The sequence below is a fragment of the Lepidochelys kempii genome, chromosome 7 (genome assembly GCF_965140265.1).
Source record: "Lepidochelys kempii isolate rLepKem1 chromosome 7, rLepKem1.hap2, whole genome shotgun sequence".
In the NCBI taxonomy this organism is placed as follows: domain Eukaryota; kingdom Metazoa; phylum Chordata; order Testudines; family Cheloniidae; genus Lepidochelys; species Lepidochelys kempii.
The window spans coordinates 12,716,235-13,004,592 of record NC_133262.1 but is presented as its reverse complement, the minus strand read 5'-3'; the positions used below and the strand labels follow the sequence as shown (position 1 = coordinate 13,004,592).

General features: G+C 40.9%; 1 protein-coding gene across 9 annotated transcripts; it reads right to left on the bottom strand.

Moving 5' to 3' along the window:
- Positions 1-61,201: 61,201 nt before the first annotated feature.
- CHL1 (cell adhesion molecule L1 like) lies at positions 61,202-262,465 on the bottom strand. Of its 9 annotated transcripts, XM_073351144.1 has the most exons (30): positions 261,911-262,465; positions 213,358-213,439; positions 203,401-203,479; positions 187,348-187,374; positions 141,284-141,468; positions 138,443-138,548; positions 136,372-136,562; positions 127,277-127,399; positions 125,714-125,884; positions 122,476-122,523; positions 119,010-119,130; positions 115,718-115,902; positions 109,033-109,164; positions 107,368-107,505; positions 106,245-106,356; positions 105,630-105,796; positions 103,613-103,778; positions 102,473-102,597; positions 97,217-97,318; positions 96,800-96,997; positions 95,623-95,693; positions 91,797-92,019; positions 88,148-88,263; positions 87,783-87,987; positions 87,281-87,403; positions 85,648-85,827; positions 75,186-75,347; positions 74,338-74,469; positions 71,740-71,812; positions 61,202-67,728 (listed from the first exon to the last, which is right to left on the bottom strand). In XM_073351144.1, exons 5-30 carry the CDS (start codon positions 141,372-141,374, stop codon positions 67,512-67,514), a joined length of 3,678 nt encoding a protein of 1,225 aa, XP_073207245.1. In that variant the 5' UTR covers positions 141,375-141,468; positions 187,348-187,374; positions 203,401-203,479; positions 213,358-213,439; positions 261,911-262,465; the 3' UTR covers positions 61,202-67,511. The 9 variants fall into 9 exon arrangements, 7 of the variants coding, with proteins under 7 accessions (XP_073207245.1, XP_073207243.1, XP_073207244.1 ...); XM_073351142.1 differs by lacking the exon at positions 187,348-187,374; XR_012159765.1 differs by lacking the exons at positions 187,348-187,374; positions 203,401-203,479; positions 213,358-213,439; positions 261,911-262,465 and adding exons at positions 71,548-71,626; positions 157,756-157,852 and having other exon boundaries at positions 61,202-66,786.
- Positions 262,466-288,358: the final 25,893 nt, after the last annotated feature.

Genomic DNA, 288,358 nt, shown 5'->3' with positions numbered 1-288,358 from the left:
CCAGCGAGGTTACCTTTAGCTTCTTAACCCTTTACAGGTGAGAGGAGCTTTCCCCTGGCCAGGAGGGATTTCAAAGGGGTTTACCCTTCCCTTTATATTTATGACACCTTCCAACCCTGATATTCTATGATTCTATGATTCCTAGTGTGGGATTTTTTGGTGCTGACAACAGTGAACTAGCCAACATCTTCTAATGCAGCAGCATGTAATTATGTTTGCACTATAATGCATTTCATGATGCAGACACAAAGACAACGGGAGCCTCTTGTCTGACAAGCCAATGTTTGCTTTCAGTACCAGACTCAGATATCTACCGAACATTAATTCTTTTGGGCAATAACCTTAATACTTCTAAAGGTATGACAGTGAGACTGTTGGCACAGGACTGATATTTATTTCCTGAACCCAATCATCTGACCTAAGTCAGGGCTATAAAGGGTTATATTCCATCACATGAGAGGGGTCCTTCCAAAAACTAGTGGCTACTGTTACAGTCCTGACATACACCTATTTTCCATTCACCCTAGTGGGAAACTCGTTCACATAATGGTGGCAGAGTTTGGCTTTAAAAGTTTAGAACACGTTCATTCCTCAGATTGGAATTTTATAGACTCCTTGTTGTCAATCCACTTTCCAGACCCATGTGCCTTAATTACTTTTACTGACTAGATTATCTTACTCTCTGTAGCTGTGACTATTCCATGCTCCGGTTCCAAAGATTTGTTACCTAGACTGGTAATGCAAGTAAACGCTAGTAATTAAACACAATACTTTACGCTCAATATTTGCCTCTTTAGCCCCAACCTTTTCAACTAGGCCATTTATCTTCCTCTCCATCCAGTTTACCCTGTTCTTTTATAGGTCTCTGTCACACAGCCCTGGTAAAGCTCAGTCTGCTGGTTCTCACCAGGATGCTATGTTTGTGTCCCACCGTACTGGACCCATTTGCTCTTAAGTTTCCCTTGATCTATGTATGCTGCAGCATTCTGGTTTTCCTTGGCCTTTCCGGCACAATTCCTAAGCACAGGCTGGCTGGCTGTTACCCCTTCACAGAACTGGGGTGTCACAGCCCAGCCCTAGACCCCCAGAACAAGTGAACTCCCATATTTATGAATAACTTAAGTACACCCTCTCCGAGGCCTCCAACCTCCTGGGCAGTCTGGGATTACAGTTCACCTCTTCAGGGACATATGATAGGGGCATCACACCACATGCCACATGCACTACAGGCATTGCAAGGTTTCTAAATACATTTACTCTTTACTTTCAACAGCACAAAGGGCACAGTTCCAGACAAAAATAATAAGACACCTCTGTGCATTTCCCTGCCGGTTTCTTCACCACTCTGGGGGATTCTTTTGGCCTAGGTCAGAATCTTCTGCAATATCCTGGATACCCTCCTCATGGGTTCTCCTCTAAATCGGGGAGTCTCTCTAACCCCTGCAGCCAGTACCCTTCTGCTCTCTCCCCCAAAATGGCAGATAAGAGCACCTCTGTTTTATAACCTCCCATCCCCTTTGTCAGGTGACCCTTTGGTCAGCCTTGGCAGATGATCCAAGTCCCTCCCAGGTTATCTGTTGCTTAACTATCTCCCTTCTGCCAGGCAGCTCTCTTTGTCTAAGGCTGTTTATTTGAATGGACAATTGTCGAAGTTTAATAACCCTCCATTGTTAGTCCTACATCAGATGCAAGAATGTCTCCTGTGGACTTTACCTCACTGTGGAGGTAGAAGACAGCAGAGGAGACAAAAAAGCTCCATATTTCAGAGGAGCATCCGTGTTAGTCTGTATCAGCAAAAACAACGAGGCATCCTTGTGGCACCTTAGAGACTAATACATTTATTTGGGCATAAGCTTTCATGGGCTAGAACCCACTTCAGCGGACGCATGGAGTGAAATAGTCAAAAATCTTCAAAATGGAGTTTGCAGTCTGACACAAACACACAGTGGTCCCCCTATCAACCAGAATTCAGGAGCACTGCATAGTCAGATTCCCCCACACCATGGCAGGCTCAGTTAGTGATTGCTACTTCAGCTGAGATCCAAACATCATTTTATTTTGTAGGCTTCTTACCAGCTGGTTTCAACACATGTAAGTATAGTGCTAACACTTCCTGATTTTCTTTAACTAAAACCCTTGGGAGAAAATACTTTTGGCAGGAAAACAGAGTGGAGAATCTATATTAAAAGCAAAACTCCAGATGAAAAAGGAGAGTAGATATTACTGACAAATGACCTCTCCAGCTCCTTGTGTTTTCAGTATACAAACTATTGTAAATTGTATGTAGTCTAGGTTAAATTGCAGCCTGCACCCACAGAGTATGTATATGTTTTCCTATTCAACATTATGAACTCTTGAGTTTCTTGTGGGTTTTTTTAATTAATTTGCTAGTAACCGTGTCTACATCAGTGCTGCTGAGTGCCAGTATAATGTACTGGAAAAATTGTCACTGCTTTGGCAATTAATGTAGATAGAGAGAGAGAAAAATGTGAGGATATTAACAGATTAATCTAGGATCCCTTTTGACAACATTGTAGGTAAAATGACATGCTGAGTTTATTCCATCCAATGTTAGATCAGTGCCCTCTACTGATCATTTGTTAGATTAAACTATACACAAGGTCTCTGTGCCCATTTAATACAGCAACTGCTTCACAATCCCAATGCAGTCTGAGTGGGCACAACTTGAATGTTAGAGAAAGAAATCTTATTCATTTTTAACCCTGAATCCCCCTTTCTTTGGCAGAAATTACAGAGAAGTTTGGGGCCAATGCTATATACGAAGATTGCTAATTAAGAAGAAAGAAAACAGCTCGTTACACATTACACATATTATGGCTGAAATTTATGGCAGCAGCAAAAGCTCTTCTGCTTGCTGCCTCATTGTTGGAATTTTTTTGTTTTTCTCTCTGTGACTAATCAAAGTAAAAGATGCAATCTTAGCATTTTAGGAGTACATATGGGGAAATGAAATCAAAGCTAAAAGGTCAGCTTCTGATACTCTTGCTCACCATGAGGTGTTCCTTACTTTGCAAACAGTCCTATTTGATTACAGTCAGATTACTCATGGAATAAGGTACCACTCAAGGTGAGTATGACTGGCAGATTGAAGCCCTAAGTGAATAAATTAAAGGACAGTAATATCAGAGTCCCATATATAGGAATAAATGATCAAGAACTCAGTTAGAAGGTACTTTTATTCTTGACTGAGGCAAAATGTAAATTAATTGCAGGGCACTTTACAGCAATGTTTCCCAAACTGTGGGTCATGAACGAACCAATGGGTCGTGGACATGTTGTAGATAGGTTATGGGAAGAGGTTGGGGACTGGTGAGCTGGTCTGCCCTGCAATCACCCCACAGCAGTGGCTTCTGTCCCATGGGACTGGGCCCAGCTCCCTGCTGCATGTGTTTTGACCTGACTCACAGGATTGCAGCTCCACTCACTCCATTTTTGCCAAGCCACACCTCTCTTATGACAGAGGGGTGACCAGGCCAAACCTGCAGCCCTGTGCAACACCCAAAGCAGGGAGATGGGTCCTGCCCTATAGGAGAGTTGCTGTTACAGGGTGAGTTTGCTCTCTAAACTCACACACCCCCAGTTACACCCCTCTGCACCAGGTCAAGATTCTGGTTGCGCTGCTGGGGTGAGGGTTCTGCTGTGGATGGTCTGTGTCCCCTTTGGCAGGGTGATAAGGAGGAGGCAACAGTCATTAGAGGAGGATGCTGGCCTATGATTTTGTGGCCCCGGCTACAAATTTGGACCCTGAGGGGGTTGCAAAACAAGACAAAACGAAGCTGTGGGGGATTGTTTTATGAAAAGGTTTGGGAACCACTGCTTTAAAGGATTGGTTCGTCCACGTTTATAACTTTGTACCCATCAAGTATTATACAGTTGATATCATTGTTTGGCTTAAACATAGTGGTAACATTGGTGGAAGATTTTCTGTAGATGATATTCAGGTATCTTTACATGCTACATCATCTAATACTTTAGATGCAGACTGACAATATCTCAGCTAAAAGGTAATGTAATGCTAGGGGATGCCTGCACAAGTTGGCCCCAATCCTGCAAGTGACAACACATGCTGAGACCACCCAGAGCCCAAGTGAAGCCAGCTGTAGGAGCAAGGCTTTATTATCCAAAAATAGAAAGAGATGCAAGAAACCAGGAGAGTTAAGAGAGGAGAAATTGGAACTATAGAACGAGAAGGGCAATAGCATATGCTCAGATATTGCCTGCAAGGAAGAGGCAATTGCACCACAAAGATTTTTAAAACTAGGGGTAGCAGGTTGTTGTCGTTGTTTGAGGATCTTTTTATGTGATTTAATTTCTGTTTATCATTAGTTTAAACTTCCAGCCTGGCAGACCACATGGAACATATAAATGTGACCAGCACGTTCAAATATGACATGGATGACAGCAAAGAGAGATCATTATTATTTGTCAGGGAGAAAGTTTTTAAAATAAATACTGGAGGCTGTATTACTGAATTCAGCTCAGACTTTCAACTCTCCATATTTTCTATGGATATTAGCCATAAAACATCTTCAAAATTGTTGTGTGTGTATTTTATATATATAATTCTTCTAGTCCTAGTTAGTAATTTGGGCTCTTGATGAGTGTTTCGGAGTATGACACATCATTTCATTTTAGAGTGTTCCAAAGCCTGGTAGCATGAAGCTACATAATCCATTTTGCCATGATACCAGTAACATATTACAATGTTCAAAGCAGAGTCCTTTATACACAGTCTGTTGAATATCCCTGGCTATCCTCAAAGGTATTCAATCTTAAAATTTAGCTAGAAGATGGAGAGTGGGCTCATGTTCATATTATTCATGAATATTTCCATTCTCCAGCTAGCCACACTTGTACAGTATTTCTAGCAGGTCAGTTGGCACAATTCTACATTCTGCATTATTAACTCTAGATGCATATATCATAAATAAACATTTGCAGTGTTCATCCAATAATCAGACAAGGAATGATGGCTTGGTTGAGGGGCAGAGGCAGACAGCTGATAATTATATAGTCTGACTATAATAATTTAAAATAGCATGCAAATATACATAAAAATGTGCAAAGCATGATTATAAGGTGTTTAGGGCAGTACCTTGTCTTTCTCAGCATTCATGTGACACCTAGCACAGCCTCTGAAACTTCATGGGGCCTCTCAACATTAATGTAATATAATACAAATAATGCCCAGAGATAATGTTTAGTGCAGAATCCTAATTGTTGATGCATGTGAGGCAGAATGGGAATCGATGCTTTCAGCAATAAGCAGAAGACATTTTTAATGCCACTCCATTAATTTTCTCCAAATCTTGTCCCTGAACTAGTTATAATTTTGAAGCTGGCACAAGAAAGTTTCTTTTTAAATTAAAATTATTGATAGCTGAAAATTGTATTGACTTTTGCCTTATTGGCTCAAAGAGACAAACTGAGCTATGCAGCAGTGTGCTGGAATGAAATGGCCAGTGTCTTTACCAGGTTAGAAGAGAGATTGTGAATCCCCAGGGAGATTCACTTACCTGTGAACATCTCATCTTCTCTTAGCCACATCCTTTTCTTATTCCGCTGTCATTGGGCTGACTGGCACTTCTAAATGACACCTCCTCACAAGTCTTCCTACTTCCCTACATGAAATGAGTAATTCAGTGGTATTGAAAGTCTCTCCTCTGGAAGTGTTGCCTTTGGGAGTTAATAGTTAAGCACAATAGTATTGCTGGCAAGGTACCTCCTGCCAGAAAGAGAGAAAGAAGTTTTCCAGCCATGGGTAGATGTAGGTAGTAGATATTCTTAGTACCGGCATCTCCCTAATGGATGGCAGCCCTCTTTTGTGCTGTGCTGCTGTTTTATAATCTGCTATGTTGGGCCCGGTCCAGGAGCACATAAATCCTCCCAATTATTAACAAAATTTGCAGACAAGCTCCTATGCTCTATTTAACAATGTGTGGGGTGTAATCTAATTTCTATTCCTATTATTAATTAGGGCTGATCAGCTGGAAAAACTTCCATTTTGTTACAAATTTTAAGATTTCAACACTTTTTTCCATTCCTTATCAGGATAAAAAAAAATGATCTTTCGAAGTTTTTTTGTGAAAAAATAAAACTGAGAGAGTGGGAGACCTACCTCAGAACAGCTAACAGTTTGGTGTACTACTAGGGGACTCACATGGGAGACCCAGATTCAAGTCCTTTCTCTACCTGATCCCTATCTCTGCATTGTGGTTCTGGAGTGGGGCAGATATGGAGAGCCTATGTACATGTCACAGAGCCCAGGTCCTAGGAGTGTGCTCGTATAATATTGGAGGGTGAGCTCATGTACCCAAAGCTCCTGTGCCACTGGGGGTATGGGTAGTATGGTTATGGGGGTATGGGTAGTATAGTATGGGGGTATGGGTATGGGGTATGGGCATGGGGGTATGGGTAGTATGGTATGGGGGTCTGGGTAGTATGGTTATGGGGGTATGGTTATGGGGGTATGGTTATGGGGGTATGGGTAGTATGGTTATGGGGGTATGGGTAGTATAGTATGGGGGTATGGGTAGTATGGGTATGGGGTATGGGCATGGGGGTATGGGTAGTATGGTATGGGGGTCTGGGTAGTATGGTTATGGGGGTATGGGTAGTATGGTATGGGGGTATGGGTATGGGGGTATGGGTAGTATGGTATGGGGGTATGGGTGTATGGGTGTGGGAGTATGGGTAGTATGGGTATGGGGGTATGGGTATGGGGGTAAGGGTAGTGGCGTGATGTGACTTCCATCACATCCTCAAAGAAAATCTCTAGTGTTTAAACAAGTTGCTTGGGTCACATGGGCTCTCTGGGAATTATATGGGCCTAAGAGCATCATTTTGGGGGAGTCTTCCGCCTCTTAGGCTATGTCTATGCTGCAGGGTAGGAGCGTATTCACACTAAGTATAAACAGCAGTATAGCTGTGGCAGCATGGGTAATAGTAGCAGAAGCACAGCAGAGGCTTGCCAAGTACAATGAAAGCTAGTGTAAATGAGTGTACAGAAGCAAGGGAAAAATCGCACCCCCACCTCATAGTGCAGACATAGCCTTAGTCAAAGCAGCTGTCCTTTATCTCTTTACCTTCCCTTTGTTGCGCACCTCTTTCCTCCATCCCCTGACCTTTCTCTATTACTCTTTCCTTCCAGCCTCCCAGTCCCACTCCCTTACTAGTGCAGGAATTTGTAAAGCGACCAGCTAGTTTACCATATGGTCCTGAGTATGGGATCCTGGAATATATGGTCTTCTAACCAAGAGCTTCTTCTTATACAGAAATTCCTCCCCAAAAATCACAATCCATACCCCAGTGCAAAATAAATATGGTGGTTACATAACCAGCAATAAGCAGATCTCATAATTCAGAATTAATCTTGCCAAAACAATCCTTTTTGGCAGAGAGAACTACACTATTAATGAGTGAAGGTATTTAGATGATGTTACATATTGGTCTATTACTAAGGTTTGTGATACAATGTCTCGGGCAATCCCACTCGCAAAATGAAGCCTCTACCTGGGCTGGAGAGGGAGTGGGCACTGGGGGAGCAGATGTGAGACCTACACAAGAAGGTGTCAGGATGGGGTCTGGAGTAGAGCTTGGTGAAATTTTTGGGTGAAGCATTTTTTTACCCCTCCCTCCCCTCCCAAAGTGCAGATCCTGGTCAACTAAAACATTCTGCAACTTCAAGATGATTTCAGCAAATTATTTTGGTCCAAAAAAATAAATCAGAAATGTGAGGCTACGTTCACAAAACTGAGGAGGAGCCCTCCTTTACACCCAATAGTTCAATGGTTAGGATAGCCAATTAAGATGTGGGAGATGCAGGTTTGAATCCCTCCACTAAAGCAGATAATTGAATGTAAGTTTCCTGTATCCCCATGTATGCTGTATTCACCAAGCTATTGAGTATTCTGGGGTTGGTGTCCTTCAATCTCTCCTCTTGAAGCTGTTCCACTTTGTATGACATATTTAAATATTCATTGCGTGAGAGAAAGAGTGAGAATGTCTCTATAGGCTGGCACTCAGGGGACTCATCTTGGAAGAGGGTTCCATACCCTGCTCCAATGACTATACACAGGAACAGTGTCACCTGAAAAGATTGAGTTTAGCCCCACTGCAGAACACCCCATAACTTGGTGGTTAGGACACTTGCCTCAGCTATGAGAAACCTGGGTTAAAGTTCCTTCCCCAGAGCAGGGATTTGAACCTGTGTCTCTGCATCCCAGGTAAGTGAACTGAACTAATGAGTATAAGGGAGGAAACAGATCCTCCTCCTCCTGGGTTTTGTGAAGCTAGCCCTTTGTTGGTTTGTTTGTTTTTAAATAAAAACAAATGAAATTTGAAAGCAGTTAAAAATGGCGGAAATCAAAACCAAATGTTTTTTTTCAGTTCAAGCAAAATATTTTGATTGCCCCCAAATGAATATTTCCAACTTTTCAATTCACCAACAATTTAAAACAATTTTTGGTCTTCGGTCATTTTGTTTTTCAATTCAGTGAACCAGTAAATCTGTTATTCAGACAGCTCTAGTGTTGAGTGAGAATTTGGGGCTAGAGTGATTCCATCCTACTACTGATGACGAGAAAATGCCAAAGCAAGGTATTATACCATCAAGCTTCCTTTGCCATCTTGTAGGCATCACAGGGGTTATCAATGTGTGGGTGCTTCATAGGGACTTGCAGGGAACTGAACTGTAGGAGTGTTTCTGTGGTCTCTGTAAGATGGGATATTTTGAAGAAGATTCTGAGAGTCAGTACTTTAACTGCATGACAGTCTAAACACTAGGGTTTGGTCTACATTACAGAGTTAGGTCAAGGTAAGGCAGCTTACATCAACCTAAGTATGTCAGTGTACACACTACAGCCTTGCTTCTGCCAATGTAAGTGCCCTACTACACCAACATAATAACTCAGCCTCCACAAGAGGTGTGGGGCTTATGTTAGTGTATATAGGTTGACGCAGTGTCCATGTAGACACTGTGTTGCTTACATTGGCTGTTGGCTGTTATTCTTGTCAATTTCACGGCTCTGTGCTTGAGCCATGAAATTGACAGGAAAGCCGGGCTTGGGCTTTCGTCATGGGGCAGGTGGGGGCTCCAGCTAAAACCTGGCTGTCCCCTGGGCTCCCTGCTCAGACCCAGGCTGTCCCCCACATCCCAGCTCCCAGCTTTCAGCCAGGCTGCTGCTGGAAGGCTCCCCACTTTCTATGGAGTGAAATCCTCGGTGCACCAAAATCAAATAGTTTTATCATTGACTTAAATGGGGCCAGGAAGTCATCCTAAAATAGTTAGTATGTATTTCTGCTGGTTTGCAGCTAGTTTTCTGCATGCTGTCATTCACCCTAGAGACGTGGGACCCATATTTTACTCAGGTGAGAGATCTTACTGAAAAGTTAAATACGGATTTTCAAAATCATGCCACAGCTCCCCATCACAAGCTGAAAAGTAGCCACTTCACTCCAATTGAGAACTAAAAATAGTTTGGGGGAAGAAATAAATTTCACACTTTAGAACTGGCCTGATTTCCAAATGTTTATAACCTGGAAAGCAACTAGCAATTTAGAAATGCTGGAATAAATACAATATTCAGAATAAGCAGGTTGTTTCAGGAGGAGCTAGCTTATTTGGAATGTGAATTTTGCTTGCTGTAGGAACCTGTGAGGTGAGCCTGGGGCAAGTCTGGCAGTAATCAGACTCTGTATTACAGCTGCAGAAGGCATAAGCACTGAGAGAATGAGAAAAGTGGTGGGGAAGGGAAAAGGAGTTAGATTGAGAATCCAAATCTGCATAAAACAAACCAGAAAACGTAAGGACAGATTGGAATAAGTGCAGGGAGGTCAACAACAGGATCTGGCCCAAATTAGTTCACATTTCAGGTTTTCTGTTGTCCCTCCAAAATACCCTTTTTAAACACAGGAGTTTAAAATGAAGTTCATGACCTGGCAAAGTTGGAGATCAGATTATTTTATTTTATTTATTTATTTATTTTGAATATTGGATAGCAAGTTTGCTCACATGAAGGGAAGGAGGCTGGGGAGGAAAATACATGTTAGCCAAGAGAGGGGTAGGGCACTCTGTCTGTGTCCCTATGTTCACCCTTTTTACAAAACTATAATGGATTTTGTACAAAGTATGCCTCATGAGGTATCATTTGAAAACTTCTAATTTGCTGATCATTATTGTCCTAGTTAAATATGTGTGGCAACATTGTATGTTAAGTTATAAGATTCTATTGTTGACATTACTGAGGCGTGTTCCAAGTTTAGAAAAGCAGGTACAAACCAGCTCCTCAAAAACAAAAGGCAAACTGATCCCTCAGCCAGGTGCCAACAAAATCAAGTGGACTTGGTTAAGTGGTCCTTCTTCAGAAGGAAAAAGAGCATGAACGAGAAATCTACATTTTGGAAAATAAATAGCTGGAAATTCCCCTCCCCCTTCCCAGACCTTCTGTCTCCTGAACCTCAGCTGGGGGTGATTTTCAAAGAAAAAGAGAACTGTAAGAAAGGGGAACAGATGCTCCAAAATACTACTTCTTTTCTCTTTTCTCAAATCATCAACAACACCTGAAGAACAAGGAAGTAACAGTGAACTGGGGGAGGGGTTCTGGCGGAAAGGAATCCAGCCAGTGAGCATGTGGTGATATAAACCTTTGCTTTGAATTCATTTAGCTTGTTAAGTTATTATGTTTTTCCTTTTACCAATTCTGACATATAAACCTCATTACTTGTAATCACTTCAAATCTATCCTTTTGTAATTATTAAACTTATTTTATCTAAATGTGTGTTTGGGAAACTCCATTTTGGGTAACAGGCTTTGTGCATATCATTTTCTGTTAATGAAATGACTGTCTATATATGAGCTGTTATTGCCTAGGAGGGTGCTGGGCAGTACAAGACACACATTTCTAGGGAAAAGTCTGGGAATGGGAATTTGCTGGTATTACCGTGCAATGTAATTCATGAGTGGCTGGCTATAGAATACAATATAGCTTATACAATATAGCTGGGAGTGATTTACACACTGGGGGCTGTATATAAGCAGACCAGGAGTGGTTCCTTTCTCAGTGAAAAAGTGTAGGAAGCATCTCAGACTGGAGAATTGAGGGGACACACCTGTCCAGATTGTACCCTAGGTAATGTCACAAAGGACTCCTGCAGCAAACCCCAATTCTAATATATTTTTCTCCCTCTAAAATTTAAAATAGATTGTTATAAGTGTCAGATTCTTGAGGACCTGTCAGAACATTTCTCTCAATATTTTATTTGAATTTTCAAATTCACCCATCAGTAATGAGAGTTCTGATGAAAAATGGAAGAGAACATTTTTGTCTAGATTAATAGACAGACAAACAGATGTCTCCCACTCTAATCTAAGTTCTCTACATTTTAGGGACACATCCTCAGCTGAAATCCATGTTGCTTTATTGATTTTATTGCAGCAAGGCTGATTTACACTGGCTGACGATCTAGCATTTTTGAGGGGGTTTTATTCTTAACTATTAGGCTAAGGACCTGAAATGTTGTGGTCAAAGTTCTTCTGAGAAGTTTTAGTTCTGTTTTGTTTCTAGGGGATCATGTGTGGTCCATTAGAGATGGTATATGAAAATTGGAAGGCTGTTTGCAAAGGAAAGGGTGAAATCTCCCAAAGAAGTCAAAATCCATAATACTGCCTATTATAGCAATCTCCTCGACAGAATCCCCTGAAGGAAGAGACTGAATGAAATCAGGAGTTGTTTCTCTGTCTGACAGAGAAAGGATTGACATATACCATCTTTATTAAAAAGACCTAACTAAGCAGCATTAGTCACCCATCATCCATATTTCTTGCCATAAATGAGACTGCATGGAGCTACAGCGTCTCTGGAGAAAGCAATTACAATATTAATTTAATCTAAATGACAAGTGGAAAAACACTAACTAGTTTAAGGAGTTGAGCTCTCAGAGTCAGACTGTGAAGACTACTTCACATACATAGCAAACCACGGCACCCCCGCTATAATCTCAAATGAGCTCCCTAGAAGACACTGTGGAGAGCAATAGTGGTGAAGGAAGACCTTTCAGCGGTAATGAATGTCAGAGTCTTCAACTCTGCCAAGCCACAATTTTGTAAATAGGCCAGATCCCCAAGCATGGCAAGAAAAACACACATGACCATCCTCTGCTGGCTTTAATAAGCAGAGCTTCATTGAAGTCCATGGAGCCTAGGTAGTGGACACCACCTAAGGATCTGACCTGTATAATGCAAGTCAAAGGATGCTGTGCAAAGTTTTTTTAAAAAAAAACTCATTTTTGCACTGCCATAATAGTGGTACTGATCTGGGTATGGCAGCTTCCCTATGTTGAGTTAGAGCAGCCCCCGGACTTCTCTAACTCACACCAGCCTTGAATGACCTCCGGTAGCAAAAGACAACAGCATAGAGTTCACATGGCGTAGTGGTGCTCTGGCCAGGCCTCCTTATCCACATGATTGTCTTACCTTGCTGCTGCTATTAACCCACAAACTCCTATGTCAGCTTCACACTACTGCATGATCACACGTGTGCTGGGTTGATCCTCCCTGGGCTAGTTAATTTAAATTAGGGCCAAATTTTGCCAATGGAGTGGCACAAAGTGCCCAAACTACACCAAGGTTTTGTCCCAGTTTGTCCGATAACAATGACAAGAATCAAGTATTTACCAAAATATATTCTTGTGCAACACTCTTCATATCAAATAAACCTACTTCAGACAGTCTCTTCTCCCTAAGACTTGTGCAGAGCATTTGTAGATCCAATTATGCAGCTGCCAGTTTCACACTGAGAAGTGCTCCTGGGAACCTCATCTAGGTCAATGAAACACTCCACCTTACTATATCGACTGCTTTTGGTTTTTATCGGGAAAGTGCTATCTGCCAAGAAGTGTGGTGGTCCTGAAACAAAAGCTTAAAAGAAACACCAACCAACCAATCAAAAAAACAAAACAACAAACACAACACCTGCATTGTCCTGAGAGACTTCCTGTTCCCAGCCATCATCTTGGATTCCCTCAGAGATGGGGGAATCACAATAGCCTCTGCAGAAGCATTAAAACTTCCTTTTAACAAGGACAACCCTCTGTGTAGGTTTTATAAGCTCATACATCTTTGAAAGCTGTCAAGAGATCTCTGTCTCTCTCTAGAGTGAGTCTGGGAGCGGAGCTACATGAAGCGTGCATGGGATTGCGAGTCTCACAGTGCAAAAAAATGACTGGGACCCCCTACGTTTGGGAAACATTAAGAGCGACACCATTTTACTGGAGTTTTGTAGCATTTTCAATACTTCAACAGGATTGAAAAAAAAGTGGAAATGGTGCTTCTTTTTCTGCTGTCTTTTTTCCATTGCCATACAAAAGATACTACTAACAAAAGAAGACAAATAAGCATTGTACCTAGTTTCTTGAACTTCTACCTACATCTTTAAATATGACAGATCCAAGATTCTGACCCCAATTAAGAAGCCTCATCACTACTTCAGCCAAACAAACAAATAGCTAGAATGGTCTACCATAAGTTTTGATTTTCAATTAATTAAATCCTTCATTGCGCAAAACTTTTCAAGAGAGAGACAGTACCAAAGACAGGCAAAGCTATTTTTTTTTTGATTGTTTGGAAGAATCTTATTAAACACATCCTCCAAAGAGAAGCAACATGACATTTAAATGAATTATTCATGCAAGGCTCTGCAAGATAGGCAAGTTTCCTGCAAGACTAGCGCAGCAAGGGGTGTTATAAAACTGAAATTGGTATGTGTGGAGAATGGATGGAGAAGATTTCAAAAGATGATATCTGTGGAAAAACTTCAGACCTTTAAATTTGCTTCCCCACAGCAGAGGGCTTCCTAAAATGCCTTGCTTCCCTGCCTGACCTCAATTCCTTCAGTTCTTACACATGTTTATAAAACAATATGCTCTTTTAAAATTAGGTCATTTAGTGATAAATGCAAATTGAAAGAATTGCTGCTAAAAACGTTTTGTTTATGATCCTCACGCTCAGGTTTTCCTTCATGAAACTAGTGGAAAGAAGTTTTAAATTGCTATAATTCCACTGAAGTCAATGGAGTTACTCCTGATTTACACTGATGTAAGAGATCAGAATCTGGCCCAGTGGTTTTAAAACCGTGAGCAGTATGTGCCCTCCTCAGCACATCTCGAGAAAACAAGCAACCAACTCTGTGAGCAGCACTTGCAACATTTTTATGTTGAGTCTCATTCCACCACTGCCATCTGGCAGTAACACAGTGAAAACTGACAGTTCAAGGATTAAAGCCTTTAAATTTTACCCGTATTTGCAGGACTTGATACTCTGAGGCAGCATTCTGCATCAGTAAATGAATAAGGCTTATGTCATTGATGGTTCATCCCACTAGGCAGGAATACAAAGCCTGTGGCTAAGATAAAAAGGAGCAAGACACTAAATATATACACATAAGAATAAATAAATAGAAGAAAGTACAGATATTATGTATCTGTTCATATACTGTAGCCTCCCCCCCCACAAGTTATTTGATGCCAAATAGCTCATGAAAAAGACATCGTAAATATTGTAAAAGGCACAAGGAGGGATGCAGTCATTAATGCAAAGTTACTCAACACCACAGAAAATTGCTTTGGTGACATTTGTGCTAAAATAATTATAAACATAACAGATTAACAATTTATTGTTGAGTGCATTTTAAAATTAATTCAGCAATTAATTTAAATCTATTTTAATTTCGCCTTAGAGAATCAATTTTTCAGCACTCCTTTTTCCCTCCTCAGTGAAGTGCTAGGTTCCTTTCGTTATTGAGCACTGACACTTTGGAAACATTACTGAAGCCGCAGGAAAATAATGAAAAACACAAAGAGTGCTGAGATTTCCAAGCTATCCAAAGGGCTCTTAAAAATCCTGCAGATAATCTTTAGAGAATATGCCAAACAGCTCTGTCATATAAAGTTGCATTAAAGTCTGTACTTCATGCTGTGTCTGAAAAGTCATGCCCCAAAACCCATGATCATAGAATCATAGAATATCAGGGTTGGAAGGGACCCCAGAAGGTCATCTAGTCCAACCCCCTGCTCGAAGCAGGACCAATTCCCAGTTAAATCATCCCAGCCAGGGCTTTGTCAAGCCTGACCTTAAAAACCTCTAAGGAAGGAGATTCTACCACCTCCCTAGGTAACGCATTCCAGTGTTTCACCACCCTCTTAGTGAAAAAGTTTTTCCTAATATCCAATCTAAACCTCCCCCACTGCAACTTGAGACCATTACTCCTCGTTCTGTCATCTGCTACCATTGAGAACAGTCTAGAGCCATCCTCTTTGGAACCCCCTTTCAGGTAGTTGAAAGCAGCTATCAAATCCCTCCTCATTCTTCTCTTTTGCAGGCTAAACAATCCCAGCTCCCTCAGCCTCTCCTCATAAGTCATGTGTTCTAGACCCCTAATCATTTTTGTTGCCCTTCGCTGGACTCTCTCCAATTTATCCACATCCTTCTTGTAGTGTGGGGCCCAAAACTGGACACAGTACTCCAGATGAGGCCTCACCAATGTCGAATAGAGGGGAGCGATCACATCCCTCGATCTGCTCGCTATGCCCCTACTTATACATCCCAAAATGCCATTGGCCTTCTTGGTAACAAGGGCACACTGCTGACTCATATCCAGCTTCTCCTCCACTGTCACCCCTAGGTCCTTTTCCGCAGAACTGCTGCCTAGCCATTTGGTCCCTAGTCTGTAGCGGTGCATTGGATTCTTCCATCCTAAGTGCAGGACCCTGCACTTATCCTTATTGAACCTCAGCTTGATTATATTTGCATTCACTGTCAGCTACTAGGAAAGTTCAGTAAAGACGAGCTAAATGGAAAAAAAAATCAGCAGGCGGGTCATCTTTTTGTATTTCAAGCTGAAAGAGACGTAGTTATCTGTGAAAGAATTGCTCAAAGGATCAGAAATATATTTTGGAACCTATGTCCCTTTTGAGCTAAGCTAGTCTGTCCTAGCTTTTCACTTCTCAGGAGTATCACTCTTGAGACCAGCATGCATCTCCATGACCAAAATTGTTCTGCCAAGCCCAGAGACATGCTCATACCTTGGGGAAGGAAGCGCCCGTTGTGACATTATCGGATAAAATATGACTATGTAGATCATTGTTGCTACCACTGTTATATAATTGCAACAAATCTTGTACACAGGTTGTCAAGTAAGGTGTCTATGGAAAGGTTATGATTTGCTGAATATAATTTTGCTATTTGTATGCAGGTATCGTTTTTGTATTTGAAATACAGCCAAGGCTCATAACTTCAAATAGGTTTTCTCCTGTGGTAACGCCCACAAGGTATTTAGCCTCCACATCTTGAAGGGACTATTCAAGTTAAGTGGCCCATCAAAAGAACACTTAACACACAGTGGAAGACGCCCATCTACACTGAATGGACTGTCCTGTGAATGTTCTGTCTGGGGTATTAAGTAATGATTTCCTGCTATTACTAAGCAAAGTCATGCATGGACATATGACTTGCTCGTGTGACTCCAAACTCCATCTTTTACCTGTAATTTTCCACTAGCTATGCTGAAGGCTTTGTTTGAAATAATGGATTTCCCTCCACGTGGCAGAAGCTATAAAAGGCGCTGGAAACATCTCCATTTTGCCTCTTTCCTGCTCAAGCCTCTGGACAATGGATTTATTCTAATGGGAGCATCCTAACCAAGGGATTAAGGACCTTTCAAGGATTTGGAAGCAACCAGAGTCTTGATTTAAGACAGTTTATTCCATCACTGCTACAAGACTGAACCAAGAACTTTGTAATGATTGTATGTATTTAATTAATTTAGCCAATTTTAACTCTCACCTTTCTTTCTTTATTTTTATAAATAAACTTTTAAATTTTAGATACTAAAGGATTGGCACCAGTATGATTATTGGGTAAGATCTCAGTGATATATTGACCTGGGTGTGTGGCTGGTCCTTTGGGATCAGAAGAACCCTTTGTTTGATTAAACTGTTTTTAAAGAAACTACTCATCTGTAAGTCAAGTGTTTTGGTGGTGATTCATGAACTAGAATACCTAAGGAAACTGCTTTTCTGACTTCTTGGTAGACAGTGTGGTGAAATTGAAGTTTACTTTTGTTGCTGGTTTGGTATATCTTATGGGGGAATAACCACCAGTGTTGGGGTGTATCTGCCCTATTTCTCAGCAGTTTGTCCTGAATTTAGTATTCTCAGTTGTGCTCCACTGAGGCATGGTTACTAAAAGAAACGAGTAGAGAGCTATTCAGATGAGATATCAAACAGATCTCTCAAGCTCATGTAGTCAATCCAGATGTCAAGGCACTTTTTTCACAAAAAGCATGGATATGAATCTTGGTGAGTTCCTCAGTTATAAATTTGGGGGTGAAATCCTGGGCCTATCGATGTCAATAGAAGTTTTGGCCTTGACTTCACTGGGGTCAAGATTTCACCTGGGAGTGATTCCATTCTTCTTAGCCTCCTCATGTTGTTTTAATGTTGTCTAAAATGTTGTATAGCAGTGATCGGCAACCTTTGGCCCATGGCCCGCCAGGGAAGCCCCCTGGTGGGCCAGGCTGGTTTGTTTACCTGCCACACTCACAGGTTCAGCCAAACGTAACTCCCACTGGCCACGGTTTACCGCTCCAGGCCAATGGGGGCTCTGGGAAGTGGCGGCCAGCACATCCCTCGGCGCGCACCGCTTCCTGTAGTTCCCACTGGCCTGGAGCGGCAAACCGTGACCAGTGAGTGTTGCGATTGGCCGAACCTGCAGACACAGCAGGTAAACAAACCAGCCCAGCCTGCCAGGGGGCTTACCCGGGCAGGCCGCGTGCCAAAGGTTGCCAATCCCTGTTGTATAGGAACCAAGTCTTACTTTAAAAAAAATAGTTCCACTTTACTAGACAATTTTTTGTCTTGAGAGTAGAGAAGGTGAAAGACTAGAGAAACATTGAAAATATTCATAAGTACTAGTTCTGCACTTTCACGCATTGATGTTTAGGCCCTTTAGTACCTGTCAATATGTGAGACTTCAAAACTGGTTAGCATGATTATGACAGATAGAGATATTCAACTATATCTATACATACTCTTGATCCTGAATATGTGTATTCAATAATAGATATTAATTCAACATCAAGTATGGATGCTATACCCACAAGGAGACTTGTGGGATCAATTTTGGAGCTCAAGTACTGAATATTAAGAGTGTAGTCATTGTAAATAATCTGTAGACCACCACTGATTTGCTTGTGATACTGTGAATATAAGGAATGCTGAACGAATAGCCAAATAATGGGATGGATTTGCAAATACTTTGTGAATCCAAAAATATAACATTTGCTGAAAATTTTATTTAGCAAACTACTTAACAGATCACCCCAGCTGTCCCCAAATTATTTGAATACAATTGCATTCCAGCTTTATAGACAGATTTTCTTCATTAGGCAAATAATTTTTGTCAGCCCCTGAGGTTTCTTTTGGTAGGACAAAAGATAGATGTGCACATGCAGTATAAATGTTTCTCTTTGATTTCAAATCACTTTGTCATATATCATGAAAAGATAAATTTGAGATTTATGTATGGCAACAGGATCTATTATTGGTCTGTTTTTTGTAGTTAATTCATTATTTGAATTTGAAAAGTTATGCACATACTGACTTTCTCCAGAATGAATTGTGGTCTAATAAGCCATATGGAACACTTTTCTGGTTTTGGAAAACAAATATTAAAAGGGAGAACTTGGATGTTTGGCCCACTTCTCAGCTAGCATATGCTCTTTTAGTTGCCCATTATTTTCAGTAACTTGCTGACCTAATTAATAATGTTTGTCCACACACAAAAAAAACAAAAGGTAAATTTAGTTATATAGGCTTGGGCTCAAAATGAAATAGTTTAAAAAAAATTTGCCAAGAAGAAATTGGCACAATTGGTAAGGAAATATTATGAGCCTGATTCTCCAATGCATTACACTAAGTGACAAAGTTCCTGCTCTACCTTGGTGGGTCTTGTGCTTATTGGTGGATTTGCTCGCCTTGGAGCTTCACGGCAGCCCTCACCTTGGCCGTTTTTCTGAACCCACAGTCCAGGTCGACTCCTCCTGTGTCTGACCAGGAGGGTTGGGAGGTTTGGGGGGAACCCGGGCCCGCCCTCTACTCCGGGTTCCAGCCCAGGGCCCTGTGGATTGCAGCTGTCTAGAATGCCTCCTGGAACAGCTGTGTGACAGCTACAACTCCCTGGGCTACTTCCCCATGGCCTCCTCCCAACACCTTCTTTATCCTCACCATAGGACCTTCCTCCTGGTGTCTGATAATGCTTGTACACCTCAGTCCTCCAACAGTCCACGTTCTCACTCTCAGCTCCTAGTGCCTCTTGCTCCCAGCTCCTCACACGCACACCACAAACTGAAGTGAGCTCCTTTTTAAAACCCAGGTGCCCTGATTAGCCTGCCTTAATTGATTCTAGCAGCTTCTTGATTGGCTGCAGGTGTTCTAATCAACCTGTTTTAATTGTCTCCAGAAGGTTCCTGATTGTTCTGGAACCTTCCCTGTTAGGTTACCCAGGAAAAGGGACCTACTTAGCCTGGGGCTAATATATCTGCCTTCTATTACTCTCCTATAGCCATCTGGCCCGACCCTGCCACAACTAGTTTTATCAGTATTATATTTATTATTTGCATTATCATAGTGTCTAGGAGTTCTAGTCATGGATCTGGACACCAGTGTGCTAAGTGATATACAAACACAGACCAAAAGATTGTCTCTGTCCCATAGAACGTATAGAATTCCACCATTAGAACACTGGTATAATGGGTAGGAAATTAGGCTCATTCAGTTTAAAGCTTCTAGTAGTATATTTGAAGTATTAAGGGTTTTTTGGTGGGTTTCTTTAAATGTCTACTTGATTGTGTCCATGTGGCAAAACCTTTAATGTGATATTTAGTGATATTGACAAAGTTGCTAATATATATCACAGAGGATGTACACAACAATAAATAAAGTACAACCTTTTGTATTTTCTTCTGGAAAGCTCAACTCTTGCCTTTTCTCATCAAAATTCATATTGCATCCCTGATATATGTTTTCCCCTCATAAGAAATGCCATAAAGTTCCCTTAAATCTGAGGCAAGCATGGCAAAAAGAAACGTGGGAACAATATAGCTGAGATGATTGACTTAATATACTGTTTGTAGTGTTGCTGTGGCTGTGTTGGTCCCAGGATATTAGAGACAAGTTCAGTGAGGTAATATATTTTATTGGACCAACTTCTGTTGACAAAGAGACAAGCTGTTGAATTTACACAGAACTCTGTCCTAAAGAACTCTGTCCTTAAGATCTCTGTGTAAGTTCAAAGCCTATATAGGTGATAAACAGGCCTTTAATCCTACAGACACCAATTTATATGTATATAATAATGCTTCAGATTTCGCAATTACAAAATTTGCAGTTTTCACGTATTTTGTATAGAAGAATACTTCTAAGCTTTTGGTAGCCAAATGTGTTGTTCACAGACTAAGACCTTGCCATCATACTCTGAATAGACACAGTATTTAGCCTATTATCTTATGATAGAATAATTTGTAGATTTTGTAGATTTGTAGAATAATTTGTAGATTTTAAAGGGTATGTGCTTCCATAACCACCTCAGTGCCATGTAGGACAAACTAAATACAGAATGAGCAAGTTTTTAGTTCCTTCCAGTGACAATGCATTTTCCTATGATTAAATATCCATATAAAATCCACAGTAAATATGCATAGTGTTCTAAAAGCCATCGAATAAGACAAAATCATGTCCTGAGAAAACAATGGCCTAGGAACTCAAAGCCTGAACTTGCTCTCACTGAAGTTCATGGAAGTTTTCCATTGATTGCAATGGAATCCAGACCAGAACCCTGATTTTGCAATCTTATTCACATGAGCAATTTTTTCTCCATGCAAGTAATCAGCAGGACAACTTGTGAAGCATGAGTTTGCAGATCAAGCCCTTACAGACAAACTGAAATAGAGGACCAAAGTTCTGGAAGAGGAAGCAGTGAGGAAATCATAGGTGAGGAGATCAACATAGAAAGAATTTGTGAAAAATGGATTTGATAGCGATTAAGTGCACAAAATCCTTTCATGACGGCACACAAGAAAGCCCAGACCTACTGGTTTCTGGTGGGTAAGATGGTTTGTTCTATATTGTTATAATAGTTACTAACTAGCAGTCTGATCCTCTGAGCACATTCTGCAAGAGCTCAAACACATGCAGCTCTCCTGCACTTTGACAGAAGTTGAGGCCACTCAGCACCAGTCTAGGTTAAAGTGTGGGTTACAAGTTGCACAATAATAAATTGCAGCCGATTGAAGATTGGTGCAAAATGCCATAAATGTCACACTTTAAAAGCTCGTTTTAAGGCTAAGCTAATAATGAAGGATCACTAAAGGGAAACATGTTTCAGAGTGCAGTTTTGATGGCAAGTGATTTCACACATTTTTTTTCGCACTTTGTATTTCTCCCTATGAGCAATACTCAATTGAATAAACTGTCCCTCAGACCAGTGTAAAACATGTTATATGACAATAATACTTATGGGAAATTTGCATTGGATATCAGTCAGCTATAAGACTCAAATGTTAATCTCTTGGGTGCGCCACAGAGCTTTATTACCTGAATCTTTATATTACTGCATAAATATAAAAGCTAAAGAAGGTCATTATCTCAGATTAGAGGATATGCCTAACTTATTTGTATGTTATCTATCATTAAAACATTTAGTCAATATACAATGCTGCTGAACATGTCTACTACAAACACACCTACTTTTTTACAGTGAAAGCTAATCAATAACATTTCTAGAAGCATAATTCAATTTGCCTTTTAGAGATGAGGTAGTTTATGAACCATGTGCTACCTGACCCATCCACTGCTAAACTAAACCCCATGCTAGGATTCTTGCTGGATATCATATTGTACTTTAATATCATGCAGGAGGCAGTTATTCTGAAAATGGCATCTGTCAATAGTCTGATCCCCCCCCCCCCCCAGTGCTGGATGATTTCAACTACTGAGAATCACAGAAGGCAATTTAGATCAGCACTACAGACAAGATAAATGCCCAAAAAAACTATCTTGCTGTCACCATGCTTACTGTCACCATGGTAACAGGGCCCTAGCCTCAGTTTCCCTCTCACCAAATGAAATAGATCATGCTCTACAAGAAGAACTCCACCCTGCCCGTGGTAAGGAATGTTCGCAGTCCAGTTTAAAAAGACAAAACACGTTCCTAGTCTTCTGGGTCACAGGCTCTCCACTGAGGTCTGTGTAAATATGCATTCAACCCTCTCCTAGAAGCTCCAGCCACAAGTCCCTCAAAAAAAAAGCAGATGTCCAATCCAGGCCTCAAGCCCACTCTGCTTCTTTTCCCTAGGTGTCTTCCTTCATTTATTCCCATCACGTCTCACCTTCTCTGGGATTCCTAAACAAAAACCTTAAATAACTCTTCTCCTGGGTTTTTTCTTGAGCCTACCCAGCTCTCTTAATAGTTAATGCCTAGGATCTTGCACTGACCTTCCCTCACTGAAGAGACCAAAGGATCCTGTCTTTTCCCAGCCTCCTACTCTGAAGTAGGGTGACCAGATGTCCCAATTTTATAGGGACAGTCCTGATATTTGGGCCTTTTTCTCATATAGGCTCCTATTACCCCCCCTCCCCTCATCCTGATTTTTCACACTTGCTGTCTGGTCATCCTACTCTGAAGAGACCCATAACTTGCGCTTACCAAGGAACAGGAGAGACCCACAATCTTCCTTCCCAAGCACTCTCTATACAAGCAAAGGAATTTTATATACAAATGCCCTCTTTCCTATCATTTCTTGCAATTCTCTGCTGCTTCTGGTTTCTCTCAACTACAAGTTTTCAAATGCTACTGTTCTGGTCTGAACCAAAACCAGAGCTATGCTGGGGCCTGTAGTCTGTCTTAAAGGGCTAGCAGGGTTTGGCTACATTCCCGTTATTTACATACCTCTTAAAATTACTTGCTGATAGTAACATACTTTTCTACCAACACATTTCTGTTGTAATTGTTTGCTTGGGATGCAGTTCCTCATGTCTATTCCAATAAACAAAATATGAGGAAACTTTTGAGTTATGAGATCAAAATTCCACATTAGGATTCTGGTGTTTTGCTCACAACTGATTCATGTAGGCACCAGTACTCTGAAATGAAATTATAGCTCCATATAACTCATAGTCACATGCTAACTAATGTCTATTAGTGATAACACCAATAGAAGACAACATGCTGTACACTCAAAACATGTACTTTATAACAATGAAGCCTGCATTAGAGACCCTATAAAAAGTAACCTCCATATGTTCAGCCAAAATTGAATGTTATCTTCTCATTGATTTTTTTTCTCAGTTGTGAAAAGCACATTTACAAACGTTAAGACGGCAAAACAACATTTTATCTTTCTCAGAAATTGCAAAGGCAACGGACAAGATAAATGTCAGATGGTGAATGGGACTTAAAATGTCTACCTTCATAAACTCAAATTTGGCTATTACTTGGCTTACACTCTGTCTATAAATTCTTGTCTAATTGTTAAGAATGCTGTTGATCTCATTAAACAAATTCTGCACTTGCTCATGGAACAGACCTAGTAAAAGAATAGATTTTTAAGGCATAAAGGCAAACATATACACAAATACCATGAAACAGGCTACCAAACACTCCTAGAAATTATAGTGCAAATGTTAGAATCATAGAATCATAGAATAACAGAGTTGGAAGGGACCTCTGGAGGTCATCTAGTCCAACCCCCTGCCCAGAGCAGGACCAATCCCAACTAAATCATCCCAGCCAGGGCTTTCTCAAGCCTGACCTTAAAAACTTCTAAGGAAGGGGATTTCAACACCTCCCTGGGTAACGCATTCCAGTGTTTCACCACCCTCCTAGTGAAAAAGATTTTCCTAATATCCAACCTAAACCTTCCCCACTGCAACTTGAGACCATTACTCCTTGTCCTGTCATCTGCTATCACTGAGAATAGTCTAGATCCATCCTCTTTGGATCCACCCTTCAGGTAGTTAAAAGCAGCTCTCAAATCCCCCCTCATTCTTCTCTTCCGTAGACTAAACAATCCCAGTTCCCTCAGCCTCTCCTCATAAATCATGTGTTCCAGTCCCCTAATCATTTTTGTTGCCCTTCGCTGGACTCTCTCCAATTTATCCACATCCTTCTTGTAGTGTGGGGCCCAAAACTGGACACAGTATTCCAGATGAGGCCTCACCAATGTCGAATAGAGGGGAACGATCACGTCCCTCGATCTGCTGGCAATGCCCCTACTTATACACCCCAAAATGCCATTGGCCTTCTTGGCAACAAGGGCACACTGTTGACTCATATCCAGCTCCTCATCCACTGTCACCCCTAGGTCCTTCTCTGCAGAACTGCTGCCTAGCCATTCGGTCCCTAGTCTGTAGCGGTGCATTGGATTCTTCCGTCCTAAGTGAAGGACTCTGCACTTGTCCTTGTTGAACCTCATCAGATTTCTTTTGGCCCAATCCTCCAATCTGTCTCGGTCCCTCTGTATCCTATCCCTCCCCTCCAGCGTATCTACCACTCCTCCCAGTTTAGTGTCATCCGCAAACTTGCTGAGGGTGCAATCCACACCATCCTCCAGATCATTAATGAAGATATTGAACAAAACCAGCCTGAGGACCGAACCTTGGGGCACTCCTCTAGATACCGGCTGCCAACTAGACATGGAGCCACTTATCACCACCCGCTGAGCCCGACAATCTAGCCAACTTTCTACCCATCTTGTAGTGCATCCATCCAGCCCATACTTCTTTAACTTGCTGACAAGAATACTGTGGGAGACCGTGTCAAAAGCTTTGCTAAAGTCGAGGAATAACACGTCCACTGCTTTCCCTTCATCCACAGAACCAGTTATCTCATCATAGAAGGCAATTAGATTAGTCAGGCATGACTTTCCCTTTGTGAATCCATGCTGACTGTTCCTGATCACTTTCCTCTCCTCTAAGTGCTTCAGAATTGATTCCTTGAGGACATGCTCCATGATTTTTCCAGGGACTGAGGTGAGGCTGACCAGCCTGTAGTTCCCAGGATCATCCTTCTTCCCTTTTTTAAAGATGGGCACTACATTAGCCTTTTTCCAGTCATCCGGGACTTCCCCCGATCCCCATGAGTTTTCAAAGATAATGGCCAATGGCTTTGCAATCACATCTGCCAATTCCTTTCGCACTCTTGGATGCAACGCATCCGGCCCCATGGACTTGTGCACGTCCAGTTTTTCTAAATAGTCCCCAACCACTTCTTCCTTCAGAGAGGGCTGGCCACCTCCTCCCCATGCTGTGCTGCCCAGTGCCGTAGTCTGGGAGCTGACCTTGTTCGTGAAGACAGAGGCAAAAAAAGCATTGAGTACGTTAGCTTTTTCCACATCCTCTGTCACTAGGTTGCCTCCCTCATTCAGTAAGGGGCCCACACTTTCCTTGGCTTTCTTCTTATGCCAACATACCTGAAGAAACCCTTCTTGTTACTCTTAACATCTCTCGCTAGCTGCAACTCCAGGTGTGATTTAGCCTTCCTGATTCCATTCCTACATGCCCGAGCAATATTTATATACTCATCCCTGGACATTTGTCCAATCTTCCACTTCTTGTAAGCCTCTTTTTTGTGTTTAAGATCAGCAAGGATTTCACTGTTAAGCCAAGCTGGTCGCCTGCCATATTTACTATTCTTTCTACACATCGGGATGGTTTGTCCCTGTAATCTCAATAAGGATTCTTTAAAATACAGCCAGCTCTCCTGGACTCCTTTCTCCTTCATATTATTCTCCCAGGGGATCTTGCCCATCAGTTCCCTGAGAGAGTCAAAGTCTGCTTTTCTGAAGTCCAGGGTCCGTATTCTGCTGCTTTCCTTTCTTCCTTGTGTCAGGATCCTGAACTCGACCATCTCATGGTCACTGCCTCCCAGGTTCCCATCCACCTTTGCTTCCCCTACTAATTCTTCCCAGTTTGTGAGCAGCAGGTCAAGAAGAGCTCCACCCCAGTTGGTTCCTCCAGCACTTGCACCAGGAAATTGTCCCCTACAGTTTCCAAAAACCCTTGATTGTCTGTGCACCGCTGTATTGCTCTCCCAGCAGATATCAGGATGATTGAAGTCGCCCATGAGAACCAGGGTGTGTGATCTAGTAGCTTCTGCGACTTGCCGGAAGAAAGCCTCGTCCACCTCATCCCCCTGGTCCATAGCAGACTCTCACCACGACATCACCCTTGTTGCTCAGGCTTCTAAACTTAATCCAGAGACCTTAAAAAGGTAACGTTGATGGTTAACCGATGAAAAAAATGGGCCAGATATTTTTTTTCTGAAAAACATTCACAAGTCCTCTTGATCGTAGTACTTCTTGAAATATTGTTCACACAGACAAAGGATCACTTTGTTACTGTTATAGTGCTGGCAGTGATTTTTTTCTCGCCTTACCAATTTTACCCTCTAGGGCTTGATTATGCTGTCACACCAATGTAAGCCAGGAGTGACTCCACTGAAGTCAATGACGTTTCACTGGTGTAATACCAGTATAAGTGACCTTAGAAGCAGGGCCATTGACTTTGTTTCAATGGCAACTGATTTACTAGGTGTAAAGGAGAACAAAATCAGGCCCCATATATATTTGCTGGTGTCCTTTCTCATAAAAATCTTGTTATGGATATGTACTACTTGCAGATTCTTAAAGAAGCAATTCCAATAACCTCTGTTATATCTTTAGAAACATCCCAGCTAAATAAAAAAGGTTCATGGGCTAATCAGAGAAGATCAATACAAATATATGTTGGGGGGAGGAAAAGAAAATCATAGGAAAAGCTGAAGAAATGAGAGTTTCTGGAAGCAAATATAATCTAGGGGCAGGAGTAAAAAGTAAACTCGGGCATAGCAGGGGTTAGAAAATGAGTTTTCAAAACTGTCAGAGGCTGCACATTACAAGCATAAACCTGTGTACAAGCATGACTGTCTGATATGCTTAGGGATCTTAGTGTACTAACATGCTTTTAATGGTAATACAGTTTTATAAGTCACAGGGCATCGTGTTGTAGCTTAGGGTGAAGACATCATTGGTCTACTGAAACTCAGCAGGAGACCTTGATATTGCACAACAGCATATAAAAATCCCTCATCATGAAATTCAGAGAACTTAGATTGCTCCTCTGACCCTACGTCAACTAACTTAGCTTGGTTTTTCCCATGGAATCTAGATGTCATCCCATGGGGACCGGTTTAGCTTTTGCTTCTCTCTTCTCCATGATACAGAAGTACTTTATTCATGTGGGCACTCATTATATTCTCCCCCATGCTATAAGTTTGCTTTTCAATAAGTGTCCCTTACTGTGAACTGTTCTTCAGCTTTCATTTTACACCTCACCCATCTGCTTCACCTTTGTCTAGGAAGTCTAGTGACATTGGTACTATAATCTGTGTGCCAGTGTAGACTGATGTTACTGCTTGATGCTGGTATCATAGAATCATAGAATCATAGAATATCAGGGTTGGAAGGGACCCCAGAAGGTCATCTAGTCCAACCCCCTGCTCAAAGCAGGACCAATTCCCAGTTAAATCATCCCAGCCAGGGCTTTGTCAAGCCTGACCTTAAAAACCTCTAAGGAAGGAGATTCTACCACCTCCCTAGGTAACGCATTCCAGTGTTTCACCACCCTCTTAGTGAAAAAGTTTTTCCTAATATCCAATCTAAACCTCCCCCACTGCAACTTGAGACCATTACTCCTTGTTCTGTCATCTGCTACCATTGAGAACAGTCTAGAGCCATCCTCTTTGGAACCCCCTTTCAGGTAGTTGAAAGCAGCTATCAAATCCCCCCTCATTCTTCTCTTCTGCAGGCTAAACAATCCCAGCTCCCTCAGCCTCTCCTCATAAGTCATGTGTTCTAGACCCCTAATCATTTTTGTTGCCCTTCGCTGGACTCTCTCCAATTTATCCACATCCTTCTTGTAGTGTGGGGCCCAAAACTGGACACAGTACTCCAGATGAGGCCTCACCAATGTCGAATAGAGGGGAACGATCACGTCCCTCGATCTGCTCGCTATGCCCCTACTTATACATCCCAAAATGCCATTGGCCTTCTTGGCAACAAGGGCACACTGCTGACTCATATCCAGCTTCTCGTCCACTGTAACCCCTAGGTCCTTTTCCGCAGAACTGCTGCCTAGCCATTCGGTCCCTAGTCTGTAGCTGTGCATTGGGTTCTTCCGTCCTAAGTGCAGGACCCTGCACTTATCCTTATTGAACCTCATCAGATTTCTTTTGGCCCAATCCTCCAATTTGTCTAGGTCCTTCTGTATCCTATCCCTCCCCTCCAGCGTATCTACCACTCCTCCCAGTTTAGTATCATCCGCAAATTTGCTGAGAGTGCAATCCACACCATCCTCCAGATCATTTATGAAGATATTGAACAAAACCGGCCCCAGGACCGACCCTTGGGGCACTCCACTTGATACCGGCTGCCAACTAGACATGGAGCCATTGATCACTACCCGTTGAGCCCGACAATTTAGCCAGCTTTCTACCCACGTTATAGTGCATTCATCCAGCCCATACTTCCTTAACTTGCTGACAAGAATACTGTGGGAGACCGTGTCAAAAGCTTTGCTAAAGTCAAGAAACAATACATCCACTGCTTTCCCTTCATCCAAAGAACCAGTAATCTCATCATAAAAGGCGATTAGATTAGTCAGGCATGACCTTCCCTTGGTGAATCCATGCTGGCTGTTCCTGATCACTTTCCTCTCATGCAAGTGCTTCAGGATTGATTCTTTGAGGACCTGCTCCATGATTTTTCCAGGGACTGAGGTGAAGCTGACTGGCCTTTAGTTCCCAGGATCCTCCTTCTTCCCTTTTTTAAAGATTGGCACTACATTAGCCTTTTTCCAATCATCCGGGACTTCCCCGGTTCACCACGAGTTTTCAAAGATAATGGCCAATGGCTCTGCAATCACAGCCGCCAATTCCTTCAGCACTCTCGGATGCAACTCGTCCGGCCCCATGGACTTGTGCACGTCCAGCTTTTCTAAATAGACCCTAACCACCTCTATCTCCACAGAGGGCTGGCCATCTCTTCCCCATTTTGTGATGCCCAACGCAGCAGTCTGGGAGCTGACCTTGTTAGTGAAAACAGAGGCAAAAAAAGCATTGAGTACATTAGCTTTTTCCACATCCTCTGTCACTAGGTTGCCTCCCTCATTCAGTAAGGGGCCCACACTTTCCTTGGCTTTCTTCTTGTTGCCAACATACCTGAAGAAACCCTTCTTGTTACTCTTAACATCTCTGGCTAGCTGCAGCTCCAGGTGCGATTTGGCCCTCCTGATATCATTCCTACATGCCCGAGCAATATTTTTATACTCTTCCCTGGTCATATGTCCAACCTTCCACTTCTTGTAAGCTTCTTTTTTATGTTTAAGATCCGCTAGGATTTCACCATTAAGCCAAGCTGGTCACCTGCCATATTTACTATTCTTTCGACTCATTGGGATGGTTTGTCCCTGTAACCTCAACAGGGTTTCCTTGAAATACAGCCAGCTCTCCTGGACTCCTTTCCCCTTCAAGTTAGTCCCCCAGGGGATCCTGGCCATCCGTTCCCCGAGGGAGTCGAAGTCTGCTTTTCTGAAGTCCAGGGTCCGTATCCTGCTGCTTACCTTTCTTCCCTGCGTCAGGATCCTGAACTCAACCAACTCATGGTCACTGCCTCCCAGATTCCCATCCACTTTTGCTTCCCCCACTAATTCTACCCGGTTTGTGAGCAGCAGGTCAAGAAAAGCGCCCCCCCCAGTTGGCTCCTCTAGCACTTGCGCCAGGAAATTGTCCCCTACGCTTTCCAAAAACTTCCTGGATTGTCTATGCACTGCTGTATTACTCTCCCAGCAGATATCAGGAAAATTAAAGTCACCCATGAGAATCAGGGCATGCGATCTAGTAGCTTCCGTGAGCTGCCGGAAGAAAGCCTCAACTACCTCATCCCCCTGGTCCGGTACATTTGCAATGGGTGAAAAGTGAATGAGTGACATGACTAAACTCTACTTTTCTTGCAGAGAGATTTCAAAATGGCATTGACTATCAAACCTATCCTACTGTCAGCAACCACTTGCTAGCATGTTATTTTACTTCTAATACCTATCAGTCTCTTTATAGTGTGTGCACTTACATATTACAAACAGAAATGGATTTCTCAGATAAAAGAATTGATATGACTAAATAGAGAAATTATCATTTGTATCCTGCAGCATAATTAGTGGTAGCATAGCTGTAATTAGAGTTGGCTAAATAATTAGTAAAAATAATAAATAAAATCTTCATTTGTGGCTATTTCGGTATATAAAATTTCCAAGTTCAGCTTGCTCTGATTTAAGCCATCAATTTATTCACTGAGTATTTGGATGGTCAACATTTATTCAAGAAAAGGACAGAGGCCTCTGGTATTCCCACAGATGGTGGGGAGGAGAGGAGAGAACACCGAAGGAAACAGAATCACCAGAGAGGCAGGAAAAAAAACAAGAGGACGATGTCATGAAAGCTAAGGGAGATCAAGATTGCATTAATGGAGCATGATCTAAGTGTCGAAAGCACTAGAGATGTGATCAAGGATGGTCATGGTTAGAGACAGGACATTGGGCAGGAAAGGCCAGGGCTCTGAGGTGCACAGACATTCTCTCTAGCAGGTGCTTGGCTGATTGGTTCTTGCTCTTGTGCTTGGGGTCTAACTGATCACCATATGAGGGGTCAGGAAGGAATTTTCCTTCAGTCAGATTGGGAGTGACCTTGGTGGTGGGTTTTGTTTTTTCCCTTCCTTGGCAGCATGTGGGTGTAGTCACTTGCCAGGATTATCTGGGTGTATCTGACAATTTCCCTGCCATTGCAAGGTCTTGGGCACCGATGCACCTTGGTCTGTCCTATTCTCTCCCTCTGTCATGTACTGAGTATCCTGTGGGCCATTACATTTTGGTCTAATTGCAGTTTTTGGTTTTAGTGTGCAGAGGCCAGATGGTGTTGGTGGCCTGTGATATACAGAAGGTCAGACTAGACAAACAGGTGGCCTTTTCTGGCCTTAAGCTCTATGAATAATAAGCATGGAGTTGAGAGTAGGCATTCAAGGTATGTCTACCCAGCAGCTAGGAGTTGTATTTCCCAGCACAGGAAGACATACATATACTAGCTCCGCTCACGTTAGTGCCTAAAAAGAGCAGTGTGGTTGAAGCAGGATGGGTGGCAGCTAAGGCTAGCCACCTGAGTACCTACCAAAGGGTTGGGCAGGATTGTGCTTGGACAGCTAGCCTGCACTGCTGCCCATGCCACACTGATAGCTTGAGTGGACTAGGTTGAGTGGAGTGAGCATGTGTCTCGCCGTGCTGAGAGCCACACCTCCTGGGTTCTGTGAAGCCATACCTTGAGAGCACAGACAGAGGATTGGAATCCAGGCTGGAAAGGATCTAGGCTAGGGCTGGCAGAGAGGAAGCCAATGCGGACATTGTGGACAACTTATTCAATGCATTTAGAGGTCAAATAAGGAGGTAACTTGGGCAATAATTGGAGAGACAGGTAGGATCAAGGGGTGTTGAGTTTTTTTTTTTTTGAGACCAGAGTATGATTTTATACTGAGGAATAATAGATGAGAGTGTAAGAGGAAGAGAGTAAGGAGTTGAGTGGGTGCACAGGAGGTCAGTAGCCAGAGGGAACAGGATTAAGGGAGCAGTTGCAGATAAAGACCATGCAAGAATCCTCAGTGGCTGACGAGAGAATCTTGTAGGTGAGGATGGAAGAGAGGGATGGTTTGACGGATCTCGTCAGGCTGTGCTCTGAAAGGGAGGAAGGTACGGACAGAAGACTTCAGAATTGGCAGAGTGGGAGTAAATGAAGGAGGAGAAATGTGCCGTTTTGCAAGGAACATGGCAGAGGTGAAGAAAGGTAGGATAACTTAATGAGAGAGCTTGTGTCAATATGGAAGCTTCCCCAGAGGCATATAGTAGAGCTCTGGGAACTAATTTCTTTTTTCGTAATGATCCATTATCTCTGAATGGACACTGTACCACATGAACACATTCAATACTGACTTCTTTATTCAGGGCTCTGTGGCTACCTTTCTGATGGGTACTGGTAGGAAATGTAGAATATTTTTTTCTCCACCATTTTTTCCAGTAGGGAAAGTTGAAGAGTGACAAGTGGTCAGCTCTCTACCATGAGGAATAGGCATAGCAGAGGAAATAGGTGTCCCAAACCTTGTTTGCGCCTCAATTTTTACTTTCTGCATTCTTTATACTTGTGGTGTTCATGTTGCCACTAGAAGTAATTTATCTGAATGGGATTTATTTAGTTTTCTGTCTTGTAGGTTTGAAAGGTTTTTTGTGGTAACCATGAAGCCCTTTTTCTTTTCAAAAACACAAATAAACAAAACCATCAGTCTTTAAAACTTTTATATTCCAAATCCTGGAATCATTTTGATATCTCCAAGCTGCCTAGACAGAATTATTGAGGCCTCTGGTACTGCAAAAATGTATGTATATGCTTAACTTTACTGCCCCAAGTAACTCCTGGTAGTAAAATTAAGCACATACAAAGCTGTTAGCAGGATTGGGGGCTATATTTTGTAAATGAGGTAGGGAGGACTCATTGTGCTACACAAATAATGTGTATGAAAATCACAACTTGCAAACTTAGAAACTAAACTCAAAAACTTTCAAATTTGGAGTCCCACTTGACTCTAGTCAAAAAAGCTATTCTCAGCTGCTGCAGTTCTTTATTTTATTTGTGGGACACTCCTAGAAGAAAAGCAACACATTAATTTGTAGCAAGAATCATTCTTGTTTGCACAATACAGGTTTCCATTTAGTTAGAAAAATATTATGGGTTTTGTTTTGTTAAAATTTTCCCTCAGAAAAGTTTAAGAGAAATTATATTTTGTGCAATTTGGAAGGGTTGTGCAAATTTTTAACTGTTTGGTAAATACCACAAATACCTCAGCATTCTCCAAATCCTAGTGAGGAATAATACATACAGATTTTAATGAGATTTACACAATGGCTTCACAAAATATTTTTATATTAGGGGTGGATATTTAGACAGTTATAATGAATAAAATGGCATCTGTAGGTGTTATCTGAGAGGTCAAACTCAACATCTATTGAACCTGAAAGACCAATTTATAATTTTACATATTTTTTCTGTTATGTGCATTTTTCAACTTGCTATGTTAGCAACTGTCTTATTCTGTAGCTCTGTAGCATGCTTTAGCCACTACATACTTACAAGTAACACTGAAAAATGCCTCCTAACAGTGTGGGCTCAATCTTGCTCCCATTGAAGTCAATTGCAGAAATGCCATTTACTACAATGGGTCTCAAGTGAAACCCTAGAAGTTTGGTCAAAGAATTTCAACAACTTATTGGAATACGAGATCTGTCCCAAAAGATGAAAAAAAAGGTTTGAATTCAAGACACCCTTGCAAACTTGGAGAATTGGTCTGAAATCAACAGAATGAAATAATTAAAAAAATACTTTGGAAAAAAATCGAATGCATAAATTCACAATGAGGAATAATCAGCTGGGCAGTAATAGTGATAAAACATCTGAGGGTTAGAGTGGATCACATATTGAATATCGGTGACAGTTGCAAAAAAGACTAATATTTTGGAGTTTGTTCATAGGAGTGTTGTGTGTAAGACATAGGAAGTAACTGTCCTGCTCTACTCAGCAGTGGTGAGGCCTCATCTAGGAGTACTGTCTCCAGTGTAGGGTACTACCCTAAGAAAGTCAAACAAACTGGAGAGAGTCCAGACAATAGTGACAAAAATGATGAAAGGTTTAGACAAGAACATGATATATGGGGAAAGACTGGGAATGTTTAGTTTTGAGAAAAGAAGACTGGGGGTGGGGATTGGAACCTGGTAGTAGTTTTCAAATATGTTGAAGGTTGTTATAAAGAGGACAGTGATCAATTGTTCTCCATGTCCAAAGAAGGTAGGACAAGTAGTAATCAGCTTAACCTGCAGTAAGAGAAATTGAAGTTAGATGCCAGGGTAAAAAACAAACAAACAGACCTTCTAACTATATAAGGAAAGATACATATTACCAAGGGGATTGTGGAATCTCCATCATTGGAGGTTTCTAAGACCAGGTTCGATAAACACTTGTCAGGGATGGTCAAAATATACTTGGTCCTGTCTCATTATGTGGGACTGCACTAGATGGTCTTGAGGTCCCTTCCATACCAACATTTCTATGATTCTATGTGGGCATTCAGTTTAAAACATGCTCATCTTGGTTGTCATTTGGTTTGTTTCCTTGTTGGATGTATCTTATAGACATGGTCAATATCCTCCCCCCCCACTCATATATGTTTCATGAGAAAATTTTACTATTTTTTTATAATAAAGAACAATAGCTGGGTCTTAAAGTACTTTTTACCTGTGGATTTTAAAGTGTTTGATGAGGGAAGAAAGTATCCTTACCATGCAGAAACTGGGGCACAGAGATTGTGTGACAGGGCTAGGAGCAGAACCCAGGGCTCCTTAGTGCCTATCAAAGTACTCTCCACTGGGCCCCACTGTCTCCTAAAGCCAAGGAAGAGGAAGCTAACTAAAGATGATGCTAAAGAATATTATACATTAACTTGCTCGATGCAGGGACCATAGAGAAAGTGAATTTTCAAGAGGTATTTAAGTGAGAGGGACCTGATCTTCCAGCTCAGGAAGGGTATTTCATTTATAGAAAGCAGCACGAAAAGAGGCATAGAGGTGCCTGTAGAGAAGCAGATGAGTGGGACATCAAGGCCAACATCATGGGAGGAACATAAGGAGCATGAAGCAATGCAACACAATAAAAGGCTGAAGGAATAGTCCTGCTGCCTGAGTAGTGCTCCATCGTCCATTTTATTCTGTACCTCTAAAAGCTAATGATAAAACATTCGCTTCATTATTGGAAACCTCTTCACTTCTGTAATAGAAATTAAAGAAATAAAGTAAAAAATTAGTATCTCTTTATTTTTGAGTTTATTGTCGATTGGTATAGTTCACATGGATTTACAGTCTTCTAGTAAAAAAGACCGTGAAGCCTACAGTGACCAGGAAATGATAGCAAAACTACTGGGGAAAAAAACCAGACACTCCTGGGCTGAGCTGCACTGTATGACAATGACATTGCAGTGCAAATGTAGTGTACTGTATGCATTTCTTTGGTGTTTGTGTCATGTCTAATTCAGCTTGAAATTGAAGTCATCACATTTTACTTTTCATGAGAAGTGTAAAGAGAGTTTGGCTCCCTATGAAAATAGGAAAAATGGGTAGCACAAAGGTAAATTATTTCTAACTCATTTGAAGAAAGTCCTAAAATAAAAGTGACATGAAACTGTCAAGTAAAATTCATCTAAACAACTCTAGAAATCTCAGAGGGAAAACTTCCTTTTCTGTAAAATACTTTTACAAGGAAGTGAGTCAGCTGTATAAATCTAAATATAAATTTTAATTTCAGCTTGTGTAAGTTCTTCAGTCATACATCACCACTTTGAACAATAGGGAAGCCTCAGTTTAAGCACCTGACTTCATTTGACTTTAAAATATAGTTTTGGGTTTTTATACTTAGTCTGTGATTTCTAAGTTACTTGTGGAAACAAACTTGTTTCCCTTTAGGGTGTTCATAACAATGAAGTGACTTACAGACAGTGGGCCAGATTCCAAGCTCATATTGTGTAAATCAGAAGCATCTCCATCTAAATTATACTGATGTTAGACCAGTGGGAAAGATCAGAACCCAGTTCCCTGTCTCTTGGGGTAGAGCTTTTCATATGAACTCTCATGCATCAACAATGCTCAGAATCTTCCGCATTCCATACACAACTCTTTCCATCTTAGATTACTGGGCTAGATCCTGGAGCATGGCTCACAAGAGCCCAGTTAAAGGAGTTTTCATGCAAAGACGGCATGCAATTTTTTTTTTTCCCACTGCACTGAGCCTGCTGCAGCTCTCTGTAGAGCTGGCCCTGTGTTGGAGCTACCCTCAGGTTGCTCTAATTAATATCAGCTGCAATGGACCACAAGGAGCCAGAAATTGCCAAACAGCACAGAAGAAACTTAACCATGGCCACTTTCTTCCTACCAAACCCCTTTTCCCTGCTATGCATATAGTAAGGAGAAGGTTTGGTATAAGAGGCCCAATGCTGGCTCTGAAAATCCAGTTTACATGGGATTGATTCTACCTGGGCTGGTTACACTGGCTTTAGAGTAGAATAAGCCAATGGTAGAGCTCACAACAACCAAACAGGAGATTCTAGCCCTGTTCCTCTTACTTCCCACAGAGGGATTCAATCGGAGATTCATCAAACGCTAATATGTTTCCCACTTCTCCTCCCTACTGACTGTTAAGTTGTTGAGAAGTTATCATCTAGGAGCACTGTTTAAACAGGTGTTTTCTGTATAAAAGCTTATTTGGAAGCTCTGCTCCATACCTTTACAATAGAGCATGTGAAGTGTGGGCTAAGCTATCTGGGGAGGAAAAACTGCAATAAGTAAGTAAATAAATAAATAAATAAATGGAACCAATTGCATAAATAAATCAACCAAATCCTTATATGGTCTGGAAGCAAAAATGTCAAGACAGTGAAAATAGATGTTGAGGTACAGTTAAAAACCCAACAACCAGAGACTAGAGAGTTAGAACACATTTTATTACGGATGGGAAACATTGTAATTTAATCCAGGGGGAGAAAACACAGGAAAATAATAATGCTCAGGTGATTTCTTACAATCAATATGCCCTTAAATCTTTGTAGAGGACATAGCGAAGGAGATCATACAAGTTGTTGTTATATATAATGGCACAGGAACAAGCAATATACCTGACACAATCAGTAGTTGTAATTATCTTGAAACATTTTCCCGAAGAGTCACACATATGACTATTTGCCCCATGTAACTAAAGTAACTCTCTTTTCCGCTGTACATGGCAAAAGAGTAGAAGGGGTTTGGAATGGCTGGAAATAAATTTGTGGGAACTGAAGATGACTATTAAGGAGTTGGAAGGTATCAAATCATAGTTTGTTTGCATTTCTCTCTCCTTTGAAGTAGAAAACCTTAAAGTTGTTAGTGCATCAGAAATTAAAGAAGCTAAAAGAGATTGCTGTTTGCATCACGAGGAAATGTTTTGTTTTGCAGAAATCTAAGCGGAAGATAGACATATGCCACATTATGCTCATTATTTACCTTCAGAAAGATTTGAGTTTAAAAATGTAACCTGACGATGCTTCAGGATTAAATTCCTGAAAAAGGCAAGACAAATGCTAGGACTTGATGACAAAGTCTGAATTAAAGAATTATTTTAAAAATATGACAGTGTCAAGGTATCTGTTCCATGCTAGGGTTTTCTTTTAATTATTTTCTCCCATGTAGAATTAATCCTATGGTAAAAGCTGAAAACAAATGTGTTCACTCTACCCATTTTGTTTCCTCCATTGTGTATGCACACACATGCAGACACATAAAATGGAGGATGAAAAAGTTGAGTCTGACAAATGCTGGGCCTGATCTTGTGAAGCAGATTGCACAATCAAGTAGTACTAAGGACCATCTCTCTCTCACACACACACACAGAGTTGGAATCAGTGACAGCTGATAGCACTTAGCAGCACTTGACTGGGCCTGATTTCTCAGGCAGAGAGCCAATGTTGACCAGACTCAAGGGTGACAGGGGGAGGGATAGCTCAGTGGTTTGAGCATTGGCCTGTTAAACCCAGGGTTGTGAGTTCAATCCTTGAGGGGGCCATTTAGGGATCTGGGGCAAACATTGGGGACTTGTCCTGCTTTGAGCACAGGGTTGGACTAGATGACCTTCTGAGGTCCCTTCCTATTCTGTGCAATTTTATTTTTCTTCTTTCATCAGTTTACTAGTAAGTCTTTGTGACAAAAATATACTCCTTAACTAAGGTCTAAGAACACTCTGATCCTGAAAACATTTATGCACATGATGATAGGTTTCAGAGTGGTAGCCGTGTTAGTCTGTATCAGCAAAAAAAAAACAAGAAGTACTCGTGGCTAAGTACTTAGAGACTAACAAATTTATTTGTGCATAAGCTTTTGTGGGCTAAAACCCACTTCATCAGATGCATGCAGTGGAAAATACAGTAGGAAGATATATATATATATATATATATATATATATATATATATATATATATACACACAGAGACTATGAAAAAATGGGTGTTGCCATATCAACTGTAACTGGGTCATTACACTAAGTAAAAACTATTTCCCCATGCTAATTTCCCCCCTACTGTTACTCGCACCTTCTTGTCAACTATTTGAAATGGGCCATCCTGATTATCACTACAGAAGGTTTTTTTTCTCCTGCTGATAGTAGCCCACCTTAAGTGATTAGTTTCATTACAGTTGGTATGACAACACCCATCTTTTCATGTTCTCTGTGTACATATATCTTCCTGCTGTATTTTCCACTGAATGCATCTGATGAAGTGGGTTTTAGCCCACAAAAGCTTTTGCACAAATAAATTTGTTAGTCTCTAAGGTGCCACAAGTACTCCTCGTTTTTTATGCTTATGAGCAACTTTACCCACATCAGCGAATTCAGTGGGACTCTTCATTGTATGTACAAGGTTACTTTCATGTGTAAGTGCCTACAATACCAGAGCCAAGAGCCAGTATCTGAACAGTGACTTGGAGCTAGATATTTAAGCCACAGTTCAGCAGAGCATGTATGCACGTACTAAGTGCTTTGACAAACTGGATTCTTTGCTGTGCAAAAAGATTATATAAATACAGATATATAGATGGAAAATGTCACATCTAGGAAGTGATATCATTTAGTAAGACTGCAATTAAAGTGGGATATAATTTTTCAAAGTTCACATGATTGTGTCAGCAGTAATCCTTGCTCTAATAAGCTAACAGGCTCTTTTTCTTAAGGAAAGTTACATTAAAGGAAGAAAGATGGGTAAATAGCCTATGAAGCAGCATAAAGCTTGTCAATACTCACATCAAAAACCTCATCAAGACAAATATTAAATCAGCTAAAAATCAAACTATCAAGCAGTCTGAGAAAATGAGCATCATTTATCAGTATTCATGGTAACTTCCCTGACCACCTGGAAGACTAAAATGTCTTTAAAGGAAAAGGAATGATGCTTTAAGGCTAATTGAACCAATAATCAAAGTTTGTCTTTCTAACTCCTGGACTATGCAGTCAATTACTAAAATAAATTTGACAGCAGACAGATAATTGTATGCAATTACTCTGTAAAGACTTGATAATTTTGGCAAGAATTAATCTGCATTTTCCATTGAAGTGAAATATACCCATTTTTAGTGGTTATCATCTTGATTATAAGAAGAAAGATTCAACTATGTCTTGTCAAGCTGTCTAGAACCTGAAAATACAGTGTGGGTTGAAAATGGGCCGATGAAATGAGACAAAGTTTAAAGTTTCTTTTCCTTGGCTGGGAAGTTAAATTAGAGATGTGAGAGCCTTTTAGCATTCAGCAAGCACTGCTGTCTGAGAGCAGAGCTGTTCAAAAGCTACTTAAACATGTAGAGGGACTAGCAAAAGTGTATATATTTAATGTATTTTGCAAAATTTGAGTCATATTGTGTACCCCTCGCTAACATTGGCAATCTATTCTAGCCCAAGCATTCAGCAATCATGAGTCAGGCCCCCCTAAATCATGAGATTTTTTTAGAAAAATTAGTTTTGGGTTCTTTCATATGCCTTACAATTTGAGCCTTTAGAGTTCATACTTTCAGTGTTTTCTCTGAAGTCATGAGGGAGATATTTTTTTCTTTTTAGTATGAAATCTGAAAGTCTCATGGAATCATGAGACTCAAGAAGCTGGGGATTTAAGAAAACCAATGAATATTGCAATATTTGTGATAAAACTCTGAGTGTTGGCAACAATGCACTGGTGAACCATTACTCACATGAGTAGGGCCACTGACGTAAGCTTAAGGGAGAATAAAGGTATACATTGGTCTAAGATGCACTTTGAGGGGGCCAGAAAAAGATGTAAGCTACAGAAAATTAGAGTCCCTTTAGCAGCAATAGTGACAGTCTCAGAGCTAGGAGTTGTACCGTGATTGCAAGTAACGAGGGACAGAGGAGGGGGAAAGTTTCAATTTTTGCCAGTGTTTCTATGTTGTTACACATTATATGAATTAGTGTGTAAAATTATCTGATTTCACTGCACTTTAGGTTGATTTACTTACTTAATGGCATCTCAGTTCCATGCTGAGTTTCGCTGAATTTAACGTGTTTATTAGAAAATTAGCTAGCACTCATGCTTTTTGTAAATTACTACCAGATTGTCAGTTTAAATAGCTTAGTGATTTTTATACATTACACACAGCTTTATAAACTGCTGGTCAGAGAAAAATAAATGCACAGAATGACTACCTGAAATAACTTCCCCAAAAAGGATAAAGCAATTGTTATACAATTGTTTATTTGACACTGTATTTGCACTTATTTAACAAATCATCAAAAAAAACCTCACTCTAAAACAGAAGTAACATCTTTAGATACTATGTGCCCAACCAGAGATGCAGTGTGATGCATGTTCCAGTGAATTTAATTGTGCAACAGAGAGTGCTACGAACAATTAGAAGGGTATCCATGAGCCCTGAAATAGCACCGGGTCCCATAGAGAGACAATTCTTTGTGACGAGTGGGAATAAAGAAGGACTGCATTTAATGGAGGTTGCCACCAGAGCCACATCTTTCATCCTAGATTCTGTAGAACTTTATAGAACTTTATCCGCAAAAAGAAAAGGAGGACTTGTGACACCTTAGAGACTAACAAATTTATCTGAGCATAAGCTTTCGTGAGCTACAGCTCACTTCATCGGATGCATTCAGTGGAAAATACAGTGGGGAGATTTATATACACAGAGAACATGAAACTATGGGTGTTACCATAAACACTGTAACAAGAGTGATCAGGTAAGGTGAGCTATTACCAGCAGGAGAGCGGGGGACGGGGGGAACTTTTTGTAGTGATAATCAAGGTGGGCCATTTCCAGCAGTTGACAAGAACGTCTGAGGAACAGCAGTGGGGAGGGGCGGGAATAAACATGGGGAATAGTTTTACTTTGTGTAATGACACATCCACTCCAAGTCTCTATTCAAGCCCAAGTTAATTGTATCCAGTTTTCAAATTAATTCCAAATTAGCAGTCTCTCGTTGGAGTCTGTTTCTGAAGATTTTTTGTTGAAGAATTGCTACTTTTAGGTCTGTAATTGAGTGACCAAAGAGATTGAAGTGTTCTCCGACTGGTTTTTGAATGTTATAATTCTTAATGTCTGATTTGTGTCCATTTATTATTTTACGTAGAGACTGTCCAGTTTGACCAATGTACATGGCAGAGGGGCATTGCTGGCACATGATGGCATATATCACATTGGTAGATGTGCAGGTGAATGAGCCTCTGATAGTGTGGCTGATGTGATTAGGCCCTATGATGGTGTCCCCTGAATAGATATGTGGACACAGTTGGCAACGGGCTTTGTTGCAAGGATAGGTTCCTGGGTTAGTGGTTCTGTTGTGTGGTGTGTGGTTGCTGGTGAGTATTTGCTTCAGGTTGGGGGGCTGTCTGTAAGCAAGGACTGGCCTGTCTCCCAAGATCTGTGAGAGTGATGGGTCATCCTTCAGGATCGGTTGTAGATCCTTGATGATGCGCTGGAGAGGTTTTAGTTGGGGGCTGAAGGTGATGGCTAGTGGTGTTCTGTTATTTTTTTTGTTGGGCCTGTCCTGTAGTAGGTAACTTCTGGGTACTCTTCTGGCTCTGTCAGTCTATTTCTTCACTTCAGCAGGTGGGTATTGTAGTTGTAAGAACGCTTGATAGAGATCTTGTAGGTGTTAGTCTCTGTCTGTGGGGTTGGAGCAAATGCGGTTGTATTGTAGAGCTTGAGATGGTTCACAACTTAGTTGTCATGGCCCAGCCACTATTTGTTGACTAAAGAGACAGGGTGAATAGATACAACTATTCAAATAGATAAAAACTCCCTTGGGATTGCCTCTATTATTTTGGATGAAGGTTTAAATGTATGAGGTTCAGCTTCTTCAAAAATAAAAAATCACACACGCCAGCAGAAGAAAAGGTGGAGGGGTAATTAACCATGGTTATTCTTGCTCACATGCACAGGATTAAATTGATCACCAAATCAGGACTCAGGAAGGAATCTCCCCCATTGGCAGGCCATTGATGGTGGGGATTCTTCTCACCTTCCCTGGAAGAATGAGCTAGGATTAGAGTTGTGCAAAATATTAAGCCTTGAGCTGAAGAGTCTGAAGTGGCTCTTTATTTGGGGATGTTCTTTCAAAGAGAGGTCACATGAAGCATCTCCTGTGTTCCTGATAGGCTTGTCTCCCACCATGTGATCACAGAGTTTGGGTTTGATAGAGGGCATTTTGCTTAGGTAAGTTCTCCAGTTCAGATAGACATTTTATCCCAGTCTGTCTCCCTCTTCTGAAACTATTTTTAAATGTAAATGTTCATTATCCCAAAGTTGAATTAGCAAAAGATTCTATCACCTTAACTGCACAGTAGATGCACAAACTCTGGACGGACAGTCCGTTCCCTCCTGGGAGCCATGTCCTGAACACCTGCATTGAATGCAGCACAGGAATCTCTTATACCTATTGGCGAGTGGGTTAGAGTGGCCACTCCAGAACTGGTCAGGACCCAGCATATCTAGCAATAATGGGTTTAGCTAGGCAGCCTATATTGTAAATAGCAATGTAAGAGGGGCAGCAAATCCTTTTGGTGCATTTGGCACTGGCAATTTCTCCACCCCTGGTTATACCCTAAGCAGCAAAGAAAATGAAGACAAAGAAGAAAGGTACTTTCGGTGGCACTTCTGGCTCAGGCATCTCAAAAATTCAGGTAAACCACTTAATGTGTCAGTCAAGAATCACCCACATGAATTCTGCAGTCGGACAATCTAGTGGTACACAGCATACCAGGATGTGAGAACCTGGATTTATGCAGGAAATAGCCCAGCTTAATTGTCATGCACATTGTGTAAAGAGTTATCACTTTGGATGGGCTATCACCAGCAGGAGAGTGAATTTGTGTGGGGGGGTGGAGGGTGAGAAAACCTGGATTTGTGCTGGAAATCACTTTAGATAAGCTATTACCAGCAGGACAGTGGGGTGGGAATAGGTATTGTTTCATATTCTCTGTGTATATATAAAGCCTGCTGCAGTTTCCACGATATGCATCTGAAGAAGTGAGCTGTAGCTCACGAAAGCTTATGCTCTAATAAATTGGTTAGTCTCTAAGGTGCCACAAGTCCTCCTTTTCTTTTTGAGCATACCAGGAGGCAGCAATGATACGCAGCATGCTAGGAAAAAAACTTAATATGTTTATTCAGTTAATTTTAACCCAGCAATGAATAGCTAAAGTAGGTAACAGCTCAGATAATTGTCAGCAAAGAAGGGTAAGATGGTGATTGTAAAATGTCCCTTTAAAAAACTAGCAAAGTACATATATTCCCTACAGCCGTGTCTGTTCAGTGCACCACCAAATAGTTGCGTTTGAAATGTTAATGTATAAACTGATTTTGCTTTATCATAGTCTCAGCTTGTGAGACTGGAGCAGGCGATGGGGTCTAAACCATAAAACATAAATAATTAGGATTTATTGTTCACACTGCAGTAGTGCCCACTGTGCTGAGCGCTACGCAGACCTGTGGGAAGACACACAGGAGGAGGAGGAGGAGAAAGGATATGAAGTGCAGAAAACAAAGTGGCCTGGACGGTGATAGGCACAAGTCTTGATACTTCTTATTCAATATATATGGCTTCTGTGGGGTGGTGGGTAAGGAGCACTCATATCGTTCTGACAGGGGAGAGAGGAATGATAGGAGGGAGATTCTACAGTAAGTCACATAAAAGAAGAGGGAAGACGTTGGGGAGGGAGGTAAGCACAGTATAGATGGGGAAGAACCAAAATAGACAGAGAGAATGAGGCAGGACAACTGAAGGGGGGAGATGGTGGTAAAGCGATGGGATGGAACGGGACAAGCCACCAATGACAATTCAGCAAATGAGGAAAAACTTATTGAGAACCTAAGTTTCAGAATAAAGGGGAAGGGGAGCATTATTCAGGTATTCCATAAGGGAGAGGGGGAAGGAAGGGCTGGACAGCCCTGACTCACCGGGGCTGCTGCATCTCGAAAGTAACAGACACTTCATTTAAGTTGTGAATCTGGAGATAACATGAAGAATATGGGATCTCAGTTAGCAACTATAGAAATATCTTTACTTCAGAATAGCTAATGATTTTGACTCCACAGCACCTTCTAAAACCATGAAGAATTTGTGAGCCAGTGAGCTCAGTATGTAATGAAGAGGAGGAAGTGGAGGTTACAAGCAACAGAGGGAGGGGACCCTGTTAACTCAGACAGTACCCTACTGAGTACAGTGGAACTGGAAGCTAAAGAATCAGCCAAGAGGAGGACTCCTGATGTACAGTCAATAGGAGAGAGGAGAAAACAGAAATTCATCAGCCGTGTGGAGGAGGTATTAAGGGCTATTTTGGTGATACAGAGGTGTGGGATGGAATAAGAAGTGATTGGAGGTATTGTTTCAAAGGGGAGGTGATTCAAGAGACACAGAACTTGCAATTATACTCATTGGGTTCTAGAGACAGAAAATAAGCAAATCATTATGGACTTCCTTAACTGAATAGCAGATTAGTATCCAGCAGTAGCAAAACTGATTTGGAATCTTTCGTAGTAAAGGCCCATTTGCCACCATAGAAGTCCTGGGAAAATTGGCTGTTATTGTTCGATAAATGGTTCTCTGCGAAAATCTCTAAGAAAAGATGTTTTTGTTTATGCACAATTAAAAACAATGCACAATACAAACTCTACAAATCTCTGACCATCAGAAAACATTGATGGTCCTATTTCAGAGTAACAGCCGTGTTAGTCTGTATTCGCCTAAAGAAAAGGAGTACTTGTGGCACCTTAGAGACTAACCAAGTTATTTGAGCATAAGCTTTCGTGAGCTACAGCTGTAGCTCACGAAAGCTTATGCTCAAATAAATTGGTTAGTCTCTAAGGTGCCACAAGTACTTCTTTTCTTATTGATGGTCCTGGAATAGTCTTCTAATTGCCTTCCCTTATTAAGAACTAAATTAGATACTGAGGGATGCATAGTTTTTTCTCTTTGTATGAAGTGAATAATCTCTAACCACAGTGAATTAAGTTTAATCTCTCCATAATTTGGAATACCAGCTGCTAATGAAAAGCTGTTTCAGCCATCTCTAAATTAAACTCTGATTACCAGGGCAATCCTATGTCTTCATCTCTTCAAAATCAGCATAGTAAGAGTGAAACATGAGAGAATGTTTTTGTCTCCACTCCTACTCCGCAACTATGTGTAACTCCATTGATTTCAACAGGGCCTGTTTTCCTGGAGACACCAACAGAATCAGGGCCTTCCTTTCAATGACATGGATTTATATTTCTTGGGGAGATTGAGGGGGTAAATGGGATTAGGTACAGATTTATTTATTTGGAACCAGAGTCTGGGTTGGTTCTACTGCGAATTTTTCCCCACCCAAGGTTTGGAGAGACCTGAATATGGGTTATTACATATATGCTTGGGTGAATATTTCTGTGTTACATCATTTTAGAAAGGTGAGAGTTAGCCTTATTATTCCATATTCACATGTGGGGAAAGTGGGGCACATAGAGGCAAAGTAATTTGCAAGGCAACAGCAGAGCAGGGAATAGGACCCAGGTCTCCTACCACCTCATCTCGTGCTCTAGTCGACTGAATCCCAGGTTCCAAATGGGAGGAAGGAAGTGTGTTTGGAAGTCAGTTCTGGAATACTATTACCATTTTTTCCCCCTGTGAAGCAAATAATAAGGTAGATTTATTCCAGAACATTTAGCAATCCACTACTGATAATTAGGACCAAATCCTGCACTCCTTATTCAGACCTTACTCCACCAACCTGGGTTTTGGCCCATGCAGGATTTGGCCCCTAGAAATCAGCTGATAATTACATGACCACGGTTCCATATGCAGGGGATGATTTCACAGTGGGCTGATGCAACATGTCCTGTGGAATGACAGAAAATAGTTGCAGCTATGGTAATTTATACCATAGTGGGATGTGTGACATCACAGTGTCCTTATCCACTCTTGGCTCTTACTCCATCACTTCACTTCCTTCCAGGCTGGTAATGATGCCAGCCTCAGCCACACATTTGTCCCTTTCTCCCAGTCTTACACGTTCTCCTCTGCTCTGCCTGTCACCCATGGAATGACCACGCTCGAATAGTCATCCTTTCCTCTTTCAGATCCCTTCTCAAGACCCACTTCTGCTGTGATTCTACAAAAAACCAACTACCTAGTGAGTATTTGGTTTGTGGGGCAAGGGTGGGAGAGTCAGTGTCCGCTGATATGAATTTTAAATGATTAAGAACTATCAGGTTCTTCTTCTATTATTATTGTTACCCTTGTCCTCTGTCCCTGCCCCTCCTATTGTTAGTTAAACCAACTTGCAGGATCTTGTCTTTGGTTGTAAGTTCTTTGGGACAGAGACTGTATATTTCTATACCAACTAGCACAACCGGGCTATGATCCTGATTGAGGACTTGGGGAGTTACCACAACAGCCATAAATTATAAAACAGCAATAATGTTTTTCGTGAAATGTTATATGGTGCAGTAGTTCAACCTAACCACAGTGGAAGCACTAGTAATTCTCCTTACCGACCCTGTATTAGCTCCTGTTATGTAAGTTACAGGAGTCATCACTGCACATATGAAGAGTCAAGGTAAAATTTTCAAAAGCCTCCAACTGACTTAGCAGTCTAAGTCCCTGTGATGGGGGGCAACCATCTCCTGAGTGCCTCATAGCAGCGGGGTGTGGTGCTGCAATCTTTCTCCTGCTCCTGGCACCCCTGTAGTTGCCAACGTCACTAGGCCGGTTTTCAGTGGCTCAACCCTCAGCCAAGTCACAGAGTCAATATGAACCACTTCCAGGATAGCAAAGAAGTCACCAAACCAGCATCCTCAGCCCCACGTCTGGGCCCTTCAAATCTAGCCCTTCACTTAAGCCTGTAAAGGAACCTTGTTTTCTACTTCGAGCTTAGGCCACATCACCAGTGGGAGACCCATTTCCCCAGGTCCGCTCAATACTCCAGGTTCCAGGAGAGAGACCCTATATACAGCAGCCACATATTACTTCCTTTAATTAGTTGCTGCTGTTTTCCCTGGGCTTCTTTCTATTTGGTCCTTTTATCTCCTCACATCAGCTTAGGATTACAGTTCTCAGGTCCTCTCTCCCAGGTCCAGTAAATGCAGTCTTTCTAGGCAGCCTGGGGGACCCACCTTCGCCACTCTGGGTAACAAAGGCCTGGTACATCCCATCACAGGCCCACTCACTTTTAATAGGACTAAGATCTCCTGGGTCACATAAGGGGTTTTGAAATTCTTACTTGTACCACTTATACCATAGGCACTATTATGAATCAAACCAGTCCCAAAACAGAAACAACACATAATAAAGCACACTTTAAACCAGCCTCAACATTTACTCCAGGGAGCATTCTGTGCCAAAAAATTAAAAATTCTGCACATATTTTAAAATTCTGTAAATTTTGTTGAAATAACACTGCATAATCACACCAGTTTCAATTATTTTGATAAATTATTTCAAAATACTTGTCAGCAAGTGTGTCTGTAACAATACAGACACACACAAAAATTCCCCTAGGAGTAGTGAGTTAAAGAAACCCCTATGACAACCCAGTTCCTATTTCTCTGCCCCCTTCACACACCCGTCTGAGCCCAGCCGGGAAGCCAGACACCCACAACCCCTCTCCTCCAGAGCCCAGCCATGCCCCCCACCAAGTCTAGCTATGGGGCTCCCCCTTGCTCAGACCCTCCCCTCATCCCCCAGAGTCCTGGGATCCAGAGGAAGAAACAGCCTGCTGCTCAGTCCCATGGAGTTTTCTATGCACCACCCTCTTCTTCCCTCAGGGCATGCTGGGAACTGCAGCTGCCAGAAACCCTCTAGATCCCTCTCCCTCCCCCCAGCAGTGTCTTCTATGTGCAAGCTGGGCTTTGCTGGGTCCAGTGGCCCCTAGTGGTGGCTAGCAGCCCTGCAGCTCATTTCTGTGGGGGAAAGGAAATTCTGTGTGCACGTTAATTTCTGCAAAATTCTGCATTGCACAGTGGCGCAGAACTCCCCAGGAGTTAACATTACAGATCTCCATTTAAATCAATTGGTGGAGGCAGGGTGAGTTTTAAAGCTTAGGCAAACTATCTGAACCTAGCACCCCACTAATCCACACTTTCCTCTGCCCCACACAATTTTCCTTCCCCCTTATCTGGCATTGTCTTCTTGCTGGGAAGGATAGAGTGACCTACTACACCCCTCTTGTTGTTGGCAGCTCCTCCATGGAGCCATAAGGATGGATGTGTATTTGGCACAGTTCATGGAATCCTCTGGCACTTGTACCCTCTGCAACGAGAGGGAGACCCTGGCACAGGTCTATGTAGATTACACAAGGCTGCAGCCCATTTTCTGGCTCCTCTACATCCTCTTATTGAAGTTCCATCTGCACTTCTCCCTGAACCTTTTCATTTAAACATATCTGTGGCCCCCACAAAGTCACAAAACCTCCACATCAGCCTCCTCTGGAGCTGGTTATGACAGTCATCCACCACACCAGGAGGAGGAAGCTAGACGGGGGGTGCTCTGTGACTGTGGGGCACATTAAATCATGCCCGAGCGGAGTCCCACATTAAATCATGCCCGAGCAGAGTTCCCCAGGGCGCTGTCCACTGACACCTTGGACGCCTTTGAGGAATATGGATGCTATGAGGGATTCTTTGCTCAGGGTCCCCATCTAGTTCCCTGATGTTTAAACTTTGACCTCACACCTATTTCTATTTTTTCATTTGTTACCCCAAGAATTCATTTTGGGCCTGGATTCAGTGGTTCATCCCCATCAGTTGAGAAGGCCTAGACCTACCTCTCCCAATATATGCATATCCTGCTACTATCTTTGGTGTATCTTGCTGTCATAAATATACAGGGAAGGGTAACCACCTTCCTGTATACAGTACTATAAAATCCCTCCTGGCCTGAGGCAAAATCCTCTTACCTCTAAAGAGTTAAGAAGTTCAAGTAACCTGACTGGCACCTGACCCAAAGGACCAATAAGGGGACAAGATACTTTCAAATCTGGGTGGGTGGGGGAGAAAGGCTTTGTTTGTCTGTTCCATGTGGCTTTTGCCAGAGACAGATCAAGGAAGCAAGCAATCCAACTCCTATAGAGTTACTAGGTATTTAGCAAGAAAATGCATTAGATTATCTTTTGTTTTGGCTTGAGTTTTTCTCTGTGCTGAGGGGAATGTGTATTCCTGTTTTTTTTTTTCTTTTTGTAACTTTAAGGTTTTGCCTAAAGGGAAATTCTCTATGTTTTGAATCTAATTGCCCTGTGAGATTATCTCCATTCTAATTTCACAAAGGCTTATTTTGTCCTTTTTTCCTTCTAATAAAGTTCTGGGTTTTTTTAAGAATCTGATTGGGTTTTTTTAGTGTCCTGAAAAACCCAAGGCTGGTCTGTACTCATCTTGTTTATTCTCAGGCCTCACCAGGAAAGGGGGGTGTAGGGCTTGGGGGGATATTTTGGGGGAATAGGACTCCAGGTGGTCCTTTCCCTGATTCTTTGTTAAATCACTTGGTGGTGGCAACATTTACCTAATCCAAGGTACAAGGGAGAATTTGCGCCTGGGGGAAGTTTTAACCTAAGCTGGTAGAAATAAGCTTAGGGGGTCTTCCAGGTGGGTTCAGAGTGGGGAGGGAACCCTGACACTTGCCCATCTCCAGTATTTCTTGGGAGCTGCCAAGGAAAACCCCTCAAATCTGAATGGTCTTTGAGAGGCTGAAGGGAATGAACCCCATCCTGACAGAGAAGCAAGGAACAGCACTGAGTCCTGCTCCTAGATAGCAGCTCTAGATAGCACAGCTCCTATATAGCACACAACGTGCATCTGCAAAAAATGAGTCAAAATGCCTTCTGCTGACTTTCCTGATCACATGGGCTCAACCAATAAGGGAATCAGGACCAACACAACCCCATGTAATTCATGTGACCAAGAGCAACTGATCCGTCTTGAAATTCAAGAGTAGCCCCAAAGTTTGTTAAAATAAGTATTGCACGTGCACTCTTCCTAACAGCTGAAGCAGGAAGAATGTCCCAGTGGCTAGGGACCTATTCTAGCACTCAGGAGAGCCAGGTTCAACTTTCTGCTCTGCCACAGCCTTCCTGTTTGACCTTGGATGAATCACACAGGGTGAGATACACAACAGCACCTCTCAGCCTAGAAAACTACTGGGATTCACAAAGCCTGAGTTAGATGCCTAGGCTCCCTATAACAAATGGAGGGTGCATAAAATGGATTCACAAAAGCTAGCACACTCGGCAGCTCCCCACCTAGGCTAGCCAATAGGACGGGTTTTTCCTACATCTTGCCCCTCTCAGAGAGTTTGGCACCTATCTCTGCTTGGATTTTCATCTGTGAATGCTCCAGTGGATACAAGTGACTAAGGTGTTTATTGCAAGAAGCTTGAAAAGAGGATAGAGGAGGATCTCCCTAATAACATTTAGACGAGCAGTTGGTCAAGTCCCATCCTCCACTTGATGGGTAGAAGAGATCTGAATAGGGCTTGGCCACTTCTCAGGGTAGTAACTTAATCACTGAGCAATAGGATAGTCTGATGTGGGATTCCCTCGGTCTTTCCTGTTGAATCTGTTCTACTTTGGATTAAAAAATTAAAAAGAGTTATTGGGTCAGACAGAAAGCAAGAATGAGAATGACTCTTGTCTGGTGGTTACATCACTTATCCAGGTTGTGGGAGCCCCAAGATCCAGTCCTCCTGCTCTAATGAAACTTTCTTTATTAATCCAAAATGAAACAGCTTCAAATGGAGAAACTGAAGTCGCCCCACATGAGAATAGCCCAGTGCTTATGGCACTCACCTGTGAGGTGACAGATTCCTGTTCAACTCCCTTATCCCCCATAAATTACAAAATAGGTCCCTTTTGATTACAACAAATTGTTTCACATATTCTGCCCCACTCTGCTGTCACTGCCTGCCTTGTCACCATCATCTTCTGAGGTACCGGGTCGGTAGACAACATAAACACTATGGTGCAACAATTGTATAATGTTTGCTTTGTAACATAATGCAGTGCAAGAAATGTAAACTTTACAGACTAGTTTTTAACAAAAGTGAAAACTTCCCCACTCCTGTGGCTAGACAGTGACAGTACCTCCTGTGAGCCTGTGCCTTCATCTCAGCAATAAAAAAAAGGGGGGAAATAACAGGAGTTAAAAGCTAGAAGACAGGAAGATACTACAACCAGTTGCAGAATGGCCACTAGAGGGCTGCTTGGCTCTAAAACTTTAAAATGCCATCTCCAGAAAGGCACACTGAGGAAAAAAAAGTTTCTATATGAAGGATACTGGGAAGAGCTAATAAAGGTGAGCAAGTCCCTGTGGGAGGTACAGATTGCTTCTGTGTTCTGCATATCAGCACTATATTGCACCACCTGCATCATAGAACATCCACCCTGAATACATGATAATGGCATCAAAGGGAGAATAATAAAGCTCTTTTTGTCTGACTGCGTCACTGCAGAGCTAACAGGTTAACATTTTCAATGGTGTTGTGAGAGTGACATGTAATCCATCTCATGAGCACTGGTCCACGTCTCTGCAGTGATATGAATATGACCTCCTTCAACTTGCTTTAGATCTCACATTGCTCTCCTCAGAGAACACACTTAAGGAAAGTTTAGTGCACTATGGTGTGGACAGGCTGAACCAGCCTACATTGGAGTGGAGTTTGCTCCCTTCTCAGTGTGGGGGCAAGAAAGTGAAGCCATTACCCAACCTAATTCCATTCCACCCTGTCCTCTTTAGCATGATGTATGACCCGTAGTGGTACTTGGACTGCAGATGTGACCTGTCTTTGCACAGGTGTGCCAAGAGGACATATCTGTGTGCCCTCACCTTCCTCCACTCTGCCACACACAAGGGTCAGTCACAATCTGGCCCTTCTTCATTGCCTGAGGCCCACACTAAAAGAGAACATCAATCCACAAAAGCATCTGATATGGATGAGTGTTTATTTACTTGAGAGACAAGGTGGGTGAGGTAATATCTTTTATTGGACCAACTTCTGTTGGTGAAAGAGAGAAGCCTTTGAGCTACACAGAGCTCTTCCTCAGAGCTTACTTGGTTTTCATTGTTACTGTTTACTGAAAAGTCATTTGATTTGGTCTATCACCTCCCACCAGTCACCTATCCCCTCTTCCCACCATGACCTACAGAAAACCAATGTGATTCTACAAAATAATATAAAATAAATACAAACAGCTGCTAACTGTTCGGATTCATACCATCCATATGTAAAGAGTGATTAAGCTTTGGGAGAACACGCAGAAAAACTCCAGGCTTTTTATTTCGAGTCAGATTGTGAGCTCTTACACCTAATAGGGAGAAATTAGACACCCAAGGAATCTCACTGACTTCAATGTGTTGCTTGTATGAATAACTACTTACCAGAATAAGAGGTTCACTGGGCCCTTAACTTGAATCTTCCTACTTCCATCTCCAGCTTCTTTTCCACTCAAGTTTGTTGTTTCCATAACTTTGCTACAATTGACTTGTATGTCCCTTCACAATGATATTTCAGCACTGATGTGTGTTGCGGTTCAAATACAATACAGAACAAGGCTTTAAGCAAGCAAGCAGGCTGGTCTGCCAACGGGCTGGTCCCCTGTCAGCTGTCCACCCTCTCTTTTATTCTTTCTCTCCCCCCGCACATTACATACTCCAACAGATAAAAGGAATACACTGGCTTTGTTTAACATTCTTATTTACCAATATCTATCTACCGCATTCCTTGCTCTCAGGCCTTGAGCCCAGTCCTGGGAGGCTTCCCACGGTTCATGTCATCTGGGCGAGATTCCAAGGTCCATGCCCTTGAGAGGAGCCGTGTGTGCACTGCTCCTACACAACACTCCGGGTGTGCCCTGAATGTTGCCAAGTGCATGAACCTTGCATGAATGCTACAGATGTGCATGGTCCTTTCCTGGCTTTAAATCTACATAGTAAGTTAGGAAAATAATGAACCCTAGACAGTTTATGCTGGATCAGTGTTTATAAAAATACAACAAAGAAGAGAATGCTGGCATAGACCTCAATCCTGCAAACATGCATGTGAGAAGTTCCAGTGAAGTCAATGAGACAACTCACTTGAATACAGTTAAGAACATGTGTAAGTGCTTGCATGGTTAGCATCTTATTTAGCCTTGTGCTTTGTTTTTGTTCTTTCTAGAGTTTTTTGCATTGCTTTGCTTCTTGATAAATGCTCTATCTACAGCACAAATTCAGGAGAGTTACTTCCAGAATTTATTTCCTCAGTGGCTGATTCCTTCTCTTCCTATCTTTCTTATAACTGAGATCTGGCTCTAGCAAGCCTTTCCTGACTTTGAATAGCTGTCCACAACTGAATGCATGATGTTTTTGGCCTGGAGTTGAAATGGAATGGGTGCAACAGCAAACAACAACATTGCATGCAACTTTTATAATTCTTGTAATGGATTTCTACAGTAGACCTTGGTCTTCCCTGATGGGTATTTAACCCAGGGAGATGAAGGAGACAGTGGGTGTGTTCACAATTCTGTCTTTTATCAGATTCACAGCAAACACTGATACCATACTGTGTATACTAAATGGGCGCATTTAATAATATTTAATTATATAGCATATGATGTCTATTAATCAAATAGAACACACTTAATCATTTCAATAAGTATACATCCTTTCATGTGGATGCTCATTGAACTAGATCCTTAGTGCACAGACAGCTGCAGTGGCATAGGAGCTAGCAAACAGAGCTGTAAACAGGGGAGTTTGAGTGGGAGTTTGTAAGGGGAGTTTGTCTTGTGGTGCTTTGTTTGGGGTTTGTTTTTGCTGTGGGTGGTGGTGTTTTGGTGTGGTTTGTGTTTCCCAGATTAACAGGATTTATGTGGGAAGGCTATGACAGATACAGAGGCAGCAGTGGGAGTGACCCATGTAGCGGAAGACACAATGAGGATGACTGGATGTGGAAGCTGTGGTACGTACATGATCCTGGAGGGGATACCTAGTAAGAGTTTTGTCTCTATGAAATGCCGTCTGATAGAGCTGATGGAGGAAAAGATCTGAGGTTTGGAGATGCAGGTGGAAAGTCTGGTTGAGTTTAGGAAGGGGTTTGAGCAGATTATGGAGCAAAGACATGAGGTATCTGAAGGGAAAAGCTCAGACTTGCAGATGGAAGCAGGACTGAGGAATTCTGAGGGGAGACTGGGTGAGGAAAGTGGTCAGTGGAAGCATGTGACTAAAAGAACCAGGCAGAGGAAAAGACAAGCTAGTGAAGGAGAAATAGAGCTCAAAAATAGGTTTGCAGAGTTGGAAAATGAAGAAGGGGCTCAGCAGGTAATCACTGAAGATGGAAGGGCAAGGAAAAAGAGAAGAGCGGCTAGTCCTATAGGAAAAGGGAAAGATTTAATGGAGACTACACCAAATATGAGCTCCAGGAGGATACAGGATGGGTTGAAGATGATTACAAGGGAGAATAGGAATGGAAAGAACTTGCAGCCAGAGGGAACAGGGGATAGACTGGAGAATAGCACCGTCACCAGGAAAAGGCAGGTCTATGTGATCAGGGACTCTTTACTGAGAAGAATAGACAGGCCTATAACCAGAGCTGATCCAGAGAATAGGAGGGTGTGCTGTCTTCCAGGTGGTAAGATACGGGATGTAGACCTGAGGTTGAAAAGGATCCTAAAGAGAGCAGGAAAGAATCCCCTAATTATCCTGCATGTGGGAACAAATGATACGGCTAGATTCTTGCTGGAAAGTATTAAGGGAGACTATGCTAGGCTGGGGAAGATGCTTAAGGAAATCGAGGCTCAGGTGATCTTTAGTGGGATTCTGCCTCTTCCTAGAGAAGGGCAACAAAGGTGTGACAAGATTATGACTATTAACAGATGGCTTAGGCAGTGGTGCTATAAGGAGGGCTTTGGGATATATGGCCACTGGAAGGCATTCATGGAGAGAGGACAGTTCTCTCGGGATGGACTTCATCTGAGTAGGGAAGGAAATAGACTTCTAGGATGGAGGCTGGCACAACTGATTAAGAGAGCTTTAAACTAGGAATTTGGGGGAGATGGTTGGGAGATGTCCAGGTAATCTCCACACCAGATTTTAGCATTGAGAGGGAAGAAAACGAAGTAAGAGAGGATACAGCCGTGGGTAGGAGAATGTATGTAAGGAGAAAGAGCAGTGTGGATACCAGTCTAATAGGTGATACTGGCTGTAGAATGACTGTGCCTAATCGGGTACAGAATGTGAGTGAGGCCAAACAGCAAAAATTAAGATGTGAGGAGCCTGGGTAACAAAATGGAGGAACTAGAGCTACTGGTGCAGGAAGTGAAACCAGATACTCTAGGGGGAACAGAAACAGGGTGGAATAGTCGTCACGACTGGACTACAGGGATTGAGGGGTCTGTGCTGTCTAGGAAAGACCAAAATAAAGGCAAAGGTGGTGGAGTAGCATTGTCTATCAATGATGAGGTAGAATGTAAAGAAATAAAAAGCAATAGAATGGATACGACAGAGTCCGTCTGGGCAAAAATTACATTGGGGAAGAAAACTATTCGAGCCTCCCCTGGGATAGTGCTTGGGGTGGGCTATAGACCGCCGGGATCTAATTTGGATACGGACAGAGCCCTTTTTAATGTTTGTAATAAAGTAAATACTAATGGAAACTGCGTGATCATGGGAGACTTTAACTTCCCAGATATAGACTGGAGGACGAGTGCTAGTAATAATAATAGGGCTCAGATTTTCCTAGATGCGATAGCTGATGGATTCCTTCATCAAGTAGTTGCTGAACCGACTAGAGGGGATTCCATTTTAGATTTTGGTTTTGGTGAGTAGTGAGGACCTCATAGAAGAAATGGTTGTAGGGGATAATCTTGTTTCAACTGATCATGAGCTAATTCAGTTCAAACTGAACTGAAGGATTAATAAAAATAAATCTGCGACTAGGACTTTTGATTTCAAAAGGGCTGACATTTAAAAATTAAGGAAATTAGTTAGGGAATGGATTAGGCTGAAGAATTTATGGATCTAAAGGTAGAGGAGGCCTAGGATTATTTTAAATCAAAGCTGCAGAAGCTATCGGAAGCCTGCATCCCAAGAAAGGGGGAAAAATTCATAGGCAGGAGTTGTAGACCAAGCTGAATGAGCAAGCATCTCAGAGAGGTGATTAAGAAAAAGCAGAAAGCATACAGGGAGTGGAAGAAGGGAGGGATCAGCAAGGAAAGCTACATTATTGAGGTCACAACATGTAGGGATAAAGTGAGACAGGCTAAAAGTCAAGTAGAGTTGGACCTTGCAAAGGGAATTAAAACCAATAGTAAAAGGTTCTACAGCCATATAAATAAGAAGAAAACAAAGAAAGAAGAAGTGGGACCGCTAAACACTGACGATGGAGCGGAGGTCAAGGATAATCTGGGCATGGCCCAATATCTAAACAAATATTTTGCCTCAGTCTTTAATAAGACTAAAGAGGATCTTAGGGATAATGGTAGCATGACAAATGGGAATGAGGATATGGAGGTAGATATTACCATATCTGAGGTAGAAGCGAAACTCAAACAGCTTAATGGGACTAAATCGGGGGGCCCAGATAATCTTCATCCAAGAATATTAAAGGAATTGGCACATGAAATTGCAAGTCCATTAGCAGGAATTTTTAATGAATCTGTAAACTCAGGGGTTGTACCGTATAATTGGAGAATTGCTAACATAGTTCCTATTTTTAAGAAAGGGGGAAAAAATGATCCGAGTAACTACAGGCCTGTTAGTTTGACACCTGTAGTATGCAAGCTCTTGGAAAAAAATTTGAAGGAGAAGGTAGTTAAGGACATTGAAGTCAATGGTAAATGGGAAAAAATACAACATGGTTTTACAAAAGGTAGATCGTGCCAAACCAACCTGATCTCCTTCTTTGAGAAAGTAACAGATTTTTTAGACAAAGGAAATGCAGTAATTGCAATAAATGCAGTAAATGCAATAATTTACCTAGATTTCAGTAGGGCGTTTGATACCGTGCCACATGGGGAATTATTAGTTAAATTGGATAAGATGGGGATCAATAGGAAAATTGAAAGGTGGATAAAGAATTGGTTAAAGGGGAGACTACAACGGGTCCTACTGAAAGGTGAACTGTCAGGCTGGAGGGAGGTTACCAGTGGAGTTCCTCAAGGATCAGTTTTGGGACTAATCTTATTTAATCTTTTTATTACTGACCTCGGCACAAAAAGTGGGAGTGTGCTAATAAAGTTTGTGGATGATACAAAGCTGGGAGGTATTGCCAATTTAGAGAAGGACAGGGATATCCTACAGGAGGATTTGGATGACCTTGTAAACTGGAGTAATAGTAATAAGATGAAATTTAATAGTGAGAAGTGTAAGGTCATGCATTTAGGGATTAATAACAAGAATTTTAGTTATAAGCTAGGGACGCATCAATTAGAAGTAACGGAGGAGGAGAAGGACCTTGGAGTATTGGTTTGATCATAGGATGACTATGAGCCGCCAATGTGATATGGCCGTGAAAAAAGCTAATGCGGTCTTGGGATGCATCAGGGGAGGTATTTCCAGTAGGGATAAGGAGGTTTTAGTACCGTTATACAAGGCACTGGTGAGACCTCACCTGGAATACTGTGTGCAGTTCTGATCTCCCATGTTTAAGAAAGATGAATTCAAACTGGAACAGGTACAGAGAAGGGCTACTAGGATGATCCAAGGAATGGAAAACATGTCTTATGAAAGGAGACTCAAGGAGCTTGGCTTGTTTAACCTAACTAAAAGAAGGTTGAGGGGAGATATGATTGCTCTCTATAAATATATCAGAGGGATAAATACCAGAGAGGGAGAGGAATTATTTAAGCTCAGTACCAATGTGGACACAAGAACAAATGGATATAAACTGGCCACCAGGAAGTTTAGACTTGAAATTAGACAAAGGTTTCTAGCCATCAGAGGAGTGAAGTTTTGGAATAGCCTTCCAAGGGAAGCAGTGGGGACAAAAGATCTATCTGGCTTTAAGATTAAACTCGATAAGTTTATGGAGGAGATGGTATGATGGGATAAAATGGTTTTGGTAATTAAATATTCATGGTAAATAGGCCCAATGGCCTGTGATGGGTTATTAGATGGGGTGGGATCTTTTCTTACCCAGGAAAGAATTTTTCTCCAGGGCAGATTGGAAGAGGCCCTGGAGGTTTTTCGCCTTCCGCTGTAGCATGGGGCATGGGTCACTTGCTGGAGGATTCTCTGCTCCTTGAAGTCTTTAAACCACAATTTGAGGACTTCATTAGCTCAGACATAGGTGAGAGGTTTTTTTGCAGGAGTGGTGGGTGAAATTCTGTGGCCTGCGTTGTGCAGGAGGTCAGACTAGATGATCATAATGGTCCCTTCTGACCTAAATATCTATGAATCTATGAAATTCGTGTAGGTCCATTTACACCAGCTCTGGTTCTGGCTGTTGGTACAGAGCAGGACCAGCCCAGGACTAACTGAAGTTTAATTTAAAAACCTGAGGCGCTTGCATATTCAGTGAAACTGGGATCCATCACAATGGCTTGGTGATATTTTTATCTTACGCTTGACTTTTTTCAGACTGAGCTTCATTTCAAGGCTATTAGCAAATGGCAGTGGTCAGGAGAGGTGAGATTTTGTTGAAATATTGACTGTACAGAGCAACAGAAAGAATACGCTGATCAGAAATAAGATTGTTGGGATCCTTTTAGCCTGGCTATACAGGACATTGAAGGAATTGAGGTATCATGCTCTAATTTAATAGGTTGCCACTTTATCTACTCTGAACCTAAAAAAAATCTAATAAAAATAGTTTCTCCTCCTTTTTCTCCTTTAATTTGTGCTAAGGACCTCCAGGTTTGGCATCAGTGCATTGAAGTGAATCAAAATCTGTAGCTTATACATTGAGGGTGGCAGTTGCATCTTTATTCTCACTCCAGTGGAGCACATGATTGTAAGGCTTTTCCTCTCCATTATGTTACTGAAAAAAAGTATAACTCTCATTATATTGGAATATGAATAATAATAACAAAACTTTGAATGTCCTTGATACCTTCCTGAAAGGTTAATACTAGTTATTATATTCCTAGCTGTATTCATATTTGCAATGAAAGCTCTCTGAGTTTATGCAGCTGGAAAATGTGTTTAAAAACTCCTGAATTTCTCCTCTTAAAGTGAAATAGCTGAAAACCCAGTGGGGAGAAAACAACAAGTGAGAATTTTGCTTTCACCAAACCAATAAATCAATAACACAGATTAATGTGTAGAATATTATCTTAAAATAGTATGATGAATATCAGACTAGAGCCAGTGACTATTTGTGGCAAGCAATTTATTAATAAAATTTGGCCATTAAATCTGTCATTGTTCATGAACAGATTTATTTTTAATTAATTGGTTTATTTATAATTGTTTAACAAATAAGTTTTACATTAATATTAGTCAATGAGTTTTTTGCCAGCTGTTAGTAATTAGTACTCTTTTGCGTATCTGCTATTTGGAAATTTCTATTTAAGGTGTGTAATTGTCTAACTCAGGTCATGTAGTACAATTTTTTGTCCTCAGATTGGATGTCCTATCCTCTTTGAGGAGGAATATCTGAAGAAACCACTTGGCACTGAATCTTTAAAAAAGGGGTAGGGATAACTTTATGGAGTGATTCAGAAAAGGAGAGAATAAGGCCTGGGAAATTTTACAATACTTTTAGCCTTTTATGCCCAGATCCCCAAAGGTTTTCAGGCTCTTGTTAGGAGCCTGAATACCTTTGAGGATCTGGATCTTCCTGTCCTCTTTTGCAAAGAAAGAGCATTCATTTTAGTTGGCTTTGTATAAGGACCTCAGACTTTAGAATATCTAGGTTTCTTCCTGAGTAAAGGATACAAAGATGAAGGTAAGAATTATTGGGTGTCTGGTGGACTTTACATTCAAATTTATTTTGAAACATTTACAGAAATATTTGTGTATGTGCATGGTCCTAATGAACTTTGTTTAAGCACTGTCTAATACTTTTCTGCCCATTTTGTCTACCTCTGTTCCAATTCTGGAAGGATAACGTATTCTTTTCTTCCTTGTGTAGGTCTGATATGTTCTGTTAAACAGATATATCATGCCATCCTAGAGATGAATGCATTTCTGTGCTGGGTAAAATGACATTTCTGAATAATTTGCTCACCACTTTGTTAAGTTTATAAGTGCTTTGGGGGACATGTAACTTTGGTTATGTGATACATGAAAACTATTAAGATATATTATTTATATGTGCTAGGTTTATGTGTGACAATTGATTTCTTGATACTTTGCCTGTGGACACCATTCCTGAAGTTGCATTATGAATTAAATGAGCCCATTGAAGTTCAGGAATGAATAGATATGCTTTTTTCTGGTTCAGGTTCATCTCCAGTTTTGAGTAGCTCACCTCTGGAATCAATGGAAGATGCAGCTATTAAACACCAAGAAATTAGGCCCAAGATGAGAAGACAGAAAAGTTGCCCTGTGTGCTGGAAGCTAGGAATTAATGGCTTTATCTCCCCACACCACATGTTCCTTCACTCTCTTGATGTTCAGTTCTTTTGAAAACATTGACCACATTTTCTTGTGCCTAATCCTAACAACTTACAGTGCATTTATAAAACTGTATAATGTACTACTATGTACAATAGAAGTAAGGCACAGTTATGACTTTGAATTTCCCTCTTGTTGCGACATGCATTATTTTCCCTGGCTTGCATGCCTATGTTCAAATGTGTAAATTCAATAGATTTTTTAGGGCCTGATCTTCAGCTAGTATATTTGCTCCTCTGAAGCCAATAAAACTGCACCACTTTACACCAGCTGAGGATCTGGCCTTAATTTAAAATCAAAACAAAATTCCTGACAAAAAAACATGAGCAAAAAAAAATAAATGAGCTGATCACAAGTTAGGCATTTGAAGAATACATCAAGTCAAACTTTTATTAGCAAAGTTGAATTCCATGTATAATGAAAATATCTTTTAAAACCATACATGTACATAGGCATGATACAAACGGCAACTACAGTACAAACACATTTTTCTAAACCTTAATAAATTTACATTAACATTCATCTAGTAAAAAAAGAATGGTGTGAACTTAGTACCACATTTGTCTTGATCTTTTTACATGAAGTAACAAAATATCCTGTGTAAAATAAAAAATACAGTATGCTTTGGCTCATACCCATATATTGGTTCCTGCATGAAAACTGAATTACTGCAGATAACAAAGCTTGATCTGATAGTCAAAACTTTTACATGAAAGATATGGTGCTGAAGTGTAAACATGTACCAATATTCAGGAGATCAAATGGCAAACATTATGTATATACTTTATACGGAAACACTAAACATTAAAAAAAGATGCTTTTGAGGGCATGATCTTTTGTCAAGTTAATGGAATTTCTGCCAGCAAGCCCTAACAATGATTTCCCTTCAATTTCTCTCTCCTTACATGGTTGTTACTTAAAATAATTGAGATACACTATAGACAGCATGTCTAAGTATCCTTTTTATTTGTGTAACTATGACTGCATGATTGAAATTACAGTGAAATGCCTCTTCAGATGTATACAAGACTTAGAATAAAAGTACCCAATTACCAAACATTGTTTTCCAAAGCTACGTGTAAAATTATTGTCAAAAGCCTGGAAAGATGCAACCTGCTCATTTTTATTTAATTCACTTGGGGGAAAAAGTCTGATCCTGCAAACTTTTATTTACACGAGAATCATTGGCTCATATGGTTTGTCCCATTAGCTCCATGGGAGTACTCATCTGAATAAGGGGTACTCATAAGAGTTTGTATGATCAGGCCAAAGCAAAGTGACAAATCATTGAACTACTGCATCATGTTGAAAGCTGACCTACAGAAGATATGATTTCTTATTAATTATATATACTAAACGACCTAACCATTGTAATTTTAATAAATTTATTAATGGAGTTATATGATGGGGTTGCTGAACTGAACTCCATGACCCAGGAGGTCCCTTCCAATCCTGCAGTCTATGTTCCAATATATATATATATATTGATTTATTCATAGGGGAAAATAACTTGTCTATTGTCTTAATTGGAAGCAGATACATGGCCAAGACACTTATCCTGTATTGGAATCCAGTATCAAAGCCTCCTTGGGAATCCCACTGATGTAAATGGGAGAATGCACAGAGATGGAAATACAGTTTTTAAAATGCATAAACTCCTTTGAACTTTGTGCCCGTGAGCTCACAAACACCACCAGAGACTAAACTGGAGATGGAGGCCATTCTGAAGAATACAATATTATGCAAGCTTTCTTTCTTGGGTGGATTGTGCATATTTTAAAATGTAATGCTCTGATATATGAGGGCCAGATTCTAATGCCCTTACCCTTGTTGAATAGGCCATACTCCATGAGTATGTAGTATTAGAGTAAATGGGAATACTAGTGGAGGCTAGGATTATCCAACATGAGTAAAGCGTTTGGTCCTTATTACCAGGGAGGAGTAACCCCCTGTATTTTGCTTACCTAAGACTTTTCATTATAAAAGATTTTTGCAACCTTTTCTTTGAGTAGCTCTATCACCTCCATTGTTTAAAGTGGGCCTTTGAAATTCATTAGGGAGAAATCCCTGGAACCAGAGAAGTGCCTTTTCTTTGTCAGATGAAATTCCGTTCAGGTGTGGCTGAGATATAAGCTTCTGAAAATCACCTTTACCCTTCTGTGATTTGTGCTGCCAGTAAAATGTTGGCAGCATGCCAAAATAATAATAGAATTAACTCTAATCTGAGCTTGATCCCATGCCACTATCAGAGCAGCAACAGACAGAACAGGAGTGAGGGGAGAGAAAGCCAAGCTTTTCTCCTTTCTAAAACCCCTTCCCTCTACTTCCCCCAGGAGTACCACATGGGGAAGGAGCTTCCCTCACCTCCAGAAGGTTGAAAAGAGGAGAGCTGTTCCACACTCATAGTAATCTCTTCATTTTCCTTAGACCCAGCATGTGACTCCAGTAACCTAGTCACACCTTTCTATGGAATATCAGTTTTCTCTTACTGCTAACTAAAATGGTTACTGTAATTAAGTCCTCAAGCTGTGCTGGAGGTTTAGGATTCAAACTGACTGATGATCTATGATAGGGGGGGCTGTTGCATTTGCATATAATTAAAATTTGTTTTTACTTTTTCCTTTAAAAGAAACCTAAGAAATTACAGACAAAAATCTATGTTTAAAAATATTAGTTACAGCTGTAAAGTCCAAATCAGAAAATTTAGGAAAGGCCAGAATTAAGGTTTCATATGCAACCTTAATTCAGCTTTCATGTGTGTATGTATTATGAGATATACTACATGATCACATGGCATTTTTTTTCATAAGACCCCTGTCTCATTCAGTGTATGCAGTTTTAATATAGGAGGAGTTTTTTGTATGTAACAAATTAAATGAAAAATCATTACAGATTTCCAAAATGTTATTTGATTAAGAGGATTTCAAGCACTTCTGAAAAATATCAGAAACATCTGTTCTCTTAATTGTGGTACCACATTTATGGTGCTAATACTTTAAATGCAACATAAGTGTCAAAATGTCCCCTTCTTTACACCAAACCCCATTGAAATGAATGGAACTGGCCTGCTTTGCATGAAAGGAAAAATTGGCTCCAAAAGTATAAACTGTTTTGCTGTTTTGTTTTTAAAATGACATCTCTTTTGGAAGCATATTTTAATCCTCTGCACATTCCAGGATATAAAATAGATATAGTGGTGCCTAAAAAAATCCCTGCTGAAAAAGAATTACTCAAGAAAGAGAATGGAGCTAGACAGACACAAGAATCTCTGGGAATTTCAGACGTTTGTTTAATATTCATTGGGCAGAATCCTAAAAAGTCAGTGCACGTTTAAAAAAATTTCATTGCACATCTTTTTGTCATAGTGTGATTTTTAGGCCCTGAGGAGTAATGAATCACGAACATTAAGATTTAAGAGACTGAATAAAAAAAAAATAGAAAAAGTACTCATACCGACACAGATGAATAGCACATCACAGGGATGTCATCAGCAACTTTAAGCTACAAATGAGCAAGTCATAGCAGAGGATGCTTATTCATTATTTGATAAGAGGCTGTCCCACTAATGCGGTGTGAAATTTGTGTCTGTTTAACATAGATGTTTCTGGGACAATGACTCCAGTTGAACCGAACATCCTGTAAGTGCAAGAAAAATGCATATCTTTGCTGACTTTTCATGGCTCATATCGTACCTAATGTGTGAGTGTGAGCAGCCATCCAAACTTGCAGATGGCAGTGGCCCACAGTCCTAAAGGTTTGCCCCTATCAGAGGTCCAAACCCTTTGAACAGAGGAGTTGTTTAGTAGCTATGGGGAGTAGAAGGAGAAGGCTTCTGTAATTGAGCTCTTACCTAATACACTCTAACACCCTAGTCTGGACCTTTCCCTCCTCTACAATCAGATTTCTCTCTGAGGATTCTGTGCCACCTACAGAAGTTGGCACAGCAGTAGGGGAGAAGAAGAGAGGCTCTGGCTACTCAATGGACCATTAAAAACAAACTAGAAAGGCCAGTAATTTGTGGATGGGAGCAGTGGTGGTTGGGGACTTATTACTCCATCTTGCTGGATAAGGCTAACTAGGGCCTCTCCGTGTCCTATTAAGAGTTTCTTTAGAGGGTAGAAAGAGAAAAGATGAAGAGACTAAACTTAATGTTTACAAAATCCAAGGCAATCAAAACATTTCAATTAAAAAAAAAAGAATATTTGGTGGAAATAACTGAGAAGGCAAGGAAACTTTCCTCTGCTAGCCAAACATTGCTCCCCTGTGCTAGTGCAGAGCCCCCTCAAAGTGAAATGGATTAAGAACAGACTAGCAACAAATTGAAAATTGTAACACAAGTCTGGTCAATTCTCAGTTTATTTCACTTTCAGGTTCTCATGCACTAGTGTCAGTGGACACTCGTCCTGTCGGTTAATTTGTCTGGAGTCCTGAAAAAAGTCACCTTGTGTGACTTGGGACAGGATGTAAGGTTTCAGTTTCCTGCCAGAACCTCTGTGTGTGAGACCCTTCTCCCCTCCCCCAAACTGACCAGTCCCTTTTCAGTGATCAAGTTGAATTAACTGTAAAAAAATATACAGTACAAATAAGTGAGACATTTGTCAAATTCTCCCAATTTTAGGGATCTGAGGTGCTAATAATACAGTATAGTGTGCTAACTATTTTAACCTATGACCATATCATTCTCTTATAAGCCACCTATAAGTAGTCCCATTGGCCTTTATTCCAAATAGATGGTAGATTTAGGGCCAGCACCCAACAGCTACCATTGTTTTCAATTGTTGTTGAGAACTTTTGAAACTCAAGCCACTTCATTTAAGTACATGAATGGGAGCTGGTCCCTTAGGTATTGTATAAAATTAAAACCAGTGTTTTGATTATTTAACAACGTGCATCGTGCAGCTCATAAAGTTGTAATTCTGGGTCTGATTCTGCAAACCCTTACTCATGGGAGTAGTCTTTACTTACACTATTATTTCCACTGAAGTACTTGCAATGAAATCAACAGAGCTATTTGCCTAAGGACTACTCGTGTATAAAAGATTTTGCAGGAATTAGCTTGTATATAGTAAAATTTCTCCTTCTAACAATGACTAAATTGTAATTATGCAGATACAACCATTTTAAAAGAACACCACAGAACTACAAGGAACATTTGCACTGTACCGAAGTTAACAAAATATAAAAGAAAATAAAACCCAACAAACTTTTAAAAATAATTGGGAGACCAAATATAAAAAGGAATGAGTAGCAAATTGGGAATTTTAAACCTTATTCAGTAAACCATATAGAAAAGAAACTCTAGTGCAATCCATTTTTTAAAAAAGTAACAATGCAGGATGTGAAAATATTTTTTTAAAAAAATACCTAATTATTTAGGGTTTATTTTTTGGAGAGAGAAACAATTATTTTTAAGTATTATCCAAAAGAAAGAGGAAAAGCGAATATATGGACTGTTTCATACACAACTAGTCCCTCTATTTCTACATAGCAATACAGACTTGTACTAGGATCATTTTCTCACTTCAAATTAAAACCAGTCTGTGTTTTCAGTTATGTAAATATTAACATAATATGTACAAGAGAGACAAGGTGGATGTCTTTTATTGGACCAACGTCTTCTTCCGAAGAACCCTGTGTAGCTCAAAAGTTGGTCTCTTTCCCCAACAGAAACTGGTACAAAACAAAGATATTACCTCACCCACCATGTCTCTCTGGCATCCTGGGACCAACATCACTACAGCAACACTGTAAATAATATGTACAATGCATTCCTGAAATGTATGCTCGCATACAGATATACAGACAGAAAGCAGACAAAACGCAGTTGCTTAGAAATGCAGCTTTCAAAGATCTTGGGTGGCAGATTCAGGTGGCCTTTTTAGTAGTCTAAAGACCTGATCCTGCTTCCTTGACACATCGAACAGATGTGGGATGAGCCTCGTTATCCTCTGCCAAAGGAAAACTAGTGTAACTGAACTTGTTTAAGGAAAGAGTGACAGCTACTGGAGAGAAGATATAGATACCAGATCGGAACCGGTTTCTTTTGAGAGCAAGTTTGAGATAAAATTACTTGTGGATAAAGCTGTGTCGCTAAGTAATTGCAATCAGCTCTAGCCACTAATTCTAGAATTACTTAAACAGACTTTCTTTTTCTTCGTGAACATTAAATAATATATGGAATGTATTTCTATAGTGTTTTCAATTATTTTTTTCTTGGTGTTAACTTTTAAAGTAATCTCCCTTCTCCCACCCCCACTATCTTCTGACCTCCACCATGCTAAGGTAATTATATATTAGGGAATACTGGATGTAAATGTCTATACAAAGTGACAAAGCATACAAGAAATAGAAAGTTATATAGAGAAACATGTAGGGTAACAAGTATCTATATACATATGTAACACTGAGAAGCTATGGTTTTGGTCAGACTGAGTGGTATATATTGTATGTGAGAGTATTATTCACCTGTTTTTATGAATGAAAACACCTGAACAATCAGGACTGAAAAGTCTCAAAAGTCATGTTTTGATAGCAGCGACTAATTCCCATATTACCTGGAGGTTGGGGTTCTGACTGATTCGTTCTGCAATCTACTTCTGATTACCTATGGTAATAGTTGATTACTAGTCAAGATAAATATGGAAATTTGAAATGAATCATTTATGATAATATTTTATGCGTGGAGAGGAAAAGTTGCTGTAGAACTTCCAGTGCTTTCAACGGATCCTTTTTCCTTAGATCCAGCGTAAGCGCCAATAAATGAACCATCTTCATTAAACATCCCTTGGTCCCCTTCTCCATAATCTACCAAACTATCAGCACTTTCCGTAGCTTTAATGTCCCCATTAAGTGACTGGAGGCTGCCTTTGAGTGGCTTCTCATCGCTGTCACTATGAAATAAAGAAAAAAAATCTTCCCAAAATCTAGCTTTGTATTACAGTTACAAAAGCAATCGTTCATTTCCTTTGTCAAAATAAACAGACATATTGAGGGAAGAGGGAATCAGATACATTTTGATTGGGATGCATTTTCAAAATATTGCACACAACACATTACTCACTTGATTCCAAGTCAAGTCAATGGATGTGGTGCCGCTAATACACCCTGCTCTGTGCATTGTTTGCATTTTGCATTTTTTGTAATTTTGAATTTAATGGAATAGGTCAAAAAACAAAACAAAAACCAAAAAATGCAAACATTACTGAAAAGAATGGATTGTGGACAGTTTTTATTTTTCCTTTTTTGTCCCTTTTCCTTCTTTTGCCATTGAAAATGGAGGGAGGAGGAAGGGGAAAAGACAAAAAAGCTGAAAACCGGCTCTAATGATGCATCATTGTATCTTATTTTGTATCTTAAAGAGAGGCATAAAGAGTCTGATTTTACAAAGCAAAGAGCCATTTGTATTGCCCATTGCAGGGTCCATTTCCTTCACCTAGCCTTTGAAGTGGAGTAGGTGGATTGAGGTAAAGGCTGATGTTTGGGGGTATTGGTATTTTATTGTGTCCTGCTGCTTGGTGGAAGGGGTGAGCACTTTGGTTTTTGTAACTTTAAATGATCGGCATGGTGCTGGTGGGCACTTTTATTTATTCTGAGTAATAAATAAAAATATATTTTGCATGTCTATCTATTTCGCAACTGCACAGGCATAATCCACATTCACTCAGTGGAGCACCCTGTTCCCGTCTAGGGACAACTGGGCCACACTATCGGGGCTGATGAGCCTGCTACAGCCTTGGGTAAGAGAGCTGGATCTCTTTTGCTTTCAGATGCAGAGGTGCCAGGTTTGACTTCAGTGCTGAAGACCCATCTAGGGGCACAGAATTACATAAAGTGGGTAATTTATATGCACAAACAGGTAGGCCCCTAAACAGCTGTGTGCACCAAATACCAATCTGTACATACAATTGCAGTTACTGCACATGCCATAATATATGTGGATCTTGACTCATCTCTGAAATATCAGGCCCAAACCTCACTTCTTCATACCGTTTGTATTCAGTACAAAGAGCCCATCATTTCATATGTTCTAGAATTACTTGAGAAGAGTCTCCAAATCTGTTTTGGGCTGCTCTGGCTTTACACTTAATTCACCATTCACCATTGAGCCTTCCCCAGTCCCATGCAGGGTTTGTGGCTGGATTACACCCGTGTATGGCTAATCCTTAATTGCTGGAATGACCCTTGTGTTGGCAGGCTGTGCTCTCTTCAGCTACACCTAAGGATTAGAGTAGCAGCCGTGTTAGTCTGTATTCGCAAAAAGAAAAGGAGTACTTGTGGTCTCTAAGGTGCCACAAGTACTCCTTTTCTTTTTACCTAAGGATTAGGGAGTCACAAAGGTCCCAGACTCTGGATTTGTGCCAAATACACCCTGAGCAGCCCAGAGCTCTGGGCCATTACCTTTGAATGATATCCCAGTTTTTCCGTGACAAAGGGGAAAGTTATTTTGCAACATTTTTCACAAAGGATGTGTTCCATTTTTCAGTTAACTCTGTGGAACCTATCAGCATCACAGCTTAGTTGCACATTGGTTACAGCATTACATCTCCAGCCTCAAACTCTGAATTTACATATGTATATGAAGGAATGATTCAATGAAGTGTTAAAAGACACCTAGTGTTATTTGGCAAAGCTATTCTGAACAAATTTATGCTAATCTATATTAATTCAAATCCTTTTTTATTAGGCATAGCAAAAATAGCAAAGAAGACACAACACCTAATTACTAAGAAGGAGTCAAAAGAGGCAATTTGCAATGAGGACCTGTGTAAGGCTGCTACGAAAAAATGCGTTGGAAACAGTGAAGCCTAAAGGAAACTGTATCTTCTGACTGAGGTACTCCAGTGGAAATGGCATGAGAAATCCCAGGAGATCTTGCAATGAGAGCCTGTTATTGTATATTCTGGAAAGCCCAGCATTTCCGATCTAAAAAAAGGCTGGGAGTTTGTCACAGACGTTTCCCAACTGCCACGAGATATAAGTAATATTACTAGAAATTCTTATACTAATAAAAATGGGCAAAGAAGCAATAGCATTTTTTAGTCAAAGACACGATGTTACAAGTTTAACTGGAATCCCTAAAATATTAGGCAACTGGGCCATATTCCTGCTCTCATTTATGCCAATGTCTGCCTAGTAACGCCACTGAAATCAGTGGAGTTCCACTGGCTTTACAATGAAGACAGTGACAGCAGAGTACAGCCATGTGTATCTCTAGGATATCTATGTCTCCCAGAAAGATGCTCATGGCCAATGATGATCTGAAGTAAATCATCTTACGTACATATCCAAACAGAAAGTGGTCGAGACTGAGAGAATCCAATTAGATGGTTCTATTAAAGTGATTTCAGGAGAACCAACAAATTAATGCAACTTACCGTAGTTGCACACAAAAATTGAGTAACTTCTGCACAACTTCACCGCATGACCTCTCAAGATGTGAATGCAATGGCACTGCCTGCTGGCTACCCCCTCACACTGCAGCTCTAGGAGCCCAGGCAGCCTTAACAACCCAGCTGTCGTCTCACTCTTGCTCCGTATAAATGGTACAGAGAGACTGTCATACATTGGACTGTTACAAGACCAGATATTCAGGATAGGCGTTAGACCACACATTTGCCCCTCTCAGACCAGCACTTTGAAGTCTTAAGCATCTCCTCCAAGTTGTGATCAGCACTTTTGACTGCAATTGACTTCAGGGGGAGTTGAAATTGGTCAGCACCTCATAGGAGGTGCTCACACTGCCACAGGATCACCTGCTATTTTGTTGGCTGGTCAAAAGATACTGGCCTGTTAGTTTACATTAATCTGTCCCACTCTATTGACTTCAGTGGGACTGAAGGTCATTAGAATCAGGAGATATAAAAATATCTCAAGTATGTTTTCATCTATCATGAAAAGAAAACCAAAGAAAAATGGAAAGTAGATGTAGATGCTACAAATATCTTCCAAATTGTTGGGCCCAAGATTGGGTTTCTAAGCTAGTAACATAAAAGTTCAATTCCGCCATCCTCACTTAAACTATTACTGAAGTTACTAGTAATGTTGACTGAATAAGGATGTCAGTAACTGGCCCCCAAATTTGTTTCTTCATAATCAATATACAAAATATTTCTTGCTTATTTTACCATATACAGTATTTGTATTTCTAGAAAATACAAGCTGTATTTGGGGTGAAAATTACTAACCTCATGACATTCTTACCTTTCTAAATATTTGTCCCATTAGAAGGCATTAAAAATTAAATAAAAATGAAATTATGCATGAAAAAACCTTATCCTTGGTAAATAATCTAGTATACATACCGGATTTAGCCAGCAACGTTTGTGTTTTTAAAGCTAGTTAACCAGTATTCAAATATGGCTCATACCACGATGTATTTTCATATGTAATGTAAATATATAATGTAATTAATTAGCCTCATTAGTCTTGAATGCAGCCAAGTGTAACTATTTTACTTCTTATATAGAAACTACTGTACTGATATTTATTTTCCATTTTCTGTCTTTTTAATTTTTCTCTCTTCTTTTGCAGAATGAACAATCCCCATGTTACTAAGGGCCCAATCAAAACCCACTGGAATCAATGAGAGTCTTTCCATTGACATCAATGGATTTTGGATTAGGCCCAATATAAACATTATATAACAATATATATAAAAGGTGCTAAATAAGAAACAGATGGAAAAATAGGGCTACTCCATCAAAAATTACCTATATCATAACTTGGGTGGATTAAAGTGTTCTGGATATATCTTTACATTCATATTATCATCCACTCCCATGGGGTTTGCTTTGAAAATGAAAAAATAGTGTTACTTGCATGCTATAATAAAAACACATTCAATAAATACTTGTGAAGATACTGGGGGAAAAAAAACATTTGATGTAGTAGATCATATTTACCTATATTCCCCAAAGATCTCATCTTTAATTGATTGAGCTTCAGGATCTGGATGCAAATCCTCTTTTTCTTTCACTGTACAAATGAAAGAAAGAATAGATCTGTTCACCATGCTGTTTCATGTATCATTTTTATTTTTGGCAGATTCTATGGGAAAACTGTCAATCATTATCTACAGCTGGAGGGCAACATATTTAGTTAAGTGTTTTGCATTGCACAGAGGAGTATGTTTTCAAGAGGTGTAGAATGGGGTAGCTGCCTAATTCCCAAGGACTCTAGTCAGAGTTTTGCAGCTAAATCCTTGTACACTGCTTTGAAAATGCAGCCCCTACAATTTCGTTTACTAAGACACATTTCTTTCCTGTGTAATTCAGGCTATATCTGGAACCATAATGTGTATGTCATTATAATACTATTTAGTTGGAATATGAATTTAAAAATTGCCATGCTGGAAAAAAAGATTTACAGGTGCATCTAGTCAAGTATCCTGCCTCTATCAGTTGGTAATTCAGGATGTTTCCAAGGAAGGTATAAAATTAGGGTGACCAGATGTCCTGATTTTATAGGGACAGTCCCGATATTTGGGGCTTTTTCTTATATAGAGCCCTATTACCCCCCATCCCGATTTTTCATACTTGCTGTCTGGTCACCCTATGTAAATCCATGTAATTTGTTTACAAACCTAATTATGCAGTACCATGTGGGAAATTGCTTTCTGATTTCTGCTGACAATCAACGTGTACTACAGCCACTATTACTTTTATCCTAGCTAGTTTAATTGTGATTAGATTTAGGAGAAAAAAAAACATTGTGGGAACACAATTATTGTAACTGGGTATATAAAATAGGTAACTGCACATGCCAAAAAAAGGCAAATTAGAAGACTTTAGTCCAATAAACACATACAGCTCTAGTGAATATGGACAAGATCTTTTAAGAAATGTTGGTCCCAAACCCCCACTGAAATCAATGGGAATTAGGCACCTTAAGTACCTTTATAAAAATCTGGCCCTGTGTGTACAAGTTAGGGTCCCGGTTCTGCAACTGGATCCCCTAGCACGGCCCCCTGTGTTTGTATAGTGCTCAATGAAATAAAAAACATATTAGCACAACTACTGTGAAACAATAACATATAGGGCTGGATTGTAACCCTACCTGAGTAAGGGGCAATATGTAGCATTTTAACATTATAGCTTGTAGGTATAATGAAAATTATTGTAGTGTCTAATACAGTGGTGGGCAAACTGTGGCTCATGGGCCGCATGCAGCCCATCAGGGTAATCCGCCGCTTCCGCAGCTCCCAATGGCTGGGAACGGTGAACCGTGGCCACTGGGAACTGCGCGTGGTGGGGCCTGCGGATGGTCAACGCCAGCACAATGTCTCGCAGCCGGCAATCAGATTACCCTGATGGGCCACATGTGGCCCGTGGGCCGCAGGTTGCCCACCACCGGTCTAATACTACCAAACTCCCACAGCCTTTACTTTTCACTTCCATAGCTCTTATCGTATATCTAATATTCCCATTTTTTAATTTGGAATACAAAATCTGGAGAAAAATAGAACAGAGATTTCTAATTGCATAGCTCAAACAACCCAAGTAATGCAATGACTAGATCTAGTCAGAGGACATTTAAGAAGTTACAATTCATATCAAATCACTGACAACTGGGTGGACCTGCCAGGGCATAATTTTAAAATTTCCATGTGTGAGACCCTGAATGAAAAATGACCGTCTATCAGTATGATGATCAACTTGGTGTCCCTACTCACTTTAGTGATACAGGATCAGGGCCTAAACCTTCCCTGTTAGAAGTTGCTTCCTGAATCACATGTAAAATACCCTCACTAATGAAAACAATGAAACCCGTAGGGTCGCTCTGGGGCATAAGCAGATGTTAACCAGTGACAAGATTGCTAGTGGCACCAAGACCACTTAGAGAGAGATTAATGAGTCTGCTCTACAACCTTAGCTAAGAGCCATGTGGCTTTTATCTCATGCAGTGAAGGCTCATGCATTTAGCTCCAGAGGTTCCAGGTTTGATCCCGCCCACCAACATCCAGGGTCTGTCGGTGTTACACTGGAAGTACAGAGAGCAGCCATCAGTATGCCTCCTAATGACCCCCTCATAAGCCATGGAGCATTCTGGGAGCAGAACTAGGAGTGGGGCTGTATCACAGCCCCATGGAGATTCTGAGCAGTGCAGCAGCACACAAAGCAACAGGGGGAGGATGTTGTAACTTACACAGGCCCCCATGGCTGTCTCAATTACATCGAGGAGTCCCGGAGCAGCCCAGGATCAGGAAGGCTCAAAGGCGGCTTAAAGCCATCATAGTGCCTTCTCCTCTGGATGAGTGTTCTGTGCTGCACCTCTTACGAATGGAGCACAGAATCTCATCAGCTGAGTATAATGTTTATTTAAATTCACTCAATGTTATATTTATTAAAAGTCACAAATACAAATTTTGTATTTCAGTTGGTATAAATTCAACCTTTAGGGGACCGAAGGCAAAATACTGAGGCATTTCCACTTAAATAAGAAGTTATTGGTGTGAAGAAGGACTGCTATTATATACATATCTCAAAAAGGACGTCATTTACCTGAGTATTTTCCTCCTTTATTTCTTTTGACAAAGCACATAGTTAGCAGCAATAAGGTAAGCAAAGCTATGGCACACATCAGTCCAATAAACCAGCCTTGGGTGGAAATTCCCTCATAAATGCCAGCATAAGCTTTGTAAAAGGAGAGAAGTAAAAACATTTAACAAGAGGAAAATAGACCATCCTAACCAAAAAACCCACCATTTAATATTTTCTGAACTAAACCTGAATCACACCAAACTATCGCTATTTGCTGCTTTACTGATTTCAGTCTAACATTTTCAATGTAAAAATGAAAAAATACAGGACAGAAGTAATAGGTCTGAGGAATAATGTTCACATTTAAGTAAATAAAGTGTCCGCAACATAATATACATAAGTAATTCCAAAGGAGCATTTGATTCAGAGGATTAATGCCAAATAGGAAAGTTGGACAGAAAATTGATAGCCTCTCATGCAAGCAGTTTTGCGACAGAAATAGTGTTAAAAGTGTTTAGGGTACATGCAAACTGCTCAGCTAGTTACACTGAAGATGTAAAACGTAACAGCACCTACCCTATTAAAATGGCATAGTAGCTAAAACCTGTAAATAATATGTATTGGAAATTATTTACGTGTCATTATTTACTACTGGGAAGACAAAATACAAGGCTGAATTGAAAAATGATGGACTCATTCGTGTTCCTATTGACGTAAATGGCAAGAAGAGGCTAAGATTTCATTATTTAACTGTTACACTTTCATTGCACAACATAATATGTAATGTCAGTATTTCTTGAAATATTAAAAATAAAATAATCTTGTTTTGTCACAATGGATTTATCACCCTAAACAGTTTCATTTCTCACCTCTCTCCCTCGTCTCAATTACATCTTCAAAAATGCTATTGTTATCAACCCAATTCTTAGTCACTAGACGAACTGTATATTCAGTACCAGGCTCAAGTGCCTCAATGGGGTGAAACTTTTGGGTGGGATTTACTGCTTCTGAAATCTTCCCGATCCCTTTACCTATGAAATGTACATAGTCAAGTCACATTGATTAATTCTATTAATTCAATAGCAGGACTCTGAAATGCACAGTTACAAATGATTTAAATAACAAGTGATAATAAAACAGCATACATGGATATGTTTAACATTTGCCTTTGGATAGTTTATCTTATTTTTTAAGGTAGACAAGAAAATAAAGTAGAAAAGCATTTTCTGTATTTGCTCTTTGATATTCTGCAGGATAAAATCAGTGTCAAACTGAAATAATCCTGAGATTTATGAAGGGCTTGTTTTAAATTTGCAGGGTGAAAGTAAATATTGAAGGAATGACATATAGGACTATAGATCTGCTTTAACTAATGAATGCTTAATTAAAAAAAAAAACTGAATATGGCCTGGGTTTTTTTACACAATCTGTGGCTTGATCCATCTTCCATTGAACTGAAGTAAATGGGACAGGACTGAGGCCCATGTTATCCTGAAATAATATTACATCTCTCATAGGAACAATTACACTGGGATTTATACTCAAATTTTCCATAGACAATAAATCTCCTTGTCCCCATTTATTTCACATTTGTACTGAAGCTATAAGCAAAGCTCTCTTTTAGGTATACCTGAAGTTTTGTTTCAAATGGATTTTCATATACAATCTTTACATGTTCCAACTGATATTTATTTATATGAAAAGTATTTGCAATCAATTTTTTTCTGTGGTTTTCAAACAAAGTCAGTCTTGCACACCTTTTGCTTTCAAGACTCTCCTTGACATGAACAGATGTTTTACCTGAATCCAGGACTGCAGGGTAAGTGATTTATTATGTACGTTTTTTTAAAAAAAGTATTTCATGCTAATTGCAAAAGGAAGCAACTGTTATTCACTGCAGTGAAGATAGCAGGATTTGCCCTCATCCTGGATACAGTGTAGTATAAATCATACGAATTAATCATAACTGTTCCTCTCTTTCAGGATTTTAAACAGTAACTTTTGCTAAAAATTACACAAGGAATATAAAACAGCACCCACATTTAGCGCCTGATCCAAAGTCCGTTAAAGTCTATAGAAAGGCTAAGAATCATTGATGTCAATGGGCTTTCAAATCAGGCCTCAGTAGAACGGTGCCCAGGTCTAGTGTTAGACACTAAAGTTTGGAGGAAAGCATTAAAACATATGCCTTTTTACTTCTGTTCAGTGTCTTCATTTGCTTAATTTATCTGGTGAACATTCTAAAGTTAACTAATGAAAGGGATCTTATGGTTACTCATACATACAGCATAGCTCAAAAACGGCTCGATCAATTTGCGCTTATAACACGGACAGTAAAGCAATGCTGATTACTATTGAAACTGGTAAGCAAGCAAACAAAAAAGCTTTGAGTGATTAGCCCTTCTTGATAGCTGAAGGAAAAGAAAAAAAGAGATTAAGAGTGGAATAGACATGGTTAAAGGAGCTGTACATAATACGTTTTCCAAGGCAAGTATACATATATTACAATAAGTAGCTAAATTAGTAGACCATTGGGAATCAGACAGAACATGTTCAATTAGAATAATGCGGATGGTGAAGCACAGTGTATTAGCATAACTTAATCCATCTAGAGGTACGTTTTACAAAATGAACTACATGAAGCTGAGGTATAATTTTTAATCAAACTGCACATTCAGCAACAAGACATTACAGGTGCATTTTAATTACATTTTGTAAAATCAGGATGTCAGAACAATGTGTTTCATAAAAAAAGCTACCCATAAAGTAACAAGAAATAAAGCTCTGCTATATGAACTTTAATCCTGTTGGTCAATAAACCCCATAAAACACTTAAAGATGTCAGCCAGAGAAAGTAGTCATATTTTCCAATCTGTATGCAGCATAGGTCTGATCTTGTAGCTCTACTCACTGAGATCATAAGCCAGCAAAGCACCTACATTTGCCCTTAACTTTAAACATGTGAGTTGTCCCTTGAAGTCAATTTTTTTAATGCCATGACTCACTTATTTAAAGTTAAGTGAGTTCAATCCTTGAGGGGGCCATTTAGGGATCTGGGGCAAAAATTGGGGATTGGTCCTGCTTTGAGCAGGACATTGGACTAGATGATCTCCTGAGGTCCCTTCCGACCCTGGTATTCTATGATTCTATGTGCTTAAGTGCTCTGCGGGATCAGGGATTGGGTGTTTTGCATGATTGGGAACAAAGTTTTACACCATAAGTTGTGCAGGACTTTTGATATTTGGCACCACAATGTTGTATAAAGGATTTTCTGTATCCTAAACTGTAAGATAGGAGTCGAGTGGAGATTGTGTGTGTGTGTGATTTCTTTCCATGTAAATCTGGTTGGCATTACAAAACTAAACACTGTACAATACCCATAGAAAAGAAATAATGGGTAATCGGGGAAGGGTTGGTAGAGGGAATAGAAAAGAATAGTTTAGAATCCAGAGGGGGGGAAACAAAGACTTACTGGTAAGGAAATGTTTACTCAATATACTGAAAGGTCAGTGCACAGCAGAAATTAGCTTCAGAAAACTGAAAGCAGTTAGGTTAGGTTTTTAATCTACAATACAGGAAATAAGCTTTAATAATATATATACCACCAGCATTTGTCATCTCCCCATTACTATTTATCAGCCATATCATGGGATTCACATGAACATTAAACACTGAACTACAATTTTACAATATTCCTATTGGGTTTAGAGATTTATGAGAACAATGGAACATACTTTTTTTTTTAATTGAAGCCTATGGAATAATGGGAAAACAAGATAAACCTCCCCTAAAGATGTACTATAGTGCTAGTTCTCCAAAAGTTAGCACATTTGTTATGAAATTCACTTATTAAAAAACAAAGATTGGCAATCTTACAGTTGAATTATAATTGTAAGTAATATTTTAAATTTATAGGAGCACCTGTCTAAATATATCTGCCTGGAATAAATGGAAAGTTAAACTACACTTTCATCAGTTTTCCTCCACTGAATGGCTATTAAAAGCTTATAAATATGCATCATAATTACACTCTACCTTCTGGGCTTTTGTATTCCACGAGGTAGTTCGTGCTGATTGGGAGGGATCTTTTTTTACTGGTAATTTACAATTACCCTCACATACTTAGAATCCATTAGATGAAAATTAGTAGGCCATCCTGCTTAGCTTGACACCTAGACCATCCACTTTGACTTTTGGGTTGTTGGACTTTTGGACAAAGAACAGAAGAGAGGCTAGCTCATTTTGTCTTACCACCATTTCTGTTTACCCTTTGCTCCTGGCCACAGTTCTACTGGCTGTAACAGGTGGGATAGGTGTGATTGTATTTAACTACAGAAAGGATTCAGTAGGTAATACTTGTGATGCTCAGAATAGCAGTCGGTGATCACCAGTGCCCTGGTTCAAGAAAAGTTTGTATGTACACCAGGGCTTGCAGAGTTGCTCCCAGTACATGTGCAGATCAGCAGTGTGGCTTGAGAGGGCAGAAGGCTGCCTGAGAAGTTGTACAAATGATGCGGTAGTGGTGGAGGCCGGTCAATCAGTTGGTCATAGTTCAAGAAATAATTCCATTAGGATGTTATTCTATATGGCTAAGAAAACTGTGTTTTTAGTCTGTCAGAATGTTGGGTGGCAAAAGAGAATTGAGTTGGATCATACCTTATGTTATGAGAGGCTACTATCATGATCTTGAGAGATGTCATAAAGGTTAGTATTCTACGGCTGGGATATTAAATGAAGCCCAAGGGAAGTAGGTGCCCAACTGTCACTGAATTATAATGACAGGTTTCAGAGTAGCAGCCGTGTTAGTCTGTATCCACAAAAAGAAAAGGAGTACTTGTGGCACCTTAGAGACTAACAAATTTATTTGACCATAAGCTTTCGTGAGCTACAGCTCACTTCATCGGACGCATTCAGTGGAAAATACAGTGGGGAGATTTATATACACAGAGAACATGAAACAATGGGTGTTACCATACACACTGTAGTGAGAATGATTAGGTAAGGTGAGCTATTACCAGCAGGAGAGCGGAGGATTTGGGGGGTGGGAAAGCTTTTGTAGTGATAATCAAGGTGGGCCATTTCCAGCAGTTGACAAGAACTTCTGAGGAACAGCGGGTTGGAAGGAGGAGAGAATAAACATGGGGAAATAGTTTTACTTTGTGTAATGACACATCCACTCCCAGTCTTTATTCAAGCCTAAGTTAATTGTATCCAGTTTGCAAATTAATTCCAATTCAGCAGTCTCTCCTTGGAGTCTGTTTTTGAAGTTTTTTTGTTGAAGAATTGCCACTTTTAGGTCTGTAATCGAGTGACCAAAGAGATTGAAGTGTTCTGAGACTGGTTTTTGAATGTTATAATTCTTGATGTCTGATTTGTGTCCATTTATTCTTTTACGTAGAGACTATCTAGTTTGGCCAATGTACATGGCAGAGGGGCATTGATGGCATACATCACATTGGTAGATGTGCAGGTGAATGAGCCTCTGATAGCGTGGCTGATGTGATTAGGCCCTATGACGGTGTTCCCTGAATAGATATGTGGACACAGTTGGCAACGGGCTTTGTTGCAAGGATAGGTTCCTGGGTTAGTGGTTCTGTTGTGTGGTGTGTTGTTCCTGGTGAGTATTTGCTTCAGGTTGGGGGGGCTGTCTGTAAGCAAGGACTGGCCTGTCTCCCAAGATCTGTGAGAGTGATGGGTCATCCTTCAGGATAGGTTGTAGATCCTTGATGATGCGCTGGAGAGGTTTTAGTTGGGGGCTGAAGGTGATAGCTCGTGGCGTTCTGTTATTTTCTTTGTTGGGCCTGTCCTGTAGTAGGTGACTTCTGGGTACTCTTGTGGCTATGTCAATCTGTTTCTTCACTTCAGCAGATGGGTATTGTAGTTGTAAGAATGCTTGATAGAGATCTTGTAGGTGTTTGTCTCTGTCTGAGGGGTTGGAACATGTAATGAGATTGGAACATGTAACTTCCTTAGGCTCCTTTGAAAATTCTAGTGATAGTTACTGTTCCATATGCGTGGATTTTTCATTAACACTTGGATTTTTGTATGTACAGTAATCATTGTAACATACATAATTCTGTATTTTGTCAATGCTGCAACTCACTGGTAGCTCTGGATAGTATGAAATTTGGCAACAAAGATTGTTGAGTCAGATGACAATATATCAGAGGGGGATTTAGTTCTATTTTTTTTAGGAGTTTCTCTTTCCATTTAAAATATATATTAATGTTATGTTGTATATCATTTCAGGTGGCTAACTACACGTATAGCAATATTGATCATCAGGTTTTCTTATGTCAATGTTTTGGGGGCAGTTTAAGAAATGCTATTTGAATAAAAAAGGTAGAAGTAATAATCATTTTCTAAACAGAGACAGCACACATTCTTTCATGGAGTTAAGCCTGAGATAAGCTCATAATATTTAATCAGCTCTCTCTAAAGATACAAAAAAAGTCTAAAAGCTAAACAACGTTAAAGCTATAAACTCCAGGGTTCATAATTCTCACAGCAGAGGAAAAACTGCTGATCCTTAGTAACAATTTGCTAATCTCCAGTCATTCATTTTAACATCAAACTGAAAATAATTTAACTTTGAAACTTTATTTTTTTAAAATTTATTTTGCAATGTAATGCAAATGTTACAGAGCGGCAGTCATTTCCACCATTAGTAAAAATTCTCCAATCAAAATTATCCCTGTTCTACACCTAACCTCCCTCCCACCTTGTCCCCTTGGCCCCTCCTCCCCCACAAAACAAACCCCTCTAACTCTATGTTGACTGATTGAATAATAATTTCTCTAGGTGACTGAAAAAGAAACTCGAGAACCCACGGTAACCCAAAAAGGATTCATTTCAAGTGTGACTGTGAGTCATCTTTTTCTAGTAATGAAAGGCCTTAATCTGAGCTTCTGTACAAATGGAGTGTTCCCTGTGGTTCCCCATGACTCTTCCATGCAACTCAGTAGGCACAAGTTCTTCACAGTGTTTTCTCAACCACCTCTGCCTCAGCATCTCACCTGGGTTTTGACACTAAATATTCACTTCCGTTAGAATGCTGATTTAAGAAATCTTCCCCTCTAATGATTGCTTATTACATACTGGATTTAGTTATTAGTGCTATTGGTGTTAGGGTAGTGACATGCAGGGTAAGCATGGGGGATTACCTTTGGGACCTGCTCCTTATAGACCAGGGGCAAGCAAACTTCCTGGCCTGAGGGCTGCATCGGGTTTCAGAAATTGTATGGAGGGCCGGATAGGGGAGGGGGTCGTGACCTGGCCCCCACCTCCTATCCGTCCCCCCCCAGGGGTCCTACCCCATCCAACTCCCTCTGTTACCTGACAGCCCCCCGGGACTCCTGCACATCTACACCCCCCCGCTCCCCATCCCCTGACCTCCCCCAGACCTCCGCCGACCCATCCAACCCCTCCTCTCATTCCTGACTGCCCCCCCAGGATGACTGCCCTGTCCAACCACCCCTTCTCACTGACTACCCCCAGAACCCCCACCCTTGACTACCCCCTGCCACCCCATCCAACCCCCCTCTCCTTCCTGACTGCCCCCCCGGGACCCCTACTCCCATTCACCCCCCCATCCCCGTTCCCCGCCCTCTGACCGCCCCAACCCCTGTGCACACGCTCCCCGGCCGAACTCCCCTGCCCTGTAACCACGCTCCCTGGAGCACCGGTGGCTGGTGGAGTGACAGCTGCGCCACCTGGCTGGAGCTGGGCCACGCCGCCGCCGCCGCGCAGCGCAGAGCACCGGGTCAGGCCGGGCTGTGGAGCCGCGCTGCCCCAGGAGCTCACCCTGCCGCCCACAGCATGGCGCTGGCGGCGTGGCGAGGTGAGGCTGCGCAGGAGGGGCCAGGGCCTAGCCTCCCCGGCCAGGAGCTCAAGGGCCGGGCAGGAGGGTCCCGCGGGCCGTCGTTTGCCCACCCCTGCTATAGACCATTGGTTAATAGCACTGGATTTGACCCTACACACACACATTGCAGAGGAGAACCACATTTTAAAGGAACTATGGAGAACTGGCTCCTTCTGACTCAAGCAAGACTCTGGGCTGACGGGGAATTCTCTCCACACCAGAACATGCAATGACTGCAGAAAGCTGCTCTAGCCCATTGAGTGAAAACGCGGAAGATTTTCCTGCCCCTAGCCCAGCCAGTTCATTTCCCACTTCCCCATGTGCTGTGATGCAGAAGTCCACCATGGAACTGCGGTATGAAACAGCTTTGGGACCTGCCACTCTTTACAGGACAACCTGCACAACCTACTCCCCTGAGGTTAAAATGCATAAATTCAATGATCTTCAGCTATAATGGAAAACAAATGAGTATTTACTTTAATATAGCTATTATAAAGTCAGGTCAAATATGCCAGGTGCCAAACATGACTGAATGCATATTCACAACCCACCCAGACAGCTGTACTTCTCCGGGACAGTTTATTTTACAAAGCCCACAATGTAGCCTGTGACAGCTGGATATACTAGAGTAATGGGAGCTAACAGAAGCCCTAAAATAGATAAGGGAGGTAGATCATTTTTCTTTGAAAATGGAGCACACTGAATATGGGAATCACAGAGACAAAATAAAAACCAGAGCCGATAATGTTATTTTATAGAGTCTCTTTCCACAGTAGAACCACACTTTCAATCTGCCACTTTAAATCTGGGCAACTTTAACTAATATGCCATGACTTTTGAAAACACTCAATTTTTGAGAGACTGTGTAACTTGTTTAACTGAGATAGTTACACATTTTATCACCCTTTTTGTATTTTGCGTGCCCGCCATTCCTCACCTCAGAAAAATGAGGAAGTCACAGAAATGTGTGTGATTTCCTCAGCCAAATGGCACAGATTTTGCACACTTTAAATGAGCCTGGACCAAATTTAGCCTTCAGATAATTACAAAAAAATCCTTTGGGATTTCAATGTAAGCAGGAGTGCTGTATCTAAGGATGGACATTGGTACTATCAGGTGGCTCTCCTTTAGATTACTTGAAAAATTTGTGTAATAGGGCACAAAAGTAACAGCAGAATAGGACCCTTAGAATTTACAGAGATTATGCTGTTCTATTTGATGTGCAATCTGCCACTGACTTTCAGTAGAATCCCTTGCTGCCATCGCCAACAAAATCTTTTGAAAGAAAAGAAAGAAAACATGGGAAAATTAAAATGTCAAAATTCCAATTTTGCATGTTTCCTAGCCATATGTTACTGACAGCGTTACCAACAAAGATCCTTTTAAAACCTAGAGTGTTACACAGGGTTGTGCAAATTAATAACAACATCCTAAATGACCAAATGTAGGACTCCTGATCTCAGCAAAGAATACAAGAATAAATGGCTAATGAAGTAGCACTGTATTTTTCTGGGATCAAATTAAAATAAAATAAAAAAAATATTATATATATATAAATTATGTTGTCAAAGACAAAACTCTAACCCATTTTAATCTGATTTCTTAAATTATCTTTTTCAATTTAGCCATTAATCTCATCTACCAGCAAAAAAGTCACACTTCCCTAAATAGTAGAATAAACGGGGAACGAAAAGGATGCTGGAAGTAGAGGCCATTTATTAATATAGCATCAGATTCTGCTTGGCCCTGAAACAGCTGCACAGTACAGTGGTTTTGGAGGACATATGCAGTGTATGGGTGGGCTTGACTTAGATCAGTGAAAAGGCATCAGTTCAGCCTTATGATCAATATAGTAATACAACCACAGCCAGTTACCTAAGGGGAAGAAGGTGGCAGAATAACCCAGCCTAGGGTGAGTCTGGTCACTTAAATGAAATAAGAACTGGTCTGTGATAGAAAACATTACCTATCAGGTATTGGGTCTGGGAGGGCAGCATTATCATTCAAGCCTTTTTGATGATGGGAGTCCACATGAACTACAAAGGGAGAATAATAGAATATTTTGCACCTTGGTATCTGCTGGTATCATAAGAACTGTCCTGAATCATTTCATGAACAAGGGAATATGTTTATGTGTGGAATTAGAGGTGGAATCCTGGATCCAGATTTGGACGCTGTACTCTGGTCTGGGTAGGTTGATTCATGGAAATAATTTCTCACAGACTGCAGGTATGCAGGTATTCAGGAGATTTTCTGAAGTCCAAGGAGAGCGCGCGCGAGAGAGAGTGTGTGTGTTTGTGTGTGTGTGTGCGTGCGAGAGATGTAATTAAATGAGCTGCTGATTTCATCATTGGATAGGCAATCTTTGGACATTCTGTGTGGGATGCAAAAGCGGGAAATTTGTCTTTAGATCCATGCATGGATTCGGAAGGATACTGAGAGGAATCGCATGCACAACCAGGTCTTTAGGCACAAAAATTCATTAAGGATTAAATCATGTGGAAGAAGGCAAAAGGCAATGGGGTGTCTCTGTTTCACGGACGGGACCTTAAACGCTTCTTAGTAACTGGATCCTGAAATCAGGCTTGCTACATTCACTGGATTAAGAATCATTTTTTGCCAGGAACTGTGCTTTGACTTCAGCACCTGAAGAGACTATGCAGGGTGAAAGTCAGCTAAGATATTAAATTTCATGGTTACAATGTTATCGGTGTTAAAAATGATGAAGCCAGGCCATTTCTGCTTATCACATTTTCTTTGTCCTTTCCTGTGGTATGTCAAAAGCAATTATTGTTGATTAATATCTAGGAACTTGTTCATTGGTACAGTAAACTTTCAGAGTTCCCGACCAGAGTGTATTTGATTTCAGCTGAATGAGACAGACTGGCTTGTTCTTCTAATTTTCTTGTAAATCATCGAACGTTAGAGCTTTACGAGGACAGCAAGTAGCCTACAAATGTATTTCACTGTGTTAGTTTATGGGAAAATAATGCTATGTATGGAGCAAGTGCACTACTGTTAGCCTTATGTTAATCTTGATTTGTCGGATTCCCAAATTCTGCCCTCAGATGACAACACATGGCTTCCATTAATATTTCTTGGAATCCAAAATGTCCATTTAAGGGCAGAATATAGCCATATAATATTATTGAAAACACGTTTTTGTTGTTCTCCAACTTCCTGTTAGTAGTTACTAAAAGCTAACGGCTAGTTTTGATAAAAATCAGCTGAGTTGATTGGTTGGTTGAAGCTGCTGTATAGTAATACGCAATAGCTAAACCGTTTTTGTGTGTTTGGAGAATCTGGGTTCCTACATTTAAAAGTTCACTGATTGTGCTAAGGCAAAGCAAATTTCAAAGCAAACAATTTCCTCTAATTAGAGAGGAAAATGTCAAAGCTGGAGTATTTTCAATGGACTTTCCATTATCATTAAAACTCCTCATCATTAAGTGAAACCCCCATTAACTTACTCCCTTCTGTCATTGTTAGTCCTTCTTCTGTGATTGGTTTCCCACAGCCTTTTATAGTACAGGCCCTCACATAGAATTTATACTTGGTGCTCGAGCTCAGATTTGAAATCCTCCAGCTGAAAGTCGAAGGGTTTGTAATATTGACGTCATTCAATGCTCCAATCTCATCTGTCTCATTTACTGAAAGAGAAACAATAGAGTTCAGTCAGGCATGGCAGCTAAATGTTACCAAAATGCAAATGTGTCAAGAAAGCTGATGGAGAAGATGCAGTTTATAGTAAGTAGGAAGGATGGTACTTTAAATAAATGTATATCTTACTACCCTGATACATTTGTGAGTCTTCAAATGGGATTTACCATGTCTAAATCAATCAACTACACAATTGGGTATTATGATAGTTGAAAAGGCTCTATGATTCTAGAGATCTAGTTACTGAAAAAAGAGAAAGGCCTGAGTTTTAGAGCTATGCAAAATGTGTGTCTAGAACCCTAAATGCACATTAATTGAGACTGTTCTTGGATTTTCATTTTGCTCCCAAACATCTGCCCATGTCCTTAAACTTTGGTAGGCCTGCAGTCACGATGCAAGTTTATGGGGTGCTTCCAGAAAGTATAGTAGCTGGCTGCTATTTAAGGAATGGCCATTTGAACACCCATAGCTGGCCCTCTCCAAAAATGGAGAGCATCCAACCACCACCCCTATAAAAGTACTACAAAAGTAAGAGTGCAGTTGCCTTAGTAAGGATCAGTGCTGAGCAAAAAGTTCACAACAAACAAGTTCTTTGGCGACGTGTGTTGTATGCCCACTCCATTCTCAACAGAGTACATTGAATTAGTATCCAAACTTACCCCCAGTGTCTGGCTGTACTGGTAACTCATAATCAATAATTCAACATAAACTTTCCTCCCTAAGCTTGGCTGCTCCAGAACCATATCTGTTCTATCTCCTTAGCTCCTTCTGGCCCCAAAGAAACATTTCTATTTCCTTGATCTCCTGGTTACATATCATTGGACCCACCTGATCACGACTCAGCAGTAATTACCCTGACTCTAAATGTAGGGTTTTTACAAACAGGGGGAGAGAATTTGCTGAAGAGAAATCATTAAAAAATCTGAATAAATATTCACCAGAAAAAGTTTGCATTATTTGCCCAGCTGTACCAACTATGTGTGTTTAAAGATTCTAAGCCTATGCACACGACTCATGAATTATCATCACAAATTATTTCTTCTTTGAAGAGTCAGGTGCATTTCTAAAAACAGCTATAAATATTCTATGTGCTGTTTAACTATTGGGTTAACTGTCTGTGAATTTGAAAACATGTATTACATGATTTGATTAGTCTGAGAGTCTTTGAATGTATCATGATTGCACTTTGGGCTTATCTAGACAGAAAAAGAACATGCTGAAATCCTTTTTCCCTGGAAAATGGAATTCGCCTGCCCCCAGCAGGCTAAACTAAAATCTGTAATTCTAGAACATTTTTTCTGTGATGAACAAGTTGTTACTTAAAATTTAAAAGGATTAGTTTTAAGTTACTGTCTATTTTAAATAACTTTATATTAAAATAATGTTTGATTTAAATATGATCTATTTGCTAAAAGTCTACATCAAAGTAGAACATGTACTTACTTATCTGATATTGCAAAATGTAGCCAGTAAGGAAGCCATTTGGTTTTCTGGGAAGTCCCCATGACAAAGTGACAGAATCCTTATCTTCGTTTAGTAATCTTAGAAAACGTGGCTGTTCAGGGACTGGAAAACATAGGAATTAGCTTAGTTTCACTGAATGTAGATCATATCTTAGCAGCTGAGTCTCCATACATTCCTGTTAGTATGGCATATAATTTCATCCAATATATACAATTCTCCATTCTCAGTCAACATATGCTAGATGCTTAGGGTCTGATCCAGCAAGATGCTTGCTAAACACCTTTTGAGAGTCCTCAGCCTTGTTAACTGCCATTTACTGCATAGACTTGGACCCTTCTATTGGATAATCATATTAAACACTTTTTTTAATGCCAGCATAATAATATAGAGTCACACAGAGTTTTTAGTAGAATTAATTGGTCTGGTTTCAAGGAAGATGTTCGTTTAATTTCTTCCATCCCCATATTTTAATTTTTCTTACCTTCTTCTGGAGTTTGGAATACAGTTGGAGAGCTTTCAGGTCCAGATCCTTTTGCATTGAAAGCCAAAACAGTTAAGTGAAATTCACTAAATGGCTCTAGACCAGGAATCATGCCATAGTTTCTGTCTCCTGTAAATGTTAGGAAGTGTTTATCTGGGTGATGATGTTTTCCATCTAGCAAACTCCTTATTTTCCACCAAATGACCTGTATTGAGAAAGGCAATTCTGTAACAGATTAAGTTCTATGGGGATGAACACTGCATTGATTTCCCCCAACCTCACAGCAATTGCTTTAAACTTAGACAGGATTCACCCAACACAGCATGAAAAGACATCTGATTATATAAAGAATGAATTATGACAACCTTATATCCTTTTAAGTGTCCACGAACTCGGTCTCTTGGAATGCTGGACCAGATCGCTTTAACTAGCGTACTATTCATCACTTCCACCATTACACTTGAAGGAGCAGCATCTGGAACTGTAAATATGTAGGTGTTACATACTAAGGATACTCCCTAGGATTTATTTTCAAAGAGTAGCTCTACACTTATGCTGGCGTGTAGAGTACAGACACTGCATGCCCAGCTAGCATGGGTAGAAACAACAGCACAGATGGTGAGGCACTGCTCAGGTGAGTAGAGTGCCCTACATGCCTGAAATCTACGGTGTGTGCCCTATACATGGGTCTCTACATGCCAAAGCAGTGTCTCTGATATCTACACTGCTATATTTAGCAGTGTAGTGTCCCACAGCCTCCCTGTTGTCAGAGCCTTTCCCCACCACAGAGAAAGGCTCCAGCTGCAGGGAGTGCTGGAATCTTTCCCTGCCACAGTGAAAGTCTCTGGCAGAGGGAAAAGTCTTTGGCAGCTCCCCAGAGTCTTTCCACACTGCCTCCCCACTGTCAGTGTCTTTCATTGTCACGTGTAGCTACACACTGCAAGCAGTATGGATGTAGCCTTCCTTTCATTGTGCCATGTAGTTACACGTATCCTACACGCAACAGCAAAGGTAAGCAAGTGTAGACAAGATCATAGCATCCGTCCCACAGCTACCCAACCTGGCTCAAGTTATAGAGACTCATGCTTTTAAGTCTGGAGATTCCCCCAGTTCAGTTCCAAATGGAGGCCATCACATATCACGTATCAGTGAGGATAAAAAAAGAATTATGATTAACGCCTCATTCAAAAAAGCAATCTTAGAGTTCTTTCTGGAAGCAATTTTCTTTTAACTAAATCAACTGGTTAAAGAATAGGGTTTTAATCACCACAGAACATCAAGAAATCTACTCCAGAACCTGAAATACCTAGACCCAGAGTCAATGCCACATCAGTGGATACAGGATCAGGTCCATAGAAAGCATATTGCAAGTGAAACTGAACACATACAGAGAATTCTCCCTTTTTACTTACTTTCACTATCTACCAGATGATATGATGTTCAGTGTTAATATTGTGACTGTGAAAAGCCACATGTCCCTAACCCCGCACTCACTACCAGGGAATAGGGGATGGGTATTGTTTACTACCATAAACAATCTCATTTAGACTCCCAGTAGTAAGTGTTTACAGGGTCAGGCCTTAAATTAACAAACTATCAGAAAAATGAAATATGACAAAAATTGCAGGCCATGTAAAAGACCTACTTTGCAAACATTAATAACTCATCTACTTAGAACAGGTCATTCAGTGGAATCTGTAAACAAAACCTAATTGAGGGTTAGTTTCTTTGTATAATGTCCATAAGAGTTTCCTCTTTGGGCCATTTTTTCATGTTAGGATGATGATAATGATAGCTTTTATAGCACCTATTAGGGCTAGGCACAAACGAAGTTCATGTCAAGAGGCAGTCAGAGTAAAGAGGCTGGAGGAACAGTGACATCTATAAGATCATTCAGTTCAGCAGTTGCTAGTGCACAGCATGATGGATTAAAGAAGGATTTTGGTTGTTTGTCCATTTGAATAAGTGATAAAGTAAACAGTTGTCTCAGTTGGCTAATCCCTTGCAGGCTTTTTTGTAGGCCATTCAAGCTGGCCATCTATTTTTCTGTTAGGAAACACCTTGAAGGTTTCAGACATGGGATGAAAACTGCCTGACTTTACATAATAAAATTAATCTTCAAAATCTGAAAGATGTACAATTTGTAGACACTTCTGACCCTTGCTTGCCAGCAGTCCTCAGCCCCTGCTGCTAATGACTAATGCATTGGGCATTTGTTACTTGTATCAGGGAATCTTGGCTCCCTATGCTAGCTGGCTACACTGGTGTTTACTCCCTCATTGATTTCAATCCCTAAATCCTAAAAAGATTTTTTTGCTTCTCTTGCTTAACTGGCTTGTCTACTGAAGGAAATCTTGGCTTTTCATCACTGCAGCTGGGGAACGTATAATCCTCCCAATGTCTTTTATACATTGATTCTCTAAGCAACAGAAGGGAGAACAATTATGATATAGTGTCAGGGGGGATCGGAGGGACTATTGTCCAATAGTCTAGATATTGTAGCAGGGATTTCTACAATCTTACAGTAGCCAGAAGCATGTTTGTATTAACTCCACCAGCTTTGACCCTGCACTAGTGTTGTCATTTTTGCATTAGTGTTCGTTGGAGGAACACGATTACTAAAGAGCACTGTGGTGCGAGGGATTGGCAGGTACAGGTAGACTGCTGGTATCACAGCTGATGCTGATATTACAAAAGAGTATGAAATATGCTTATGTGGGAAACTGGGGAAAACATCATCACAGTCCCTTAGGGGCTTCAAATCTATGAACAGATGTTTGTGACACGAATGCTGATTGCTTGTATCAAGACAGTCATTTAAGAAGAAAGACATAGTACAGACATTGGAAAGAACATTTTTATCAGTGGCGGACCTCACTTTGAGAAGTGGCCTCCAGTTATGACAGGAACAAAACTGGATCCTCAGTTATTTGAAAGATCAAAGTTGCACTTGCAAAATTAGAGACCTGTTTGGGATCCCTTTAAAAATCGGGGACTCTGTGTCTCACAATTGTAAGAGTAGTTTCTATAAAAAGCAGTAATATTGAGTGGAATATTGGTGTGGCTGCAAACTGTACGAATTAGAAGCAGTACAAATAGATCCAGTTTGAAAGGGATGATTGTGAAGGTCATTTCATGAGAAAGTACTCTGTTTCTTGCATAATACAGAAAGGATAGGTGTGTTGGTATCATGGACAAAAATGTGCTCACAATATGGAATGTAAAATATACTGAGGTGTCTACTGCACATGCAGGGCTGTGATATTACTTGGAAAACACTGCAACTCTAGTGTTGACACATTCCTCGGTGTTCAGGGGGGATCCTTAAAGATAGCGCCACCTGCTTTCCTCAGTGTCGCTGGCCCATTCTGTAAACTGTGTCAAAGAGCCATAGTCATCCTCTTTCTTGCTGCCTTTGGATACCCTGCACCCCAGGAGTGCACTGAAGGGGCATACATCATTTCTTTTTGCAATTTCCTGCATTCTTTTTGGCATACAAAAGCTGAATGGTCTCTAGGCTCTGTTTTAATCCTAAAATGCCCACAAACTGAATATGTGCATCTACCTGTAGAGCATTTTACTCCCTGTAGTTTGAGATGAATGTGTTAGGCCTCAGCCCAGCAAAGTACATAAGCACATACTTAATTTGAAGCATGTAGATAGTCCTTCTGAAGTCAATGGGGCTATTAAAGTGCTTAACTTTAAACATGTTTTGTTGGATTGGAGCCATGATTACGTGCACAACTTAGACAAGCAATCGTACACTCATTTTGGTATATGCAAGCATAACTGACCTTTCTGAAAATGAAGCCCTTGATAGCTAAAATTCATAGTAAGGAAACTGACACATAGTAATTCTGTTTCTTTTAGTATTCCAACATGCTGATCACTAGTGAGTGACATTTAAGCATTTTTAATTGCGAGCTGATCAAATAATACTTGTTATCCATTTATATTGCAATGTAAGAATCATCTACACCATATACTTTTACAAAAAATGTTTCAGTTACTTACTGTCCTCTCCTGAATATCCAGTGGTAACATTTGGTTCAGGACCAGATCCAAAATTGTTTACAGCTTGGACTTTGATATCATAAGGCACAAAGGTAGGAGTATTCCTCAATGTCAAGGAATGTTTTTTTACAGTTTCCTCGTTCCAGTCTGTCTCTACTCCCTGCTGTCGCCAGCTGACTTTATACTCCAGTCCCGGTCCATTTTGCTCCATGGGTTTCAATGGCTACAAAAGAAGTTAAAGGGATACTGAGCTGCCTTTGTTGCTATAATCATAAAATGGCAGATTAAGTGGAGAATAATTTTGAAGCAGTACACTGCAATATTTTGCAAGAAAAAAATAACCTTTCCCATCATGTTATTTTTAAGATGGCTATAAGAAAAGTGTTATGATTTTTAGAACAGCATGCAGGAATAACAGCTGGATTTAAAACAAGTTAATTATTAAAGCATATCTTTCTACATATAGAATGCTCTAATTGGTTTTGCGACACGTTTTCTTAGTTTTATGGTAATATAAATATATGTAATCTTCATTACAAGTAAAAGACAAATTATCTCAAATTTTTATGTGGCACAGCAAGTTGGGTCATTAAAATTTAGATTATCCTGTAAAATCTTAAATATGCACCAACCTCCCCAACTCCCACTCCACTTCCCCTCCCCCCCCCACTCCACACACACACTCACTCACTCCACCCAACTAGATTTAGACACTTAATGGGTAATAAATAGCTGTACTCCAATTTTATTTTTTTTTACTGCTTGGTTGAGGAAACTCTTCGTGATATAAGGCAAGAATGAATCTATGAAATGGAGTCAGCTGGGGCTGGTTGGAAAATGGTATGGCTTTTCTGTAGAAATTTTAGAAAGAACCAGTTTGTTTGTTTGTTTTTCATAAAATCTTTTCAATTTTTATAGCATTTTTTTCAGTTGACGGTTTTTTAGTTGAAAAATCAGAAAATTTAGGAAGAGATGAAAAGTTTCACAGAACGTTTTCATTTACAAAAAACAAGCCATTTTTCATCAAAAAGCTGAGGTGTTAGCCCTTATTGATAGGATAATTCAGTCACTAGGCCCTATAAGGTCTGATCTAGCAGCCTTTGAAGTCAATGGAAAGGCTGACATTTACTTCAGTTGTTGTGGGGGAGTGCACTTGAGGAGATGAATAAATGATGGGGCAGTTGTAGAGGCCTGATAATCAGATTGGTCATAGCTGTTCATTGTGAAGACGGCCAATAAAGCTACCAGTTGTGAGTCTTATGATGTGCATACCTGCAAACTGGATTTAATCACTCAGCTTACTAGACCAATGGTGGGTAACCTGTGGCCCATTAAGGTAATCAGCTGGTGGGCTGCCAGACCATTTGTTTACATTTTCACGACTTTACATGACTCCCAGTGGCTGGGGTTCACCATTTGAGGCCAATCGGAGCTGCAGGAAGTGGCGGCCAGGCTTCCTGCAGCTCTCTTTGGCCGGGAATGGCAAACCGCAGCCACTGGCAGTTGTGAGAGGCCGTGCAAATGTAAACAAATGGCCTGAGGCCTGCCAGTGGATTACCCTGATGGGCTGTGTGTGGCCCACGGTCTGCAGGTTGCCCACCACTGCACAAGGTTCATTTCACATAGACCATCAACTAGCCATCACATGGTAACAAACCAATATGGGTTGGATTTGAAGAGAGTTGGGAAAATCACATTGATGGTTTGTTTTGGGGTTTTTTTTTGGTTCACTGGCATTTCCAAAAAACTTTTTAAAACAACGTTTGTGGTGGAAACAATGACAATTTCTTTGCTGAAATTTTGGGCAAATCGGAAAGTCAAAACAGGTTGAATAAAAAATATTTCATTCAATTCAAATATTTCAGTTTTGACCATTTTAAAATGTTTTTGAAAGGAAAATTCATTTTGGCCTAAAAAATCAAAATGTTCCCTTTTGAAAAACTAAAAATCAAAACATTAACATTTTTTTTCAGAATTTTTTTAGGTTATCTTTTTGAACAAAACAATTTGGCAAAATTAACAGGAATTCATGAAATGTTTCAGTGTTGCCAAATTTGTATTTTTCATCAAAAAAAGTTTTGTGCAAAAAATTTTGCTCAGATCTAGACTTAAACAATGTGTTTTTATAAGTCAAACTACTTTTAAAATTTAATTGTAATGTATATAAGCAAGAAAAAAATGTTAATAATTCCATCAACATTTTTTTCCATACATAAGAAGCATTCAAAAATACACTACAGCTCCAATCCAACAAATCACATGAACTCTATATTTGAAGTATTTGCTGGACAACATCTTAAATTGACTTAATTTGAATTACTATTTAATTAACTGCATTAATAATGAAATTAATTGAATTGTCATTTATTAACAATTTTGCATAACATTTAGGAGCATATGACTGATGAAAATGATCATTGTTATTTAAACTCTGACTTCTTCATTGCATTGCCAAAGCATTACACAGGGATTTAATTTTGTAAATCCCCTTAACTAAAACCTGAATGGTACTTTGAAAATTGATAGTTTACAAATGCACTAAAAGGAAAATAAGAAAATAAAATTTAATGCTGGAAAATAAATTCCAGTTTAGGGTTAAGTTTCAGCCCCACTTGACTATTATTTTGATCTTGCTTAATGCAACAAAGCCTTGGCTGAAAATCCTGTTGCTAATGCTCATCTGATCTGTTAATCCAAACTAGGCAGATTAACATCATTTTGCAGAATCAGTGTGTGTACATATCCAGCCCTTGTCTGCTTGAAATAAAGAATTCAGTGTGTACCAGGCATAGAATATCTGCTGCAAAGCCTATAAGAAGCAAACTAAATAAAAATATTTGTTCCCAAAAATAGTCTAAATGAACCCAGAATCACTGTCTGTTATTATTTATCTAAACCTATCCAATCCCACTCCATTCTCACCTTTAAATGTTGTGTTACAACTGAATTGTAGATTGTAAGATTTTTGGGCAGAGAATACGTCTAGCTAGCAGTACCAATAATTAACAACAACCTACGCTGTCTGTGTTGGTAGCTGCCTCTCTGTAACTGCTTATAAAAATAGAATTGTTCTCACTGACTATGGAATATTTTGCAGAATGAAGTTTCACAATAAAGTAATAGCCAATAGACTTAGAGGGTCACTTTCACTTCTGGGCTACACCCTACCTAAAATGAAAATTCAGGTTGAGGAAATTTTTATGGTTCTTTTCTGCTAGAACCAGGGTGGGAAATAATCTTTCCAAATCCAATGCAAAATGTGCTTTATTCCTGTTACACAAAATACATTCCTTCTACAATTATTAAAACTTGTTTGGAATGGAAGAGAAAATATATCCCTCTGAACAGATGGCACATAAATTACAGACAAACAGACTGGAAATCTGAAGGCTGTAATTCTGTCCTTAACACTTCTACAGATTCCTTTGACACTTGTGCTAATGACCTTCTCCAGCTCTTGCTATATATGGGATTTCTTCTCCCACTACACACTTGTGTATTTCAGGCCTTCTTACATTTTTCCATAGCATTTGTCACACAGGTGTCAAAAATGTATTTTTGAATGGGAGAGGAAGGAAAGAAATCCTTTCCCCATTGAAGTGAATGAGGCTTTGCCTTTGACTTCAGTGGTCCTCAGATTTCAGCTATGGAGTCTACTAATGGTGGCTACAAGACAGATAGCAGGAAGAAACCCATGAAACCCATATTGAAAATGTGAGTACTGTCTTAACATGATCCTGATAACTTCAGTAATGCTTCAGGATCTTCAGCTTGAAAGGAGAAACCATTTCACATACAGTTTCACTGATAGGAAGTTTTAAATTACCTCCCATTTCATAACCATTTCATTTGGTTCAGAAGCTTCGACTCGGATGTTTTCTGGGTTCTTGTCTGGAGCTATAACAGTAGAACGAATAAAATTAGTTTACGCCATCTGTCCTTTATTAATCCTGTCTTTTTTCCCCTCTCCCCCTATGCCCTACATCTTCACAAAACAACCAGATAGATGTGAAAAGCACCACACTAATTTTCTTACTTCAAATGATTTGGCTTTGTTGCAACTAACCAACATGTAAATAAAGAACCCATGATTAAACATAATAACTTGACACAACAGAGGGTTAGTGAACAAATATGTAGTTTATATGGTTTGATCTTGAGCAGCCTTCTTGGTTAGTTTTAGTCAATATCTCTAAGATGACTTTTTGGATTTCAGAGTACCAGATGTAGGGGGATTATGCTGAAGAGACATTCCCCTGTTGGGAATGGAAAAACAGAAGGTGTATCGTTAGTGTGTGACACAGAGCTGAAAAGCTGTGGAAGAAGCAGAGACAATATATGTAAAAAAACCCAAAAAACAAAAAACCCTAAAGCAAAAATAAAGCTGGGGCAATGCAAATTACTATGCAATGCTGAACAGCTGGCCTCTGCAAGTACTTTCAGGAACCAGTCATTCTGTGTTACAATGAGAAATGTGTTGTGAATGGAGATTTGTGACAAGTTCAGAGCTGCTGGGAGACTCACCATAAATCTTGAGAAAGATCCTATCTAGCAACTGATTGTATGTAAAAGGGCTATATTGGGGCTTTAAGCAACAGAACCAACCGGAGCCCCTGGACCATCGTACCTAACTTAGTATGCTGTCCTCCAGAGCTTCAGAGCGTGCAGGAGAGCACTGCTGCTATGCCACCCTTGGCAAATGTGTGGCATATGCTCCCCTTTGCAGGGTATCAGCTCTTCTGGCTGGTGTGGGTCACAGCTCTGGCCTCTCTTTTCAGAGACTATTGAGTATAACTACATCTTCAGAGAGCCCCATTTGGCTTCAGTGGGACAAATCATGTCATAAGGTGTTATTCAGGTTTGCAAGAGTGTAAAAATTTGGTCCCAGATTACTTAAACTGGGCTGAAAGCAACCCTGTTGGATTTCAAACTCTCATGGAACAAATAGGATTAAATGTTATTCTAGAAAATATATAGCCAGGAAATGAGATGACAGTATGTACCAGTGGGAGGTGTTTCATAGCGTGCTGATGATGTGCTAGCCTTGCTTCTTCCAACATCATTAACGGATATAACACGGAACTGGGAATTCATATAAGGAGCCAACGATAAAACAACGGTTGTGTTGTTCCCTGGGATTCTTGTGAGTTCCTGCCACTTCCCAGGCTCCCAACGATTCACTTCAAATTCTACAATGGACTCTGGAAGGGGAAAAATAAAAATGAGAGAGATAATACCAAAAGCATAACTGTGCATTAAAGCCCATATAAATATAATGGCAAGCACAGAAGAAAACAAATTTACAACAAAGGTGTTTAAAAAATAAAAACAATTAAGTATGTCTATGAACCTTGTCTGTTTATTCTAGTGGTAATGACACACTGTAACTCTAAAAAATATGGTACTAGAATCCTTCATACCATAAATGGGACTGTTGTGACTGTCTCCTGCTTTCCAGGATAATCTAACACTTTTGTTCTGTTTTTCTGAGAGAAGTAGCTCTTTTGGTGGGTCAGGAACATCTAAGAAATAAAGAAGAAATAGCAGAAAGGTGGTGAGTGGTATGTATTTAGGGTAAGATTTCAACAGTGCTGTGCATTGGCCCTAACTGCTCCAACTGAAGGCTATGGTAAAACTTCCACTGACTTCAGTGGCGAATTAGTTAGGCCAGCAACAATCACTTTTAAAAATCCCACCCTTATTATACAAACACAAAGTGAATCCTCTGATTTTATGAATGGCTATATTCATTTTTCAGGGAAATCTCACATACTCTTATTGTAATAACTAATGCAATCGATTTATTTTTTCTTCATCAATATAAAGTCTATACAATAATTAATGACAGGTTTCAGAGTAACAGCCGTATATCTCAGTTTTGTTTTTAATAGAAAGCTGCATTTGCTTCACTTGGATTTACTGTGGTCCAAACCATAGTGATGGGGGAAGAAGAGTGAACTTCCCCAGATATTAAACCTATGCCCCTATAATGTTAGTGAGAGGAGAAAATGCATTATCCCTGGTGGATTCCCAGTTTAACCCTATACTGTGTGAGTAGAGAAGAAAGTTCATGACCCAGCTACTCAGTTCATCATCTATCTAGAGGCTAGGACAAAAGCCAATTGGATGGTCAGATGCCGTGATGGTGAGTGTGATATAACAACCTGGCTAGATCTCTCATCTCGGTGCCACGAAGGTGACTTTTAATCTCTCAGCAGGGTCATTCCAACCCCAGCTACTACTCCATCATATGCACTGTCTGTGTCAGAGCCGATTTTCAGAGCTACATATGAGGTCTGACAATACAGGACTTTAGAAGCTGACTTGTAAAGCTTTAATACGGCATATACAGAGACGGATTAACCAGCAGGAGAGCAGGAAAACAGCATGGGAGGACAGACATGTTTGCAGAATGACCCTGTGTTTCTCAACAAGTTTATAAGAGGCACTAGAGACGATCTATGGTTTGGGATAACATATGTTTGTGAAAATCCTGCAGATTCATCTGATGAAGTGAGCTGTAGCTCACGAAAGCTTATGCTCAAATAAATTTGTTAGTCTCTAAGGTGCCACAAGTCCTCCTTTCCTTTTTGCACATACAGACTAACACGGCTGCTACTCTGAAACATATTCTACAGTGAATGCCTTTAATACAGGCACATTCAGACTGACAGATGTTTATCTTCATCAGTTATTGAGACTTGTTTTGACAATTGTTCCATCCGTTTTACGAAATTGACATGGTCTGAGGAAAAAGAACAGTTTCTCATAACAATAGTATTCTGGGGCAGTATGTTTGTTGAAATAACATCTAAATAAAAAAAAACACGAAAGAAATTAAAAAAATCATGTTAAAAATAAAATTATTTTCATTATGAACATACTCTTCAAACCTCAAAGTGGAAATGGTACCATCTCCTGGAGTCACTTTAATCTAAGGCAATGTGATTAAGGAGTAGGGCTTTGAGGCTTTGAGCAAGTCTTCATCCTCCTTGTGCCTCAATCAAGTCACCTGTATTATTGGCTAAAACTAGGATTGACACTGCATGTAAACTAAATTAAAGGTAAAGGCACAGGATTTTTTAAAAAGTGAGCTTGTGCCTTCTTACCTTGCTTATGATGTGTAAAAAATGCTAGAAAGATTCTTCACCTCTTCTCTCCTCCCCAGTTGTATTACACCTTTGAAATATCAGAAATACCCAGTATGGTCTCCCTAAGTTTTGCTAGTGGCCCACTTGTGGTCTCAGAGCATGTCTGTTGTGAGTTCTTAGATCTTATTTGGAGAGACAGCGATCCTCTATTTTAACAGAGATGTTCTCCAGTATGTCCATTAGTCACTGATGGGTGTTAACAAAACCAAACAGTTTTAAACAGACCAATTAAAAATTCCTTCCTGCTCAAATTGTGGTGTCTTGCTTTTAGCAAAATTAGTTCTCTAGTCACCATAGAGTTTTCAAGGACAGAAAAGGCTTGAATTTTTAGTTTGAAGAACACAGATTTTTTTAAACCCCCATCTGGTTTATACATTATAATAAAAACAAAAAAGGATCAAGACCATTTTTCCCCCCAAGCAGGTCAACTTTTAAAAGGGAATATAGCCTTTCATGGAATTTTCATAAGTAGTACAACAAATAGTCAACAAACATCTTGAATTACACAGTACTATAAATGTACAGTACTGTAAATAAAAGGCATGTCATGTTGTTAATTTACTTTTTATTGAAAACCAGCATTTATCATTAAAGCATGAAGTAAATACAAAACCCTGAAGGGTGAGTGATTTAAGTCCTGCTGCAGCCTCTGCCTAGAAAATAAATGGATTGAATTAAAACAAAAACAAAAGCTTGCCCTTAAAACAGGGGTGGGCAACGTTTTGGCCCGAGGGCCACATCGGGGTTGCAAAACTATATGGAGGGCCATGTAGGGAAGGCTGTGTCTCCCCAAACAGCCTGGCCCCCACCCCATACGGGTAGTGATCAATGGTTCCAGTCTAGTTGGCAGTCGGTGTCAAGTGGAGTGCCCCAGGGGTTGGTCCTGGGGCCGGTTTTGTTCAATATCTTCATAAATGATCTGGAGGATGGTGTGGATTGCACTCTCAGCAAATTTGCGGATGATACTAAACTGGGAGGAGTGGTAGATACGCTGGAGGGGAGGGATAGGATACAGAGAGACCTAGACAAATTGGAGGATTGGGCCAAAAGAAATCTGATGAGGTTCAATAAGGATAAGTGCAGGGTCCTGCACTTAGGACGGAAGAACCCAATGCACAGCTACAGACTAGGGACCGAATGGCTAGGCAGCAGTTCTGCGGAAAAGGACCTAGGGGTTACAGTGGACGAGAAGCTGGATATGAGTCAGCAGTGTGCCCTTGTTGCCAAGAAGGCCAATGGCATTTTGGGATGTATAAGTAGGGGCATAGCGAGCAGATCGAGGGACGTGATCGTCCCCCTCTATTCGACATTGGTGAGGCCTCATCTGGAGTACTGTGTCCAGTTTTGGGCCCCACACTACAAGAAGGATGTGGGTAAATTGGAAAGAGTCCAGCAAAGGGCAACAAAAATTATTAGGGGTCTGGAACACATGACTTATGAGGAGAGGCTGAGGGAACTGGGATTGTTTAGTCTGCAGAAGAGAAGAATGAGGGGGGATTTGATAGCTGCTTTCAACTACCTGAGAGGTGGTTCCAGAGAGGATGGATCTAGACTATTCTCAGTGGTAGAAGAGGACAGGACAAGGAGTAATGGTCTCAAGTTGCAGTGGGGGAGGTTTAGGTTGGATATTAGGAAAAACTTTTTCACTAGGAGGGTGGTGAAACACTGGAATGCGTTACCTAGGGAGGTGGTAGAATCTCCTTCCTTAGAAGTTTTTAAGGTCAGGCTTGACAAAGCCCTGGCTGGGATGATTTAATTGGGGATTGGTCCTGCTTTGAGCAGGGGGTTGGACTAGATGACCTCCTGAGGTCCCTTCCAACCCTGATATTCTATGATTGTATGATCCAACCCCCCCGCTCCTTGTCCCCTGACCGCCCCCAGGGACTCCCTGCTTCCTGCCCCCTTACCATGCTGGACCAGCCGTGCTGCCTGGCAGGAGTGGTGGGCCAGAGCTCTGGCAGCGCAGAGCGCTGAGGCTGTGAGGGAGGGGGAACAACAGGGGCGGGGCCATGGGCTAGCCTTCCCGGCCGGGAGCTCACAGGCCGGGCAGGACGGTCCCGTGGGCCAGATGTGGCCCGCGAGCTGTAGTTTGCCCACCTCTGCTTTAAAATAACATTCCTGTTAATATCCAATTCCCTTGGATAGGTACTTAGGCTCCGATTCTGCAATGGATTGCACATAGGTGCATCAGTTCACCCACCCTTGACTTCAATAGAGGCTTCACGTGGGCAGAGCTGCAGGCAGTCCATAGCAGTGTCAGGAGAAAAGGAGGCTTCTCCAGTGGTTATGGTGCCAGCCTGGGACTTGGGAGAGCTGGGTTTCAAGTCTCAGTTCTGCCACTAGCTTCCTGTGTGACGTTAGGTAAATCACTTAGTCTCCCGGTGCCTTAGGTCCAGTCTACACTAAAATGTTAGGTCAACCTAGCTATGTCACTAAGGGATGTGAAAAACTCACATAATTGACCTAGCTACCACCTCTCAGGGAGGTGGACTACCTACACTGATGTGGGAGAACCACTCCCATTGGCATAAGTCGTGCTGCAGTAGCATTTCAAGTGTAGACAAGCCCTAATTAGTTCCCTTTCTGTAAAATGGGGGTGTAACTGCACCTGTTCTGTGTGGTGCTCTGTCCCCGTCTCGTGATGGCAGTGTCACATATAGAGATTGATGAGCCCGAAGCTGTCAGATGCAAGGATTGAACCTGGGACCTCAGGATTTTAAAGCATGAGCCTCAAATGCTTGAACTAAAAGATTCTGTTAGCCGTAGCAAATACGACAGTAGCCCTTAGTAATTGACTAGTACATAGATAGTAGTACATCCCTACCTCACAGGGGATTTTGTGAGGACAACTACATTAAAGATTGTAAGGCACTCAGTTACTATGGTTATGGGGGACATATAAGTACTTTAGCTTCAGGACTTTAGATAACAAAATAAAACTGCCTCACTATTTTTGCAGGAAAGATATTCCCAATCATAATTGAAGGGGTGCATAGGGTGTATTCAAATAGCAAGGTAGACTTATGTATATAGCTAAGTCAAAACTGATAAGTTCTCATGGGCGGCCCCTGTAATACCATATTCTGAAACCAAGATAGTCCAAGCAGCTAGGCTGCATGCCAGAGATCTCTGTGGAAGCTGGGATGGAGGAATCCTCCCCCGTGAGGTTGCAAAGTGACAGCATAACTTTTCCACCAATGCAACTAGAGCTTCCAGCCTTCAACAGCTCCTACAGCTGGTGTGATTGCCTCTTGCACAAAAGAAAATGATGAATGGCGCTCAACAAGGACATTATTACATGTGTTGTTGTATCAGAATATTGTGCTCTGGGGCCCAGTTTTCACAGATGTTGGAAAGCATAATCCTAACTGAAATTAATAGATGATGCAGGTGCTCTGCATCTCTGAAAACCAGGCCACTGATGTTGTATAAATTGAACTGAGTGTGTAGAAAAACTGGTCTGAATTACAACATTGTTTAACTTTTTGGATGTAGCGTGCAAACCAGGGGGGAAAAATTACTTACCAAGGACTATTAATTGGGATTCGGCTGTGACACTGTCCAGAGATGTACTAGCCACACAGGTGTAAACGCCTTGATCCTCTAATGTCACACTTGATATAAACAACGTATCCATTTCAGTAATTATCCTTCAGGACAAAAAAGAAATTACATAAGCATGAGAGAGAGAGAATTGGAAGAGAAGCATATTACTGATACACATTTTTTTCCTGACGTTCATGCACGCCTTTGATAACAGACACATTTGGAATAATACAGTGGTGGTGTATGTCTGTTATTTAAAATTGTGTCTTAGCTGCAGATATATTACACATTGTACTTTAGAATATTACTTTTGTAGCAATTTAGAGCTCAGAGTTAGATCCTCAGCTGGTGTAAATGGCATGGCTTCATTGTCTTGAATGGAACTATGCTGATTTACCTCTCAATGAGGATCTGGCCCTCAGTCTTTATGCATGTGCTCAGTCATATTATGTGGTGGAGCGTGGGGGGCTGTACCTCTTCCGTGACTAAAAAATAAAGGAATTGTCCATTCTGGACAATTCATAAGATTAGGGGCCCAATCCTAGTCATATCAAATTCAACAGCAAAACTATATGGAGAGCAAAATTCAGCCCTCATTTCATTTATTCCTATGCTTAGGACACAACCACTCAGAAACACACTGCTTTTAACGTATACTATTTAAACTCATGTTTCTAGCTCTCGCTAAGTATCTAGCACCCCAGTGTTGAACAACTGGGGTGAAATGCTGGCTCCGCTGACCTCAATGATAAAACTCCCAGTGGCTGCAGGGGAGCCAGTATTTCACACTTGGATAAAGGGTAGGCAGCCAAGTTTGAAACTTCATTGTGTAGGGTGCCTGCCAAATGAGACATACTGCACCACTGGATAGCAAGTATATATGAACCTACCTGCAAAGCTTGGTTCAAAAAATAAAATAAAATCAAAGCTTTAAAATATTTGAAAGAACACGAGTGCATTCACGAAAAGATATGCACTGCATGAACAGCTATGATATGCACAGACTTGGCTTAAAGCTATAAAAAATATCCTATCCATAGGGAACAAAATTAACCATGCTACACATAACACAGTATTGTTTCAGAGTCAAAACAAGGAGAGGTTTTTTTTCAAGATTACCTGCCATCTTCTGTGCTGTTGATTTGCAACTCATCTCCATCTTTCCTCCAGGATAATTTAAAACTTTGTTTCAAGTGTGAGTCATATTCAGACTGACATTTCAATAAAACTGAATGTGATTTCAACACTTGTGGGTTTTCAGGAGTAACAACAAGTTTTGTAGCATCTGGTTGATCACAGAAAGATATTCTGATTAGCAATATACAGGTGATTGTCCTACATTTTCACCAAGAAATTCAAATGCAGAAAATAATCATAAGAGCAATATACCGTAGTTTTTCTACACACTAGTCAAATTAAGGAGGAATATTTTGATTTGAGGTTGGGCTAACATTTAGTGTACTATAAAAGCATTTTCCTTTGAGTTCAATTCATATCAAAGAGGATCATACAGCCAATCAGGAGTTTATAGGAAAATATCACAGGTGAACATCCTAGCTAATGGTCTGTTACAGTATATGACAAAATAAATGAGATAGAAAAACTTGACTACGATTTTTATGCCCAATCCTATTTCAAATAGACGTTGGCAATGACCCAGAGAAAATTACAAACGAATTAAAGTCAAGTAGGGAAAAAATATCACAATCAAGTTAGTTATTTTAAAATCAATCTGAATGAAGAAACAGAAGACTAAGTAATGGAAAGCAATTGGCTACATTGCCATACAGTGAAAAGTAGCTTTGTGAACATTTCATTGCGTGTTCCCATATGTATAGTCTCTCATTAATTTCTAAACAATTGTGTCCAGCTGACAAGTAAAAAGAAAGGGAAGAAAACAAAACAAAACAAAACAAAACCTAACTACAAAACCTGCAAAATCATCTTTCGCTCAGTCAAACTGCAGTCTTTCCTACTCATGCATCATTAATAGTTCTTCAGGCTACACTAAACCCTCTGTAACATGTGCAGCCCATTGACTTTAGATTATGTTCTCAACTGTACCTGTCCAACACTATCCTCCATTTCAAGACACACACACAACCCCCCCCCGCCCTCCCAAACCTGTGTTAAAATGGAGTTAAAGCTCAGAGTACATATCAGTAATTTAAAGGTAACACACATTACAGGAATGCTATTATCATCCCAAAAGCCAAACATTACAAATCCAGCATATCCACTGAGTCTCAGGGCTGATGAGAGGAAGCAAACCCTCCCCTCGACAGTGCTCAGGCCAATATAGGAATATGGAAAAAAACTCCTTCCCAGTCTCAAAAAGGCTACTAGTATAATGCCCACAGCAAGTGCCCCAAACCCAGATCCTGCTGTAACCTGAGAGAGTGGAGGGGGTTATCATTCATGTTGTTGAAACTTGGCAGGTGCCCAGTGAAGGTACTCATGCACTAGGGGATCCAATCCCCTGACAAATTGGAATTGGTGGTAGAGTTTGGAGAAGACAACCCCTAAAGAAGTGGGAAATGGGGTGGGAGGTTCCTAATGTCTGGTACAACAAGGGCCCAATACCCATGCCCTCAACAATCAAAAGAGGGGAATGGCAGTGGGGTTGCAGCAATGCTGCTGGGACCAGGTTAATGGTGTGGAAGGGGATGGGATGACGGCCATGCTCCACACGGTGGTATGGATTACAGAAGGAAGTTTGATCTGCACTGGACAAGTTATTGCCAGATAGTTCCCAGATGTGTTAGTTAATAAAGCTATGACCTAGTTAAGCCGCATTCCTTGTGCCTTGTCATTCTTTTTGCAGAGCCCAGGACAATGCGAAGGTCATCCATTCATGGGGGAAGTACCATGCACAAAATATGCAAGAGTGCATACCTTGTCTTGATTCTTGGACATTCCTTTCATTAAACCTTGCATAGTTGTCCCTTGCATCATCCATACATGATGCTGCTTCTTTTGCTGGACTGGGTCCTTCTGAATCAAGTATTGCTTATAAACCATGTGATAATTTTTGATGCAATTGCAAGAAGCAGAATATCCCTCTGTTTTGGAATACATTTTCTCGAAAGCTTTAACATGTTTCAAAGATGTGTCTATTCATAAAATGAGAAGTTACCTCTGATACCCAGATTGGCAGTGATTGCACTTTTTCCAACCAAATTTGTCACCCAACAAGTGTACGACCCAGAATCTTCTTTCTTTGTCTCTCTGATCTCCAAAGTGCCATTTTCATATACAGTGTACCGCAGACCTTCAAGTGGCATTGTGCTGTCATCCCTCATCCTAACAGTATAATAATGGTTACCAATTATTTTCAAGTCTTGGAACCAGGCTTTCACACCAGGAGAAATTTAGGTTTAGCGATTATTGCAAAGGAATAAGATGAAGATTTCTGGATTCTGTTCCCAGCTACGCCACGGAGTGGCTGAATATCTCTGAGCAAGTCACTTTAGCCACACCATGTCTCAGTTTACCAGCCTATTGGATATTATAATACCTTCCTCAAACAGATGTTGTGGGGTTTTCTAATTTTGTACAGCATCATGCCTTGAGATCCTTGGATAAAAAGCTTGTTTAAGTCCACCATACTGATATTATCTTATTCATTATTAAATTTAACTCAAACATGATGAGTGAAAAGTTTCAATGCATTTGTACAGCTAAATAACATGTTCAATATAAAACCTGCGATTTAAAACAAGCAGCAGGCAAACAGTTATCAATGGCTTACCAAGTAATGACAGCAGAAGGTGAAGCAAAAACTTGACAGTGCAAGAAAGCATTGAAACCAACAACTGTGGCATAGTCTTCACTGTCTGAGGTTAGCACTAATGGAGCAATATCTGCAAAACAGAATGTAAATCAGTTATGTTATGCTTCGGAGTTAGAATCAAACATGTTATTTCTCAGATCCTCTTTCCAGCGCCCTCCTTGCCACTAGCCCCACCACAAGTACAAGTAACTGGGCTGGTGAAAGAGGGAACTGCACAATGAGGAATCCGCCCAACTCTGGACCTTCCAGCTGTCCTACCACTGCTCAGTGCAACTGCAGCTCAGATGCTTTGACAGCTACTGCCACCAGCTCATAAGGGTCGATGGCTGGTGTATCTACTTAATGAGCAATTCATTGTCATACTCTCTCTCTTTGTACCGTGCTCCTTCTCTGTAGCTAGTCCCTGGCTTCCCTCTCAAGCACCACTCTGCAAACACAACAGGAGGATGGTTCTATGACATGCTGGGGCTGTAGGGCCTAGGACATGCTCCAGAAATCTTGGTCTGGATGCAGAAACTACATTGGTTCTGCTGCCAATGTGGATCGCTCCCACTAAGTCAATTCCCAGCATCATGATTGTTTCTTAAATGAACAAACTGATAATAAAAATTGAAGTTCCAGATTAATGATCTGTGTAATAATATAATTGTACAGTTAAGGGCACAATCCCGGTTCCACACCATAGGTCTCAACTCAACTATCAGTTATTGTTTTATTTAATAGAAGTCTTTGAGCGAGGCACAGTTCTTAAACTAGAGTGTACACGAGTCATTCTGTGCTTCCACTAAATGTATAATATCGTGCATGTGACACAAGGCTCTTTGAATCAGATTACACAATACATTGCATCTCTTCATATTTTGGACCAATGCAAAGTTACAATGAACTTGTTAGAATCCTGAGGTTAACAATGAAAGCCATAGAACAACAGCCAGCTTTGCTAAAACATTAACAACTATGGGCCTGATCGTACAAACTTTTACTCCCACGATTTATCCTCATGCAGTGATTGGTGAACAGGATTGGGTCCCTTGGCAACAGCATCCTTTCCATAAAGAATCTAATGTTGTGGGGTACTTACTTAAAACATTCACATTGGCAGTGGCAAGGATGGCACCATGCTTGTTAGTTGCCTCACACTGATACACTGCACTGTCCTGCAGTTGTAGGTTGGTAATGCTGATCTCCCCAGCAGAGACTCTGCCCCTATAGGTCCGTTCTTGAAAAGAATCAAACCATGTCAGTAGGATGAGGAATGATCAGCACTTTGAGTTCACAGAGCATCTCTCAACTGCTTCCATTTCAGATGCATGCCAAAGGGACAAGCTGCATTTTCAGGATTAGGCTAACAGTTCCCCAACCACCAGAAAGCTGCTCTAAAGCATTGCACATGTCATCATTCCCATGGGGAAAAAGAAGTGGATAACTTGGCTTGCAGTAACATGTTTATCTCCAGAAACATTTTATCAATGACAGAAATAGCACAGTTTATATTTTGTATGTGTGTGTGCAGATTTCCAGAAGCACCTAAGGCATCCGACTACCCAGTTCTCATTAAGAAGAATGTCCAAATCACCTAAAAAAACTTTGAATTTCAGTCATACTGTATGTTCTTTACACCTATAAACACAGTATGATGGGATACTCCAGAGATCGGCAACCTCTGGCACGTGGTCCGTCAGGGAAATCCGCTGGCAGCCAGGATGGTTTGTTTACCTGCAGCATCTGCAGATTCAGCCAATCGCGGCTCTCACTGGCTGCGGTTCATCATTCCAGGCCAATGGGGGCTGCGGAAAGCGGCATGGGCCTCCACTTCCCCAAGCCCCTGTTGGCCTGGAACAGCAAACTGTGGCCAGTGGAAGCTGAGATCGGCCAAACCTGCAGACGCTGCAGGTAAACAATCCATCCCGACGGATTTCCCTGACAGGCTGCGTGCCAAAGGTTGCCGATCCCTGGGATAGACGGTGTCCTGGATAACTTGGAGTGAGAATGGATGGGCCATGCTGCAGATTGCCTCACTCTGGGAGGAATTCTGATTTTCTCAGCTAGAATTCATTAGAGGGGTTCAGCATGCAGCTTGCTATGCTGGCTAGTTCAGGTGAATCTGTGACAGAGAGAGAGAGAGAGAGAGAGACATGGCCTAACCCTTCCCCACTCTTATTCAAGCAGATAGTGCCAGTGGAGGAACAAGGAGGGAGCAGGGTCTCTACTCTTCAGACACTTTGTGGCTTATCTCTGTGCTAGTCTATAAGGCTTAGTGGGGCCCTAGTATTGTAAGAGACTGATCCATGTTCCTAAAGATGAGAAACATACCCTGACTGGACATAGGCTTTAAATTACAGTTGTAGCTTCCATATTATTGTTGCTTTAATTCTACTACCTTCATTATCACCATGAAGTATTCACTTTGGCTAAACCAGACAAATCAACTGTCATATGATGCATTTCGATTTATGCACCAACTTTTGTGCTGGGAGTATAGTATATGCTAATCTTGTCCAGCTGTCTGAGTGTAACCCACACACCTTCTGGGTGTGGTGTTCTGTTCCATCTAGTGGCACCGAGACCACTTAGAAAAAGAGTTAAATGAGTCTGCTCTACAGCCTTAGCTAACAACCAGTTGGCTTTTAGCTCATGCAGTAGAGGCTCATGCTCTAAGCTCCAGAGGCCCCCGGTTTGATCCCACCCGCCAAAAACCGGTGTCTTTCGGCGTTGCATGAGCACACTATTTTGTATCCTTACTTACTATCAATAGGTATCCCATTACGTTTCCACTTTATAGTTGGCTCAGGTTTGCCAGTAGCTTCACACAATAGCAAAGCAGTTGACTTTATACTGTAAACATCACTTGTGGGTTTCTTTATCCACTGAGGAGGTTCTGTTAAGAAAGAAAATAACATTTCAGCAGACGTTACAACGAGTAGGAATAAAAGTTCATGAAGATGTTGCTATCACTAATGTCTTCCAGCAGATGGCACACACTATCTACTATTGCAGAGCAAAAAGAAAAGGAGTACTTGTGGCACCTTAGAGACTAACCAATTTATTTGAGCATGAGCTTTCTTGGTTAGTCTCTAAGGTGCCACAAGTACTCCTTTTCTTTTTGCGAATTCAGACTAACACGGCTGTTACTCTGAAACCTGTCACTATTGCAGAGCAGGTTCTCTCTTAAAGGATAAATATATTGTCTTATTTTATTTTGATTTATAAAACAATTCTACCAGAGAAATTAAAATAAAATATACACCATTCTCCTCTGTTTAGATGGTGTTTGTTGAAATTAAATGCCAAGTAGAGGTTGTCAGAAGTGGACAGTGTTTTGAGTGAAAATGCTGAGCTGTAAGTGCAAAGCTAAATGTTAGTGCACCAGGAAGGCTGGTGAAAATGGCAAGGTTGCTTGGTTTGATATTTTCCAGAAACACCCTCAATATGGAACTCTTAACAACAGACATGCAATGTAACCAATGTAACGAAAATGCAAATATCTATTCAAACCAAATCCTCCCCTTGGATGTAATCATGTGGCTTCCACTGACTTCAATGGGACCTGGATATAGGTCTCTGACGGAAGAACCTGCAGTCTTAAGAATATTTTGGTGACTCAGGGAATGCAGGGGCTGAATCCAAGCTTATCTCTTTGCATGGACCAGAGAGGTTTCCTGGGATTTCTGACACCTTTGCATCATCCTCACAATAGCCAGAAACTGGGATCCTAGGGGCCTGATCCAAAGATCACTGAAGTAAATGGGAGTCTTTCTATTGACCTTCAATTGGCTTTGAAACAGGCCCTAAATGTTCAAGATAGAGCAGTTACCACTCAAAAGTCAACAGTGCTAAAAATTGTCCACATGGTGGTGCCAGAGATGCAGTGCTGTACTGACATCTTTCCTTGTTCTTAGAACAGGAAGTAAACACTATGTTTATGTTAATGAGGAGAATAGAGTGTGTAGTGTGGTGTTTGTTTTGGTAGGGTTTTCCTTTTCTTTCTTAAATATGTAAACACTGCTATGTGTTCACATTAGAGAAGGTCAAAGCAGCAGGTCTTGCACCTGGAGCAGAAGGTGGGGAGATCCTTGGTTCTTAGAAGAGTTTGTTCCACAGTATGGAATCAGTCAAAACTCTGTCTCTTGCATAGACCAGCTGTACTGAGAAGTGGTGTTGTTAATCACAGTCCTCATCCTAGAGCTTTAGGCAATCTTTTAGATATTCAGAGCCCAGGTCATTGAAGGTCTTGAGGATAAGGACCAAGACAGAAATGAGATGGTGACAATACGCTAATACAAAGGTTCCCAAAATGTACCCCAAGATCACTGGTTCTTGATGGAGAACTACTGATAGTCCAAAAGAGCCTGCCTGCCACATGGTGCTAGCTCCTCATCTCCTGCTGCTCCGTTGAATTAAAGAAGAGCTAAAAATACACAGCTTAAGTACTTTCCTAATGTTTTTCAAGTAAGAAACTGCTAGAGTTGCCTCATCGATGTTATGCAATTCTGAGTCTATTAGACAATTTCAGTATTAAAATGTAGTCCACACCATGAAGACACTAAAGAAGCCCTTCTCGATTAGGAAGAGGTGCTGTGCTGCCTATTAATATATTAAACGCAATGGCCTCAAATATGAACATGCACCACTTGAATCTGCAAAATCCCACATTTATGCCAGCAAGTTGCTGATTTGTGCGAGCAAGATGAGAAAAGGCAGCCACCTCCATGGGCAATTCACCCCTCTTAAAACAGCTGCGAATCTGGGGGCTGTGATTACAATTGGCGTGTGTGATTTTTTTTAAATGATGCCCCTAGTTATATTATTAATTACTATTATTCTGACAATAAAGACGAGACACCCCAACCAAGATCAGGGTTATGATGCCAGACATTGTGCTAGTTAAAAGCTTCAGAGGTTATAAGCATTTTAAATTTTGGCGGATTATATTCAATAAATAAAAGTGTTTGAAACCATGACAATTTGTTTTTTTTTTTTTTTTAAAGAACCTCTCTCTCAGCAACAACAGGGCTTTTTCTGTCACCATTCTAATGTTCCAGGCTCTATCTCTTTTCAAAAAGAGAGATTAAAAGGTTCAAGCAGTCAAACAATTTGCTGGCTGAACATTTCCATATGCTTTGTCATAATTGCTTGAATCTTGGCCCTCAAACTATTGTAGGATTAGTAAATAGGCTGCCTGCAAATGCCATTGCTTGAGAATGCTGTTATGAAGTCTGAGGTTTTGTTTGGACATGCTTAAGTATCAGCAAGAGGACACAACGTGGAAATGAGAGCTAGATTCTGATTTATACTCTAGCAATAGGAGAGAGAATGGGCAGAAGAGCAGTGCTATTCTGTTGATATATCACTAGATAGTGGCATGGAGAGTAATTTTTCTTACTTGTTTAATTTTCTCTCCCTATGCACATTCATAGAGGAAAAACTGTCACATCCACAGATGCTATAAAGTGGTGTAACTCCACCAAAGTCAATAGAACTACACTCATTTACACCAGTTGAGGAGCTGACCCCATCATGTGCGCAGAGAGAGAATGAGACTGAATATGTGGCACTGTGATGGATGTTAGTGACATTTATTGGTTTGAAACTCTAGAAAAGGAGACTCTTTGGGCTCACTTGTGCCTAACGTGTTGCATGGGAGGAGACTCCTAATAGATCTAAATCCTATTAGTGGTATCAACCGACATTGGTTCTATGCAGGGGAGAGGGGTTTAATAGCACTCATAAAAAGCATTCTTTACATGGAAATAGCGGTTCTAGGTTTTTGGGGACTTGCTGGTTAATGAACAGAAACAATAATTCATCACATAGCTTTTATTCCTGTAGAGATCTGTGGTCAACATACTGAACAACTTAATTAATGTTATTTCCCTTGCATTTTACTTTTTGAAGCTCCTACAATTGCTTTGATGGCTTCAGTTTTTGCAGTTGAGAAAACCATGACCAGATTGTTAAAATATTCAGCTACTGTAGAGACGTTCCATACCATCTGGAATGATTTCTAAGAGTCAGCAACTTCCACGACAGGAGCATTTGAAACTTCTCCAGGCCGTGGTGTCCCATTCCTCCCCACTTTCAGGAAGAGAAATAAATATTATACAAAACAGGGTTGTGTCAAATGACAGGGAGTGATCAGTCATATCATATGACAAAATGCTGTGTAGATACTTGAAAGGCTGTTCTTCCTCTCTGGTTGCCTGCCTATGGAGAAGTGAGGAGAGATGGGGAAGTGAAGATTAAAATCGAGCAGCTGGCAGATGTGGATTGCTTAATAGCATAGGAGCACATTTCTCTCAGCAAAGTGGAGTCTCTTTTTTAGTCGTGGCAAGTGAAAAATGTTTTTGCTGAGTCTTTCAATTATGTTTCAGTATCTTCCTTCCAGAGCTATTTTGGGTGTCTTACCCAAAATAGCAGCTACATTAGCATGGCTGATAGTAACATTACAAAATGATAATATCACTAAATGTTGTACTCTGCTCTGTGGGGAGAACTGTGAGCCCTGCTGTGTGCCTGGACACAGCAATACGGGGGAGTAAGGAGTCACCACATGGTCCTGCATGGGCTACCCACATCCCTGGAGCTTTCTTAGTGATGGAGGGAGGAAGAGCAACTGCCAGCAGGCTGATAGTCCCCCTGTGAGCAGGTGGTGGGTGAGTGGGTCCCCCAATGCACACATGGAGCAATAACCTGATACAGAAAGGGGGATGGTCCACATCCCTGTGCCCTGGAAGCAGAAATCACATTGTGACTTTCACGTTCTGTCGCTACTCTATTCCTGAAGGAGCAATGTTACACGTTGCCCTGTCCTGCAGCTGGATCGCCCTATTAACTCTGAAGAAGAGGCATTTATCTGCAAACTCATTCTGTTACTCATCCTTTGTGTAACTATGGGGCGATGCTTTTCTAGACTTTATTTTGACCCTAGATCGTTTCTCTCTTGATTTACAATGGAAGTGTTTTGCATTGTTACCTAACCCACCCAGTTTGCATGATGCCTATTGTAAGATACTACACTGGCTGGTTTTATCACTCAGTTTCACCTTCGCCAGTAAATAAATAAATAAATAGATAATAATAACGGATAGGAAAATGCACACATCTGTGCAAGCTCCACTGATTTCAAAAGAGTTACACTGGAGTTATTATGTGCTTTGTTATGCTGTTATGTGATATGATATGTCACTATTTTAAGACTGAATCTCTTCCATGATGCCTATGAAGAAGTGCTAGCTGCCAATGGCTAGGTATGCAGTGAGCTGAGACTTCTTTTTATTGTGTCATAGTTTGCTCCATTAACTTGTCCACCCGCCACCATTTGTTTGTCTCATCCAAATGGTACGTCTTGTCATAGCATACACTGCAAGCTAAACTGGGTGTCAGGGAACTTCAAAGGAGCCACAAGCCTCTAGTTCTTGGTTTGTACTGGACAAGTAAGTTCCTGAGCTTCCTGACTTTTTCCTGGGCATGCACCATGCCTTATACAGTGGTGCCCTAATTCTTGAGCTGTGTACCTAGGTGCTATCATCATATTATTATTTGCCTTGCAAAAGCAAAGAAAGGCATTGTGCTTTATTATTAATCATGGTTTGTTAAGAGTTGACAGTGTCCTTGGCCTATGGACTTTATCACCTAAGTAAATCCAGAAAATACACTGGGAAACTTCAAATGTGATGCTCATGTAAAATGATTCACGTGGGCAGGAAGGGGGGTGTTGCTGTCCCTGGGGATAGAACCTGGACATGTTGGTCTAAAAGCATGAGCCTCAATGGCCTGCATGGAAAGAACCAGGTATCTTAACCAAATGATGCAGCAGACTCATAAAAACCTTTATGTGGTTCAGCCACTACAGGTCAACAAAGCTATCCAGAGTCAGCAAGGGCGACGCTAATAGAGCAATTGTTCAACAATGCATTATTTTAGTGAAGGGCTGGAGACAGTAATTTGTGTTGGCATCTTACTGGTAGGAGCTGGCCTCTCTAGCCTTTGTGGAAGCAGAGATACAGTTTGCAGATCTAAAGTTAGACAGGCCCCCAGGCTAACGTACACAGATAGTACAGGAGTAACGATAACATTAATGAGTGAGGATATAAAAAACTGCTGGGAGACAGATTAGTAGGGGTTATAAAACAGAGCAAGTAGGGAAAAGTAAGAAGATAGTGAGTTCCTTAGCTCCTGGGGAAGACTGTTTGCTTTTGCAGTCAAGAGTTACAGTCACTTAAATTGTCCTGTTATGTTAACTTTGAGAGTATTTTATTAATATTACAAGTTGTAAAGGTTTGTCATGTGAGACACTGGCTCGTGTCATGTCACCTTCGGCTACTTCTACCAGCTAATGAAATTACTCCTTCACGCCTCTGCTTTTGACGCTGAAGATCATGGACACTCCATCCCTTTTGATGACCCAAGGTAAGTTCATTTACGGATGAGAGTGTCACAGGGAAGTGCTCTAGTGAAGATCAGCATTGGCAGGAAAAAAGTAGGCATGGGTGAGGGATTAGAAGAAGAATGAAATCACCAGGTGCACTGGAGAGGAAGGAGTGGTTCCAGACGTGCTGGGTAGTGTGACAGTAGAATTTGGGTTCTGAAGAAGATGAGGCCAAGGGATCACAAAGATGAGCAAAATTAGCAGAGTAAAAAATGAGCATTGGAGTGTACCACAGTGGCAGAAATATAGGAAGCAGCAGAGTCCCGCAAGTGAGACTGAGACGTTTCAATACAATGTGGTAGGAAATGAAGCAGATTGTTCAACTGTGATATTTTGAGAAACCTGGAGGGGAGCGAGGAAAGAAAACTGCAGTAATCTAGCTGAGACATCACTGACACCTTTCAAATGGTGGCAAATATAATTAAAATGACTCTTTGTGACTACGTTATGTTCCCATTATTGAGGCCAGGATTGTTTCCCCTAATTTTTCTTTTCTATGCAAGATGCTTTGGATTTATCAGACAGACTTTACTCTCTACAGATTAGGAGTTATATTTGAATAAAGCGTGCAAGATCCAGTCAAAGTTACTATATTAAAAAAAAAAGTAAATTATACCTCTGATAGTTTCATAGATTTTAAGGCCAAAAGTGAACATTAGGGTGCCTAGCCTGACTTCTGCATAACACATGTCACAGAATTTAATCCAACAACCTGTGCTTGACTAAAGCATATCTTTATATTTTAGATTACTGTTTTTGCATATATTACCATTTTTACTTCCCATTCTACAAAATCTTCATGGTTTGTAAAAAAAATCATTTTACATGAAATTTAATGCTACACTGTGCAAATATAAAATCATAGGGCCAGATCCTCAGCTGGTATAATTCAATGAGGCTCCACAGACTTCAATGAATTGTGCTGATTTACAGTGGCAGAGATTCTGACACCCTTGTTTGTTTATTATTCAAAATCTAAAACCCATTAAAATATAAATGGCACCTTCCACGTGAACTTGAAACTCATGTTTCACTCTCCCCATAGAATTGCTTGCGGTGCACTCATAAGTTCCTTCATCTGCTGCAGATACTTGTTCTATCTTTAAAACCTTTCCAAAACTTTCTGTCACTGCTCTGTCCTTGGGCAAATCTCTACCAGCCTTGATCCAGTTAAGATGCGGAGTTGGGCTAGCAGAAAAAGAAAGAAGATGTTGAGTTTAATTTAAAAAAAAAAAAAAGAAAGAAGTTGTAACATTTCACATCAGTATAACTACCGAATGTTGAAATTTATACATTTCCCTTTGCTAGATCATGATGTCAGAATTCTCCAAATGGCCCTCCTTTGTGTGCAGAGCTACCCATTTTACTCATTGAAACATCCTGGCTGGAGGTTTGATATGGTCCATAGCTGCTGCCTGTTGTTTAAAAGGGACCTGTGTACAACGAATCCTTTGCAGCTGACAGTGGGTCACAAAACAGGTTTGCATCCCTTGTAAACATAGTGGCATGAACTATAGTAGAGGCACTGAAGCTTGTTTGGGACTTCTTGCAGACAGACAAGGGGGTAAAGACTTCATTAAAATAACTCCGCTCTGTACTCGGCCTGATTAGATAGGGCTAACCGCATGTCACAGATGGCTGAAAAAGCTACTTTATATTTTTAGAAAGTTAGGAGCGTGCTCAGAACCAGAGACACTGAAGTACAAGACAGATTGCTGTCTGAACATTCCCAGCTGGGTTTCCTGACCCCAGCACCATACATGATGCATATACACAGTGTCATATCTGCTTACTCTTGTGTCCATCTGTTAAGATGGCAAAATGCCCAGGCACAAGCTACTCAAAGCCCCAGGTACCGAGAAATTATGTTCCTTTATGAGCAGCAGGGATAATAGTTCAAGTGTCATATTTTCTGCAAGAGAGTTCATCCCTGACACAGTACTGAAACACCGACACTATGAAACCCCTTAAATTTCATCAACACCAGTTTAGATCTTTGTACCTTCTAGAGGAGGTTGCCTGCCATTTTCAAGATCAGGGTAAAATCCTCCGAGATCACAAAGTGGCAATATATTTATTGCCATTAATTATTTTTCGATTGACTGGTCCTCATTTTCGGAGTTTGAAACTTGTCTCAATCTAGCCAATCTAGTTCCTCATTGACATTTGCTCACCACACAGAACAGGGATGAACTGCAGGGATGAACTGCAAGGGGAGGCAGGTTGGGGGAATATACTTAGAGTCCGTTGAAAATTTGTCATTTTTTTTCCCAAAGAAAAATTTCCCAATTTTTTTTCCTTTTCGACTACAAGATTTTTTTTTCCATTTTGGCCTAATTTGTTCATGCTTTGATGTAAATTTGTTTTGTATTTCATCCCCACCCCAACTTTTTTTGTATACTTGAAAGAGGAAGTACTTTTTCTCCCATGTCATGGGAAATTTTGAATGAAATGTAAATGTAAAGTGTTCATTCCTTTTTAAAATGTTCATGAAGTACACTTTCCCTTTCTCCTACCAGCTTTAATTATTACACGGGGAAAGTTTTATGAGGAAATTTGCAGAACAAGTCCACATACTGTCCTTGTTTCAACCAAAGTGATTGGTTCCTTACATTCCTGAGCATAAAATTTATAACATATTTTTTTTTAAGAATTCATCAACTGGATAAAAAGGAAGTTCACAGGCAGTGAACTAGACATGGATGTATTGCAAAAAGGAACAAGAACCCATTACAGTTACTTGGAATGAATCCAACAGAGATGAGTTGCTCACATGCTCTCAGAAAATGGCAACCAATTGCAAAGTCATAATCTTGTCTAGTCAAAGGGTGAGTGATGCCCTTTCAAACAAGCATGGACAAACAAGATGCCCTGAACATGTTTGCTCAGGCAGATAAACACCCTGATTTTGCAGTTTATAATGGGAGAGAATTGCACATGCTTTAATATGGATCATTTATCTGCTAACCACAGTGAGCACACAAGGATGTGGAGTTCAACAATACAGGTTGTAAACATGATGATTTAAACACCCATTCAACAGAGAGCTCTATCACACATCAACCAGGAGCAAATGTGTTTTCCCTGTTAAGTTTAATGGTTGCAGGGCTTTTAAGCTTTACCTAGTTTTCCTCCCACAACCCTTTTTGGGTAGAAAGTTGCACACATAAGTACAAGGTAAAAAGTGGTGATCAGGATGGAGGGCATAGGTAAACCTGATCCCATGTTGATGAAAGTACTGCTGTACGGCTGCCAAGTTACCCCTGCCCACTTGGAGGAATCAGGGCTTAGAGGAGTATTCACAATTAAACGCCACATCATCATCATCATGAGGATTGCACTTCAATCATATCTGCTTAGACTTTCCCATTCCCCACTCATTTTCCATCCTGCACAATAAAAAAGATGGCATACCCCTACCTGTATCTATTTGTTGCATCTTGTCTTAGATTATAGATTCTTTGTGGCAGGCATGGTCTTTTTGTACAGTGACAATCACAATGGGGTACTGGGCCAGGACTAGGGCTCCTTGGCACTATGGTATTACCAATACTAATAATAATGGGGTTTGAGATTTCCATTCAATGCAGAGGGCTACGCCTAGGGATTAGTTATGCCTGCATCCATGCATTGAAATTGGCCCAAATTAAACTTGAACACTCCCAAATATGAATCTATATCTAATTTTGCAGATGTCCCTTATCTTTATCATGGGCCAAACAGAAAGCCCTGAATCAAAATGCCCCTAGTCTTTTACTCTGTTGTTGGGTTTGTTTCTGAATGGGCATCATGGAAGGCAAGAATCCTTGTACGATAGTGCTCAGGAAATTGAAATCTCATTGAAGGTGGAAAAGCTCAGGAATTTATTGATACTTAATCAATACTCTGAACTGGCCATGCTAGAAAAGAAAAAAGGGTGGGTTTTTTTGGAATCCACACTGTGGAAGTTGAATCAATTCCTAATACACTCAAAAGAATAATAATTTTCAGTGGTCACCATACTGGAACATCTGCAAAACCAGTGATCACAGGATGGATAAACGACTGTGATATGCCAGTTACTATGGCAAATGCCGATTCTTTAGTTATACTTGTCCATAACCTGTACATGACTCACTCGCCAACAGGAAACTTTCTCCATTGTAACTCTATGCCAGTTTTCAAAAACTGAAAACAGAAATTTAAACAGAAATTTGGTATACAGAAAATTATATACTCTGTTGGAGAATGTATAAAGGTGCTTCCTTTTACTCTAACTTTATTTCAGAAGGTTGTTAAGTGGGTCCAGTACTCACAGCCCTTCAGCAATGCATTCAAGTAGTAGAACTCCCCCTTTGATGACAGTAACTGATGAGCTGCTACCAGAAGATTCAGGTGGTATCAGTATTTTGGGTTTTCTTTCCTTGATGAAATTAGCTAAAAAAGAGAAAAGAAAAGGGTCAGACTTTGTGAAGTAAGGTGATTACATATGTCCCTGAATCATTCTGTACCCTCTAACCAGTGCTAAAAATATTGCTTTGGTCAGAAGATTTCTGGAATATTCATTCATTCATTTTATTTATATTTGTGGTATTTTTCTAAAAGACCTACCTAGGGCTCTGTTTTTTACTTACATTCAAAACACAACTATAGTAACAGGAATAAAATTAGAACCTTCTCTTCCTCAAAACCAGAGCCCTGAACCTGCAAACCCTTAAACAAATACACAACTTTACACTCATGAAGTTCCTTTCCATCCAGCTTTCAGGGCTGGGCAGTGGCTAGGCTAGAATCATACAACAGTGGGGGATTCTTTCTCTGGCTGCTACTGTTGGTGTCTTAAAGAGGCAGATCAACCCAGAAGATGTTCAGGGGGAGGCTAGTCCTGAATTATGCTGGTACAAGAGCTCCTGGTTGCTGACAATGTTGGTTGGGAGATGTCACTCTTAAAAGGGCCAGAGTTGCAGCTGCACTAGTATGACTCCCAAATGGTATAGGGTGAAGGGGTGTGTCACAAGGGAGCTGGTCCCTCTGAGCAGAACTGGGCCCAACTTCCCTGGGTCAGAGCAGGTGAGCCAATTAAAGGGACCTAAGCTATCCCTGTGCCTATTAAGGGTTACCAGAAGGGAGGAAATGGGAGACGGAAGGGAATGACTGGGACAGGCCATGCCTAAGAAAAGGAAGGAAAACCATGGTGGAGTGCAGCTAACTCCTGTGATGGGTCCCTGGAGCAAGGGTCTCAGGGCAGCAGCCGTGGGGCTCTTGCTCCAGGAAGGGAGCAGAGCTGACTAGGACTGGGATGCTGCCAGGAACAGGCACCAGAGACTCCAACGAGAGGTGGCTTGGAAGCCTGAGAGAAAAGGAGAGTTAAAAGGCTGTTCTCTGTTGTTTTACTTGCCTATGGTAAGAGGCTAAACCATCCTAAAGGAGACTGGGTGTGGCAGCGAGTTTTTGGAAGCTGGGAAGAAGCTGGGTGACAGGGTGGCTGGGCCAGATGCTCTGTTCCAACTCTGCTGAAATCTCTTCTAATCCCTCCAAACGAAGATCCAAGTCCCATCTCTCCAGCTGACAGCCTAAGAAGAATTCGGCTTCCCACCTCACATGCCCTAAGAAGTGTGCTTCATCCTCAGACAACCTCCCTGGTTCCCAGCCAATTTTAAGAACCAGTTCAGAATTTCCTGCCATGCCTTGAAAAAACTCTATCATGGATTTGCTCCAGCCTCTCTCATGGACCTTTCTTCTATTATCATGCCTGCTCAGCTAGTATTTGCCTCCTCTCTGCTTCCTTATTTCTCCCCTCACCCACACACTCTGACCAATGGTGGTGAATGAGCGTTTCCCTTGTCTGTTCTTGCCATCTGGAACAGTCTTCATGTCTTTCCCCTTCACTAACTTTATATCGTCTTCTAAATCTCAGCTGAAATCATATCTTTTGTCCTTTGCCAGCAACTTAGAATTCGCCTTCCCTCTACAGTTGCAGAATTTACAACAACTCACGAATGCATTTGGGAATACAGCTTGAAAACAAACCACTGTTCATAACAAAACTCCTTTTTACTGTCCTGGGTTTCAGATAACCATTTATTCTAGACTGTCAACAAAAACTCAGTTGTTTCTTTGACAATACATTTTAACCATTTATATTGTTAAATGGCTATTCAGTAATAATCAATAGCCAATATGTCATTCAAATGTTTACTGATTCTTCAAGAAAAACGATTTACTGATAATTTGGTAATAAATCATTTCTATCTTACAAGCCAGTTTTCTTCTCCCCTTCTTTAATTTCTTTGGGTCTCTTTGTACAGTATGTACTACAAAGACCAGTGAGTACATGTGCTGTACACAAATGTTCGCCCACATATGCCTAGATTTTCAGACATGAATAGCATTCTTGGGTGTCCAGCATGAGACACCTGAAAAGGGCCTGATTTTCAGAAACTGTTCAGCATTAGTCCTCTGAAAAATCAAGTCCCTCTCAGGTGTTCTTAGTTGGGCACTCCAGAAACTGAGGCACTCAAAATCACTGGTTAGTTTTGGAAATGATGGACTTAATTTTAAAATATATTCTCTCTTGATAACCATGTTTGGGGGAAAATAAGGTATTTGGTAGAACGGGGTGGAAAATAGACTTTCCATCTCATGAAAAGTTTTTGTTTTGTACCCGAATTGGAACAAAAAGCCATAGTTTTGATTTTTTTCATAAAATGAAATACCTCCCAAAAATATCATTTTGAGTCACTTGAACCATTTTGTTTCACTAAACTGACCCCCCCCCCTTTTTTTTTATATTGACGCTTTATGGTTCAATTTGAAAAAAAATAAAGTAAATTTAGAAAAAAAAAAGGTTATAATACATAAAAAAACCAAAACTTTGAGATCGAAAACTATGAAAACAGGGCATTTAAACATTTTAATAGCTTTTTCCTTTAAAAAACAAACAACATTTCCTCAAAATCAATCGATTTTGTGAAAATGTTCAGTTTTGTCAAAACAGCATTTTCCAGTAGAAAACTTTCATTTAAAATCTTCCAACAAGCCCTAGTATTTGGGTTGAGAATCCAGATATATTCTCAAAAAGAAAAGGAGTACTAGTGGCACCTTAGAGACTAACCAATTTATTTGAGCACAAGCTTTCGTGAGCTACAGCCCACTTCATCGGATGCATCTGATGAAGTGAGCTGTAGCTCACGATAGCTTATGCTCAAAATAATTGGTTAGTCTCTAAGGTGCCACAAGTCCTCCTTTTCTTTTTGCAAATACAGACTAACATGGCTACTACTCTGAAACCAGATATATTCTGTTAGCTACACACCCTTATCAGTTCTATCCATATTTTCTGCTATTGTTACATGAAACATCACAGCATATTCTAACACTATCTGGTCATCATAGTTCCTTCGTGATTTTTTTATTCATCTAGCTTGAAGCTCCTCCCCTTGAAATCACTTTCTTGATCAGCAAAACTGCCAATTCTGAAAAATACTTTCTATTTGTCAGGACCACTTCTCTGAACGCTTTATTTCACATGGAAGAGAGATGCAGTAATGTTAAAAATCCTTCAGACCTCAGTCAAGATAGTAAAGACTGAGTCAATACTGATGCATGTATTCCTTATACCCAGCAAACATGTTAAAAGTATTTCCTAAGCAGTAACAGTATTTCATCTAAATTGATACAATATTTCATTTTCTAAAATTTCAGATTACCCAACACATTAAGTAGCTCTTAAGTATTCTCATTGTGAATTCAAAGGCAAAGAAACAAAACAGGTACACTCACCCTTAGTAACAGCAGCATTAGGTGAGCTTGAGTCATTAGTATGTTTAACTGAAATAAACAAAAATGAAAACCAAATGCAAATGGAATAGTTGATATAGATTAAAAGGTCAAAAACAAATAAAACATCAACCAAACAAAAAAAAAAACTACACAAAATATTTTCTTAAAGGAAATGTAAATATATTTTATATAAAACCACCAAAACACTATAATGCAAATCAACACAGACAATGAATTTCTGTATGTATAAAGAAAACAATAAAAAGATGTAAAACTCAGGAACTCTAGATTCACTAGAAAGCGATTTTATCAGTTATGTCGAATAAGATTGATAGGTTCCTAACATTCATTAAAAGATTCTATCCTTAATCCTTTCTCCTTTGTTATTTATCTGCTTCTTCCTGCTCTCAGACACAATGCCTCAGTAGGGGCACTTACGCATTTGCTTCACTTTAAGTACATACATAGTCCCATTGACTTCAACAGTAATGTGCATGTACTTAAGTGGTTTGCTGCCCTGAGGCCAGAGTGTTCCAAAGCCTGCAGGATGAAGTCCTCTAGTGTCTCTGTGACTGGAGACATTTAAACATTTATAGAATGTGATATCTACTTCTGATATTTTACTTACAATTAATATCCTAAAACATAGCACCATAGTTCATAGAAAAGTAGGTTTGGAAGGGACCTTGTAAGGCCATTTAGTGCAGTCCCCATTGCGGAGGCAGGATCAAGTATACCTAGATCAGTGGTTCTCAAGCTTTCTAGACTACTGTATCCCTTTCAGGAGTCTGATTTGTCTTGCATACCCCCTCAAGTTTCATCTCATTTAAAAACTGCTTGCTTCTAAAATCAGACATAAAAATACAAAAGCGTCACAGCACACTATTACTGAAAAATTGCTTCCTTTCACATTTTTACCATATTATTATAAAATAAATCAATTGGAATATAACTATTATACTTACATTTCAGTGTATAGTATATAGAATAGTATAAACAAGTCATTGTATGAAATTTTAGTTTCTACTGACTTCGTTAGTGCTTTTTATGTAGCCTGTTTTAAAACTAGGCAAATCTCTAGATGGGTCTCTGCATACCCCGACTGACCTACACCACCCCTTACAGGTTTTTGTCTCATTCATTATTCAAAATCTCCAATGACAGGGACTCTACAACCTTCATTGAAAGCCTATTTCAGTACTTAACTATCATTACAGTTAGAGAGTTTTTCCTAATATCTAATCTAAGTCTCCTGTGCTTCAGATTAAGCTGATTACCATTGTCCTACGTTTAGTGGATATGAGAAAAAAATATCACCATCTTCTCTATAAGAGCCCTTAGCATATTTGAACACTGTTATCAAGTCCCCACTCAGTCTTCTTTTCTCGGGACTTAACATGCCTAGGTTTTTTGTTTTTTTTAATTTTGCTCATCATTCAGGTTTTCTAAACCTTTTATCATTTTTGTTGCTCTCCTCTGCACTCTCTCTAATTTGTCCACATCATTTTTCAAGTGTGGCACCCAGAACTGGACACAATACTCCATCTGAGGCCTCCAGATGGATTAACCAAGTATTAAGGTATATGAACTTAGTATTATTAATTATTTATCTGTTTACCCCAACAAGAAAATATACCACTTGTAAATTAAATATTGAGGCTTTCATTTAGGAAGAAAATATCCCTGATTTTTTAGGAAACATAAATCCCCCAAAGTCAGATATTATTGAAACCAGAAGGGTGACTTAAAGGGCACAGCCAGCTTAAAATAATATATATTCTCAATTGATTTTTAACATAATTATTCTTGCAAGTGACACTTAAAATTACTGCAACTGAATGAGTCAAGCAAAATGGGAAAGATCTTCAGCTGGTGGAAACTGTCATAGCGCCACTGAGTTCAGTGAAGCTTTGATTACCGCAGCCTGCGAATGTGGCCTACCATATTTTCTCTGATTTTCTTTTTGTTTGTTTGACTTCCTTCAAAAGCACAATCTCACTGTTTCCTGTACATTCTGTATATAGAGTCACTTTGTTTCCTTTGTTGTTTGGTTTGAACTTTGATACACAAAAAAGAGTAAGCAAAATAAATATATAGGAATATGTAAATGTAAAACCATGACATCGGCAGTGGGACTTAGGTGCAGGTACAGTATCTGAAACGACCTTTTTCTCACTTTTGGGAACTGAACAGATCTGAAGTATCTGGTGTTCTTTTAATCTGCAAAAAACTGGGTAGCTGCAATGCCCACGAGTCAGAAAATGAACAGCTCCATGTCTCCTACCCACCCTTTCAATCAGGAAATGCATGGCATATTATGCTCAATTCCTTTGTGCTTTTTACTTCTTACTAGAGGCAGCCATGCAAACAAGTTTTCCTCTTGCTCTAGAGTAGGAGTACATTTCCTATGATTGGGAAAGCATTGACACCCAGTTCTCCTCTCCCAAGGTCATGAAAGTTGATGCTTTTGTACCTTATAAAATAATGGGGTTTATGGGGCTTTTTTCTAAACAACAGGTGATTTTGTGCATTTAGAGACGGAGGGACCATTCATGACTTCTGTTGATTCTACCTTCTCTTGAGCTCCTATCAGAAGTGGGCAGGGATAATCTTCTACTGTTTGTTCAGTTCCTCTCACAGTGGGGCACCATCCTTGGCTGGTGCTTGGGCACTATGGTAATATACTGATTACTATTAATAGAATTGAAGACAAATGGTACCATTGGCTCTCCATGGCTGAGCTCAGGAACAGACTTGTCAGATACAAACCAAGAACTCTAGGCTATGGCCATTTTGAAGTTCTCTAATACCCAGTCAGCCAAGCAAGAACCTTGTTGCATAACAGGACACCTGGAGTACTCCCTGATCATGTTAACTGCAGCTCCCTAACGTCATTCTCTAGAGCCCAATTGCCATATCCAGGCAAACCCATGCCTGGGGGAAGAGGCAGTATGGAATGCCTAATCATCCACTCAGTGGCTGAGAAGGGAGTTAGTTTCCCTGATGCATCATGATTAGATTTCATAGCTGTGGAGAACAGAAGGAAGACAATAGTGCTTTTGCAGCCCAGCAACTGCAGAAGCTTTTTATCAGTTGGATCTAGCTCTCAGAGTAAGACTTATAATATAGGAATAAGCGTATTAACATGTATTTTGTTCAGAGAGAATCATGTTAGACACATGCCACATATTTTCATTCAGTGACAAGGGGGAGTTAAAACAATTTTTAAAAGACTTACTACGTGTAACCATCAGTGTCATTGGCATTTTCTGTACAATTGTCCGCAGCCTGGGAAATGCTGCAAAGCAACAATAATCGCTTCGACTGTCATTTTCCTCCACATTTGCGAAGTATAGATCTCCCTTAAGGCTCATGGAGACCCTTTCATCTTGTGGAATGTGTTGTAAATCTAGCAAGAAAAAAATATTATAATACGGTTATGATATCCTGCCATCCCCCAATATGACTATTTACACCTCCTGTCATGTGTTTGCTTTCAGGTGCAGAATAGAACTTTGATGTAAAAGAGGAAGGAGGTGCAACATAACCATAATCTCTGTGTCCTTTTACAGCCATGGGAATGGGAGTTTATGAAACAAGAACCTAGGTAAACTTTCTACAGAAACAGCATGAATTCTCTGGAAAGTCAGTTTTGTTCATTTACTTTAATTCTGTAATTACTAGGGGATGATGCAGTGAAAATCCCACCAAGTTTCAGTGCTACAAAGGCTTACAACACTGCCACCGATGCCTTGATTTCTAGGTTTCCACTGTGCAGAACCCCAAATTATCTTCCCTGTAACTACACCTTATAGTATGTAACTACTAGACCATGCAAAGATTGTGTTGTCTCATTGTCAAACCAGCCAAATGTAGAATGAGAGCAGCTGTCTATCTATCTAGTCTGGAATCCTGTCTCTGATAGTGATAACTCCTCGGGGTGAAATCTGAGTCCCACCAAAGTCAATGGGAGTTACGTGGCCAAGATTTCACCCTAGACATTTAAAGAAGAATGTGACAGAATCCCCTAAAATAGCCAATTATGCAATAACCAGACAACAGAAGAAGGTTATTCCTAATCTTGTCAGTTAAGTTGGCTTGCCTTCTGAAGCAGGATGGTTTATATTACTGGTATATTTTATCCACTTTACTGTAACTGAATGTTCTGATTATCTGTGTGTGTCTAGCCCTTTCTAAAACCCTGTTGAGCTCTTGCACTCAGTGTTATCTTGTGGCAATGAGTTTCACAGGTTAATTGTTATGTTAAAAAGCATTTTATTTCATCAACATCAATGTTTTGCCTTTCAGTTTCATTGTATGTACATTATGAAAGGTGCAGAAGATGACCTGATTCACCTTTTTGTACCATTATTACCAGTACCTTTCCATGTGTCTAACCATTCTTATTACCGATCTCTTAAATCCCTCTGCTATATCCTTTTTTCAGATGAATGACCAGAACCAAACAAAATATTCATATTGAGGGTAAACCTTTGATTTATGTAATGGAATTATAACATTTTAAATATTGATTTATATCCCATTCTTTAAAAAATTCTGGCAAAAGTCCCATGTGACTTCATGGGGTCTGAATTTCAATCCTGATAATACTGCTTGTTCTTTTGATTGCTGTTGCACATTAAATAGAGGCTTTCACTGAGTTGCCTACAATGCCATCCATATATTTTTCCTTAGAGCTTACACTTTTAATTTTCATCAGTTATGAATCTGTAATGAAACTGATCTTGATAGACATTTTAAGAAAGGCCTGTTATGTGTTGTGTCATCAAATGTTACTTACCAATATTCATCCAATAGATATGCAAAGGTGGAATTCCTCTGGGAGGATTACAGTGCAAAACCACAGCATCACCATACTCTACCTCAATTGGCTCAATCTTTTCTTTTGGGAATTTTGGTACACCTATGACAAAAAGAAACAGTTTCCTTCATTTTCTTATCCTTAGCCCCCTTTTATGCAAACAGCACATCTACCCCATATCCTTCCTTTTGTTCTCTGTATTAAGTAATATTATTATGCGCATAAAAGCAAAAATTGGCTTGGCATTTTTTGAAAAAAGAGCAAGACGACAAGATCCCAGCAAAAGAGTCTGTAATACACAAAGAACAAAGGAATTAGTGTAACAGAAAGCAAAGTAATGGTGATGTTAAGGGGAAGTCTGGCATAAAATCTGCATGTATGACTCTACATCAACCCATCCTGGTACACATTTTTCCTCTATCCTCCACTACTCGGGGGCATGCTGGAGGCTAGCAAGGGCAGGACTGTGGTTTGATGATCCTCACTGGCATAATGGCTCCCAGGCAGTGCAACTTAAGGCAGTGCAACTTAGAGCAGACTTTAGGCAGCTGCTATAACTTGTGCAAGGGGCTGGCTTGGTGCTCAGTCAGCCCCAGAATTAGAAGAGGCAGAAAGGTAGCTTAGGGTGATCTTTGCTTCCCCCTCTCTCAGGTGTGCAAGCTTTGCTGTGGCACAGCTGCAGACTGCCCCTACATAATCTTTAGGGTCTGATCTTGCTATCCTTGTACATGTAAGCAGTCCTTTTGACTCACATGCACAAGGGCTAATGGATCTAGCTCTTAAATATAGACCAGTTGATCCAATAGTTTAGGACCTGATTCAATGGCCAAAATTCACTGAAGTCAATGGAAACCCACAAGGACTGCGTATAAAGGACGGGAACAGCAACCAGCCCAGCTGCAAACAGCCAGCTGCAAACAGAAACAAAGGACTGTATCTTGTTTGTCAATCTCATGCGAGCATCCCCACTGAAGGCACTGGTGCTACATCCACAAGTAAGGTGAGTAAGATTTGATCCTGGAATGAGCCTAGAGAAGCCACAACTCAACAAACAAATTCATGTGTTAAATATAACCACTCTTTAAGCAAACCAAGGTGAGACTGCTTCAAGGCAGACACTGAATCCTGCTTACATTTGAGGCAAGTTAAAACTGGTGGAAGGTGCAATTCTGTCAGTTCAATACATAATTAAGCAATAGTAAAAGAATGAAATAATCATGGCTATCAAGAGCCAAAGGGATATATTAAAAAGTGCCAGCTTTGCACACCAGTTATTAATGTGAACTCCAGTGCAATGCAACTGTATATTATATCACGTTTAAATGTCAAAGCTCGTCTGTGCCAGATCCTCAGCTGATGTAAATCAGTACAACTCCACCAAATTCAATGGGTTGTGCTGATTTACACCATCTGAGGATCTGGCCCATGGTCTAGGAGTAGGTTACAATTAAGGAACTGAATGCTTATTGGGGATTTTACATACAAATATTACGAGATAGATTGAGACTGGTATGTGTAGTTCCATAACGAAGCAGGATGCAGGACCTACCTGCATCTTAAGTTTGGGTGCAGAGGAGAAAACAGAAGCTGTGTGCCTGATACTTCCTGCCCCACTCTGAGTAAGTAGCTGGGAGGAATTAGGGGAGAGAAGCATGTGGGGCCACCTCCCTGCAACATGTATGCCAGCAGATCTGGCATGCTGTGGCTCCAAGAAGTGTTTCTGAGTTACAGTTTCTTCTTAAATTCCTTCTGTGGTAACACTAGCTAGTCTGAACTGGAACAATTACAACATGATGTTGATTGCTTGAGTAAGAATTGTGTATAGATATTACTGGCCGAAAGGAAGGCATTACTCTGCCATAAGATAAAATGGAAGGAATGTTCTCACACTTACCATGGATCATGAGAAATTATATCTACCAGTCTTCTATTGGCAGAGAGATTAACAATTTTAAAAATCTCCAGTTTATAAACTGAGTAAGGGTCCCTAACAAGCAGTAAAATGGAGATCCCATGAATCTCACCCACTTCATGAAGGACAACAGCGAGAATACTACAGCTAGCTTCCTTCCCATAGCTTCTTCACTCCTTAAGCCCTGCAAGGTACACCCAGTGACAATTCCCGTTCCTGCCAGGTACACATATTAGGCTGAAATTTAGGTCAGCTTCCAACCGATTCTCTTGCTGAGGCCCACTCTGTCTAATCAGCTGGAAGGCAAAATTTTCCTACATTCTGTGTGCGGGGAGTTATTAAAAACGAAAAAAGCTGATTATATTGTTACCCCTTTGTGACCCAACCAACTACTCAAATGTGGTACCCTGTGGGTTGTTTTATTAAGAGAAACTGTTGACAGTCCATTATTTCTTTGATGCAATCCTGATACAAGAAGAAAACAACAGGAGATAGACTTGGAACGGTGAGCCAAGAAACTCTTTCAGCCAGCACTTAAGCCAGAAGCTCTCTTTTATCTTTTTCTCAGGGACACACTATCAGAGCTTTTCTGTCTGGTGCATGCACACATGCACAACCCTACCCCAGTCATTGTCCTGCCCCGGTGTTTGTTATCAGCTTTAGTCAGCCTGGCCAGACCACTGCCTAGGCTTGTCATGCTGGTGCAGACCCTGGACATTGCTTTCCATTATTTCATTTATCAGTATAGCCCGGGTATTGAATGGTTCCCACATTTAGCCTGAATAGACGCTGCTTAGTACACCCATCAACCCAACCATCAACTCCGTGATCTATGCAGCCACCAGCACCTCTGCACATAACATTATCTTAAGAACTGGCTGTGCTATATCACTCCTAAGCGCATACAGGTGTGCAACTTTTTTGCAGTATTCATCATTTTAATTCTTGGATATTATGTAATCAATTGCTACTAATTTGTGGCTGATCACAGAATCTATAATAATTGAGCTAAGCCGGTAAGTGGTTCTGAGCTCTATGCAAGACGTACTGCTTCATGATAGATTTTGAAATTGCACGGAGTTATCCATACAGCACATGGATAATGTGAAATTGGAAATCAATCAATCAGTTTGCCATGACATCTACAAAAAAAGGTCATGTCGATATTACAGGCAACTGCCTACACACGGACATAAAGAGCAGGGCCAGACAATCTTTCATAGCTCAAGGTGCTCCATCTCACATTTTCATTACCCAGGGGGAGAACAAACTTGTATAATGGGCCTCCGAATGACCTGTTGAAATGCCAGCAGGTGGATCCTATCAAGGCTCAGACAATCCATTGGCAGGAAAAAAAAAAAAAGAGCCACATGATGAAAAATTATCCACCTGCATTCTGCCTCTTATGGAAACATTTCCCAAAGCACACTGTGATATATAACACACTCAGAACTGTTTTGGGAATGGTTCTTCATGCCACATTTTAATTCCTGCCCAAGTAATATCTTGAGTTCTCTAATACCAAAGTGTCATTAAACTGTGAGACATATAAGGATCAAAATTATATTGGTCTGTGCCCAAGTTCTCTGCTTGTGACTGATGGTGACCCAAGCAGTGACAAATTGTTGTTTTCAGTGCCCTCTCACTGTTGTGAACCTGGGTATATCCAATCCCTAGAGTGACTTGCGATTTAATGACCATACACTACTGGAAAACTCAAGATTAGAGTTGAATGTTTTGAAATACCACTGATAAATGGGACAAGGGAGAGGAAAAATTCAGCAACTGTCTTGTGGATCCCTGCTCCTATTTTCCCATGTTCAGAAAATTCAAAATCTCAGTGAAAAATTAGGAGGAAGGGAGAACTATGTAATCTTATGCTAAAACTAATGAGTGTTTTTAGTATAGATACTGGGCCTGAATCTGTTCCGTTTCCCTGGTATCAACCTGAAGTTACATAGGTCATTTCACTACACTCCAAACTTTAGTGGGATTAGTCCAGATTTACTCATGCTTAGCCTGCACTTAATGATATGTCAGCATAGTTTCATTAGTCAGGGGTGTGAAAAAAAACAAATACCTAGTGACAGCCATGCTGAAAAAATCCACAGCGTTGGAGCAGCCGTGTTGACAGAAGAGTGTTTCTGTCAACTTGGCTAATGTTATTCAGGGTGGTGGCATTCCAACACACAAACACACTTCTGTTGGTGCAGAACGCTCTCTAAACTAGGCACTATATCGACACAGATATACTGACATAGGCTTCATGGTGTAGACAAATTCTCAGTGTAACTGACAGTAGAATTTGTCCCACTGTTTAGAGAAGGATGCAATTAAGGTACCTGATTCTACTCTCTTACACTGGTTTTACGTGGTTATCACTCCACTGACTTTGTGGATTTACACCTGTGTAAGCGAGAAGAGAATCAGAAAGGCCCACTGCTTGTTTTTTGCATTTGAAGCCAGTGTGGAGTCAGGGAGGCTAGCACTGGGAAGCTGTGCTGGAGAAGCATGCACTGAGGAGATTCTCAGATGCAATTCAGCCAGTGAATGAGTCTTTCTATGCAGGTATATGGTTATATATGTTCCCCTCATAGAAGGACTCATTCATTGGCTGCCTCCACCAGGTTTATACCCACTTTGCACCAGCAGACTAGCGAGAGACAGAGAGAGCGAGCGTGCACGTGTGCACACACACACACACACACTGTTGTTGCCCAGTCTTGAGTAAGAGCTGCTAAGGGGACAATGGCCAGGAGATCTCTATTCTCTAGCAATCCCCAATACCCAGAGCATTCCTTGGCCATTGATAATCAGCAGTAATTAGAGCAGCCCTAAGGTTGATCTTCTTTATGCCAGGGATCAACCCAGTGGCCAGCAAACCAGAGGGACATAAATATGACTTATAACTTCCTTCCACCTGCACTGTGCTGAGCACAGCTTGGACACAGCCTGAGATCTGTCTCAGTGTATCAATTTCAGTTCTGGCTTGTGCCGTTTGGAGTTAAATTAGCAATTCTCATTACAGTCTTTGAACTGTTTACAAAGGATGATTCTGCTAATTTATGGAATGATTTCTAATTTCCACACTAAACTGACTAATGTAATGGCTGGCTGTCAATCTAGGAAGGTATCTTACTATGGGATAGATGCTAGTCCTTGCCTACATGGAAGGTTTTCGCTATTACCCTTTCCCAAGAAGAAGGGTGTTTATCCCCATAAATGACTTGGCGACTGTTAGAATAATCACAGTGAATTAGTTGGTAAATTGGGTGACCAACAGGACTGGGTTCTATTCCTGGCTCGTGCACAAACTGCTGTGTGACTTTGCTCCATTACTTGGCCACTCTGTTTTCTCATCTGTAAAATGAGGATAATATTGATCGTTCACCTTTGTAAAGTGCTTTAATGCCAATGGGTTATAGAAAATGAAAATGAGTTATTTTAGAAAATGAATTATTTTACCTCAACTCAAGAATCCTTTTGGTCTCTTCACTACAGAATTCAGTATGCCTTTTCAAATTTTAGATAGAGGCTTTGACTTCTAGGTGGACTGTGCAATCGATAACGTGAGATACTGTCCGTGAATTTATTTCTTGGTTGATTTATTTTCATGCTATGCTTTCATTCTGTAGTTTTAAGTGTTTTAAGGAAAGTAACTATAAATATACTTTAAATGGATCTTGTGTACATTTCACCAAGGAGGCGGTGTACCTTGTGATCAATTAAATACAAGGTTTAAATTTCTAGTCCTAATTCAATTTCTCCTTCTGACATTGGGCACATTCAATAATTAAAGTAACAGAATTATAAGTTCAGTAGTACAGTGGTTGTTGTCTGCATCCTTGTCTTATGGCATTTAATATGTGTCGCACTATATAATCTGCACTGCCTGTTGTTTCACTTAATTGTATATGGACACTAATCATACACATATGCTTAAATAAACATGCATTGAGATTCTACTATAGTTCTTGGTCAATTCAGTTAAATACAATAAAGGGAATGGAAATCTACTTCTAATATAAGCACCCTTATTGCAGTGAAGAAAGTCTTGTCCAGCACATATCAAGCTATCCACATGTCCTGTCTCAACTACAGGTTCCAAAATTCAAGAAACAGGCATCAATTAAGAAAAGTGTTCTGTTTTTATATATTTAAGTAGCTCTTCTTTTGGAATCAAAGTCAATGGATCACCAGAATATCAGAGGACTTTGTACTGCTGGAGGTGACATACTTTAGAAGGGACATAAAACTGACGTCCTCACCATTTGGGAAATTAAAGGGCCCCCGGCAGTCTTCTTATGAGTAGTAGTATCACCCCAGTGCCCTGGCCAGATTCCAAAGTGAATAATTGTCTTCTGCCTAGAGCTTTGAATGGCAATGTTGCTCTTTTCACTCTGCCCAAAATTATTGGGTGACATTAAACAACTACTGTGTCCCCTCCAGTAATGACTAGGTCATTTTAACTCACACCATGACATTCAGTTCAGTTCAACTGAAAATACAATTTGAAGTCAAACTGTTGTGCAGTGCTGATGAGTTACACCCCTAGAGGCTGCTGAAATTTAGTGATGAGTGAAGTAATTCCTATATATATATGCACCTGACCTTTGTGGCCAGTGTGTCATGAGGCTTAATTGGCTAGCTAGTGTATAGAGCACACCTCTCAAGAAAAAAGGTATCCATAAAAGCTGGTCAGTAAAAAGGAAACCCTGGGAGACTCCTCTCATGGATTTCATTTCAGAGTACACAGTCAGGAAAGAATCTCCCTGAAAAGGAAGAAGTTCCATAGACTCCATGAAGTCCACCAAGGACTTCACTGTTGTTTCTGATTTTATGCAGAAGGTGCTCAGGTACTATGAGTAAAAGCAGCAGTATAAAACCAGAGACAGATGAAGATTGAGACAGGGAGAGAGAAACATTTTGTCCCCACAGAAAGATCAAGAGGTTCTGCTCCCTGTGTATCTTGGGGGATCTGCCCCAACACAGAACAGTTTATGTGGACTCTCTGGCCTGGCTTTGGCTCTCCTTCCCAGACTTTCTAAGCTTCTGTGACAGCACAGTTCCCATGAAGCCACATTGCTAGGCTTTCCCCTATTTATAGCTGCCTTTAGATCACTTCTCAGGAGATGTTCCATGGCACAGAAGGAGGATGCCAGAAAAAATAATAGCCTTAGGCTGCATAAACTTTTCTACAGGGCTGGTAGATGGATGATGCATGTTCCCTATTGTCTTCTACCTCTGCACTCAAATGGCCAGAGATACTGCCAAGGAGATAGGTGACCACTCCCTTCCATGGCAATGCTGAAATCAGGATCTGGAGGGCCTCCATCACATGCAGATCTCAGCAGGACCCATTGGCCCTATGTCTGTCAAGTGCTTTGGGATCTTTTGATAGAGGAAGCTGTAGAAATGCAAAGTACTAAGACTGGTGGCATTGAATGAGCAAAACTGCTGTTTTAGACACAGTACAAAAAACTACTATGACTTTTGTGAAAAATAAAAAGAGAAGGCATTCAAAAGGTGTTTATTTTCATAGCCTCAGTAGAGAAATAATAATCAAGTCAAAGCAAATCATTTTCTGCCACCAAACACTCAATTCTCCTGAGGATGCCATTAAAAAAGCCTGTACTAACAGCCCTGCTGGCTTATTCTCTAGAGATAAAGCATGGTGAATTCTATTCAGCAAATATCAGTGAATAATAAATGCTCTCCAAATTAATATAGCTATGAAAATATGTACACAATTTACCCAGTTCCTTGTAAATTAAAGTATTTGGGGAATGTTTTTTAGTATTTGTACTAGAAAACTTAGAAGGTACTGATGGTTCAGTGGTAATATCTTGAACTTCCATGATATTTACTCAGATTTGGTAATTAATTCCTAGCAAACAGGAGTTGGGAATGCTGTGGAACAAACTTAGTGAGTTAGTGGGGAGAACAGAAGTGCCTCATACCACTCAATAGCAAGTGGCTGGAGCGATTACGAAGTAGTTAGGGATATGCGGGACTACCACATCAGGATTCCCAGATTACAGGTGGTTTTTTGAGGTGACCCGCTATTAAAAAAGTCTGAAATCAGTTCTGAGGCCTGTACAAAGTCATCACATTGGGACATTATATCTCAAGAGGGATGATGGTTTGCCACAATGTCATTATGTTGCACCATGCTGGTGCTTGGGCACAACATGATGGCAGAACTTTAAAATGTCAGAATGCTGCATTGCAAGGGCCTGTCAAACTGACTCACAACTGTAGCTAACTTAGCTCCACAGGAAGTCTTGGTTAGGAAGTCTTGTGGTTAAACAGAGAAAAACCTTGAAGGTTTCTTAGGGCTCCCTAAGAGATATGGAGGACAGTAGGGGAAATATGAGACATTCTGAAAATTAATAACTATAGCTTTCAGTTTCACTTTTTAGGCTGCTATGACCATGGCACACTAGAATAAATAAATATCATAGCACGCCGTATATGACAACCACCTTCATTGTTATACTGAGATAGCATCTAATATTCTCTCCCTTCATTAAAATTTTGACTAATATTGCTGGCAATCAATCAATCAAAATGCATTAAGCACCAATAATATTAACCACGAATATTGTAACAGTGATATAGCCTAAACCAGCCTGTACCATAATCCTATTCACTTATGCTAAGTATCCCATAACACCTTGTATTTGCTGAAGTAAGCATTTGGCACAAGCAGCTAGGAAACTTGTCAAAATCAAGATACATCTGTTCTGTGTCTTAGTACAAGCCAGGGATATACCTTCACAGATTATTACCTGGAATGCTAGTATCCAAAACAAAGATAACGAAGGAACAGAAGAAAAGGTCAGGGAACTGGAACAACCTGATGAGTTGGATTTTAGTGCTGTAATTTATAAAATCATTTAAATAATATCAGCTGAAATGTGTAACTTGGGGAATACACCTTCTGCATAAGGTGAATGCAACATCACTGCACGGGACTGTTCTTTGGAGACTGGTATCATATCAAACCTTTCTCCTGTACCATATTAATAAAACTGACTAACATTGGTTATTTGGTCTTGATTATATTTCATGAAGAAATAATGAACCAAAGTGTGGTCAAGCAACTGACTATGCAATTTATCAATAAAAAGAAACACAGCATTTCATTTGAGAAACTTACTTGGAACTATTATTTCGATTTCTTCTGACATGGCAGTTCCCAGTTCATTTGAAGCATAACAACGGTATTTCCCTTGAAAATCAGCTATGATCCCCTGATTTTGGATCACAAAGGTTCCTGAATTTCTGGATGCAACTATTCTGGGGTCAGATAGTAGACTGAATGGTTTCTCATCTTTAGTCCAATTAAAACTGAAAGGTAATATAAACATTAAACATAAGGCCTTGGAAAATAATGTGCTCTAGTATAAGCATAATGGTAATCAAGGACCCAATCCTGACTCATTACAGTGAATGGCAAAATTCCCTTTGACTTTTACGGTGCTGGATCAGGCCCCAAGGGAAATGTAGCTAACGTTAGCTATGGGGCACATCTCTCCTATTGAGCACGCTACTTTGAGATACACTGACTGTGACACAAAATATTAATTGAGGGCTGAAGGCAAGGACAATAAATGAAAGTCACAGTCTCAAAATACTGGCCACAATGAAAGAAACTACAGAATTTGGATTAGAACCAAAGCTATAGAAAACTTGGTGCTGTTCGTTGGGAGGGGTCCATACAAACAAACAATTTCACTGGTTCTGTCTTATGTAGATTTGAAAAATTTAGTTGAATCCACTGAATTTCCCTTGGTTTGCCACATAAACATGAGGTGCTTCAAGTGGCCTTTGGTTTTGACACAAACCTCAATTTGGGTGTGATTTTGACACAAACCCATAACTTTACCTACCTTATTTACCCATACTCAATCCAAGCTGGTTTGAAACTGGGGCAGGTGCATTCAGAAGTTGAGTTGGTCGAAAAATTTCCAGTTGAACAGTTTTTCATTGGAAAAAGCAGTTTCATTGAAATCTAAACATTTTGCAGGAACACGTTTATTTTGAAGAAATTGTTGTCTCTCAACTTTCTCATTTTGTTTCAATAGTGTTAAGAACTAATTGAAATTATAAAGTAGAAAACTAAACACATCAAAATGAAATGTTTCATTTAGACTTTTAGATAATACTATGTGTAGAGATATATCTATCTCTCTCTATAAATTTTATACTATATTTTGATATTATTGAAACAAAAAGTTTTGATGGTCCCAAATCAAAATTTTTTGGGAAATTTTGACTTTTTACTCCAATGCAGAATGAGAAATAAAAAGTCAGAATGTCTCAGTGAATGGACATTCGGTTTTCTGACTTGCCCTATTCAGAATGTTAGGAAACCTTGGCAACAATTGACCTAGGCTGACCTTTCAGTTCGTAACCAAACATGAAACAGGGCAAGTTAGTTGTTAACATGCTGCAGAGCTTCAGTCAGAGCCATCTTGAAAATGACTGTGTCTTATTTAATATTAAAATGTCTCTTAAAAAAAAAACACCAAGTTTTAAACTTTGTTCACTTTGTGGAGTAATGAATATCAAAACTGTACAATCACAATCACACATGCACAGAGCTCCAGCTAGTTAATAAATAATTTAATCCATGTTGAACAAACAACCTGACTGGTAAAATTTCACAGAATATTTTATTACAAACCCCATAAATTCATATTAAAAATATTTGATGAAAACTATTATCTTGTGCTTATTTTGAGATAACTATTGTGATATTAGGCACATACAAAATATCAAATTAAATGTAAATGTGAATACTTGGCACTTGGTTTGATGAGTTTGGTATTTTCATGGGGGAGGGAAGGCTAAGCAGTGTGAAAAGTAAGTGGACAGCTGGTACCCTTTGATTGACATTACACAACTCATATCTCTTTTAATACTGCGGAGTCAGCCTTGTGTGAACCTGGGGATAAATTTAGCACATACTTGAGAAATGAAACATTTCCAAACAGGAAAAGGCATGTTAATCCCTATTCATGGAGCGAGTGGAAGAGATCAAGCAGCAAAAGTTGGGTGGCCTAATGGGGAACACAAAGCTTAACCTATCCCCCAGATTCTAAGCTGATTAGTGTGCATCAATTCTCCTTTTCCCTGCCAAGTAAGAACAACGTTTAGGCAGCAGTTAACTGGTAGAAAAGGAAAACAAACTTTTGATTACTCCTCTAGTTTAAAGAAACACTTACGTGGGTTGTGGATTTCCTTTAGCTTCACATTTAATTGTAAAGTCTTCATCAAAAGGGTATGCAACTTGGGTCATGGATTGGTCTGTAATTGTTGGAACCTGTGCAACTGAACAGAGGACAATTTGATTAGATCAAGTACTATTCAAACCAAACTAAACACAGTTCAGATTATTTAAAGGGATCAAGGTTGCCAGACCCCATTACATTATCCCAGCAAACATTTCAGATTTATACATTTATACATATTCTCCTGATGATGAAAACACTCTCAGTATTCTGAAGTCAATGCTCCAAGTGTCTCAGCACCAAACGGGAGGTTGGACAGTGCTTGGCTGCAGCACTCCATGACATGGAGGGAGTATAATGGGATGGAGTAATTATATGGCTCTTGTCCTTCCCTCCTCAGACATTGATCTTCACCTGGAGCCTGATCCAAAGTCCACTCAAGTCAGTTAGTGTTTTTCCATTGATCTCAATGGGCTTTGGATCAGATTCCTGTAGAACAGTGATGGGGGCTGCATGAGCAGAAAAAATTCTGCTCTGCCATTCCTATGTTCTCTCCTCTAAGGCATCATAACTTGTTCTCCTATCTGAAAGCATAACGCATCAAGAGGTTGCAACATAGCTTGTGTTCCTGCTTCCACGTCCCTGCATGGCTCCAGCTCATAGAGCCATAATAGAGACCACTGTCTCTTCCAACATAAGCTAAAGACAGCAAATGTGGAGGCTAACTTTCTAATGTTCATGACTGTACTGAGCTCTGATTTGTCTTCTGAGAGTTTGTAAGTGATTTTTTTAAAGCCAGGTGACTAAAAGAAAATACTTTCCCCCTGCTCACTCCTAATGAATCAAGCAGGTGGCGAATCTGCAGATAAATCAAATATGTGCAAAATACATGCAGGTTTCAATAAACTGGAATATGGATGATTATACACTTCCCAGAGAATGCCATCTATTTCAGTAATGACATTTCTGAACATAGCCATTAATATCACATACATTTTATTGCCATTAGAAATGATGAGCTCTGACTCAGAATAGAAATATTCCCACAGAAGTCAGTCAATACCTACACCTTGCTTTTGAGAGCATTAATGTTTCATGTTTTCCCAAATTTACCAAGTTTAAGGAGGAGAGTAAATGAATAGACTGGCGTGTTTTAAACTACACATAGATACACTACATGGTACATCATTGGATCCATTATGGATACACAGAGTTTTCATTCATCTGTGGCATGAGTGCGCATTGTTACTATGCAAACAGCAAATCAATGATGTTTCACTGACTTTTCTTCTATGGGAATTAAAGTGTTGAGTAAGAGACACACAACAGAGAATGTGCTCTGCACTGTAAGCTGGGATAACAGATCATCACATTGTTATACACAACACGAAAATTAGCATGTTCTCTGGTTTCATTTTTAAGTCGAACAGGCCATGAAGCTCAAAGCTCAAACAAAATGTAGTATCTTGCTGCATCATATCATGCTGAATCCCTTGCATCTCTGCTGTGTCCACCCTTTCCCACTAGCTTATAAATATTCAGACAGAATTCCTTTTTATTAAAATATAAAATGCTCTATTCAAATAAATTAAGACACAGATGGTTCCCAGAGTTGGTGCTTACATTTTGGTGAATGCACAAGGAACCTGTCCCATCCTTGGCTTCAAATGCAATCTTGTACACAGCTGAGTGCAAGGACTCCTCTTGGCTATCCACTGGGGCTATCCACTTCCGAAGGAAGGAGAGGTACTGCCTCCCTGCACTGGTATGTAGAGCTACCCAGCCATGGAAGGGAGTGTATGTTGAAACTCCTAGTAAGTGTACTCTTCCATAGCAGCTGGGATTGCTGGGAGGCACGGGGTCATTCAGAGTTCTTTCTGGGGCCTGGCGGGGGGTGCCCTAAAGTGGGCCAGTGCCTTGAAGTTATAGCTGAGACCTAACATGTTTTGAAACTACTTACAGGACCCTTCTGGCTTCAGTGTCTGAGGCACAGATCCCCAAAAGGAGTTTAGGGGCCTAACTCCCATTGAGGTCATGTGAGTTAGGCCCCTAACTATGTTTGAGGATCGGGCCCTGTATGCCTAGACAAAAAAGGCCAGGTTTGTTATTTTTTTATGAATAATTGGTGAGACAATTCATCTAACAAAAATATTAATGGGATGAGATTTTTTCCAAAAGAAAACTGTAGTGTGTAATCACCCTTATTTATTTGCCTACGATGAAATGTAGTTTGGGGCTAAATCTTCCACCCTTGCTCCTTTAGTCAGCTCCATGGGATTGGCTTTTTATGAGGTTCATTACATATTGTACACATGCACAGAAGAAGAACCAGCTATGTAAAATATGCCGTTTGATGTGTACCATGGCCAGACATGGTAAAGTAGGTGCTCCTGCAAGTGTCATTCAAATGATGGGAAATATTCTCCTGGGATAAAATTATTCAGACAGATCCACATATGTTCCCTTTTGAAAATGAAACAGCAGGCTGCATATAAATAAATAAATGGATATGTATATCAGACCAATTGCAGAAAGAATAACAGCCAAAAGGAGAGATTTATGCAAAGGACGGAACTGAAACTTCTGAGCAGAACAGAGGGTAGGATCTCAAAGGTCAGTGATGTGCTATCTAGATAAGTTCACAGCAGCATCTAAATGGGACTGAAGAAAGTAAATTACAATTGTATCATGTATAAACTCCCAAAACGCCATGTTAAGGCAAAATAAAATTCATAACGGAACACCTGAAACAGGGGAGAAAGCAAAGTGGTTTTCAGGGGAGAAGAAAGCAGAGTAAATAGTAATAAATAGCTACAGTAAATAGCTACAACTCACCTGATAATGGTATTTCAATACCTTCTGCCAAATTTAATACAAAGAAAAGCAGACATATATTGATCCTTTTTGTGCTTAATAGTATCTCCATCTCTCTTCTGTAAACAGGGAGTCCAAACAGAATGAAAGAATGTTTTTCTCCCACCTTCAGTTCAACTGAGATGTAAGGATGTGAACTTGCAAATCTAGTAAAGAGGAGAAAGCCATATTAGCTCACAATATTAACTTGGCTTTAATGAGGTTAGTAAATTAAAGCAATGCTCAAGGGTTCAGAGCTAAAGCAAAAATGTAAACATATTAAAGGTGTATTAAATTGTACAGTTCCCCTCTTTGCTTCTGAAAGGTACTATAATAAAACTATAGCAACAGAAAAAATATAAGCACATTAATTATACCACAGAAATTTGATTACTTTTTCCTTTGATTTTGAGAGCAGGGATGGGTATATTTGTAATCATTCCAGTTCATAAATTTTTCTAATTAAGAATAGTGCTAGCTGGAAAGCAGAGTAACACATCTAATGAGAGAGATTCAGTACTCCAATGACCCTATTCATAAATCTCATATGTTCTTTATCTTTCATTTATGCTTAAAACAGGACATTTAAACAAATTTGATTCACTACTAAGGACCATCCTATGAAACCTTTGCTTTTCTTCCATAATCCCAATATGATTATATTACAGCTTTACACACACCCCACCATTATCCATCCTAGGGTTATATGTTAAAAGGCAAAAATGTCAGGAGTCTGCCAAAAGGAGAACATTTTCATCTCTAATTAGCATTTAACTGCTATTCACAGAGGAGTAAAAAGAGACAGTTCTGAAAATGCAGGTGTATAGAAAATTCTGATGGTCAGTAGTGCTTGTGGTACCTCAGCTAAATATTAACCAACACCAGGCTGATATGTTTTTTTTTTAGTTATCTATGTATCTCTCTCTGTGGCATTTATAGGGTACCAATCACCACTATATGCCAGATATCAAATATCAACATTACTTAGACAGGACAATTTTCAGGCAAGAAATGACCAAGAACGAGGTAAAAGCCAGCTCAGGAACCAGCGGCAGCTGACTGCCAAACGGCAGGAAAGACAGATAGAGGAAACCTCTGCAGGGGAAATAGGCTATGTGGAAGAAGCTGACAATCTGTTTCCTCTCTTACTCAAAGAAAGCCAACCAGCCAGTCTTAAAGCGCCCAAGAGGGAAAAGGGACATAGCTGACTGACCTGCAACACCTGTGGGCAGGTGTCATAAGCCATTGGTTTATAACAGGTTAGGAATTGTGGCGAATTCAGCAGCTTTGTAAGGTTCTGACTAAAAGCTAGGTGGAAAGTAGAGATTTTGACTGAGGGAGGGAAATAATTTGGAAGTGAAAGTCAGGGAGTTTGAATGCTGGTAAAATGAAAGTGGAAACAAAATTTACAAGATTCCTGAAAATCAGAATTGCTGTTTCACATTTCAAATAATCTTTGAGAATTCCCCAGTTTATCAGCAGCATGAGAGAGACAAAGGAAGAGGCTGACTGATAAGCCTCATGCCAAAATCCTCCAGTCTCACTCTTCCGCAGAAGAGATCCACTTTTCAGAGGATGTGCTGAATTCAAGAAGTGTCAAAACCCGAGTACCAGAATAGTTGCAAGATGCCCAAAAAAGGTCCAGAACAAGGTCCCAGAGAATTCCGGCAGGACTTGAACACCGCCACTTTTAAATATTTATATGACAAGGGTTTATATTACATCCACTAACTGGTCTTTCCAGGGACTTATTTTAACAATCCAAACCATTGAGAAGCTTCAACAAGCCACCATATTTTAAATCAACATGCCACAAAAATCTTTTATTTCTTCTCTCAAATGTGAAAATTTACTTCAGATTACAGGGGTTTACAGATTACAGCATGAGCAATATTAAGTCTTGTGTTAACAGCCGTAAAATCTGATCACTTATTGTCCATTGCAGCTAGGAATGGAATCTTTAAATCAGTGGAAAGAGGAGATTCCCATCTTTCCATTAGGACCTACAGCACCAGTCTTTAGGCCTGGAAGGCTCAAACATATTGAATGTTGAAGTTTGACACTTTTATGCACAAAGTTATTTTAGCTATATTTTAGAGGAGTATTGAATGTGCTATTTCTGGTTTTCATCTCACTTACACTGGTTTTACACCAGTGTAATTTCTTTGACTTCAAATGAGTTACTCTTCACCCACACTTGAGTAAGTGTGAAGAAAGTCAGGGTCATTATTTTCAATCTCTCTTCCTACTACAGTTGGACTTGCTGAAGTAAGGGTGCCTGTCTTTACAGGTGAAGAAAAGTGATGTATTTAAAGGGAAAAAAACCCTAGAATTTTCTATACAGATTCTCCTCTTAGACCTTGCATGATGCCAATAAAACAAGTGCTGGTGTGAAGCATGAAAGCTTTATCAACACTTGTCTGAGGTAACCTGCACAGTTAATTCTAGGTTTACCATCTGTAAGTAACACAGTCATCTGACAATCAGTGCGATCAACCCTTTTATATGTCACCACATCATCATATATTCTATATATACAAGGTACATAGTCCTTTCTTAGGTTGCGACAGTCTCTCAATGGCTGCCCAACACTTACCTATGCAGTGTCAGGTTCTCTTATGTTCTCTGCCCTGCTCATCATTGTCTGACTTGTGCTTACAGGCGATAAAATCAAGACCTTTATAAGTGCTATTTATAACTAATGTATGCTCTGCATACAACTTCGGTGGTCAGAGGAACTGCAGTTTACACTGTGACAAGGCACCTCCTTTGCCTCATGGGACTCAGTGATAGGGGAGAGGGGGCTGGAGTAAATCATTCCCACTCTCAAGAGCTTTTATTCCTCACTCAAGTTTATTTTCAATATTTACACAGTTGGCCTGGGGTAGGCCCACGGAGTACTCTTCAGCCAAACAAAAAGAAACACGTTCATAACACAAAAAGGAACCCCCTCCTTGCCCCCTCTTTGGGGTGTTGCCTTCTTATGCTGGCCCCTGGATTCCAGTCCTCCCCAAACTGTCCATTAGCTCAGTTGATTCCCCACATAGGGAAGAAAGCAGCCTTCCACCCAAGAGAAGCCTTTTCTCCCAGCTGCCACTAGCCCTTCTGCAGCTTCTCTCTTCTTTCTTTGCCCTCTCTCTCACACCAGAAAAGGGGGAGGGTGTTTAAAGGTCACAGACAGCCCTTAATTGAGGTAACTTCTTTTCAGCTCAGGAGGAAGAGGGCCTTTACCATTCTAGGGCTGATATATCTGCCTTCCACCACTCTGTGGTAGCTCTCCGGTATGACTTGGTCACAATGCTCACAAACATCTAACCAGAGAGTTGCTTGCCAGTTGTATGTTACTGGTAACAAACCCTAACTTTTGCATATAGTGCTCTCAAGGTCCAGTATCCATAATGACAAACTCATTGACATCTGGGAGAATGTCCAAAGTAGAGGAGCCAGAGTTGCAAAAGCATACTGAGGTAGCATGTTGGGAGGGAGACATGGAAAGGAGGTGTCCCTTTATCTGAACTGTATCAAATCTAATCGAGTTTCAGGTTAAATCCAAGGAAGATGCTAAGGTTTAGGTGGTTTCCGTTAGCCCATTAGCTCACCATACTACTCTTTATAGAGAGACAGACAGCAAGGTTTAGAGTGCAGACATGATCTTTTATCATGACTTGTCTCTCTCCAGACCACTATAATTAGTTGCAGAGTAACATCCGTGTTAGTCTGTCTTCGCAAAAAGAAAAGGAGTACTTGTGGCACCTTAGAGACTAACCAATTTATTTGAGCATGAGCTTTTGTGCTCACGAAAGCTCATGCTCAAATAAATTGGTTAGTCTCTGAGGTGCCACAAGTACTCCTTTTCTTTTTATAATTAGTTGGTTCATCTAGCTCTCTCTTTCTCTCTCTTCTCCTGTTTTGAATACTAATGCAGAATGCTGCCTGCACCAGCACTGGGAACTAGTGAACACACTGAGATGGATGGTGCTACATTTTCTTGAGGCAATACCCAATTGCAGCTGTGTTGAGCCCATTGTCATTTTTGTTTTTTGTTTTGTTGTATGAGGTAAAACCCAGCTGAGCTGTGAATTAAGCAACAGTGTCTTTCAGGCGTATTTACCAAGTGATAAGTATCTGGCAAGATACTCAATAAGTGTAACCCATCAACAGGCAGAGTAACAGCGACATTATTTTAGTTGTGCTGTGTGTGGTTTCTATCAAACTATTATGACCAAACTGCTTCCCATCCTTGTAAACTCAATTCTGATTTCAGTCTGGGAGTGTGTCTGATTCTCAAGGCTTATCAGACCTTCACATATAGGAAGAAGTACACTAGGCTAGACTGTCACTATCTTTATACACTCACACAAGGAAGTAAAGGAGCATAGAGTGTCCCCTGCCACTTTTTCAGGGGAGCTACCCACACCAAAGGGTGCAGGGAAGGAGACGTAACGATGCCACTTCCTCACATCCCTGCACTGGTTGGGTGGGGAGGGATCAGAGGAGCTTAGGAATGGGCACAGCCTTGGCTCCATCACCTCTCCAGTGTGCTGGCTCACGTACCTGAGCCGACATGCTGGGTGCAGGCCTAGAGCAGGTTCCTTCTTCCCCAGAGCAGGCGGGGGAAGATGGGGAGGCAGGTTCTGACTCTCCAAATAACAGTAGGCTTCCTGGGTTGCTCCTGGGGCAATGTAATTGCCTTGCCCCTCGCTTAAGGCAGATTTCAAAGTGATGACCTAGTCCTAGGTGAGGTTCTCCTTAGGGGTGAAGGATTTGACTCTGTTCTGCTGCCTATTTGCAGCCACTCTTGCACGGTAGCAGGTGTCAAGTCTAAGAAAAGATCAAGAGCTAAGTATCTCAGTGTGACAGGGCTAGCTCTTAAAAGCATGTCTTCTCAGACATGCCCTTCTCCATCTTTGCCAGGCCCAATTCTGCACTGAGCTCTGAACAGTAAGATAGTGGTCAAGCAGGGAGGTTAGGACATATGTCTGCTCAGGGAGGGGGCAAATGATTCACCTTACTAAAGCTGCCAAGTAGACCAGGCTGCCAAGTATTAGGCAATTTGCATGGATGTCATGCAGTAAGCAGCCCTGTCATGTTTCAGGCCCACTGCTAAGCTAAATATCATCAGCCCCTCCCCACCTACCTTCTAGTACCCACCAACCTGAACACTCCAGTACCCATCCACCTAACCTAGCAATCCCTGAAAACTTCCAGGTCACGGAACACCATAGAAGCCCTCCAGCTTACCCACAAGTATTGTGCAGCACAGTGTCTGACCCCCACCATAATCTGTCATATGCAAATTATTTGTAAATGTGAAGATTAGCTCATTAAATAATTTGCATAATATATCACACATATAGCTGCACAAAACTGGCAGCTATGTGCATGGTTTTGGTCATTCTTGTGCCAAAGTACAACAATCTCATGCTGTTTGCAATGTGCCAAGCAAGGATTTGCAAAATCTAGGACATGGTAAAATTAACAGCTCAATTCACCGAGCTGGTAGCTAGAGCAGCCCCAAAGTGCTTGCCTTGGAAATGTGTTTTTGTCAAAGTGGTGTCATGCTACCCTTTTTCCTTGTGATGAGTTGTAGGCAGGATTCTGCACTGAAGAGGCTGAGGAATCCATTGGGGGAAGAGGAATCCATTTTGTTACAACAGAAAAAAGGGCTAAATCCACTAGAGCAGATGTTGCCAACCTGTGGCTCCGGAGCCACATGCGGCTCTTCAGAAGTTAATATGCAGCACCTTGTATAGGCCCCGACTCCAGGGCTGGAGCTACAGTCACCAACTTTCCAATGTGCCGGGGGGTGCTCACTGCTCAACCCCGAGCTCTGCCACAGGCCTGCCTCCACTCCACCCCTTCCCGCCCCCTCCCCTGAGCGTGCTGTGCCCTCACTCCTCTCCCCCCCCCCCCCCGCAAGCCTCCTGCACGCCACAAAACAGCTGATTGGGAGGTGCGGGGAGTGACGGGGAGGTGCTGATCGTCAGGGCTGCTGGTGGGGAGGAGACGCTGGGAGAGAGAGCTGATAGGAGGCTGCTGACGTATTACTGTGGCTCTTTGGCAATGTACGTTGGTAAATTCTGGCTCTGTCTCAGGCTCAGGTTGGCCACCCCTGCACTAGAGCTACTTTTCTTCACAACAAAATACAATATGAATGCTCTGTATAGAAATTATATATATTCTATGACTTATCCTCTTTTCTGTCTCTCTCTATTTTCTCTTTTCTCGGCCTGAGGCTTCAAGCAGGTAATTTGAATTCATTTCCGATAATTATCCATAGTTCTTTACCTGCAATTCATTATTTATTATGCTGTTCAGTTAATAGTAAATACTGATTGCTTTAAGGACAGCTCATTTGTTTGTTTAATGAGATGTCCTTTACTTAGAGTGAACAAATCTTTCAACATAACCAGTTTTATTCAGGAACCATGCAGTGTCAGATTTCTGTATTGTATCTGACCCTTTCCAAAAGTATGTAGTAAAAATATTGGGCAATCAAATAGGAGAGAAAATATTACATTTCCATTTGTCTCCTAAACCTAGGGAACAATTTTCACGACAAGAATTACTGTATCAAAATAGTTCATAAATACGAAGAGTGACCACCAAAAAAACTCAGATTACTGCTCTATAGCTACCAAATGAAGTTATATTGTGCAGCTAAATACATCATCAGCCCAGCAATTTTGTGTCCTCTTAAAATGCTTGAGTTTCCATTTCTGAGTAAGTTCTGTACAGTACAGCCAATATTAATGAAACTACTGGATTCCCAAAGCCTAGTAACGGTTAATTTCAGAGATGACCTTTTTGTTAGCCAGGTTCAGATTTAATTTACCAGTAATTTATATATTAAAAGGTTTATACATAAAAGTCATTGGTAATTAGAAAGTACAGCCTTTGGGCATGGCCCCAGATACAAGATGGGAGAGTAACTCTCTCACTCTCACACACTCACACACAAAGCAGCTTTTGGGTTTTAGAAAGGAAGGAAGTTGATTATTTAGTTATACAATATGTGGAAAGATACAGGGACTATATACCACAGGAGCTTAATGAGCTACTGTTGCTCTTTCTTAGGCATGACAACAGACAGACGAGATGAAAAATGCTGCTTCAGCCAACATTTGTCCACGCCACAAACCAGTAGCATTCTCTGCTCGAAGGAAAACTGGTGCTGAATTTCAGCTATGGCAAATACAGTGGCACAGCTGTGCTGGGAAATCACACACAGACTCTGCCTACACCGTGGCTAGTTTTAGAAGACATTTTTCATATATAGTCTCCTCCTCATATCTTTTGGGTATCTCTTTGTGACCCCACCAATGTTGGGATCCCCTCTATGGGGCCCCGACTACCATTTACCTCAAATCTCATGTGCTTAAGGAGAATAGTCACAGAGCACACTAGATTTGAACAACCTCTTAGAATGAATTAAGGACAAATGTTCCCTCTCCATGGCTTGCATCCTCAAACAGTCACCTCCTACCCCCAGCCTTCTAGCTCTTGTTCTATTCCTCACTTTAATAAAAGAACTCCTCTACCTCCATTCCCTCCACAATTCCCCTCATGAAGTGCCTGAAGTATCCTTCTGCTCCACTCCACGCATCAAAATGGTCCAATTGTCCCACATTCCCTGCACTTTGCACGGCCACTTGTTCTGCCTCTCAACTGACCTCTGCCACACACTATACAATGTTGGTCCTGCCCCAATCACTTTTTCCCCTTCTCTGCATGATTTCTGGCCCGAGGTTAACTGAGAACTAACAACAGGAGGAGCGTGTCATGTTTGGTGAATAGGCTGGGGGAGGAGGGGAAAAAGGCCTCATGGATGAACCCTGTTGTGTGAAAGGTGGTGGCAGGAGGGATAAATCTGGTCTTGAAGACAATCCAAGTGGTTTGGATCATTTCAGTAAGTCAAGAAGTTTGGATATTTACACTGGGCAAGACTTTCCCCTCACTGGTTCACAAACTAGCTGCTCAGAACAAGTATATTTAAAGCCTATAATTCAGGGGGACACAGAGCTTAATTCTACTGATAATGACCCCTATTCAAAAATAGTCTCCACAGCAGTTGCTCCATAGGCCTACTTCTCTCCCCCACTTCCAACCCTTCTAGTGAGTCTGAGTAACTAAAAATAAAATGTTAGACTTTCTGCCCGACCACTACTCTCCATGACTGGGGATTGGGCCTTTTGGAAAAGAGAATTCCATTGAGTATGTGTAGGTCATTAGACTGGCATTTTTTCCATGCAGTGAGCAGGTGAGATTTCATGTGTTCACCTGTGAGCTCCCATTAGCTTAGAGAGAGAGAGAGAGAGAGAGAGATTTATGCTAACGAAGCACTGGCTGAATTGTAATGCAACAGCTGAAAGGATTTTACTGTGTTCTGTAGCTACAATATTTAAAAAAAACAAACATTTGGCAAAGGTGGAAGGTGAGCTCCATGCGGACTCTTTTTCTTCAGCTGTCAATATCATAGGGACCATTTCCCGTGAAAGCTTTCAGACATCCCAATGTCAATGTTAGGGAAAAATAACCTTCCCTTGACACTATATCCAATGCCTATTTTGGATACTGCCAGTCTTCTGAAAACAATTCACTGTGCAAATGCTCGTGGAGGTTAAAATATTCCCCTAAAGCAGAAATATAGTCCAATGTGTGAGGCAGAGAACATATTTCCATAAGCACCAAGGATCCTCTCTGTCATTCCTGGAATTAAGTATTTAAGTGACATTTTTTTTCTTTTGGCCACTGATTTCTCGCTAGATTTGGAGCCAATCTAGAGTCAATGCATGACTTAACCCTTAGAAAACCGTTTTGCCGGGTGGCCCTATAAACTCCATTTGTCTCCGCCTACATCATAGCAGTTTTCAGAACAATTACCCAAACAACATTTTTTTAAGATTTAACAAAATCGGCACAATAAATTTAGAATATTTAAAGATATTATGTTTTCTATATTTAAACAAAAAATTACCACCCTTTCTTATTATAGATTCATAAATTCCAAGGCCAGAAGGGACCATTCTGGTCATCTAGTCCAGAGGTGGGCAAACTACTGCCCGCGGGACCGTCCTGCCGGCCCTTTAGCTCCCGGCCGGGGTGGCTAGCCCCCGTCCCATCCCCTGCTGTCCCTCCTCCCCCATGAGGGTAGCACGGCTTGCACCCGCCCACCTCCCAGGCTTTCCAATAAGCCAGTCCTGCCGCTCTGAGCGGCATGGTAAGGGGACGGGGAGCAGAGGGAGGGAAGGGGTTTAGATAAGGGGCAGGAGGTTCCAGGGGGGCAGTCAGGGGATGGGGAGCAGGGGGCAGTTGGATGGGTCAGTGGTTCTGGAGGGGGTGGTCAGGGGATGTGGAACGGGAGAAGTGTTGGATAGGGGGTGGGAGTCCCAGGGGGCATGTCAGGCAGCGGGGGTGTGGATAGATGTCAGGGCAGTCAGGGGGAAGGGGGGTCGGATAAGGAGTGGAGTCCTGGGGGGAGGTTAGGGGTGGGGAGGGTCCTGGAAGGGGGCGGTCAGGGGACAAGGAGCAGGGGGGTTGGATGGGTCTGGGATTCTGAGGGGGTCAGTTGGGGGGGAGGAAGTGAGAGGGGGCAGATAGGGCAGGAACCAGGCTGTTTGGGGAGGCATAACCTTCCCTACCCAGCCCTCCATACAGTTTCGCAACCCTGATGTGGCGGGCCAAAAAGTTTGCTCACACCTAATCTAGTCTGACTTTCCATAATTCAAGCAGTAGAACTTACCCAGATTAATTCATTTATATCTTTAGGAAAAACATCCAGTCTTGATTTAAAACTTTTCAGTGATGGAGAATCCAACCTGACCCTTGGAAAGTTGTTTCAATGGTTAACTGCTCTATTAAAAATGTACACCTTATTTCTAGTCTGAATTTGTTTAACTTCAACTTCCAGCCATTGGATCATGTTATACCTTTTTCTTCTGCACTGAAGAACACGCCTTTAAATATTTGTTCTTCATGTAGGTACGTATGGACTATAATCAAGTCATCCCTTAACCTTCTCTTTGTTATGATAACTAGATTTAGCTCCTTAAGCCTATCACCATAAGGCATGCTTTCTAATCCTTTAATCATTCTCATAGCTCTCCTTTGAACTCTCTCCAATTTATGAACATCCTTTTTGAATTGTGGACACCAGAACAGGACACGGTATTCTAGCAATGGTTGCACCAGTGCCAAATACATAAGCAAAGTAACCGCTCTACTCCTACTCAAGATTACCCTATTTATGCATACAAGGGTCACACTAGCCGTTTTGGCCATTGCGTCACACTGGGAGTTTATGTTCAGCTGACTAACCCCCCCCAACCTCCAAATCTTTTCAGAGTCACTGCTTCTTAAGGCAGAGTACCCCATCTAAGTATGGCCGACTTTCTTGGTTCCTAGATTTATACATTTAGAGCTAGCCATAATAGAACATATTGTTTGCTTGCACCCAGCTTACCAAGCAAACCGGACTGCTCTGTGTCAGTGACCACTCCTCCTATTTTTGTGTTGTTTGCAGACTATCAGTGATGAAATTACCCCCCCCCAGGTAATTTATACAAATGTTAAATTAGCATAGGGCCAAGAGCCAATCCCTGCAAAACCCCATTAGAAACACACCAGTTGCCGATGATTTCCTGTTTACAATTACATTTTGAAACCTATTGTTTAGCCATCTTTTAATCCATGTAATGTATGCCATGTTAATTTTATATCTTTCTGTTTCTTTAATCAAAATATGATGTGGCATTAAATCAAATATCTTACAGAAGTCTAGATATATTAAATCAACACTATTACCGTTATAAACCAAACTTCTAATATCATACAAAAAGTTATTTTCCATAAACCCATGTTGATTGGTAAAAAGTTATTTTCCATAAACCCATGTTGATTGGTATTAATTATATTACCCTACTTTAATTCTTTACTAATCAAGTCCCATATCACCTGTTCTAGTAATTTCTTGGGATTAATGTCAGACTGGCATGCCTGTAATTACCCAGGCCATCCCATTTACTATCTTTAAGTGCTGGCACATGAGCTTTTCTCCAGTCATCTGGCACTTCCCCAGTGTTACAAGTCTTATTGGAAATGAAGATTAACAGTCTAGCAAACTCCTTATCCAGCTCTTTCATAACTTATGCATTTAAAGTACAACTGAGGAGCTAGACAAATACTGGGAAAGATATGCAAAAGATGGATAAATATAACTGAAGATGTGTATAGAGGAGCAGAACATTTGCTTTTATTTAAAGGAGGAGGTAATTTAATTTCCTTATGTAGGCCAAGGTTTTCAAAAATGACTAGTGATTCTCAGTGGCCAGTTTGAGATGTCATAAAGGGGACTGGTTTTTACAGAGTGGATGCTCAGAACTTAATGGAAAATTTAAGTTGTCTCTGATTCAGCATTAAAAAGTTGAGGCACCACTATTGTCTTTTGAAAATCTTGGCCTTAAATTGCCATTCACCAGACCTGTATGACTTAAAACATTCACCCTCACCACAAATTCCCATTTGAGACAAATCCCGCAATCAGAGGCCTTTTCCCTCCCTCCACCTATGCCCCCTCAGACAGACAGGCTTTGCAACATACCCAGACAATCAATGACTTTGGGATCTTTCGGACCAAGGAGAGACAGCATTCCAAAAGGAAGGGACTCGCTTGCAGAGCATTATCTAAGAAACCTTCTCTCTTTTATGCCAGAGGCATCCCAGCCCAAGTCACCTTGTTGATCTTAGCTCAAGTAGAGTGCCATAGAGAGAGAGAGAGAAGGTCTCTGACGTATGAAGGTCCTAAGCTATTTGGGGCTTTATAAGTCAAAATTAACATTTTATCCTCTACCAGCAGCCAAAAGGCATAGCCCGTGCAGATCCCAGAACACCACTGCCACATGTTTACAACAAAAAACACTGCTTACAAAGATGTCTGCCACATTCCTCACAAGCTTCAGCTTCCAGATGGATGTAGGTGTAGCCCCAGGTAAGTCTGATCCAAAGCTCTTTTAAGTCAATGAGAGAGTTTCCCATATAAGAGTGGCCAATCCCCAAAGAGCTTACAATGTACATAGACAAAGAGTGAGAGAAAGGAGGTATTACTATCTCCATTTGACATATGGCAAACAGAGGCACAGACAGATCAAGAGACATGTCCAGAATCACACAGGAAGTCTGCAGTAGAGCTGGGAACTGAACAAAGATCTCCTAAATCCCTATCGGGTATCTTCTCCCCAAAGCTATCCTACCTTTCTGTAAATTCTTGATGACTCATTGTGGCAAGTGTGACTTGTTAACTCCAACAGGATACTTGAGCTATACATAATGGCCTCTTAGCAGAGAGAGGGAGATCATGCAGGAAATCTTAGGAACAGTCAGGTTGGAGAAAAAGCTTAAGCTATTCTATTCAATTTTATTCCATCTAGGCTCTTGAACCATGCTTGTCACATAGTAGCCAAGAACTTTCCAATAGTATATTGAGGGGACTAATGTCTGTCATGAGTTGTTTGTTCTCTCATTCTCTCTCAAAGAAGTATGTTCACTGGAGTAGGGTTTTTTTTTGTTTATTTTTAAAATAAATATATATAATGTTGCTATATGTTTGTGAAAAAAGGCAAACACAAAATGCGCCTTGCATTTGGAATGGAAGGTGGTGAGTTTTGAGATGGCTATTTATTAATTATTACATGGGTTACCAGTAAAGTCAAACCACATGTAAAGGGTAAAGTTTGACCTTGCACAGCACATGCAGACTTTAATTGTGCCATTTTACTATGGTCACTTTTCAAAGCAGAATTCAATGAGCCTGATTTTCAAACATTGCTTTTTTTTTTTTTTTTTTTTAAACTCTTGCACTTTAGAGGCATGGTTTAAGCCATTTACATGTAAGTAATAGCTTTACATTGACTTCACTGGGGGCTACGAAGGCCCCAACACTTTTGAAACTCAGGCCATCTACTGAGGTGCCTAAATATGGACTTAGGAGCCTAGCATTAGCCACTAGGGTTGCCAGGCATCCGGTTTTCGACTGGAATGCCCAGTTAAAAAGGGACCCTAGCAGCTCCGGTCGGCACCACTGACATGGCCATTAAAAGTCCGGTCGATGGTGCAAAGGGGGCCTGGGGTTAAGGCAGGCTCCCTGCCTGCCCTAGCTCCGCGCAGCTCCTGGAAGTGGCCATCAGGTCCCTGCAGCCCCTAGGCACATGGGCAGCCAGGGAGGCTCCGCACACTGCCCCTGCCCCAAGGGCCAACTCCACAGCTTCCATTGGCTGGAAACCACAACCCATGGAAGCTGCAGGGGCAGCACCAGCAGGGGCAGCGCACAGAGCCTTCCTTGCCACCCATGCATCTAGGGGCTACAGGGACCTGGCGGCCACTTCCCAGGAGCCAAGATAAGTGACACCGGGACCCCATGCCCCAAACCCTCTCCCACTCCCCAACCCCCTGGCCCAGCCTGAGTCCCCTCCTGCACCCAAACTCCCTCCCAGAGCCCACTACCCCCCAACATCCAAATCCACTTCCCCAGCCCCCTCCTGCACCCCAAGATCCTCATCCCTGGCCCCACCCCAGAGCCTGCACCCCCAGCTGGAGTCCTCACCCCCCTCTCCTGCACCTCAACCCCGTGCCCCAGCCCGGTGAAAGTGAGTGAGGGTGGGGGAAAGCAAGCGACAGAGGGAGGGGGGATGGAGCAAGTAGGGGTGGGATCTCGGAGAAGGGGCGGGGCATGGGTGTTTGACTTTGTGCTATTAGAAAGTTGGCAACCCTATTAACCACCCATTTTTGCACATCTTGGCCGTAGATATCTGGGCCAATCAACTTTGCGCTAATCAAACCACAAGCACAAAAACAGAGGCTGGGTTAGACTGGGTTGAAAATTTGGGCCTATGTCCATAAATACATTTTACCATGGCAAATTCAATGCCTTTTAGTGTGTTCATTAGTTACTTCAGATAATGTCATATAGCACTCCTGAAGTTTTTTCCCTTTGAGACTGCCTACTCATCTGAAGTCTCTAGGAAAAAAATTATAAATATCTTGTTGATAGTCATCGACTATGTAATGGAGATGTTTGGCATGGAGTAGTTTGGCGCTCCATGCCAAATATGGTTGTGACTTGTTGCTGTGCATTTTAATCTCTTCATTGCACATAATCCTAAAATGAAGTCTTATTAAAGGCTCACACTATATTGTAACCTATGGTTCCAATCTGCTAAAAAGCGGTCTACAGTAGTTGATATTTTCCTGTGGTCACTGTTCTGCCCTTATGATTGGCTCTGACAGCCTCTGTGATTAAATTTGTTTGGGACATCTATGAGCTGAATCACTGCACTGCTAAATTACAACCTACAAAGGCCCTATTTTTTAGGGCCTTTCATACCTTTTACTCATCCGTAGTGATTGAAAACTAAACAAATGTCTTAGAAACCATGAATTCTAATGGTCACTAATGGACTGGTTTTTCATATTTACAATAAATTGGCAATCCATAGTCTCCTCATTAGCGACTAGGAGTGCATGTGCCAAAAGAGCACGCAACCTTTGGTTTTGCCAAAATAACTGTTTTCTCTTTACAGGCCTGATCCAAATCCCACTGCAGTTCTTTATATCGACTTCAATTGGGTTCGGACCAGGTCTTAAAATGACAAAGGCTTGGAATATTTTCCCAGTAACTTAAGTTACCCCTTCAGTGGGAAATCATCCCCTCATTTTCAGCTTGCTCAGTTTCAGTGACGACATGCTCGGTCCTCTTAAGTCAGTGGGGTTTTGTGTCCCTAAGAACTGCAGCAGTAGGCAACATTCCTGGCAACAGTTCACACATGATCACTGCTGAGATGATAATTTTATAAAGAAAACCAGTCAGTATTGATTTGGGCCTCTCAGTCTTCTTGACCAAACAATGCTATGTGTATTATGATTGGATCTGGGTCAATACCGCTAAGAATAATTAATAAATAGTCATTCAATTTGATTTTAAATAAATTCCCCCACTTCTATGTTTACTTCCCATGAATATTCTTGTCAGCAAGGTTGGGCACCAGAATGTTTGACAAAGCAGTACATTTTAACCATGTATTACACACTCACCGAAAGCAAATGTCAAATTTTCAATCATGGACATTCACACTGGAAACCTAATTCTAAGAGTAACACTCGCGCTATCATGGATCAGAAGAACAACATTTGACTTACTGTGTCCAGTCACAACAGCTTGAATATGAAGCATCACCTAGTAAAAGCTATACACAAGGCAAACAATGCACATCCAATCCATTCACTTAAACGTGTCAACATAGAACATTCCCTGAATAATTTCAAACAATGAGCAAACACATGGAAACCAGGATCTGTATTAGGACTATTCACAGAACGGAAAAATGGTAAAAATTGAGAAATACATTGTTCATTGTGAATATTTCATGTAACACTAGTTATGATACAGTAGGCCAGGTGGTAAATGGCATAAATAAGAGTACATCCACTGAGGTAGATATCCAAGTTATTAAGATTATACTGAAACACAGTAATACTTTGCAGCCAAATTCTCCCTGTTGCTGCTATTAGAAACACTTATTCAGAAAGGTACTTAAGCATGGACATAAACTTAAGTGACTAAGCAGTCCCATTTAAATCAGTTGAACAACTGAGTAAATGGGACCCATGCATCTGTTTCAGCTTCTGATAGATATGTTTGTAGCTGATTTGTATTCAGCTGATTAACACTTGTGTTAGGATACCTGAAGCCAGTTCAAATAAAGACACAGTGTACAGTAACTGGGAGATATTTTAAATTATAGTATGGAAGCACAATATGCATTTTTACCTGTACTTACACAACTTATTATAAAAAACTACTCCATGCCAAATATATGCAATTACAAATATAATTCTCATCTGTAAATTAATTATACTCTACACAGCATATCTGTTGTATCACATTGTTTTAAACATATTGTGATAAGTTCATTTTTGGTGTAACTGTCAAAAGCAGTGAAACTCACTGGAGAAGAATATGGCCCATTAGATTTAAATGTACAAGCATGGAGTTTTTAATTCTGTTTGAAAAATAGAGCAGGTGATTGGAGAATATTTTTAAAAAAGGAATATTATCAACCTGGTGTGACATTCTATACCTTAGAGGAGCACCCTGTAACCCCCATATTCCTCATTTACATATAATTGTGACACTGAATATAAAACATGACAAGTAAAGTATCATGGGAAAGGTTATGATCTTCTGAAACCCACTGTTCCATCTAAATATGTACATCATCAATGAATATGAAGTTATGAGAATGTGTTTTATGGTTGTCACTAAAATATGCTGTGGGTTTCGGAAGTGCCAAGACTCTAACTCTCCAGAGACAATACCAAGGAAAGTAACTAACGCCTGGGCGCATATCAAACAACCATCAACAGACATTGTCCAGCAAGGGAGATACAATTCAATGACTCACCTGCACAAGGCCACATCAGAGGAATTGCTCAACCTTGCCTGGGGACTCAGCAATACCCACCAGACATGTCTGGACTTGTGATCTCCAAGCACACGTACTAAGGGTATAAAACAGAACACAGCAGCCACATGCTTAGCCTTTCTCCTGTCCCCACCTACGCTGCAAAGAACAAGGACACTCTGAAGACTCCAACAGAAGGAACTAGCCCAGGTTTCAAGAGTGAAACCTGTGTACTATGAACTGCAGTATCGAGTGGGGTGAGAAAAACTGCTTAATCTAGATGTGGTCCAGCCTAATAAGGTTGAGAGTTTAGACTGCGTGCTTATCTTTTATTTTATTTTGGTAACCGCTCGGAGTTTTTGCCTATCACTTATAATCACTTAAAATCTATCTTTTGTAGTCAATAAACTTATTTTACTGTTTATCTTTACCCGTGAGTTTACCTGAAGAGTTTGGTAAAACTGCTCAGGTTTGCAAAGGCTAGTATACATCCACTTTCCATTCATGCAGTGGTGAACTAATGAATAAATTTGCACTGCTCATCCTGAGCAGTTCAAGAAGGTATATTCCTGAGGTACAAGGCTGGAAACTGGGGGGATTTGGCTAGTGCCTTTCTCTGTGTGATTCATGCGTGGCTCGGGGAGCATTCATGCAATCCAGCCAGGTGTGGGGCTCCACATGCTGTTGTGCTCAGTGATAACAGCACCTGGAGGGGTTTGCTGCTTGTCACTAGCAAAGCACTGTTCGAGACAGGGGCTGGAGAGTTAAGGGGGCACAGCGGTCCCACAGTTGCAGGCTGCACCCCGGAGATCCTGTTAGGAACCTCGTCATAATTGGCTTTTTCACAAGCCTACAAATAATGGATGGTCAGATTGTGCCTGCAATGATACCACCTCAGCCTTAATTGTACCTTTGTGTGTATAACTGAGAGCACATTACACCTTTAAAAATATACATGTGTTCTATTACTCCCTTGCTATTACTTTTTGACTTATTATATAATATCGAGGAAGTGAGCTGACAACATTTCTGGCTGAAACTAGTTTTATGTTAATTGAAATTTTCAACAGCTATTAGCAGTTTATCTCATAGGTCAACCGTGAAGTATAATACAAAGCAAAGTATCAACAGGGCAGGATGACTAGAAATGATGGAATGTCAACAGCACACAGACAATAAAAGCAGTTTGCAGTTTGTTTTCCAACGGACATGGTTAACAACAGATTTTCCCAAATGAAATTGATGCAAATCATCATGATCGGAAAATAAATTTATGTCAAGGGTGTTGGGATATAGATATTCAGGCCTGTCTGTAAAGGCCTATACTTTAAGAATTTAGGTCTTTGTTTATCATTTAGCTAATTATAGAAGGATAAAGGAAAGAATCTGTGTAAGGACCTTCTCTCACTGTGACAGTCGGAGGCCCTGTTCTTAGGCTGATGCCTTTGGCCAAGCAGCAGAGGCAGCCATAAGCTGGGAAGCGAACAGTCACATCCTCACATTCCAAAACAGTCATATTGAAATAAGGCAATCTGGGGCTTAGAAAGGTGATCCGATCTATCACCTCCAGAGAAAGGGAAGAGCCTAGAAGATGTAAAACAAAATTTAGTTTGATAGTTTTCTGTTTGCTAAAAACTCACTTATCAATAGACACAGCTGGGAAACCCCTTATGTCTTTATATCTGTAGTTGTGAAATCCTCACTTCTGTATTGTTTTATCATTATAGTTCCCTCTTTACTATTGTTTATTTGCATGGTCTCTGTCTGGTTCTGTGATAGTTTACACCCAGCAAAATTAATTATACAGCAGACAGAAACAAACTAAGATGGTGGGATATAATTGATTAGCTAATCATGTTACAATATGTTAGGATTGGTTAGGTAAATTTCAGTAGAATGACTGGTTAAGGTATAGACTATATAAATTAGGGGCAAACAGGAAGGAAATTGGGATTCGAAAATAAGGAAAAAGGAACTTGGATTTAAGCTTGCTGGAAGTTCACCCCAATAAACATCAAATTGTCTGCACCTTCGGACTTCGGGTATTGTTGTTCTCTGTTCATGCGAGAAGGACCAGGGAAGTGGGAAAGTGAAGGAATAAGCTCTCTAACAAAGGGCATTTTCTCTTATTGTCCCTTCCTACTCCTCAGTCTCTCTGCTTTTTAAAACACGGTACATTTAATTGCACTGAATTATGACAATGCAACCTTTCTATGTTTAAAAATAAATATATTACATTGAAGTAACATGCTGCTTTACTTGGAGTTGTGCATGAGTCAGAGGAGCAGGGTTTAAGCTACCACAGTTTGTTTTAGCCATTAAGACCCATACCCCACAAGATGTTCACTAGGCAGACAGACAGACAGACATGAAGTGCTCCAGTGTCTTCACAATGTAGCAAAAAGCATAAGTGCTGACTCTGTGGGTGCTCCGGGGCTGGAGCACCCACAGGAAAAAATGGTGAGTGCTCAGCACTCACTGGCTGACCCCTGATCAGCCTGCCAGCGGGCCCCACCAATCAACACCTCCCCCTTCTTCTCAGCACCTCCTGCCTGCTGCAGATCAGCTGTTTAGCGGAATGCAGGAGGCACTGTGGGGGGAGTGGGTGGGAGAGGAACAAGGGCAGGGTGCACTCAGGGGAGGCGGAAGAACAGGGCAGGAAGAGGCAGGGCAGGGGCAGGAAGAGGACGAGGAGTAAAAGGGGAGGGGGCAGGGTTGGGGTGAGGCCTGGGGCAGAGCAGGAATCAAGCACCCCCCAGGAAAGGACCAAATTGGTGCCCGTGGTGAAAAGGGTCTACCTGTGCATAACTCCTTGCAGGCTTGGAGTCAGATTTAATTGTTCATTCAGTGTAAAGTTTGGTTTAAAATAGCATACTTTCTCCTCTCATATGCATATATGTTATCCATTGTAAGTTCATCACAAGACAAACATTGTACTTTATCGGGTAGTAAATGAGAACAATAAAATAGCAAAGTGCAATACATATGCTCTCCATTTAAAATACATAGCAGCTCACAGTATGGAAACAATTCCGATGCCATGAAAATCATTTGACTTCAGTGGTGGTAACCGCTGTACAGCAATGAGGTTTCCATTCTGTGCAGTGATTTTCACAGCATGGGGCTTGTGTTCACGCCAGAGTTCCCTGCACTTGCAACTAGATGACATTGACTATAGGAGAAAAAGGTATTTAATTACAAATGAATTACCTCTATAAACCATAGAAAATAGCTATTATTCCCATGTGATCCATTAGATATTAGTTGTTTCTGATGTAACTCAGGAAGGCAGACTCATCCGCAAGGTGCATTGCTCTGGTGGCGGCAGGTTTTGTTTGTTGCCTTTTATATCAGAGTCTTGAGTCTGAATGTATTGTCTTGGAATATGAAAGTAGCTTTCACAACATTTCTCTCCCCCTCCCACTAACAAAATATATTTATAAGCAAGCTCAGCACATTCCCCGAGGATTTTGAGAGGAAAATGCTGGCTGTTTCTAGTTCTGAAATCTTAAAACAAAGCAGACCTAAACATCAGAAGTCGGCACAAATATCTGCTTATACGGATACTACTCTTATATCCAAAGATAGTGCTATTACTGGAAAGTGAAATCCACCAAGACACCATGTGGATCTAATTGAAACTGCATTCACTCACTCATAACAATGGAAGGTTTCATGACAACAGACTCTTATGTCTTTACTTCTTTCCTCTGATTTTTCCCCTTCCCTATGTAATGAAAGATTAGCTTTTCCAGCTTCATAAAGGTTTTTAAAGTGCTTGCATTTCCTGATCAGTCAAACCCATCAAGCTTCCATCATTTCTTACACTACAAGAGATATGAGGGAGTAACTCAACAAAATAAGGTGGAAATTAAATATTTAACCATATAAATCATATGAAAAATATTTTGAGGGTGTAGGTTAAATTTCAGATTCATCACATTAAGCCAAATACTGTAGTCCTTATTCATTCCTTATTTAGGCTAATCCCAGTGAATTTTGTCTGAATGAGGAGCAACGCCAAGCCAGCATCCCATTCCCCATCAACACTTCCGCCAGCCTCAAATAGTATGTCAGAGCCCAACTAAGAGATTCTTGTTCTCTTTTATGAGTGGATCTCCCATTCGTCTCAATGGTGCTGCAATATACAGAAATATAAGGAATTTTATCTTGGGTAAAAAATGCAGAATTTGGGCAAGTTTGCCCAGGTGGTTTCAACTTCTTAGGTAAGAAATCTTTAATACCTACATGTAATATTGTACTGAATGAAGGATGGATTCTCAGCTTTAGCATTTCCTTGCTTGTGATTGTCAGTTAGATGCTTAAGTTATTTTTCTAAACCACGGAGCAGCTTTAAAACTTAAAAATAAAGGATGAGGAAGAAAAATAACCATACATAATGGGAGTGCATGACACTATTATATCACATTTATCTTCTTTTAGAGCCATTATGATGTCAGAGGAGGTATATGAGCAAGTGTTATGGTACAACAAACATCTCAGCAGAGCACAGTGTATACAATCTTAATGGAAGAGTCTGAGATATTAGATTAAGTAGCATAATATTACAATTTATCAGGTCATCATCTTGTTTCAATAGCTGGTGTTAATGGAAATCTTTTGTTTCGAGGCTTTCAGGGGAATTGAATAGTTGATAAGATGAAAATTAATTCTGAACATCAGCAGTAGTAACTATTTGTTTAGGCTTATTTTATTTTATTTGTTTAACACTTTAATGATGAAAGTGTCTTCCAAAACTTACTCTGATTTACCCACTACCACCAACATTGCTCTGCATTAATGCCTTTGCCCTCAGAGTACTGTGTCAGATATCAAACAGATAAGCTGAAGAAATCTGGTGGACTTCCATGAAATATGAACAGAGTATCTTTAAGAGAAAGGAAAAGGACTTGCTCATAGTTCTGCTTCTCTAAATAAATAATTTGACTGGATCACTATTCATTCGCCCCCTTCCACTAAGAGTTGGAAGTGAAATGTTTTCAGTGACTGATTTGTTTTCAGGTGCTGTTATCCTGTATATGTGTGTGTATGTATGAATATTCACAAACAAGGTATTTTATGCTATTTATTAAATTTACTAGTAGATTCTGACTCAGACTACTTGCCCTCGCAAAGGATTAAGAGGAAGTCAAATGCACTATACAGACTACCCAGTTATTGAGTCCAGAAACTTTCTGAAACACATAGGGCGGCACACATGCTTACCCGCTGCATGGTTCAGATGGGTAGGGAAGGGAAGACAATGGGAGGGGACTTGACTGAGCCTTAACTCTACTCCCCTGCTGGTTGGCATGGGGGATTGGTGCTGCTAGGGGCCAGGAGTAAACCCTTGGCTCCCAGGAGAAAGCAGGAATGGAATTCAAAGTCAAAAAAAAAAGTCTACTCCTAAAACTTAAGTTGACCTAGCTATGTCACTCAGGGGTGTGAAAAGGTAAGCTATCCTAAGCCCCGGCAGAGACACCGCTAGGTCAATGGAAAACTTCTTCCATCAACCTAGCTATTGCCTCTAAAGGGGATGCATTTATTACAGCAATGGGAAAACGCCCTCCTTCACTGTTGTAGTACGTGTCTACACTACTGCACTACAGTGATGAAGTGCAGAACTGCAGCTATGCCACTATACCGCTTGTAGTGTAGACATACCCCTAGGAAGGGACTCAGGGACTACTCCACAGTTGGTGTAGCTTTCACATCCCCGTCCTCAGGACTTTTCCAAAAGTCTGACTCTAGTCCTTAGATCGTATCCTATTCTAATGTTACATGGATGTTACCAGGAGCTTATATTTGCATGATGGTGTTCTTAATATGCAGCGTGCACTGAAATGGAAGGTGGAAAAACTCTGGAGTATTGTCATTGTCAGGACAGCTGGCCTGCATTAGGCAGCCTGATTGGTGGGAAGAGTCAGCAGACCAGCAAACCAGATCAGCATTTGCCCCTCGATGCAATAGCTCTTGTGCCTGCTTATTTCTAGCTCTGCTCCTGCCTTGATTCACTCCCAGGAATCCAGCTCCTAACCGTAATGCCGTCAGACCCCCAGTCATCGGTGGGTGGGATCAAACCTGGGACCTCTGAAGCTAAATGCATGAGCCTCTACTGCATGAGCTAAAAGCCATGTGGCTCTTAGCCAAGGCTGTAAAGCAGACTCATTAATCTCTCTCTAAGTGGAGTCAGTGCCACTAGATGAGACAGAACACTACACCCAGGAGGTGTGTGGGTTACATAACCTTGGCTCCAATTCCTGACTTCCGACTCTTTTAAATATGGCCTCCGACTCTGGTTTGGAACTTTGGCTCAGATTCCTCACCTCTGACTCCAGCTCTGATCCTAGACACCGATTCCTGTCTATCTGACTCCACTTGTAACCCCTAGGCATCACAAACGCCAACTTTTTTCTGCACCCATGGGTGCTCGCACCTCCCCCTGCCCCGCCCCAAAGTTCCCGCCCTAACTCCACCCCTCCCTGCCCCTATTTGACCCCTCCCCAAATCCCTGCCCTGGCCCCGCCTCCTCCCCCAAGCATGCTGCGTTCCTCCTCCTCCCTCCTCCCTTCCAGGCTTGCCACGCGAAACAGCTGTTTCACGGCACAAGCACTGGCAGGGAAGGGGGAGAAGCGGGAAGCGCGGCACGCTCAGGGAAGAAGGCAGAGCAGAGGCGGAGGTGAGCTGGGGCAGAAGGGTGGGGCAGGGAGCTGCTGGTGGGTGCAGAGCACCCACCAATTTTTCCCCATGGGTGCTGCAGCCCCAGAGCACCCACGGAGTCGGCGCCTATGGTAGGCATGACTTGTGTGCCATGACTGCCCAAGTCTGAATGTCTGATTGTCAGACATTCAGAGAACCTCCCTAAAAAAACATGAGAAAAAAAAAACCATGAGACAAATACACCTTTAATTTATCTCTGATCTTGAGAGATGTTGAATGCCAACAACTTCATTGTCTTCAAAGGTGCTGCCTGGGCTCAGTTCCTCAAAGTATCAGGCTGCAAGGTTGCACATTTACATCCTAACACATACCCTACAAGGTGATTAGCACCTTCTGTAAGATACCAACCACACACTCTTCTATTTGGATTCAAAGGAAGTTAATGGGAAGGGATATGCTTCCAGGAGGTGTTGAACAGTTTGGAGGGGCTGGTCCAGAAACACTCTGAGCATCCGGTAAAGTGACCAGTGTTGCCAACCCCAAATGTTCAAAAATCATGAGTCAGGCTCACAAAAAATCATGACATTGGCTTTAAAACAATGAGATTATATACAAAAAGATAATAGATTTGGTGTTCTTTTTATTTGCTTTCTGCTTTTTGAGCCGTTAAAGTGGACAGGGGTCACATTCTGAAGCTATCTCCACAGCCACAAGAGCTAAAAACTTACTTTTTCTTTAAGAAGGAAGGCTGAAATCATCACATAATCTACATGACTCCAGGAGTTGGGGCTTCAAGGAAAGCAATAACAATCATGTATCAGGGGGTAGCCGTGGTAGTCTGTATCCACAAAAGCAACAAGGAGTCCGGTGGCACCTTAAAGGCTCACAGATTTATTTGAGCACCAGCTTTCGTGGGCTAGAACCCACTTCATTGGATGCATAATGATCAGGAGACTCATGGCAACACTGGTGAGTTATAAGTAGCCATGGAAGTATGTTGTCCACAGGCGCTTGTACTTAACAAATGGATTCTTTTTATGTAAAGATTACACAATGGAGACCACCGCCTGCCGTGCACCGCAGCAGGCAGCTCACTCTCTCCCCGCAGCCCAGGGCCCCACCTTCCAATACAGAATGAAAGCAGTTGGGGAAAAAAGGAGCCATTGACTGCTAGAGCTATTGCCACATGGGCATGAAGGCCAGGCTCCTCCATTACAGCACACATCCTTTGAGCTTTTCTATCTATACTCCTCTTTTTTCCTTCGTTTATTTAACTGAAGTTATTTAAAGGACAAATCTCTGTTTAAGCAGCTGCTGCCATGACTCGTCAGCCTAGGCAGCAATTTTAATTAAATATTTGCTGCTGAGCGAGGTGCTCTCTCTCTCTCTCATCCGAGCCTCTCCCCCCACATCCCTCTCTTCCTTGCAAACAACACTTGTTCTTGTGAAGATAACAAGTCTGTCAAGTAGCCTCTAGCTTTGCCTTAAAGGCCTCTCTCTTACGATATGCAGTACGTCAACTGCTACCAGAGAAATCTATAAACATGAAGGACAAGAAACAAAACTCGTCTGAATTTAATAATGATAAATGCCTCTTACATAATTAAACTTTGCTAATTATTATTACAAATCATTTCTACAGTGCTGTACCTTTTCACAACCCTTCGCGGAGTAAAATGTGTTCCTTCTCCCCCAGTAACTTACCATATAAACTAGACTAGACAAACAATTCAAGAAAATACATGGAGACACGACAGTTTAGGGAGCAGGATGGCGTGGAGAGAAGCATAGAGATGTGACAGGAACAAGAGAGGAAGCATTTCTATGAGAAGTGGATTTCAAACATGGTTCTACTCCTGAAAAGTGGCTAAGCAAAAATAGCTCACTCTTACTCAGCAGATTGGTGCCCCTGTGTGTATTTAAAATCACATCTGTTTAAATTACAGACAAACAGGTTTGCACTTTCTTGGCTCCTGTTAGGCCTGCAGAGATAACCCAGCTACAAATGACTGAACTGACTACCACATGCATCAGCGAATTCGTTACTATGTTCCAGTCAGCATTACCTCTGAAGGCAACTGAATTGACTAGGTATTGTTCGGGTCCTAATTTGGCCTGCAGAGTCTTCATTGCTGCTGATGGCATGGGAGAAAGAAGGAAGGACCCTGTCTTGTCTCTTAGAGAGACTGTCTGCAAGATGGACAGTTTGGATGTTTTCTTGTGTTTTGTTCTTTTGTCTTTTTACTGGTAAAATGACTGGTTATGGACCCTGAGAGACAACTAACAACCCATGATGTCATTTATCAGAGGAATCAGAAAGTAGGAAATAGGATGTGTGGCACACTGAAGTATGGAAGGTATTCCCAAACTGTCATAAATATAAAGGGAAGGGTAAACACCTTTAAATCCCTCCTGGCCAGAGGAAAAACCCTTTCACCATGTCAAGGTTCCTTCCCCACTCTGAACTCTAGGGTACAGATGTGGGGACCTGCATGAAAACCCCCTCAGCTTATTTTTAATAAAGCAATATTAATGAGCGTATGATTCAGAATGGGAAAAGGAGGTGAAGGTAAAGAAGAAGCCAGATGGCATGTAGGAGGAAATAAGAGCAGAGACCACAGAGGTGGCTTCTACTCTTTAGGGCTTTGAAGCAGCCTTAATTAGATGTTGAAAGACAGGGAACTGGTGAGCAGGTCCCAGAAGCTGGCTGAAGTGGTCAAAATGGCAGGAGAGGCAGATTCATTTAGAAGCATGGGGCTGTACAGACTGAGTGGGGAAAGAGGAAAAGCAGTAAGGTCAGAACAGCAGGTAAGTCACTTGGAGGGAAAGGGGCAATGAGAGTCATTTGGAGTTGAACTAAAAGGAAATTAAGAAGCAGAGAGAAGTGAGGGCTCAAAGTAACAATGTCCCCAACACAGCTGCAGAAGTCTTCCAGGAGCCAAAGAGAAGGAGCGTTCATTGAAGCAGAGCACAGCAGCAGATTGCTTAATACAGCTGAGCATTCTGCACAGGGTTAAAGCTCTCCAAATTGACAGATATATAATTATTTTTGCAAGAAAGGCTGAGTTGTAGCAAGCTGGATGCATGTGTATATATAAGCAGGCTACGTGAAAAATACAAATGTATACAAAATCCACACACAGACAGAACAGATTCTGCTCTCAACTACTCTAAGTTTATATCAGCCTATCTTCTTTGATTTCAGAGTAGATACTCCTGATTGACACCATTGTGAGAAGAGAGTCTGATCCAGTGCTTCCATGGGATACCTATATTATTGTACCAAACAGCTACCATCTCCACCCAGTAAGTGTCATTATGTGTCAAACTATGTTTCAGAATGACAACAGCATAAGCAAGTAATGAAAATATATTGTTCCATTTATTTAAATTGTTTCATACTGAAACTAGGCTTTATGCATTTAACACTAATTTAGACAAATATTTACACTTTTTAGACTTACTGGACTTGCCATAGAAATAACAATAAAATTGTAGATCGCTTTTCATTGTAAAGGAGGTTAGCGCACGTTAAAAACTTGCATTTAAACTATGCACAGGGAATTGCATCATCAAGGAATAAAATATAAACATGACAACTGGTTAGCAGCACACAGAAATGCTTCACAAAATAGGAGAAAGAGAGAAGAACAATGTAGCCAACCGATACTGACCTGTGCTGGAATTTGGCCAGAACTCTCACTAACCACCACACTTACAAAGAATGTCATGTGTTCCTTAATTACAACTAGTCAGGACCTTGATTTTAAGTTTCCTCAGAAAGATAGTCTTGTCTTTGCCCCCAAACGTCTCACTGGAGCACTGGTTCAGAACTGACTCACAGGGAAGAATGCTACCTAGTGAATCACAAAACCACTTTGTGAAACCCCTAGGTTTGGCCTTCTAGATCTGCCATCCAGGTATCAAGCCCAAGGTCACTTAGCTCTTAAAGCTGAGACGATCACAGCATGAAGTGGTATGGCTGCAAGCCTGCATACTATTCATTTGAACAGATTTTCCAGTTAATGTTTTACTAATCCTAAGGCACAAAAAAGGCTTAAAATATGTGTCAATCATGCCATCCTCCTCCCAGCATACTCAACCGTGTCAGGAGAATTGCTATTCAAACTGCTGACGTACTGACTGTAACACTGTCAGTGTTTGGAGAAAGGGAATTAAATTGCATGTGTGAAACAACTACTACAAAACAAAGAATCAGCAGGAGATAGAATAAATGCTTATAAACAAAACATAAGAAAATGTCAGGAAAAACCCCATTAGCATAGCTTTCCATTTGTTATGGATTAAAAATGCTTATTTTTGCAGGGAGAACATTAATGTTTTGATGCTTTGCAGTTTTCTTCTGTAACCACTACACCATTACCTTATTTTAGCAGGCTCAACTATCTATGCAATATCATACTAGATGGGGGGCACTAATACTATGTGGTAAAGTCAAGTAAAAGTTTGTAGTAGTTACATGCCCAGGAGATTTCATAATATTCTAGAATTATCAAGTAGCTCACAAAATTATATATCACTTAATCTGCAATTACTACATCTCAGGAAAACAATCCATTTTAAATTACAACAGTGACCACATAGCGCATTACTGTATATTGCAAACTAATTGTTCTGCCTTGAAATTAGTTACCGTGTAATCTACTAATTGTTCTTTGTGAAAGATGCAAGGAGCAGGAAAGCATTTTCATGAGTTTTTATTTTAAAGGTGCAGTTTTCAAAATTCTGACTTCAGTATCTGCTAATGTAAGGTAATTCGTTAATGAATGCAAGAAAAGACAGTTCAAATTAGTAAAAAAGAGGCAGTTTACTCTCGTCAAGCAATTTGCACGAGAAATCACTTCCAATTTTTCTTCAGTACAGAACAGTTTTTTTTAATGGACTGGCTTGATTCAAGGGTGATTAAGTCCTAGCTTGCAATAGGTAGCTTGAAACATTTAAAGGTTAAATTTATAAGCTAAGCAAGGAGATACTGCTTTCCTGCTGAGAAGTACTATATGGCCAGCCAGCATGAGTAAGATTTTTTTTTTTTCTGGAGACGTGTTACTAAAGCTATTGGTCTGGCATAAAGCTCATTAAGCTCCCTGACAATCATTTTGACAAAGCATAAGCCAAAAGCTACTGCATGTTCTTCATCTGCTGTCAAAATATTAAGCAAACAGAATAGCTTTAGAAGGTTTTATATGCAGCAAATTTGATTTTAGAAGTATTACTCTAAAGAATAGCTTCATGAATCCAGTATAATCAGGAGGCTCTCTTATTAATGATCTATTTGATTAGATCTATAGGCACTGCAAAGTGCTGTTAAAGCAGCTACTGCATTTCACCTCAGAGGTGGCTGCACTTCAGTATTGGGTAAAGTGATTGTGACAGGTTGGGTCACAGAAACCCCCTTGGAACTGCCACCTGATTTGCTGAGACTACCTCTATGTCCATTTTTCCTGGCAGCTTGGGACTTGAGTACCCTGCCTGGCTGTGCCAGACACACTAGCCTGCTACAAACACAGATCCAGGTCTGAACCACGTCCCCCAAAAGCTTCAGGCTTAACTGAAAATAGCTTAAGAAGTTCTCTTGTCTCCAACACCCAGATACCCAGTTCCCAATGGGATCCAAACCCCAAATAAATCCATTTTACTCTGTTTAATGCTTGTACAGGGTAAGCTCAAATTGTTCACCCTCTATAACACTGATAGAGATATGCGCACAGCTGTTTGCTCCCCCAGGAAATTAATTACTTGTGCTGGGTTAATTAATAAGTAATAACAGACAGAGCGAAGTAAGTTACCAAACAAAATAAAACAAAACACGCAAGTCTAAGCCTAATACAGTAGGAAACTAAATGCAGGTAAATCTCACCCTCAGAGATGTTCCAATAAGCTTCTTTGACAGACTAGACTCCTTCCTAGTCTGGGTCCAACAACCACGCACACCCCCGTAGTTACGGTCATTTGCTCCAGTTTCTTTCAGGTATTTCTTTGGGGTGGAGAGGCTCTCTCTTGAGCCAGCTGAAGACAAAATTGAGGGGTTTCCCAGGGCCTTATATAGTCTTTCTTTTGTGGGTGGAAACCTGTGTTCTCCTGTGCAGAATCACAGCTACAAGATGAAATTTTAGAGTCACATAGGCAAGTCACATGTCCATGCATGACTCAGTTCTTTACAGGCCGACACCATTGTTTATGTGTCAGTTTGAACATCCCCAGGAAAGCTCAGATGTGGACTGGCGTCTCTCAAGGTCCATTGTTAGCGAAGTACTCCCAATTACTTGAATAACTCCTTCACACTATGTTGACCAAAACTTCCTTATGTGCTTCCTACAGCAATCACTTTTAAATACAAGCACAAAGCCAGCGTTCATGACTTCATATATAAAAATGATACATGCATATGAATAGGATGAATACATTCAGTAGAACATCACCTTTGCAAAGATATGTTACATGGCATATTTAGCAGAAAATATATTCTAGTTGTGTCATATTTACACTCCTAAGCATACTTCTATAAAGCATTATGGGGTGCAATGGCACAGTGATTTCCTACAAACCGTATGTAATTTGTCAAGTCAGTTGATAAAGCATTTTGGGGTCTCTGACACTAGCCATGCAGTAAAGGACAATTAAAATGAGACAGAAAGAAATGTATTCCAGATTTAAGATAGAGATTTTGGGGCAGATTGTCTCCTGCACTAGAATGCTAGTGGGCACAGAGGGATGGCCCAAGCATCAGGGAGCAGTTTCTCAGAGCCAGGTTGTTCATGATGTGACCCAGAGCAGCTGCTGGACTGCTCTAAGTTGCACTAGTTCTTTAATGTCCATTAAGGAGCTCTGCCACATCCCTATCCCCACCCCACCTCAAACAGAAGAAAGGGGCAAGGCAGCGATATAAACCTGGAGATGGGCACAGATACACCAGGAGGGAGGTTCCTTTCTGGCAAGGGAATTTTTTGCTGGCAATTTTCAGCTACAATCAAGCGCTTTTATGCCAGCTGAGTGATGCACAGGAACTGGATCTCAGAAAAGAGTCTTCAGTTATCTGTGGTTTCTTTTTACCTAAATTAATTTAATTTCCTGGTTTTATACAGAGCTAGAATACTAATTGAGTGTACAATAATTTCCAGCGACGTAAGTCTACGATACAGTATACAAACAATGTGTTGTAACTTAGTGCATTACCAGTCTCGCTACAGCTGACTTGGACAACCAGCAAGTAGGGAAATTACACCTATCATAATTGAAAACCTTCACCTAAGCATATGATACTAACCAGATCACTCTGAGATCCTGATTTAAACCTTTACAGGTTTCAAGGTACACTTTTGGGGCTCAGACTTGATCTGGTCTTTTAAGAGATTAGTTCCATAGCAAAGAAAAATGAAATAGTGAAAATAAAATGAGCATCCTCCAAGGTAAAAATTCTGCAGGAAATAGCACAAACATTCCTCGCCCCATTACAAAACCCCCCACTGTATTGATCAAAAGACCAACAGGACGTGTGACATATAACTGTACAAAAAAGGCACCGATGCCCTAGTGTATAACAGTCTGGAATGGTTTATGCCGGATCAAGTATATTAAAACATACAGATAGTGAAATATTCAGATGGAATATGTAAGGAGACCTTTGGAGAGCGGCAAAGCACCTGATGTTATTAGTGTCAAGTGACAGAAAGGTGGAACAGATGTCAAGACTCAAATCTATTTGGCTAATACAGTGCTTCCTTTTGCAGGGTTCAAAGTCCTGGGCACTTGGTTGGGTTCTAGGACCCCAACTCAACAAGATTTATAATACATGTTTAAGTATCTTGTTGAATCAGACCCTAGAGGGTTCTTCTTCCATTAAAATTGTCATAAATATAAAGGGAAGGGTAAACCCCTTTGAAATCCCTCCTGGCCAGGGGAAAGCTCCTCTCACCTGTAAAGGGTTAAGAAGCTAAAGGTAACCTCGCTGGCACCTGACCAAAATGACCAATGAGGAGACAAGATACTTTCAAAAGCTGGGAGGAGGGAGAGAAACAAAGGGTCTGTGTCTGTCTGTATGCTGGTTTCTGCCAGGGATAGACCAGGAATGGAGCCTTAGAACTTTTAGTAAGTAATCTAGCTAGGTATGTGTTAGATTATGATTTCTTTAAATGGCTGAGAAAAGAATTGTGCTGAATAGAATAACTATTTCTGTCTGTGTATCTTTTTTGTAACTTAAGGTTTTGCCTAGAGGGGTTCTCTATGTTTTTGAATCTAATTACCCTGTAAGATATCTACCATCCTGATTTTACAGGGGGGATTTCTTTATTTCTATTTACTTCTATTTTTTATTAAAAGTCTTCTTGTAAAAAACTGAATGCTTTTTCATTGTTCTCAGATCCAAGGGTTTGGGTCTGTGGTCACCTATGCAAATTGGTGAGGCTTTTTATCCAACATTTCCCAGGAAAGGGGGGGTGCAAGTGTTGGGAGGATTGTTCATTGTTCTTAAGATCCAAGGGTCTGGGTCTGTAGTCACCTAGGCAAATTGGTGAGGCTTTTTACCAAACCTTGTCCAGGAAGTGGGGTGCAAGGTTTTGGGAAGTATTTTGGGGGGAAGGATGCGTCCAAACAGCTCTTCCCCAGTAACCAGTATTAGTTTGGTGGTGGTAGCGGCCAGTCCAAGGACAACGGGTGTAATATTTTGTACCTTGGGGAAGTTTTGACCTAAGCTGGTAAAGATAAGCTTAGGAGGTTTTTCATGCAGGTCCCCACATCTGTACCCTAGAGTTCAGAGTGGGGGAGGAACCTTGACAAAAATCAACATCAAAACTCCTGTTGACTTCAGTGGGAGCAGTAGCAGGCTCTAAAGGACTTTAAGGGTGGCCAAGTCCCCCAGATGTGTGATGAGGGAGCTTACCAATTTTTAAATGGAAAAATATTAGGCCTGATATTGATGGGATTTGGACGCCCAGTTCTCATTAAAATAAATGGGAGTTTGGGCACGTGAATTGCATAGATGCTTTTGAAAATCTCAGCTTATTTGTTTTGTCCTCTGTATTTTGTCTGTGGTGTGTGGAAGCAGAACCATGAAATAAGGCACTTTCCAAACTTTCTCCATGCTCCCAACAACAGTTTCCTGCTCAGCTCTTTATTGTATAAAGATCTGAGAGATTGATGGAAACGCCCCCTCCCAAATGCAAAACTACATTAAAAAACAGTGTTCAGTAACAAACTTTTAAGACAGGTTTCAGAGTAACAGCCGTGTTAGTCTGTATTCGCAAAAAGAAAAGGAGTACTTATGGCACCTTAGAGACTAACCAGTTTATTTGAGTATAAGGTTTCGTGAGCTACAGCTCACTTCATTGGATGCAAGTGAGCTGTAGCTCACGAAAGCTTATGCTCAAATAAATTGGTTAGTCTCTAAGGTGCCACAAGTACTCCTTTTCTTTTTGCAAACAGTTAAGAGCCATCCTATTTCTTCTAAAATGAGAACATGCTATGTAACTTTAACTATCTCACATACTCACACTGAGCCTGTCAGAGTCTTTAATATATTTATCCTTATAAACAACCATGTGAGATAGGGAATTGCTAGTATCCCCAGTGTACATATAATACAGAGACTAAGGGCCTGTTATACAGAGCAGCAATGGGCAAAACTACTGTAAGAAAGAGGCAACTAAATGCAATGCCTTAAACGGCCCAATGCTGGCACAAGTTTGCCAGGTTTTGGAGTGGCTGATAAGACCATGTGCAGTGTCTATGTTTTTCCAGCAGTAAATGCAAGTGAAAGTCAACACTAAAAACTGTAGCTGCATTTCCTCTTTGCTGCTCTTTTCTTCCTCCTTCCGAGTGTATTTGTCCTGTTTTTTCCCCTAGAAAAAGGAATTGTTCTGTAACAATAGCAGCAACAATGACTGTGCCCGCCCACCTCAACTAACTTCTTCTCTTTTTCACAGAAGGACAAATATTACCATCTTTTATATACCATTTTAACAGATTATATACAATTTTAACAGATTAAAAAAAAAACCTCTCCAGCTGAAGGGAAAGGGAACAAAAGATGTTGTCAAAATGAAAGCCTTACCTGATACTTTACATTTTAAATGTTTTAACTGTTTTTCCTTGTTCTGTATCTTTAATAAAAGGTTAAAAAGATGTTTGAATGGTGTTTTTGCCATAGTACCACAGAGGCTGAGATCTCTATATCAAACCTAGAACCTCATTTAACACTTTTTAAAGCTGGACAGTGACAGGCTCACATTAACACCTCTGACACTTGGGGCCCATATATTCCCTCTGAATTAATACCCACCTCAACCGCTAGATCATCCTTTCCCCCTTTTCAATTAAGCTCATTTTATTAACATCTCTGTTATTCTTTGGATTCTCTACCAGCATCCATCACCATAGTACCCAAGTGCTTGCTCTGATAACTAGAAAAAGCTCCATATTGGAGACTTGTCCCAGAAATGGATAGCACAGGAGCCCGTCTTCCCTGTGAGCATAATGTTTGATCAATGTGTCCAGTAAGCTGGTTTAAGTGAATCTTTACACATTAAAGTTAATTTTGTTTCACACAGCGATTAGCAATCAGACTACATAGGGTGGATATTTTAGTGACTTGGGGCCCAATTCCTGCAAGTGCACACCGATGTTGACCTCTCATTGGAGTAAAACAGGGGGTAGGGAGAGATTCTGCTGGCAGAGAGTGTTCAAAATGGGTTCCCCCCACATTTGCTGACTAGCAAGGTGACGTTAGCCACAAAACTACATTATTGATAAAGAAAAGTTAATTCCCCTTCAGAAACAATGATCCTGAGAATGTTTGGCTGCTGTAAAGGGGAGCTAATATCTAACAGAATTACATAACCAAAGGTCAAATTCTGCCCTGCTTTAAGATCTTGCAACTACACTGAAGTCATACATTGAAGTCATATGGGGATTGGAGGGAAGGGGATGCAGCGCACAACACAGCCTAAGATGTTTCTGATTCAAGCAAGTGTTAAAATATGCACTCTTCAATTTGCAACTACCCTAACTTTTGCAATGGGGTATGAATACTTACTGTTCTTTAGTGCTCACATACACCTATTTTTCTCCAAGCTCTTTTTGGCTTGTGCACTGGCTGGCTTCATAAAGAAGATACTACTCTTTTTATTAGAAAGGCCTGTATTATTCCAAAGTCAAACTCTCTAGAAAATACATTCTTCAGGAATAAATCTCTGTGTTTTAGCCCTGCCCAATTACGAAGACTGTCTTAGTCCCTATTGATACAAAACTCTAACTAGCTTTAGTGGGAGAGTGACCAAGAAAAGTCTTGGCATTTTACAATCAGTGATACAATATAAATCCATCTTTGGAAAAAAAATATTGGCTACAGTATATGCTTAGCCAGTTAATGCACCATTACAAGGCATATTTAATTCAGAATGTGCATCAAATCTAACTAATGCCAAGTTATAGAAAGCACACAATTTTATTTTTATTTCTTAATTTGGTGAGTAAATGTACTGCTTACTAAAGCGAGAGGACTAATAGTACTGCCTTTAGGCACACACACAAAGTCATTGTACAGGCTTGCTAGCACAGCTCTAGGCTACTAGAACTGCCGATCAAGGCAAATTTGTGTGTATGTGTGATTGAAATAACCGGTTTCATTTTCATTTGTGAACAAAATTAAGGATTGATCTCAACTTCCAAAAGATAGACGGGGTAGGGCACTAATGCGTTTTGCCACCTAGCCCTGGCCCTCATGTAATAAGCAACTGCTATGATGGAGATAAACTAAACTACATCTGAAAAGATCAAATCAATATATGAAAGTTCAAAGAAATTGAAGAATCTATAAGTAGGCACATCTCAGCACGCATGTCATGGCCTGTTCAAGGGAGAAGACTGTTCATAAAAATGGAAGCATTTTTTTTCCTCCCACCAAAGAACAAAAATATAAGGTGAAATAAAGGACTATTTTCTACGAATTTTCCTATCAACAGCTTACTGCTCTGTTTCTGATTAGCAGCTCCTGCTGTAACACCACCATATTATGGGACTCCTTAAACTGTTCTATCCTGATAAGACCTTATTTCACTGATCTCCTCCTATCTAAATGTCAAATATGAAAGTCCATTTTGCAATTTGGGTACATTCAGGAAACACTCTGACATGTCAGGGAAAAACACAGCCCGCTTTTTTTATAAAACAAAACCCAAACCCAAAAAGAGATACACACTTCAATGTGTAACTGTCCTCAGAACAACCTTGTATGTTTTTCAAAATGTCAAAACTTTCTTTGATGCAATTCCAAGTTCCTGATATTCCAGACCAAAAAGAAGGCAATTTTGACAAGGAAAACAACAACAACACCACCACCACATAAGGATATCTTCACCAAAGACTCAACAGCAAATTCATTGAGAGTTTGCAGGACTGGATGAAGATTTCCCTTGACTAATAAAGGACTTACTATTATATTACTAACTTATGTTTGAAATAGGTGATTCTTGGATGGTTTATTCATTTACTACGATTTGTCTCATCATTGAGTAAGCTGCCTATCCAGCCCTCTTCCACCTATGCCATATATTAAATATACAGAAATAAACAGCTGCATTCATCTAAAGAAGGAGAAAATAACTCCTCAACTAATCCCTGCTGTCAGCTCACCCCTGCAGAGCTACTGAAATCTTGTCTCTTTGCAGTGCTGTTTAAATGATTAATTGCTTTTCTGTGCACCAGTGAGATACTGCAAGTGCTCCATTTGCTCTAAGGGGATTGGGAAATTTTCTCCACACTTCGGTTTCCTCCTTAGAAGGAAACTTGATTAGGACTAGTTATGTTTTTACATGGGGGGGGGGAGGCAAACATTCCACTGTTTCATGCCATTGGCTACTTGTGACTCTCTCTGCCTCTCTAACTAGATCTAGTGAGCAGTGGCATAAAAATTGGGAATTATTTGGTTTCAATATTCCAATTATAAAGAGACTTTTGCATTCTAATGCTGTGGCGTGCACAGACAGACACAAAACAACATCAAAATCCACAACTTTTGGGGCTCTGCCATTAGTCTCTAGTCCAGTCCCTTAAAAGCAGAAGAGATAAGAATGTTTTTTGTTTTTTTTATTTTTGACTGTAATAAATCCATCTCTTGTTTTCACCACCATCTCAACATGACCTGTAATGAGGGCTGTTGCCTTGTTTTGAGATTCTTCAAAATGCAAAGCATAAACTTTAATAAATGACAGAAGTGACCATGAGATTTTATTGATCTAATTGCCATTTAAACCTAATCTTCATATTATACATCTAATTCTTCATATCTTATTGTACACTATTCCATTAATGTTTCCAGCATGTAAGCCCATTACAAATCAAAGATATAAGAAATTGCTTATCTTTATCTACTGTTTATGTATGCATAGGCATGTAATTTCAGAATAAATTAGCTTGTCTGATAGCCAGTTATGTTAATACTGCATTGCATCCAAGTACTCTACCTCTACACTGCGAGCTGGGGTGTGATTCCTTTGCTCATATACACACAAATATGCTAGTTCTCACTGAGCTAGTGAAAGCAGTGCACTGCCATAACAGAGGTGCCAAGTACAAGCTCGCTTGAAACCAGTGGGCATGTACTTGGCATGGCTCAGCCATGTGTCCACTGCTGCTACCAGCTAGCACGAGAATGTGTACACAAGCGGGGGAATCACACCCCTATCATAGTGTATACATGCCTTACTGTGCTTTATCAGGCTACATGCTTCTACTTCCCCCATCATTCATAGTTTCAAAAAAGTCCTTTCCTTATAGGACTCTTATGCAAAAAAAACCCTGACAAAAAAGTCACTTTCCTCTAACACTGAACAAGGAACATTATTATAATAAGGAAAACAGTATTATCCCCCAAAGCCATCTCTGTGTTTCACTTCATTTTCTCCCTCAAACCATCTCCACTTCCCAATGTCCTGATATCCTGCTACAGTAAAAGAAATAGTATTTACAACTTCAGATCAAAAAGGTCTTAATTCTAGATGATGGAATGTTAGATGTGAGCATTTAGAGTTACAGTGATTCAGTGTGTATTTTGCAAATGATATATGATAACTCATTGCAACACGAGCCACAACAAATGACATACCAGTCACGTACCCCCATGACCAAGCTACAGTAGAAAATGCAGATAATATAAGGCATGAAACATTTGATGCCAAAATCAGTGGCATTTGAGTACAAGCAAAACACTGCAGTCTCTTTGGATCTTCTCACAAGTCCAAATTTTCTTCCTGGCCTGTTTTCAGGAATGTTAGCGGAATTGCTGAATAAAAGACTCAGTTTTATGTCTAAAATGTTGCAATTCTTCTTTAGAGCTGAAATAAAGTAGTAGTGGACATGAGGACTGGAGGGGGAAAAAGTCTTTCTAAAGGCTTGGGGCATAAAAGTCATGTTTTCAAAACTGAAGTATTTTCACTGATAGGAAGATGGATTTAAAGGGAAAGAGGAGAAATATCTGATAAACTGATACATGTGCAGCAGTCTGGCTCATATATAAAAGGGGTTCCCTGTGCATTTATTACCTTATTATTACATTGCCATGCAAACAGGATAACTAGGGCAGTACGAACATCTATCATGGTGACTTATCCCCAGAGATGTGTTAATCGTATAGGAAATTTACCAAAAGAGATAAGTTGTTATTTCTACTTAGTCAGCCAAATATTACTTCAGGATATTGCCCATATAGGAGTCCAGGAATGCCCAAGCTGCATAATTTGGGGAATCTCAAATAGGAGTACAGAAGTTTTTTTTACTATATATTCGACACCAGTGCAACTGGTTCTGGAATACTGAGTCCAGTTCCAGTGACTACAATTCAAGAAGGATGTGGATAAATTGGAGAGGGTTTAGAGTAGAGACATGGGAATGATTAGAGTATTAGAAAACACATGAAACCTCCATGCAGTCAATCTATTTAGCTTAACACAGAGAAGGTTAAGGGGTGACTTGATTATAGTTTGTAAGTACCTACATGGGGAACAAATATTTAATAATGAGCTCTTCAATCTAGCAGAGAAAGCTAGAACACGATCCAAAAGCTGGAAGTTAAAGCTAGACAAGTTCAGACTGGAAATAAGGTGTACATTTTTCACAGTGAAAGTAAATAAGCATTGGAACAACTTCCAAGGGTCATGGTGGACTCCCCATCACTGAAAATTTTTAAATCAAGATTGGAAGTTTTTCTAAAAGACATGTTCTAGGAATGATGTTGGGGAAGTTCTATTGCTTTTGTTATACAGGAGGTCAGACTGGATGATATAAGTGAGATGAGTTAAAAAATTCCAAACAAAAATGCTAGACTCAGACTTAACTGTGGAGCTGCTATCATGCCTCCATAGTATATATGCTTCAGAGTAACAGCCGTGTTAGTCTGTATTCGCAAAAAGAAAAGGAGTACTTGTGGCACCTTAGAGACTAACCAATTTATTTGAGCATGAGCTTTCGTAAGCTGTAGCTCACGAAAGCTCATGCTCAAATAAATTGGTTAGTCTCTAAGGTGCCACAAGTACTCCTTTTCTTTTATAGTATATATGTAATCACGATTAATTTTATTAAAATTAAATTTTACTTATTTAATATTAATTCTCCATCTCTGAGAACCCTTAATAGTTGATTATTTATTGTATTTTTCATCAAATGATATAACTTATTTCAAGAAGTACTGTTATTATGGCTTACTACCAGCCATAATGCTTACTACCATGAATAGTTCCACTGAAGCCAACTTAATTTGTCAATAGCACTACTTGTGGTAGTAAACGCCATGCTGGATAGTACATATTTGCTGCTTCTGGTCTATATTAAAAATGTAGACTTCTGTGGATGGTCAATTTACTTGGAAAGAATGTATCCTCCACTCTACAGAAAAGTCTAAGGATATATCAATAGTGACAAGTTAATTAATTTTATCACTTGATATACTAGTATACAGAGAAGCAAATTAGACCATTGGAATAAAGGAATCAACTGCCTAGTTAAGTGTCTGCAGTTAAATCGTTGTACAAAACCTAATTGTTAGTTTGCTCTACAGTAGTGAAATATTTCGCTGCAGAAAGCAATATGTGCAGTCTCCCTACATGGAGATCAAAAAATGAATAAGAAATTCTTTTTTACTTTGACATGAGGAAAGTGAAGCTCAGATATGCTTAGAAACAGGGAGGCATGAAAAAAAATGTTGTAAGACTAATGCTTATAATGTTATAGTTCCAGGCCAGCAAGTTGCATTCAGATTGATCATTTGAAAGTTAATGTGACCTTTGTTTATTCAGGGCCAGATCCTCAGATCCAGTGAACCCAGCAGTGCAAAATGGATGGAAAGCTGACCTAAAGAGACATCATTGTTCTCCGCTAGCAAAAGGGAATTACACAGATGGTGTAAAGCTAGAATAGGGGGCTCACCCCAGTCCCTCCATAAAAGTGTGTTTGGAGGCCAGAGCTAGGAGGGGAGGAGACATGTTGGGGCGGCAGAGCTAGAGTGCATGATGCTCTGCCAATCCTTGGCCAGCCTCAGGTTTGGGGGGATGGAGAGGTGACATGGTGCTAACTTTACTTATTCCTCTCTTCAGCTTGCTACAGCTGAAGTTCCAAGTCCCAAAATGTATATCTTGTATGATCAGCAGTCTTGAATACAAACAGAATCCTTATGTTGTATCAAAATTTAAATGAAAATATAGCATATAAATCAAGTCTTCAGGCATTAATGTTTAATTATTTCTTGCATAGTATCAATGGACAATATTTTTCCCTAACCGTGATTTGGATCAAATCATGAAGTCTTTACTCAATTTTTATACAGCCCTTTCTCTAGCAAAATTCCTAATGCTGGAGAAAGGGTTTAAAAAAAAACTGAAAGAGAATTTCAAGATTTCACCCTTTTTTTGACTATATATGAAAAATAGTCCTGTGTTTATGCACCTGATTGTCCTCTCATGAACACAGGGTTTACTTCAATGTAATGTCACTGATTTCAATGGAGTTGCTGCTAATTTACACCAGTATAACTAAAAACATATATAAACACAGGATGTGACAGCTCAGGAAATGAACAATCATGCTATTCTACTCTCAAATAGCCAAGAACTAGTTATGAATGCATTCTGAGTAAGGCTATTACAGAACTGACTAAGACTGTGATACATGTGATTATATGGCTGTTGCTTACATCTTGTGGAAACATGCCTCAAAACTGTAGGTGGCATTTGACTATACTTTGTAGTCCAAGTCACTTTGTACAGATGTTTACTGTATCATATCTGACACAATAGGACAGTCTGTTCCCCTGCACTCACATATAGACAAACATGAATACCTCATATCATACAACATTCACAATCTGATGGGAAGGATTTAAGATGAAAAGTTAAATGAAATATGGCCGTGAAGAAATGCAGGGACTGAGATAACTGTCCATAGATAATTAAAGGGTGTGAACACCAGGACTGGAGAGTCATTATGGCACTACACTGTCCTCCCCATCCAATGCCACTATCACTCCTATCCCATCTATCTATCTATCTATCTATCTATATTTTAACCCACTGGTTAATACGCAGCATGGCCCTCTCATGTAAGACAAACTGATGAATTTATTACATACGCACATAGAAACTATGTTATGTTCCGCTATGCCAAGTTGTCCATTCACATTCCGATGTCACCAGACTTGCTTCTAGAAGCCCCATCACATAAGCCATTTACATTTATACTGGGCATAGTTCTCAAAGATATATTGTAGGGAAAAGCCCTGCAGTTGGAGGAGGTTTGACCTAGGCGACCACATGACAAAATCCTCTCCATCTAGAACTCTAATTGTATGCACAAAATATGTAGTCACACACAAGCCTATACATGTCTGTGTATGACTTCAATGAGAAAGTAGGGGACTGAATGGACCAGAATTGACACTCATCATACTTTTAACTTGTAAATCAAAGTCAGAGAAATGTGGAGTAGAAAGAGGATTTTTCAAGATACTGCATATTAATAGCTTACTGATATTAATAGGATTTTTAATATAACATAGGAAGTTGAATATTCATGATTTCCAATCCATTTAATGTTTTATTGCACAGGCTATAATGAAACAGGAAATTGGTCCAATAATTCCTAATCACATAAGTGTGTGCAAGCAGAAAGGCTGTACATTGGACCAAAACAAATGCTCTTCTTGGACTGGGTAACTGTATGTATAAGCATCCAGCTGTGGTCATTCGCAAGTGCAATTATCCACTATGCACGGGTGAAATTTGCTTGTATGTGCAAGACTACTGCAGGGAAGGATGATCTTGGGTAAAATTTTCAAAAATGCCCAAATGATTTAGGAGTCTAAGGCCCATTTAGATTCTTAAGTCACTTGGGTGCTTTTGAAGATTTTACCTCTTGTCTAAGGCATAGTCTGTGATTAGGAAGGCTGAATTCAATTACCTGCTCTTACCCAGACTTCCTATGTGATTTTGGAAGTCTTTTAATCTCCTAGTGCCTCAGTTTCCCATCTTCTGCTTGCGTGTTATAGACCTTTCTCCCACCCTTTGCTTGTCTTATCTATTCAGATTGGTCGCTCTGCAGGACATGGCCTGTCTCTTACTATGGGTACATCTACACTGAAGCGAGGAGGTATAATTCCTAGCTTGGGTAAATGTACACATTCTAGCTATGATCAAGGTAGCACTTTAAAATATCAGTGTGGCCCACTGATGCTAGATACATACTTGAGAAGCTAGCCTGAACTGCTGTGATCATGCCACTGATTGAACTAACATATATGCGTCTAATCAAGCTGTGAATTACACCTTTCAGCTGCAGGGTAGACATACCCTATGTGTATGTAGAGTGCCCAGTACAATGAGGTCATAATTTCAATGAAACACTCAGGGGCCATTGTAAATAATAATAATACATAATAGTGACACAAGTCCCACTTCATCCTTATTTGATTAATTAAATGGGACTTAAGTGGTGTATAGACCTCATGAATTTCATCCTGAGCCTACCATTTCTGAAAATCTGGCTCTTTAATGTTCAAATAAAAGGATGACATTTTATACATTTGTTAAAATATTGGCATATGTACATCATGACATCATCCTTGCCACAGGCTGTTAACACAACACGGAGATTTAAAGAAAGGCTGATTGATGTCTGTGTTTCTTTTGTGACCTGTAAACAGATGTATCTGTAGAAGAGAGTACTGAGTTGAAAGCAAGGAGAAGAAGAATTAAGAATATTCAGTAATGTGAATTTCCCTGAAAAAAAAGAGCAATACAGCTTACCATTTATTTCCAGCATGTGAAGTGGTACCTCAGTCTCATTCCCACTTCCCCAGAGACCAGCGTGCATCCATATGAGGGCAGATTGTATACTACTGGCAAAGAAGCAACTGTGGAATGACTATAATGCAGCATTATGTGGGTACTAAACAAGGAGTAGCTTCTGAAACTTCATCACTTTCATGGGCCAGAAGCCTTTAATTTGTACTGGCCCTCTCTTACAGCAAGTGTGACTGGAAGTGCTTATCCAAAATCATTTTAAAAAACTAGATATACTTGACCATCCACTCAGGCTCCTAATACTTATTGCTGCTAAAGGATGACTATGAATACACATGTAGCAGGACACTGCTTAGCTGAAAGTCTAGGGGGTTCTGATTTCTGAAGGCGCCACTGCTGCTGAGGAGACAGGAGGGAAATACAGAAAATCAGGGGGGATGGCAGGAGCTTCTCTCTTCCCTATCTCACATGTTCTTCCTCAGAGCCACATGGTGGTACTCACGTTGGCCTGCACCTTACTCACTGTTAAATCCCATTCATCTCAATAGGCCTATTAATGGAATAAGGCACTACCAGAGATGAGTAAGGGTATCATCCTCTGGCCCTCAGTGAATAGCTTTCTGGGAACCTGGATAACGTAGCAACTCCTCACTGTCTCTTTCACCCTCTGCTCTGACAATCAAGCAGAGTGAAGATTTTTGCTGTTCCTCAGTTCTTGAGCCTTTTCTCTGCCCTCCCCTTCCTGCCCAGGCCCCCAGCAACAAAAATTACATGGAACCTGATCCAAAGAGCCATTCAAAAAGCAGAGGCTGTGCTGATAAGCAAGCCTTGTGGGATGTAAATGAATTTCAGATTAGCAAGAATTTCAGTAACTTTGGTTCAGGTAATCAAGGTTTTATGGTACTGTACTTCTGTTCAGTTATAGTTCTTGATCATTTATTATGTGGCACAACCTGGGAGTGCAGATCTATCTTGCATATACCATTAAATGCAAGAGCATTTAGTAATAAGACCCTCTAGAGAGAATATTACCAGAGATTATGGACTAATTTGGCCAAAAATGTCCCTTGAGAATCTCATTGCTTCAACAGAGGAGACAGGCTTGATGAGTATAAGACATAATAATAATAGAATTCAAGAAAGCTTTCTACATTTGGATTCTGTATTTACTAAACTGGTTTCTAATCCCTAACAATTTATTTTATTTGTATTAACAGACTATTGAATCAATGTTTGTTTTTTTGGCTGTTGCATATCATTTCCTTAATGTTTGTATTAAATTTGGTTACATTGTATTTTTTAATGCTTAAATCTCTATTTTTCTCTGAGAAATACTTCTTAATACACTAATAGCCTAAGTAACATTTTTATGCTAATTAAACCCAGTCCTGCAGTCCTTATACCAATAAAACTACAAGAGGTCACATAGGTTTGAGTCCTTAATCTCTCTTTTAAATATAGATAGATAGGTCATATTTCATTTAATCGTATGGATATTTATGTTTCAGTGCTTTGAAAATTTACTATCAAACTGAAAAGCAGCACACTTTAGAGAAAATTCTGCACTGTCTCTGAAAAGTAGGTCTGTAATTATACCTTATAAAAAAAGCCAGAGGAAGTAAACTTCTAGTTTACAAAGCCAAAAAAAAAAGAATTTATTAATGTATAATAAAGCCTTTGGTAGAGCAATGTTACAAATCCAGTTGACACACACCCATTTAATACAGAAGAAATAATAAATAATATATTACATATTTTGTTTTAAATGGATGTGTGTCTAGCTAGATTTGTAACATAACTCTACCAAGGTCTTTATTATACGTTAATATTTTTTTTCTATTTTCCTCAGGGAGGAATATTTGTGGAAATGGAGGCTCAAGCCAAATCCTCACAAAACAACAGTCACTGCATTCCATCTTGAGAACAGGAATCATAGAATATCAGGGTTGGAAGGGACCTCAGGAGGTCATCAACCCCCTGCTCAAAGCAGGACCTATCCCCAACTAAATCATTCCAGCCAAATCACTAAGCGCATCCTAAAAGTGACCTTCTGTGGCAACAATGTGCAACATGACTCCACTCCTACCTATCTCGGTGTGAAGCTGCATTTGCATGCTAACCTTCCATTACCATCTGAAGAAGGTAGCTGCCAAGATGAAGACAAGGGTCAACCTGGTCCAGAAACTGGCAAGCACAATCTGAGGAGCATCAGTATCAGTGTTATGGACATCAGCGGTGACCCTTGTGTATTGTAGCCGAATATTGTGCACCAATATGGATGAGAAATAGCCATACTCAACATACTGCAATGTGGTGCATCACTGGAACCCGCAAGTCAACCCCAACATCTTTGTTGCCAGTGCTGTCGCACATTACTCCCCCATCTGTTTGCCAGGATACTGCAACCCTTTGGGAATTCCAGAGGACTGTGGAAAATGAATGTCTTCCCATCCACCAGGACCTTAACAATGTCCCTCACCACCGCCTGAAGTCACATAAGCCCTTTTGGACCCATGCATTTAACCTGATGAAGTTTGGAAAGCCAAATGGAGTTCACAAGAAGTCACAAACACCTCGTAAAAGACCTGATGCAGAAGTTCCCTGGCTTCAATCTCCCACAAAGCTCATAGGCACCCCTAAACCATAGCCACACAATTTTATATTACACAACAGTCAAAGAGAAAAAAATTGCAGTCAAGCAATGTTAAATTTATAACAAAAGATGCAAATGCCCAAAGGGGAATTTTTGCTTTTAAAAAAAAAATCTAGATTTGGACTGCATTAGCTATGTCCAGATCTGTCCTAATCCAGGAATTAACTCAGAAAACCAACCTGAATATATACATATATTTTTACATTATTGTTCTGTACATCATTAAGTTACTGTGCTTGCTTAGCGTGTAAAAAAGTGTGAGGATTCTACGTTATTGTAACTTCTCTGTATGACTATATGTTTAAATAACTTTGTGCATAGGTTTGTGCACAGGGGAGCTGAGAACCCTGTTGTGTCAAGCATTGTCCCCATGCCATATAAAATATACCCAGTGTGAATACCCACACATGCGAGCTTAAATTTGCTTTCTACAAGCAGTCATGTGAAGAAAATCATCCCAATGTTCATGGAAAGTGAAGCAAAGTTATTTAAGAAAATCAATTGAATAGTCATGGCATTTTTTGTGGTATTTCCTTAGCCATACGACCTCATCCTACTTCCATGGAAGTAAATCAAAAGACTCCTATTAATCCAATGGTACAGGATCAGGCCATTAGCGTGCACACATATATGTGCCTAGGCATAAGATTTTAAAGAAACTTCTCACCATTTGCATCTTCTTGTCTCAGTGGAGAATTGTCAGCATAATATTAAACTTATAGGAATAACAGAAAACTGACAACTATTTTTCCACTGAGAAATATGCACAATTCAGTGTTTTTTAGAAGTGCTATTACAATAAAAAGCAATTATGGAATATAGGTTTAGACATGTCGTCCAATTTCATAAGAATTCAAGTCAGATTTTTCAGGTAAAGAAAGGAAAAAAGTAAAAAATACATATATTTAGTGTCAAAGTGGTCTCTGTATTATTCATCATCATATGTGCACTAACAGATCCAAAATAATTAGTATTACTCACTTTAATTAAGTTACGCAATTCCCCTGCCTAAAAGAGAAACACAAAGAAATGCAAAGTAATTATTCATTGATAACATGCTCTTCTGTCGATCTGTATCTGTAACCTCAATTTTTTCTCTCTGTGAATGTTGCATAAGAAAAATCAATGTCATCCAGGTCCCTAGTTGTGCTAGAATGCTGTATTATGCCTTACATCTAGTAAGTTTGACTTCACAGAGAGATACTGCATATCAAAATGTTAATGCAGAGAAAGAGGTGATTATTTTCCTAGATAGGATGTGAGGCTGCCCGCTGAAAATGTCACAGAAATGTGCAATCCATAGCTCACAGGAACAAGGACTCCCCCGAACAGTGCTAGAGACATACTACATGAACTAAGCAAGAAGATCAAAGGTCATTTATCGTGGATAGAGATTAAAAATGGCACTGACAAATTAAAAGAAAGAGATGAAATTTTTGGTTGATTATGTACAGCTTAGCCAAACCTCAGAACCTGCAGAAACCACTTAAGATAAGAACATAAGGATGGCCCTACTGGGTCAGATCAAAGGTCCATCTAGCCCAGGATCCTGTCTTCCGACAGTGGCCAGTGCCAGGTGCCCCAGAGGGAATGAACAGAACAGGTAATCGTCAAGTGATCCATCCCCTGTCGCTCATTCCCAGCTTCTGGCAAACAGAGGCTACGGACACCATTCCTGCACATCCTGACTAACAGCCATTGATGGACTTATCCTCCATGAATTTATCTAGTTCTTTTTTGAACTTCATTTCTTCCTCCCCCAACCCCCCCCCCCCCAAACACACACAGAGTCCCCTCAAACCCTGCACCCTTTGGGAACTCAAATGTGATCCCAGTGGACACAGAGCCCACCTCACACTCAAAAAACATTACTACGAGCATGCCTCGTCCTTCTAATGCCAAACTCTGTGCCAACTCACATTTAACCACTTCACCACTTAGTGTGTGCCCACGAGGGGTATGAATACCAGTCACAAAACTCTGAAATCCCAGCTACCTGATAGCTGTTTGCACAGCAACATTCATGGTAATCCCCACAGTACCCAAGATTTCCCACCTGGGCTCAGGGGTTGGCAGTTGTGTCTTACAGTAAGTGGTGTATTCTGGCCAACAGTGAGGCTTCCAGACTTGCTGTAACACCCTTGTTCCCAATCTTATGAGGCAGAAAGAATGAGACTTAAGGAGAGGGTCTGAGATGGTGCTGAACTTTAGATTTGGGAGAAAGATACATGTGGGGGGGGAAATCAGGAAATAAATAGTGAGTGGGGGGCAGTTCATAGGGATTGGGTAGGGAGGTCCAGCAAGTACTGGAGAAGATATGATCCAAAGATTTGGCTTCTGTTTATACGATTGGAGGTTTCATCAGACACTACTTTTGCCCAAACTAGCAAAATAATGCAGAATATTTTGTGCTCAGATGTTCTGAGGTTGTCTTCTCTCTCTTCAGTTTCCTATAAAGTGAAATTATTCTTGCTGATTTTGCTTTCAGTTCTGCTAAGACGTGAAAATCTACTGACATCCAACCTTTAGAAAATATTTTTTTTAATCTTGAGATTAAGGCCCTGAAGCATCATTTATTGGGTTTTCCATGAAGAAGAATGTATCTGAAGCAATTTGCTCTGCTTGTACTTTGCAGGGGGAAAATACTTTATTAGTACTATGGTAAACATACATCTTCAGAATGTAAAGCTATCTTCTGTATAAATATCTTAATTCCAGGCTGTGAAATAGGGAAGCGAAATATATGTTACCAGAGACAGATGTGATTTAATATCTGAAAATATAAAGAATTCTACAATTGCTATGGAGATTCCTCCTTTCCCTCCCTAAGTCAGAGCCAAATAAAATGAGTCTTGTACAAAATACTCCATTATATTTTTTCTATTCAAGCATTTGTTAATATATTAAAAATATACTGTCTATTTCATGTCCTGTATTATACACTGCCTAAAAAGTCGGATATCTTGACTATAAAGCCATATCCACTTAAACCTGGGTCTTAAAATTAGTTTTCATAACTTAAGAATGGTGGGTGCTGATCAATATTTGGTTGCGTTACCTACAAGCAAAACCAAACATACTGATAGAAGTGTGGCTATTGATTCAGTAGGTGTCGCTCCTCCAGCTGAATCAGCACCGAACCTATTGTGACAGACTGACAATAACTTGCAATATCCCGAATGAACTTTATCTAATTAAGTTTAACATCTTTGGAGCCCATAGTATTAAGAATGCAACTGTGTAGTGCATTATATCTGGACGGTATTAGGAACTCCAAAGGACTTTTTGGAACAATACCTGTGAAGTGGATTTCTTAGGAAGTACCTGGGGATTACAAATGACCCACTTCAAATCCTCCTTTTTCAAGCTACCACCAGGGGAGGGGAAACCCATTGTCTATTAATTCCAGGAGCCAGTGAATTTCAGCTCAAAGACCACTGCACTACATAAAGGGTGGAGTAAACATGAACCTGTGTTTATCTTTTCAGAGTTTGCTTCAGACTATCGGGTGGGGGCTGGAGTGATGTCTATGCCATTCCAGACCAATCTTTGTTTCTTGATATCCCATATACAGTATGTTAAGGGCACCTTTAATGTGTGTCAAACAACTGAATTCAGGGCATTAATGGGGTCCTCATATAACCTAAATTCTTTACTCCTTGTGTCACTACTAGCATGAAGTGAAAATATCTATCACCCTTTGTCACGGTTCCTCCCCCACTCTGAACTCTAGGGTACAGATGTGGGGACCTGCATGAAAAACCTCCTAAGCTTATCTTTACCAGCTTAGGTCAAAACTTCCCCAAGGTACAAAATATTACATCCGTTGTCCTTGGACTGGCCGCTACCACCACCAAACTAATACTGGTTACTGGGGAAGAGCTGTTTGGACGCGTCCTTCCCCCCAAAATACTTCCCAAAACCTTGCACCCCACTTCCTGGACAAGGTTTGGTAAAAAGCCTCACCAATTTGCCTAGGTGACTACAGACCCAGACCCTTGGATCTTAAGAACAATGAACAATCCTCCCAACACTTGCACCCCCCCTTTCCTGGGAAATGTTGGATAAAAAGCCTCACCAATTTGCATAGGTGACCACAGACCCAAACCCTTGGATCTGAGAACAATGAAAAAGCATTCAGTGTTTTACAAGAAGACTTTTAATAAAAAATAGAAGTAAATAGAAATAAAGAAATCCCCCCTGTAAAATCAGGATGGTAGATATCTTACAGGGTAATTAGATTCAAAAACATAGAGAACCCCTCTAGGCAAAACCTTAAGTTACAAAAAAGATACACAGACAGAAATAGTTATTCTATTCAGCACAATTCTTTTCTCAGCCATTTAAAGAAATCATAATCTAACACATACCTAGCTAGATTACTTACTAAAAGTTCTAAGACTCCATTCCTGTTCTGTCCCCGGCCAAGACGACTACAGACAGACACAGACCCTTTGTTTCTCTCCCTCCTCCCAGCTTTTGAAAGTATCTTGTCTCCTCATTGGTCATTTTGGTCAGGTGCCAGCGAGGTTACCTTTAGCTTCTTAACCCTTTACAGGTGAGAGGAGCTTTCCCCTGGCCAGGAGGGATTTCAAAGGGGTTTACCCTTCCCTTTATATTTATGACAAATGTTAATATGATACACCTTAGGCTTTCGGTTGGAGGTGGAGAATGCTATGAGATAATTAACAGCTCCCAGGCGCTCCTGGACCACGAATGGCCCTTCCCACGATGCTTCCATTTTATGGGCCTGGAGCGCCTTTAAGACCATGACCTGGTCTCCTATTTGAAGGAACGCTCTCTGGCATGTTTATCATACCAGGCTTTTTGCTCTTTTTGAGCATCCTGTAAGTTTTCTCTAGCAAGGGCTAAAGAGGTTCGGAGGGTGTTTTGTAGGTTGGTTACAAAGTCCAGAATGTTAGTTCCTGGAGAAGGTGTAAATCCCTCCCATTGCTGCTTCACCAACTGCAATGGCCCCTTAACCTCACGGTCATATACAAGTTCAAATGGGGAAAACCCTAAACTGGGATGCGGTACAGCTCTGTAGGCAAAGAGCAACTGCTGCAACACTAGGTCCCAATCATTGGAGTGCTCATTTACGAATTTACGTATCATGGCCCCCAAAGTTCCATTAAACTTCTCCACCATGCCATTTGTTTGATGGTGGTAAGGAGTGGCAACCAAGTGATTTACCCCATGAGCTTCCCAAAGGTTTTTCATAGTTCCTGCCAGGAAATTAGTCCCTGCATCTGTGAGGATGTCGGAGGGCCAACCTACCCTGGCAAAAATGTCCGCTAGTTCCTGACACACACTTTTAGCCCTGGTGTTGCTTAGAGCTACTGCTTCCGGCCATCGGGTGGCAAAATCCATGAAAGTCAGTATGTACTGCTTTCCTCTGGGTGTCTTTTTCGGAAAAGGACCCAGAATATCCACAGCTACTCGCTGAAATGGAACTTCAATGATGGGGAGTGGTTGTAGAGGGGCTTTGACCTGGTCTTGGGGTTTTCCCACTCTTTGGCACACCTCACAAGACTGGACATAGGTAGAAACATCCTTGCCCATTCCCTCCCAGTGGAATGACCCCCCCAAACGGTCTTTGGTCCTGTTCACCCCAGCATGGCCACTAGGGTGACGATGGGCTAAGCTCAAGAGCTTGGCCCGGTATTTAGTTGGAACTACCAACTGTCTCTGAGGATGCCAGTCTTCCTGGTGTCCCCCAGAAAGAGTTTCCTTGTATAAAAGTCCTCTTTCTACAACAAATCTGGATCGATTAGAAGAGCTGAGAGGCGGTGGGTTGCTCCGTGCCGCCGTCCAAGCTCTCTGGAGGCTTTCATCTGCTTCCTGTTCGGTCTGGAACTGTTCCCTTGATGCTGGAGACATCAGTTCCTCATTGGATTGGGGACATAGGCTTGGTCCCTCTGGAAGCGATATAGGGGATGGAGCTGCTTCTGTTGACTGTGAACCGCTCTCCGCTGGTGCACTATGTTGGGATTCAGGCTCCGGCTGAGCCTCTTGTGTAGGGTTATCGGCTGCTGCCAGTTCAGGTTCGGTGGGGCCCTCTGGTGTTGAGGTTGCAAGTACTGGATTCAGTGCTGGCACGGGGTCTGGTGTTGGTTGTTTGGCTGGTTCCGGTTCTGGGACTGGTTCCGTCTGGGTCTCTGGGACTGGATCCACTACTGCTGTTGCAGACATTGGCCTGGGGTCCGGGTCCATCACCTCTGACCGGGCCCTGATAGAAGTTTCCGGAACAGAGCTAGGCCCCACGGCTTGTTTAGCCTGGCTGCGGGTGACCGTTCCCACCCTCTTGGCCTGCTTCACGTGATTGGCCAAGTCTTCCCCCAACAGCATGGGGATGGGATAATCATCATAGACTGCAAAAGTCCACATTCCTGACCAGCCCTTGTACTGGACAGGCAACTTGGCTGTAGGCAAATTGAAAGAGTTGGACTTGAAGGGTTGAATCGTCACTTGGATCTCTGGGTTGATTAAATTGGGGTCCACTAAGGAAGCATGGATAGCTGACACTTGTGCTCCGGTGTCCCTCCACGCGGTGACCTTCTTCCCGCCCACACTCACAGTTTCCCTCCGCTCCAAGGGTATCTGGGAGGTATCTGGGCCTGTGGACCTCTGGTGTGATTCCGGTGCAATGAACTGTAATCTGTTGGGGTTCTTGGGGCAGTTGGCCTTTACATGCCCCAGCTCGTTACATTTAAAACATCGTCCAGCTGACGGGTCACCGGGGCGAGGTGGGTTGCTGGAGAACGGGGTGGTGGGACGATAAGGGGTCTGGAAGGTTCTTTGGGAGGTAGGTGGGGCTTTGGGCGGCCCCCGGTAATAAGGTGTGGTCTGGGGTGGTCCCTTCTGGTCTCCGCTCCAACTGCGACCAGTTTTCTTCTTCTCTGCCACCTCCACCCATCTGGCTCCAATCTCTCCTGCCTCGATTACAGTTTTGGGTTTCCCATCTAGGATGTATCTTTCTATTTCCTCAGGAACACCCTCTAAGAATTGTTCCATTTGCATTAGGAAGGGCAAATTTACTGGAGATTCAACACTTGCTCCTGATATCCAGGCATCCCAATGTTTCACAATGTGGTAGGCATGTCGGGTAAATGACATGTCTGGTTTCCACCTTAGGGCTCGGAACCTCCGACGAGACTGCTCGGGTGTTATCCCCATTCTGACTCTCGCCTTGGATTTAAACAGTTCATACTTGTTCATATGTTCTTTAGGCATTTCAGCTGCCACCTCAGCTAAGGGTCCACTGAGCTGCGGCCTCAGCTCTACCGTGTATTGGTCAGTAGAGATGTTGTACCCAAGGCAGGCCCTTTCGAAGTTTTCTAAGAAGGCCTCAGTATCATCACCTGCCTTGTAGGTGGGGAACTTTCTGGGATGGGAAGTGGTACCTGGAGAAGGATTGCTAGGGTTTGTTGGTATATTCTGCTGGGCCTTTATCCTCTCCATCTCCTCCACATGCTTCCTTGCCTCCATTTCCCTCTTGTGGGCAGCCTCCTGTACCTCCTTCTCCAGCCGCATGAGTTCTGTCTGTCTTTCATGTTCCCTTTGTTTTTCCTCAGCCTGAAATTTGGCTAATTCCAGCTGTAGTCGAGCCGAGGATTTGGCCATTCTAACCTCTCTGTTTTTAACTAACTTTACACCCGAGGTTTAGAAATAAACAAACAAAACTTGGTTGTAAAATTTTGCTGTGCTGGAATAGAATACCTATTCTCTGATAGTGATTGTCAGCCTACGGAAAAAGACAATTCCCTTGTCTCTGCTCTGGGCCCAAATTAAAGCAAAAAACCTCCAACTACTTGGAAACCTGCTTACCCAGCCCAAAGAAAAAAAAATTTCTTTTCAAACCTGTGCTCCTTGTAAAACAAAAAAAAATCAAAATCCTAAAAAAAACCCTGCCACTTTTGTCTCCAGGCAAATGGGTAGAGCACACACCCCCTATTTACTTTTAGGAAGAAAAGAAAAAAAAAACCTCTGGGTTGGAAGACTGTGAATTTCCCTGCAGGAGTTAAGTACCCTGCCTCCAGGCAAAGAAAACCTGCAATTCACAAGATAATCCCCTTTTGTCTCTGCTTGGCCACAAAGCAGAGAGAAACCAAGCTGCTTTCAGTTTCAAAGCTGCTTTCTGGACTTCCTAAAAATTCCTTTTTAAAATCTGTATTTCTAGTTCAAAAAAATCTCAACTGGATCTCAAAATGATTTCAGGTTAATCCCACCACTGTGCCACCATGTCACGGTTCCTCCCCCACTCTGAACTCTAGGGTACAGATGTGGGGACCTGCATGAAAAACCTCCTAAGCTTATCTTTACCAGCTTAGGTCAAAACTTCCCCAAGGTACAAAATATTACATCCGTTATCCTTGGACTGGCCGCTACCACCACCAAACTAATACTGGTTACTGGGGAAGAGCTGTTTGGACGCGTCCTTCCCCCCAAAATACTTCCCAAAACCTTGCACCCCACTTCCTGGACAAGGTTTGGTAAAAAGCCTCACCAATTTGCCTAGGTGACTACAGACCCAGACCCTTGGATCTTAAGAACAATGAACAATCCTCCCAACACTTGCACCCCCCCTTTCCTGGGAAATGTTGGATAAAAAGCCTCACCAATTTGCATAGGTGACCACAGACCCAAACCCTTGGATCTGAGAACAATGAAAAAGCATTCAGTGTTTTACAAGAAGACTTTTAATAAAAAATAGAAGTAAATAGAAATAAAGAAATCCCCCCTGTAAAATCAGGATGGTAGATATCTTACAGGGTAATTAGATTCAAAAACATAGAGAACCCCTCTAGGCAAAACCTTAAGTTACAAAAAAGATACACAGACAGAAATAGTTATTCTATTCAGCACAATTCTTTTCTCAGCCATTTAAAGAAATCATAATCTAACACATACCTAGCTAGATTACTTACTAAAAGTTCTAAGACTCCATTCCTGTTCTGTCCCTGGCCAAGACGACTACAGACAGACACAGACCCTTTGTTTCTCTCCCTCCTCCCAGCTTTTGAAAGTATCTTGTCTCCTCATTGGTCATTTTGGTCAGGTGCCAGCGAGGTTACCTTTAGCTTCTTAACCCTTTACAGGTGAGAGGAGCTTTCCCCTGGCCAGGAGGGATTTCAAAGGGGTTTACCCTTCCCTTTATATTTATGACACCCTTTCACAAAAACAAACAAAAACCTATATACATTCAATTTCTTTAACCTTCCCTCTTCAACCATATTCTCCAGTTCTTATTACTTTGGCTGAGCAGTGATTCTTTTTGATATATTTTATAGAGTGAGAGCACAATATGTATGTGCTTCCTCAGGACACCCTCTTGCTCCCAATGAAGGCAATTGGACTTTGATCACTGACTTCAATGGGAGTGAACGCAGGCTCATTCATTCAAACTCCCTATACCAAAAAGACAGTTTAGTTGTTTTCAAAGCATGAGAACACAAAATGGACCAGGGTGAAGAGGAAAATTAAGCTCAAGTTAATTCTAATGCTGAACAATCCCCTCCTAACCTCCCCGCCCTCCTCCCTACGCTTTAATACTTTTTGCACAAAACAAAAAAATTAAGTTTTGGGTCTACGAATTGTCAGTAAACTACAAGGAGTCCACTGGCTACAGTTCTACATGGGAACGACAAAAAAATGTCAAATGCATTAGCATTATAGAAGGAGATGAGTGGCTATGCTTGTCTTCAAGCCCTTTTGCTGAAGAAAGCATTTAATAATGACTGGCATCTAGAGCTGGTTTCACTTGTTAATAGTGGCATACTTTGTAAAAATGAGAAAAGTTTTGGAAGCACTTTCTTAACATTGCCATTTTTGTGCCTCTAAATGTTTCCTCTGTAGTAATAAGAACTGTACTACATGTTTTATTAAAGTGCACTTTCTAAAAGATTATTTTAATGAGTAACAAAGAGTCCAATCCCACTCCTGTTGTCATCAATGGCAAAACTCCCATTGTATCAATAAAAGCAGGACTGGGGCTCAAAAACTTTACTGCCGAGCCCCTTTAAACCAATACCTAATTGAAAAAAGCTTCCAGTTTTTTTAATAGGCAACCTTCCCATTGTACTTTCAATTCATTGCTTCTGTGGTCTACCAAAAGGCAGCAAGCTCCTAATAAATAAAACCACAGAAGGACAGTTTAAGACATTAAACTCTATGCTTTATTAACAACCAAAGGCCAGATTATGTTTCCATTTCCCCAATGAATATCCAGAGTAACTCCTCTGAAGCCAGTTGATTAACATTAGTGAAACTGATTTGATTTAGCTTTCTTTCATATTAGAAGAAAAGTTTTATATTTTAGTAAATTAAACTCAAATCGACTCTCTTTCTTGACTGAGAGTATGTCTACACTGCTTGCAGCTCATGGACACACTCCTAAGCTATCTTTAATTTAGTTAGCTCAGGTAGTGGAGCAGTGAAGCTACAGCAATGCATGCTTCATCATGGACCAGCCTCCGTAATTCATTACCCAGAATTGCAAGCAGGTTTGAACAACCTGTGCTGAAACACATGCTGCTGCAACTTCACTGCTCTGGCACCCAAGCCAGCTAGATCAAAGTTAGCTCAGCTATGTCTACATAAACCGCAATGACACCCTGTGATTGCATTGTAGACATACCCTGTGGAGCAGCAGTTTCATTCAGCTTGGAAAATGAACCTAGTGCAGAAGGTGGCAGTTTGCCTGTTAAGTGGTGTGTCATGCCATGAGCACATGACTCCAAAATCTTCACTGGCTGTCTGTTAGTTTCCAGGTGGAGTGAAAAGGGTTGGTTGTGACTCATTAAACCCTATGGGTCTTCCAACTCCCACTGAAATATACTTCAGTGGGCGTTAGATCAGGCCCCAAGGGTAAGTCTACATGCAGCTGGGAGGGAGCCTCCCAGCCCAGGTAGACAGACTCACACTAATGGGGCTAAGGTTTGTACACTAAATGTAACTGTGTAGATGGTTGTGGCCCATGGGGCAGCTCAGGCTTGCAAGCCCACCCAGCTCTCTGGGTCTGAGCTTAGGTGGCTAGCTAAAGTCTCTCCTGGAGCCACAATATTTACACAGGTTTCAGAGTAGCAGTCGTGTTAGTCTGTATCTGCAAAAAGAAAAGGAGGACTTGTGGCACCTTAGAGACGAACAAATTTATTAGAGCATAAGCTTTCGTGAGCTATAGATGCGTCCGATGAAGTGAGCTGTAGCTCACGAAAGCTTATGCTCTAATAAAATTGTTAGTCTCTAAGGTGCCACAAGTCCTCCTTTTCTTTTTGCAAATATTTACACAGCTATTATTAGCTCACTAGCTCCAGCCCGACCAGTGTGTCCCCATCTACCTGGTCTGAGGGGCGCTCTCCCAGCTGCAGTGTAGGGATAGCCAGGTCCTATGTCATTTAGGGTAACTGAAAGTGGCTGCTCCTTTGTTATCTTAGCATGCTTTACAAGAGCCCTCCTACTTTGGAATTCACTCACTGCGTTTGCTCAGACTGAGCTCAAATTCATTGACTTTAGAGTAAGCTCAAAATCTTATCTATTGGGGCGGGTAGTTGGGGAAGGCTGGTGACTTCTCTTGGGAATGTGGATCTTTATCTCAGGGGATTTCTTTTTGGGGAGTTCTGAGATAGGCAAAAAAAAATTTCACTTAAAAGGGCCTCTGTGGTATGGAGAAAATTGGGCTATTTTTGTTAATTGGACTGTATTATTAATTATGCTGAGGCTCCTACAGCCTGCTATTGCTTTACTCTATGTCTAAATCAAAACAAAGCAATATTAATATCTTTTACATAAGTATGAATTACAGAAATGTAAAGAAATATCAATATACTGTAAAGAACAATACTACAGTGGCAGGGCTATTGACTAGATGATCATGTAGGTCTTTTCCATCTCTAACTTGCATGATTTTATGATACCACCTTTAAAAAATTAAGAGGAAATGAAAGACTGAGCACTTTTTATACTATCTTCATAAAGCATTCTTGAAAGCATACATCTCCCCAACTAGTTCACCCATAGCCAGTGTCCAGCAACAAAGACTGACTCAAATTGGAGACTTAATCATTAACCAGAAATCACTTAGTGGGAAACAAATGCTTGCCTAATATGAGAGGTTTCATAGGCACCATGCTCATAGGCCCCTATTTGTTCATTAAAATTCAAACAATAGATTCTGAGCAGAAACAGTATGCCTTTGTTTTCCAGTATGGCACATTCAGGATACAATGCTGAGTGCTTTATTATTGGGTGTGTTTCTCACCACGAGCAGAGAGCCAAGATGTCTCTTATGATGACCTGGTGAGTAGCTAAGTGGTGATTTCCAGACACCAGAGATTGTCAGATGACTGGTTACCAGAAACTATTCATTTCATAGCAGCCTCTTCCGAGTTCTCAGCACATGCACACATCTCCTTTGTACTATCTTTCTGTTTTCACATCTCAGGGCTTTCCAATAGTCCCTCTTTTAAATTTAGCAAGGCAACAATTCTGATCACATACAAAAATACCCGGATCATCGGTCAAGTACTTCTAAATGTTATGCAGCAGATTACAAAAACCCAACCCTTTCGAGAAAGTCCACCTATTATAGCTGGAGGAATCATAATAGTATCCAAATTGTTCAACTTAATGAGGTACCATCACTTTGGGCCAACTCTTAATACATGTCTTTAAGGAACTAATTCACTTCTAATGTATTCATATGGAAATTTTTCAAGCTTCAGGTCAGACTTGAAAAAGAGTTCTGTATAGCTCTAAAGCTTGTCTCTCTCACCAACATAAGTTGGCCCAATAAAAGATATTACCTCACCCACCCTATCTCTCTCATATCCTGGGAACAACAATACTGCAAACAACAATGGAAAATATCCTAGGTGCCTAAGTCCCATTTTCAAAAGATACTTAGATTTTAAGGAGCTAGAGCCACAAAGGGGACTCAAAGGTAGTGTCACAACACTTAACTTTTAGGTCCCTTTCCATCTAGGAGAATCCACAGTCCTGAATTAGACTCTTAGGCTCCAGTACAACGCATGGGAAGAATTCGGAACCTAAGAATGGGATTCACAGAAGCCAGCATGCTGAGCCTGGAGCTGCCTATACTACAGTAGAAAATGCTGAGGGGAAAGGTAGGACTTAAGCCATACCCCAAAAGGGAATAAGGTATCTAACAGAAGGTGTTGTTAGGATATAGATATTCAGGCCTGTCTGTAAAGGCCTATACTCTAAGAATTTAGGTGTATTCTTATCACTTGGCTAGTGATAGAGGTATAAAAGAAAGAATCAAAATCACTGTCTGCTGGTGTAAGGGCCTTCTCTTACTGTGACAGTCTGAGGCCCTGTGCTTAGGCTAAGGCTTTTGGCTAAGCAGCAGAGGCAGCCATAAGCTAGGAAGCGAACAGTCATCCTCACATTCCAAACTAGTCAAACTGAAATCAGGTGCTATTGGGCTGTTAGGAATACAATCCTGTCCTGGTAGTGCCTATCTCCTCCAGAGAAAGGGAAGTGCCTAGAAGATGTAGAAGGAAACTTAGTTTGATAGCATCTGTCTGGCAAGAACTCACTTATCAATACTGGGATGTGAAATCCTCACTTCTGTATTGTTTTGTCATTATAGTTCCCACTTTGCTGTTGTTTGTCTGTATAATCTCTGTCTGGTTCTGTGATTGTTCCTGTCTGCTGTATAATTAATTGTGCTGGGTGTAAACTAATTAAGGTGGTGGGATATAATTGGTTACATAATCATGTTACAATATGTTAGGATTGGTTAGTTAAATTTCAGGAAAATGATTGGTTAAGGTATAGCTAAGCAGAACTCAAGTTTTACTATATAGCCTGCAGTCAATCAGGAAGTGAGTGGGTGGGTGTGGGGAAAATGGGAACAGGGAATGTGGGTAAGGAAATTGGAATCATGTTTTGCTAAAGGGGGAAATGGGAACAGGGAATGGGGGTAAGGAAATTGGAATCATGTTTGGCTAAGGGCAGGAATGGGAACAAGGACACAGGTGTAAGGCTCTGTGGTGTCAGAGCTGGGAATGAGGACACTAAGGAAGGAAACTGGAATCATGCTTGCTGGAAGTTCCCCCAATAAACATCAAATTGTTTGCACCTTTGGACTTTGGGTATTGTTGCTCTCTGTTCATGCGAAAAGGACCAGGGAAGGAAGCGGGTGAAGGAATAAACCCCCTAACAGGTGTCTCCTGCCACTTGGGATTCATAGCAATGAATGCTTTCCAAGGGTTAGGCTCCAAAGCCAGGCCAGTCCTTTCTCACAAAAAATGAAGGAGAAAGAGCAGCTGCTGGTGGTGCCCACCCCTTATACCCAAAATCTCAGTGTACCTGGAAGGCAGAAGACCCAGGTTCAATTCCCTCCAAGTTCCTGAGGTGGAGCATAGACTTGAACCACCTTTCCCACCTCCTAAGAATGCCCTAACCTCTGAGCTATATGGTAGGTGGCTCAGGATGTGAGGTTGCATCCCACTCTTTCCAATTCCAGTCCCTTCTCCAATCATTATTTACGTATTTCATACGCAATGGAACAGCTTCAACAGGTGAGCTTGAGAAAGACTCCTCCTGAACTTTCAGTGTGACTTAGGAGCGAAAATGCCTGAGGGTTAGATTTACAAAGGTATTTAGGCACCTAACGAGACAAATGTGTGCCTAATGTAATTGACAAGAGTGCCTAAGCAGGTTAGGTACCCAACTCCTATTAAGTTATTGGCCTTCACACACTTGTGCAGTGGGGAGTGGGGAGCAGAGGGGTGGAAGAGTATAAGGAGACTGCCCCATCCCCAATCTGTGTGTTCACCTAATGGCCAGGCACAACTGCAGTTCCTATTCTCAGGAGAACACAGGGATCCTATGTCCTTCCTCACCTAGGCACACTTGGTGTCCCATAAAGGGCAAGGAGGGTCATGTGTAGGTCAGGTCATAGCTCTACTCCCTTATGCATGTGAGGTGGTGAAATAAACTACAACCCAGGAAAGAGTGTGGCAATGAAAGAGCAGTCTCCATGCGCCTGGGAGCCCCTTCACTCCAAGCATTCTGGATCTCTGAGGTGCTTCCCCTGGGTCAGGGCTATCATTAGCCCACAGGGACAAGCAAAATTCTTATAAAGGATAGAGGATAAAGGGACAGGAAAACAACTGCCTTTTCCACGTTTCTACTGCTGTCTCTTGCACCTACATCTTTCGCTCTTCTTCTCCAGGTGGGGAAGCAGAAAGGTAAATCCTAATTGCCTAATCCTGCATTCTTTGTGCACCCAGAAATACCTGTGTAACCAATGGGAGCTTTGAGTGTGCAAGGAATACTAGGCCAGATTCTAAGGGATAAATCCTCCCTGCATAGAACTCCTATAGTCTTCAGTGGGAGAGCTCTGCACACACAGGAAGCTTTGGATGACTGGCTCCTAGCTGCTGACTGTAGGGCCATTTCTAGACAAATTATAATATTTGACTGTACTGATGGACATGCTATGTTTGCTTTCCAAAGAGAATGAATCTCACAGCACACATTGCATGTGAATAGACATTTTCTTTAAGGGCATTTTATTCAAATTACTAAGACTTACTGGACCCTTTTTGACACACAAGTTTGCACCACTTTAACGAACAATGTGTTTTTAGCGAAACTAGTGCAAGTTTGTAAGTCAATTATTTTAATTTCGCTTCATCCAATAAAAAGCTGAACTGACACATGAGTAAAAAGAAAAGGAGGACTTGTGGCACCTTAGAGACTAACCCATTTATTGGTTATTATTATTATTAATTGGTTAGTTTCTAAGGTGCCACAAGTCCTCCTTTTCTTTTTGCGAATACAGACTAACACGGCTGCTACTCTGAAACCTGACACATGAGTGTATACACAGAGGTTTGCATCGGTTTAAAAACAAAGTTAAACTGCTGGAACATCAGTACATGTACAAGGCCTTAGATTGTTAATCACTGCAGATGTGACCTTTTGTATTGAGGCCTTTTTTATTAATGTACAGTAGTCACAATTACCACAAGACAGCAAAATCTTTGTCTGCTTCTATCTACAGATGATTTATTATTACTACTCCTATGTAAAAGCCTACACTTTGGGAGAAGGAGGAAATCCATATGGAAACAATGAACAGTGAAATGAAAAAAAAAAGGAGGAAAAAAGTGTCCACTTATACAGATATTAAGCCATGTAACTTTTGGATAAAATCCTGATTTAATTTTCTATACATGGAGTCAGGACTCAGGAGCACTTTTGCAAAGCACAAGCGATTGGAAAGGAAAAACTGAGGACTGATACTAACAAGAGCTGGCATACTGCCGCGGTCCAGGTTGACCACAGTGCACAGGGGCTGGAATTATGAACACTGCCTGTAACGGCACAATCAGATTGATCCAGCGTGTTTTGTTTGTTCATTTCTGGAAAATGTCAGTTCAGCTAATTCAATCAGAAATGCATCAGGCAGTCAGAATGGGTTTTCAAACGGTCAGAAAACAAAATAATTTCCCATAATTTAAAGATTGAAAAGCTCCTGACGCCTCATGGAAAAAAATATTGAAAATAATAATTTAGTTTACAAAGCATTTCTGTTCATATAATCAAATTTCTTATGTAAGTCTCTTCCCTATTTATTACTATCATCATTCATAGAAAATTATAGTATCCCATTTTTCAGACTGTAGTTTGCTCATTTCTCAAACTGTTTAACAACTCACCATTTCAACCATAATTTGGGGGAAAAAACTCCAGCAAACCTGGAGATAAATGAGAGGAGCGGTTCTCAGCAAGGGACCCCTGAGGGCAGGAAGCTGAAGCCCAAGCCCTGCTGCCTGGAGCTGAAACTGAAGCCAAAGCAACTTAACTTTGTGGGGCCCCCTGTGGCACGGGGCCCTGGGCAATTGCTCTGCTTGCTACCCCCTAACCCGGGCCTTCAATCTACTGGATATGCAGAAAAACAACTGTTGTGGCACAGGTGGGCTGTGGCGTTTTTTATAGCAGGTTAGGGGGGTGGGGGGGCTCAGAAGGAAAATGGTGGAGAACACGTGAATTAGAGCATACCTTTAAATAACCTTCTGAGGAGGATGTCAATCAGTCTTTAGGTTGAGAAAGAGTTGCATGAATTGGCCTCAGGATTTATCTAAAATAATTGTCAAAGGTAAATTTATTAGTTAACTCCTTTAATGCCATAGGATGCAAATCATCCAGATGAGCCAATTGTATATGTAAATGTTCAGCTTTTCCAAGCATTCCCTTTCTTGCTTTTTAGCACTAGTTATTTTTAATGGCTCTTCATTACTTCCTAACTGTACAAACCTTATTTCCTTTATTTTTCCACTTAAGGACAGATTTACAAATGCCAAACAAATATTTACAATCCAATGCAATGATTAAGCAATGGCTAAGAGGTTTCCTGGGCCATGCCAATGTTTATTTTATTATTTATATGTACACGTGTGTGCAATGGGCAGTGTCAGACAAACTTAATCATAGATAATGCTATCAGCCCAAGCTATTTTAGGTGTGTGTGCACACACACACCCACCCACACGGCTTCCCAATATAAAACCCTGTTTTCAGTTTCTTAAACCTTTGCAAAAGTACCAGTTTGGATTGAAATTTTCCATGCTGCTTGTCTCCCTCAGATTTATTATTATTATTAGAAAACTTCAGCCAAAACAGTCAGTCATTTCCAAGAACAAGGCTAGGGGAAAATATGTTGTTTTGCCCATGTTGCAAATGTTCTTTGAAATGCTCTAGCACCCACATATTTTGGAGAAGATTTGAAAATTGGTCCGGGGCATGGCCTGTGTGTCAGGGATGTGCTGTCCCCATGAAAATCCACCCAAATTCAGACAAGTTCTACACCACTGAAAAATAGCCATTCACACTCTCTCAACAGAGACTTACTAGAACTTCACAGAAAAAGTGTTGACGATACCATCCTATGGGTACAAAGGTCTAGCTACTCAAAGGTCCTAATGCTGACCACGCTGCGTGCAGCATTCCCACAGAGCAACTGGGCATCTCCATCCCCTTACATCTCCTACTGCTGACCAGACTGTACATGGCCCATCCCCACAGAGATACTGAGCATGCTCCAGCCCAGGGCAACAGGGACCCAGAGAACTTTTCCTAGTAATTTAACAAGTTGGGCTAGGGCCAGACCCTAGAACCAAGAGAATAAAGCCTGTATCTCCGGTGCTCTCAATAACCACCTTGTTGGTGGCCAGGCAGCAGTGAGAGGAGATTTATTCCCTCGATTCAGATGAGATTATATCAGAATGGTTGGGGGAGATGAGAGGAGCAGATTGGGACAAGGAGTCTGGTGATATTGGGAGGGGAAAGAGAGAAACTGTGAATGGGAAGTGAAGGAGGGACACAGACTGGCTGGCAAGTGGACTGGGCCTAGTTTGGCAAGGAAGCTAGGACTGGGAGCTGGTGCAGCGAGCAAAGACTGGACAAGGAGACTGGAACTAGGAGTGCAGGGGGAGGGTAAGCTGGAACTTAGAATGAGAGAATGAAATGAGGAGCACTTGGCTGGTGGGGAGACACAGAGATCAAAGCTAGGGGGAAGGTGGGGAACTGGGACTGGGCAGACAAGGAGACTAGGATTTGGAACCAGTGTGGGGGAGAATGTGGGTTGCAGGGGAGGAGAGGCAGATCTTAAAAGTAGCTGGGGTGCTGGGGAAGAACTGCAACTTGGCAGGCAAAAGACTAGGACAAGGAATCAAGTGGAGCATGTGCGCTAGACAGATTGGATGAGGAGCACAGGGAGGAAGACTAGGGCTGAGAGACAATGAAAGGGAAACGGAGAGAAATATATCAAACAAGGGACCAGGAAGGAGAACTGGGGCTGGCTGGGCAAGGAGACTGGGGGCAAGGAGCTGGTGTGGGAATGACACGGGGACTGGTTTGTCAAGAAGACTTGGCCTGGGTGTTGGGAAAATGAGACGAGAAGTCAGTGTGGAGAATGGAACTTGAACAGTGAGCCAGGGGAGGGAGACTAGGACTGGCTGGACAAGGAGACTGGGATGAGAAGCCTGAGGCATGGAAATTGGGACAAGGAGCATGGGCGGGGAAGAGACAAGACTGGGCCAGAGACAGGTTGGAGAGAATAGGATAGAAGGGGTTGAGCTTGGGAGGAACAGCCAGAAGAATTTGTGCCCCCTCTGGAGCCTGGAATGAGAGCTAATATTACATGATCACATACTGGCTTCTTCCCATGCCCCCCACAACAAGACCCCTACTTCATTCAAAGCCTAGGGGGGCCTGCTCTGGGGGTGAATTAGGGTTGTGTACTGAAGGAGCCTGTTTCTGGGGGAGCTTCCCTACTCAGTGGTTGCTGTGAAGTGACTACATGGCCCTTGAATGCTGCCTTTCCCCTTTGTCACCAAAGGAGATTAAGACGACACACACAGCCACTCCAACTCTCTGGAGCTGGGGGGAAAGTCACTGCAACTGACTGTCAGTCAAATGTCCCTAGACACTTATGAGTTAAATAGGAATAGTGGCCAACAGGTACAGAATGGAGCTGTCAGCTCGAGTGAGGAATTTCCCCAGGCCCCAGGAAAATGAAGGGCTGTGGTCACAGCAATGCCCCCTGCTCACCTTCCAGCTTCCCACATGCACAATCACTGTATACCACCTTGTTCCCTACCCCTACTTTCTTTCTTCACACTCCATCTAAGTGACCTCAGAGAGATTTTCTCCAGTCCCACATGACTTCCACAAGGAAGAAGGCAGGGAAGGACCTGTAGAGAGCTGGCAATTGGCACAGGAAGCATGTTTGTATTAGTTATCACCCCCATAAATCAGCTCCCTGGATTGTGACTGCAAAACTAGTGTTGAGATGCTCGGTGGCTCTGTCTGCTGGCGCTAGTCTATTAATCTTCAGGACAGACCAGGTCAATGCAGAGTCTACGAAGAGTTACGGTGCTAATAGAGCCCCTTATAAAACAAGAGCAGGATCTGCTCTTTTAACCATGAAGGACCAAATTCTGCACTTATTGAACCCCATTTGTGCTCTAGTCCAGTTGTACGTCAGCACAGAGCCGAGCACAAATTATAATTTGTGACTGAATATACAGAACAGAGACTGACTGTCATCGGAGGAGAAAGTTAGGTTCATTTATCATGAATAGCAGGGGATCTTATAGAGTTTCTTGTGGGGGGAGAGGGGAAGGGAGCAATATAAATGATATTAGCAGTATTTTGCTTTCTAAGCAAAGAGGGAATACCATACCTACCGGTAATTGCAAAAAAGGAATCTAAGAGCTTCCACTTGAATTTTCTTTTATGGGACAGTCTGCATATATTTTTTTGGAAGTGAATACATCCCTTCATAAACTCATTTCTTTATAGAGCCACGGCCTCATAATGAGCTATTTTGATCCAGTTAATTAGCAGCTTCCATCCTCACCACTTTGATTAAAACAAGTGTGATTCTAAGGTTGACAAGAGGCAGTAAGCTAATTCATTTGACTAGCTTTGAGCTCATTAAAAGTTGGGCTGAAATATGCCTGAAGTCAGAAAGAAAAAAATTTCATATGAAGCAAAACTGGCCGTCTCTGCTCAACATAGTGCTAGGTTTGTAACATGGTAGGTGTTTTGCAGCTCAGATCAGAGATGTATTATTAGAGCTTTGTGCTTGAGTTTGCTCAGCACCTGTGTGCAAAATGTCTTTCTTAAATCAACATTGCCAGTCTTATTTTACTGATACTTACATTCAAATAAAGGAAGAAAAGAACAAGTTTCATCTCCAATTTCACTGCCTTGTATGTAATACACATAAGCAAGAGCAATATGTGATGTGTTTCTCAAAGGCTGCTTTGATGTATATATATATTTCATTTATACTCTCTTTTGTTTGGTGCAAAGGTACTTAACTCTGATGTTTACTTCTACCAGTTGCTCATTTGAGGGAGGATGTATTAGACTTTGATCAGGGGCTTTGATTTATTATAGTCACTGTTTGATCAGTTACTTGCCCCATGAGTATTTGATCTACTTGGTAGCCTTTCCTATTTCATTTATATTCTTTGTTCTATACACACACCCCATTTTGTTTGTTTTGTTGTTAGCATTTTGAGGGCTTAAAGACTCATTCAGCTCAACAACAAGCTTTTTTTCTAAAAATTGATTTTTTTAAAATAATTTGGCAGAGTTATAAACTGCTGTTCTTTGGAATTTTCCATTAGCATGGCCTGCTCTGGATTTCCTTAGGGCAAAAAGTCATTCCAGTGAGAGGGTATGTAATTTGCTTTCTTCATTGACTTTTCCTCTGGTGATTTGTATTGCTGTGTTGCATATTCTTACGGATTTTTCTTGGTTAACCCCAAAATATTCAACATTTCCATATGGTTCTTTAAAGACATGCTTATTTCAGTATCTAAATAGGATTCCAGGTTTCAATTTTTTGAAAACAACATACAAGCTTTCAGGGGATTTGTTTCATATATTTTGGCAGTTGTATTTTTCTGTTATTTCATGAACATCTATGTATTTGATTTATAGTATATTAGCAATCTACTTTCTGTCTCTCTTTATGCATCTATCTGGTGCAGATCTCTATGGAAAAAAACACACAAAAAAGCTATTCTTTCATAGGTTCCAAGGCCAGAAGGGAGCATTGTGATCATCTAGTCTAACCTCCTGTATAAAAGAGGAGAACTTCCTCAAAAATAATCCCTAGAGCAAAGCTTTTAGACAAAATATCCAATCTTAATTTTAAAAAGATATCCATGATGGAGAATACACCAAGACCCATGGTAAGTAGTTCCAATCATTAATTACTCTCACTGTTAAAAATTTACACCCATTATGTACCCTAATAATGAAATATATCAAACTCATTAATACTTAATAAAAATAATAATCATAAATGCTATTTTAAAATTGATTTTATACGGCACATTAAAAACTTGATGGCTCAGGAGATTGATAATAAGAGAGTGTCTTTCTTCTCAAGGTCATCAATTCAAACTCAGTTCAGGCTGGTAGTGATTGAAAGTTGCTTGGTGGTGGATGTTAGCGATCCTAGTCCAGTTTCTAATGGATAGCTGCTTGCCACAGCACAATTTGTGCTAGCTGGCACCTTTGTTGGAATTCTCAGCATAGAGGCTGAAAACTGAATGGGGTTTTGGACTACCCTCATTAGTCCCTTCAGGCCTGGCTTGCTGGGGCAGTGTGGGGAAGCTTGGACTGACATTGTCTGATCCAGAGTAACAGCTGTGTTAGTCTGTATTCGCAAAAAGAAAAGGAGTACTTGTGGCACTTTAGAGACTTACCAATTTATTTGAGCATAAGCTTTCGTGAGCTACAGCTCACTTCTCACGAAAGCTTATGCTCAAATAAATTGGTTAGTCTCTAAGGTGCCACAAGTACTCCTTTTCTTATTGTCTGATCCATAACTGTTTGGAATCTCAACAGAGCACTTCACTCACTCATTTGACAATGTACTTTTGCAGCTGTTGTGTGTCAAATAAAAGCATTCAGGCTCTATATTGAGTAAGCGGATAGATACCTCCTTTCATAACTTGGAACAACTATTTGCTTGCACTCTATCATGTTTACCAGCAAATAAACCAGGTCACATATTGTGTTACTTTACCAGCCAAATAAAGCCTTGTCCTAGGATAAAGCCTCGAGAATGCTGATCAGCATAATGCCCCTTGTCCCAGTACAATGTCCTTGAAATGTTATAAATATATATATATAACATATATAAATTTTCAAACTTACACAATGTGTCATTGGCTGTAGTCCTTGCCTGATGGAAATCATTGGTAGGCAAATCTTTTATGTTTTCCTTTAGTTTGACTTTTAATGCCAAATGAGGCCTTTTGTTTAAAAAAAAGTAGCTCACTGGGCTAAATTTTCAAGTTCTTCCAAAACGCACCCTCAGCATTTCTTTTGCTCTCATATTTTGCACATGCAAAACTCAACACTTGCCCGTGCAGGTTGAGTAGCTGTGCATACATCTACTGTGAAAGCACAAACCACTTGTTTGCAAGTGCATACATGAAAGGTCGACAGGTGTAAGTGGGAATGAGTACATAAAACATGTGACTTCTAGTGTTATATAGTGGAAAGACATTTCCTCAGTATTCTGCATATGAAACCCAAATGTTCTTGCATATTTAATCTAAAAACAACTTCCCTAATGATTTGTAACTTAGACAAACATCTCCTTTCACACAACTCCTAATAACAGGTATGTTCAGAAGCATCTAAGTGACTTAGGAACCTAAGGTAAAATTTTCAGAGGTGCCTAAAGTCCCAGAGACATAGGATCTCTAAAGCCTAAATCACTTTTGAAAATGCAACTTACGTGCTTTTGAAAATGTTGACACAACATCTTATATAGCTAAGAGTGAAATTTTCCCTGTACAAATGATCTACACAAGGCTTTATGCACCACTACAGCCCCACATTTCAGGCCAGTCTGTGCAATTAGGGCACAACTGTGGACCGGTGTGATTCATACTTCTGCTACTCCAGGGGTAATTTGGGAGGGGTTTGGTCTCCCTGGGGAGTGCATTCACCACACCATCTTTTAGGACTGTAAATTGTATGATCTCCATTGTTCAGCTGTTGGAGGGAGTATATGGCCATGATCTTGTGCAGGTATAAATTTCACCCAAAGGCTTCCATCTTCGACATCCTTGTGTTCAAATCCAAGTTTGTGGAGAGATGTGTGTATGATGGGGCAGATAAATTTTATCAAATTCCTTCAGACCACATATGCATCCTCATTGTTCTGATGTAGCTGAGGATAGACAATGGCATGGGATAGAAAATCTACTTTTCCCCAGCATGTAGTCAGGTGTTCAACCAACAGATAGCTCAGTACCTAGGATTATAAGGAAGACTGGTTGGTTTGATTAGAGAACCTCTTTTTGGGTTGCAAACACTAAACAGCCCTAGTCATTTCACTACTGTCTTAAGGCGTTCACATTAAATACTGATCTGGATTTAACCGTATTTTCAAGTGTGGAAGAATCCTGAATGCATCAGTTAAGGTCTTTAGCCCACACGATATCTCAATGAGATCAATTTCAAAGATAACTGTGTGAAGAACCGTCTGAAGGATTTTTCCCTTAATGCCTTAATTCATTCGCTATTATAGTTATGATAACCTTATGCAGGGTACTTAAGCTCAATTTGCCCTATATCAGTTGGGGTTGAGGGGGGTGTTAATGAATGAGCCATTTTTCCCAAGACCAAAGCTACTCACTTTCTTAGGCAGGTTGTTTGCTTTCTTAAGCATGCAGAAAAGGACATATCAATATTTCACATCATAAATATGGTTACATGAATCATGCCCTGATTCAGGGATTCTCAAGCTTTTTCTTTCTGAGGCCCCCTCAACATGCTATAAAAATTCCATCACCCACCTGTGCCGCAATAACTGGTTTTCTGTATACAAAAGCCAGGACTGGCATTAGTGGGTAGCAAGCAGGGCAATTGTCCAGGGCCCCATGCCACAGAGGGCCTTGCAAAGCTAAGTTGCTCTGGCTTCAGCTTCAGCCCCAGATGGCTAGACTTGGGCCCCGGACTTCAGCCCCATGCAGTGGGGCTTCAGCTTTCTGCCCTTGGCCCCAGTGAGTCTGATGCTGGCCCTGCTTAGAGGCCACCCTGAAACCTGCTTATGGCCCCCCACAGGGAGCCCTGGTTGAGAACCACTGCCCTGATTTAGAAAGAACATTAACTTTTAAGCTGTCAACTACAAATGTTTATTAACAACTGCCTTGTGAAAGAGATTAGCATCGTGAACTCTGAATAAAAGGAAAACTGTTACAATCATGCTTTCTTTCATTTATAATGAATCAAAAGCCCTGTTATAATTCTACTAAACTACTATGAATAGAAATAGAAAAAAAAAACTAAAGTGTTTGTCTGAACATATATATCCCTATGTGGCATGGTTTTATAGTATATATTAACACGGGTTCATGCTGTGGTCATGCAGTGCAGAGGGGTCACTTATCAGATTGTGCATTGAAAACAGTGTAAACACAATTTGGGGAATCGGCACATAAAAGAGAGAGAGGAGCAATGAAAAATGTAAAAGGAGAGAAAAAAGAAAAGTGGAGCATTCCCTGAACACATGTTTCTGACATCCTAAATCAAGTTCATGGTTGGACCCAGGTGTATGACTGGGTACATAGACAATAAAGTTAGGTAACATTTGCAATTACCTAACATTCAAAGAGCTAGAATATAAAAAAATATAGTTAAGGTTACACTTAGAATTCTTTCCCAATGTCACCTGCTCCAACTTTGTAAATATTTCTCTTGTTCAGATGAAGCATTCTAGACTGGGCTTCGGTTTCATGGTCAAGGGTTCAGAAAAATCCATTCATACATTTTTGAGTTATATCAGGAGGAATAGAATATATTTTCCAATCATAAAGACAAAAAAAAAATTTCATGCTCTTTATTCTTGCTTAACCAAATTATGGCCAGCCTTTACATATTGACTTTTCCAGGTGGCTAGTCCTGAATGAGGACTAATTTGCAGCCTAATTTACAAACAAAGAAAGGAAATGAACTTCACTGCTCACACCTCTTATTTGTTTTTTTTAAATAATTATCTGAATCAAGACACAGAATTGGAACATACCTAACCTTCGCTGAAATCCAGATTCAGATAGCATTTGAAATGAGCTCTGCAGCTTGGTCCTATATCTACTATGGTTATTTTGGACTTATAACATAAAGGGGTAGCTTTTATTTAGCATATGACTTGACATTTACTGGCTGGAAAGATCAAAGGTTTGTCAATGGGTTGACTCATATGATGAACGCTGGTTTCTTTTTAAAAAGACAAAGTGCATGTTACCAGCAAATGAAGTATTTTGCAGTTCACTAAAGTAGGGAAAGTGAGTTTCAAAACAGACAAATAAGAAGCGAGTTCTCAGCCTTCATTCTCTCTGTGTCATTGTTTGCATTAGCGAAGGCTGGGGAGTTGAATAAAGAAAATCCCATAAATCGCATTTCAAAAGAAAGTTAAGGGGTAAATCATCAGCATGATATGTGATATATATGATATGATACATGGATTTTGCCACATGGCTTCTATTAAGGTGAATAGGAGTTGCACAGTTAAGTCTCTTCATACTGAAAACTTAATCCCAATTTCTTTTTTATTTTATTTAATTAGTCACAATATAAATGTCAACAAAAATATAAATTTAAATTCAAAGTTAAGAAAGAAAAATATCTTTTGGCAGCATGAATGTTTTGCTCAGTAGCATATCTAGCTATATTAAGGGTTCCGAAATCTTATGAAAATGGGAGTAATCCTAGAGCAGCCAAGGACAGAAATAATTCTGTGCCTTCAGTACCTTCTTTCATTAAACTACAGTTGTTGGCAATGCCATCACTAAGGACATGCTTTAGACTCTTTCCCCTTTCAGCACGTCCCAGGAGTCCTTTGTAAAATCCTAGAGCCGCCACTTCAGATCCAGTCTTCTCAGGTGTTTGGAATACTGTATGTGTCATTCATTTGTCTACATGGCAACCATTAGCAGAGTTAAAAGGAGAGAACTGTAGACTTTCATTCAAGAATTACACCAAATCACTGCAGGGCTCAGCCAATCAAACAGCAAAATTTGGTTTTCAGGGAAAACCCCCATCCCTTGACAAATTAGAAGCCATAATAGGATGGAAGTCCTGACTTGGTCATTTCGCCTCACAAAGGTAGCTGTGACTTGCTTGGTCAACAAACTTGTGAACTAGATTTTGGCAGCATGAAACTTTTTATTCTGAAGTGATAAATCTTTCAGACTCTGAATGTCAGTGATTTCCAATCATTTTAAAATGATATGCTATTTATGCAAGAAGTTTAATACATGGAGAGCACAAGAGAGAGAGAGCACACTACTATATACAAGTATAGAATATGTAAATTGTTTCAATGAACTTAGAGCCATGTATTTAGTATGCTCCAGAAATAAATATTAGCTAAATATATGCAAGACACAAATCTTTATTTAAAAGAAGTTTGCTAACCCGTGAATTCAGCTCCTTCTTCATCAACTCCTGCCACAATCTGGAGTTTTAAATCTGGATCATTCTTCCCACTTTACTGCATCTGGAGACAAACACAAAGTTGCAATTTGAATAATAAAAAAGGACTTCAAAAATAAGCAATCCCACAAATCAGTCTTTGTATCTATGTAGACACAGCATTTATAGTGATAGAACTTCTCTTTGTTCTTATCCCGTTTCATCAGATCACTGAGTTTGTCTCTGATCTCATCCTCTTTTCTCCTACATTTAACTAGGAAAGAAGGCTGATTTTCCATGTTACAATAAGAGCGATAACATGATCCAGTAGATAGGGAACTAGAAGGGAAGTCAGGAGACCTGGATACCAATCTTGGCTCTAACACTGACCTGCTCTGTGACCTTTGGGCAAGTCACTTTTTTGTGCATCAGTTTCCCTTATTCACTCAATCTGCACTGTTCACTTAAGATTGTAAGCTCTTTGGAGCAAAGTTGGCCTCAGTTTTCATTGCAATCTATAGATGCTTTTGCAATATAAACATATCATCATACTAAAATGCAATAATACATTCTGAAGCTGTGGATCAAAATGTTACTTTTGTTTTAATTCCAACCTATCATAACAGGTAGCCTGAACAATATTATGGAACACGAAGTATGATTCCAAGAAGCTTAGCTGGTAGAGTTCGAAAAGACTTGTTGAATCATCCTGTCCACTGTTGTTTCACTTAGTAGCCACAAGAGGTGATCGAACCCCATAATGAAATCATAAGCATTTTGGCAAAAAATAGTTTCTACTGTTCATTTAAGACTGTTTTGGAAAAAAAATTTTTTCCATCCTCTCTAGTCATCACATTCAGTACTACTAGAAATTCAAACTGTGAGGCATCTGTCTATACTCAATTTGTTGCAGTTATTCCAAATAGAAAACCTCTCTCAATCTTTCTGATATTGCTAGAAAGGTGTATTTTTAGGGGAGATTCATGTCAATCACCCCAGTGTAGAATTTCCTTTTTTCATGCTTCTATCTTTCAATCTACATAATAACTTTAAGATATCTAGACTTCAAAAGGGTCAAAAAGAATGGTTTGGAAGACCTGGGATCTTCTGACTATGACAAGGTGTCAAAAATATATTGTTCCTGTCTCTCCTACTTCAGTTCAGCAATCTGGAGCGTGCTTGAAAGGTGTTACATTTAAAATAATAGATAAAAGGTGATATAGAAGAAGGATACGATCAAGAAAAATATAAGGGAATATTCTTAGCTATTTTCTTCAGTCGTGTTCTCTCCATTTCAAGCACATCTTCAGTGATTAACCTGTTTGTATCTCATATACACACACTACACATGTGTGATATTTCTTTGCTATTGTGCCTATCCCTTAGCATTTATACTACTGAGTTCTTTCTGAAGGGATATTTCACACATTGGGCCACGTTAACAGGTACAACCACCGCTTTGCACTCTCAGGCTTCTCTAATATGTGCTGGACCCTGGAAACGGGGAAGAGTAAGGTGACTTAAAACCACCTCTCCCACGTCCCATATTTTAATCAGGGAGAACAACCATAATATACATTTCAGGCTTTATTTCCATATACCATTAAGGAGAAAAAGAAGGATTGCAGGTCACCTTTACAAGTGATTTACTATCAAGAATCTTTGCATGAGTGACAAGATATTCAATGAAATATTTTTAGGGAAAAAAGTGATAAAGGGAAATTCAGCTAAGCTTTTTTCTTCCTTGACACTACTCGATAATCTCTTCATCTGGCCTTATTCCAATAGAGTTAGACGCAGACTGTTATTTCCCCACAAACAAATCCCAGCCTCTGACACACACACACACACGTACGTTAGTACTTCAAACTGATGGCTACATTTTTAAATACGGGTTAGCGCCTTTGAGATGCATGGCCAATTCTGTATACACACACACACTTCAGTGAGGCATGTCTATCTAGCTGGCCTCATTTGGTGCATTGTAGGTCCATGCAAGAGACCAATAAGTTCAAAGCCCTGATGGTGAGTCTGTTGCCTTTTTATTTAAGAGCTTGATCCAGCTCCCCTTATAGTCAATAGAAGGTTTTTAAAATAATCAATCAATCAATCATACACAGAACATATACATCAATCTCTGCTTCAAAATGAACAATGTAATCCTGCTCTGACACAATGGACTGACTGGTAGACAAGCCCTTAAATATACATAGATACTTAGTATGTGGCAAGCTCGGCTGTAAATCTGCAGGACACTAGACTAAGTTGCTATATGGACCCTACTACCACACTCTAAAAGTTTGATAGTTTGCTGTAAGGTACCACTGTTTGGAAGCCGAGTACATCAAAGCATACTATGGAACTTTTAGTGCATAGTAAGAGGTCCATATGGCAATTCAATGCATAGCAGGCTAGCGTGACAGATTCACACCCCAGGTTGTTGGTTTCAGCCTATTGCTTGAGTCTATTAAGGGTTGTTTTTCTTTTTTTACCTTACTTGTAATTCACACAGAAAAGTAACTGAAATGCTTGACAGGAGACCATAATTTAAAAAAAATAGAAAAGTCATCTTCACAAATCCTCTGCTTCCTTTATAATTAAGTGAGGTCCACCTGGACCTATCAATCAACCTTTAACTCAGAGTCATCCATGACAAGAGTATAGAGAGGCAGACAGGAAAGGACCAGAGAATGATATAAAGGAATTCTGTAGGAGTATTCACATTTGCTGAAGGAAGGCCTTAACCTTTTCTCCAGCAAATTCAGTTAACAGGTAATAGAAATGAAGGAAAGGATGGTGTTAAAGAGATAATGAGGGCTGCCAAGGAAAGTTTAGGAAAATGACTACCCACTTCATGACAAACTTATACCAACAGAGGATTCCACCAGAGGTACAAGTGAGAGGCCGTCATTTCCCTTTAGAAACTCACTCTTAACACCCTGCTTTCCACTTCGAACCATCTGCTCTGGCTTATTGAAAACCATAAGCTATATCATTTCATACCAGCTGAGGATGTGGTCCCCTGTATACAGAATTACATGACATGACAATTAAAATGTAAAAAACCAAGTGGCAACAAACCACATGCCAGACATAGCCAATCCAAGCACTATGCTTTTAAAATAGGTTCTTCCCTCCTTAGCAATTCTCTGCAGATTATGAGTGGCCTTATCTCCATTGTAGTCACCACTGAAGGGCCTGGATCCATGCTGCTTTGTACTCCGTGTAGTCCAACGTAATTCAGTAGCATTTTACCACTCTCCATAGGTTTAAATGGCCACCCAAGGGGCAGGGCAATCTAGTGTTAGGCCCCTACTCTTTTGTGTTGTGTAAGCACCAGGTGTGGAAAAGCCTGATTCAGATACAGAGTTCTGTTGTAGCCATGTTGCCCACTGACTTCCCCATTATGCCTACAATGCCTCCTATTGGTGATATGGATGGAAGAGACAATGGGTAAATTAATGCACACAGGGTCGGCATTAACCTTTCTGCTACATCCAGTAGAATCTGAGCGGAAGGAATGTTGAAGACAGCAGATGGGCCCCTAGTCTGCCTATGCCTACACAACAAAGCCCTGTGTGGAGGAGCTTCCATGGAGTGGGGGAAAGGTGGACAACGAAGCTGCAGAGGTGGATATTCTCCTTTTTCAGCATCACCTCAGTCCACTCTAGGGCTCTGCTAGGTTTTTGTTTCCTCTGATCCCTGAAATGAGGAGAGCATGTCCTACGACTCATGAAAAAAAAAAAGTGAAGTTGTCAGTTGCGAGCTTCCTTTCATATCAGCACAAGGGAGTAAGGGGGTGTAGTGAGCCTCCTTACTTCTTTGCTTGGGCTATCTGCATTGCTAATCTGCTCGCAGTGCGGAGAGCAAGAGCCAATATTTACCATCCCATTAAGTGAGTGGGGCCTTAGCTCTGTGCCCCCAATATGCTATCTAGTCCAGCAGAGTCATCCCAGAGAAGGTCATAAGATATAACTAGCTTAGGGTTGGTGAAGCCATTCACACCTGTGCAAAGTGGATGTAAAATTATGAGACTGGCACCAATATGCACCCGCTTTGCTTAGGCATAAGTGACTATTCAAGATGAAAGGCAGTGGAGTATAGGAGTCTAAAGTAACTCTGGATAATAGTATAGTTATTATGCTTTATTACCATCAATGATGCTCTTAAAAGGGGATAATCATTATCATTAATATAAAATTAGGTTCAAATGCATGATAGTACATGAGGAAACTATATCCATTATTTTATTATATTAGATCTGCAAGTATTATGCTAAACGGCTTTTGCTTAATGTTCTGATTCTTTTTAATTTGTGTCAGGTACCCATATGCAGAGGCCAGAGGCACCACTAGAAATCAGTCAGTGCTTCTCTATTGTTACAGTACACTGAGTTTACTTTCATAACCTAGGGAAATGAATGTGACTTTGGACCTGATCCTACATTCCTTGTGCCTCCAGAAATCTCACACGTATAGCAATGGGATATTTAAAGGGACAAGGAATGTGAGATTAGGAATTGATTCTGTAATGGAAATTTATTATTTACCCTGTCACTTACAGTCATGCCTATGGGCCAAATTGAGATTGGATCCCCATTGTGCTGGCCTTTGTGTTCATACACAGACACAGAATGAGATAGGCTCTAAATATGTTTAACGTTAAGAAGGGACACGATTGTTCATTAATGTAAACCAACATAGCTCCACTGATTTCAAAAGAGCTGCTCCACTTTACACCAGCTAAGAATTTGGCCCTAAGATTTTTACAAGGGTGTCCATTTTAAGACATCCTCAGGTTTCAGCAGCCTTCAAGCATTCCTACTTCACACACTCCGCCTCTCGCCCACCTCAACCTCTCTGTGAATCAAGTAGCACTTGATGGAATATGGGACTGTGTCTTACACGGTTTCATTGGGAAGATGAGTTGAATTCCTGGAAATGTAAGGAATGTACTGGTCTACAAGAATGCACCTGTCCGCAGCAGAGACTGAATTACACTTTCCTGTGTCTCTTTTGTCACCCAAATGTTGAAATGTTATTCTGTGATCTATTTCTGAGACTCTTCAGTGTGGAATGCTTTCCATAGAAAAGCATGATTGTTATTCCTGGAGGCGTGGGTTACCTAGCAGGCATAGACAGGCTGCTGTTTTCCCTTGCTCAGGGAAATGCATAAATATCTTTAAAAAGCTGCTTGCGTTTAAAAGTCAAGTGCCTATTTTAGAGGGCTAAAGGAGATGATTTGTGAGAGACGTGGTGCTGTGGGCACATGGTTTCTTAAATGGGGAGAGGACAGTTATTATTATAAGTGTTCATTGTGCATATCAATAGCCATATGGCCGATTCAGAGCTGCAATGAGTTTGCAGCTGCAAAGTCCAAGTGATTGCATTTAGTGTGCTACTAGAAACGGCGGTATTACTGGAACAATATATTCCTTGATAGAAATGAATGTGTGCTGTACTGTGCTAAAAACTTGTCTTGGTCTTTGAACCCCAGTTGCTAAAGAGGAGGGGGGAAATGGTTTAAGTTTTAACCATATCTATTGTTCAAGGTTTGCTGTGGCTAGAATATATTTTTAAGTGATGAAATGCACCTCTTTCTTAGATCTACAGGGATTAAATAAAAACAGGAAATAGTGTGTGTGTGCGCGCGTGTGTTACTAACTAGATTCACACTGCTACTTCTGCTCCCTGCTTTGCAATTGCATCTTTTCATTAATTATTACTACTGTTACTAGAATTGCTTCACGTCTTCCAATTTTTCAAAGGGTTAAAGGGGTTAGATTTGTTTCCAACCAGGGGACTGAGCATTTGAGGGTTTTACTCACTTCAGCTGCTTGCTCACTGAGTGTGATTCTCTGTTCCAGCTGAGTTATGCTTGGTGCAGAAATTGAAAAAGGAGCAGAGACAAAGGTGGCTTGAATCCATCTTTGTGTTTCCCCTATTCCTGGGCGAGCTAGGAGTTTGACCGACCTCTGGTGTAAGTTAGAGCAGCCCAATTGCTGCAACTTAAAATCTAGCCACCTGTGGTCTCAAGGGGCAATTCCAGCAGCCAGGAATAACAGGAGTGCAGCTCTGCTGTGGCCACACCCCCTTTCCCTATGCCACATCACAGATGGCAACAGAGCTGTGTTACTGGATCTCTGCCACCTTGAGACACTTCAAATGGTGTTTTATTGTACCACAAATAATAAACTCATGTAAGATACATTATGCTAACTGGAATCTGAACTTTTAAATGTTGCTTGTATTTGGTCTGCTTGTATTTGAGTCGTTGCATTCCCATAGTCTTACTCATGGCTGTGAGATCCTCCATAAAAAGCTAACATTCCAGGGCAAGGCATCATTGTGCTGAGTTATATTGTTCTTGACAGCCCCAACACTGCTCTCGGGGTGGGGAAGAATGGCATTGTCCCTGAAGGAGCACCAGAAGCAGATAATCTCCTTAAATGCCTGACCCCACACATGGGGCATCATGCCCCTGCATGCCCTTCCTATTCTGCCAGCTATTGAGCAAACAGGACGGGGACATAGCCCTACTCTCTTCCTGACCCTCTGGGTCAATGGATGCTCCCAGGAGCTCGTGGAGGGAGTAGTCCCACCGTCCCTCTCAGCTTTGTGTACCCAGGTGACCAGGCACAAAGTTGCTTTGTATTATTGAAGAAAATGACGACTAGGCTTTGGCACTGAAGGGTTAACAAAGAGTAAAGATATGAATGGGGGTGTGGTAGCCAAAGGCAAGATCAGCCTCTTGCTTAGGCTGCAGTAAACAACTCCTATAACCAACTCACTCATGCAGCCATGCATATCTGGCTCCTTACACCAAACACTCCGAGACCAGAGGACGTCCTACAGGGTGGACCATAGAAACTTTTGCCACTGCTCTGTGTGTAACAGGGGAGTGAAGAATCAAATCCTGCAGTCCTTACTTGGCCTTGACTTTAGTAAGAGTTATAGAGTAATAGTAAGGAATGAGCCTGACACCTGCATATTAATAAAGAAGTTTTTGGGGGATGAGGGTGTAGTCACAGAAGGAAACTATTTACGAACCAACTTGGTAAATAGTGCAGCATCACATGAATAAACCACGGTCCTTTCAAAAAGTCACTGTCTTTGAAATGACAAAGCATTTTAGTGGTGTTTTGGATTCCACGTAAGAGAGAAATGAACTAGAGAGAAATTTGTGATTAAGTCTCCAGTTTAATTCAAAGGCCATAAAGTTCATATATGGAGAGAAAAAAAAAAGAAAAGAGGCTTTAACTTTTAAAATAAAAACATGAAACCAAAGTTTTAGAAATAATCATCCACTTATATAATGAATGCAAGACATGTCATAACTGCAATGATGACATAGATGGCAATCCAAAAGTAAAAGTTTTCGCATTATTTAATCTTTAAAAAGTGGGGTAGAACTAACTTTGTAACAATGGAAAATGAGCACATCCATTTTAGTTGACATGCAATGTAAAAATAAAGATGGATTATTCTTCACAATTGCAAGTCCACTGGCAAAAAAGCATTTTTGAGGTTTACCCTTTATACATTTGTCATGCTACTTTTATACAAAGTCATGAATATTGAAAAAAATATACTTCAGAATAAAAAAAAGTTATTTTGAAGGGTCTCTCTTTCAATGTAGGGTTTGGCCATTCATGTCAATATGAGCAGAATGTGGTAAAAAGAAATATATCAGTAGATTTTCTTTCAGTTGAACTCTTAATTTTGGACTTTCATTTTCCATTACAAACTGTAAACAGAACAAATCAGACAAGAAGTTCTCTCAAAGTCACAGATTTAACTTAGAAATAAGTCTTATAAAATGTACACATTGAACACAAATTGCTGTATGCAAGTGTGTGATGTTTCTGTAAAATATTTTGAGCAAAAGATTTAAAATAGTGACATGAAACAGTTGCTTGGTAATCTATTAGCATTGACGGAAGTCAGAAAATGAAGTCTGTGGATCAAAAGCATATAACAAGTGCACATGAATCCAGGGCATATTAAGGGGTAGGGTTGACTCTTTCATTTGTTGTTGAAGACTCCTTGGTAAATAAGAGACCCTTTGGTAGGATTCTATCCAAGACTTATTTATTTTTAATTTACTGCTGGAGTGAAATATTCTCCTCTACATTACTCCAGAAGAGCTAGTTGGGAACAATCTATTGCAATGGTTTTTCAACAGAAATTGTAGATTCTGCAAAATTGAAATATTCTATGGGAAAATGTCTATTCTGCTGAAATGTTTCAATTGTCATCTAAAAAAAATATGATATTTTGGATCAGTCCAGCATCAATCTGTCTTCCTGAGCAGCCACAGTACCTCGTACACCCAATCTCCTCTACAGACCAGACGCTCAGGCTGGACTACCTATACTGTGATACATCTGTCTCCCCTCTGTTTCAACCAGTGTGGTGAATCCCAGAACTCCTATGAGTGCCTCATGGGAGATGAAGTCTGACCAGGAAGCTCTGACCACAGAGGACAATGGTGGCACTGGACACCCAAACAACATCTCTCATAATGGAGATGGATGCAGTTCAATGTTAAACAAAGCCTAAATAAAACATTTCAACTTGTTTCTACAAGCTGAAGTGAAATGTTTCAATTCAGGAATGTTGGACCCTTTCATTTTTATCAAAAATGTTGAAGTGAAGCATTTCAACGTTTTCCAGTTTATGTTTTTTGGAAATTTTTGAAATTTCTTTTTTGTTCCAATTCAGGATGAAAACAAATTATGAAATATTGGAACTTCCCATGGGACAGAAATTCCTATTTTCAACAAACTTTACCCTCTAAAGCGTACAAGTTACCAATTTACTCTTACCTAAACTGAACTAAAAGTTGATAAATACGGAAAACTCTGATATGTAGCAAATAATGAGAATAATCGAAAATACAGTAACTTCTAATGACTATGGCAAAAAACCAAACCAGCTAAAAGAAAAGGAGTACTAGGTGGCACCTCAGAGACTAACCAATTTATTTGAGCATAAGCTTTCGTGAGCTACAGCTCACTTCATCGGATGTGAAGTCCGATTTCGTAGCTCACAAAAGCTTATGCTCAAATAAATTGGTTAGTCTCTAAGGTGCCACTAGTACTCCTTTTTTTTTTTTTTGCGAATACAGACTAACACGGCTGCTACTCTCAAAGCAGCTAAGTATCTAAAATCTTCCACTTATTTCTGTCCAAGAGCATTATTAAAAGTGAAGAGAATCTTGACGTGCTCAACTTAGTTGTATAATCGGTAATAGCAATACACAGAAATTGGTAAATTAAACTGTGTCTCTAGGATTTATAGTACCAATAAAATAAGGCAGGACAGAAAGATATTTTGTCAATCCAATGCACTGGACCAGATTCTGGCTGATAAAATAATAAGACCAATAAGGCTGTATTGACACATACCAGAAGTAAATCATGTACAATATTTATTTAAGCATATGGTCACTTATGCTTCTTACTTGCTAGGTACATGTGTTGTTTTTTTTCCCCACGTAAATTAGGTTTGGGCAAATAAATTCATGCCCGATATGTAACAATATTTAATGATCATGGTAAGTGCTCTGCAATTAAACCCAATTCTATGATACATGTACAAATATTGACTTTAAATTTCAGTGAACACCAAGATTTATGGTCTCTTGAGGAAAATTCCAACTGGTAGGAATCACCGCTGTCAATATTTACCTCCTGGGTCAATAAATCCTGATAGTCAATAAAAGTCAGTAAACCCAATTGACAGCACTAGAGTTGTCTGTGTACACCTTAGGGTAGGATTTGGCATACTTAGTATATGCTTATTAGTTAGAATGATTTTGCATTTAGAGTCCCTGTGGTATAGGGCACACTTCCATGTGCTTTTTACAACATATCAACCATAAGTCATTTCTACTGTTATTGCTTTGCTACTACCTTTCCTTGAACTCCTTTGGAAAATAAAGTATATGCAAATTGAATGATATGCATTTTCTTTTATATATATCAAAAAGAGGATTCCCTCTGGGCTGGTAATATAAAGTCACATAATGCTGTATGCTACAACTTTATATTAGATGCTGGAGAACAATTTTCTCACAGTGTATATGTATTTATATTCAAAGTTTTGGGATTTAAGGGGAAAAAAATTCATATAATTCACTCTTGTATTTTGAAGATTACAACAATTTCTAAATATATAGTTGTGAGTAGATGTTCTGGGCCAGATCCTTAGCTGGCATAAATCAGCATAACTCCCTTGAACTTCAGTGGAGCTACACCAATTTACACCAGCTGAGGCACTGGGTCTCTAACTTTTTCCGTTTCTTTAAAAACAACAACTAAACAGAACTGTATGAGTTTGAGCTGCCCTTTTCCACATCCCCGACATAAACGTAATTCATATGACAACTATTTCATACCTATTATATAGTTGCATTGAAGCACCGTCCTGTCTTCCTTTTACAGTATTTATCAAACTGTAATCTTACAAGAATATCTAAAAAGGTTATTCAGATATTACTCAACAAATATCAACAAATAATGTATTTATACAGATAACTTGCTTTCACTGTGTCAGCACCCCTTTCATGTTCACGCCGAGTGGTGTTTCTAGTGAAGGAACAGTTTGTGCTAGTTCAAGGACTCAAGCAAAAATGAATTGTAAGACTGAATTTTGAATATTTACTAAAAGTGAATTCCAAATGGTATCACCGACCACTGCAAATTTTCAATGCTGAACTGAAAATTCACACTGGAATATACAATTGTAACAGTTGTTGTTGGTCAGTTACACAAATGACCGCCCTTTAAGCGTGTGTGTTTGTGTGCGCGCACGCGTGCGTGCTTGGCTGGATGGCTGAATGAAGGGAACAGTGCTTTACGGCTGGTGGGGGAGGAGGCAGGGGGAGAAGAGGAAAACTGCTGCAAAAAGGGACAGCGTGGTTGCTGACTTATCCCTTGGGAATGCAGGGTTTAAAAGAGGCAGCTGTGCGCCCAAAGCCTTCCTTTTTACACGGACCAAGGCTGAACCAGGACCCACCCTCCCTCCCTTTTAGGTGGTAAAATACCAGGTTTGGTCAACACCTGCTGTGGGCATTACACTAGCAGGCCCGTGGGAGGGGGCTGGGAAGGAATTTTTCCCTGACCACCAGATTGGCTTTGGTGCAGTTGGGGTTTTTTCACCTTCCCCACACCAGGTTTCAGGAAGGGCTCTGTTCAGGCATGGCATGATGGGTGGTAGGCCATATATCGCAACTCATTATTTAAGTGTAGGGCGGATGTCCAGTGCAGGTACTCCATAGGAAAGGCACACAGTGACCGGATAAATGACTTGTAAAAGGACTTAAAAAGAGGTGTTAATTAAAGGAATGAACGGGGCGTGGTTGGGGACTCCTATGATTGGTACAGCAGGGAGCCAACCCCCCATTCTTAACCCTCCTATGGGCGGGGGTGGATGGTACAGTCCTGGCAATGGATTTGTTGGAGGGAAAAAGAGGGGGAGCTGGTAAAAGCCCCCCAGGTAATTACAGAATAAACATGGGGTTACCTTCACTGTACACGGTTATCTGCTGGGTAGTCCCAGACATCTAATAATAAAGTTGCAGCTGGATTAAACCCATGTCAAATGTCTCCTGTCCTTTTGGCATAGCCAGACAATAATTGATCAGGCCAAAGAAACTGTAACATGTAAGTTAGGTGGTGAGTGTGAATTTTAGAACATTTCCAAAACACTGCTGGCAAGGGATTTATAGATTAAAAATTATCCTATGAGGACAATTCAAATAATTCAGAAGAATAAGGACATTTGAGATTTGTTCATGGACAAATTAAAAACAATCTGCAAAGAGAAAAACAGTGAAATGCGTTGAATAAATTGTTCGTTATGAATCATTTGCCCAGCTCCAAACGTGATGTGATACTCAGATCCCTTCTTATTTATAACAAGATATGCTCATGGAGAGTTTTACTACTGCAAAATGTGATACTTGGTAAAGATGGACCCTTTAGCTTTGTAATTTTTGAAAAGCTGGAGAACAGAATAATATGATAATCATTTGAAAATCCTTAAAAAAGCAGACCAGTGAGTAGCATTATATTTCCCTTTATCACTTCAAGCATAATATTTACTCTTTATATTTCAGCACAGGGGTAAATACATATTATATATATATATAGGCCCCAATGAAGCAAAGCGTTTAAGCACATGCTTAACTTTAAATATGGGATTATTCATATGCTTAAAATTCAATACATTGTTAAATATTATCTTGGATTGGGGCTTTATAGACTTAAACAACCTATATGTTTCTACTGGTATAATCATTCCATAGGATTACAAGCAGGTGAAATGTCTGCCCAGAACAAATAGTTTGGTCAAAAATCTCTCACCCCAGTGGAGGAAAGACTAATGATTCAAATTGCTTTCCAATCACCTGTCCTGATCAGAGGGCATTCAGTTGTAAGGATCAATTTGGAAGTAATTATTTTGAGTCTGTATAATGTCTTCAAAGGCAATTAAAATCCCCATACATTTTTGAGGGGCACACAACTGCAGGTATAGAATACCACAGCCTGTGGGAATGCCAGTTAGAACCAATTAAAACCCGATCAACCTTCCATGACACTGACATGCCTATTTGAACTTTGCCTCTCTTTGCAAGATGGAGATCACGCCACGTGATCATAATACAGATTTAACGATCAAAATGGAAGATGCCCAAATTGATTCTCGTAACTGGATTCTACTGTATCAAAGAGTCATTGCGGCAAGAAAAAGACTTCAACTCTTTAGTCACAGATAGCCATCTTCACTTCAGTATAAAAGCAGAAAGTGAGAGAGAAAGAATGGCGCACATGCATATTTAACATAGACTTCAAAAGCAAGGGGTTCATTAGGAGAACATCATAAAAAGCAAGCTTTTTCTTGAACGAATAGCTACAGTTTAATAAAACATGACTTCAATTTTTTTTTTAAAATTACATTGCAGACACATTTGGGCTGACATAGGGAATATAGCAAATTATGATAAAAATCAATTACTCAACAGATATGTATAGATACTGAATAATGCATTCATTATTATTCATTCTCATTACAATTCCCTCACATCACAAAGAAACTATGGAGGATGAGTGACAGCTTTAAGAACATATTTACCAAAATAGATGAATCTGGAGTCCTAAGCTATTTTTAAAAAACTGGTGCACTGTCAATACTGTGTTATAGGGAATTTAAAAGATCTTAATGGTTTTGTTGTTATTTTTAACTAAATAAACACATCCACTAAATTATTAATCTGAATCTTCTCCCTCCCTGACCCCCGCCCCCCTGCCGAAACAATCCAAAATTTCAGAATGTGCAGGTTTCATTTCAGCTCAGTTTTACTGAGCTATAAAAATGCCTGCAAATCAAGAAAGGTACAACCAACAAATATATTCTTAGACCATGAAATAGACTACCCTTTTTTAATGATTCAAATAGAAACATTGACAGAATGGGAGAATTGGTAATAAATATAAATAGAAGGGCTGAGGAAAACATCCACTTGAATAGTTTGCTAACTGCTACCTATAGCATTTTGGCCATTTATAAGGCCACATTTCAGACAAGTTAGGTGTGCACAATATGCATGCTTAATTTTTGTGTGCAATTCATCGGATTACACACATTACAAATCTGCACACCTAGTCACAGCAATTGTGCATGGGTTTTGCCCACACATACATTTAAGAACCTAAAATGTGTGAAAAAATCAGATCCAAATCCTCAGCTAGTATAAATCAGTATAGCTCCATTCCAGTCAAGGAAGATCTGCCAATTTACTCCAGCTGAGGATCTGACTCTAAATCTTTACTCTGTCCAATTTTGCTGCTAATATAGTCCATTTCCAACATCCATAAAATAAGAAAACCCTTTCTGTCTTCGTTGAGCAGTAACTAATATTATCACCCACTCTAAGATGTCAGAGAAAGAGACTGGAGTTTTCACTGTCTGTATGACTCAGTTACAGTGTTTTTTTGATGGCTTTCCCTACACTTATGCTTTTGCTACTGTCTTCTGTGTAGGCAGTGCTAGAAGACTCTGGTATCAGTAGCAGATCTGGTAGGGAGTCGTCTTTTTCAATTCAGACATCCAGCAGAATCAATAACTCTTTGAGGAAATCTCTCAGGGTCTGACCTTTGGGATGGCCTCTTTAGGCCCCAAACTATAGTAACAGCAGCAGTTCTCCCAGGCAACCTCCTAGGGAAAGATTCAAAAGAAGATTGTTGCCTATTGGAGGCACCAGAATCTTCCAAGCAGGCGATCTAAGAATGGAATTAATCAGCCTGCGAAGCTTTTAAACTCAACTTATCATTCACCCAGAGCTCTACACATATTCTTTGTGACCCTGTGTTCCTCCATCTCCTTTGATCATATTATCTTGAAGTACTCTCTTGTTGCATAAGTAACACCACTTCATGGTAACATCGAAACAAAAGAGAACATAAAGAACATAAAAGAATATAGAGTCCATCGCTTGGCCTATCACGACGCCTACAAAGACTTAGTAAAAAGCCATGGTATTACAGAGTTGTATTCATGTTATTACAGAGCAGAACTAACAAAGCTAAATATGGCTTTAGGACCAAACATGATCTGAAACTCTTAACTAGAACTACTGTTGATTGTTTCTCTGTTTTCTATGTGAATTATTGCACAGTTGGGGCAGATCTTTGACCACAGAGGCAATTACTTATTCAAGTGTACCGAACCTTGTCCCTCACTCCAGCTAGTCTAATACACCAGGATGAGGATCCGGCCCTCAATGTGTTGATTTCAACTGGTCAGCTCTAAGCAGAGCGCCCTGTTTGAAAGAAGTGATTCATGGGTTGTAGCGCATGGAAGCTGCAGAAGGTCATGCTACATGACACCTCACCCTTTTGACTTTCACATTGTCTTTCTGGCAAAATCAAAACCATTTCGTAACCAGTTCCAAAGGTCCATTTGACAAGCCAGAAAGGGATGCAATGTTCATTTTAATACCACTCAGACTCCTCTGCAGAACACTAATCTCAGTTCAACAAAAAAGAAACTTGTCTTATGTGGTTTTGTTTTCATTAGGTTTCCCAAAGTTAATCCAGTTTAATCTTTAATTTATAACTACATGGTAGGTGTTAGAGGCCATATGGACTCTGATTTTGATATGTGTTGTCCACAATTCCTCTTAAACTTGGTTTTCATACTTTGGTTCTTGGCTGCCTAAACTCATGTTAATCCATTAAGACCATTTTGCCCACTCACAAGGTGACATATCACTTGTGCTCAGTTCTATTATGCATCAAACTACCAGGAGAGGAGTTTAATATCTCACTGTTTATTATTTACCATTTTATTTCAGACACAATTACATTTTAATCAGTGATTTACTTTTGGTATAAAACCATGGGGTGAAATCTTCACCCCATTGCAGTCAATGGCAAAACTGCTGTTGATTTAAATGGTGCCAGGATTTCATCCCTAGAGTTTAGAGATAGAAGCAACCTTATTAGATTATTATGTATATTGTGGTAGCACCTAAAGAACCTAACTGAGATGGCTGCTCCATGGTGCTAGGCAATATACACTTATTATTACTGTATTACCATAGCATCTAGGAGCTCTAGACTTCATTATGCTATATTAACAGATGACTCTGCAGGGCAGGGACCGACAGACTAAATATCTCAGACAAAGTATAAGGGGGGGGGGGATAGAAACGCAGAAGTGAAGATACTTGCTTGAAGTCAGATTACACAGAGGAAATAACCACTAGACCACACCGACACCTGGATTAAAATGTGCCAAGTTCTTTCCACAGAAAAAGGCATAATCCTTGCCCTGGAAAAATGTTTAATCTAAAAAGTAGAAAAAAGACAGATGAAAGACAGGAGGAGAACTTGCAACATATAAGCAAGATGACGGGGCGGTGATAACACATCTTGTTAATTGGATTTCATTAATTATTATTATTTTAATATAAACTATGCCTAACTGCCTACTCACTTGGCCATTATTAGCACCTGACTCGGCCATCACCTAAGAACTCCAGCGGCTTCAGCTATCTATTTTCAAATCCACTAGAATCCTAGTTATATTACCACCTTACCCATGACTCCTATCCTCCTTGAACAAAGCAAGCTCTGCCTCTCATGCTACTCCTCCTTTATGAGAATCTAACTTCCTCTTCTGCACAAGCCCTCATAGTACTCACCCGCCCCCTTGCCCGCTACATCCTATAGAGACAGGAGACATTTTAAAAATAGTCACTGCGGACATCAGAGGAGATGCTATGACTGTGAACACCTTCTTCCACCCCCCCATCACACTGAGCTAACAGGTGCTTGGGAAACCAAGCACATTTCCGCAAACCCACACCCCAGTTATGCTCTATCTCTGCCTATTATTTAGTCCCCTCTTCACAGCATCCAGCCCATATCCAGTCCAGCCCTCCCACAACGCAAGCAATCTTTTACACTACAATGAAGTCTCCCTTTAAGAAAAAAATCAACTTTCAAGGCACTGTGTTTTGCTCTCTTAGGCTACATCTACCACTGGTAGCACCAAGTAGGGTATGTGTAGCTTCAGAACATAGTGAAAAGCTGGCAGCCTCCACCACGCAGTGTTTGGCTAAACGCATCAGTCAAAGTCCCTAGTGGGTGAATGAGGAGGGGAAAGGCTCCGGCAACAGGCCCACTGCCTCCACCCCTACCTAGGCAGGCCACTCAGCCAGTTTTGAACTGGACAGTCCTTTTTTGTAACTTCTGTCCCCCAGCCAGTACTGATGCACACCATGATGGAGAGTGCATCGCCCCAACCCCACTTATGAGACCTCACATACACCATGCATGTGAGGTCACCCCAACGGGGGTGTGACAGCACTGCACAGTGTGACCTCACATATACCATGCATACAAAATCATACCAGCAGGGGTGAGTCATGTCAGCGGGAGCATGGTCATGCCATTCCTGGAAGTCCCAGGATGTCCAATATTCCAGGAATATGGCAAGGGCAGGATACCCACTGTCTGAGCCTTTACCCACTGCCAGAGTCTTTCCCTGAGGATTCAGGTGTATCTTTACTGGCCTAAGCGTAACCCACACACCTCCTGGCTGTGGTGTTCTGTCCCATCTAGTAGCACTGAGACCACTTAGAGAGAGAGTTAAATGAGTCTGCTCTACAGTCTTAGTTAAGAGCCAGTTGGCTTTTAGCTCATGCACTAAGATCCAGACGTCCCCTATTCGATCCTGCCCGCCAACAACCATGGTCTGTCAGCATTACGTAAGCAGCAGCTCACCATCTACACTGCAATTTATACCTGTGCTAAGGAGGTGTACAATGTGTGTACTCTATATGCCACCATAAGGAGTGTGCAGTGTAGGCATACCCTTAGACACCGTACATCACTCTTAATTCAGCCTGGACAGCAACTCCCACTGCTAACTCCAATGCCATTACACCAGTTTGCAGCAGCTGAGGATGCGGTCTGTAATGTCTACAAACAAGGCTGTGTTTTCAGAGATGAATCACTATACCCAGCAGTTTGTACATTATGATGGTCCATACATAGTGGGACCCTTTCTGGGTATAGCTAGATGCCAGTTGTGAAGTGGAATGATAGTCTGTAATTAACATGCAGAATTGGACTTCCATGACTCTACATAATGAGTCCACATTTGCAATTCTTGTGCACTCAAAAATTCCACCATATCTATTAAGATATTGTTCTAGGTGGATTCCTCTGTTCTTCTATCCAGTGACTGTTTGCAACATAGGGTTCTGTTGCTCTTTTGGGGGATTTCTGTTTCTCCTGAGATTCCGGTTTTCTACACTACAGAAGACAGGAATCTGAACTCTCAGAACAAGTGAAATCAATTGTGTTGATTCCTGAATCAACATTAGGCTACATAGTAACTAAGCCACATAAGCCCATGAAAGTTTGAATTTGTTTTTCTGCAAAAGGTCCTTTGGCAAATGATGTTTTTCAGGCACTTATGCAAGAATCCTCTAAATTAGCCAATTTCCTCTGAAATATTAGGGAAAAAAGAATAAATAATATAAATAAATCATACCTTATGTGCAATACATGTGCTGACAAAGTGATATTAATGAGAATTGAGAGCTAAAACTACCTTAAAATAGGAAGCAGAATTCACGAAAGCAATATATAAGGCTAATACAAAAATCAATGTTCGCTGCACTGGTTGTTGGCAAAATTAGACAATTAATTCTGTGTAAACTAACCTATCAGGAAACCACACTGTGGGGATTCTAATAGCTGTTATTGCAGTACACTATATTAAGGAGAGAGCACTTTAATGAGATCCCTGGAGAGTCTATACAGACTTGGATCTTCTTCTCAGAAAGAACATTTTACCCCATTTAACTGCCACTATGTTATATCTCACACACACATGAACAAAACAAGCTATTAAAACAATTATCAGTACCAATCAGTATGGTGCTTTTCAGGATCAAAAAGCCATTATGCCATTTTCAACATATATGATCCATCCGAAATACCATGTGCATATTAAAAAGAACAGTCAGCAGCATTTGACAGCGCAGCAGCACTAAGAAGAGTATAATGCACCAGGACAAAAGAAAAAAAAAAATCAGAAGTTGCCTACATCATAACCTTTAATTTATATTTTTAAAAGGTTCTAATTTCTTGCAGACATTGATACATGAATTGGTACAGTATGTCATGTGCAATAAAGGCCCTAGCTTGAAATTTAATTTTCCAAACAGGTGTTAAAATGAATCTTTTACAGTCTTGACTTCAAAATGGCTGTATTTCAAGTTGACTATATGCTGTAAAATAGTGGAGCAGAATATCTTGATTGTGCTGTAGTGGTAATACCTGAAATAGAAGCACTAAATCCCACATTTTCACCTGCTTCTATTTGCAACTTCTCCACAAAATATGCAAGCATCAAATTTACCTCTGAAATTAAAGCAAGCAGTACTCTGAGGTTTTGAAAGGCTAGTCAGTTTAAGCTTATGACCTTTATTTTCATATTACCTTTCTAATAAAATGTTCAGTGATGCCTTGGAGTTTTTTGGGGAAGTCACAAGTGAAATAAAATGATTCTCCCCCTTTAAAATAGTAATGAAATGGTATAAAAATATTTTTAAAAAGGACCTATACACCTGTAAGGGATATCTGTTTAGATAGCTAAATACTCTATTTTCCCCCCTAGTCATACATACTGGAGGAAAGTTTGCTATGCACACTTCTTTTTACTAATTAAATTGGATCAGATCCTGATAGCCTTAGTGATGTTAAATAGTATGAGCAGTCTCATTAGAGTTAATAGAACATCTCATAAATTGACTATTCTATGTAAGTAACAATATTAGAATCTGGCCCATCATAGAATATCAGAGTCAGGAAGTCACCTAGCCCAATCCCCTGCTCAAAGCAGGACCAACCCCAACAATATCATCCCAGACAGGACTTTGTCAAGCCAGGCTTTAAAAACCTCTGAGGATGGAGATTCAACCACCTCCCTAGATAACCCATTCCAGTGTTTCATCACCCTCCTAGTAAAATAGTTTTTCTTAATATCCTACCTAGACATTCCGCACTGCAACTTGAGACCACGGAGACAGCAGATCGAGGGACGTGATCATTTCCCTCTATTCAACATTGATGAGGCCTCATCTGGAGTAGTGTGTCCAGTTTTGGGCCCCACACTACAAGAAGGATGTGGAAAAATTGGAGAGAGTCCAGCGAAGGGCAACAAAAATGATTAGGGGACTGGAACACATGAGTTATGAGGAGAGGCTGAGGGAGCTGGGATTGTTTAGCCTGCAGAAGAGAAGAATGAGGGGGGATTTGATAGCTGCTTTCAACTACCTGAAAGGGGATTCCAAAGACGATGGATCTAGACTGTTCTCAGTGGTAGCAGATGACAGAACGAGGAGTAATGGTCTCAAGTTGCAGTGGGGGAGGTTTAGGTTGGATATTAGGAAAATCTTTTTCACTAGGAGGGTGGTGAAACACTGGAATGCGTTATCTAGGGAGGTGGTGGAATCTCCTTCCTTAGAGTTTTTAAGGTCAGGCTTGACAAAGCCCTGGCTGGGATGATTTAGTTGGGGATTGATCCTGCTTTGAGCAGAGGGTTGGACTAGATGACCTCCTGAGGTCCCTTCCAACCCTGATATTCTGTGATTCTATGATTGTTTCTTGTTCTGTCATCTGCCACAACTGAGAACAGCCTAGCTCCATCCAATATGCCATTTGCCTTCTTGGCAATAAGGCTCACTGTTAACTCATATCCAGCTTTTCATCCCTGTAATCCCCAGGTCTTTTTCTGCAGAACTGCCACTTAGCCAGCCAGTCCCCAGCCTGTAGCAGTGCATGCGATTCTTCTGTCCTAAGTGCAGGACTTCGCACTTGTCCTTGTTGAACCTCATCAGATTTCTTTTGGCCCAATCCTCCAATTTGTCTAGGTCACTGTAGATCCTACTCCTACCCTCTAGCTTATCTACTTCTTCCTCCAGTTTAGTGTCATCTGCGAACTTGCTGAGGGTGCAATCCATCCCATCATCCATATCATTATTGAAAATGTTGAACAAAACCAGGCCCAGGACTGACCCCTGGGGCACTTCGCTTGATACCGTCTGCCAACTAGACATCGAGACATTGATCACTACCCATTGAGCCCAACGATCTAGCCAGCTTTCTATCCACCTTATAGTCCATTCATCCAATCCACACTTATTTAACTTGCTGGCAAGAATACTGTGCACAACTGTATCAAGAGCTTTGCTAAAGTCAAGGTATATCATGTCCACCACTTTCCCCATAGCCACAGAGCCAGTTATCTCATCATAGAAGGCAATCAGGTTGGTCAGGAATGACTTGCCCTTGGTGAATCCATGTTGATTGTTCCTGACCACCTTCCTCTTCTCCAAGTGCTTCAAAATGCATTCCTTAAGGACCTGCTCCATGATTTTTTCCAGGGACTGAGGTGAAGTTGACTAGTCTGTAATTCCCTGGATTCTCCTTCTTCCCTTTTCCAAAGATGGGCACTATATTTGCCTTCTTCCAATCATCTGGGACGTCCCCCGATCACCTCACATTTTCAAAGATAATGGCCAATGGCTCTGCAATCACATCAGCCAACTCACCCAGCACCCTTGGATGCATTGCATATGGCCCCATGGACTTGTGCATGTCCAGCTTTTTTAAATAGCCCTTAACCTGTTCTTTCACCACTGAGGGCTGCTCACCTCCTCCCCATACTGTGCTGTCCAGTGCAGCAGTCTGGGATCTGACCTTCTCTGTGAAAACCGAGGCAAAAAAAGCATTGAGTACTTCAGCTTTTTCCACATCATCTGTCACTAGGTTGCCTCCCCCACACTTTCCCTGACCACCTTCTTGTTGCTAACATGCCTGTAGAAACCCTTCTAGTTACCCTTCACATCCCTTGCTAGTCGCAATGCCAATTGTGCTTTGGCCTTCCTGTTTACACCCCTGCATGCTCAAGCAATATTTTTATGCTCCTCCCTAGTCATCTGTCCAAGTTTCCACTTCTTGTAAGCTTCCCTTTTGTGCTTAAGCTCACCGAAGATGTCTTTGTTAAGCCACGCTGGTCACCTTCCATATTCGCTATTCTTTCTGCACATCAGGATGGTTTGTTCCTGAGCCCTCAATATGGCTTCTTTAAAATACAGTCAACTCTCCAGGACTTCTGTCCCCCCCTCATATTAGCCTCTCAAGAGATCCTACCCTTTAGTTCCCTGAGGGAGTCAAAGTCTACTTTTCTGAAGTCCAGGGTCCGTATTCTGCTGCTTTCCTTTCTTCCTTTTGTCAGGATCCTGAACTCTACCATCTCATGGTTATTACCATCACGCTAACTAACTGGACAAACCTATAAGAGATATCTTACTAACGGAGGAAAAGTGCTTCCAAAGGGGCTGGTGTTCGATAGCAGGGCAACCAGAAGTGACAACAGGTGAATTTTTGACACTAGGTTAAATTCAGACCGGTTGTAAGCAAACCGCTCTGCATGTTAGACTGTAGTACATACATACCTAGGCCGTGTGTTTCTGTGGAAGTCAGTTCTCAATATAGCAACACATCTAAATGTGTATTGTGATACAGCATGGCCAGAAGGCAGCAGGAGAGTACTAGAAGGGAGTCCTTATTCCCTGTAGAGGGAAGAAAGTTTGCTATAGACTAATTAAAGCACCTGAAGCCAATTAGAACACCTGAAGCCGGTCACATGATAAAAAACCCCTACTTCAAATCAGACCAGGAGGAGTTGGAGCAGAGAGCGGTTTGAAGGAGTTGGAGCAGAGGAGAGTTTGGAGAAATGCCGTGGCTGGCTAGAAGATCAAGACCCTAGGTAAAGAGACACCCATCTTGTGCGGGGGGGGCAGGAAGCCCCACAAGCTGAAGAGCAGGAGAGGGAAGTATCCCAGGGGAAGGAAGCACTAGTTCAAGTGGTTTATCACTATCCCTTGGGCCCCTGGGCTGGGACCCGGAGTAGAGGGCGGGCCTGGGTCCCTCCCTCTCCACTACGCTTCTCTGAGTTAGTGGTGGGACAGTAGATACCCTAGTTCAGGGGCAGGAAACTGCACCCTGAACCCCCTCCCCAGAAGAGGAAGTGCAGGACCCATCATAATTGTACCTGCAATTTGCCACAGCATTAAGCGACCCTAATTGATTTCATGATCCTTGGAAATAGAGAATTCAAGTATAATCTCCAAATCTTAATTGTTACACAGACAAACATTTATCTGTTAACCACATTGTCTAATGAGAAAAGGACTTGGGATAACCTGTTCTTAAGAGGTTCTCTACATTTCTGGCTAGAGGACTCTGTACCCTGTCCTATAAATATTCTTAACATTCTCACCCAACAGACCAAGCATTATTTCAGCAGACTAATTGGTTCACAACCCCTGCTAAGTATCAGCCATATCATTCCTAACTGCCATAGGCTAGTATCATCATTAGCTGAGTGACAATCTCCTAGAGCATTTTGATTCTTTAATCTCCATACTCCCCCAGGACAGCAGGCCTATTAAGGGTTAAAGCTCCCTCTTTAATTCCTTTCTTATCCTCTACCTCTGTGTAGAGAAGTAGGGGAAAGGTAGTGACACAAAGGAAATAGAAGACCATGTCTCCCTAAAGGGGAATAGCAAGAATCAGATTATAGGAAATTGTAAATAATGGAGAAAAAACAGAGGTCCTGATCTTCATCTCAGCTGACTTCAAAGAGTCAGTATGTGATCTCACATTAGTGTAAGTCAATATTACACCACTGAAGTCAATAAAGTATTGCAGTGTCAATGAGATCAGAATTTGGCCAAGATTCTTCTTCTTAATATTTATTATTTGCATTATAACTGTAGCACTAAAAGACCCTAGTCAAGATTAGATACCTATGGCAATGGGTAGTGTACAAATGCGTGGCAAGACATGGTACCTGCTTTGAAGAGCTGAATATAAAATGCCCTGATTCAGCAAAGTACCTAAGCACATGCTTAACTTTAAGCCAGGAATTGTCCCATTTAATCTGACAACACTCTCCCTATTCCATCTGGAAGTCAATAGGACTACTTAAATACCTTGCTAAATAAGGCCCTAAAAGAGGACACAGAAAAATAGTGGGAGAAAGGGAAACCCTGTAGAAGCAAAAAGATCATAGTGGTGGCTGTCAATCAAGTTGGTTTCACAGTTATGTATTTTTTGTATGTTGGGGGATGTGTCCTAAGTGAGTTGATGTGAGTTGAGGGGAGGAAGGGGACGAGTTAAAAGAAGAAAGGGATTGGAAATGAAATGAACAGAGTGAGGGATACTGAAAGGGGAGATGGGAGAAGAAACACAAGGAAAAAGGATGGAAGGAATGCTGGTAAGAAGCATGGTGAGGGAGGGTCATAATAGGAGTGTGGACCTATATGACAGAGGGTGGGAGGAGGGCAGAGTGAATCAAAAATACATCCTGGAGTATAAACTCAAAAATCCAGAGTGCAATGCCCTTACCAGAGTGCAAAGGAATAGTAAGGAGCTAGTGCTAAGCCTACTAGCCTGTCTGGCTTTAAGGGCTTGCTCGGTCCCTCGGTTCTTGCATTTCCTTTCCCTGAGCTTACAAGAGCCTCCCTGTCGCTTCAAATACAGAGTACTGACTTAGGGACTGCTGAGGCTTCAGTATAGCCAACCACCATCCATTTGCCCTTTTTGTGCCCAAGTGTCTTAACTGGCATGTATGACTTCTTTACTGCCAAACCCAAATACTTTAAAAAAAATCAAGTCTGGCATCAAAAAATTTGAAATTGCATAATAAAGTTGAGTTCTTTTTACTTGGCTTCTTTCCATTTAGGGTTCATGTTTTCAGGCTGTTCATTTCACTGTAAGGGCTAGACTCTGATTTTTTTTTTTTAAATGAAAGATTTTTTTATCACAATCACCCATTTCCTAGGGCTTTACGAAAAACATGAAATATAAACAAGACTTATGATAAAGTTGCAAGAGTTGGAAAAAAGTGATACTTTGACTAGCGGGAGACAGCTTCTCATGAAAACATATCCAACTTTACTGTTGCTTTGTCTCCCTCCCCATTTCTCTGTTTTGTTGCCTCTTAAAATTCTAGACTCTGAGCTCCCAGTAGCAAAGGCCATTCATGTTTTACTTCTTTGTTTAGTGCCTGCTACAATGGGGTCCTGATCTCAGATTGTGGATTCCAGGTACTCCAGCAACAGAACTAATAAACAATGTCTATAGTATGTATAACAGAGGTTTTAGAGCTATGCTATGTAAAAACAAAAATATCCAAGATATATGCACAAAAGTCAATTCTTCAAATGTGTGTTCTCATTGAAAATGTCCTTTTATCAAAAAATAGTTCTTGAAAAACTGGAGTTTTTAAGCATTTTCTGTTTTTTCTAAGATTTTTCACATAATTCTGTTTTTCACTGAAAAGAGTTTTTGAAATTTTCCGGACACCGAAAGCCATTTTTACCAAACATAACACATCAATAACCATTTAGATAATGGTATTAATAAAAATGTTGATCAAAAAGTTTCACAAAAACAAATAAAATGTCTATTTTGAATCCTGTGAAAGAACTCCACATTGTGAAAATGTGTGGGTTTTTTTTTTTTTTTTGAGACCAGCTCTAATTTCAATAGTTGGACTCGTGACAGATGAAACCTGGTAGCTAACAAAGCTAGCACTAGTGTTCAGACAGAGAGGATTACCCCTTTTAAAGTTTTCCTGAGATAAGGGAAACCTAACTAGACAAGAATTCTTATGCACATTGAATCTCTCAAACCCAAAAGGTAAAAAAAATTGTCTTGATACCGACAATACCCTCATTATGCCACTTGGAAAGTTTTCCAGACAGAACCTCTCATGGAACTTACATTGTTAGGCTGGATTCTTTGCCCTATTTAAAAAAAAAATAAAAATCCTGCATTTTAAATGGTGTTATAAATCTCTACCATGAACAAAGATGTATGGAAAGTGCAATTTCCTATCACTGGTCACAATCTCAACCTCGCTGAAATCTGTAAATTGACAAGCTACTAGGAATCCAGTTTTTGACACACTTTGTTCTTTTATTTTGATACTGACACTTTCTTTTCTAGGTCAGTCAGTCACCTGTTTCTGGGTGATTCTTTGTCAACTTTCGGTCTCTTCTTTCAGCTGTTTCTAGACAGGAGGAGAATTCTCCTCTTTTGGAAAGATTCCACTTCCAATGAAATACCTGAACTGTAGAGTCAAGAAATCCAACACTGGCTACAGATCTCAGATAGCAAAAATAATAAGCACAGAGCAGAGGGAGCAGTCTCTTCTGTGTACCTGGATCTCTGAACAGGTAGCCTTTGACCATGCTCCAAATAGAGTCTACACACTATCTGAAAAGTCATTCTTACCTTCTTCCTGTGTTTGGCTTTACTGTTAACTAACAATATTAACAGAACATAAACCTCAGCCTGATCTTCCTTCCCAAACCTAATGGTTTCAATAGTTTCTTTCAGGACCTCCCTGTCTCACACTATTTCCCTCTGACCAAACGGCCACACCAGCCTCTCATATTAACAACCTGCCACAATGAGTCAGCAGAATTTACCAAGTAGCTTTCGACTGGGTTCTCACTCTAGCTAACACGGTGGGTCAACAGAAGCACTGTGCAGCACTCGGAGACACTGGCATCATCTTACTGGGCTTCTCACTCGCTATTTTATTTCTTTGCCCCATATAAATTTGAAGCTCTCCTGTTTCTTACATACTGTATTTCCTGAAGCTTCTTGCTTTGTGCACTGTATTTGTTGCCCAAATTCTTCCAAGGATCTTATTTGAGTTGGTTAAAAATTTCCCACTGTATTTGTTGTTTTAACAAGTAATATTAATGAAAGCGGCCAAAGCAGTGAGCGGCTTAAATAAAATTATCACCAGAGAGAGAGAGAGAGGGGTCTGTGCACTGATAAACACTGCCTCTCTTGTGGTTGAAATTTTGGCTTTCAAATCAGAGGGGAAATAGTGTTCAAAAGTCAGCAGCAGAGCAATAAACTACTTGTTCTAATGCCCACAATCACACAGCCCCAGCAATACCCTACCACTATAGAAAATGATCAGCAAGCTCAAGACTTTTTTTTTCCTTGAGTCATGCTGAGAAATCTCTGCAATTTGTGGCTATGGTTTCTAGCCCTTCACATTTACTTTCTAATTTGAAATCATATCCTCCTTGTCAGAACATGCCTGGGGGCAAGCCGCTTATGGAAAAAAAAAAAAGACAGCTTGAATCTCAGTGTGTCTAGTCTGAGTCATAACATCTGCCACAATGAGCTTCTGCTGCCAAACGCAGGAGTGCTCTTTTGTACAGTCCCTCTCATGGAGATGAAAAATCCAAAAGGAAGCAATTTAAGAGACCGAGCATAACTGAACCACTTCATTACACTGATGGTCAGAAGGCACTTATCAGCCAGCAATGCCAAAATTGAGGTTATAATCTTCCACCGCTTCTTGGTGTTTCTGTACAAGATACAAGGACTAGCTTTTTTTTTTTTTTCCTCAAAAGGGTCATACAAATGTATACACCTGGATTAGATCTAAAAAATTCATATGCTTCCAAATCAGGTTTCTTCATTTTTGTTTGTTTTCCTTTCAGTCACGTAGAAAGCTGCCAGTAGTCAGATTACTTTCCAGGAAGCTAAGCTAATATCATATGCAGGACCCTGAGGCAAAAGCCAAGCCACTGCACACTGCACAAAACAATCTGGAAAATATATATCAACTAAATTGGGCTAAATTCACATTAGGATTTAGGAACCTTAATCCCAGAATCAGGCCCCAGTGAGAGTCACAAAACCCCAGCTCAGCTGCAACCAAATGGGTTGGTGCCTAAATTCACTCAGTGCCTAAATTTGTGCTGAAAAGATTCCCTGGGTGCCTACATTTCTTCCTCTGAGCAGATCTCCAGAAGCCTAAGCCTCAGAGTTAGGGTTGCCAGGCATCCGATTTTTGACCAGAACGCTTGGTGCCCTCTCCCGCATCCCAAACCCCCTCATCCCTGGTCCCACCCTAGAGCCCTCACCCCCCTCTCGCTCCCCAACCCAGTGAGAGTGAGGGAGGGAGGGGGGATGGAGCGAAAGAGGGTGGGGCCTCAGAAGGGGCGGGGCAGAGGTGTTTGGTTTTGTGTGATTAGAAAGTTGGCAACCCTACTCAGAGCACAAACAAACAAAGGGACAAGCCTCTGCCTAACTTGCCCAGGAGGCCTAATCTAGTAAGCATGCTCAGATCTCACCTACCAGATCAAGCCCATGTAGGTGAGCTTATATAGCAGGAAGAGAAGGCAGCTTTCCCTCATAACTTTTAGGGCAGTAGTTAAGCTATTCACCTGGGATGTGGGAGCCTCCCAGTGTTCAAGTCCTTCTTCCACCTGAGTGGAAGAAGGGATTTCAACAGGGTTCTGCCACCTCTCAGGTGAGTGCCCTAGCCACTGATCTGTAGGATATTTTGGTGTGGGTGTTGGCTTCCTCCATCCCTTCTGTGAAGATGTTGCACTGTGACTAAATGTGAAAGTATCATGGGGGAGATAGGGAGGGAGACAGACTCTGTAGCCTGGTACTTAGAGCACTCAGCTCGGAGACCCAGAATCCAGTCCCCCATACTCCATTTTTAAAAAATTATTTAGCCACAATGGAATAGCTAGAATAGCGAGAGAGAGGATACTCCACAATCAAATATCTTATAGTGCAGGAGTTAGGACACCCACCGGAGAGGTAGCAGATCCCTGTTCAAATCCCTTCTCTTGCTCAGATGGAAGGGGGATTTGAACCAGGTGTTTCCCTCCTCCCAGGCGAGTACCCTAAACGCTGCTCACGAGGGAGGTCCCTAACTGCTCACCTCTCACTAGTTTTTTGCAAAAACTGCAGCTGCCTAATGCGAAGAGAAGGTTTTTCAGCCCAAGCAGTTGGGATCCCTGCAGTCTGGACTCAGCGGTGTGGCTTCACACACACCCCTCAGCTTACATCTCCCATTTGTTACCTTAGTCAGGGAGCCTCGTAGTGTGCTGGCTTTTGTGAATCCCATTTGGATGCATCGCCTCACCCATTTCATTCAACAAGGAGCCTAGGCACCTAACTCAGGCTTTGTGATGCTGAATGTCACCATGCCAAAGCCTCTTTAGTAATCAAGCCCTATGTGTTGCTTCTTTTTTTCCCCAACTACTTTTCTTTTGGTTGGAACTACACTATTTCCCAGAAGAGCCACACACATGTAATTGTTAAGCTACTTAAAAATATTAATCTAATATAGAAATTGCTGTACTTTAATAGGTCCGTGGTCCAGCTAATCCAGTATCCTGTCTGTAATGGTGGTCATTACTAGCTGCTTCAGAGGAAAGTGGAGGCAGTTATTGCATAATCTGCCAGAAGGAAATTTGTTCCCAAACCCCATTAGTTAGAGGTTGATTTATGAGCTAAAGAATGAGAATTTTAAAGGACTGTATTAGATTCCCTTAACTATTTTCAATTGTATATAGGGTCAGAAGAACCTACAAGACTCAATGGCTCAAAGCCACTGTTTCTATCACTGAAATTTCTTAAACTTCACCTTCAGAAATATCTGTCAAACTTTTAGTACACTTTGAACATATTCTTGGCAATTGTATGAACCATTGCATTTTATTTCTAAAAGATTGAATTTGGGTCCCTGGAAAGCTATCAGTGCAGCAGAAGTGCTGATTGTCCAGAAAGCAAACAAGCTAATAGGCTGCTTGAAGAAAGGGTTAGAGAAGAATAAAAATTATTATGGTATTATATGTACTAATGATAGGCCCTCACTTGGAATACTGAATTCAGCTGTGTTCACCTAACCACCATAATGATAAAGGAGAAATAGAGAAGGATGGCAAAACATGACAGTATGCAAAGATTTCTGTAAGAGGCGAACAATAGGATTAGGACCAGTAGTTTAGAAAGAAAAGCCTTGAAGTCCCATGATTGATCAATATAAAATAATGAATGGTATAGGCAAGGTCACATGGGAACTCTGTTTACGCAGTGAAATTAGAAGATAGCAAATTTTAAGTGGGGAAATAAATTCACACTAATTAACCCACTGCACTCACTGCCACAAAACATTACTGAGACAAAGACACAAACAATTCAAAAAGAATTAGAGCTTTATATAGATAATCAAAATACCCTCACTCGCTAGGATAAAAATGTAAGAGTTATAACCCAGAGTTATAAGAGTTATAAGGCAAACTTCCTCCATAGGCATGTTATTGCATGACTGTCCATTATGGGGGCTTTACACTGTCTTTGAGTCATGTGGTATTGGTTACTATCAGAAACAGGACACTGGGTTAGATGGTCCACTATTCAGATCCGTTATGGTAATTCCTCTACATTCCCAAAGCACTTCACAGTATAATGCGTTTAAAAATGGGTAGTGCAGCTTTGTGCTAAGCAACCTCTTTCACACAGGTTTAGATGCTGTAACCCATCAGAGAAAGGATATTGGCCAAATCATTCTATATACTTCAAAAAGTACTATAGGATTAAAACTCTACTTGGGCCTAATTTTAAAGCCCGACCCACACCCAAACCCAACCCAAGCACCCTGACCTCAGCCTGAGAGGAGCAAGACGTTTTCAGACTCACCCCAAACCAGAGTCAACATTGCCACCGTCATGTCATCCATAGGGCTTAGCCTGATGGAGGCTTCACACTCCCCATGTCCCTTGACCATGATCAGTCTCCAGCCTTCTCCAGCCAGTGGGGTCACTGCAGGAACCTCTGCATGCCCCACGCCCACCAGCCACTGCCTTGTCGTGCTGTGAGAGTGAGAGGGGCTGTGACTCGTTGTCACTCTGCAGCACACTGTCTTTGTGGCACAAGCCAGCAGAAGGAGGGCAGCCACTGCTGCACAGACCTCAAAGGCAGGAGGAGGAGGAGCTCAGAGAGAACCCATCCCCGAGAGAGTTGGGTTGTTTTCAGACCCAACCCCGACCCTTACAGTCAGTTCCCATAAGGTTCCAGTTGGGTTACAAGGTTCCACATGGGATATTTACCAGCCAGCTGATCAGATACCAGACATGGCCAGGAATGTCTGTCAATGTTTCTTCCACAAAGCAACCTAACAACATACCACTCCTGTAATAATGCAAAGAGTGCATCATCATGAGCCTAAGTTCTAGCATGGTACTGAAAGCTACCTCCTTCTGGCCAAGAGCTACCAACCAATACATTTATATTCATGCCAACATCACTCATATTATTTGCCTCTTCTATGTATACCAAGTATATTCAATGTCCTACTTAGTCACAAATGTTCTAATACATTATATGCCATGTTTGGTAGCCAATTCACACAAAACATGTAACTTATTTCCACAGTAAAGATCCTGCAGTAACTCCATCTTTAAAACCAAAAAGCTTTCATGTAAGAAATATCACAAGTCAGCCAAACATTATAGTATTTACTATGTTTTAGGTTTATGAAAGATTCTAGTTATTTTTCTCTGTCTAGCTGCTATAAGACTAAATAGGCAATGATGCTCGCCTTCACTGAAGAAAAAACGTACAGGTGAAAAAATTTCTAGAGTATCCACCATTTGAGGAGGAGAACTTTTACAGTACAAGCCCTGATAAAGTGATACAGCTTTCTTAAAGGACTTAATGGGCAACTGCCTGTGTGGAAAAAGTACAAGGACTGAACCAGTAACTAGCTCTGTATCTTGCATCTTCACCTAAGCGTTTTCTTTTCTTACAATCTGGTTTCCAAACACAGAAGCAGCTCTGTAGCAATTTTAAAATAACGATCACGCATCTGAGGCTATCATGACCTGAAGCACAGTTGTGCTTCTGCCAAAAACAAATCAAGGTTTCACTGTTCATGTGAATTTCGTAATAGGAGCTGGACAAACATATGCCAAAGAGCAAACAGACAGAGCAGTTTCCTTTCTGGGTTCTGCAACAATTCATTCTTCATGACTTCAAGAAGTCACATTCTGAAGAAAAAAAAATCAGGAAGAAGTTGCAATATGTCATGGTATGTAGCATTTCTGTCAATGAAATGAAGGGCACATCAGAATCAGCAATGGCAGGCCACAGCAGGAAAAGCTACATGTGACAGATTCCAGGCAATGTGTGTCATGCCCTTCAGTTCTGGTTCATGAAGGGATATGTCACATCCCAAGATATGATGCAACCCTCCCCTTACATTATGTGCAAGCAATTTTGATTCAGCTGCCTTCTCTCATGCATGGAAGAATCCAGAAGTTAAACAATGTGAAAATATGGTTTTGCATAGGATTCGTTCCAGACGTTTGTCAAACTGGGATACGGTCCATCATCATTAACAAAGGGTAGGGTCTAAAATTGCCCTCGTGCTTTTCCTTAGCATGAAACAGGCAATTCAGGCTCCCCCCAACACTCTTGCCTTTACCCAGAACTAGTTTTTCTAAAGCGACTATTTTCCATATAAAAGTGACAGAAGGCGCTGTTCCAGCAGCCAGTTTCTACCTCCCTTTTTTCCCCTCTTCTGGACTTCTTTCCTTTTTCCTGTCCTCTCCCTTTCCACTGTTCTAACCCCATTGGTCATCTCTAACTTCTCCCACTACTACTTACATCCTCTTACCCCAGCTGTTCTGTCACCCTCCTAGGGGTTCTTCTAGCAGTAAATACTAACTGCAGAAGCTCTCAAACCTCACAGCTAGAAGCACTAGCAAATGGAAGGAGGACAATCACCAGATATTTGGTCACACCATGAGGCTTTATATGAAAGCTGATGCTAGTAGAGTATCCTACTTTCATAAGCACTCACCGTTGGCCTAAGGACTCCTATTACTATCAATCATGAAACTCCAAAGGACTTGAATGGGAGTTGAGTTCGGCCAACGGTCAGCACTTTTAAAAATATCAGCCTCAAACTGTTCTTAGCATGAAACAGTAATAGCACTTGTGAATTTTAACAGAAGTAGCAACACTCAGTGATCCTGAAAGGACAGTACATCATCCTCTCCAAAGGGATAAAACATTAGGAGATAAAGGATACAAATTGTAGAACCAGGGTGCAGTCCCACCCTGAAATGAACTTGGCTTACACCACTTATTTGTACTGGACTAATAGTTCATTTATTGACACTGTACCTGACCCAGACAGAAAAAGGAACATTTTATGTACACAAACTAAAATTCAATGCATTAAACTCATCTGTTCATGTGCAAGTGTTTTGTTTCAAGCACCATCCCCTTTCTCAGGTAAATTTTGAGTTTGGCATTTTGGGTTGAAAGATGCATAAAACTCTAAATGGCCAAACACCTTACTATGGACTAAACATTAAAGGAGTTCACATGTGTACTGTTTATTCCAGTATGTGCATGGTATAAATAACGGAAGAGAAAAAAATAGTCCTTTCCATGGTAGTATTTGTATGAGGCTAACATATTTGGTCATACCATGCCCCGTTACAAGCACGCTTAGTGTACATTTTGGAGGAAGGCAGGATTCTAGTAGAGTTTTTTAAAATTTAGGCTGTCACTTGTCTTGTGAATATACAGATATTTCAATATATTCTGATACAGAAGGTCAGTCCTCAGAGGACAGCTGAACACTTGATGTTTGTTCTCTTCCCCACCCCCTAGCTCCATCAAATACATCCACACATATTTATAATGCACAGAGAATTAAATTTTCATCTTGATGTGCAGTTGGAATTACATGAGGTTTCTCTGCATAGTAATCATGAAGCAGACTGATGATGAAAACTGGCTGTGCCAATAAGATAATTAGATACAAGGCTCACATGCTTTCACTGACGTAAATCAGAGAGATCCCTTGGACTAAAGTGGGTGCAGGACTGGACTTTGCTTTTTTTTTTTTTCCTTTGGTGAGTGCCAGTATATTCTGTAGTTACGCTTCTTTATTAAAACTATGTGCTGTATTAGAACTCAAATTGATTTTGATTTCCAGCAGTTCATTAGGATGTAACAGGAAATGAAGCTCAACATTCCAATTAGAGTGCCTCCCAGCAGGTGCGCTCGGTTTGGAGTAGGTATTACCATAAAAGCACCTTCCAGTAGGGCATGTAGCATATTATCCAGATACAAACAATAGTATAATCAGGGATAATCCAATCCCAGATTTAAGTAAAAGTCTGAGTGAAAACTGGATGAGCTGTAGCTCATGAAAGCTTATGCTCAAATAAATTTGTTAGTCTCACAAGTCCTTTTCTTTTTGCGAATACAGACTAACATGGCTGCTACTCTGAAACCTGAGTGAAAACTGACTCAATCAGTGGATGGAAAAGTGTGTTTGCCACAAATGTAGTAAAGCCTCCGTTTGTTGAGCTCCTGTTGATTTCAGTGGGAGTCCTGTGAATACTGGGATGGGTCCTGGCTTTGTAATATGTATGGGAGAGCGATTTAATCGCAACCATTTTTATGGGTCAAACAACAGCAGTGTAGTTACTCATCTGACTCAGTAAAAAACTGCACATTAAAAAAACAAAACAAAGTGAATATTTTATTTTCAGTCGGAACAGGATGCAAGTTTAAACCAAAATAGAACAGACACAACAAGTATTTTTTTAAAGCCAGTCTACAATAAGAATTCAAATGCAGAATGAACAAAATGCTTTCAGATGTGATGAGACCAACGTAGTATCCATGATACAAGTGGGCAGATCTCTAAATGGTGTAGATCAGTGCAACTCAATCAACTTAAATGGTGCTATGTGATTTATACCAGCTGAGAGTCTGGACCACTATGTTTATTTTTCAAACTGCTCAAATTGTAAGTTATATTTTGTCACTGGTCTTGGGTTGAAGTCCTAGAGTAAGTGATAATGGGAGTTTGGCTATTGACTCAATAAAACCAAGCTTTCACCCTTAAGGTACATGTACACTGGAAAAAAGGACCCCGGGCTCAGCCCTGGCTGGGCCTGTTCAGCCGACTCAGGCTCACAGAGCTTGGGCTGCAGGGTTAAAAATTGCCATGTAGATGTTTCGGCTCAGGCTGGAGCCCAAGTTCTGGGACCCTGCCCCATTGTGGTTTCCCAAGTCCAAATGTTTGTTCAGCAATTTTGCAGCCTCTCAGCCCAAGCCTGAGCCAGCTGTGGAGCTTTAATTGCAGTATAGTTGTACCTTCAGTTTCCATGTGTAATACAAGGATTGAAAGAAGTCATATAAGTAATCACTGTTACATTATGCCGACCATGCTTACTACTTCCACAACTCCGTCTCCTCATGGTGCTGGAACTAGGGGCATTGCCGTCACCCCGGCTTGAAGTAGTAACAACAAACACATGGTTTCCATCATCAGAATCCTCACCATAAAAATTATTCCAGAACCCCTGCCATCTCCCGTAAGTGTCTGATAAAATAAATGTATTCTACATTCATATGGAACTGGGAACAAGCATCCAGTTACTTCTCCTCCCCCCGTCCATAAATATAATTATAGTTGCAATTTAAGTGAATGACATTATAAGTATTATTCCCCACCACCAAATTCAGTAAACACCACAGCAGTGATGCTCCTGACAGACACTTCAGCTAGATTGACTCAGGATAAGTCACCTGGGTACAGTAGAGTATTTTCAGTAGCAGAACTTCATCTTACCAGAGAAGATCAGAGGAAGCATAGTTTGGACCATGTTCAGGTCAAAATGCAAGACTCATAAGATCATCCCCCAGTAATGGCATTTTGGAAGGACCAAATCACTACTGGAGAGAGATGAAGAAATGAAGCAGAAAGCTAAGAGAAAAGAACTAGACCCCAACTGAGCAAGATACTTAAATACACGAGTAGTCCTGATAAAAATCAAAACAATTAACTCTTGTGCTCACTTACCTTGCTTCAGCAAGGTCCTAGAGAGGAGAGCAAATAAAGACCTACCGAAACATGCGCTGGGAACAAGCAGGGTTGGGAGCACATTGAGCACTCTGTGTAATTGTCATGTACCATTTAGACAGGACAGTGCACCAGAGTTATCAATAATAAATTCTTGATGAATTTTACAGGTGCTAATTCTTATTAGCAGCAACCTACATGAAACATTCCAAATGTAAAAGTATCTGTTTTGTTAGCATTTGTAAATTAGCCATTGATTTATTCTGGACTCTCAAGGCAAACTCTCCTTACTCAGGTGAGCAGGCCAATTCTTCATTAAAGCTAACACCTTTGGGTAACTAGATATGGCAATTGCAATAACAACCTGTCATAAATATAAAGGGAAGGGTAAACCCCTTTGAAATCCCTCCTGGCCAGGGGAAAGCTCCTCTCACCTGTAAAGGGTTAAGAAGCTAAAGGTAACCTCGCTGGCACCTGACCAAAATGACCAATGAGGAGACAAGATACTTTCAAAAGCTGGGAGGAGGGAGAGAAACAAAGGGTCTGTGTCTGTCTGTAGTCGTCTTGGCCAGGGACAGAACAGGAATGGAGTCTTAGAACTTTTAGTAAGTAATCTAGCTAGGTATGTGTTAGATTATGATTTCTTTAAATGGCTGAGAAAAGAATTGTGCTGAATAGAATAACTATTTCTGTCTGTGTATCTTTTTTGTAACTTAAGGTTTTGCCTAGAGGGGTTCTCTATGTTTTTGAATCTAATTACCCTGTAAGATATCTACCATTCTGATTTTACAGGGGGGATTTCTTTATTTCTATTTACTTCTATTTTTTATTAAAAGTCTTCTTGTAAAACACTGAATGCTTTTTCATTGTTCTCAGATCCAAGGGTTTGGGTCTGTGGTCACCTATGCAAATTGGTGAGGCTTTTTATCCAACATTTCCCAGGAAAGGGGGGGTGCAAGTGTTGGGAGGATTGTTCATTGTTCTTAAGATCCAAGGGTCTGGGTCTGTAGTCACCTAGGGAAATTGGTGAGGCTTTTTACCAAACCTTGTCCAGGAAGTGGGGTGCAAGGTTTTGGGAAGTATTTTGGGGGGAAGGACGCGTCCAAACAGCTCTTCCCCAGTAACCAGTATTAGTTTGGTGGTAGTAGCGGCCAGTCCAAGGATAACAGGGGTAATATTTTGTACCTTGGGGAAGTTTTGACCTAAGCTGGTAAAGATAAGCTTAGGAGGTTTTTCATGCAGGTCCCCACATCTGTACCCTAGAGTTCAGAGTGGGGGAGGAACCTTGACATGGTGGCAGAGGTGGGATTAACCTGAAATCATTTTGAGATCCAGTTGAGATTTTTTGAACTAGAAATACAGATTTTAAAAAAATAGAAGTAAATAGAAATAAAGAAATCCCCCCTGTAAAATCAGGATGGTAGATATCTTACAGGGTAATTAGATTCAAAAACATAGAGAACCCCTCTAGGCAAAACCTTAAGTTACAAAAAAGGTACACAGACAGAAATAGTTATTCTATTCAGCACAATTCTTTTCTCAGCCATTTAAAGAAATCATAATCTAACACATACCTAGCTAGATTACTTACTAAAAGTTCTAAGACTCCATTCCTGTTCTGTCCCTGGCCAAGACGACTACAGACAGACACAGACCCTTTGTTTCTCTCCCTCCTCCCAGCTTTTGAAAGTATCTTGTCTCCTCATTGGTCATTTTGGTCAGGTGCCAGCGAGGTTACCTTTAGCTTCTTAACCCTTTACAGGTGAGAGGAGCTTTCCCCTGGCCAGGAGGGATTTCAAAGGGGTTTACCCTTCCCTTTATATTTATGACACAACCCAAGGTGAAATGTTTTAAAGATGCATCAGACTTGTAACAATGCAACATGCTGGAGACAAGCTGCATGATGCATTTTAAAAAGTGCTCTTTCAAGCTGTAGGAATACGTCCCAAGAGGCCAGCCCTTCCTTTTCCCTCCTTTTAAAGTGCCTTGGAAGCACAACAAGCAGCATTGGAGATTACTTCTTATGTGTTAACTGGCTGAAAGTCTGACAGTGAAATGCTGTCAAACTGCAGAAGTAAGAGGTGTGGGAGAGATATAGCTGGGTGGGAGAAAGAAGCAGAGTGAAAGGGAGGTTGGCCCAATGCTGCAACTCACTCAAGTAGTCTTACAAGAGTAACCTCACTGACTTTTACTGGAATTCTAGCCTGAGTAGATTGTAGGATTTGACCTGTGGAATGTGCATGCTGAGACAACTAGCTTTTAATGATCATTGCTACTTATAGGCATTTGGGGTGCGATTTTCATAAACTCCTAAATTACTTAGCAGCACCAGTCCCATAGAAAGCTATTGAAAGTCAAAGAGACTGGAGTCCCTAAGTCACCTAGGTGCTCTCGAAAAATCTCATCCCTGTCTTGCATTTTACTAAGACCAAATTCTTGAAGATTTGGGCTTGAACTTCCATGCTATGTGTACATCTACTTCCTACCCAAGAGAACACCAGTGAAATGCATACCCTTAAAATGGAATCACCGTGTCCCCCATGAGAAAAAAATGTTGCCACCTCTAAGCAAGATCAATGGTTACAAATGAACTTATTCCATAAATATGCGACCCTTATGTAGCCTCCTGCTCCCGGAGGATGGAGGAAGCACCAGCAGCTACAGAAGGGACCATCCTTGAGCAGTCAATAAAAGGCAGCTCAAAAAGGAAGCCACAGCTGCAGAGATGTGAACACCCATATAGCAGAGGAATGTCTTCCTCCTTACTATTCAGAATTCCCAGGCAGAGACACATTAGAGGAGAGGAGAAGCAAGAGGCAGGTTCCCTGAAGAGGCCATAACAAGGCTGCAGGTCACCTTTTTCTTTCTCACAAAACTTAGGTAGAAAGAGCTATGGGGGAACTCTTCAACATTGGCCTGACTTCTGCAATTAGGGCATTTATTTGGAGGGTACCTGCCAGAAACCCCAGGGCCACAAACTCTAATTTTTCCTCACTTCTGAGCTGTTTTTACATCAAGCAAGTATCATGTCTTTCCTCCCTGGAAGGAATAAACTACCTGAAAAGAACAGTTGCCGGTTTCTCATCAGGTGGAAGGAAGAGCCCAGGGACTGAGTACCAGGAAACATTCTGAAAGTTTGAGAATCCTAAGGGGATGGTATCCGGGGCTGTTTTCAGCCACTGGCACCCCTTCACGGTTGAGTAGGTTGCTGCCCCTTTGTTCAGCCAATTGCTATTTAATCCCATGTCTGGTTGTTCCTTATAACATCAGCCCTCCAGCCAGATCATTAATAATCTTTCACCGCTTGGGGTGGTAAAAATTCTGGTAGGTCAGGAGGCTGGTAACCCTAGCAAAGGACCAACAGTATCTACCTTAAGATTAGCTTTGCCTGGCGTTCAGCTGCCTTTGTCCTTCAGACTTTACTAACCCCTCTGCTAGGTTGGTAGGGGAACCCAGGCCCACCCCAAACTCCGGGTCCCAGCCCAAGGACCCTGTGGGAAGCTGTTGGAACTGGTTTTTTGCAATCTCTTACTGCTTTCCACCATGCCTCTCTTGTAGGCTTTCCCAGACTCACACTCCATGATCCTCTTTTTTCTAGAGGTCCAGTTACGTAAGCAGATTCCTTCCAGTCCATTGCTGAATGAGCCTCCTTTCTGTGGTTCTCAACTTCTCTGTCAGTCACCCCTCCCTTCCAACCTGCAGCCTTTTTATCTCCTCAGCTGTTGTAGGGCCACCAATTAGTCCCAGCTGAGGGGGCAACTCATCCCCCATTAACCCTTTAGCAGGTGGTACAGCATGGGGTCTGTACACCTCATGACAGAAAGCAACATTCCCTTGGCTCTCAAATGAGCACTAGCCTCTCCAAGGGTGACCCATATTTGCACTGAGCAAATAATGAAAGCTAAGACTGATCAAATACTGTATTCAAAAACTTTCATGTTGTCAAGGTGCCACCAGACTCCTTGTTGGTTTTGTATTCAAAAAGTGTCACAAAATTGTTCAAATACATGATTCACCTACTACAGTCACGAATTATTCAGCTAATTCAATAGGCTGGGAAATATGAAAGCGTCATCATTTAGCCTAAAAGTATCATGAACACAAGGAAATTCACATGAACAATAGTGTTGTCACCGTACTACTCGCAGACCTAAAAACACCTAAACTTAAGCCTTGGTGATTCTGTCTTCATCTATGCAAAATCCTAGTGACTTCCATGAAGCTTTATGAGGGCCCTGGTGGATGGAACAGCTTGCAAGATCGGGGCCTGAGTTACGCTGATTAATATTAGCACAACTAACACTGTATAATGATATAAACAGTAATGCTGATCTGGTAGAGACCATTTATAATGTATGGCTTCCCCCCGTCCCTCCCCAGTTTCAAACTCAATCTCCCATACTTGGGGATAGGGTGGAGAAAGAGAAACAAATATTTGGAAGCCACATCTACAGTGCAGGGCACAAAACAATCCTCAACAAATATTAAAATATCATAAAAATCCATTGTATTTCCAACTATGTTGAATGTTTGGTACAGTTACCCAGAGGAAGCAAAGGAAACCAATTGGAGACGTTGGGTCAGCACCATTTTTTACCATGCACATTCACCTAACATACACAGGCAATTACTGCCACAGCATACATAAATAAGGCATTTGTACATACAAATGGTCTACGTAAGTGCATGCACAAATCAGATGCAAAAAAGAGCAAACAAAAATTATTTTTGTCTTTGGGCCACAGCTTCATGGGAGAAAAATAAAAAAACAAATCAAACCTTAAATGATGCTCAGATGTCAGACAGCACTAGCATTAAGTCAGAAATGTTTGTAATGGGCTTTTCCTAGAATGTATGTAATACTTTTTCTAAATAAGTGTCAGGAATCAAGGCCTGCAGCAGAGCCAGACTCAGAGCACCCTAAGGAGTGCAGCAGGCTGCCGGATTGGATGCACTGCCAGATTGGTTGGAAGACTCAGCAGACCAGCTCTCAAGCTGCAGTTCAGCAACTACTCAAAGCATTTGCCTATGGCTATGATAACTCTGCCTGTTTGTTCCCAGCCTGCTCCAGTTTTGCCTCCCTCCAGGTAACCTGGTTCTGACCATGGGCTCAGATTCTTGTCTCTAGCTGGGACCCTTGGCTCTGACACTGGCCTCTGATTCCTGCCTACCAATGCCTGCTCCAACCAGCAGGAACAACCATCCATGTCCCAGTAATTGACAATAAGGCTAAATCCCTTAAGTGGTATTGTACCTTCCTTTACTACTTTAGGTTACTGGGGCTATTCTTAATTCCTCAGGGGAATGCACAAAAAAGCCCTGCTCTTTGGTTGTCACAAAATGATACATTAGGCATTATTTGCCACCTCCGTTAGTAGGCCAGATTCCATTACTGCACCCAGCCCATTTGGCTGCATCAGGTTCTTGACAAGGACATCAAATGTATAACTTTGTGCTTGGTCAGGAAGCCACATGAGGGATAGGAATTGTTCCAGGGATGGAGAGAAAACAGATACAAAGGAACAGACAGCAGTTCTGTACATAAACAAGGAATGCTCTGCAGATGGGACTGCCATGTTTTGAGGGGATTTTTTCCCCCTTAACAATAAAGATGAGGAGCTTTAATGAGCTAAAAATCATAGAATCATAGAATATCAGGGTTGGAAGGGACCCCAGAAGGCCATCTAGTCCAACCCCCTGCTCGAAGCAGGACCAATTCCCAGTTAAATCATCCCAGCCAGGACTTTGTCAAGCCTGACCTTAAATACCTCTAAGGAAGGAGATTCTACCACCTCCCTAGGTAACGCATTCCAGTGTTTCACCAACCTCTTAGTGAAAAAGTTTTTCCTAATATCCAATCTAAACCTCCCCACTGCAACTTGAGACCATTACTCCTCGTTCTGTCATCTGCTACCATTGAGAACAGTCTAGAGCCATCCTCTTTGGAACCCCCTTTCAGGTAGTTGAAAGCAGCTATCAAATCCCCCCTCATTCTTCTCTTCTGCAGGCTAAACAATCCCAGCTCCCTCAGCCTCTCCTCATAACTCATGTGTTCCAGTCCCCTAATCATTTTTGTTGCCCTTCGCTGGACTCTCTCCAATTTATCCACATCCTTCTTGAAGTGTGGGGCCCAAAACTGGACACAGTACTCCAGATGAGGCCTCACCAATGTCGAATAGAGGGGAACGATCACGTCCCTCGATCTGCTCGCTATGCCCCTACTTATACATCCCAAAATGCCATTGGCCTTCTTGGCAACAAGGGCACACTGCTGACTCATCTCCAGCTTCTCGTCCACTGTCACCCCTAGGTCCTTTTCCGCAGAACTGCTGCCTAGCCATTCGGTCCCTAGTCTGTAGCTGTGCATTGGGTTCTTCCGTCCTAAGTGCAGGACCCTGCACTTATCCTTATTGAACCTCATCAGATTTCTTTTGGCCCAATCCTCTAATTTGTCTAGGTCCTTCTGTATCCTATCCCTCCCCTCCAGCGTATCTACCACTCCTCCCAGTTTAGTATCATCCGCAAATTTGCTGAGAGTGCAATCCACACCATCCTCCAGATCATTTATGAAGATATTGAACAAAATATCCATATCCATCCACATAAGATTAGTATGATCTGGAGTCTTGTGATTTTTCACTGGTTTGGGGGCTTTAAGTTGTTACAGCAGTGTGTTTTTTTTTTTTTTGTGATTATTTTTTAACAGCCGTATTATTTTGCAGAGTTCAGATCTGTCAGCCTACCTTTGAAATTCCCACTGAGCTTGAGGGGAGAGCTAACAGCAGAATGATGCCAGGATCCAGTCCAAAGTTTCTTGCTATGCATACACCTAGGTTGTTTGGAAACAGGACCATACGCACATAGTTTGTAATACACTCTTGCAAGAATGGTTTTATTAACTCTTATTTACACATTCTGGGGTCAGATTCTGGTTCACCATGGAAGTGGACCCAAAACAAGCAGACATTAATGTTATTATTATGTACCCTGTGAAAGCATCCATGACTGCGGATCATGGACAAGGACCCCATTGTGCTAGGTGCTGTAAAAACAGAACAAAAGACAACCCCTGTCCCTAAAAGCTTTCACTCTAAGCAAAAGCAACATTATTGTAGCCACCATCATCCCTGACTCTCACCTCAATACCCCCCTACATGGATTATTTTACTAGGAGCAAGAACGATCAGCAGGGGTGCTCAGAACCCACAGTGATAACAGCGACATAAGTACACAGATAGATAGTGGGGATGTGCAATTCATGTTGAGATCAATGGACACATACTCACACAGATATGACCACTACCATCCTAAATCGCTATGCTCCACCCTGGAAAATCTCTCCACGATTCCAGCCAGGGGCCACACGTGGAGAGATCTTGATTTTCGCCTGAATCTGAACAGCAAGTGTCTACACGGCATTCTACCCTGTACGACGTGGTTTTGGCACTGTTGATAAATTGAATAGTCAATTGCTTGACCACACTTTAGTTCATTATGAAATATATTCAAGAGACCAAATTATATCGGTCAGGTTAATTGCTACAAGATTATAATAATATAGTACAGGGAAAAGGTTCAATACAATACCAGTCTCCAGGATGCTGTCTCACAAGCAGCAGTCTTACATTTGCCTTACACAGAAGGTGTGCCCTCGAACTTACACCCCTAAAGTCGTCTTTTTACATCCAACCTATTCACAAGGAAAAGATGTGCGACATCTGAAACTAAACTCAACCAATCAGCTTTCCACCTTGTTTCTGTGGTACCACAGTGTGCCCCTTATCTCTTTGTTATGAACAAATACAATCCTAGTACCAAGGGGCATGAGGACACCTCTTAGGTTTGTACCAGGGTAGACTATTCATATATCTTGGCCTTTTCCTTTGGGACATTCAAATACTGTCCTAGGAGAATAACTCTCTCTCTCTTCCTGTGGGGAAAACATTTTATGTCCTGATCCAAACCCATTTTTCCATTTAGTTATGCCAAAAGCTTACGGCAACTAATGCAAAAAGTGTTATGGGATACCTGACGTGGGTGAACCTAATTGTGGGGAGACTATAATACATTCAGTTAACTTCCAAACACTTTTATTAATAAGATGCCTTACATCTAGGTATTGGCTGACGGGGTGTGCAAAAGCACACAGACAGCCAGAATCAGGCCATATACAGAAGAACCTCAGAGTTACGAATGCCTCGGGAATGGAGGTTGTTCATAAATGAACAAAACGTTATGTTTTTTCTGTCAAAAGCTTACAACTGAGCATTGACTTAATACAGCCTTGAAACTTTATTATGCAGAAGAAAAATGCTGCTTTTAACCATCTTAATTTAAATGAAACTGTTTCCTTACCTTGTCAATTTTTTTAAAAAACTTCACCTTTTTTATTTTTAGTAGTTTACATTTAACACTGTACTGTACTGTATTTGGGGGTTGGAGCAGGGGTGAAAGTAACTTAAAGTCTTACTGGTACAGGGCCTAGCTCCGGGCCCCTGGAAGGGGTGGGGCCTTGGGCAGAAGGGGCGGGACTGGGGTCAGCCACCCCCAGCCAGCCCTTCAGCGCTGCCCGGCCCGCACCACCCAGGGCTCCGGTGGCAATTTAAAGGGCATGGGGCTCCGGCTGCTGCAGCTGAGCAAGCTTCCCCTTCCCCCCTCCCCCCCCAGCCCCTTCCCCCTTCCCGGCAGCCTAGGGAGGGCAAGAGGGGCAGTGACGTTAAAACGCTGCCACAACAGGACCCTACAGGCAGGGCCAGGGGAGGGAGAGGAAGGGGGACGTCAAAGTTTAACGTCGGCTGTATACGGGCCTGTACCGGCAGCCACCTCTTACCCACCCCCTTTCACCTCAGGGAGTGTGGGTGTGTGTATGTGTTTCTCTTCTGCTGCCTGATTGCATACTTCTGGTTCCAGATGAGGTAGGCTGTTGACAAGTCAGTTTATAACTGTGGTGTTCATAATTCTGAGTTTCTACTGTATCAATACACATAAAGGGGCAGAAATATTTTTGTGGTGAACCCTTCACCCTGAATTTCCCCGACTTCTCTTCAATCAAAATCTGAACTGTAGTTTTACATTGAATCCTTTTTGTTCTGAATTCATAAAAGTCATTTCTGATCTATTTAAAAATGATACACAAAGCAGTTTTCTACGTTCCATATGAAGCAATATGGATCTGGAGTATAAGGCTGCATCTTGCTATTATTCCAGATGCAGAAACTCCAAATGGAATTATGGGAGTCTTGGATACCAAAAATCAAGCAAACATGGGATATTGTCTTACAGACACTCTTCAGAAATACTGGCCCAGATTCTGAGTGTTACTGAGAGGAACTATATCATAGTGTTATTGTTAGATGTTGACAGGAAAGCAATTCTTTAGTTAACTGTACAATTTTAAAAATCGGTTATATCTTGGTCACCTGCTGTAATTTAGGCTGCCTGTGTTTATCTTTCTTTCACTTTGCTGAGTCCTAAATCTGTTATTTCCTTTGGATGAAGAATACACAAAATGTATCTTATAAAACAAAATCTCTGCTACTGGGAACTGCCCAGCGAAGTTCTCCAGTCATATGAACTACAGGATTTGCCAAACTGCCCTGATATAATTCAGATAATCATCAAACTGCATGTTCCATGTTATGTTCCATTTACTCATAATGAAGTATGATGTAACTCAACATGACCTATCAGGACCTCACATTTCAAGACAGCATGACAAAAAGCACTGAGTGGATGAATTTCTTTGTTGGGATTATGCTTCCCACTGATGGTTTCCTTTCAACAGATGTCTGACTGAGAAAGGACAAATATTTAATTGCAACTTATTATAAAACACTGAGCATATCAAATTCTGAGTTTCCAAGTAGCAATGGTAGTAATGACAGGTTTCAGAGTAACAGCCGTGTTAGTCTGTATTCGCAAAAAGAAAAGGAGTACTTGTGGCACCTTAGAGACTAACCCATTTATTTGTAGTTAATGGTAGTAATGTGTTTTTTTGTCCCTTCCCCCCTTTTTCATACACATTCTGCTACCCAGCTTCAATACTAGAGTAAGGCACATCATTTTTAGTAACATATAATCTGAATTAGTTATGGTGAGGCTTTTGTACTGGCAAAAAATGTTCTTTAACTAAAACAGAATTTTCTAGTTAGTGGACAAGTACCAGAAGAAAATTGTGGAATCATGTGGGGTTGCTAAGCAACCAATAGTTCCAGTGTCACTTGTTTGTGATCAATTCAAGTCATTCATCAGGCTCTGAAGCACCATGCTAAGGAATTCCAACAAATTTGTTCCTTGGGAATGCCACAGAGACTTCCTGCAACACAGTAACACTTTCATTCTTAGAAGATAAACTTAGATGTTCTTTTGATGAAATGTGATATGTTAATTCATTATTCTTAACATACTACTAATGGGCAAAGCTTTAATTAACTAACTACATCATTGTAACACATGAGAGATAAAATGGAGTAATTAGTACTGCTTAAAAGGAGTCACTATCCTCTCCCACTGGGAAAATGAAGAAGGAAGCTTCCTTATCATGCAAACAATTGTCCACAAACATCACTATATGTAATTTGCAGCTAGCTTTTGTTATTTTTTCCAGTGATACGTGATAAATTACATTTTTAATGGCAAACAAAATGGCTGCAGTCCAAAGCACACTAGGTAGACCTAAAAGGCTGTGAATAATATAATCTTTCATTTAAAAGGAATGCTTATCTCTGGGCTTTCTGGAAAAAAGGGATGTACTATTATGCCTTCACTCATTAAGTTTAATTACAAATGTGGCACATTGTAATTATTATTGGCATTTACTTTCTCTATAGACAGTCAGTGAGTTAAGGATAAAACTGTAATCAAAATGCACATAACTGAAAACATAGTATCCTTACTGTTTTGTTTCAGTCTCTGTTTCAGAATTCAATGCCTCATATTCTGATTGTTTAAAATGTTGTACTGTATTACAAATTTCAAACAGTGAATGTAAAAGCTGCGCTTATATTTATGGTAAAACTTCTACAAGACCAATTTGCTTATAATTTTTTGGTCATGGACATTTCCCAGAATTTTCATACAAATCCTGGTTATTTTCTCCCTTGCATACATTATTTTGTCCCATGCCTTGCTCTTGTTATCATAGGACCTGGTTTTGTAATCAACTTACTCAGGCAAAACTCCCACTGACAACAAAAGGACCCTTGCTTGAGTAAGTAATACAGAAGCTTGGTTCACAAGCCTTTTCAATTTCATTAAAAACAAATTGCCTTTCTAAGAGCAAATCATTCAGTACTTTGAAGATACCACAAAAGGTCATATTAGGACATTAATGATATATCACATTAAAAAAAATCCTCCCTAAAATGAATATTCTATATTTTTATTTTACAAGATGGTGACCAAATTTGGAAACAATATGTTGTTAAGTAAATAAGATCTGCATGCAAAGGATCATGGGTTATAATGTGCCAATGATCATATGAACTGCTCCAATGTTTCCAAATTTGGTCACCATCTTCTAAAATGAATATTCTATATTTTTCCTTAAGGGAGATTTTTTAAATGTATAAGTCACAATCTGTCTCTTTGAGGAGCACTAGGGGTCAGTTCATACTATTTATTCAGTAGTGCTCAGTGGTGCTTATGAAGTTCTTCCAAATATCATTCCATTAACACTTATTTTCAACAACATAATTTAACTTTGTCAGATAAAATAGCACTGCACAGTCAAACAAATTGAGAAATTTCCCAACAATATGTATCAGATTACACTACTTCTAATGACTAGTAATAAATATATATGGCTATATATATGGCTTTTTATCGATTAATGATGTATGAAAACATACTGCATTTTCAGACATGATTTTTACAACTTCTCTGTCCACCTGTCTAAAACATGTCATGTCAAAAACTGGACCCAAATAATGTTAGTGATGAGCTGTGTGTGAAAAGGCAACTTCTGTTTCCTGGTGCAAAGTCTTCTGTGGGCTGTTTGTTAATTTATTCTACTACATTGCATAAAAGCCTACTGAAATTATGCAATCAGAAAATGTAAGTGGAACCACTTATTAAATAAAGCTTTGTGGTTATCAAAATTATAAACAGATGCATCTTTTGATTAATAACTTGGATTGTACAATGAGAATACCATTAAACTACCATACATCACTAAGACCAATTGGTTCTTGCATTTCTCCCTACTTTTGGTGAGTTCATCTACATTTTACTGCAAAAATGAATTACCACAACTTTAATAAAAGATGTTAAATATTTGTAAGAAAAAGAGATGACTACTGAAAAACGACACTCGCCCCACTACCCCACCACCACCACAAGAATCTGAAAATATATAACCCCAACGGAAACTGAAATTGAGGCTTGCAAACTTGAACTTTCACAAAACAATGTGAATTCAGAAGAAACAATCCTAAAACTAACAGTCACCTCATGCTATTTGTGTTTGTGATCTTAGTTACACAGATACCAAACAGATCTTCTCTTCTTCGCCTGCTATTTCTGCTGAAAGTTTCCCCTTATTTCCCTGCAGTGCAAACTTTCGCTGGACAACAGTTTTGCACGGTGTGTCACAGCATGCGTTTAAGAAAAATGCATCAAAACTGCCTGTACAATAAGGACAGACCATCTCAAAATGCCTCGGACTCAGAAAATGCGTGAAGGACTAATTGGGATCTTGCTCCCCAAAACACGTGCGAGGGGGACGATCTGTCCTAGAGGCACTGTGAAGCGAAGCCAAAGAGCAAAAAGATTCCAGAGCTCAATTAAGACCTGCCAACCCAGCTCCCTCGCACAATAGTACTGATCTGAGTTCCCTGGGTACTTTCCAAGGCTCCGCCGAGCGTTAAAGCGTTTGCATCCAGCGACTAGGCACATCCATAAAGCTACGCCGCTGTTGGGGGTTTAACTCCAGCCCAGCCGCTCTGCTCCAGGGAGAGCCTGCTTGACACACACACGTAGGCATGAGGGTTCAGTGCAATCAGCTGCTTTCCGAGCCCTTTAAACCCCCTGCCTCAGCATGTCTGCCTCAGCTTCCCACTATCGCCTTGCCTGCCCCCACCCCAACATCAGATCTGATGTTTCCCCGGGGCAGAGCGGCTTTTTTGCCAGCAAGAAACCCACTGGCCTCAACCCCCTATCAAAGAAAAATACCCCCTCCCACCCCACTTCCCACCTTCTACCCTCATCCAACCACACGTCTACCCAACCAGTACCTGGGCTTGCTGGTTCCAGCTCAGGGCGGGCGGGGAGGGGGCTTGCTTTTTGGTGGTTAAGGTCCCTCGTTGGGTAGAGCCCGGAGTTCGCAGGGGACAGGGAGAAGCGCCCGGCTGGAGCTGCGGTTCTTGGGCAGCGGCTCCCCCGTCCCAGCGCTCCGAATTAATCGCTTCGCCTTCCCCCCCCCCCCCACCAAAAAGGGGGAACGCGCTGAAAGGAAGAAGGCTCCCTCCGTGACTGGCATCAATATCTCCTTCGGCGGAGCTTCCCGGGAGCCATGGCAACGAGCCCCTAAACCTCCCAAATCTCCCCCCCTGCTTCACACACACACACACACACACACACACACAGAGCGGCGGCTGCTCTGGGGCTGGCCAAGCAGCTCGCACTCCCCAGCACCCGCACAACCCAGCCAGGCTGGGGAAGGTGCGGGGAGGGGCGGCAGCCTGCAGTTCCCCGGCACACGCCCCTCTACCGCAGCTGGAAGCTGTTGCCTTCCTCCCGGGGGATCGGGGGCAGCAGCAGAGCAAAAGCCAGCCCTGCAAAAAGGGGTGCGTGCGTGCAAATTCCTCCCCTCCACCTGATTCAGCTGCAAGGCGGGGAGCAGTTGGCAAGGCAGCCGGACCCACCCCCCTCCCCAACTCTAAGGCAGGTGGGGAGCTCCCACCTGATGCAGCCGCTCCCTCGGGTCGCGTCAATCCGGATCAGCGGAAGGGCTGAGCCGCGGCAGGGCAGCCCCTTGAGGTGGGGAGCGAGCCGCACAGCTCCCAACCCAGGGGCGCGTGGGAAGATCGGGGTCTTCTCCAACGCAGGAGCAGAGCGAGGCGGGGTTCCCCGGGCTGCAGCGCTGGGTGGCTCTCCCCCCAGCTGAGGCTCACCCCTCTCTCCCAGCGGGCTGCAGCTAAGTGCCCGTCTCCTTCCCCAGCTGCCAGAGGGCGAGGAGCGCAGGGTGCCGTCCCAGCATGTTCACACTTTCCACTCCCCCCTCCTCCGCCACGCTGGAGGCTTGGGAGCGCGTGGAGAGCTGGGAACAGCGACTCCAAACTCCCTGGGTGCTGGAACAGTTTCTATAGTGGGGGTGCTGCTGCTGGAGACCATCTATTTGGTGACTGTTATTACTGTTCCAGCCAGGGATGCGGCAGAACCCTCAGCACCCCATCCCAGGGAGCGTGGCTGAGGAGGGGCACGGGGCTGGGGATGCCCCAGGACCCCTCTGATAATCAGGGGCCAAGAGTTGAAAGCCACAGCCAGGGACCTTTGGGGCCTGTGTTAAGGAGCCACCTTCGGAAGCCCCTGAGATGCGGTGCCTGGGAGACCACCAACAGAGCACTTTGGAAAGACACAGGACAAAATAGCATATTCTTGACTGCACGTGGTCCATCCCTCTTCAGTAACTGTACCATGGATGGCACAACAGAAAACTGCAAAGAAAAGGGGCAAAAATCAAGAAAAGGAAAATAATGGTTGAATAGTGGGGTGGGGGAGCACTTTACTGGCAAGACCCTTGGAATAAGGAACTGAAGGGCCAAGGGCGGTCATAGAGAGCCCACTATCTAAGTTAATTAAATCAAAGGGACTAAATAAAACACCAGACTCTTTTCTTGCATCTAAATCAGACCTCTCCGTTTTCCACCAGAGACAAAACTTTATACCCTCCCTATATAAGGCAGGTGCGGTAAGCAATTATTACCATCGCAGATTCCTTACATTAGAGTGTTCTGAAAGTTAATTAATGCCACATCATTTGAGACTCCTTTCAGCATTGTTTTTCTCCACCTCCCTCTACTTTTCTTTTCCCCACCTAGCCAAATTAACTTCTTTTGAATTAGTGAGCATTTGGAATCTCTGGAACATATTGAACCGAATGGAAAGGTTGGCTTTTATGTCTGTGTATTTTCCTTGAATAACCCGTTTATTCCATAGAGTAACATTGAATTTTCCCCTGTGTTTGGCAGGAAGGTGAAGACAAACTATGACCAATCTGTCACCCATGTTCTTAAAAGACTTTACCCAGAAAAGAGGGGAGGGGATTTTGTGAGTACTTGGATTTCTCATGCAGTTTCCTACTTCACTGCTACCTGGGAAATGTGACCTTTCCATGTTTTTCCCCTCTGAGCTTTGTCTGATGTGATGAACAAAAATGATTATAAACACACATTAAACACCAGACTGAGTGAAGGGGTAGGACTCATGGGGATTATTACCACTGGGGTTACAGATTTTTAAAATAGTAACAATTAGAAAGTGTTGATGCACCAGGGAACCATTGTTGTCCACCTCCAGCAAAATTGTTTAGGTGAGATTATTTTTGGACAGGAAGTGAATAAAATGACACATTAGGCTTGGGAAAAGATGTTATAAAGCAAATGAGGTAATAGGAGAGACATTCTGCAAGCTAATAAGAAAGATGGTAGTATAATTTATTTGTTTTGGATAAGGAAACTGAATGCAAAAATCTATACTGAGTCAGTGCTATGGTTTACATTTCAATCATGTAAAATCAACCAATATACAGTCAGAATTTTCTCAGTAACTGTAACTCAGCCAATTTGTGACTATAAGGTTGCTGAAATTTACAACCAGATGCAGAGGGGGAAAACCTACCTCTGTGCAAGGGAGCTAAGTTTGGGTTGCTTGTAAAAGTCACAGATAAATCTAGGAATTCAATATTTTAATTAGGGCCTTGCCCAAAGCCCAGCAAAGGAAACAGGATTATTTCCATTGACTAAAGTGGACAGTTGATCCGGCCTTCACAACAGCTAAACCCTAAGTTTATTTGCTGGTTGTGAGTATATTCAGTTCAAACACAATGAAAAAAAAATGTTACATTGACATGGCACTGCTCTCCAAAGCAGCTGAGAACTCAGCAGTGGGTCTCCACACCTTTATGCACAAGAAACCTCTGCAAACTAATGTGAATGGATCAATGGTGATACTAGTAAAGCAATTTTCTATCACTGTTAGGGCCCTGAATGATGGATGCACTGTGAAGCCGCACGGCCCAGTATCAGCATTGGAGTTAAATAGCAGACTGTACCCATTACCAGCCATTTCCTCATATACACAGCAGAAGCCAGGAGTGGGCTGATTCTCTGACTTCTCAGCACTTCACTTGCATGGCTGGTTAATCTAGCCCCAGCTTTGCGGTGTTAACTCACAGTTTCACTGAGAGGACTGACTCCTTTGCTCATTTTTCTGGGTTTCAGCCTATGTTTCCCTTGCCTGTGGAAAAAAAACAGATAGATGGATGTAAAACAATCAAGAATACTTCAGCTAAATAAATAATTGGCTTACAATTAGAATGCAAAATATGTTGATACTAATACTAAGATAAGACACTAGTGAAAAACTCTTTTATCTAGAGGCCACAGTTTCTCTTAGATGTGGTGTAAATAGACGTATTCCATCATCCTTCGGACTTCAGTGGATAATGAAAATGAACAAATGTTACATGCACTCAATTCATTCTTAATATGGGAGGAAAACAAAGACACATGAAGAACACAAAGACAGTTCAGTAACATGGGTACTTCTAACCAGCTGGTTCCTCTCTCCCTGAATTGCTTGCCTGAAAATAAAAGATGTGCTTCAAAATATCATCCATTTGGCTAGAGAGACACAGATAGGGACATTGGCCAAATCTGTCAAACCCAGGTGTCTAAATATAGGCTCTGACGTTCATACTAAACACCTACATAAAAGTGGCTTGATTTTCACAGGTGCTGATTTTTTGCCCATTGATTGCATTTTAAAAATACAGTACACATTAAATATATATCATCTTCCCAAATCAAATACCAGAGTAAAAGGTTGAGTAATTTAGCTCAGGGTTTCGCCAAAGGAACCCGGAGCTCTAGAGGGTCGAGTTATATCTGACTTTATTTTTAAAAATAGATAGTACTTTCATGTAATAAGTTATCATTTCAAAAAGGCCATTTTCAAAGTCATATAGAAGGGTCAGAGGTTAGAACTTGGATCTTCAAGCTCCCAGGGTGAGTGCTCGGTATTTGAGTCAAAAGAACAGCTGGATAATATCTTCTTTGGCGGAAGAATCATTCTGCCCATAATTGTCAATATATACACAACTGTCATGTATAGTTGTTAAGAAAGATTATGTATTTCTGAGTGCAAACAATCTCAGAAACATTTAGGTGTATGAGTAGGTAGGAACACCAACAGCTGAATGCATTTTGTTACTGATAACATAGCCACAATTCGATGTAATTCCTAGAAGTATTACTCCCAAAAGCAACATTTCTGAGAAACACATAGTGATGGTGGAGAAGTTTATCGGCTGGCTTAAGTAACATCATGCCTACAAACGTTTTATGAGAATGACTTTTTTTTCTGGAAATTGTATTTCAGCCCAGCATTTCAGAGTGTCGCATGAATTGCAGAATTTTGAGAGTAACCAATGAAGTGCAGTTCAATTGTAGCCATTATACCAATTCAAATGATTATTATTGCTCTTATTAAAAATATTACAGAAGCACTCAAAATCTTCTAGGAAGTCTGTAAACACATACAAAGACACGTCCCCTGTCCCTAAAAGCTTTTAATCTTAAAAGGAAAAGCACAGATGAAGGAACAGGGAAAGAGGTACAACATAGAGCAAAGAAAACAAGGTGATGACTGGTGCACATCTCATGAGTTCCTTTTAAAAATAAATATGTGTGCTAATATAAAGCATTCACCTTTATCTTTGAAAGGCAGAAAGTTATAAGGGTCTTGATTGGCATAGTGCAAGTTACAGGAGGACATAATGAAAACTGCTTACTTCCTGCTTCAGAATAAGAACAAGGGGAAAGTCAATGAGATTAAAGGGCAGCAAATTTAAAACAAATAGAAGGACATACCATTTTACACATTTACAATCAACCCTTGGAATTCAGTCTTCAGAGGTCATTAAGTCAAATGCTGTGGCTTTTTAAAACTAGGGCATTTTTTTAAACACCAGATAATTTTATGATTGCTAATAACATTTGTAGCCATGCAAGCTAAAACAATAATGAGGGTAATCAAATCTCATGCTTCAGGGCATAAATTGATTACTTGAGGGGGTCATGAAGGGTATTTTTTTAACCACTGAGTACAAGATTGCACAATTGACTAGGTGCATAACAAGAGGGTTTTGCTACTGTAGATAGACCAATGGTCTGATCTGTCTGACAAATCTGGTGCTCCTTCAGGGAAGCTAAGAAACTTAAGTTCTAGTCCTGCTATTGACTTTGATTCAAAAATTTGATTTTTACTGATAGGGACACCATCAACTTGAATCTAGTCAATTTTAAAATGAATTAAAAGTATTTTTAGGTGATACTACACCTACTTGAGTCCAGTTGCCAATTTTTTGTGATTTTACAGTCACATTTTCCTACTTTTAAAAAATGTTTAATCTCTTATGAAACCCCCCCCACACACACACACAAAAAACAGAGGCAAAAGTTAATTAACTGATTATATGGGGAAACAGTGAAATTGGCTAAATGAAATTGCATAAGGCATTGCACAATGCATAAAGTTATTTATGAAAAAGAAACAATTATTTGTTTTTGTCATCTCTTCCACTTACAGTGATTCTAGGTATCACTTGTAACAATAGAAGGCAGAAAGAAGTGTGACTTTTAAGATGATGGTATCCCCTTAATTAGAAGACTTTCAAGTAAAATTCATTTCCTCAGGGCACTTGGTGATGGCACTAGAATTGTCTGTAAGGCTCTTCTCTGCATTAATGCAAAAGTCTTTGGTTGTAATTTACAGTATGTTACATTACTGGCTTTTGAGGGGGGGTGAGTGAGTCCTTTAACATTCTGGGGGGCAGAGGGGGAGGTTTGTACTGAGTAATAGTGACATTCTCAACAAAACACTTCAATACGAAATTGTACGGTACAGTAACTCCACAGTATGAGTTCCAAGTACATGCATGTGTTGAAAGGGTAGGCTTGCTGCCTCAGTGTAGTTAGTCCCTCCACCCTAGACTCCTCTTTTTGGTGCATTGCCCAGTTATCTAGTTGGTGTTTGCCAGCTTTTAGCATGGAACTACAGAACCAAGGGTCTGAAATGGAAATACAGATTCCTGGCAACCGTGTGCCAGAACAGAGTGTGCCTATTCATATGTTTCTGAATGGGCCAAGTTCACTTTATAAAGAAAAGCCATTATGGAATAACACAAGTTGAAAACACACACACAATCTGAAAAAGTCTCTGTCGCCATTTTATAACTTCAGAGGAATCAGGCAGATTTTTTTCTGAAATTTAAAACAACAAAATTACCCCAATGCTGTATCCTTATGTGATTCCATTCTGACGCCAATTTGGACAGCTAAACTACAGACTCCCTCCTTCCCCAAAAAAGCGTTCATACCCTTAAAAAAACAGCAGTGTGAATACTACCAATAGAATACAAAACCTGTAATGTGATGGCCAAGTAATACCGTCATATTGAAATCAGAACACTAAACTGATATTTTGCTAATGTGATTCATTTGCATAAATATAGTGTTAGATACAGCATTTTAGCATAATATTGGCATTTTATATTGTTTGATAGTAAGATTCTAGTTCAGAAGGCCAATTAAGTACAGTACTTTTTCATAGTGATCAGGCCAGTTAGATCAGTCTGAGAACCCTCCTTTCAGATCCAAATTTTACTATTATTACATGGCTGAGAACAGATAATTAAAATTATAGTTCACTCACTCCTTGCTGGCTAGAATGCAAAATATCCAAAATTAGCATCTGAAAGCAAAGCATAATAAATAAAGCTACAGGGCTTAAAATATAACACTCAAAATGTAATTTAAAATGTAAAATAATGTTAATAATACTAATATGTTGAAACAGCCAAGAGGAATTAATCTACTATCCTATTCTGAAACCTCAAAAGAACATTGAGGCTAATATTTCAGGGTTTCATAATATGGCAGCATGGAGAAGAATAAATATCAATTGGTAAATGCTATTGAATAATATTTTGGACCTGTAAGATTCCTGCTGAGAAATGCTGCTTATTTCAAAAGCATATATCTGACTGTTATATCTTAAACACTTTATCAGATGATGCAAGATTTGATAAAGCCCTAAGCTTAACATTGATTATGAATATTATATGGCATTTTCAGGAGGCCTGATCCAACTTACGATGAAGTAAATGGAAAAACTCCATTGACAGTAATAGGAACGGGATCTGGCCCTAGAGGAATTCCACTCTTTTTTAAAAAAGCACAACCTGAATGTAGGGAAAATGTACTTGAAAGTTAAAATACGATTCCTGTACGATAAAGATAAGAGGCAGAATTCTGAACAGAGATGTTCCGTTATGAAACTTACAGAATGATTTTACATTAAAATAGTATCTTTCATCATAATAGATTCCTAAGAGCTTTATAAACTGTACACACTAGAGCAAAAATGTAACACTGCTTCTTCAACCACCATAGAAAACAGTAACAGTACCACGTGACTCTGGTGTAAGGAGTTCCTCACTTTCTCTCTTTTTTCTTTTATCTAATCAACACTACCAGGGAATTTTACATAATCAGAAGATAGCCAGATTCCCAGATGTGGATTAAGGCACAAGAGCTCTTAGTCTTGTGAAAAAGTGCCCATGGATATGTCATAACCACATGAAGTCAGAACCTTGTTTAAAAGTCTTATGCAAGGCAGCATCATACTGGGGCATTAGGGCAACTATTATACTCTCTACATTGCTTCCCTTGTAAGGGTCTTCCTTACAAGTAACGATCCAGTCAAATGATGCCTTGTGGGTGAAAACAGACAACTTCAAGTGTCGTGGCTACAGTCTATAATTAGTGCTCCCATTTGCAAAAAGAGAACAGAAATACTCAAACACTGATTATTACCTGGCCTTCCCAGTGATTAATAGTTTTCAAACCACCATAGTTAAAACATCCATCAATTTCTTACCATTTTTAACCATTTAATTAATAGCACTTACAAACAGAGTTATATGGAGGTTTGAACCTCATGAATAAACTTGAGGTCAACATGCTGTCTCAGGAAGATCAGATGCATCTGCTGGACAGGTTTAAACCATTCCAGGAGCCTGAGAACACTGTACAGGAGCACAGTGCAGGAAAAGTTCCAGGTGAAAGTGCCTTTGGAGCTGTCTTTGCTAAAACATTCCAAGCACAGCTGGTACTAATCCTAAAAAAAGCAATCAAGGACATTTATCGAAAAGGAATCCTGTCTCATGACATGAGTATGGCATTGATCTTACTTATAAGAAAGATTAAAAGGGGAGAACTTTGGAGATTTACAACACATCTTCCTTCTGAACATGGAAGGTTAGACACCAGACAAAATATAAGGGACAAAACTTATTGAGGTTACTCCTATACTTATATGTGGTGTCCAGGTGTGGGTTGTAAAACAAAGGCTACCAGAGGGTAACACATGAAAAATATTTAATGGACCAGGTACAACTGTTAGAAATTCTGGCTGAGATATTCGCAGGGGCCCAAGGGGATTAGGCTTTCAACTCCGATTGAGCTTCAAGGATTTGGGTGCCTTTTTCCTTTAGGCCCTTTGAAAATCCCAGCCTCCAGCTATAGCTTTGTTTCTTGATGCTGATGAGGCCTTTGACAGGATCAAACAATATTATTCAATTTAAATGCTAAGAAAATTTGGATTCAGTCCAGTCTTTTTAACACGCGTAGAAAACTTTCCCCATTTGCATCAATCTTAATTATTGGTATTATGATATCACCCTTTTGAATAAGACAGCAGCCAAAAATTAAAGGCATCCCCGTCAATAAACATAATTTAATATCAGTCTCTGAAAAGATATTTTCTGTCTACCGAATAATCCAGGCTCTTTAATTCCACTTTTATTAGATTCATTTTCCTCTATATTTGAGATTCCTTCTAAATTGGAATAATTCATACTTAACAGATACATCCAAAAGGCCAGACTTACACCGTACAATGTTCATGGCTACCCTCCTATATACACAAAGAAATTATATACTTGGGAGAAAAGGTGTGGGCACAATATCCCACAACATGCAGGCATTGCAGGTGACTGATCAAGGTTATTATTCTTTTGTTTTTCTATAGGAAATGAAACAACTTCACTGATCTCATAAGATGTGAAGAAAATAAAATAAATAAAAACAAAAAATAAAACATAGCTGTCTGGACAGATGTGATCACCTGTACCATTTAGCTTTCTGCACCTACCCTCTCACGAAGTGGCTTGATTCTTTTAAAAAACTAGCTCTATCCCAGTTTGGATAAGAATAGATAGGATGTTGACTGAACCATTTGGAGCTCTTGCATTCACATGTCTACTTTCCCTGACCTCCATATCTAGGATGTCAAGAACATAGCTAAATTCAATCTAGACAACTTGCTGTTAGCTACTACCTGGAACAATCCACACTTTCCAATTAAATTTCAGAACTCTTACAAAGACTACTGGGAGATAACGATATAGAAAAAAAAAACCTATGATCTTCAGGAAACTGGCAGCCTTCAAAATCTACATAATAAGTATGAAATGTCTTTGTCATGCAGTCCAATGTATCAACAGTCATGCAAGGTTATTAACACAAGCAGGAAATCAATAGTGCACAGTAACTTGCTTTCAACTAAAGTTTTACTTTAAAAAAATACATTGGCAATTCTCATGTAGCAAAGAACACATATAAATGGCTTAGTTCTTTTCTGAGCCCTTGAACCTTAGACTCCAGAGAAATAGGAAGAAGAACTATGAATATATCTGACAATAACTGGGAAAACATTTAGCAAAAAGTCAAGTATATTTCCAATTCTTTACCCAGGAGATTTTCTTAAAATGCAACTCTAAATTGATATTATTGGAGCCCAGAGAAACCCCTTCAAGCTAAATTAACAAAACATAGCAAATACTGGAGAGGCGGAAAGCAACATGCCAGACGTTGTGCCTATGCCTGAAATTACATCTGTTAGTCCCAATACAGGTTCTGAATCTGCCACTCAGCAATTTTTAGTGGGGTCCCACAAACATTGGTTCATGGCCCTACGTTATTTCACATTTCTATCAATAATCTGGTGGAAACATAAAATCATTACAGCGGAAGACACAAACGTTGGAGATGTGGTACAAAGATTGGAGAAGACAGGTCACTAATCCAGAGCAATCCCGATTGCTTGGTAAACTGTGTGCAAACAAGCAATATACATGCCAATACAGCCAAATGTAAAACCATACGCCTCAGAATAAAGAATGTTGTCTGTACTTGCAGAATGGGGGATTCTATCCCAGGAAGCAAAAACTCTGAAGAAGACTTGGGGTCATTATGGGTAATCAGCTGAACATGGGCTCTCAGTGCGAAATTGCAGAGAAAGGGGCTTGTGTAGTCAGTCCTTGGTTTTATAAATAGGGGAATATTGAGTAGGAGTAGAAAGGTATATTACCTCTGTATTTGGCATGGATGCAACTGTTGCTGGAATACTGTGTCTGGTTCTGGTGTCCACAGTTCAAGATGGATGTTTAAAAAATGGAAAAGGGTTCAGAGAAAGCACATAAAAATGAGGAACACAAAAGATCGGAACACATGCCTTATACTGAAAGACTCAAGTTCAATCGACTTAGCATAACAAAGATATATAAACAGATTTTTAAAAAAATCTTGTAACTATGCAACAGCAATATTGATTTTGTATTAGAATCATAGATGATTAGGACTGAAAGAGACCTCAGGAGGTCATCTAGTTCAACCCCCTGCTCAAAGCAGGACCGACCCCAACTAAATCATCCAAGCCGGGGCTTTGTCAAGCTGGGCCTTAAAAACTTCTTAAGGGTGGAGATTCCACCACCTCCCTAGGTAACCCATTCCAGTGTTTCACCACCCTCCTAGTGAAATAGTTTTTCCTAATATCCAACCTAGATATTCCCCACTGCAACTTGAGACCATTGCTCCTTGTTCTGTCATCTGCCACCACTGAGAACAGCCTAGCTCCATTCTGTTTGGAACCCCCCTTCAGTAGTTGAAGGTTGCTATCAAATCCCCCCTCACTCTTCTCTTCTGCAGACTAAATAAACCCAGTTCCTTCAGCCTCTCCTCATAAATCATGTACCCCAGCTCTCTAATCATTTTTGTTGCCCTCTGCTGGACTCCCTCCAATTTGTCCACATCCTTTCTGAAATGTGGGGCCCAAAACTGGATGCAGTACTCCAGATGTGGCCTTACCAGTGCCGAATAGATAATAATAAGAATAATCACTTCCCTCTATCTGCTGGCAATGCTCCTACTAATGCAGCCCAATATGCTATTAGACTTCTTGGCAACCAGGGCACACTGTTGACTCATATCCAGCTTCTTGTCCACTCTAATCCCCAGGTCCCTTTCTGCAGAACTGCTGCTTAGTCAGTCAGTCCCCAGCCTGTAGTAGTGCATGGGATTCTTCCATCCTAAGTGCAGGACTCTGCACTTGTCCTTGTTGAACCTCATCAGATTTCTTTTGGCCCAATCCTCCAATTTGACTAGGTCACTCTGGACCCTATCCCTACCCTCCAGTGTATCTACCTCTCCACCCAACTTATTGTCATCCACGAATTTGCTGAGGATGCAATCCATCCCATCATCCAGATCGTTAATGAAGATGTTGAACAAAGTCATCCCCAAGAGAGACCCCTGGGGCACTCCACTTAATACCGGCTAGCAACTAGATATTGAGCCATTGATCACTGCCCCTTGAGCCCGACGATCTAGCTAGTTTTCTATCTACCTTATAGTCCATTCATCCAATCCATATTTTAACTTGCTGGCAAGAATACTGTGGGAGACCATATCAAAAGCTTTGCTACTCTAAGCTCCCTACTCTCCTCCTCAACCCACCCCAAACTCAGCCCCCAAACACTTTATTTGGCTTCCCCTAGACCCCTTGCTTTCGCTCTCACAGCCCGGCCCCCTCCTGTAGCCACAGCCTTCTCTCCCCACCCCCAGGCCATAATCACTACCAGGCTGCTCACTAACTTTGCTCACTAGTTCCATCTGCTTCCTCTGTACTGCTGCTGCCCGGATCCCACTTGCCATGCCACTGCCTGCTGCACCAGACCAGAAGAAGTGACAGTGCAGGGGCAATGCTTCTGGAGCATGTACGGGACAAAGAGTGACATGGGGAGAACCACCTAGACACTTCTTGTGGCCCACTGGTGGTTCAGAACCCACCATTTGATAAACACTGGGGGTAAAGGGTTATTTGATCACAATCTGTAAATTCCTATATGGAGAATAGAATTTTGATAATAAAAGGGTTCTTCAGTCTAGCAAAGCTATCACAAGGTCCACTGGCTCAAATTTGAAGCTAGATATATTTAGCCTAGAAATAAGGTGCACATTTTTAACAGTGAGGGTAATTAACCACTGGAACAATTTACCAAGGTGAATTTTCCATCACTGGCCATTTTTAAATTAAGATTGGCAATGTTTCTAGCTGAGACAGGAATCAATTCAAAAAAGTCCTATGGCCTGTGTTATGCAGGAAGTCAGACTAGATGATCACAAAGATCCCTTCTGCCCTTGTAACCTATGAATCTGCAAACAACGCAGATTCCTGTGGCACTGATTGTGGATATAGTGCAAGGACCAGTATTAAGAAGATATAGGTCTGAAGTATTTCTACCTAGGGAGGTGGTGGAATCTCCTTCCTTAGATATTTTTAAGATCAGGCTTGACAAAACCCTGGCTGGGATGATTTAGTTGGGGATTGGTCCTGCTTTGAGCAGGGGGTTGGACTAGATGACCTCCTGAGGTCCCTTCCAACCCTGATATTCTATGATTCTATGATTGTGTATGCAGACTAGCTGGATGAGATGTTTTACTTTGGTGCTGGGTTTGACAATACTCTCTGGGCTGCATGGCTGAGCTACATTCCATAGTGCTTTAAAGCTATGGGGCAGATACCTAGCCTGTCTAAATGATCATAGCTCCAATTAGTTCTCCTCAAAGTCAATGTAGCTATAATAATTTACACCAACTGAGGATTTGCCCTATAGACTTTTCCAACAGCTTTTCTAATTTCATTGCACTTGCTCTCTCAATCCTTCTGTGATCCGCTTTCTTGCTGTGCTCATCTGTATTCCCTGACAGTGCTTTTGTAAAATATATTACTGTACTGAATGGTACAATGGACTGTATACTTTTAAAATGTCTTGCTTCATTTATGAGCTAAATGTATTTTATAAGAACAATGAATAGAGATGTAATGGCAAAAAAAAAGAAATAGTACATCTACTTTCGGCTGCAAGTTCCTCTGCGAGATATTCATTGTGATTGCTGACAAAACCAACCTCTTAAAAGGTCTGTGAACACAGCCTAGCATATGTTCCACACTTGATGAATTGCACACATCCATCGTATGACCAATAAAGAAAGGAATCCCCATGCCAACATTCAAACTCTGGACAGGAATGCAAGAAAGCCATAACTCTGCTCTGATGACAGTGAGCACCAACAGAAAATAGGGACCTTTCCTAAAAGGAATTGTCTATAGATGGGATATACTCTCTCTCATGTAAAAAGCTGTGTGGTTACCCTTACCATTTTTTATTCCTTTTACCTTTCTTGGAATAAACATCCTTTGCTAGTATTATGTGATTCCCTTGCCACAATGTGCTTAAATATGTCAAAGAACTTTGGTTTTAATATGTGCCAGTTAGAATATTTTCAGAGCACAGATAAAATACAGAATCATTAAGTATTTTTTTTTCTGCCCACATGATCACAACCCTTTCCAGAATAAATAAACCCCCTGCAGGGTTTGGTGGTTACATTGTCCTCCCATTTTGCAGAAAGCATCACAGTTTCTCTCCTTGCTGCAGTCAGTAGATGTAATCTTGTATATTTGTTGAAGATGGATGACTTTGTTTTCAACCCTGATTCCCAAGAGATTGGAGTCAAATGAAAATTCAGAGGCAGGGATGTTAAATGCAGCAATTGCGGTAAGACCGAAGCCCTACAGAAACAGGTACAAGCCATTAAAAAAGAATCCTCCACCAGATAACCTGTTTATCCATGGGGGGAGGGGGGAGGGATGGAGAGACAGAGAGAGATTACAGTATATAAAATTGCAGCTGATTTGAGTTTGTGTCCTTGTTAAAGTTTGGGTATCTACAGGTGAAGTAGTACTTCCATTTTTAAGCTAAACCAGACACAGGTATCAACTTGAACAGTCTCTGAAGATAGGGAGTCAGAATACAACAGCTATCAACTGCAAATTAATCTGCCAGTATGCGTCAGAGTAATGGGGCTCTGCACAGATGCAAGGATGCGCCATGACCCTGCAACTGCTGCATCCTGATGGACCCCTCGGAATCCACAAAACTGCACTGAAATCAGTGCAAGATCAGTGCCTTGGCTAACATCTGGCCCTATATTTCAGTCTTTTAATGCTATTCGATCTGCTAATGCCACTAATGTACTCAATAAGGGATTAGATTTACAACTATTGCAGTGCCATGATCATCAACTTGATCTAAACCAGGAACTGTCCACAAACATCTCTGGCGTCCATCCCGTCATTAATTATTATTATTTTATGTATTACTAATTGACAGTTTATTTGGCACTGTTTAAGACACAGAAGAAGACATGGCCCTACCCTGGAGAGCTTTCAGTCTAAAGAGAATGAGAATAGATTGCAGCTCATAGAAAATTTTAGGCAAGCACTGTGACAATATTATGTTTTTTATTTGTGTACATGATTCCCAGCTTGCACAGATCTACTAGTGCCAGCTGTCATCTGATAGCATGGTAAAAATAATAGTGCAGCCATGAAAGGATGGACAGCGGTGGCAGGGGCATACCCACCCCAGGTGCATACCCACAGGGTTCAGCCAGGGGTGTATGCAGGGCAGCTAGCTGCCTGTGTTCTGTAGCTACACAACTAGTTTTAGAATGCTGGCTCCAATGAAAGCTTGCATGAATATGTCTAAGTCAGCTGGAAATCAGGCCCCTTGCTCATAGTGTAGACATTCCCTTAGAGAGACAGTCCCTTCCCTAATAGCCTACAGTCTAAATAAGCAAGATGGATGTGGGGTGAAGTGACTTGCCCAAAAGCATACAGTAGGTTAGTGGCAGAGCAGGGAATAGAAGCCAGAAGTCCTAAGTCCCAATTCATTGGCCCATTACATAATATATCCCGTGCTATCAGACATAATACAAGTAAGAGATCAATTAAAAATAATCAAATTTAATATAGCTACACTTTCTCTCCTCATATCATGGAGGTAGTTTGGCTCACAGATTGAATCAAATGATAGCCTCTTTTTGCTGCACACAGACCGTAGTTGCTGACCACGGGAATGTTTCTGCTTACTTCAGTGGGCTCTCTGAGAGCAACTGAGAACAGATAGACGAAGCAACCCAAAGCATCCAGTGGGTTTTTTTATATTTCATTTTACTTTAGTTATGGTGAAATAGATCCTTGTAAATATGTATCTAATAATCCAGTCAGAGTGTATGTTTGTGTTTGAATGGATGTGTTGGTTGCATGTTTTATTTCACGTACATACAAATCAAGATGATACATAACCGAACGCTTATATTCAAATTCGATTTACAGATTAGTATTATTGTTGATTATTAAAATCATTTTGTTTTAAACCTTATGAATTAGATAAAAGTTTTGTACCATACTTGTATTCTAGATAGAATGTATATATATAAATAGCAGTGAAACCAGTGTACCATACACATTTGAGTAGTTGATAATGAGTATAAAAGATGTCTCAATGCTTCTGATTTCAAATGGGAAATGGCTGAGAAAATTGTGTTTCCCACATCCTGAAGTTCAAAAAGTTTTTACTGGAAACCTCTAAGCAAGAAATGCAGTTATGAACATTCTCTTTGGTTCATACAAGTTTGTATGGAATACCCTAGGGATGAAAAGTGGACTAATAACCACATGGGAAAATGCCATCTGACTGGACCTACAGGTTTTCTCACCAGTGAACATCCTTTGAACTTAAAATTCACCGGTAAACTGGAGCCTCAAAATGTTTGTGGATATTGAGATAGAGCAATGAGTTTGCAAAAAGCATCAACAGACACTTTCTGGACACACAGAAATTCTAATGATGAACCACCATTGGTTTATGAGTGGTCAAAACAAGGCTGATTTTGAATATTTTTGTATTTCAAGTTGAACATGTCAGAAGGCTCTTCTGAGCATCTGTAATGCTGAATAAAGTACTATCCATTTACACAGTCTAATAAGAGAAATAGGATGACCAAATTATAAATAGCAGGTGCTGTCTCCTCAAAATATCTTTGCCGTGTACATTATTTCAGAACAAGCACCATGAATATTACAATACTGATACAGACTAAATAATAGTATATATTCCCTGCTATATTGGTTTACAGAAAGTATTTGGATCTGGGGATGTGCTGTTAATCTGTATCCCAACTGTAGGTCAACCTTCCATCCCCAAGAGAATGTGATCCTTAATGTCCCCAGGAAAGTATTACCTCTACTCTGCAGAAGATGACAAAGTTACCCAGAAGAAATATGAAAGGCCATACATTTTCAGTAACTGTCTGGATTGACAAACCTGCTCCTCAATTGAGATGTATGCAAGCCATTGTGATAAGTTCTGGAATGCAACAGAGAAATTCACAAAGTGTATTCAGAGTGCATGCTACTGAAAGGCAAGTGAAGCAAAATATGGCTTGAATTGTGATGAAGTGGATAAGGAATGATTATGGGTGTTTATTCTGATGAGTTTAGTAACTTGGACTGTGACCTCGGTAGTGAATAAGATTAATTGTTATACTTGCACCTTCTTTATCTCATGTAGGAGTGATGATGAATAATGGTTCTTAATTAGCAAAGCCCTTTTCACCTGAACTGCATAAAATGCTCTCTTCCTCCTGGAACTGCAGATCCCTAAAAGGGCAAAGTCAAGCTGGAAAAAAAAGGGGAACTGTTCCTGCTTCTCTGTCATTGGTGTAAATCAGGAATAACTCCACTGAAGTTACATCTCTGTAAAACTGCGACAAGTGTGATCAGAATCAGGCTTATGTTTGCAGCATAAATGAACACATACCTTTTGTTTCAAGAGGGAAACAAACAGCCCTTTAAATTTGCCCAAGAACAGACCCAATTTTTCAAGTGCCAATTTATATGATTTCATTTGACACACAAAATTATTAGTTACTTACTATTATCATCAGTTATATTGCAGTAATGACCATAGGCCTCAGTGACCATTAGGGCTCTGTTATTCTAGGCAAGTGGTGCCCAAACTTTTCCTCTTATGCCCCCCATTACCAGTAATGGAATGGGACCATGCCCCTGCTCTGCCCCAGCCAGGAGCAGTGTCATGACAGGCCAGGAATGGAGCTGCGGATGGAGTCAGGGCCATGGCTGGGAGTGGGGCTGTGGCCAGGGGGCCGGGAGTGGAATCATGGTCTGAGACAGGGTCAGGTGGCCATGGCTGGAGACAGGGGCCATGGAAGGGGGCTGAGCGCCAAGACATGGCCAGGGGCCAAGTCACGGCTGCAGCCTGAGGCCTGGGAGCGGGGCCGTGGCTGGAGAAGGGGGCCAGGGGCTGGAGACTGGGGCCAGGAGGGGACCTGGAGCAGAGCTGGGAATACAAAGGGGCTGGGTGGTGCTCCTTCCCTGCCCACCCCCGGGGGGCTGGCCTGGGCCCTGCCATGCGCCCCACCGGAGGCATTTCTTTATGCTTCCCTGGTGGTGGAGCATGCCCCACAGTTTGGGGTCCACTGTACTAGGCACTGTAAAGGAGTTTAGGAAAACACAGCCCTTACCCCCAAAGAGTTTATAACCTAGAGCTTGTCTCTCTCACCAACAGAAGTTGGTCCAATAAAAGATGTTACCTCACCCACCTTGTCTCTAATATCCTGGAACCACCACAGCTACAACTATTCTATATATACTTTGAGAAGACAAATATCATACAAAGAGTGGGGGAAAGAGAGACAACATACAAAGGGATCAAGGTGGTGAAGGCACATCACAGAGTAGCTCCAGGTCTTTTTAAAATATATTTGTTTTTCACATATTGTTTGTGTTACCAAAATATGTCCCTTTAGTGGGAGGTTCTTGGCTGTCTTCTGAAATGGGGATGCACTCAGGCTTTAAGAAATGAAGGGCTCACTACAGTAAGATAGAGGAGTGGTTAATGGGGGAGGGAGACTGGGGAAAGAGGTAGAGCAGAAAGGAAGAAAAGAGAGGGAGATGAGAATCAGAAGCACAATCGGTGATGGGTCGGGGGTGAGGCTGGGCATTGGGAGGGTGACTGGTATAGCCACCCTCCAGTGACCACAGCCTAATAAGTCTGTTTTGGGGGCACTGGAGTCCATTATCATGCCATAGCACAGCAGAGGCAGGATGAGCTGTCCAGCACCATCCTGCTAATGAGCCACATACTATGTTAGGTTTTCGAGTAGCCGCCGTGTTAGTCTGTATTCGCAGAAAGAAAAGGAGGACTTGTGGCACCTTAGAGACGAACCCATTTATTCGAGCATGAGCTTTCGTGAGCTGCATCCGATGAAGTGAGCTGTAGCCCACGAAAGCTCATACTATGTTAGTAAAATGAGAGCACCTGTAGTTCATCCTGCAGACCAATTAAATCCTCAGCCTCTCTGCAGAAAATGCTAATCAGTGTGACAATTAGTATCAGCTCTGGGGGTGGTTTTGTTATGTGAAGGCTTCTCCATGACAAATTGGTCTGAGAGGATGACTTCAACTCACTCCAGGCCCCGGAGAGCTATGGTTGATAAAAAATCTTTCAGGGCTGGATCCTGAGGTGCGTCTGAACTCTGGGGACAACACACACACCAGCGCAGTGGTTAGGGCACCCACCTGGGAGGTAGGAGACCCAGAATCTAATTCCTGCTTCTCCAATAACACTTTAAGTATTTAAACAAAGCTTCAACAGGAAAGAGAGTGAGGAAGCCCTACCTCTGACTATCCCATAGCTCCACACTTAGAGCACTCTACTGAGAGGTAGGAAATCCCTGTTCAAAACCTTTCTCCCGCTCTGTCTGAGAGTGGGCTTGAGCTTGGGTCTTCCACATCTCAGCTGAGTGTGCTAACCACTGAACTATATGGTGGGTGGTGACAGCATCACCTGCTCCTGCCAGACTTAGAATGGGACCTGATCCAGTAGGGCCCCTCTGAGCATGCCTAGTGGATTGGGCCCTTCGGGGGATAGGCAGGCAAATGCCTATCTTGGGGCTTAGGCAGCAGGTAGGAATCTGGTCATCGAGAGTGAGGCAGCCAGTGCACGTGCCCAGAGGCAGAAACTTAGGCACTAAGGGACATTTTACCCTGAAAACCTAGTATATGCCTACGCTGCCATAAAAGACCTGCAGCATCAGGTCTCAGAGCCCACGTCAACTGACATGGGCTCATAACACGGGGCTAAAAATAGCAGTGTAGACGTTCAGGCGCAGGCTGGACCGAAACCCCATAAGGGGGGTGGTTCTCGGCATCTGGGTTCCATCCCAATCCCAAGTGTTCACTGCAGCGTAGACGTACCTTTAGGTGGTGCATGAATTTCGGTGCCTTGGAGGGTTTGGGAGCTTAGGGGAGATTGTGGATCACAGTGGAGCCTAGGTGCAGATTTAGGTGTCTAAGTACCTTTGTGAATTGGGGTCTGATCTGTAGTGATGGGCAGCAATATAAAACCCTAAGACAAAGAGATGGTATTCTATTGCCTTACAGCGATAACAGGGCTTGAATTTCAGTGCAGGATCAGTGGAATCTAATATTCTCAAGTCTGCCTCTGTCTTTTTGCCTCTAATCTGAGAAGGAAAACCTGACTATAATTTCCAGCAGTGTAAACTTGTGTTTGCTCCTGAAAAGTAGCACTGTCCTAACTTAATCTGAATGGAACTAGAGGATCAGTTTCCTTCAAAGCCAATTTCACAGGGCAGCCTGCACCTTGGAGAAAAGATTACCATGCAAGAGCAAGATTGTACTAATTGCAGAAATCAGTTTTCAACAGCTGGTGTCTTGGAGTAAGGAGATGAATAAAAATAGACTGAGCTGAGGCAAATGATTACTGATGAAAAGAGCAAAAGCCAGGAAGAGAGAACAGAGTTGCATGAGGGTGAGGACAGCAGAGGGAAGGCTATGTTTTGTTGTTGTTTTCTAACATGTAAACTGTGATTTTTGTACTTGCCTTTGTTTAAGGAATTGTATGAACTGTGAGGTACTTGGACATTTATATGCTTAGCTGGAACCAATGGGGAGAATAGATGTTTCTTCGGCTGTCCATCAAGGAAATGGCATCCAATCTGAAAGAGTTTTGGTTCCACCTCCTCCCTCAGTTTCCCCAGTCAACACCTCCACTGGGAACCTTTTTTTCCTATTTTTTTTTAAATTTCAGCCTCAGTTTTCCTTAAGGCTCAGCAAGACAAGAGATTCAGTCTGGTGTAGCAGCAGCCTAAGGAGCTAAGACGACATTAGCTGCCCAAACTTTTTCTCTATTAAGGGTTCCCCATGTTTACAATGCATACCTCCCAACCTTCCAACTGGCTACAGCAGGACTCACCACCAGTCAGTTTGGCCTGTCCACCTCTGTGTCTCCATTTACAGAGGGGAACAATGGGCCAAACTGTTTGCACCCAGTAGCTCTAAATGCAGAAGAAGTTCCCCTTCAATCAGGGCAGAGAGTTGTGGGTGTCAAAGCAGGACAGCCCTGAGAAACCCCATACTTTTGTGAGGTCTGGGAATGTGACGCTCAAGTTCTCTGCAGCTGCTCACTGGGGACAAGCCTCAGCCAGGGGGAGCCATCAGGGGAACTCATTACTAGAGCAACCCTTCAAGCCAGGATTCTTCCACTGTAGTACTTTTTGCTTTTGTCAGTTAATCTGGTTCTGCAGCAGCCTGCATTTTCCATGGCCCAGCCCTCCATTCAGTTCATCCTTCCAGTTCAGTCCCCTTCCACCATAAGGAAAGTCCCACTGGAAATCCAAACATCTAGTCTTGGGCTACCCTGAAGTTCCCTGCTCTTTGTCCCTACTCCCAGGCTCTGCAGAGTCAGCCATTGCCTCTCAAGCTACCTTCCAAGCTTTCTCCCTGGAGGCTCTTTTCTTCCGAACAGGTTTCCTACTGCCTCCACTCAGCAGGGACTCTAGCAGCTTCTCCAGGGAGCTCACACTTCTTACAAACCTTCCCTCTGGCTCTCCCACAGAACCTTATAGGTCCTCTCCTTGCAGCAGCCTCTGCTCTCTACAGTTTCCTATTCCTAATTGTGTTCTCTCAAGCCTGTTTATGAGGCTCAGGTGTTCACCATATTATCACTGGATGCCATTAGTCCCACTTTCTCGGGCTAAGAAGCAGCTAATCATGACACAGATAGGGTTAACTGCAAAGTCCTTGATGTCTCAAGGCCTCCTGGCCCACAAAGGGACAGGTTCCCTGTTACAGGCACAAAATGGTTAAACATATAACTGCTCCTGCGTGAGCCAACAACAGGATTTGAACCCTAGCCAGCCACTACTAGTAATATGAGCTGCTAATACTTGATCTAAAGGACCAATTGCTAGAATTAGGAGCAGTTGTCAGTACATGTGGAACAGCCAATAGAGGCAGACAAAGACACACTCTCTCCTAGTATGAGTTACAAGTGCACCGTGATGAGTTTCTTCTAAGCAGCAGGGGAGAAGGGCAAGGTGATAGCAAGAACCCAAGCATGCTCCCTTTTCCAGCAAAAGGATTGCTTGCCCCAGAAGCCAGGGCCTGGACTTAAGAGTTAAGCAGCAGTCTCAGTTTACTTAAAGATTTTATATCTGTTTTGTGTGTATGCCTGTTATTGATCAGTATTAAACTAAAATAGGCAAAGAAACCAGTGTTAAGTTTAAATGAACGTCTCATGTTCACAGTAGGCGTCTGTGTGTGTGTGCGCCACAAAATATTGACAAAATAAGCATTACCACAGAGAACTGCCCAACATTTCTTGGATTACTTTCTATATCCTGGTTCTAACCTGTTCATCATGTTAACTTTCACACCTCTGGTGCTGCTGAGAACAATAAAGGTAACTAACATTTAACTGAGAAACAACTGTATTGAAATATTCATAACTGCCCTTGATTCCATCAGAGAGTTACATCTGAGAGATTTAGGTGGGGTAAAACTGGAACTTGGTGCTAATAAACTGGAGGGTATTACATGAAAATATTGGGAGGATAACACATTATTGGGGGAGCAGAGATGTTCTTTCTTATAATCACTCATTTAAATAGAGGCATAGTCTTTGAATAAGGATTATTATAATGCCTGAATGCCTAATTGAAACAAGGTACTGTAGTTAACATAGTAACGGCTTAATTTTGAACCTTTTTATCATCCCCAAACATGAATCCAAATTTAAATATGGGGGGGGGGAAGAAGCCCCACATAGAATGTATGTAGAAAATAACAATGACATTGTCTCACATAAGAAGCTTATGCAAAACTCCATTTACTGTAAAGCTTTCAAATACCCACATAAATGATGGAAAAAGCTTTCTTTTAATCTGTGTTTGCATTGTGGGATTTCACCTCACCAATACTGAAGAGACAGCATTATTCAGCGAAATAAGAGCTTTGTTTAGCACCTTTCCGAAGCACCAAGTCTGCAAACCGGTATCTATTTTTTTAAAAAAAAGATTTTCATTATTCATCCACTACCTATAACCCTAAAACAAAGTCGTTAAAGACAATATAGACATGGGACATTTTTAGATTAAAGTAGGGGGGAAAGTCCATGTGCTATTGGTGTAGAGAGACGGCGTGGTCCAGTTGATAGAGCACAACACTGGGGGGCCAGCCTACCTGTGCTCTATTCCTAGCTTTGCCTCTGGCCTGCTCTGTGACTTCAGGCAAGTTATTTCTCTCTGTGCTTCTATTTCTGCTCTCATCCTTTGCCTGTCTTTTCAACTTAGAGTGTAAGTTCTTTGGGCAGGGACCGTTTCATACTATGTGTCTAAACAGTGGCTAGCATGATGGTACCCTGATCTCAGTTGTTATGCTAGTACAAATAATAATTATGTGTGGACAGGTTTCATGTGGATGGATGACTGAATAGCAAAAAAACTGAACATTTCTTCGTTCAGGATAATCATCTTAATTCTACTGTGGATGAGATCTCTCTCAATTAGAGGGGAATCCATGTGTGCAGCCAAGACAGCAGAAATCAATCCTAATTCTTCCATGCCTACAAGCAGCGTCTATTGTGCACTATTTCAGGGGCTATGGGAAGGGATGGGATGGGTTATAAAGCTACATTGGTCAAATGGATGGTGATTGGGGCATTACTTCTTGTAGCACTTTTGTAAATAAAGGGGCTGGCACAGACCAAGCAAAGAACACAAAGATTTTGTTAGAAATATGACAAATAGGTTGCCTCCAGCAATAAAACACTGGCAGAACTTCTGACAAACCAGACCATAGAACCAGGTTGTTCTTTGTTGGCATATGAAAACAAGTTTTAAGGGATGAATTTAATAACTTCAATAATAATAAGGGGAAAATATAGAATTATAGATTATAAAGTCAGAAGGGACCATTAGCATCATCTAGTTGGACCTCACAATAACACAAAGGGCCACATTCTCCGCCCCTTCTAAGCCTCCTTTACACTGTTACAGATGAATAAAGTGGTCATAAGGCAGAGACTCTGGATTCACCTACCACACTCCATAGCTAGAATGCTCTGTACTCTGATGAGAGGCTAGAAGCTGAGGCATCTCAGTGGTTGCAGGAGACAGAGACAGGGATCAAAGTTATTGTGTGATCCCAGCCAGATAAGTGATTTTTTTGAGACACTAACTGCTTGTGCAATCTATAGCAACCTTGAGGCTGTTCTAAGGTGCGCTTGAGGGGTGGGTTTCACCTCTGTAGCCCCCAGGAACAAGGAAATGGGAAAATAATATCAAGCCACCTATGCTCTCACATACACACACAATTTCCCAGGTGCTCTAAGTACTTTGTTGGCACCCCTAGAGATCAAGCTCATTGTGTCTATGTGCATTAGCTGAATTCATAAGAAGCCAATGGGTTTCAATATTTTATCTGATCAGCTTTATTTTTATATCATCTTATCACTGAATGTGCCCCTCTATCTATCCTAAATAAGTCAGTTTTAGTTACAAATCTCTTTTAATAGCATGTACCCAAAACACAGATATGAATTCTAGTCAACACAGATGACCAACGTTTATCACTCCCTCATTTAATTGACAAGGTGCACCTTGGCTCATAAGCCATATTTTATTTTTATTCAGTGAAACCTGGTTTCAGGTTTTTTTAAGTGTCTGGTATAAAACCACAATGACTTCGGTAAAGTCACACAGGAATTAATGTGGACCATTGGGAGCTGTGTGCCTGTTTCTGGGAAGGCAATTTTTGTCCACAATGTTTACAAAAGTCAGACATTAATTTAAAGATTCCACACAGCTGAGAAGGCAGAGAAAGATACTGCAACTGACTAAAACTCAGAAATGTTAAAAATAAATTTAAAAAAACCTGATAGAAGGACAAAATGCTTCAAATACAAAAGCTAGTGCCCTAGTTCATAGTATGTACACACACACACACACAGTATATTATATATAAGCTAGAAGAGATGCTCTGTGAGATTTTATTTTAAACCTGCTGTCTGAAGATCAAAAGTCAATTTCAAGTTTCCAGCTCTTCCTGTACTAATGACAGACTGAATTATGCTGCTCTTCTCCAGGGCTATACTTGGAACTAGATATGTTCCTTGTTATAATTTACCACTGTAATCATCTCAAATGGTGGCGTTTTATACTTTTTGCCAGAGTGCTATTCTATACCAGTTACCATGACATCCCTCAATAGCTCCTATTGCCAACTGCTGAAAGATGGTAGAGAGGGAGAGGCAGAAGAAAGTTAGTGGGAGAGGGGAGGAAGAAAAATAATGAAAATAATAATGGAAAGTGAAAATCAAACCTCACACAAAAACACAGTAAAGGAAACAAACAGGTTAAAAGAGAGCAGACAGAAGGAGGGAGAAAGAGATGCTGGAACAGGCAGGCAAGGATCTCTCTTAAATGGGCGCTCTACCAACCATTGAAACCTTGTGAGCCCCTCAATTAGACCAATAGGCTCGTTATAAAGGATTCATGAGCAAGAGGTTGGGATGGCTTATGCAGTAAAATGCCAAGTGAACTAGGCAGGCCATCACAATTGAGTGCGAGGAGTCCAGCTGTACAGGCCTTAGTGGGAGAGAAATATGACAACTTTGGACATTTTCTTTCCAAGAAAATGAGTTAAGATAATATTCTCAGTTTGTAGGAGAAACTAAGGACTGATACCTCAGGCACTACAAATAAGTCTTATGTGTCCCATTGGGAAGCTGGGAATGTCCCTTTTTACAACAATACAGAGGTCTCATTATTTGAGCCCTGATGATGTCTGACTTTTAACCCATCACTGATCTGTCATTAAAGGTTACTCATACTGGGTTTTGGGCCAGTGTAATTTTGGGAGGAAAATATCACAGATTGGGGGAAAGAAGGAAAACATGCAGGCTGTTGGCTAAAAAGCAAAGCAAAACTACAGTAGCTGCAGAAGCTGGTCAGAGCTTTGGAAATTTAGAAGTCACAGGTAGATTATGGGTAGAACATGTATAAGATGGTCAAAGGTGCATGATAAATACAGTTTAACACACAGTTCTTCAGTTGATTCCACTTTTAATCACATGGCTCTGCAGTTAATCACAGCTGGGATTTCCAGAGGGGCCTAAAGAAGTTATTAATTATTAATTATTATTATTATTAATTATCTGTATTATTGTGGTGCCGAGAGGCCCCAGTCAAGGGGCAGGGCCCCATTATGCTAGGTTCCCAACCCTCATTGACTGTCAGTGGGAGTTGGGCAGCTAACTCCATTAGGCTCCTTTGAAAATCTCATCCTACATGGATATCACTACAATATGCTCCTCTAAGCAGAATTTCAGTGGGGACCACGGCTTCAAACAAAGAAGTTTTCTTTTAGGGATGCAACATGTTTTTCCTACATATCAGTACAGTCTGCTGCAAACAAATCACTGCACTGGCCCCTAATTTTTTTAAAAAAATCCATCTATAAGTCTAAGAAGAGAAACCTTATTTTTAATAACCCTGTGCCTTTTAATCCAAGCACCAGTTATGTAAGGAACCAAGTCCCAGTCTTAAAACCATTTTTTGCACAAAAACTCCCATTGACTTTTGTGGGCATTTTGGATACACAACAAACGCACAGTCAGACTAAGAATGTACGATATTTTAATGGACAGAGATCCCTAAGTATTTCATTTGTCATAATAATTTATGCATTCACAATCTTGACAATTAACATTGAGCTGGACTTTTAAAATGCTATTACTCATACATTTGTTCGCTCTTATTGGGGTGGAATACCATAATACCTGAATGAAAAGGAGTACTTGTGGCACCTTAGAGACTAACCAATTTATT

What these genes read in the sequence shown, in the direction of transcription:
- CHL1 (XM_073351144.1), bottom strand. Translation starts at nt 141,374, where the DNA reads ATGGAGATACTATTAAGCACAAAAAGGATCAATATATGTCTGCTTTTC. An exon ending in TATTGAAATACCATTATCAG is followed by an intron (nt 138,549 to 141,283) that starts GTGAGTTGTAGC and finishes TCCTCTGTTCAG; the next exon opens with TTGCACAGGTTCCAACAATT. An exon ending in TGGATATTCAGGAGAGGACA is followed by an intron (nt 88,264 to 91,796) that starts GTAAGTAACTGA and finishes ACATATTTACAG; the next exon opens with TTCCAGATGCTGCTCCTTCA.